General features: G+C 39.5%; 4 protein-coding genes and 1 non-coding gene across 5 annotated transcripts; 1 reads left to right on the top strand and 4 right to left on the bottom strand.

Annotated features, from left to right (window-relative positions):
- Positions 1 to 44,314: 44,314 nt before the first annotated feature.
- On the bottom strand, positions 44,315 to 45,756 carry LOC149024398 (uncharacterized). Its single transcript, XM_089142936.1, has 4 exons — positions 45,343 to 45,756; positions 45,065 to 45,195; positions 44,875 to 44,950; positions 44,315 to 44,734 (listed from the first exon to the last, which is right to left on the bottom strand). Exons 1-4 carry the CDS (start codon positions 45,371 to 45,373, stop codon positions 44,592 to 44,594), a joined length of 381 nt encoding a protein of 126 aa, XP_088999062.1. The 5' UTR covers positions 45,374 to 45,756; the 3' UTR covers positions 44,315 to 44,591.
- Positions 45,757 to 52,172: 6,416 nt separating this feature from the next.
- LOC149024397 (uncharacterized) lies at positions 52,173 to 55,448 on the bottom strand. Its single transcript, XM_089142935.1, has 9 exons — positions 55,248 to 55,448; positions 54,945 to 55,145; positions 54,657 to 54,822; positions 54,374 to 54,444; positions 54,156 to 54,201; positions 54,007 to 54,062; positions 53,793 to 53,908; positions 53,106 to 53,211; positions 52,173 to 52,452 (listed from the first exon to the last, which is right to left on the bottom strand). The coding sequence occupies exons 1-9, from the start codon at positions 55,360 to 55,362 to the stop codon at positions 52,358 to 52,360; spliced, it is 972 nt and encodes a 323-aa protein (XP_088999061.1). The 5' UTR covers positions 55,363 to 55,448; the 3' UTR covers positions 52,173 to 52,357.
- An 85-nt stretch (positions 55,449 to 55,533) lies between these two features.
- TRNAR-CCU (transfer RNA arginine (anticodon CCU)) lies at positions 55,534 to 55,606 on the top strand. Its single transcript has one exon. It is a non-coding gene; the product is annotated as a tRNA-Arg (tRNA).
- A 4,103-nt stretch (positions 55,607 to 59,709) lies between these two features.
- On the bottom strand, positions 59,710 to 72,109 carry LOC149024395 (putative glutamate carboxypeptidase AMP1). Its single transcript, XM_089144653.1, has 10 exons — positions 70,717 to 72,109; positions 67,146 to 67,388; positions 65,921 to 66,073; positions 64,891 to 64,959; positions 63,260 to 63,347; positions 62,954 to 63,037; positions 62,719 to 62,807; positions 61,688 to 61,801; positions 61,457 to 61,591; positions 59,710 to 60,366 (listed from the first exon to the last, which is right to left on the bottom strand). The coding sequence occupies exons 1-10, from the start codon at positions 71,671 to 71,673 to the stop codon at positions 60,184 to 60,186; spliced, it is 2,115 nt and encodes a 704-aa protein (XP_089000779.1). The 5' UTR covers positions 71,674 to 72,109; the 3' UTR covers positions 59,710 to 60,183.
- Positions 72,110 to 141,734: 69,625 nt separating this feature from the next.
- EMB2247 (protein EMBRYO DEFECTIVE 2247) lies at positions 141,735 to 264,430 on the bottom strand. The gene is made up of 27 exons (XM_089144652.1): positions 264,063 to 264,430; positions 260,908 to 260,992; positions 257,985 to 258,111; positions 242,869 to 242,952; positions 231,904 to 231,998; positions 217,712 to 217,803; positions 212,675 to 212,728; positions 212,308 to 212,360; positions 212,115 to 212,182; positions 209,742 to 209,817; positions 203,205 to 203,288; positions 202,023 to 202,171; positions 201,804 to 201,921; positions 201,598 to 201,714; positions 200,979 to 201,199; positions 195,537 to 195,626; positions 184,844 to 184,955; positions 180,498 to 180,608; positions 180,236 to 180,373; positions 174,005 to 174,055; positions 173,800 to 173,912; positions 161,083 to 161,230; positions 157,263 to 157,367; positions 156,975 to 157,076; positions 149,122 to 149,194; positions 148,774 to 148,940; positions 141,735 to 142,786 (listed from the first exon to the last, which is right to left on the bottom strand). Exons 1-27 carry the CDS (start codon positions 264,196 to 264,198, stop codon positions 142,658 to 142,660), a joined length of 2,898 nt encoding a protein of 965 aa, XP_089000778.1. The 5' UTR covers positions 264,199 to 264,430; the 3' UTR covers positions 141,735 to 142,657.
- Positions 264,431 to 288,358: the final 23,928 nt, after the last annotated feature.

Here is a 288,358-nt window from a genome sequence, read left to right as displayed (position 1 = left end):
AAACGACATTCCGTCTTCTTTTGCTCTATACGTACCCTGGTCCTTCAACACCATCTTCAATCAGAAGTTGAAACAGTAAGTCTTTTGCTCCATTTTTGTCACGAATCTTCATCTCTTCTTCTCCCTGAGTAAACTCAACAGTATTCATACTTTGGGTTTACTTATGATGGAAGTTTTGGACTGTTCATGCTTAATAGAGACCTAGGGTTTCCCCTTTTTCTGTATGTTGTAGGATCTTCGTACTGACACTACTTTTTTGTATTTGCAGTGCCTCCCAGAATTGATTTGAGCTTTATTAGTTGGGAAACCCCCCCCCGGCCCCCCCTTTTTTTTTAGGAAAAAAAAATTCTTTTTTTTTTTTTGATGTGGGTGGGGCTGTTTTTTTTTTTTTTTTTTTTTGTAAAGGCTAGGGGGGCCCGCCCCCCCCTTTCCCTTTCCCGGCCCGGCCCAGGCCCCCCCCCCAAATTTGTATTGTCTGTAGATCCAATGACCCGAAGTGGTGGGAAAAGTCCTTGTGGACCCTTTTGGTTGATAATTTGGTGTCGAAACCCAAGCCCTTGGACATTGACAATGATGCCCCTCACTTGAGAGCATTATCAGTGTTAGTTTTGAATCTGCGCACCGAAGAGGGGTGAATTAGTTGGTAGACCTAATGAACACCTGTGCACAATACGAAAGTATTTCCCAAAACTAGACTTCTTGATGGACTTGTAGGAGAAAACCCCACCCGATTTGACCCCATATAAACCTCCAAATCCCTGTTCGAAGTTGCTGAACTATGTCTGGCAAATCCTGCTTGCGCATCGAAGAAGGTGAGCTTAGTTGGTAGATCTAATGAAATACCAGGCTTGATCCAAAGGTATTTCTGGAAACTAGACTTCTTTATTGACTTGTAGGAGAAAACCTCACTCAATTTGACCTTGTATAGCCTTCCGAATCCCTATTCGAAGTTGCTGAACTATTCCTGAGAATTCTGTTGAAACTGCTGTTGGTCGATACTATTGGTCGATACTATCAACCAAAGGTAACGACCAACAAAGCCCAGAATTGTGAAAAAGGTGCTTTTTGGATATTCCTTTGTCCTTTTAAGTGAAACCTCGAACCTAAATCATTATTTCACTCATTTCAACATCTGAGAACGTGGGAAAGCTCCTCTAAGCCTCCTCCTTGGCTTGGATGATGATCTTTTTCAAGAATCATTATCTTTTTCTCTAATCTCTTCTCCAAGGTATGTAATCTCTCACTCTCTCTCTAATCTACTTATGCCCTATCTTGTGCTACTGAGTTCGTGAAGAAGGTGCTGCAACCTTGCAACCACCTCTTCTACAAGCTCTCTTGGGTTGATTAAACCTCTCTTCATTCTTTCCATGCTATGTTTCTTATACTTGATGTTCTTGCCTTCTTATTTTGATTTCCTCTTTATGGAAACATGATTTCATCTTCTTAATCTGATTTTCTTTAGCAAATAGTTCTGATTATATGTTAGTAATTGTCTATATTTTGCTGCCCATCTTTCCCTTAATTGAATTCCTAAGTTCTCTTGCAATTTCAATTGATTCCATTGAAGAACATGATTTTTGCAAGTTTTAACCTAGGACCTCAAATTGGGGGTTTTCAATTCGACCATTGGATCATGTTAATTCTTGCTACGTAGTCTCCTGCTACTGTTCTTAAGCATCCCTCCAAGTTTCGTATCGATCCGAGACCCGAAATACCAATTTTGAGCCAAAACCCAAAGAAATAGCCAATGCCATGATTAACAACTCTTGAACTTGATATGCCAATTTGGGGATTTCTAATTTGACCATTCGATGATGTTAATTCTTTGATAATTAGTGTCTCTATATTGTGTCTGAACTGTTCCCCAAGTTTCGTATCGATCCGAGACCCGAAATACCAATTTTGAGCCAAAAACAGAAAAAGCCAGCTTGTTGTCCGAGAGTCTATTGGTCGATGCTTGTTGGTCGATACTATCGACCCAATGTATCGACCAACAAGGTTGCTGTCAGAAACTTTTGCCCAGTTTTGATCCGTTCGATCTCCGATTGTTTTGATTTCTTCTCTAATCCTTCATATATGTTTGTTTAGGGTTTTAAGACTATAGTTGGACCATTCTCTTGTGACTTCGGATCATCTTCTTCACAATTTGAGGTAAGGACGGTTATTGCCATATAACATAGACTGTATGACTTTTACACTGTTGTTGGTAACTTAGTAGACTTAACTTATTAGTTGATTTTAGATATCATATGACTACTATAGTTACCTTATGACAGTAGCACCATGCTTAATTACTTGGTTTATCATGTTTACTTATTCTTGTCATTTATTTATACACTGTATTATGAGATGTTATGACATGTTTTCAATATGATAATGTATTGTTGATATGTAATGGATGGAAATAAGCATGTGATTGCTTAGGTATGATTTGGGATTAGGGAGTGCCCTACTGGTACTTCTGTCCTTGGACATCGGAGGGAATAGTATGGGATGTTCTCCGAAGATGCCCATCGACGCTTTCCTGGATCATTGGATGACATACATAGGACTTGTCTAGATGTATCGCTAGGATGCCCTGTCATATTAGACCCGAATCGGAAGGCCATTGAGACCGAACGACCCATGGTAGTAGTGTGGATTTTGTGGGCACTCAAGACCAGTAACCACTACGTGAGAGGACATAAATTGCATTGCGGATACCCGGAAGGGGCCATTTATTGGTAGGGTTGCAAATGGCTAGACTTGGGCTCACGGGTGCTCAAGACCGGTGAAATGATCCGTGAGGGGACGTGAGAGCTTCCCGTTTACCATTTGTGGATGACCAATAGGGTTGATGAGTCCGGTGAGTAATATCCGTGACTCTAGTGTGAAGGATACCGGAAAGGATCCCGAGAGGGGAGGAATGGACGTATCTGGAACTGACATGATATGACTAAGTAGATGACTTGCATTGGGCTAGGCTATACCTTGACATGAGCCAATACTTAGACCAAATGGTGATGTGAGAGAGTGTCACGTCCTCCCAGCCGGTACCCTATCTGGCATACCCGAGAGTGTGATCCACAGCCCGAAGATCAGATATCGAGTGATCAACCTCCCACATAAACAATAACATAATCATGAACAATCATAATAAAAGTGCGGAAGATAAACCATAGATCCAATAAGGAAAGAATGAATCATAAATAAATCAGAAAGATAGTTATAATCAGAGTATCAAACAGATAAGTAAAGTGAGGCAAAAATCCCACTCTACAACCAGCGGAAAAGTAGCTCTAAAAAGAATAAACTAGACAAAATCTAATCCCAGTAGCAAGTACATTGGGTAACTAAATTGTTCTCCACTTTATAGACAACATCCTTATAAGTGTAAATCTCATAAATGCCACAAGGACGCTTCCACTCAATGGTCGGACTAAGCATCGTACGGAGCATAACCACTCGCGGGATCTTCAGTGTAATTGTGGTAACCGCAATCACCTTCCTAGAGATATGTCTCCTCGCCTTGCGCTTCTTCATAGGGACCGTCATAGTATTCAGTACCTGCAGGATAGTCTAACAAACATTGTACAATAAAGGAATGAGTTTCAAAGAAACTCAGTAAGGCAGTTAAAATCCATAATAACATAAATGGCAGGATTCCAGAACAAACATAAATGCAATATGATATGAGACAAGCAATGAATGAATGAATCTAACCCTATGTATGCTGGTCTCTATTGGCAGACATGCTTTAAGTCATAGCACCGTACTTCTTTAGGAAAGTCCACTCACATCCTCAACCATTTAAGATATCTTGGATTCTCTCACGGATCATTTCACCGGTCTTGAGCAGCCGATTGGTAATGGGTCCTTCATCCCTCAGGACAAACCATGGCAGGGGGTTAAGTCAACACACTCTCTCACAACCATTTGGTATAAGTACTGGCGCATGTCATGGTAAAACCTAGCCATATGCAAGTCTTCTACTTAGTTACATCAAGTCAGATCCAGATACGTCCATTCCTCGCCCCTGGCGATCCTTTCCGGTATCCTTCACACTAGAGTCCTCATAGTCCCTGACTACGGACTCATCAACCCTATTGGTTATCCACATATGGTAAACGGGAAGCTCTCACGTCCTCTCACGGGTTGGTTACCGGTCTTGAGCGCCCGTGAGCCCAAGTCTAACCATATGCAACCCTACCAATAAACGGCCCCCACAATGTGATTCCTGTCCTCTCACGGGTTGGTTACCGGTCTTGAGCGCCCATGAATCCCCATTGCTACCACGGGTCGTTCGGTCTCAATACCCCTCCGATTAGGGTCCGACATAACAGGACATCCTAGCCAAACACTACTAGACAATCCTAGATATGTCATCCAACAGTTTAGGAAGGTGTCCAGAGGGCATCTCCGGAAACATCCCATAATATTCCCGTAGTAGTCCAAGGACAGAAGTGTCAAAAGGACACCTCTCCTTTCCAAACCATACTTAAGCATACACATGCATCAATTCATATCATCACATATATGGTAACTTCATATATGGAAAGAAATCAATAAGTACAATCAACTTATATATAATTGGTAAATAAATCATTCATGAATCAATTAATCATAAACAAGTAATGCTACTGTAATCAAAGTTATACAACAGTAGTATATCATTGTAAGAATCTAATTTAGGAAACATTTCAATGATATTCAAATATAGAAACTAGATTCATGCTATCTATGTAATTAAGGAAATAACCATCCTTACCTTTTATAACTTGCAAAGGGATCCTAAGAAATCAAGTAAGATCTTGGCAATCTTGAGAAGAAGGTCCTAAACAAGTATATACAACATATTAGGAAAGATCCCTAACAGAAAAGATACCAAAACATCCAACACAGACCAATTCTGGAGTTGCTGTACTCATTGGTCGAGTGGATTGGTCGACTGGCCCAGTCGACCAATCAGTCGACCAATGCAGACAGTAGCCTAAAAAAAACAGAGTTTTAAGATATGAAATCTGAATTTGGTGGTTCAAAAGGGTACTAATCAAGGGGTAAACTACATCAGTAGTATTCTAACATATAGGGGACCTCAAAACACCAATCAAATCAAGACATCAAGATCCAAATTAGGAAACAAAAAGTTACCATAATTAGATCAACCATGGATCTTGATGAATTCGAAATAGAAATCAAAGACAAGAACAATAGGAGGATGGATCATTGCTTCAGGTAAAGGTATCATGAAAACATACTTAGATCTTCAAGGAAAAAGGCTTAGAAGCATAAATCTAAATAAGGAAATAAAACCTACCATATATGTAACTACCATGCTTCATGAAGAACACATAGTATGGTAGAAGAGAACAACTAGAGATTGATAGATCATGGATCATGGAAAGAAAACACAGTAATTAACTACTAACATGATCAATATAGAAGATCCAAAGAGATCAGAATTCAAATCAGAAGTTTAACAGGATTAGATCATGGTTTGATCATGATTCCTTCAAAAGCTTACAATGATCATGGTTAAGATCATTGTTCTAGCCTCAAATCCTTAGGATGATCATGAGAACATGTTCAGAGATGTTTGCAACATGGAATGCAGCATCTCTTCTACTATCTCAACTCAAAAAGGAAAGAAAAACAAAGATGGAGGAGAAGAAGAGAGAGTAGACATACCTTTTGATGCAAAAGGAAGAGTTTCGACGAAGATCCGTCAAGAAAACACCAAGGATGCAAGGGAGATGACTTGCAGAGGTCTTTGGTTCGTTCCAAAGAGTTTGGAGGCAGCAAATACGAAGTGGACTCGAGATTGGACTTAAATAGAGCAAGAAAAACCTAATTGCCAAAGACAGCACTCATTGGTCGAGTGGATTGGTCGACCGGCCCAACGACCAATGCCGACCAAGCGGCAAGAAGTCCAAAACAGGGAATTGAAGGCCCGAGATCAAATCCAATCCTAAAGGGGTTTTGCACACAAGTCAAGTGACTTACCTAATAGGTAGAAATGCCTTCAAACCAAGATAGAGAGCACTCCAAGTCCATCAACTAATCCGATCTTCATCAAGATTCAGTTTCCATAAGTAGAACTTCATCATCAACTTTCATGGATTCAAAGCCAGACACCAAGTCCTCCACTGGGATGGCCCAAAGCTGACTTCTTACTTTACTCCGGGTCATCGGACCTACAAATAACAAGGTTTTCGGGTCAAGGTTAGGGCTGGGTTTTACATTCTCCCCCCCTTAAAGAAATTTCGTCCTTGAAATTGAAAGCGTACCTGTGCTTCCAAAGAGGTAAGGAAACTTCTCCTTCATGTCTTCTTCCTTCTCCCAAGAAGCTTCTTCAGGGGTATGGTTCTTCCACCGAATCTTCACCAAAGGGATGGTGCAATTCCGCAGCTGCTTGTCCTTCCTATCCAAGATTTCAGCCGGTTCTTCATCGTAGGTCAAATCAGCACTAAGTCCTTCAGGTGCTTGCTGCAAGATGTGTTCCGGATTCTCTATGTATTTTCGGAGCATCGAAATATGAAACACATTGTGAACACCAGCAAGAGGCGGAGGTAATGCTAATCGATACGCAACAGGTCCAACCGTTTCCAAAATCTCGAAAGGTCCAATGTAACGAGGGCTAAGCTTTCCCTTAACATTGAATCTCATCACACCCTTCATTGGTGAAATCTTCAGAAATAATTTCTCTCCAACTTGAAATTCCAAATCGATCCTTCTCTTATCAGCATAAGATTTCTGTCTTGACTGGGCAGACTTAATCCTTTCTCTTATCATATCTACCATAGCACTCGTAGCTTCAATCATCTCAGGACCTAAGACTTTTCTTTCACCTGTCTCGATCCAAGTACAAAGGTGTCCTACAAGTACTGCCATACAAAGCCTTGAATGGAGCCATGCCTATTGTTGCTTGATAACTGTTGTTATAGGCAAACTCAACCAAAGCTAGGTGTTCATCCCAATTACCACCCATATCCACCACACAAGATCCGAGCATGTCTTCCAATATCTGAATTGTCCGCTCGCATTGTCCATCGACCGTGGATGATGAGCTGTACTCAAGTTCAATTGGGTTCCCAAGGCCTTCTGCAAACTATTCCAAAACCTTGAGGTGAACCTAGGATCACGATCCGAAACAATACTCAATGGCACACCATGCGGGACGAACCACATTATCCACATAAAGCCTTGCTAGCTTATCCAAAGTATGAGTGATCTTCATAGGAATGAAGTGGGCTGATTTGGTCAACCTATCAACAATCACCCACACAAGTGTCATTGCCTTTACTTGTCCGAGGCAAGCTAGTCACAAAGTCCATGGAGATATCCTCCCACTTCCAACTAGGAATAGGAAGAGGCTGAAGTAATCCAGATGGAGGTTGTCGAACGGCTTTCACACGTTGGCAAGTCTCACACTTGGCAACAAAATCATCAACATCAGCCTTCGGACCAATCCACCAAAAATGTTCCTTCAAGTCCTTGTACATCTTGGTGCTTCCCGGGTGTATAGTAAAGACCGACTGGTGTGCTTCCTTCAATATTTCTTTCTTAACTTCTTCGTTTGCGTGCACGCACAGTCTTCCTCTAAACAACAAAGCACCATCCATGGATATACCAAAGTTGGGGTCCGACTCGGGATTCGAAGAAATCTTCTCAACTTTGATCAAAAACTCTTGATCGGGAACTCTGCAGAGCGACAATCTTATCTCTAAGACCAGATCTTGCCGTCATGGCAGAAAGAATAAAATTAGAATTCTCAGGGACGATTTCCAAATCAAAACTCTCAATAGAAGACCACAATGGTAAACTCAAAGCATTCAAATCCAAAGTCTTCTTCTCGGTTCTTCCTACTAAGAGCATCAGCAACAACGTTTGCTTTCCCGGGGTGATACTGAATATCACAATCATAATCGGAGACTAGTTCCAACCTTCTCCTTTGTCTCATGTTCAACTCCTTTTGGGTAAAGAAGTATTTCAAACTCTTATGATCCGTGAAAATGGCAATCTTCTCACCGTAAAGGTAATGTCTCCAAATCTTCAAAGCAAAGACAACGACGGCAAGTTCTAGATCGTGAGTGGGGTAATTCCGCTCATAATCCTTCAATTGCCGAGAAGCATAGGCTACGACCTTGCCATGTTGCATTAGTACACAACCCAAACCAATCTTTGACGCATCGGTATAAACTCGTCATACCACCGGAACTATCGGGTATAGTCAAAACCGGGGCACTTGTCAATCTATCTTTCAACTCTTGGAAATTCTTCTCACAAAGCGTCGGACCAAACAAACTTTTCTTCCTTCCTGGTCAACTTAGTCATAGGAGCAGCCAACCGAGAAAAGTTCTCAATAAACCTTCGGTAGTAACCCGCCAATCCAAGAAAACTTCTTATTTCCGTTACTGACTTCGGTCTTTCCCAATCAGCCACAGCTTGGACCTTTTCAGGATCGACACGAATACCTTCGGCTGAAACTACATGACCAAGGAAAACCACTCTCTTAAGCCAGAAATCACACTTGCTAAACTTAGCGAACAACTTCTTCTCTCGCAACCTTTGCAAAGTGAAACTTAGATGACTCGCATGCTCTTCTTCGCTCTTCGAATAGATCAAGATGTCATCAATGAAAACAATCACAAACTTATCAAGCACATCATGAAATACTCGGTTCATGAGGTCCATGAACACCGCAGGAGCATTGGTCAATCCGAAGGGCATGACTCTAAACTCGTAGTGACCATACCGCGTTCGGAAAGCTGTCTTGAAGATATCACTAGACTTCACTTTCAATTGGTGATATCCGGACCTTAAGTCAATCTTTGAGAACACAACTGCACCCTTCAACTGATCGAAGAGATCATCGATTCTGGGCAGCGGATATCTATTCTTGATAGTCAACTTATTCAACTCACGGTAGTCGATGCACAAGCGCATACTACCATCTTTCTTCTTGACAAACAAGACCGGAGCTCCCCAAGGTGACACACTAGGCTGTACGAAACCTCTATCAATGAGCTCATTCAACTGATTTTGCAACTCTTTCAACTCAGTAGGAGCCATCCTATACGGAGCTTTAGATACCGGAGCGGCACCAGGGACGAGATCAATAGAAAACTCGACATCCCCGTCCGGGAGGCACTCCCGATAGATCATCGGGAAGACATCAACAAAGTCGCAGACAACTCGACTTCATCGACTCTTTTCTCCACTATACCCTTGCCTTCGGATGAAGCATCATCCACTAGGGCATAGACTTGCATCAAGTGCAGACAGCACCTTCTTACAAACCCTTCTCTTTTCACCCTGAAATTCAAAGACCGAACTTCCACAAATATGGAACTGAATCTTCTTTGAGGAACAAAGGAACACAACTTTGTGGGCTGTCAACCAATCAATTCCCAAAATAACATCGAAGTCCTTCATGTCAAGAATTACAAAATTGGCTTCCAAGTTCTTCTCACCAATCAACACAGGACATTTAGATAACCCCTTATCTAGTTTCACAACAGACCAGTAGGTGTACTAATCAATAAACAACTAGACAACTTCTCGGGGATTAGGTTAGTCTTCTTGATGAATGCAGATGACATGAACGAATGAGATGCACCCGTATCAAATAAGACAAATGCAGAAATAGAAGCAACTAACAATGTACCCGTAATCACTTCATGGCTTGGATCCCGCTCAAAGACTGCGGTAATACCGAAAACTCTACCGGAGGGAGGAGCAGGAGCACTCTTCACCACCGGGGCAGGCTGCTGGGCGAGGCCGCTTCGGACAGGCACGAGCAAAATGACCAGCTTGCTTGCGTAGAAGCAAACAGATTGCTGGATCCAACAGGGGTGGCTGCAACAGAGGGCTTCGAACAATAGGCCTTGCACTTGCACTTGCTGGTGGTCGGTTTCCGCCATACTTGTCTAAACCGGCCGGGCTGCTGAAAACCCGTGTTCCGACCTACACTCTTAGCCCGAAAGGTAGGAGTGGGGTAGGGTGTAGGTCTCACAAAACGACGGTCATTACGATCCACCAAACCAGAATTCCTTGATCGCCAGGGCTTTTGCACACGAGCACTTTCCTTCTCGGTTTCTTCCAACTTCTTCGAGTTCCGCACCACTTGAGCATAGCTCACTATAGGCTGGACTGTGAGGTAAGCTTTAATGGCAGGGCGCAAGTCCTTTGAAGAACTTCTTTTCTTCGGCGAGGTCATCCTTCGAGAAATCGGAGCAAAGAAATGAAGCTCCTCGAACTTCGTTGGTACTCCAACACGGACAGAGATCCTTGAGTAAGAATCATGAACTCGGCTTCCTTCGCATCTTTTACCGCCTCGGGAAAGTAGTTCATACAAAAAGCCTCTTTAAACAGCTCCCAAGTTACAACTCCTGCATGCAAACCTTTCAAAACAGGCCGAGTGGAGATCCACCATGCATCGCCTTCTTGTTGTAACTTCGTTCAAAGAAACAGAATCTTCCGAGCTTCCGAGCATTGCAGATGTCGGAAAGCCTTCTCCAACTCACGAAGCCACTTGTTAGGAAACAAGGGGTCCTTGGTAACTCCAGTGAAAGTGGGTACTTGCATCTTCGTAAAACTCTCCATTAGGCGAGTATGAGGAGTTCCAAGCTAAACCTCCCGCATTCAGGATGCGGCATGAGGATTCACATTAGCACCAGCCCGGGTCTCATTATGCAGAGTCATGAAACCCACCAACATCTGGTTGAATTGAGCTGCTTGCTGCTGCATCATATTGCCCATAATATTGGCAATATCTCGGAAACTTCCAACATTCGGGGCACCAGGTATCTCATGAGTACCCTGATCAACATTTGGTATCTCGCCACCTCCATGAGGTATTTCACCACCTCCCTGAGGTATTTCACCACCTCCATGACCACTGGATTCACCACGCCCACTTCTCGGAGTAACCATTCCGCAAAAACCGAGAACATCAAAATACCGAATTTCAAGTTTCAACATAAACCACAAGTCCAAATGATTTGAAAACTTAAATAATGCTCAAATATATCCATATAGTCATCAAACAATAATCCATAAGGCAAAAATCACATTTTCCAAAAATTCAACAGCAAATGAGGTCTCTGTGACCATTGGTCGAGTGATTAGTCGACTGACCCAGTCGACCAATGAGTCGACTAATGCAGACAGAATGCGAAAATTCGCATTATAAGCCTCATTTTCACATTCCAACCTCATTCTAACTTCTTCCAAAGGTGAGAGAGCTCTAGGGAAAGTCTCCAAGAGTTCTCACAAGTGTTCTAGAGGTGATTTGGTGCTTCAACAACAACACCACAACACACAATCTTCACAAACAAGGTAAATCTCTTATTCTTTCTTCCATTTTCATCTTCTCATGCTTGCATTTCAATTAAAACCATGCTTTACTTGTATCCAATGCTAGAAATCATGCTTAGGAATGCTTAGAAACATATTCCCTAGGTTTTAAACACAATGCCATGCATAGACAACAAGTTTTAACATATTGGTGTTCATCTCGCAATGTTTTTATACCGAAATCGATATCCTTAGAAAAATCTCGTTTTCTCTCAAACCGCTTGAAATTTTCGCACGAGATCAAATGCTACATGCTCAAGATGACATTGTAGATAGGTCCATACAATTTGATTTAACCAATTTCAACTTTTCAAAAATCCAATTTTGACCTAAATTGCAAAATCCCCAAATTTCCTTCTTGCTGAATTTTCCGCTTTAATCCAAGTTTTCGATCGATTTTCATCAAACAAACTTCATAGACATGAAATTCCAAGTATTGCGCACATGCTAGTATGTTCAAATCAAATTTCCCCCAAATTTGAAATTTTCCGAAAAATTACGAAAATACCCTTTTGGCTCAAATCTTAAGGTAGCACTAACTGGAATTGTCTCTTGTCTCTTTCACAGATACCCACTATGCAGAGGGGAGGGCGAGGACGAGGTAGAGGTCGTGGTCGCATTGTAGGTGCTCTTAGGGGGCAGAGGTCGAGGTTCCTTCGAGCCTAGACAGGAGGTTAGGAGACCAGACATGTTTGACACACCTCGTACCGAGTTCCCGTACGAGGCCTACTTCAGATTATCGCAATATCGAGATGGGACATCTACTTCACTTACGCCAGCTCGAGCCTTTAGGATTCGGCAGAGATTCGACACATTGCAGTGGACTCATCTCTTCACCGAGGATCCGCCGGTATACCCGAACTAGTGAGGTTGTTCTTCAAAGCAACCTTACCTACACAGCAGGAGGCTTGAGGCCAAGGACATCCGCTTAGACTTGTCCTCGGGAGCAGGGGTCTTCCGGACTCGGATTCGCTTCTCTACCCGGACACTAGCTGAGATCTTGCAGGTTCCTTACTATCCACAAGCAGGTGTGTGTGGATACCCGCAGGAGCAGATCCGGACAGCCATCCGATGCCGTACGAGCTACGCGAGATATGCTCTACGCTATGGGATAGCCGTCGATAATTCACTCCGTGGACCAGCGGACGGATGACGGATTCTACAAGGATTATCGGTCGCATAGTCGGCCGAAACATTATGCCGAAAGCCGGACATCACCATCGGATCACGGTGATGGAGGCCTTAGTCATCTACCGCATCTACATGGGCTTCGAGATCGATCTCTCCTACATCATTCAGCAGATCATGCTGGACTTAGTTCTCGCGGCCTAGCATGCGGAACCTTTGCTATGGGAGGCTACCGACTTTGATCTTCGGGCATTTCGGGGTGAGTTTCGAGGATACACCGGTGGACACTGGTTCACGGGGATACTCTATTGGGACTCGGACCATTCGTCGGATGAGACTACAGCGATCGAGAGAGATCTCCTGGTCCGGAGGGTGAGGATGATGATGAATCGGAGGATGAGGATCAGGGGTCGGAGGATGGAGGAGAGGATATCGGTCCTGATAGTGATGATCAGGCCGGAGATGATGCGAGATATGCACGAGGCTGAGCCTCGTGCATCACGAGTTTCCTTCATCACACTTCGAGGCGGGTGGCCCTTCACATGCGGTTCCGGAGACTTCGGATCTTGGAGCACGAGATGAGATCGATGACTTCCATGCTAGAGAGGATGGAGGTCAGACAGGAGCAGATGTACGAGAGGATGGAGTCACGACAGGATAGGATAGAGCATCAGGTGACTCAGCTAGCAGAGGAGTTCAGAGCATACGAGAGATCGGAGAAGATCACCTAGATAGGACTGTACCTTAGGATTTCCATTTATGCATTTCAGATGTAATCGTTGTAAAAACTTTTGAAATTAATGAAGTTCATTTTGTTTCCCTTTAATTATTGTATGTTATGCATCTTTCTTTTCCTTGCATTAGTGACATTTGTTCAAGTATAATTATGGTATGTTATTCGGAAATGTTCTGTTATGCCTCAAAGGTCAAGTTTCTAATTCAGTGTTCTATTATTCACTTCTAAGAGTAGAAGAGTCATTTTAGATCAATGACTCAGGAATGTTCAGTTATTGTCTTTTGTGGTTAGGATCTCCTCGAACCTTGGGCTCTGATACCAATCATCACGTCCTCCCAGCCGGTACCCTATCCGGCATACCCGAGAGTGTGATCCACAGCCCAAGATCAGGTATCGAGTGATCAACCTCCCACATAAACAATAACATAATCATGAACAATCATAATAAAAGTGCGGAAGATAAACCATAGATCCAATAAGGAAAGAATGAATCATAAATAAATCAGAAAGATAGTTATAATCAGAGTATCAAACAGATAAGTAAAGTGAGGCAAAAATCCCACTCTACAACCAGCGGAAAAGTAGCTCTAAAAAGAATAAACTAGACAAAATCTAATCCCAGTAGCAAGTACATTGGGTAACTAAATTGTTCTCCACTTTATAGACAACATCCTTATAAGTGTAAATCTCATAAATGGCACAAGGACGCTTCCACTCAATGGTCGGACTAAGCATCGTACGGAGCATAACCACTCGCGGGATCTTCATTGTAATTGTGGTAACCGCAATCACCTTCCTAGAGATATGTCTCCTCGCCTTGCGCTTCTTCATAGGGACCGTCATAGTATTCAAGACTGCAGGATAGTCTAACAAACATTGTACAATAAAGGAATGAGTTTCAAAGAAACTCGGTAAAGCGCTTAAAATCCATAATAACATAAATGGCAGGATTCCAGAACAAACATAAATGCAATATGATATGAGACAAGCAATGAATGAATGAATCTAACTCTATGTATGCTGGTCTCTATTGGCAGACATGCTTTAAGTCATAGCACCGTACTTCTTTAGGAAAGTCCACTCACATCCTCAACCATTTAAGATATCTTGGATTCTCTCACGGATCATTTCACCGGTCTTGAGCAGCCGATTGGTAATGGGTCCTTCATCCCTCAGGACAAACCATGGCAGGGGGTTAAGTCAACACACTCTCTCACAACCATTTGGTATAAGTACTGGCGCATGTCATGGTAAAACCTAGCCATATGCAAGTCTTCTACTTAGTTACATCAAGTCAGATCCAGATACGTCCATTCCTCGCCCCTGGCGATCCTTTCCGGTATCCTTCACACTAGAGTCCTCATAGTCCCTGACTACGGACTCATCAACCCTATTGGTTATCCACATATGGTAAACGGGAAGCTCTCACGTCCTCTCACGGGTTGGTTACCGGTCTTAAGCGCCCGTGAGCCCAAGTCTAACCATATGCAACCCTACCAATAAACGGCCCCCACAATGTGATTCCTGTCCTCTCACGGGTTGGTTACCGGTCTTGAGCGCCCATGAATCCCCATTGCTACCACGGGTCGTTCGGTCTCAATACCCCTCCGATTAGGGTCTGACATAACAGGACATCCTAGCCAAACACTACTAGACAATCCTAGATATGTCATCCAACAGTTTAGGAAGGTGTCCAGAGGGCATCTCCGGAAACATCCCATAATATTCCCGTAGTAGTCCAAGGACAGAAGTGTCAAAAGGACACCTCTCCTTTCCAAACCATACTTAAGCATACACATGCATCAATTCATATCATCACATATATGGTAACTTCATATATGGAAAGAAATCAATAAGTACAATCAACTTATATATAATTGGTAAATAAATCATTCATGAATCAATTAATCATAAACAAGTAATGCTACTGTAATCAAAGTTATACAACAGTAGTATATCATTGTAAGAATCTAATTTAGGAAACATTTCAATGATATTCAAATATAGAAACTAGATTCATGCTATCTATGTAATTAAGGAAATAACCATCCTTACCTTTTATAACTTGCAAAGGGATCCTAAGAAATCAAGTAAGGTCTTGGCAATCTTGAGAAGAAGGTCCTAAACAAGTATATACAACATATTAGGAAAGATCCCTAACAGAAAAGATACCAAAACATCCAACACAGACCAATTCCGGAGTTGCTTGTACTCATTGGTCGAGTGGATTGGTCGATCGCCCGATCGACCAATCAATCGACCAATGCAAGACAAGGCCTAAAAAAAACGAGAGTTTTAAGATATGAAATCTGAATTTGGTGGTTCAAAAGGGTACTAATCAAGGGGTAAACTACATCAGTAGTATTCTAACATATAGGGGACCTCAAAACACCAATCAAATCAAGACATCAAGATTCAAATTAGGAAACAAAAAGTTACCATAATTAGATCAACCATGGATCTTGATGAATTCGAAATAGAAATCAAAGACAAGAACAATAGGAGGATGGATCATTGCTTCAGGTAAAGGTATCATGAAAACATACTTAGATCTTCAAGGAAAAAGGCTTAGAAGCATAAATCTAAATAAGGAAATAAAACCTACCATATATGTAACTACCATGCTTCATGAAGAACACATAGTATGGTAGAAGAGAACAACTAGAGATTGATAGATCATGGATCATGGAAAGAAAACACAGTAATTAACTACTAACATGATCAATATAGAAGATCCAAAGAGATCAGAATTCAAATCAGAAGTTTAACAGGATTAGATCATGGTTTGATCATGATTCCTTCAAAAGCTTGCAATGATCATGGTTAAGATCATTGTTCTAGCCTCAAATCCTTAGGATGATCATGAGAACATGTTCAGAGATGTTTGCAACAGAGAATGCAGCATCTCTTCTACTGTCTCAACTCAAAAAGGAAAGAAAAACAAAGATGGAGGAGAAGAAGAGAGAGTAGACATACCTTTTGATGCAAAAGGAAGAGTTTCGACGAAGATCCGTCAAGAAAACACCAAGGATGCAAGGGAGATGACTTGCAGAGGTCTTTGGTTCGTTCCAAAGAGTTTGGAGGCAGCAAATACGAAGTGGACTCGAGATTGGACTTAAATAGAGCAAGAAAAACCTAATTGCCAAAGACAGCACTCATTGGTCGAGTGGATTGGTCGACTGGCCCAGTCGACCAATGCTGACAGCAAGTCCAAAACAGGGAATTGAAGGCCCAGATCAAATCCAATCCTAAAGGGGTTTTGCACACAAGTCAAGTGACTTACCTAATAGGTAGAAATGCCTTCAAACCAAGATAGAGAGCACTCTAAGTCCATCAACTAATCCGATCTTCATCAAGATTCAGTTTCCATAAATAGAACTTCATCATCAACTTTCATGGATTCAAAGCCAGACACCAAGTCCTCCACTTGGATGGCCCAAAGCTGACTTCTTACTTTACTCCGGGTCATCAGACCTACAAATAACAAGGTTTCCGGGTCAAGGTTAGGGCTGGGTTTTACAGAGAGTGGTGACCGAAACCCCCAACCATGGATTTGTTCGAGAGGGATGCAGGACCCAATTCCCCCCGGTGATGAGTGACTGAGACTACCTAAAGAAGTATGGTGCTTTGACTTAAAGCATGTCTACCATAGAGACCAGCATACTTAAAGTTAGAATCATATTTGCATCTTATGTCTCATATCATCTGCATCATTTCATGATTGATATCATATGGCTTATGTATTATGGAATAACTTTCCTTGCTGAGTTCTTTTGAACTCACTCCTTTTTGCAACATATTTTGTTAGACTTTTCTGCAGTACTACTACTACTATTGATTCGGGGACTCAAACACTATGAAGACTAAGTTGATGACTCTTAAACTACTGATTTTGGTGACTACATTGGTGATGACTAGCAGTCCGAGACTGAGACTTATCTGTAGCAGTTCGGCCCTTGCACTTGTGTGCTAGTATTGCGATATCGTCCCATTTTCTTTTAACCTGTTATTTGATTCGTCGAGACCATAGTTTAGTTTGTTCCCTTGTCATTTTGGGAACCAGTTGTAAACCTTAATTTTAATCGATCTACCTTCCGCTATCATTATAGGATGGGTTTCCTCCCTCCTTTTCATACTTGACTGTTTACCCTATTTGAATCATTTCCACACTCTGATGTTCCTTGTGATCCTTTTGTGATCATTTCTTAACTTTTATTATTAGATTACTTGAATACTATAATTTGTTCTTGCTTTTGATTATATTATTGTGATAAGTGGATATGATCGTTCCTAAACTGGATCTGTTGGGCTGTGGATCACTCCCGAGTAACCCAGATAGGGTACCCCCTGGGTGGATTTGGGGTGGGATGTGAAAATTAGGGCGAATTCCTGTAAGAAAATTGCCCCAGTACCGACGAAGGTTGCTTCCTGTGAGGCGATTGCATCTGGTGAATCTTCTAAACGTAAAGAGACTGTTGTTGGTGAATCTTCATATCAGATTCCCACAGTTTCTGCTGATGTTTCTCCTACGCTCCCTCTGCCGGAAGAAACTGTTCGGTCTTCCAAGGAGGATGTGGCTCCCTCCGTCGTTGTTTGTACTGTTGATGCCCCTGTTGGAGAAACTGTTCGGGATCCCCTGATGAAGACCCTTCGGACATCTAAGGCAACTATGTTGGCATCTGATGAAGGTGCGGTCCCTGCAGGTGCTGCTTCTATTTCCAACTCTAAAGCTTGTTTGGCATCCTCCTCCTCCCCTTCTTTGGAGCTGGAGGATTTTACCACCAGGAAGTGCCCTAGGTTGGCGGATGATGTAGCTCATCCTTCTCTTGATGTAGCTCATCCTTCTTGTTCTTCGAGAAAGTCTGACTTGGTGTCAAGCGAGTTTGACAAGGCACTGGAGTGGTGCACTGCTGTTCAAATGCCTGCCAAGAGCAGAGTCCTCTCCACCATTCCAGACAGTGACTTTATGAAGTCACTGGTGATGTAAGTTTTTCTTCATTTCCTTTTTGTTCTGAAGATTTTTCTTTTGTTCATGACTAACTCGGAAGTTGTTGCAAGAGTCTTACTGGTAACTTCCACAACCAAGTGGAAGTAGCCTCTAGACTCAGTAGACTGAGTGATGAAGTTTCCAAGCTTCGGGAAGACTCCAAAGCCAAAGACTCGTCTTGGAAACTTAGCTTAGGAGGTTGCAAGGGAGAAAAATTCCGTGATCGAACGTCTCCATTCGGATTTGGATGATGCCAGGGAGAAGATCCGGCTGCTGGAACGAGAAGCAAGAAGGCCAAGGGCGAAAGGATCTGAAGCGTTACCCCAAAGGCAAGCTGTTATTCCTTTGCCCGAATCCCTTCCAACTGATGTTCACAGAGCTTGCATCTTCAAGTATTTGCACAGTAAGCCTTTTGTTGACATGCTAAACGCTTATAACTTGCAGGCATACCGGGATGGCGAAAACGAAGTATGAGAATCAATATTAAGGAGAGATCCTTATTTCAACACGACTCCGTACAGCACCAATTGTCATCCTGAAGTGTTTGCAAAGCTGGGTCTTCCTCTTCCTGACTAGACCAAGGATACGATCGACCTTCCACCTCCAGATTCGGATATCATGCATTATCTCGATGATTCCCCTCCTTATGCTCCTCTCCAAGGATTCAGTGATGAAGAGCTTGCCTTGAATGCAGGTTTGATCAAAGATCAGGCTTCTTTCGATCAAGTTGGATAAAGAGTATGGAATTGCAGAGGATTTTGTACTTGCAGAATGCTTCGCAATCCTTAAGGGGGAAAAACAAATGATAATATATGTTTTCCCGACCCTGTTCTTCTTCTTCTTCCTCTCCCTGAATCAGTGTTGCTTTTTGACTCTGTATTACTTCTGGCAAAGCTCCTTCGATCTTGTTTAACTTCTTGATGATATCTTTCTTTTTTGACCGAGCGAAGATTGTACCCCAACACTTGTTGTCTCATATGTATGGTTGATGTAAAGGTTGGCCTCTTTTGGTCATTTAAAGAAATAAAGAATTAAACTTCATCTTTGAACTTTGCCAGTCACTTGAGTCATTGTTGCAGTAGGTCTTATAATGCCTTTACTTAGAGATTTTTGTAGAAATTCAATAAGTCTGAGAAGGAACTCACTCGGGTTTTAAAACGATGCCTTGTAGAAGGACCCACACGGGTTTTAAATCGATGCCTTTACTTAAGGATTTCCGGATCAATAAGTCTGAGAAGGAACTCACTCAGGTTTTAAACCGATGCCTTGTAGAAGGACCCACATGGGTTTTAAACCGATGCCTTTACTTATGGATTTCCGGAGAATTCAATAAGTCTGAGAAGGAACTCACTCGGGTTTTAAACCAATGCCTTGTAAAAGGACCCACACGGGTTTTAAACCAATGCCTTTTGATTTTGTCGCTGGATTTGTTCCTCGAATGTGTGATGCCCCCAATCAAAAGACAGTATGTTGAAAACTGAAAATTGTATTGATTGAGTTTGAAATTTGTTACATCGTGAACGAAAATGATAATCTTCAGGGATAATATTTCTTCAAATGTCTGGCATTCCACGAACGATCCAACTCTTTCTGGGTTATCAAGTTCTTCCGCTTGTAAGCCCCCGAACCGATTGGTTTGATAATCATATATGGTCCTTCCCATGAAGGGTCCAATTTCCTCTGATGGCGTGGATCTGAAGCTGAGGTATTTCTCAATACCATTTCTCGATCTCCTGCTTGAGTACCGATGGTTCTTTACTCGGGAATTATAATGTGACGCTATCCTCCTTTGATAATGTTGAGTTCGTGCTATTGTTTTTGCACGAACCTCATCCAATAAATCAAGGCTATCAAGCAGCCCTTGTTCATTCGCTTTTTCTTCGAATTCTCTGTCGCGTAGTGTTCCAGCCATTACTTCCACAGGTGCCAATGCCTCAGATCCGTATGCCAGTTTAAAAGGAGATTCTCCTGTAGGTGTCCGAACCGTAGTTCGGTAGGCCCACAATACATTCTACAATTCTTTGACCCACAAGGCTTTATCAGCTTCGAGTCTTCTCTATATTCCTTCAAGTAGTGTTCGGTTTGTAACCTCTACCTGACCATTGCTTTGGGGGTATGCCACTAATGACATACGATGCTCGATCAAATAAGTTCCACAGAATTGTTCAAACTGTGGATAGTCGAATTGAGTGTCATGATCAGTAACGATTATTGTTGGCATTCCGAACCGGTATATAATTGACTCGAGCACAAATTTCTCCACCTTTTTTTCAGTAATGGTTGCCAATGCGCTAGCCTCGACCCATTTGGTGAAGTAATCGATTGCCACTATAAGATACTCTCTTCCGCCCGACGCCTTGGTGAATTTGCCCATGATATCGATTCCCCACATCGCGAAAAGGATGGGATCTAAAATTGAAGTCATGGTTTTAGCTGGGCGTTTAGATACCGTAGCATGGATTTGACAGTTGCTACATCAGCGAACGTATTCCATAGCAGCCTATTGGAGCTTAGGCTAGTATAATCCAAGCCTCAGAATTTTGTGTGCCAAGGCTCGACCACCCATGTGAGCACCACAAATTCCTTCATGCACCTCAGCCAGGGTTGACTCCGATCCCTCGGGACCCAAACATCTCAGGAGGGGTCCAAAGTAAGATCTTCTGTACAGCCTCCCATTCTGCATAATGAATCGTGCTGATCGTAATTTGATTAATCTCGCCTCTTTCGGATCCTCTGGTTATTTATCATCTCTCAGATATTCAACTATTGGATCCATCCAGCAACGCTCCGCTTCAATATAGGAAATTTTCTTCTCGTGATAACTTGGAAATGTTATCTCTTCGATGTAGACCGAAGGGTCTAAATTCTTTTCTTTGGCATTGGTTAATCGGGATAGCTCATCTGCCATTGTATTTTCTTTTCTTGGAATCGGACATACTTTCAGATTCCTAAACTCTTTTTGCAATACTTGCACAATTTCTTGATATTTCTATAACCGGGGTTCCTTAACACCATATTCCCCTGTACTTGGTTGACAATAAGCTGAGAGTCACTATAAATAGTTACGTCTGCTATTGCCAAAGCTTTTGACAATCTAAGTCCAGCTATTAGGGCTTCGTACTCCGCCTCATTTACTTGCTTCAAATGCAAATCTTAGCGCATACCGAATAATAAATCCTGCTGGACTCTTTAGGAGAATTCCAGCTCCTGCTCCATCTCTGTTACTAGAACCATCCACATATACTTCCCACACTGTCGGGATAGTGAGCTCGGTAACTTCTTCCATAGGTGCAGTAGTCTCTACTACAACGTCGGCTAGTGCTTGAGCTTTGATTGCCATTCGAGGCTTAAAGCTTACTTGGAACTCACTGAGTTCAACCGACCATGCCACCACTCTTCCAGATAAATCAAGTTTACGAATAACTTTACTAAGAGGAAAAGTAGTAAATACCTCGATGGAATGAGCTTGAAAATATGGTCGTAGTTTTCTAGTTGCTATCATAAGAGCTAGAGCCTACTTCTCGATCTGAGAATATCGTGTTTCCACGTCCAGTAGTACATGACTGACATAATAAATTGGCCATTGTTTCTTGCCTTTTCCCGAACAAGAACTACACTGACGGCCGAAGGGGATGCTGCTAAATATAGCTGCAATACTTCTCCCTTCTCGGGTCGAGATAATAGCGGTGGTCTTCCTAGTGTCTCCTTTAGTTCCTCGAAAGCTTTCTGACATTCTTCAGTCCATTTTGCCTCCTTGCTTTCCCTCAAGTCTTCGAGGGCCTTGAAAAAAGGTAAACACTTTTCTCCTGATTGTGAGATGAAATGGTTTAAAGCGGCTACTCTCCCTGTCAAGCATTGTACATCCCGAACTGTTTTGGGGGCCTCCATGTCAGTCAAGGCTTGTATTTTGGCTGGATTAGCCTCAATACCCCTTTGTGATACCATGAAGCCCAAGAATTTGCCAGACGAGACTCCAAAGGCTCACTTCTCTGGATTTAGCTTCATCCAGTATTTTCGTAGTACCGAAAATACCTCTGTTAAATCTTCAATATGTTTTGTTCTTGCAATGCACTTTACCAGTATATCGTCGACATAAGCTTCGACATTTTTCCCGATCAAATCCTTGAATATTTTGTTTATGGCACTTTGGTAAGTAGCCCCTACATTCTTCAGGCCGAATGGCATGACTTTATAATAAAAGCTTTCACGATCAGTCATGAAAGCCGTAAACTTTTCATCCTCCCTACTCATGAGGATTGGATTATACCCTGAGTATGCATCCATGAAACTCAAGGTTTCATATCCTGCAGTTGCATCTATCAGCAGATCAATCCTAGGCAAGGGGTAACAATCTTTAGGGCAAGCCTTGTTGAGGTCTGTGTAATGTAAAACCCAGCCCTAACCTTGACCTGGAAACCTTGTTATTTGTAGGTCCGATGACCCGAAGTAAAGTAAGAAGTCAGCTTTGGGCCATCCCAGTAGAGGACTTGGTGTCTGGCTTTGAATCCATGAAAGTTGATGATGAGGTTCTATTTATGGAAACTGAATCCTGATGAAGATCTAATTAGTTGATGGACTTGGAGTGCTCTCTATCTTGGTTTGAAGGCATTTCTACCTATTAGGTAAGTCACTTGACTTGTGTGCAAAACCCCTTTAAGATTGGATTTGATCTGGACCTTCAATTCCCTGTTTTGGTCTTGCTGTCAGCATTGGTCGACTGATTGGTCGACTGGACCAGTCGACCAATCCACTCGACCAATGAGTGCTGTCTTTGGCAATTAGGTTGTTCTTGCTCTATTTAAGTCCAATCTCGAGTCCACTTCGTATTTGCTGCCTCCAAACCTCTCGGAACGAACCAAAGACCTCTGCAAGTCATCTCTCTTGCATCCTTGGTGTTTTCTTGACGGATCTTCATCGAAACTCTTCTTTTTGCATCAAAAGGTATGTCTACTCTCTCTTCTTCTCCTCCATCTTTGTTTTTCTTTCCTTTTTGAGTTGAGACAGTAGAAGAGATGCTGCATTCTCTGTTGCAAACATCTCTGAACATGTTCTCATGATCATCCTAAGGATTTGAGGCTAGAACAATGATCTTAACCATGATCATTGCAAGCTTTTGAAGGAATCATGATCAAACCATGATCTAATCTCTGTTAAAGTTCTAATCTGAATTCTGATCTCTTTGGATCTTCTTTGATTGATCATGTTAGTAGTTAATTACTGTGTTTTCTTTCCATGATCCATAATCTATCAATTTCTAGTTGTTCTCTTCTACCATACTATGTGTTCTTCATGATGCATGATAGTTACATATATGGTAGGTTTTATTTCCTTATTTAGATTTATACTTCTAAGCCTTATTCCATGAAGATCTATGTATGTTTTCATGATACCATTACCGAAAGCAATGATCCATCCTCCTATTGTTCTTGTCTTTGTTTTCTATTTCAAATTCATTAAGATCCATGGTTGATTTAATTATGGTAACTTTTTGTTTCCTAATTTGGATCTTGATACCTTGATTGGATTAGTGTTTTGAGGTCCCCTATTTGTTAGAATACTACTGATGTAGTCTACCCCTTGATTAGTACCCTTTTGAACCACCAGATTCGGATTTCATATCTTAAAACTCTGATTTTATAGGCTACTGTCTGCATTGGTCGACTGATTGGTCGACTGGACCACTCGACCAATCCACTCGACCAATGAGTACAACAACTCCAGATTTGGTCCGTTTCGGATGTTTTGATATCTTTTCTGTTAGGGATCTTTCCTAATATGTTGTATATACTTGTTTAGGACCTTCTTCTCAAGTTTGCCAAGATCTTACTTGATTTCTTAGGATTCCTTTGCGAGTTATAAAAGGTAAGGATGGTTATTTCCTTAATTACATAGATAGCATGAATCTAGTTTCTATATTTGAATATCAAAGATATGATTCCTAAATTAGATTCTTACAATGATATTCTACTGTTGCATAACTTTGATTACAGTAGCATTACTTATTCATATTAAATTGATTCATGTATGATTTACTTACCAATGTTATACAAGTGATTGTAATTATTGATTTCTTTCCATATATGAAGTTACCATATATGTGATGATATGAATTGATGCATGTGTATGCTTAAGTATGGTTTGGAAAGGAGAGGTGTCCTTTCGACACTTCCGTCCTTGGACTACTACGGGAATATTATGGGATGTTTCCGGAGATGCCCTCTGGACACCTTCCTAAACTGTTGGATGACATATCTAGGATTGTCTAGTAGTGTTTGGCTAGGATGTCCTGTTATGTCGGACCCTAATCGGAGGGGTATTGAGACCGAACGACCCGTGGTAGCAATGGGGATTCATGGGCGCTCAAGACCGGTAACCAACCCGTGAGAGGACAGGGAATCACATTGTGGGGGCCATTTATTGGTAGGGTTGCATATGGTTAGACTTGGGCTCACGGGCGCTTAAGACCGGTAACCAACCCGTGAGAGGACGTGAGAGCTTCCCGTTTACCATATGTGGATGATCAATAGGGTTGATGAGTCCGTAGTCCGAGTTGGTCGGTGCCATAGGATACGCCGACTCTAGTGTGAAGGATACCGGAAAGGATCGTCGGGGACGAGGAATGGAAGTATCTGGATCCGACTTGATGTAACTAAGTAGAAGACTTGCATTTGGCTAGGTTTTACCACGACATGCGCCAGTACTTATACCAAATGGTTGTGAGAGAGTGTGTTGACTTAACCCCCTGCCAAGGTTTGTCTCGAGGGATGAAGGACCCATTACCAATCGGCTGCTCAAGACCGGTGAAATGATCCGTGAGAGAATCCAAGATATCTTAAATGGTTGAGGATGTGAGTGGACTTTCCTAAAGAAGTACGGTGCTATGACTTAAAGCATGTCTGCCAATAGAGACCAGCATACATAGAGTTAGATTCATTCACTCATTGCTTGTCTCATATCATATTGCATTTATGTTTGTTCTGGAATCCTGCCATTTATGTTATTATGGATTTTTAAGCGCCTTCTGCGAGTTTCTTTGAAACTCATTCCTTTATTGTACAATGTTGTTAGACTATCTTGCAGTCTCCGAGTACTATGACGGTCCCTATGAAGAAGCGCAAGGCGAAGAGGCATATCTCCGGGAAGGTGATTGCGGTTACCACAATTACTCGAAGATCCCGCGAGTGGTTATGCTCCGTACGATGCTTAGTCCGACCATTGAGTGGAAGCGTCCTTGTGCTATTTATGAGATTTACACTTACAAGGATGTTGTCTATAAAGTGGAGAACAATTTAGTTACCCAATGTACTTGTTACTGGGATTAGGTTTTGTCTAATTTATTCTTTTAGAGCTACTTTTCCGCTGGTTGTAAAGTGGGATTTTTGCCTCGCTTTACTTATCTGTTTGATACTCTGATTATATTTAGTATTCTGATTCATTTATGATTCATTCTTTCTTTATTGGATCTATGATTTATCTTCCGCACTCTTGTTATGCTTGTTCATGATTATGTTATTGTTTATGTGGGAGGTTGATCACTCGATACCTGATCTTCGGGCTGTGGATCACACTCTCGGGTATGCCAGATAGGGTACCGGCTGGGAGGGCGTGATGATTGGTATCGAGCCCAAGGTTCGAGGAGATCCTAACCACAAAAGACAACAACTGAACATTCTCGAGTCATTGATCCGAAATGACTCTTCTACTCTTAGAAGTGAATAATAGAACACTTGAATTAGAAACTTGACCTTTGAGGCATAACAGAACATTTACGAATAACATACCATAATTATACTTGAACAAATGTCACTAATGCAAGGAAAAGAAAATTGCATAACATACAATAATTAAAGAGGAACAAAATGAACTTCATTAATTTCAAAGGTTTTTACAACGATTACATCTGAAATGCATAAATGGAAATCCTAAGGTACGGTCTATCTAGGTGATCTGCTCCGATCTCTGTATGCTCCCGAACTCCTCTGCTAGGCTGAGTCACCTGATGCTCTATCCTATCTCGTCGTGACTCCATCCTCTCGTACATCTGCTCCTGTCTGACCTCCATTCTCTCTAGCATGGAAGTCATCGATCTCATCTGTGCACCAAGATCTGAAGTCTCCGGAACTGCATGTGAAGGGCCACCTACCTCGAAGTGTGATGAAGGAAACTCGTGATGCACGAGCTCAGCCTCGTGCATATCTGCATCATCTCCGGCCTGATCATCACTATCGGGACCGATATCCTCTCCTCCATCCTCTGATCCCTGATCCTCATCCTCCGATTCATCATCATCCTCACCCTCCGGACCGGGAGATCTCTCTGCTGCTGTGTAGTCTCATCCGACGAATGGTCCGAGTCCCAATAGGGTATCCCCGTGATCTAGTGTCCACTGGTGTATCCTCGAAACTCACTCCGAAATGCCTAAAGATCAAAGTCGGTAGCCTCCCATAGCAAAGGTTCCGCATGCTAGGCCGCGAACTAAGTCCGGCATGACCTGCTGAATGATGTAGGAGAGATCGATCTCGAAGCCCATGTAGATGCGGTAGATGACTAAGGCCTCCATCACTTGTGACCCGATGGTGATGTCCGGCTTTCGGCATGATGTTTCGGCCGACTATGCGACCGATAATACGTGCGAACCCGTCATCCGTCCGCTAGTCCACGGTGTGAAGCATCGACGGCTATCCCATAGCGTAGAGCATATCTCGCGAAGCTCGTACGGCATCGGATGGCTGTCCCGGATCTGCTCCTGCGGTATCCACACACATTGCTTGTGGATAGTAAGGAACCTGCAAGATCTCAGCCGGTGTCCGGGTAGAGAAGCGAATACGAGTCCGGAAGACCACACTCCCGAGGACAAGTCTAAGTGGATGTCCTTGGCCTCAAGCCTCCTCTGTGTAAGTAAGGTTGCTGAAGAACAACCTCACTAGCTCCGGGTATACCGGCAAATCCTCGGTGAAGAGATGAGTCCACTTTGCAATGTGTCGAACCTCTGCCGAATCCTAAAGGCTTTGAGCTGGCGTAAGTGAAGTAGACGTCCCATCTCGATGTTGCAGTAACTGAAGTAGGCCTCGTACAGGAACTCAGCCTGAGGTGTGTCAAACATGTTTGGTCTCCTAACCTCCTGTCTAGGCTCGAAAGGAACCTGACCTCTGCCCCTAAGAGCACCTACGATGTGACCACGACCTCTACCTCCTCCTCGCCCTCCCCTCTGCATAGTGTATCTGTGAAAGAGACAAGAGACAATTCCAATTAGTGCTATTTTAAGATTTGAGCCAAAAGGGTATTTTCGTAATTTTTTCGGAAAATTTCAAATTTGGGGGAAATTTGATTTGAACATACTAGCATGTGCGCAATACTTGGAATTTCATGTCTATGATGTTGGTTTGATGAAAATCGATCGAAAACTTGGGTTAAAGCAAAAAATTCAGCAAGAAGGAAATTTGGGGATTTTGCAATTTAGGTCAAAATTGGATTTTTGAAAAGTTGAAATTGGTTAAATCAAATTGTATGGACCTATCTACAATGTCATCTTGAGCATGTAGCATTTGATCTCGTGCGAAAATTTCAAGCGGTTTGAGAGAAAACGAAATTTTTCTAAAGATATCGATTTCGGTATTAAACTTTGCGAGATGAGCACCAATGTGTTAAAACTTGTTGTCTATGCATGGCATTGTGTTTAAAACCTAGGGAATATGTTTCTAAGCATTCCTAAGCATGATTTCTAGCATTGGATACAAGTAAAGCATGGTATTATTGAAATGCAAGCATGAGAAGATGAAAATGGAAGGAAGATTGAGAGGTTTACCTTGTTTGTGAAGATGGTGTGTTGTGGTGTTGTTGTTGAAGCACTAAATCACCTCAAGAACACTTGTGGGAACTCTTGGAGATTTTCCCTAGAGCTCTCTCACCTTTGGAAGAAGTTAGAATGAGGTTGGAATGTGAAAATGAGGCTTATAATGCGAATTTTCGCATTACATGCTGCATTGGTCGACTCATTGGTCGGTGGGTCACTCGACCAATCACTCGACCAATGGTCACAGTGACCTCATTTGCTGTTGAATTTTTGGAAAAATGTGATTTTTGCCTTATGGAATATTGTTTGATGACTATATGGATATATTTGAGCATGATTTAAGTTTTCAAATCATTTGGACTTGTGGTTTATGTTGAATCTTCGAAATTCGGTATTTTGATGTTCTCGGTTTTGCGAGAATGGTTACTACGAGAAGTGGGCGTGGTGAATCCGGTGGTCATGGAGGTGGTGAAATACCTCGGGGAGGTGGTGAAGTACCTCATGGAGGTGGTGAGATACCAAATGTTGATCGGGGTACTCATGAGATCCCCGGTGCCCCGAATGTTGGAAGTTTCGGGAGATATTGCCAATATTATGGGCAATATGATGCGACGACAAGCGGCTCGGTTCAACCGGATGTTGGTGGGTTTCATGACTCTGCATAATGAGACCCGGGCTGGTGCAAATGTGAATCCTCATGCCGCGATCCCTGAATGCGGGAGGTTTAGCTGGAACTCCTCATACTACTTTGATGGAGAGTTTTACGAAGATGCAAGTACCCACTTTTCTTGGAGTTACCAAGGACCCCTTGTTTCCTAACAAGTGGCTTCGTGAGTTGGAGAAGGCTTTCCGAGCATCCGCAATGCTCGGAAGCTCGAGAAGATTTTGTTTGCTTGAGCGAAGTTGCAACAAGAAGCGGATGCATGGTGGATCTCCACTCGTCCTGTTTTGGAAGGTTTGCATGCGGGAGTTGTAACTTGGGAGTTATTCAAAGAGGCTTTTTGTATGAACTACTTTCCAAAGGCGGTAAAAGATGCGAAGGAAGCTGAGTTTATGATTCGACTCAAGGAACTCATGTCGTGTTGGAGTACCAACGAAGTTCGAGGAGCTTCATTTCTTTGCTCCGATTCTTTGAAGGAAGACCTCGCCAAAGCAAAGAAGTTCTTCAAAGGACTGCGCCACTGCCATTAAAGCTTACCTCACGATCCGGCCTATAGTGAGCTATGCTCAAGTGGTGCGAGAACTCGAAGAAGTTGGAAGAAACGAGAGAAGGAAAGTGCTCGTGTGCAAAAGCCTTGGCGATCAAGGAATTCTGGTTTGGTGGATCGCAATGACCGTCGTTTTGTGAGACCTACACCCTACCCCACTCCTACCTTTCGGGCTAAGAGTGTAGGTCGAGAACACGGGTTTTCAGCAGCCCGGCCGGTTTAGACGGTATGGCGGAAACCGACCACCAGCAAGTGCAAGTGCAAGTGCAAGTGCAAGGCCTTTTGTTCGAAGCCCTCTGTTGCAGCCACCCCTGTTGGATCCGGCAATCCTGTTTGCTTCTCTGCAAGCAAGCTGGTCATTTTGCTCGTGCCTCGTCCAGAAGCGGCCCTGCCGACACAGCCCCCTTGTGGTGAAGAGTGCTCCTGCTCCTCCCTCCGGTAGAGTTTTCGGTATTTCCGGTGCTTGAGCGGGATCCAAGCCATGATGTGATTACGGGTACATTGTTAGTCGCTTCTATTTCTGCATTTGTCTTATTTGATACGGGTGCATCTCATTCGTTCATGTCATCTGCATTCATCAAGAAGACTAACCTAATCCACGAGAAGTTGTCTAGTTGTTTATTGATTAGTACACCTCTACTGGTCTGTTGTGAAACTAGATAAGGGGTTATCTAAATGTCTGTGTTGATTGGTGAGAAGAACTTGGAAGCCAATTTTGTGATTCTTGACATGAAGGACTTCGATGTTATTTTGGGAATCGATTGGTTGACAGCCCACAAAGCTGTGTTCCTTTGTTCCTCAAAGAAGATTCAGTTCCATATTTGTGGAAGTCCGGTCTTTGAATTTCGGGGTGAAAAGAGAAGGGTTTGTAAGAAGGTGCTTTATCTGCCTTGATGCAAGTCTATGCCCTAGTGGATGATGCTTCATCTGAAGGCAAGGGTATAGTGGAGAAAAGAGTCGACGAAGTCGAGTTGTCTGCGACTTTGTTGATGTCTTCCCTGATGATCTATCGGGAGTGCCTCCGGACAGAGATGTCGAATTCTCTATTGATCTCGTCCACTGGTGCTTGCACCGGTATCTAAAGCTCCGTATAGGATGGCTCCTACTTAGTTAAAAGAGTTGCAAAATCAGTTGAATGAGCTCATAGATAGAGGTTTCGTGCAGCCTAGTGTGTCACCTTGGGGAGCTCCGGTCTTGTTCGTCAAGAAGAAAGACGGTAGTATGCGCTTGTGCATCGACTACCGTGAGTTGAATAAGTTGACTATCAAGAATAGATATCCGCTGCCCAAAATCGATGATCTCTTCGATCAGTTGAAGGGTGCGATTGTGTTCTCAAAGATTGACTTAAGGTCCGGATATCACCAATTGAAAGTGAAGTCTAGTGATATCTTCAAGACAGCTTTCCGAACGCGGTATGGTCACTATGAGTTTAGAGTCATGCCCTTCGGATTGACCAATGCTCTGCGGTGTTCATGGACCTCATGAACCGAGTATTTCATGATGTGCTTGATAAGTTTGTGATTGTTTTCATTGATGACATCTTGATCTATTCGAAGAGCGAAGAAGAGCATGCGAGTCATCTAAGTTTCACTTTGCAAAGGTTGCGAGAAAAGAAGTTGTTCGCTAAGTTTAGCAAGTGTGATTTACGGCTTAAGAGAGTGGTATTCCTTGGTCATGTAGTTTCAGCCGAAGGTATTCGTGTCGATCTGAAAAGGTCCAAGCTGTGGCTGATTGGGAGAGACCGAAGTCGATAACGGAAATAAGAAGTTTTCTTGGATTGGCGGGTTACTACCGAAGGTTTATTGAGAACTTTTCTCGGTTGGCTGCTCCTATGACTAAGTTGACCGGAAAGAAGAAGAAGTTTGTTTGGTCGCGCGCTTGTGAGAAGAATTTCCAAGAGTTGAAAGATAGATTGACAAGTGCCCGGTTTTGACTATACCGATAGTTCCGGTGGTATGACGAGTTTATACCGATGCGTCAAAGATTGGTTTGGGTTGTGTCTTGATGCAACATGGCAAGGTCGTAGCCTATGCTTCTCGGCAATTGAAGGATTATGAGCGGAATTACCCCACTCACGATCTAGAACTTGCCGCCGTTGTCTTTGCTTTGAAGATTTGGAGACGTTATCTTTACGGTGAGAAGATTGCCATTTTCACGGATCATAAGAGTTTGAAATACTTCTTTACCCAAAAGGAGTTGAACATGAGACAAAGGAGATGGTTGGAACTAGTCTCCGATTATGATTGTGATATTCGGTATCATCCTGGGAAAGCAAATGTTGTTGCTTGATGCTCTTAGTAGGAAGAACCAGAAGAAGACTTTGGATTTGAATGCTTTGAGTTTACCATTGTGGTCTTCTATTGAGAGTTTTGATTTGGAAATCGTCCCCGAGAATTCTGATTTTATTCTTTACGCCATGACGGCAAGATCTGGTCTTAGAGATAAGATTGTTGCTCTGCGAGTTCGATCAAGTGTTTTTGATCAAAGTTGAGAAGATTTCTTCGAATCTGAGTCGGACCCCGACTTTGGTATATCCATGGATGGTGCTTTGTTGTTTAGAGGAAGGCTGTGTGTGCACCAAACGAAGAAGTTAAGAAAGAAATATTGAAGGAAGCACACCGGTCGGTCTTTCTTGTACACACCGGAAGCACCAAGATGTACAAGGACTTGAAGGAACATTTTTGGTGGATTGGTCTAAAGGCGGATGTTGATGATTTTGTTGCCAAGTGTGAGACTTGCTAGCGTGTGAAAGCCGTTCGAGCAACCTCCATCTGGATTACTTCAGCCCCTTCCTATTCCTAGTTGGAAGTGGGAAGATATCTCCATGGACTTTGTGACTAGCTTGCCTCGGACAAGTAAAGGCAATGACACCTGTGTGGGTGATTGTTGATAGGTTGACCAAATCAGCCCATTTCATTCCTATGAAGATCACTCATACTTTGGATAAGCTAGCAAGGCTTTATGTGGATAATGTGGTTCGGTCTGCATGGTGTGCCATTGAGTATTGTCTCGGATCGTGATCCTAGGTTCACCTCAAGGTTTTGGAATAGTTTGCGAGAAGGCCTTGGGAACCCAATTGAACTTGAGTACAGCTCATCATCCACGGTCGATGGACAAATCGAGCGGACAATTCGGACATTGGAAGACATGCTCGGATCTTGTGTGGTGGATATGGGTGGTAATTGGGATGAACACCTAGCTTTGGTTGAGTTTGCCTATAACAACGGTTATCAAGCCACAATAGGCATGGCTCCATTCAAGGCTTTGTATGGCAGGTACTTGTAGGACACCTTTGTCTTGGATGAGAGCAGTTGAAAGAAAAGTCTTAGGTCTGAGATGATTGAAGCTACAAGTGCTATGGTAGATATGATAAGAGAAAGGATTAAGTCGCCCGATCAGAGGCAGAAATCTTATGCTTGATAAGAGAAGGACCGATTTGGAATTTCATGTTGGAGAGAAAGTCTTTACGAGGGTCTCACCAATGAAGGGTGTGATGAGATTCAATGTTAAGGGAAAGCTTAGCCCTCGTTACATTAGACCTTTCGAGATTTTGGAAAAGGTTGGACCTGTTGCGTATCGATTAGCATTACCTCCGCCTCTTGCTGGTGTGCACAATGTGTTTCATATTTCGATGCTCCGAAAATACATAGAGAATCCGGAACACATTTTGCAGCAAGCACTGAAGGACTTAGTGCTGATTTGACCTATGATGAAGAACCGGCCGAAATCTTGGATAGGAAGGACAAGCAGCTGCGGAATCGCGCCATTCCTTTGGTGAAGATTCGGTGGAAGAACCATACCCCTGAAAGAAGCTTCTTGGGAGAAGGAAGAAGATATGAAGGAGAAGTTTCCTTACCTCTTTGGAAGCACGAGTACGCTTTCAATTTCGGGGACGAAATTTCTTTAAGGGGGGAGAATGTAAAACCCAGCCCTAACCTTGACCCGGAAACCTTGTTATTTGTAGGTCCGATGACCCGAAGTAAAGTAAGAAGTTAGCTTTGGGCCATCCCGAGTGAGAGGACTTGGTGTACGGCTTTGAATCCATGAAAGTTGATGATGAGGTTCTATTTATGGAAACTGAATCCTGATGAAGATCTAATTAGTTGATGGACTTGGAGTGCTCTCTATCTTGGTTTGAAGGCATTTCTACCTATTAGGTAAGTCACTTGACTTGTGTGCAAAACCCCTTTAAGATTGGATTTGATCTGGACCTTCAATTCCCTGTTTTGGTCTTCTTTGTCGGCATTGGTCGTCGATTGGTCGGCTGGACCAATCGACCAATCCACTCGACCAATGAGTCTTGTCTTTGGCAATTAGGTTGTTCTTGCTCTATTTAAGTCCAATCTCGAGTCCACTTCGTATTTGCTGCCTCCAAACCCTCTGGAGCAGACCAAAGACCTCTTGCAAGTCATCTCTCTTGCATCCTTGGTGTTTTCTTGACGGATCTTCGTCGAAACTCTTCTTTTTGCATCAAAAGGTATGTCTACTCTCTCTTCTTCTCCTCCATCTTTGTTTTTCTTTCCTTTTTGAGTTGAGGCAGTAGAAGAGATGCTGCATTCTCTGTTGCAAACATCTCTGAACATGTTCTCATGATCATCCTAAGGATTTGAGGCTAGAACAATGATCTTAACCATGATCATTGCAAGCTTTTGAAGGAATCATGATCAAACCATGATCTAATCTCTGTTAAAGTTCTAATCTGAATTCCGATCTCTTTGGATCTTCTTTGATTGATCATGTTAGTAGTTAATTCTTGTGTTTTCTTTCCATGATCCATAATCTATCAATTTCTAGTTGTTCTCTTCTACCATACTATGTGTTCTTCATGATGCATGATAGTTACATATATGGTAGGTTTTATTTCCTTATTTAGATTTATACTTCTAAGCCTTATTCCATGAAGATCTATGTATGTTTTCATGATACCATTACCGAAAGCAATGATCCATCCTCCTATTGTTCTTGTCTTTGTTTTCTATTTCAAATTCATTAAGATCCATGGTTGATTTAATTATGGTAACTTTTTGTTTCCTAATTTGGATCTTGATACCTTGATTGGATTAGTGTTTTGAGGTCCCCTATTTGTTAGAATACTACTGATGTAGTCTACCCCTTGATTAGTACCCTTTTGAACCACCAGATTCGGATTTCATATCTTAAAACTCCGATTTTATAGGCTCTTTATGCTGCATTGGTCGTTGATTGGTCGTTGGACCACTCGACCAATCCACTCGACCAATGAGTACGGCAACTCCAGATTTGGTCTGTTTCGGATGTTTTGATATCTTTTCTGTTAGGGATCTTTCCTAATATGTTGTATATACTTGTTTAGGACCTTCTTCTCAAGTTTGCCAAGATCTTACTTGATTTCTTAGGATTCCTTTGCGAGTTATAAAAGGTAAGGATGGTTATTTCCTTAATTACATAGATAGCATGAATCTAGTTTCTATATTTGAATATCAAAGATATGATTCCTAAATTAGATTCTTACAATGATATTCTCTTTGTTGCATAACTTTGATTACGGTAGCATTACTTATTCATATTAAATTGATTCATGTATGATTTACTTACCAATGTTATACAAGTGATTGTAATTACTGATTTCTTTCCATATATGAAGTTACCATATATGTGATGATATGAATTGATGCATGTGTATGCTTAAGTATGGTTTGGAAAGGAGAGGTGTCCTTTCGACACTTCTGTCCTTGGACTACTACGGGAATATTATGGGATGTTTCCGGAGATGCCCTCTGGACACCTTCCTAAACTTGTTGGATGACATATCTAGGATTGTCTAGTAGTGTTTGGCTAGGATGTCCTCGTTATGTCGAGACCCTAATCGGAGGGGGTATTGAGACCGAACGACCCGTGGTAGCAATGGGGATTCATGGGCGCTCAAGACCGGTAACCAACCCGTGAGAGGACAGGAATCACATTGTGGGGGCCATTTATTGGTAGGGTTGCATATGGTTAGACTTGGGCTCACGGGCGCTTAAGACCGGTAACCAACCCGTGAGAGGACGTGAGAGCTTCCCGTTTACCATATGTGGATGATCAATAGGGTTGATGAGTCCGTAGTCCGAGTTGGTCGGTGCCATAGGATACGCTGACTCTAGTGTGAAGGATACCGGAAAGGATCGTCAGGGACGAGGAATGGAAGTATCTGGATCGACTTGATGTAACTAAGTAGAAGACTTGCATTTGGCTAGGTTTTACCACGACATGCGCCAGTACTTATACCAAATGGTTGTGAGAGAGTGTGTTGACTTAACCCCCTGCCAAGGTTTGTCTCGAGGGATGAAGGACCCATTACCAATCGGCTGCTCAAGACCGATGAAATGATCCGTGAGAGAATCCAAGATATCTTAAATGGTTGAGGATGTGAGTGGACTTTCCTAAAGAAGTACGGTGCTATGACTTAAAGCATGTCCGCCAATAGAGACCAGCAACATAGAGTTAGATTCATTCACTCATTGCTTGTCTCATATCATATTGCATTTATGTTTGTTACGGAATCCTTGCCATTTATGTTATTATGGATTTTTAAGCGCCTTCTTGAGTTTCTTTGAAACTCATTCCTTTATTGTACAATGTTGTTAGACTATCCTGCCAGTCTTGAGTACTATGACGGTCCCTATGAAGAAGCGCAAGGCGAAGAGGCATATCTCCGGGGAAGGTGATTGCGGTTACCACAATTACTCACGAAGATCCCGCGAGTGGTTATGCTCCGTACGATGCTTAGTCCGACCATTGAGTGGAAGCGTCCTTGTGCTATTTATGAGATTTACACTTACAAGGATGTTGTCTATAAAGTGGAGAACAATTTAGTTACCCAATGTACTTGTTACTGGGATTAGGTTTTGTCTAATTTATTCTTTTAGAGCTACTTTTCCGCTGGTTGTAAAGTGGGATTTTTGCCTCGCTTTACTTATCTGTTTGATACTCTGATTATATTTAGTATTTTTTTTTTTTTTTTATTTTTTTTTTTTTTTTTTGTTTTTTTTTTTTTTTTTTTGGACTCTTTTTTTGTTTTTTTTTGATTATGTTATTGTTTATGTGGGAGGTTGATCACTCGATACCTGATCTTCGGGCTGTGGATCACACTCTCGGGTATGCCAGATAGGGTACCGGCTGGGAGGGCGTGACATAATCTGTACACATTCTCCACTTCCCATTTGTCTTTTTGACCATCACGACGTTGTCCAGCCAGATGGGGCATTCAATTGGTTCAATGAAACCAGAACTCTTCAGCTTCTCGACTTCGCCCAGAACGGCTTCATATTTTTCCATGGAGAAATTTCTCCTTCGCTGGATAACTGGTTTCACCTTGGGATCTATCCAAAGTTTGTGTTTTGCAACTTGCCTATCGATTCCTAGCATATCATCTGCAGACCACGCGAACACGTCACTATTTTGTTGAAGAAAAGACTTCAACTCCCCCCCCCCATTGAATTCTTCCAGCTGCTCAGACCCGATATAAGTAACTCTTTTTTCATTACCGGGATACAACTGGATTTGCTCCAGTTTTTCTACTAGCTTGGGCATTTGCATTTCTGCTTCATCCCGATCATCTCGCACTTCAATCGGTAACGCCGTTATCTTTCTCGGCCCTTCCTTATCTTTTAAATATGCAACATAACATTGCCGCGAAATTCTCTGGTCAGATGAAACTTGACCGACTCCCATCTCAGTCGGGAACTTTATCTTAAGGTGCTTCGATGAAACAATGGCACCTAACTTTGACAACGATGGTCTCCCAAGAATTACATTGTAAGCAGGGAGATCCCGAACCACCAAGAAATTTACCCGGACGGTGGCTTCCTTGGGGAAACTTCCAATTGATAGGTCCAACTGGACCGATCCTTCCGCAACTGCAGATGATCCTGCAAAGCCATATAGATGTGTGGATGATGGCTCCATCAAGTCTTCACCCACCTTAAGTTTTGATATGCTGCATAAGATAATAGGTCTGCAGCAGACCTGGTGTCAACTAACACCCTATGTACTTCTCGGCGCGCAATCTCTACCTTGATGACTATGGCATCATCATGAAGTAAACAAACGCCTCTCTCATCTTCCTCCCCAAAGGTGATCGAACCCTCACCATTTGGTCTCTTACGCTTCTGCGTCTCTCCGGTTTCAACAAATTTTGATTTTGCTTTCAGCCTCCGGAGTGATTTAGGCTCGGGACCTCCAAAGATTGTAAGGATCGGTGACCGAGTAGCATCAATTACCTCCTTACCCTTCTTAGATTTAGGAGCCTCTACCAGTTGATCCGGGCTAACCGAACAGTCCCTTTTGGGCCCCGCATCACGTGGTTTCTCTCGCCTTCTATTGACGAAGCTGGACAAATGTCCTTGGGATATCAATCTCTCGATATCTGCCTTTAAATGTCTACAATCATTAGTATAATGACCGTAATCTTTATGGAAACGGAAATATTTTTCTCGATCCTGCTCCCCTAGTTTTGTATGAAGCTTCGGAGGCCACTTCAAGATATTCCGCTTCTTGATAATATTCAGAATATCAGCCCGAGGAGTATTTAATGGAGTATACTCACTTTTGTTGGGAGATCTTTGCCACCACGCCTGATAAAGCTTTCCAACTCGATCTCGAATATTCTGTTTTGGCTTCTGCTTATTCTCAAGAGCCTTTGATTCTTTTGCGGAGGCTTTATTGTCTCCCTGGCGTGCATCCAAGATTTCCATGACTTCCGCCTGCTTTTGGCATCTCTGTACCAACTCAGCATAAGTTGTAAGCATATCTTGAAGTAATAACTCCAAGAGTCTTCGATTAGTGAGTCCAGTGAACAAAGCAGTTTTAGCTACTTGCTCAGCTAGATTCTCTATCTCCATTGTAACCCTATTGAATCTTTTCAGATATTCCCGAATTGATTCATTCTTCCCTTGTCTAATAGTAAACAAGGTTTTTTCGGTCTTCTTGATCTGAATTCCACTCTGGAACCACCCAATGAATTTGCGTGCCAACTCTTCGAAATTCACGATCCTTCCCGATGGGAGGTTCGAGAACCATTTCTGTGCCGCTTCAGTTAATGATGAACCAAAGACCCTGCAGAGAATTCAATCAGAATTACCTGCAACTACTATAGTCTGCTGATAATAACTGATGTGGGCCGTAGGATCTCCGGAGCCGTCGAATGTAGAAAAAGTTGGCAGTCGGAAATTGTGAGGAAACTGATATCCGGCAATGGGCTCGGCAAACGGAGTCTTTCGAATAACTGAATAGATATCATTAGTTATCCTACCTTTCGCCAATTGCCCGAGCTTCTGATTGATATTAGCCAGTTCCTGACCAATATGTGTTGATCGATCTTCAGCTGTGAAACCCAGCCCTAACCTTGACCCGGAAACCTTGTTATTTGTAGGTCCGATGACCCGAAGTAAAGTAAGAAGTCAGCTTTGGGCCATCCCGATGAGAGGACTTGGTGTCTGGCTTTGAATCCATGAAGGTTGATGATGAGGTTCTATTTATGGAAACAGAATCCTGATGAAGATCTAATTAGTTGATGGACTTGGAGTGCTCTCTATCTTGGTTTGAAGGCATTTCTACCTACTAGGTAAGTCACTTGACTTGTGTGCAAAACCCCTTTAGGATTGGATTTGATCTGGACCTTCAATTCCCTGTTTTGGCCTTCTTTGTCGGCATTGGTCGACCGATTGGTCGATGGGCCAGTCGACCAATCCACTCGACCAATGGGTCTTGTCTTTGGCAATTAGGTTGATTCTTGCTCTATTTAAGTCTAACCTCGAGTCCACTTCGTATTTGCTGCCTCCAAACCTTCTGGAACGAACCAAAGACCTCTGCAAGTCATCTCTCTTGCGTCCTTGGTGATTTCTTGACGGATCTTCGTCGGAACTCTTCTTTTTGCATCAAAAGGTATGTCTACTCTCTCTTCTTCTCCTCCATCTTTGTTTTTCTTTCCTTTTTGAGTTGAGACAGTAGAAGAGATGCTGCATCCTCTGTTGCAAACATCTCTGAACATGTTCTCATGATCATCCTAAGGATTTGAGGCTAGAACAATGATCTTAACCATGATCATTGCAAGCTTTTGAAGGATTCATGATCAAACCATGATTTAATCTCTGTTAATTTCCTAATCTGAATTCCGATCTCTTTGGATCTTCTTTCATTGATCATGTTAGTGGTTAATGGTTGTGTTTTCTTTCTATGATCCATAATCCATAGAATTCTAGTTGTTCTCTTCTACCTTACTATGTGTTCTTCATGATGCATGATAGTACATATATGGTAGGTTTTATTTCCTTATTTAGATTTATGCTTCTAAGCCTTATTCCATGAAGACCTATGTATGTTTTCATGTTTTCATTACCGAAAGCAATGATCCATCCTCCTATAGTTCTTGTCCTTGTTTTCTATTTCAAAATTCATCAAGATCCATGTTTGATTTATTTATGGTAACTTTTTGTTTCCTAATTTGGATCTTGATACCTTGATTTGATTAGTGTTTTGAGGTCCCCTATATGTTAGAATACTACTGATATAGTCTACCCCTTGATTAGTACCCTTTTGAACCACCAAATTCGGATTTCATATCTCAAAACTCGATTTTATAAGCTATCGTCTGCATTGGTCGATTGATTGGTCGACTGGACCACTCGACCAATCCACTCGACCAATGAGTACAAGCAACTCCAATTGGTCCGTTTCGGATATTTTGATATATATTCTGCTAGGGATCTTTCCTAATATGTTGTATATACTTGTTTAGGACCTTCTTCTCAAGTTTGCCAAGATCTTACTTGATTTCTTAGGATTCTTTGCGAGTTATAAAAGGTAAGGATGGTTATTTCCTTAATTACATAGATAGCATGAATCTAGTTTCTATATTTGAATATCATTAATATGTTTCCTAAATTAGATTCTTACAATGATATACTACTGTTGCATAACTTTGATTACGGTAGCATTACTTATTCATATTGAGTTGATTCATGTATGATTTACTTACCAATGTTATACAAGTGATTGTAAATATTGATTTCTTTCCATATATGGAGTTACCATATATGTGATGATATGAATTGATGCATGTGTATGCTTACGTATGGTTTGGAAAGGAGAGGTGTCCTTTTGACACTTCTGTCCTTGGACTACTACGGGAATATTATGGGATATTTCCGGAGATGCCCTCTGGACACCTTCCTAAACTGTTGGATGACATATATAGGATTGTCTAGTAGTGTTTGGCTAGGATGTCCTGTTATGTCGACCCTAATCGGAGGGGTATTGAGACCGAACGACCCGTGGTAGCAATGGGGATTCATGGGCGCTCAAGACCGGTAACCAACCCGTGAGAGGACAGGAATCACATTGTGGGGGCCATTTGTTGGTAGGGTTGCATATGGTTAGACTTGGGCTCACGGGAGCTTAAGACCGGTAACCAACCCGTGAGAGGACGTGAGAGCTTCCCGTTTACCATATGTGGATGATCAATAGGGTTGGTGAGTCCGTAGTCAGGGACTATGAGGACTCTAGTGTGAAGGATACCGGAAAGGATCGTCAGGGACGAGGAATGGAAGTATCTGGATCTGACTTGATGTAACCAAGTAGAAGACTTGCATTTGGCTAGGTTTTACCCTGACATGCGCCAGTACTTATACCAAATGGTTGTGAGAGAGTGTGTTGACTTAACCCCCTGCCAAGGTTTGTCCCGAGGGATGAAGGACCCATTACCAATCGGCTGCTCAAGACCGGTGAAATGATCCGTGAGAGAATCCAAGATATCTTAAATGGTTGAGGATGTGAGTGGACTTTCCTAAAGAAGTACGGTGCTACGACTTAAAGCATGTCTGCCAATAGAGACCAGCATACATAGAGTTAGATTCATTCATTCATTGTTTGTCTCATATCATATTGCATTTATGATTGTTCGGAATCCTGCCATTTATGTTATTATGGATTTTAACTGCCTTACTGAGTTTCTTTGAAACTCATTCCTTTATTGTACATTGTTGTTAGACTATCCTGCAGGTACTAAGTACTATGACGGTTCCTATGAGGAAGCGCAAGGCGAAGAGACATATCTCCAGGAAGGTGATTGCGGTTACCACAATTACTCTGAAGATCCCACGGGTGGTTATGCTCCGTACGATGCTTAGTCCGACCATTGAGTGGAAGCGTCCTTGTGCTATTTATGAGATCTACACCTACAAGGATGTCGTCTACAAAGTGGAGAATAATTTAGTTACCCAATGTACTTGCTACTGGGATTAGCTTTTATCTAGTTTATTCTTTTGAGCTACTTTTCCGCTGGTTGTAAAGTGGGATTTTTGCTTCACTTTACTTATCTGTTTGACACTCTGATTATATCTAATATTCTGATTCATTTATGATTCATTCTTTCTTTATTGAATCTATGATTTATCTTCCGCACTCTTGTTATGGTTGTTCATGATTATGTTATTGTTTATGTGGGAGGTTGATCACTCGATACCTGATCTTCGGGCTGTGGATCACACTCTCGGGTATGCCAGATAGGGTACCGGCTGGGAGGGCATGACATCAGCAACACGATCACGACCTTGAACAACGTAATCATTATCACGAACAGCGTGATCATCTCGAACAGCACGATCATCGCGAACAGCACGATCATCGCGAACAACACGATCATCATGAGCAGCATGATCATCACGAACAGCACGAGCAGCACGTCTAATAGTTGGTGAGTGAGTTCTTACTCCTATAACCAACCTTGTATTTGAATCAGTAGTACTTCCTTGTAGTCCGTCGAACCGATCATCACACCTAGGGAGATTTTCAGCTCTCCTAGGTATTCGGTCACCTTCACGGAAGTTTTGACCGACATTTTGTTCGTCGATCAATCTCCGGTCTCGCTGTGATGCGCGCCTTCCTGCATCACGTCGATCGGGCTCTGGTGGCACCACCACCTGCCTGGTTAGTGCACGAAGTGCCTGACTTACATCCAGCATCTGGAGTTTCAGTTGATCCAGTTGATGCTGGAGTGAATCTGGAGGATTATTACCTCCTTGACCGCCATCTACTTCGAGCGGTCGACTTCCCTAAGGAATATCTGGATTGTTTACTCCAGGAATTTGGACACCAGCATCTCGCAGTGCAGCAACTACTACTGCTGTCGCTGATCTAGTCACCATAGCTTTCTGAAACGTTTCCCACAGACGGCGCCAAATGATGCGTCCAAAATCTGCTCAGCCCTTAGATCTCCTGAGAATGACCTGCAAAACAAAGCGTCAAATGTGGCCCAAGGTTGGGAGTCCACCTCCGAAGGCTAAGTCAGTTGATGAACTTAATGACAAACGGCTCTGCTAGAACACAGAGCTAAGGAATGAATAACTGAAATACGATTTAGATGGTAAGCATCTGAGTGTTCACGCCCAAGTGTGTGTGTCCTTCACTTGTGGGGAGGTGATGTTTATATAGAGTGTACCTTCGAATCTTCTTCGTTGGATGTATTTGAGCCTTCTTCAGATAATCGTTGGATCTCAACAGATAGATCCGTTGAGTGATAGACTTCTAGTAGTTTGGACTAGTAGAGGACTCCTAGGATAACCCGATCGTTATCTGATGGTTATCCTTTTGAAAGCGATAAGTGACAGCCGCTGAATTCTGCCTGCCGTCATTAGGTTAACAAAAAAACAACTCAAAAAAAATTTAAGTAAAGGGGGGGGGGGGGGGGCCCCCCCAAGAAGATCTCCCCAACGCAAATACCGAGATCTCGACCGAGATGGCGAGATCTCGGTCGAGATATGCCAGAAAATTGGCGGTAGTCTCGGTAGCCCATCTCGGTGAGTTTTAGGGCTCTGGTTGGGCTAAAACTTGGTATTTAGCCTATTTAAGGCCTTTTGAACACATTGGTGGCCTTAGATTTGTGAGAAAATAACCCTAACTATGTCTCCTACGTCGACCCTATGTGTAAAACCGAAATTCTGTGTAATGCAAAGTTAGAGTCTTAGAGAATAGAGATTATAGATATAGAGTTAAGAGTCTTAGAGAGTTAGAGACAACATGTAATGTAATTATGTAAAGATATCAAGTAATTCAAGACTTCAAGTTAATGAGTTATCATTTATCAACCATCAAGTATCAAATACAAATATATAATAACATTACACATCAAGTATTCAAGAATCAAGTCAACAAGTGATCAAAGTTCAAACTTCAAACTATCAAAGATTCAAAGTAATAAATTGTTAAACACTTAAATGTCTTCAAAATTTTACAACCATAACTCCATAAGAATTAAGAAGATTACAACTTACAACTTACAAGTTACAAGACTAAGAGTATCACTCAACATTCCGCATCAATTGATTCTGAACGGTGGCCACATATGACTCCCAAGTCAATTGATCACTGAAGTATGTCACATATCGGTTTATATGATCATTATATGTTTGCATGTCAGAATACTGGAGGAATAGCGATGCTGGGATAACCGTCAATCGTGGGTGGGTGAAAGAGCCATTGTTGTTGTTGTTGTTCATATAGTTGTTGAGTATTTGGGTACGGGTTTCTAAACCACTCATTTAACAACCCACCTTCACTCCCATATGCATACTCTCCGGTGAAGGGTCTTGAGGAATAGTATGACCTCCATAAGAAGAATACCCACCGTAATCCGACCCGGTGTTTGTGATCCCCATATTGGTACCCCGATGACAGGCTCTGCTGTTTTGAATCACTCTGATCTAGGCTCATGCTTCCCATGTTCAATTCAAGATCATGCATGCTTGCATCATCATTCGGTTGCCCCTGCCCTTGCTTTGATCTGCTCTTCCGACTCCTACTATAAGTCCGAGAGATAGGGGAACTGTGGCTCACATGTGTCGGATGACTCGGACCTGGTGGAGGTGAGTCAGGTGACTCCCTTTGTTGACGCTGACTTCCACCAGAAACACAACCAGCCTGACTGCCTCCATGACTCGAACTCGATGTCTGATTTGGGCCACTTGGCCGTCTGGTATGAGTGGTATCATCGGCATCATCATCTGAATCCCCACTACTAGTTGTCACCTCAGTTGTTTGAAGTCGACCAGGTGGCTCCACAAATGGTACAGCTAATCCTTCTGATGCCGCTACAGCAGCCTAACCCTCATCAGAAGATAGGTGCTCAGCCACAGCATCTGGGCCCACAGCAGCAGCAATGGTAGGATCAGGCTGCCCTTCTGGCCCATCCAGCATTGGGCCACCTCGATCCCTAACCCACTGATATATGACATCATCTTCCTCATCTTCTGCGGGGGGCTCGTGGAATATATCAGTCAACTCAATCGGTTCACGATTGTCGTCATCTATATTATCTTGTATGTGCCCTACTCTCAATCTCATGTTGTAATGCACATACACCAAGTTCTCGAGCCTCTTACTCCCCAATCAGTTCCGTACCTTACTATGGATGAGCGAGAAGGTGCTCCAGTTCCTCTCGCAACCAGAGGATGAGCAAGTCTGTGAGAGTACTTTAATTGCTATGTCCCTGAGATTTGGCGCACTAATTCCATATAGAAACCACCAGTCAGCTGCATAACCAAAAATAAGAATGCACTAGGCAAGCAAATCTTTATATTTATATAACTTATGAGTTATCATTTATAAAGTTATAGACTTATAGTCTATAGACTTATAGACTTAATGACTTATAGAGTAGTGAACTATTTACCAGGATCAGTTTTTTTCCTAGTTGCAACTGCAGAAGGCTTTCCAAAACTCCCAGAGGCATCCCTGAACTCCCTGATCTGTACACCAATTCTTCAATTATTGTATTATAAATTTATACTATTATCATGTATATGCTTAATGGCTAATGCACTAATGCAAGAAGTTGAAGAAACAATTGAATAAGTTCTCACCTCTCCATTAATTGTCCCTTGCATGATGGGATTTGACACAAGCTTCTCCACCACCTCTTGCACCGCAGTCATCAACTTTACATCAAGCCCCAGATCATTCTTGTAATGGTACTTTGGGTTGAGGTAGTAAGCTTGCATTGTGGAAATAAAAAATTTGGTTAATGACTTAGTGATTTGGTTGTTTACTAACTTACTTGTTTATAAATTATAAGTTATAACAAATGAAGAATTTAAATTAAAGTATACAACAAAAACTTAAAGACTTAAAAGTGACTCACCAGCCAAGTGCAAAGGATGCATCAAGTGCATCTCCCATCTATTATCGATGATCCTCTCGTAGGATTTGAAGGTGCTAGGGCAGCAGCTCTAACCAACTCTTTCATTTGCTGGAGGGCAGCATATATGTGGGGCATTGTGGGCTTCTTCTCCGAATCCACCATCCTTAAAACAAACACAATAGGCTCTATAATGCCCAGTGTCCTATTCAGCTGCCTCCAAAAGGAATCATCAGCAATGGTTTGTTGGGCTAGTACTGCATCAGGATGGCTAGATCCACGCCAACCAAACCACTCCTCACTTGCAAACATGTGCCGAAGACCCACCACTTTCTTCTGGAAGCTTTTTAGAGCTACATAGTTGGTGGCGAATCTAGTCAATCCAGGTCTGACTAGATCACCCTTACAGTGGTTCCTCATCATCTTCAAGCACATAACCATGGTTATAAATAAAATTACTTACCCTTCTAGCCCTCTCAACCACAATATTGATTGACTTTCTTTTCCCCAAGTCCTTCAACATAAGATCAATCGAATGAGCAGCACATGGTGTCCAAAAGAGGTGGATCCTGCTGCTCTTCTTCCTCATCAACATTTCACCAGCTTTTTTGAAGCTTGCACCGTTATCTGTGACAATTTGGACCACATTCTTTGGCCCTACCTCGAGTACCACCTCCCTAAGAAGCTTGTAAAGGTAGTCAAGATCTTTGATCTTATCTCGAGGCATCCACCGACTTGAGGAAGGATGTCTTTCCATTGCAGCTCACCATGAAATTAATGATGGACTGTCTAGTAGGACCAGTCCATCCATCAACCATCACAGTAACACCATATGTACTCCATTGTTCTTTTAATGATTCAATGTATTCATCCACCTCCCGCTTTACCTTGGGTAAATATTTATTCATTACTTCCCAAGTCATTGGGCCTTTAACCCCTACACCTGCCCTAGCAACTCGCATTGATCATCCCCTGATAGTATGGTGTTTTGGCTACATTGGGTGCAATGTTGTTATAGAGCATGAATTTGCTGATTGATAACCTAGCTTCCTCCTCCCTACTTCCTTCTCTACCTCCAGCAAACATATAGGGAATGCTTCTTTGATAGATGTCTTGTTGGTTGAAGAGGGAGGGGTCTTGGTCAAATGTGGAATCATAATGTGTAGTCTTCCTCCTCCTCCTTTCGGTCCTCTCAGTCTCAGTTCCCTGAAAACTATGTCTAGGTGGCATGGATGCCCCTGACCCCGAACCACCTGCTCCCCTTATTTGTTCATATTGCCTCACACTATCAGCATGTAAGGACTGTCTGCTAGCTTCCATTGCAGCCTTCATCTGTCTCCATTCAGCTCGTGACTCAACACCCATAACCCTCCTCCTCTCTTCATCATCGCTTGATTCCTCATCAACATCAAGAGTAGGTCTAGATAGCACTATATCCTCAAATTCCCTTTGCTTTTGTGCCATCTCTTCCTTTTTTTGTTTCCCTCCCCTTAAAGTTGCTGCAATTGTTTTTTGGACTTCATAAGGAACCTTGGGACACTTGGCAACATCTTTGTAACCACCAGCCAAATGTTGCTTTAATCTAGTTGAACCACCAGAATTCAAAGTCTTGAGGCAATACTTGCATCGGGATTTCTTCTTGTCAGCAGTCAGTGGATCCCCATGTTGCCAAGCAATGTCCTGAGTCCCACTACCAGTGCCGCCACTCCCACTAGTTGCCATTTAAGATTCAAATGTACAGCACTGAAAGTCTGAAATACATACATGAATCATGAATATTCCCAAATAATCATTAGAATAATTTTTAGATACATAAAAACATGTAAAAACAATTTATAAAACAACAAAACACACACTTTGTTCTAAGATAACATATATACACTGCTCAAACAAACATGTTAGTATTTTTAAAATAAACTACATAATATGAGCATCATTTTAAAAAAAAAAACAGATAAATTTTTAATAACATATTATTTTTTATAATTATTTTATGTAAAAATAATTTATAAAACAACAAAACACACACTTTGTTCTAAGATAACATATATACAATGCTCAATAAGACATGTTTGTATTTTTAAAATAAACTACATAATATAAGCATCATTTTAAAAAAAAAAACAGATAATTTTTTAATAAAATATTATTTTTCATAATTATTTTATTTAATTATTTAAAAAAAAAATACAGCAAGCATGATAATCAAAATATTAATATATGAGATTGTAGCCCTCTAAATGTAGTTTAACATAAATAATAATCACATTCATATCATAAGTATTTATTTATAATCTTTAATTTTAATTTTTTAGATAATATATTTTTTAAATACGAAAATTCAAAAAAAAAATTAATAACAGAAAATTAAGTTTTTTTTCCATGAAAGTGTAGATCTAAGCTTGAACGTCAACATATATTTATATCACACTCATACAATCATTGTAGAACCTTGTATTTGAAAAAAATCAAATTTGGGGGAAAATCTTACATTTCTTGAAGATCCCTTGAAATATGCTTGAATCACTACAAATATGCTTCAATTTGTTGTTGTTGATGATGTTGCTATGTTGAATCACCAACAAATTCCGGCCAAAAATGAAGTTTTCCGGCCAAATATGGGCTTCCAGCGAGTTAGAGGAGAGAGAGAGGCGAGAGATGCCTCTCTCGAGCGAGATAGGGGCTTTAAAAAGCCCCTAAAGTGTGAAAAATCCTCCCGTTGGCGAGATCTCGCCGAGATATTGGCGAGATCTCGCGAGATGGGCGAGATCTCGAGCGAGATCTGCAATCTCGCAGATCTCGTCTCGCCTTTCTAAAAAGGCGGAGGACACCCCCCCCCCCCCCCCCCCGCCATGGGGGGGGGCCTTTTTTTATTTTTTTTTTTTCCCCCCACCAAAAACAGCCCCCGTGCCCCCTCCCCCCCCCCCCCCCCCCGGCGTGTGCAACCAAGAAAAAACCAAGTTCAATTTTTTTTTCCCCCTATCTCCAGGGGAAGACACGTGTTTACAGTTACAAGAATTATTCACTAAGAACAGTTAGTAGCTCAATAAGCAAGAGTTTTGCTAAGAAAATAAACTTTGATATAAGTATTTTTCCCCGACGGATGTAGAGAGAGAGAATACCTGGAAATTGTTCTGGAACCGTAGGTTTGCTGGAGATTTGAGAATCTACCTGATCGAACAAGATAAGATTAATTACACTGAGAACTCCTATTTTGGTAAGAATTTCTTATATAACTTGACAGACAAGAAAGGAAATTTGTACCCTATATTCTTAAACGAATCGTATCCTACTATACTTAGGTTTTCAAACATACCCATTTGAAATCTGAGTCGTTCGATTTTCAAGATCGAATACAAATAGGAGTCTAACTTGGAAATCTATATAAATAATCCAATCCCTCGTCTCAGTCTCTGCTGCGTCAGTTATTGTTCACTCTTCATCAGTTTATTATTAAACTGTTTTGATTTTCCCCCTTGGTCTGAAATTCATCATGCCTCCTTCAGTTTTTTATGGTGCTGAAATCCATCCTGCAATTATTTCACGTTGGCTTCCAATCTTCACTGAATGTGAATACCCCACGACGACACCCTTTAATTTCTCACAAGTCTGCGCAACAATCCGGTTCATAGTTCGACATCGACAGTATCGAGTGACAACCATTAGGAATTCCTTTGACGAAGAAGAAGACGAGACTCTGCAAAGCTTTGTTGATAATCGCATCGAAGTTACGTTGCAAGATAAAGCATTCCCTATTGACGTTCCTGACCTGCTTAGCACTGAATCTTCTCCGGGTCCTATCGGAAATATGCTCGCAGAGCTAGAGATCTCACCATCGTTCATTGAGAGACTTGAATCGGAGATTTCCATTCTCGTTATGCTTTGGGCCTCGGACCACCAACAGATAAAACCTGGATTCCTGGATTTTGTCGTAGAGCTTGATGTTCCTCTGGTGGTGAACTTCAGAAATATCGTTGGAGTACTTGATGATGATGAGCTCCAAGATGGAGGTTTCAGCTTGGTTCCAGCTTCAAGATCTTCAATAGAAGCATTGGAGATTCAGACATTTGATGATACAGCAGAAGAACAAAAAGAATTGCCTGCTTCTTCTTCCGCTACTACTGCTTCTATACATGAGTGTGCGATTTGCATGGATAAGTACGTCACAGGAGTCCAGATTGCACGCTTGCCTTGTTCCCACTCCTTCCATCGTGAATGTATTTTCGAGTGGTTAAAACAGAAGAACACCTGCCCATTCTGTCGTTTTGCAATGCCTACAGAAACTTAATTTCTTCTAAATTTATGAAAGGGTGTTCATTTTGTACTTAATTTCTTTGAAATTTATGAAAGGGTGTTCATTTTGTGTACGATGTTTTGGTTGAATGTGTTAGTGGATGACAAATTCATTATAGATTTAGTGAATACAAGCCATGGATAGAATCTGCTTAAACTAGGAATTAAACCAATTCAGTTCTTTAGGGTAATTCACTCTTTCTCCTTCCAAACTCGGATAACCCCATTGACCCTCACGGCACCAACCCATATCACCGGATTTTTATTGGCGGCACAGCAGTCCGGTCCAGATCTCGCTACCTCATCAAAGTATGATCGTGGCTGAGATACAAATACTAAGGGTTTATCTGTAAATATGAATTTTTATTTTTACATCTTAAAGGATTAATTTTTTTTTAATTTACAAACTCAAGTCCCTCATATCCTATACCCAAAATCCTCTTTCCTTTCGTCTTCTCACACGAGCAATGAGCAGAGGTGGTCTTTTTTTCCAGAAGTACACTGGAAAATATTTCCGGCTCGAACATAACCAGGAGGACTCGCATCATCTAAGCAGCACGTCAAGGCCGGCATCTCTTCCCCATATGTGTAAGGTTTATAAAGAAATAATAATCTAAAAGTTGAAAATCTTCTGGTCGTGTCGATAGGGGGCTTTAAAAAACGCCAGAGCCCGGCTACCTACCCCTCAGAAGAAGCAGAAAGGAACTGAGAAACCGGAACTAGATTGCCTCTTTGTAATTCAGCGATCCCCACCTAAATCTCCGAAGAATGATCCCCACCTAAATCTCGGAAGAATTCAAAGGTAGACGGGAGAAGAAAAGGAATTATGAACAGAATCGGAACAACTCCTTAAGGAGGAGATTCCTGCAGGAGAAACGACGGAAAACGAAAAGATTTCAAGAGAAGGTGATTCCAACTGAAAATGGAGAAGAATCGTGCCGGAGAAACGATTGAAAAAATGAAAAGAATTCGATGGGAACCTAACTAAATTGGAAGACAAGTTGATCTCAAAAGAGAGTTGGAGACGAGTATGAGAGAGGGTTTTGGGATCGGATAAACGAGGGACTTGTGTTTTGTAAATTAAAAAAGTTTAATCCTCTAAAATGTAAAAATGAAAATTTATATTTACAGATAAACCTCAGCATTTGCATCTCAACCAAACAATCAAACTTTCATGATGCGGCAAGGTCTGGACCGTCAGTAGTAGTTGTTGCTGCCACAAATAAAAATCCCATATCACATTCCTTTTTAAATTTTATTTAAAATATGAATAACTGTTTATTTTGTAAAATGATGTGAAATTAGTGATTGAATTAATTAGAATCTAATAGATATTTCAATTTTTCTGAGAAAAAAAGAATTAATTAGGATATACTGTAGATATAACATACACGACTTACCAAAAAAATATAATAATAACAAACATAATATATGAAAACATTGGATATCGAAACAACTTGTTAAAAAAATTTAATACCCTAAATCTGGAGGGTAAGTTTTGGCTCTAATAATCTGAATCCACCATAATTCAACCTAAGCTACAAACTTAGAATAGGTTCAGGTTCAAAATTCTAGCCTTGAAAATAAATCAAGGGTAGGCCAAGATGTATTAATTAAGGTTTAGTGTTATGATTTTAAAATAACACAAAGTCAACTTAGAAGATGAATGAATAGATTGAGGGATTCAGCTTGTAATAAGAAATCAATGGACAATTAACAAAATTAAAACAATAAAATAACAAAAGAAAAAGAGTAAAATGCTTTCTTTGGAAACCCGAATATTTTTACAATTCTTTCTTTTGGTAATTAAATAGTATTACAAGGGATGATGAAAAGCCAATTCGTATTCCTATCATGGTGGATCAATGAATGAAAAAATTTATTATAAATTTAATGAAAAGAAAAGGAAAATTACTTGATTAGCTAGTTTTAAGTTTTTATTTATAAAAGTAACCACTCAAAGTTACACTTAAGAAAACTAGCTAAAAATGAGTTTAGCTTTACAAAACTAACCAAAATAGTGATTTTTCATCTATTTGGATATTTTTACCTTTAAAATTAATTATACCAATATGGGAGTAAAAATGTCCAAAGGGAATGAAAAATTAGTGATTTTTCCTTTTGAACAAAATATTGATTTTCCCTTTTAATGTAATTAGTTTTAGGGGTTAAAAATGTCAAAGGAAAGAAGAATTACTATTTTGGTTAGTTTTGAAAATCTAAACTTAGTTTTAGCTAGTTTTGTTAGGTGAAAAATTGAGTGATTATTTTTGTAAAAGAAAACATAAAAGTGACTAATCATGTAATTTTCCCAAAGAAAAGCTCAGGATTTGAGGACAAAAGAACATTAAAAATAATGCATCTTAATAAAACATGCAATGAACAGAATCTTGTTAAATTAGATTTAAAGCATTCTATATTAAGTTGATTAAAAAAAAAGTATTAATATCAATATCATATGGTTAAGTTATTTTAAGAGATATATCACCTCGTCTGCTTAATTGACATTTTTAAACAGGTATTATGAGAGAGATTTCGGTAACAGGAAATATGGGATTCTTCAACCAAACCATTAACAGATTGAATTCTTTGAAGCGATAGTATATGACAAGAGATTTGTAACACAACTACCTTTTAAGGGTAGGGTAAATGTACTTGAATTAACTACAGTTTTATTACAATCAAGAAAATTGGACCATTATTACAGATGTTCCTCCTGTACCAACTACAATACACGATACACAATTGAACCATCTACAGGCTCAACAGCTATGCAATTCATCTTTAAGAGCATTAGCAAATATGATCTCCCTCTGGGCCCTGCAACAACATTACATCAGCAGCAGCACTTCAAGGCTACAGGATATATTTCTCATTGCTGATCACAAAGATTTCAATAGGTTTCGTATGCACGCAAGCTTGGAAATGTTAGTCTAGCTCAATATGACTGGACTCCCAGTCAAATGTGATCTGTTCCACATTGCCCCTTTAGGAAAGTACAAACAAGCAGTCTTAAGGGCTTAGCATTCTTAACAGTATCATGGATACATTAAGTAAGGTTTTAGTTGTGGTGCTTATGTTGGGTTTGATTGATGACAGAATGGATTCAGAAAGTCATATGTATGGTCTTAGGGTGCCTCAGGAATACAATTCCGACCTGCACAGTTTCAGGTTTGTTCTCACTCATGATGGAATCTTTGTTTAATCTGACAACTAATCTTGTTCACAGATAACCTGACTAATATATGTAGGATCTATGTTCAAGTGCCTGTGCCACATGCCCATGCATACAGTGCCCGCAAATGAATGCTGTGCCATGTCAAAATGCTGATACTATCACTGATCAGATCCCTTGGTAAGTAAAATTGCATATGTTTGTTACATATTGGTTCGATTTCTGAAAGAAATACCAGTCTAGAGGGCAATATAGTTAAATGGTGATGCTGAAAGAAACAAATGCAGGAGAAACCTACCAAACTCCAAAGATGTAAGCATGTCTTGGGAAAACAGGTTGCCTTCCTTGGAATTCTCCTGTTTAATCAGGGCTGAGTTCATTTTCTCAACAGCTGCTTGCAGATCCTACAAAAATTCAATTATTTAAAAGCTTGGAACAGATCCAGAACATAAGGCCCAAAGATTACAACACAAATACACATTTCATCATGGAAATGACAAGCAGTTGCATCTGAATCACTCCAAACTAAGGAACCCTTTTCGATTAAAGTAGAATCTATACAAGATGAGACCGACTATGGCATCCCAGCAGTAATATATCAACAAGAAAAGTTTTCAGCTATCAAACCGAAGTTCTGGAATAAATGGAAATCTGAAATTTCATCCTTAAACCAATTATAAGCTTTCAAAAATTATAAATTTAGTTCTGGAATCTAAACAAATTCAATATCTAATCCTTTTTAAACCATGCACCTAACCAACAGAATTTGGAGTTCTCTGATGCTAGAGAATCTGAAAGGAGTAAATTCTGATCTAAGAGCTAGTGGCCTAAGACCTTCCATGAATGTTCCAGTAATGCCAAATGTTCAGAACTGAAGTTCACTCCGTCAACATTCTGTACTCTGTAATTTGTGAGTCTTGCTAATATGTGATTTCATTTCCAGGTAACAAGAGTCAGAACAAACAATGGACAACATTATCCGTACCTCCCATGATGTTAGACTTTTAATATAGGAAGGAAGATTCTCATAGGCATCCTTTGATATATTTATTGGAGTACTAGTAGCACTGCCCAGCGATTTCATGTTATCTCCCTCATTCCCTGCAGTTAAATTTCATAAAAGACAGTATCAGATTATTGGAACCAGCATTGGATCTGAAGCTGAAAAATTAAGACTGTCAAACTAACTGCATTTCTACCTGACATGTTTTTGGGATACAACCCCTTGATTTCATGTGTTCCATCAGATAGCTTACTACAAAAGATGAATGAGCAATGCATCTGAAATCAATGGTGGGCTAAAAAATCATTATCATCCCTTAGGAAGAACTTTTTGAAACTCACATACATTGGATTTCTCATAGACATCTCATGGGGGCGATTCTCACCATTATCTGCAAGAACAGGGAACAAAATATGAAGTAAGCATGAGAAGTGAAATTTAACCGATGTGCAATTGTATCTAATACATGGCTCAAGTTGTTATTATCTAAGTGCAACCCTAACACCAATGCATCGGTGTATGACAAGCCTCCAAGAGAGATGCTGCTGATAATGTTTACAAACCTTCAGATGCAAGAGTTGCCAGACAGACATCGGAAAGGCCAAGTTTTTGTAAGCTTAAGGACTCCTCAAATCTTGCAAATGTCAAGAAAGACATAAGGTCAATTTGTTTTGTAAAATAAAATAATGATGTGAGATCATCAGTGTTGGTAAAATTTAACTAAACATGTCTTGAGATCAATTTAAAATTTGAGAAAATGAGTGGGTTGGCCTTCATCCCTATGTGATAATTTTGGATCATATTAAGCACAATGAAAAGTGAAAAAGATTAGCAGAAAAAGGATACAGAGGGTCCTCATCAAGCCTCTTCATAATTGAGCCCGCAACAGAAAATTGTCCACAAGAGACAGAAGATCGTTCCAATCCATCCTGCAACTTGTTCAATTTAGAGTCTAATGCGGTAGGTGTCTCTGAATCTTCTTCACCTTCTTCATCATCGTAAACCTCGACGGCTACAAATAATTGGAGGTTTTTTAGAGATGGAATTCAGAAATTTAACTAGAATATAAGAATTGATCTAGTTCTTTCTATTTTCGGAAGGGAAAAAAACAAGAATTTTGGAGAGAGAAGTTACCAGGTACATATCCAAAGGACTTAAGACGATCCTCGAGTTGAGTGAGATCGTTCTGATTTTTCTTGAACACTTCATTGCAGTGACCTAAGAGTTCTTCGAACGAGACGGTGCCAAACGCCATTGAATCAAGCAAGTTGAGATCATTGCTAGCAGTGGAAACTCGACGGTTAAGGGATTGTATGAAGGTGGATGATGCAGAATCTGAAATCAAAGTAACGTGTTGCAGTATCCAATAATTAGTCCTTAGAAAAGGAAAGGAAAGGAAAGGAAAGGAAAGGAAATGGATTCAAAATTGAATATTACCCAAAGGAATAGGTCGCCTTTCGACGGATTCCTTGAGAGCATCGCAATTAGTTTGAAGGTGTTTGCAGAAGGAGGATAGGGCCTTGCAGAAGACCAAGACAGAATCCTCCGCCATTACTTACTGATTCAAGTTTCTCCCCAATTTCTTGGCATTCGTTCTCCTTCCTTTGATCGATTTGGATTTTGGGTTTTCGTTTTGAAGCGTCGTGGGCGGGAATAGAAAGTGGAGCTGAGTGAATGAAATATTTATATTTTATCTAAGTCCTAAGCTGCTAACGTATAACTAGCGCCTGTAGCTCAGTGGATAGAGCGTCTGTTTCCTAAGCAGAAAGTCGTAGGTTCGACCCCTACCTGGCGCGAGTTTTTTTTTTTTTTGACCTCCCACTCCTTTTTTATTTTTATTATTAATATTTTTTTTTTATCAGTTTACACCCGTTTGTAATAGAGATGTCATAATAATTTGTTGTTGTTTAAAATAAAGAGAAAATATATTAGATACAAAGAAGAAAGACAAGATGAGTTCAATCAGAACTAATTCATTCAGTTGAGTGCATTACATATTTATAGTAGAAGGAGCATCTACTCTGATATGGAAATACAATATATGATTCTTGCACACAATAACATATTCTTGATATGGAAACATAGATTGCCGCCCAAGATAGAAGGTGCATAGAATGGAAATATTGACTGCCAATATTGTGTAATGAGATGGTTGTGATCTTCACCATTATTGCATCCTGAGGTAATTGAGATCTTCAATTGGAAGTACAATCTCTTTGGGGTAATGGACATCCATAATAAATATTATTTATAACACTCCCCCTTGGATGTCCATCAATAGATAATGTACCTCGTTAAAACCTTACTAAGAAAAACCCTGTGGGAAAAAATCTTAGTGAAGGAAAAAGAGTATACATATCTAAATAATACGTATTGAGTAGCCTCATTAAAAACCTTACCAGGAAAACCCAGTGGGACAAAACCTTGGTTAAGGGAAAAAGAGTGCAGCACGTATTTTACTCCCCCTGATGATAATATCATTGAGTATCTTTGAATACGTACATTCCATTATCATATACCAACTTCTCAACATTTGAAGTAGGTAACGCCTCAATAAATAAACCTGTCAAGTTATCACTTAAACGAATTCAATGAACATATATTTCACCATTTCATTGAAAATCAAGAGTGAAGAAGAATTTCGGTGAAATATGCTTCGTTCTATCTTCTTTGATGTATCATCCATTCAATTGAGCTTTGCATGCAGCATAATCTTCATATAATATTGTTGAAATTCCTTCTTCTAGTAGAAGACTGCATGCTTCATGAATGTGTTGTATCATTGATCTTAACCAAATATAAAATAGCTAACATTCACTTGAAAATAAATAGCATGTTTGAGATCTAGTTTTATGTAGATCAGATAAATATCCTGCATCTGCAAAACTAGTAAGTTGATATCCACATTCATAAAATAATATCATGTCAATAATTTCTCAAATATACTGAAATATATGTTTTATAACATTTCAGTGTCTTCGTATTGGAGAATAAATATAAATCTTGTTAATACCCTTATAGAAAATGCTACATCCGATTGTGTATTATCAGCAAGATACATTAATGCCCCAATTGCACTAAGATATGATACTTCAGGACCAAGAAATTCTCCACTGTTTTCTTGGGGTCGAAATAAATCTTTCTTTATATTGAGCGATCTCACAACCATTGGGGTACTCAATGGATGTATTTTATCTAGATAAAATATCTTCAAAATATTATCTATATAAGTTGATTGATTAACGAATATTTCATTCGTCAAATGCTCAATTTACAAATCAAGACAAAACATTGTCTTTTCAAGATTTTCATTTCAACTTTTTTAAAATAATCTACTGCTTTTGGAAACTCTTCAGGAGTTTCGATGATATTTAAATCATCATCATATATATTTACTAAAATTAGATCCATATCCTTTAATAAAGGCACAATAATAAATTGGATCATTTTTATGCTTTTCATTTAGTAAATATCCACTAAGGAGATTACCATATATGCCTTGATAATCTTTGAAGCCTTATTGAACAAACTTCCTAGGAATTTTTATATGCTTCAGTCATTTTGAATCATTCAGGAATTTTCATATATATTTCACACTCGAGTGAGCCATATAAATAGGCTGTAATAATATCCATTAGACGCATGTCAAAATTTTCATATACTGCCAGATTAATAAGATATCTGAAGGTGATTGCATCCACCACAAGAGAACATGTTTCCATGTAATCAATGCCAGGCATCTGCGAAAATTCTTGTGCCATAATTCATGCTTTATATATCACGATTTCATTATTTTTCTCATTTCATTTTTCGCAGAAAACTCAATTGTACCCCACTGGCTTTATACCTTCAGATGTTGGACTACAGGTCCAAAAAGTTTAATTTTCAAGCAAATTCAATTCTGCTTGAATTGCGTCTTTACATTTTGGCCAATCATTTTTGATTTATATTCATCAACAAATTTATATTCAAGATCCTCGTCTTGATGTATTATTTCAACAATAACATAATATGCAAAAATGTTGTCGACAACTTTATCTTTTCGGTTCCATCTTTTTCCTGCAATGACATAACTAATCGAGATCTCTTCATTATTTTCAGGTACCTGAACCTCTTCTGGGGTTTTATAGAAAGTTATGTCTTCAGGATCTTCATAATCAATTGTCTCCATATTATAACCATCTTGATCATTTGCTCATTTCATTTTCTAGGATTTTATCCTTGGAACCGATTGTTCTTCCACGTTTTAAACGTGGTTTAATTTCATTTGCATTGATAGATTGTCCTGCTGGGACATCAATTCTAATTGGAGCATTTACAGCTGGAACATGAGATTTAGTAACTCTTAGCAAGTCAGCAAATCTGGCAGTTGATTTATAATATTTATTGCATTATCCTTTGAACTTCAAGTTCACAGTGCTCAGTGCGAGGATCTAATGAGATAATGATAATGCATACAATCAATCTCTTTTTCCAACTGTTTATTCTCTCCCCCTCATGTTGGAAAAACTAATTCATCAAAATAATACTTAGCAAGTATTGCATTATATAAATCTCCTATCATTAGCAATATATTGAATTATATAAGGAGATTTATATCCAACATATATTCCCAACTTTATTTTGGGACTCATCTTTGTACGTTGTGGTGGAGCAATTGGAACGTAAGCCGTACATCCAAAAATTTTAAGATGAGAAATATTTGGCTTCTGACCATAAGCCAATTGTAATAGGGAGAATTTATGACAACCTTTTGGCCTCATGCATACAAATGATGCTTTGTTCTCATAAACAATGGTTTAGCAATTAATTGGAGACAATTAATAAATAATTTTACCAAACCATTTTGGATATAAACATGAGTAACAGGCTATTTAACTGTGATCTAAGTTGTTATACAATAATCATAAAGCCTGAGATGTAAATTCAATATATGATTCTTGCACACAATAACATATTCTTGATATGGAAACATAGATTGCCGCCCAAGATAGAAGGTGCATAGAATGGAAATATTGACTGCCAATATTGTGTAATGAGATGGTTGTGATCTTCACCATTATTGCATCCTGAGGTAATTGAGATCTTCAATTGGAAGTACAATCTCTTTGGGGTAATGGACATCCATAATAAATATTATTTATAACAGTTGTATCAAATAATTAGTCTTAAGAGTTCAAATCTTAGTCTAGCATTATGTTGAATTTGAATAATTATTTAATCAAAAAACATCTGCATTTCGTTTAGGGGTATCCAAATCCGTCCGATTACTAATAGGATGCGGATATGGTATACCCATTTCTTACCGATTATTATCCGTTCAATAAAATTATCCAATTAAGTTATTAATTTAGATTTATTTTCTTATTTTATAAATTTTTTACCTATGATATGGGACTATTTTCTAGATTTTCAATTAAAATAACTACCAAAGTTGTTAAATTCGTAAATTTAAAATCTAGCTCACAAATAAAATAGTAAAGAGGTACTTCCATTGGTATTCATGCTCATTTGGAAGAATCTAACATAAGAAATAACTATCCGATTATCATCCGAATCATATTAAACCCATCCGAAAAGCGATAGGATATTATCTGAATCCGTCCAAATATAACAGGATGCAGATATGGTATTATCACTATCCGATCCGAATCCAGTTCGTTTACACCCCTACCACTAAGGCACCAACCACCCCGAATACTTGATAAGTAAGAGATAATCATTTAGTGCCACTAACCATGCATATTGGATTTATTTCGAAGGTTAAAAAACAGGGCCAGATAATGGTGCATTAAAGCATGTCCAGCTTAAGAGAACCTTTGGAAGGGTAGACTTTCAGTTTGGGGGTTCTCAAACCCAGGTAAAATTTGGTAGAGTTTGAATTTAGGGTTTAGGTTTCAGGGTAGAGTTGGATTGAGACTGATCGAACCCAACCAACCCGAATTATTGACGTCCCTATTTTGTATACAAGTATGAAAACACATTGAAAAAACTCTTCAAACAACGATTTGGCAGGACATTGGAGAATTCTCCATTGTTAAAGACTTAAAAGGTGGGAAATACAGGAGAATGAGAGGGCACTGTCAGCTTTATTTCATCTTCAATTGCAGATTGATTTCATGAAATAACTAACAAATAAGAAATAAATTTAGCTGGTCACTTTCTGAGAATAGGCTCTCTATACTCATTTGGAATTGATGGGCATGACACTGGGTGGGTGAGAAATGAGAATCACAACTTTGATTTGATTTGATTTTCATTTTCTATTTTCTTTTATCCCCATAAATTAGGGGATGGAGCTTTCATGATCCATGACCCGTTTCACTTTCTAACAAGGGGAAAAGCCAACAAATTTTGTCATGTATTACATGTTTCATATGAGTTCTCCTTTAAGAGCATTTGTAGCCCTTTGAATAGCTCTGGCAACCTTCCACATCTCATGCTGATTTATTGATTGACCTTGTTCCTTCGGCATTTTTGCAGCCTGAGCTATAGCATTTGCAACTCCAGGAAAGAAAACCAGCTTGCTTTCCTCATCGCTGAGAGGTCCATACACCTGAGAATTTAACATGAACATCATTCATGAACATGGAGCAACCCCTTCATAGCAGCACAAATTTATAACAGGTATGAACTCCCATCAAATAAAAGATGAATCCAATCCAAAAGTTGAAAAGCTAAGTTGTCTTGGTGAAGTGACCTCATGATTGAAACCCTATTAATGAAGCCAAAATTACCCACCCTTTTGGTAACTCAGTCCAAAGGATAACTTTTATGGATAATACTAAGAGCATAATCTTATATGCTTAGTCAGAACTTTAAATGGATCACCTGAAATCCAACTAAAAATTTCCAATGAAGAAATAACTCAATTAGCAACCATTCAACCATATTTAGCAAGAGATACAGATTCAGCTTTGGACAAAGATTTATCTGAAATGGTGTTGTCGACGATAGAAGCCAAGTATACGCAACAGAGGCATAATCTTTGAATAAAAAAAGAATCAGGACAGAAAAATCAAGTTGATCAGACCTTTCTGGAAAAAACGAGACATCATCATAATGGGCTTCAATCAATGTAATCCTCAAGGCAGCAATAGATGATAATCAAAATAGGTACAAGTCACTCCATTAATGGAAGAATGAATGCTTACTTCACAGCATAAGCAGCAGAAGGTGGCTCCACACCACAAAGGGGAAGTGAGAAAAACAGGACAAAAGAATGAACTCACTTGACAATAAAAGCTCTAGTGCCATATAACAACATCAGGCTACTGTAATAAGGTCAGTGAGAACGAAGAAAGCACAAGCTATCCATGAAGACACAGCCCGTGACAACATTATTTAATTCTTTACCTCAGATTCTCTCTCTCTCTCTCTCTCTCTCTCTCTCTCTCTCTCTCTCTCTCTCTCTCTCTCTCTCTCTCTCTCTCTATAAAGGAAAAAAGAAAATAGGAAAAAACAAAAGCAAACTACATCTGCACCCAAAATTCTCTAGTAACCTAATAAACACAATGGTGAAAAGCCTTTTAAGGCAGAAACAGACAAATTTACACCTAGAAGTTTACAATTTTCAATTTTCATTTAACATCACCAAAATAAATAAATAAATTAGGAACAGCAAGCAGGGTTAGGGTTCTCCATACCAAGTGCTTGAACCATGGGCGTCCTGGAAGACCCTCTGCATCCAGGAAGCCCCTTTCTGCAAGCATTAAACGGTCATTCAACGAATGCCTCTTCTGCTCCAACAACCCATCCATGTTCTCTTGCTTTCTCAATTTCTGCAGTTTTTAGAAACCCACATCCATCACAATTAGTAGAATCCAGATAAGAAAGGAGTAGTTTTAAGTGCTTTGCTGGGAAAGTTCACTAATTACCTTTGCTTCTTCTTCTACTTTTTCAGCAACAGCTGCAAGTCCTTGAATTGATGTAATTATCGCATGTAGAGATGCACCATCATCTACCAATTTGCTCAAAGAATTTGCGTACTCCTGAAGCAATTTCCATGACCAGTTAATACAATAACAAAGACAAGATGCAATCTAAGAACTAGCCAAGCTCACACAATTGAGTTGCACCATTTCATTTTGCTACAAATTATTTTTTATGCTTCACCATCCTCCCTCTACTGCTGTTCCTTCTTCACCTTTTACAAATTTATTTATATTGTAATAGGGCTAGAAAATCTAGAGCATCAGAGAGAGAAAATGGAGTGGAAGGTTAAGAACTAGGGACTGGAACAATGATTGAATTTGTGAGACCCCTCTCCCATGAATATGTATTTATAATGACTTCAAGTTAAAAAGACTGATTCTTAATCCTAATAGGAATCATATGAATATAAATACAAATAATGGTTAACTGACCAAAAATAAACTAATCTGAAAAGAGAAATAAATAGAAGTAAAAATATGAAGTGGGGTTTTACTTTAATTCTATGCATCCTAGAGTGAAATGGAGTAGAAGCTGGTTTGGCCCTTCGGGGGTTAAAAATGTGGTACTCACGAAGTCCTACTAAGCAATGATTCTTAACTAAATTCTATTTAGCTCTGTTAAGCAGGCCAATAAAAAAGAGGCAACTTATCCATAAGAGAATTTTCTCAGCTAATCGAGCTAATAAACATGCATAATTATTAAAAGACTTGAAGCTGAGTTGGACCTGAGTCCCTTGCCCACTAATATTGCAGCACTGCTAAATATTCGATCACATAGTACTACAAACATTGCACATTTTTTAATCATTAGTGCCTAACTAGTTGATCATACTTTAATTAATCATAATGTAGCTCAAAATGGACAGATATTAAGGTGGAATTGGTATGTTTCTATTTAACATAAACCACCAACAGTTTAAACTTCATGAGTAATTAATTTCAGACAAAATAAATTGAACAGGTATAGTTGAAACCTGCAACTGAGCAGCATACGAGATGTAGTTGAAAGGAAGGATTGGATCACCAGCCAGTTGAAGAGCCAAAAGGCCCCAAATCCCAGCAACTAATGCAGCATCAAGACAAAAGAAAGAGTAAGAAGAAGAGGGAGGATAACACTTGCATTAACATACATTTAACAGTTGAATTCATTGTCTATTAATAAACCAAATCAAGGGTTCAATATTAAATGAGGACATATAGAAAGCCCACCAGCCACATGACGGTGAAATAACGGGTCACCCTGTTGTGCCATCCAGTCATAGGAGTCAAAAGCAGTGTGATAGACTGGAAATACTGAACAAACAAATAAGTAATTAGATCACATAATAAGTAGAGGCCATTGAGATGCTCAGCATGAGCACGTCAAAATTAAAACTGTAGATCCCAAATAATAATGATGAACAGTTGTCGTTGAGCTTGAATATCCTAGTAACTAAATTCTCAGTTCCAACCAGTGGGTGGCCTGTGAAAATTTCCAGTTGTCAATTTCAAGCTTTATAAGCATAAGGGATTTACCATTTCCATAGTACAAATCAGTGGAAGGAATCCCTGCATGATGCAGGAAGGGGGAAAAATCAGAATCAACTCCACCAAGCCTTTGCACCTACAATACAGTAAACAATACGAGAGAGGTCATTCATTTTCTCATCCTCATAAAAATGTAAAAGAGGTGTGATTTCATACATCAGACTAATAGAAATAGCGACATATTCGTCGGGTTAAAACTGAAAACATCAATGCTTAAAAGTTCAAGAGAGACCAGGTCAATAAACTAGTACTAAAATGAAAATGCCATAGACCATAATGCTCAGGCCATCAGTGCAATAGGTATAGAAAGACAAATAATTACAGTCCATTTTTTTCTTTTCCAGGTAACAACAGCGTCTCTTACTAGGCTACTACTACGTGAAGATTAACGCATTGGATTGTTGTAATGATTCAATTTAATGGACCCATTATTTGTGATCAAAACATGGAAGGGGATCTGGGGTTTTATCACGACCCCTACATTTGTTCCATGAATTAAACAGTTAAATCTCAATATAGGCAGTTTTGGCTATACGATCTAGATTTTAGAATCAAGTTACAGTTCATTTCAGCAAAATGTAAAATGAAATATTTCAATTTTAGTCTTTGAAATCTATAATAACCAGTAGGTATCTTAAAAAATTATGGCAATCCAGGCCAGCAGGTACTGGCAGAGGGTATCATTTTAGTGGCTTTCTCAGGTTTGACATCGTGACTTTAGTGGACGTCCCAAGCTAAAAGGAATTTCCATGGTTATCTTCGGTTGAAATCAAAGACGTGGTGGACAATTGCAGCATCTTCCCCTCAGAGGGGCAGATCCTTGTGTATGGTGGAACATCACCCATTCCCCCCCCCCTGCGTATTTTATGGAAGTTGACACCAGACAAGCCGATCAGCTACTTAAGCAAGGGAATAATAGGGATTTAATGTCCTAGAGGCAATATTTAATGTCTTTTTGTAGCTGGCCTATTTGTTGTTGTATCATATGCTATGGCAGTAATTGTTCTGTTTCTGAAAAAAAAATTGCCGGTTCTGAAAAAAAAGAACCTAGCGAATGGCTGCAACCACAATACTTAGGCCATCACATGGACTACAGGTATGCTTAATTAGGCTATAATTCGTGTGGAACAGTGCAAACATGTTTAGAGTTGCCTACCTTCTATTAGAGTCCTATTTTCTGTTCCTATGCAAGTACTCCAATTGAACTAGTAGTCAAACAGTAGTTTCTGTTATGTTCCTAAAGCAGCAGATATATGAATCTGCGTTACAAGGTAGAACTGACAATATATGCCTGTGTATTAGAAGAATAGAACTTGGTTGAAAATGTCCACAGTTTATAGTGCTTTCAGATTTCCTGCAGTATTTTCAGCCGAACTTCCTGATTTTTCTATATAACTTGGCTTGCTGATATACCATGCATATGCAATAGTTTAGAATCAAAATCAACCAACAATCAAAACCCAATGACTCAAAGAGTTGGTGTAACCACTTTATCCATGTGTAAGTACAGGGCTGGATCCAAGCTCCAATTTCTAATGCAGTTAGTACCATCTCCAGGGTGCAAAATAGGAGAATAAAGTTCATCTCAGGAAAGTCAAAAGGATTTCAGTGAGACTTACATGAATTCCTTCTTTTGAAGCAGTCCAAGTCTGATATACCGACATCCCCTCAGAATCAGGATCTTTGACCTAATCACAAATTCATGATTTCCACCAAATCATAAATATAACAAAATATCTAGAAAAGTATTGTAATTCTGCTGCTATTTTTTTTCTGAAAGAGACAAAGATATTGGAGTGGAAAATTGCTTGCAAGGACATCAATAAATGCCGTCAACTTTCTTCCAAGAAGAAAATGGCTCTTGAGATGATAGACTGCAATTCATATCACATTTATTGCAACAGATTCATTCACTAAGAAATACTACAGTGCATTTTTCAGTACCAATTTCATCTTCATTTGATACACAAAATGGTGGTTACCCTTAAATGGGTCTGTTTTGGGTCATTCAACATCTTCCTTCAGTAGAAACCCCCCCCCCGGCCCTCTCCTCTGCCCCTTTTTCCCTCCTCTGGGCTAATTATCTAATATACTTTTTCAATCTAGAATGCCCAGATAATGCACTAGCTAGCTATTCCTGCAAATTTCATTTATGAAGCCTATGGGGTAACAACTAAACAACCATTGGTCAATGGTTTAGCATCACAAAGTTCATGTAATCCAAAGAAAGTATTCCTCAGTGTCGCAGTGATACCAGAGGGGTCTATCCCTTGACCAACCACAGCAGTATACAAGACAAAACAAGAACACAAGCATTGTTGAACCATCCAATGTTAAACCTAACAACAACAACAACCAAAGCATCACCCCATCTGAACCCCCCCCCCCCAAAAAAAAAAAAAAAAAAAAAAAGAAAAGGGAAAAGATAAGGAAAGGTGGACGCTAGGGCTTCCTACCCTAATGAAGCAGACCGAAACATCACTTTCTAAAACCAAAAATGAAGCAAATATTAGTTGAAGCTCCCTCCCATGGTTTCTCTATTTTCTTTGTTCTGCATTGAACCCTTGAACTTCCAGTAATGCTATTTCAAATAACTGACTGCAGATTCATGGAAATATAAAAGCGCCCATATTGTGATATGCATATTACCTTCTTTGTAACAGCCATAAGGAGATTGTCCAGCTGGGGAGTTGACCCTGCAAAGAATCCTGGTCCTTGTACTGCACAATCAACATTAAGGTAAGCTACAGCTTTAGAGCCCAGATTCAGAAGGTTTTGCTCAACCCATTCTGTAGATCCAACCTGAAATCACGAATGTCAGCACTTTAATACTATCCAGCTTTTGGTCATTAAGAGGTAACAACATAAGACATCCACCACACAACCCGGGAAGGTTCATTTAAGAAGCTGCAAACCATGTCTATGGAGGTACTAATTACTGAGTTTTCCTTCCATGATTATGTTCCACAGACAGCAAATTCCTTTTAAAAAAAAAAAAAATTTCCCTTTTGGCCTCCATTTTTCTTTCTTAACTAGTTTTGTGGTAGAGTAGTAGACCCTGCCTTTTGGTACTTCTTTTCTTCCTCTACTAAATTTTGTTATTCATCAACAAAAATCTAATTATAGCGAAGTGTTGGATCCCAGAGTCGGCATCAAGTTTTATCCAAACAATCCAGAATGAACTCATAAATATTTGAAATCATTAAAATTTCAACAAAATACTAGAAGCTTCGATAAAAACTTGACTTGGTGTTGATTTTCCTTTTGGAAAGAATATTAAAAAAAAAAGACACTCTGCCAGAGATGGAAAAGATTATCAAAATCTTAGAAATTCCACCAGATCAGAAACATAGGCACAAAATATTTTGAGGAAGGAACAGGATGAAACTGTGACATCTTTCATTTTGAACTAATAAGAACAAGGTTCATGGCAACAAGACATCTTTCATTTTGAGGAAGGAACAGGACGAAACTGTGACGTCTTTCATTTTGAACTAATAAGAACAAGGTTCATGGCAACAAGACATTGTCATAGAGCCCATGTACACAAGCTTTTTTATTAAAAAGAACATATTACCGTATGCAAGATTTTTAAAAACATGATGGCAAAAGATCATCCAGTAATTTGCCTATTTCGTTGAGTAGCAATTAAGAACAGTAGAAAAATAGAAATTCAACAGCCCTAGCAGTTTTCCCTTTCAACTACCCATTATGAAAGATATTGTCCATTGTGCTTGGATTAAGATTCCGTACCCCACAAGAACATGCATGTAAATATGGTTTTCTTCTTCCTTTTTGTTTTCTTTTTTCCCCCCTTCTCCGTTTGTTGGCTGGCCATGGGCAGGGGGATGGGTGGGGACTCAGTATTACCTACCATTCCAAATTCTTCAGCATCCCAACTGCATAGAACTAAGGTCCTCCTTGGTATCCACCCTGAGTGCATCAGATGGGCATATCGCCTGGCAATATCAAGCAGAGTTGCAGTTCCACTGTTGGGGTCCACAGCACCATATGTCCATGCGTCCCTGTGGTTTCCTAGAAGCACATAGTGATCAGGCTCTTCCCGCCCCTTTATGACTGCAAAGATATTGTAGATTTTGACCATCTTTTTCTCCTCCTGGAAAATGAAAAGAGGATAACAATATTCTTAAGAAAGCAAGATAAGGAGAAAAAGTTGAGACATATTGGGGTATCATGCTCGTGTATCAGGATCTTCTCTCATGAACAACACTATGTTGCAAACTGGGGGCTGGGGAGGGAGAAAGAGAGTCAAACTGCCCAGCATATCTTCATCCAGAACAGTAATATAGTACTAGTACTAAAACAAACCATAAAATGAGGCATTGCTGAAACCTGAATCATTTATACTGCCTCTCAATCTAAAGTTTGATGTAGTAAGTTGTGATGCGATACATAATGATGCCATTTCATGACAGATGTATAAACATAAAATTCGAACAGTCAATGGATTCTAGTTCGTACCAAATGTATACATGCCAATTCCTAAGGCAGCAACCTCTTATCCAACACAATGCCTAGAAACATGTAATAGAAAAGCCGAGTTCAAGGATCCTTGTTTTTGGGGTGACTTAGTTGATGATTCCATGTTTCTGGTTCAACATATCCAATTCACCCATGGATGATAGACCCAATGCTTCCTAACAATGTAAGATTCTGAGAATCCAATAGTACAGGAAGCCACTGCTTGCTAGATTAAATGCTGCGGTTGATTGTAAAGTAAATAAAAAAAGAAGGGGGAAGGATTAACAACTCAAGGAAAACTCATAATTTTCTCCTATTTGATGCAGCATAGAGGATCAAGTTGCAAAGGTTGTAGAGATAGTAATTTTAGGTCGGGGGCACAGAAGTCATATAGAAAGTTGCAAAGGTTGACCAGAAAGCAATTCACGCTGTTGCTCAGGGACTGTTCAAAATATCAAAAGCATCATCCACAATGAGCTGGCATCAAATCTTTATGCTCACCAGTTAAATTGGATAAGGTTCATCACTGTTCTAGGCATAAAAGGGTTTAGACTTTAGAGCATCATATCTGTAGCTTAAAGTAGAATCTAAACATTTGAGGAACAAGCTTTTCTTATTATTTTTTTTTTTTTTTTTGGGTGAATAAATAATTATATTAAAAACAACCAGAAGGAAATACAAAGAGAACAGGGGAGGCGAAAGCCAACCAAGAGGAGGGCTCAATAGGGGAAGCAAGTCTCCAGGAACTAATAATTTAACCTATTCCTTGGAGAGTCAGGCACAGGTGGATGGGGAAAAGAGAGCAATCTAGAAGAAACATCAAAATGGATGGCATTCCAAATCTCATCTCGGGATCGGGATTTGGAAGTCCATCTCCTCTAGAAGCTTTTCTTATTCTTTGTCCACTTCAAACTTCAGAAATACCTTTGTTGAATGTTCATACCCTTTTCTAGGCACAAGTACAAAACTAACAACAAATTGTGAATTTACTTAAAAAATGGAAACATAAACATAAAAACACTCATGTGGATACGTCTGAGTGTCAATGTCACATTTTTTAGCGTGTGCAACATCTCACATCCAAATGACACCAACTCATGTATATGTGTTTCTGTTACACAGGAAAGTACAATCCCGGTGGCAATGAAGATAGATCAGAGAAGCTTAAATGTATCTTACACCCTAATGCAAAACCCAACCTCCCATGGGAGATTGATAGGTTCCAGGAGAGGTAAGGGGATGGGCTATCTCAGCCCTGGGTCTCTCACACGCAGCTATCTCAGATGTTGAACATGGACTTTACTCCATAACTGAGGCTACTAGGCCACAGATTAAATTTTTCCTAAGTCTCCTTTTCTGTTACAATAAAAGGCCTATTTATGGCTTGGATAAAGCTTGACCAGAAATTGAAAGTCTAAAAAGCAGAAACTTGAGAAATAAAAACCAATAAATAAAAGCTAAGCTACTAAAATAGGAACTTCCTACAAACATCAAAACAGAAACTCTTTAGTAACAAACTAAAATTACAAACTAGCTAATCTTCTATTAATAAATATAGAAATTAAAGTAAAGCCAGCTGTTTATAAATTACTCCAATATCCAGCAACAAATCTTCAAACCAGCTGTCCATAAATGCTCTCAAATCCCATTCATGCGAACAGTATTACCACAAAATACAATGAAGTACTCACAATGCATATTACCTAGATACCAACCCGTGTAAAATGAATAATACATATGTCATAGATACGTTACTATTCAAGTCTTCCACATCTCAACTCCCAAGTCCAACAATACAACACTATGAACATGTTCCTGCCTACCAACTATGTACAGATTCTCAAACTATTCAAGATTTTATTGAGATTTTGTCAAGATATGATTGATATTGATGATGTATTTGAAACTTTGGTCAGAATTATTCCAAACAGAGCAATATTTTGGTCATAAAAACAGGGTGGACTGTCAGAGAAAATGTTACATTTAAGGGGAGAAGAACAACCACACCACCAGAATGCTGCACCAATGGGGATGCAAGATGGAGCATTTTACAATAAGTTTTCCCAACAATTTCCCTTAATATTAAGAAGATAATCAATTCGGCAATACTCAAATACTAAATATTGAATTTCCCTGCATCAGATACTAAAATTTGAAGTCCAGAAAAACACTCAAATACTCAATATTTATTTTGTTAAGATGTCATCAAGATTCCTGATGTATCCGAAATTTGGTCAAAATTATTCCAAACTGAGCAACATTTTGCTCATAAATATAGGCTGAGTTGTCAGAGAAAATGTTATATTCAAGGGAAGGACAACCAAACCACCTGAATGCTGCACTGGGGATGCGGAACGGAGCACTGTACTAGAAGTTTGCCCAACATTTTTCCTTAATATTAAGAAAATAATCAATTCAGCAACATAAATATTGAATTTTCACTGTATCAAATACCAAAAGTTTAAGTTCAGAAAAATTCTCAAATACTTAAATATTTTCTTCGTGGGTTGGTAGAAGAAAACACGTTTTCTTTCCCCTCTATACGGTTTGACTGATCAAGTAACAGGCATCAAAACATACAGTATCAAATGTTTAAAGGCAATGCATAAATGTATAACTTCTCATTCATCACTGTTTGAACAAATGTAGAAATTAAATTACCAATTACCAATAAATATAAAAGCATCAACTCCCCGGCCCCAGCACAAGTTCACAGGTTGAGGGGGGCATAAGAAAATCAGCCTATGATGCTGACCCATGGGCAGTCCGGTAGCAGTTCCTCTGCTGCACAACGGTGAGGGCCACAGCCCAGAGAGGGCGGGTGCTACTAACGTGCGCTAGTATGACCAGTAGGTGGTGATTATAGAGTAATTTGGCATTCTGGGTAGAATTCAACCAGCATATGCATCCATGTAAGAAATAACAACTGAAAAGGAACATTGAAGGAGACCAGACCAACCAACCTGGTAGGTGAAGTTGAGAAACATAGGACCGGGACCAACCCGGCCGACCTTGAATTGCGAGAAATCCTTTCTCCATTCATCGGGAAAACTTGGTCCTTCCAGAGACCTCAAAATCGTTTCTGCGTTTTCTGGAGAGATGGGCATCGAAGGAATCCTCGGAAACCTCTCTGCCACCTCTCTCTCTTCCAACCCAAGCTTCTCCCCACCATGAATACTCGCCCAACCAGGTGTCAGAGGATCTCCTAACTCAGTCATCACGGTTCCTCTTTCAACCCCACCTGGAAAAACCCCTTCGGTGTACAGTAACATCGCCACTGCACCTTTCTCCGCTGCCTTCTTAATCACTTTTCCTCTGGGCATCTGTCCACGCCTCGCAATCACAACGCAACCGCTAACGTTCACTCCCAGCGCCGCCACCGCAGCGTAATCCTCATCTCTGCCGTAGTTCACGAACACAGCCTTGGCAAAGGCCGATCCAGATGGCGAATAGGCATGGTAAGGCATCACAACGCGACCAGCCTGACCAGGCTCCATCAATTGGATATCATTTGATGAGCCGTTCGCGTAATGCATTGAGAGTGAGGCGTGAACAGGGTATGTAACCAGTGCTTCAAACTCTGCTGTGTGGGTCTGAAGACCAAAATCCTTGAAATGGGTTTTGACATAGTGCATCGTTCGAAGAGATGCTTCAGTGCCAGCGACGTGGGGGATAAGGGTGAGTTCCCGTAGGTAGGATGAGATGGTGTAGTTGTTGGAGGAATGAAGAAAACTATTATTCGGTACAGTTCGACGGGGTTCCTTTGAGTACGAATGGTTCAATGCGTAGAGCCCAACAAAGCATAGCAACAAGGCAAGAAGAATACTCCATGAACGCGAAGAAAGCATACTTGCGAAAATGGAAGTGGGTTTGTAAGTATTCACAGACATCTGATCGAGTAATTTCTTCTCCTCCCACATAAGTATTTTTATATATATAATCCAGAAAAGAAGAATAAACAAGGAAGGATTTGAGGTGGGTTCTGCTAAAACTGGAAGAAAGATAGCGTTTTCCCGTGAATACTGAAAGCTAGACTGGGACTCTTAACACAGGAGAGAGAGGAGAGTCAGGTTTCTAAGCTATGTAAAGCTACCGCGTTGCGCTTCGTTTCTGGGCAAAAACTGTCAGTTACAAGGCTTACATGCCTGTCCTGATGCTTGGTTTCCGGGCAGAAAAAGTGTCAGTTACAAGCCTTACATGCCATTAGACACATGCTCTCTCTCTTTCTTCAATTTTGGCTATTGGTTTTGGTTCTGTGGATCCTCAAATCGAAGTAGACAGCTTTCTGCACTTCTTCTTTTTTCCAGGCCCTATATTATATTACTCATTACTCTCAGTGAGTTGGGTGAGTTCCACTCTGTGTTGTGGAGATAGAGACTAATTCCGATGAGAGCATATTAATGGATATTGTTTTATTCCTATGCAATAAATCTATAGAATTATTTAACTCTCCAAAAGTGTATTACTAAAAAGTTTTCTTTTTTTTCGGTAAAGCTAAAAAGAATTGTTTAGGTAGATAGAAATAGTGGACTCTAGGTGGATCACTATCCACTACCTAGATTCTCTACTTTTAAAGGGAATGATCTTTCCTTTGCTTAACTTGAAATTTGAAAAACACAAATTGGAGAAAAGAGTTGAAGAAATGGAGAAGGCTTGGTCACAAGTTTAATTTATGTAATAATTTTCTTTTGGGTACTTTTTAATTTGATCTTTGAGATTTGGTAAAAGTCACAATCAATTAAAAGGAAATTACATCTTGCATTTGGCTTCCTTATGATATTAAAGTAAGAAAGAGATGCCCTGCATTTAAGGATGTGGTGCGTATAAGTACGTCTGACCCTTAGATGGATGTCACGTGTATGCAATGATTGTGATTAAAGAAAAACACGTGGTGTCATTTAACAGTCGAACAAACTTAACACAGTGTGACATACCACACTGTTGAAGACAACAGACCTGAATCCTTCCGAATATGATTGAGTAACGACAGACCACCAAATCTTGACGATAATTGTAACAACAACATGATTTGAGTTTTTATCATGATGAATTCAGTGTTCACTGTGTCGGCGATATATCGCCGACACAGGCACTGGGGGGCGACACGACTCCCCCGAGCGACACGACATTTACCATATGTCGGCGATATATTGCCTTGTGTCGGCAATATATCGCTGACAAGTTGATATATCGCTAAATTTGCCATATATAACTGTATTTCGTTTGTTTTTCGTCGATTTTTCGTTCGTTTTTTGCCAAGGTGACATAGGGCCTCTAAAAGTTCCGGGGGCGCTGCCCCCACACCCCGTCCGGGGCAGCCTCCCCGGACCCCCGCGCGCTCACCGGGGAGCAGGACCCCCGTGTCCGTCGGCAACAATATGTGAAGCATGAGCCATACTCAACATAATTGTATAATGAATTGTAAAACTTTAGTACATCTCTTTACTAATTGTGTTAGTGTATTTGTGTTCTCTTTGCATATTTACATTAGTTTATATGAATTTTCCAAACTTCCAGTTTTGCCCGCATATAGCCGGACATGTGCCAATTATAAACTTTAGGTTAGGTGATGTTTTAGGTCAAAATAACACTCCCAATGTGTTTATTGGCCTCAAATTAGGTTACACGTCAAATTTCAAGTCAAAATGACCTGAAATACCCTTCGAAACAGGGGTTCAATGAACCCCTACCAAAAGTCGGTCGACTTTCGGCGATATGTCGCCCATGTCGCCGTGTCGCTGGGGGGCGACACAGCGACATGGGTCGACATTTCGAACTTTGGATGAATCTACCATTGATTGGTAGAATGACACAAATACCCCTTAATGTTTCGTTTTCACTTGTAATTCAAAGTGAGAAGCTTCCACCAAATTTTACCATGGAGAAAATCCTTTTGCCTTGGCCAATAGGGTATTTGAACTTGTTGAACATCAAGGACTCAAAGTAGCGTATATGTCTGAGCGTCAACCAATCTTTGCTGAAACTTAATTCCATAACTTAATATCAAATGAGAAAAATGACTCAACCATTAACAGGGGAGACAGGAGAACGCAACCATATCAACATTAATTTCTTGTCATAGTTCTTCTCTCTTTTTTCTTTTCTTTTCTTTTTCTTTTTCTTTTCTTTTTTTTTTTTTCTTTTTTTTTTTTGGTAAACAATCATAGTTCTTCTCAATTCCTTATTTTTATTGATGTTCAAGAGATAAAGTTGTAGAAAATGATAACCAAAAAAAGAACGAGGAAGGAGAAGGAGAAGAGAGTGGCAAAGAAGAAGTCAAAGATCTTGTGGAGCAGTATTGGCACAATAACTATTCCAAACAAATCAATTTAGGTGATTCTTTTGTGAGTGACTTTTTTACGTTTGAAGAAATACATCAGAAATCAAAATCTTTGTGTCTCTAATCACAAGTTTAGACATGAAAACAATAGATTTATTTTACTTATAATCAACATACTAAGTCTGAAGTACCTGGTGGTGGTGGATGCAGAGGGAGCAGGAGTGGCGGGGTGGAGTCGTGTAGACAGGGTTGAGTTGTAGGTGAAAACGATGAAAAATGAGACATTTAGAGTATTTGTGTCATTCTATCTGATCAAGGATAGATTCATTGTAATAAAACTCAAGTCAATTACAATTAATGAGATAAAAAGATAAAATATTCAAATCCAAGACTTTCTTGATCTTACCAACTCTGCATAAAAAGTTATCACCATTGTGTTAGAAGTACATCCACCCATGTAATGATTTTAAAGTCCTAATGATAAGTAGATCAACTTTTCAATTCGATGTAAAGCAAATAATTACACAAATGTCACTTGCATACCAAAAAAAACGAGAAAAATAAATAAAAAATGGAAAGAAAAGGAGAATCTCAAATTCAATGAATTGAAATCCTACCAAAAACTTTAATCCATAGAAAAATGATTCGATGAATAGAAATGATCTTAAAACCTACACTAAAAACAATGCCATAGGTTCATCAATTTGATATGCCATGTATGTGGTTCTACTTTTATGTAGACCCTACATTTTAAGAAGTGGTTTTATATATATGTTTCTTTACAATGATGAAGGAAGTCCAATATAGGAGTGTAAATAAATAATCGAAATCTGCTTCTGAATTCTTATCCGCATCCGTTTAGGAGTATCCGAATCCGTCCGATTACTAATAAGATGTGGATATGGTATATCCCTTTCTTACCGATTATTATCCGTCCGTTAAAATTATCCGATTTAAGTTATTTATTTAAATTTATTTTTCTTATTTTATAAATTTTTTACCTATGATATGTAACTATTTTTCTAGATTTTCTACTAAAAATAACTACCAAAGTTGTTAAATTCTTAAATTTCAAACATAATCCTTACAAATAAAATGGTAAAGATGTAAATAGGTAGTTGAAAACTTGTATTCAATCTGTATTCATGCCCACTTAGAATAATTTACTTAAGAAAATAATTATCCAATTATCATCCAAATTCGACTGAATCTGTCCAAAAATCAATAGGATATTATTCAACTCCGTCCAAATAAAATAGGATGTGTATATGGTATTACCATTATCCGATCCGAATCCGGTCCGTTTACACCCCTAGTCCAATACACTTAAATGTGCAACTCAAGAAGTATGTTTCTTTTCTGCCACAAAAGAAGTACATTTCTTTGGCACCACCTCTTCTGTTGTAACATCGGCCTCAAAAACTACAAGGTTAGAGAAATATGCGGTGGTCGGAGGTGAGGCTAGTGCTATCAAAGCCGAAAAACAAGAGTTAAAAGAAGAAAGAGAATAAAATTCGAACTTCAAAAAATATTTGAATAAAGAAAGGTAAAATCGGTAATTTAAATATTTGTCTAGTGATGATATCTTCTTTAAATTCAATCCTTAACAGTAGCAGGACATTTGTAATTAATTTTTATTTTAGGGTTAGTAGATGTAAATGATTGCAAACTTAGAGAGTGTATCGTTTTATACGGTAAGTATAAGCTGGATAAAACTTCGCTTTTGACCCAAAGAGAATTCAAAGTTTGACAGTCACAAGGCGTTGAACTTACTAACTAAGCAACTCTTCATAATTCTTTCAGAGAACTTTATATTTGTCACTTTCAAATCTATAAAGATTACCAGCACAAAGATAGGCAATGACATTGATGTGCTTATTTAATGGATAAACTATAAGAAGTGGACCAGAATATTCCTTTTGGATGACAAAACATAATTTTGTCCAAACAAAATAATTTGAAAGATAATGCAAACAAAAGTTGATTTATAATATTATATGAAAGGACTTTGTGGTTTGATAATGGTGCCATCACCATCATCCATGTTCTCTCTCTAGGAGCTTTATAAAAATTGGTGAGACAAAGACTTTGGAATTTTGTTCATAATAATAAAAGAAAAGCATGGACTATGTGATATTTCTATATTTGATTCATTCATAAACTGATTTAAGTCTTACGTTCAATTTCATAGAATTTGCAGAAGTAGAGGAAAAAGTTCAAGAGATGAAGTATACTTCAATCCTAAATTCTTTCCATATAAAAATTTAAGGTCCAATCATAGAGGTAAATCAATTATGAACCAAATAATTGAATCAATAACAGTCATCATGGAATTGATGAGAATCAATAGATGAATACACTATCAGAATAATTTAATTTTTTTTTTTTTGGTACGAAACTGAAGAGCTTCATAAACTTGAAGGAAACTACAAACACAGCAAAGAAAAGAAAGAAATACAAAAGATAACTGCATGAAACACAAGGTTTGATCTGAACCAAAGGGTAGAAATCGACCAAATGTCATACATGCAATAGACATGGTCATCCTGGCTAAGGAATGGGTCAAGCCCAAACCCTTAGAAAGGTGGTTGTAACAACCACAATAACATTTAAGCTCAAGGAATATGATATACGTATCCTCTATTACAATTGACACACCATAAAGACGTACATAGACACGCCACAAGGACGGAAATACACGCCACAAGGATGGAGAGATAACACGCCACAAGTGCGGAGATATAACACGCCACAAGGGTGGAGAGATAACACGCCACAAGGGCGGAGCTAACAGCGACGGCGAAGATATACCGACGGCGACCAGTGATACGAGACTCTTACAGCAGCGAAACTTCCAGATCCCTGAGAGACACATCCAGCTCCACCATAAAATCTTCAGATCTGCAGAATGCATTACTAGACCTCGCATCTTCCTGGATTTTTTTTTTTTTTTCTCTTCAAGAAACTGAAACTTTCCACCGATTGGGAAAAAAAAGTTAGCAGAGAGAGAACGACAGAGAGAAACAGAGACAAATTTTTTTTTTCTTCCCCTCTCCAAGAAACAGAATCACCGATTAGAGGAAAAGAGATAGCAGAGAGACCGACAGAGAGGAATAGATGTTTTTTTTTTCTTTTTTCTTTTTTCCTGAACCGGAACTTCACCGGAAGAAAGGGAGGTGAGGGAGTAGTGGAGCCGTGAAGGTGGTGGAAAAAAAGAATGAACTGAGAGGCGGAGAGAAAGTTAAACTGAGAGGTAGACAGAGGGAGAGAGCAGGCGGGGAGCAAAAACAGAGTGGAAAAAGAAAAGCTAAAGGGAGCAGAACAGGGTTGCAAAAGAAAAACCTCAAAGCAAGGTGGAGAAGGAGGTGGAAAAATAAAAAACCTCAACACGAACCACAGAGTCGGAGAGAAGGACGGAGAGGCTCTAGAGGGCAGAACGAGTGGAGGTGGCTCTCCACCTCAGAGCACGGCGGGGCTAGGGTTTTTCAGAACGGCAACCGTCTAAGGATTCGAAAACGTCTAAGCACGTAAAGTTGATTGACTGAAAACGACTATTTTAATTTCAATTCTTTAGAATATGATTTTTTATATACTTCAAAAGAAATTAGTTAGAAATCTATTTCAACTTCAATCAATAGTGAAATGAATCGAACAATACAACTAATCCCAAAACGTATACACCTAAAACCATGGTTTAGTTTCATCACTAATTTGGTATGCCATGTTTGTGGCCTCTATTTATATGATCAATCATTGGAATGACATCTACCTAGTTATCTTTTCTTTTTCTTTTTAGGTAATAAAATCTATCTTGTTTTCGTGTCTTGTGAAACTCTATATCTAGGTTTGGCGATCAACTTTTATGGTCTTACATTATTTTTGTAAATTTATTATTTTCTATTTTTGGAATGTGAGATTCACATGAATTGATATCTTTTTTTAAGGCCAACAATTGGTGGTGTTTCTTTCAAAAAATAAATAAAATAAATTTTCTATCTCTCCCTTGTACTTACTATTTATTTATTTTACTCATCTTCAAAAGTTTCACTTCTGATTTTAAAAAAAAAATGAAATTAAATGATAAAACTACCCTTTGTTTTTACCTTTTTGTCAGTTATGTTGATTTTTTAAAATATTTTTCATTTTTTCTTCTTCTTTCATTTCTCCCTTTTATAGGCATCCATACTAGATGTATTCTTCAAAAAAAAAAAAAAAATATATATATATATATATATATATATATATATATATATATATATATATATATATATATAATTTTCTTTCTTTAATTTTGTAATTTTTTTCTTTCTCCCTTTTTCATAGGAATCCATTAATGCAATTAAATTTATTTATTTATTTTATTCTTCTATCTTTTATTAGAATTCATTAAACATGATTTGATATATATATTTTTTTATTTTTTTTTATTTCTCCTTCTTTTATAAGAAGCCATCAAAGGAAAATTAAAAATACAAATAAAATAAAGTAAAAAAAGCTTCTATAAATGAGGGGATAAGGAAAAAAATAAAAACATACCTAATCATATTAATGGATTCCTATAGAGAAAAAAAAATTGATCAAAGAAAAAGAAGGTAGTTGCTTTAATTGACTGAAAAAGACAAAAATATAGGGTAATTTGGTCCATTTTAATATATCAAAGGAAAAAAAAATGTAAGAATTCATTTTTTTTTTGGAAATTAGAAGTGAAATTTTGATAAGAGAATAAAAGTAGATAGAAAGTGCAAGGGAGAGACATAAATTTTCTCATAAATAAATTTGGTGATAGTATGCATATTATTTTCATACTATTAGCACGGGAACCCTCTCCCAGATCAGATATAAGATATTTTGGATACTTCCCTACGATGCTCAAGATATGTCTATCTTTCTCTAACACTACAACCTTGCCCTCCTCATGCAACCCACCAATTAGTCTAGGTTAACATGCCTACCTTTTAATTAAGACATTCTTTAAGGGCCTATTTGGTTACATGAGTTTGGAGATTTCAAATCTATGGAGTCATAATTTATAAAATTAAATGTTTGGTTGTGGAATGAAATTTGTGGATTCATCCTAAAAAACTATTTGATCGACGTGATTTTTGTGAATGTGCAAATGTATAGCTTTTTTGAAATCTCTGGATTTCACCCTTTACCCATAAATCTACAGATTCACGTTTTTAGTGTAAAAAGGTGAATCTCTAGATTTCATGAATCTGAAGATTTTTACAACCAAACGGGTATAATTCTCAGATTCATGAATCCAGAGATTTTCTCTAGATTCAAGTAACCAAACAGGCCCTAAAATGACAACTTTAATTACCATCAGGCTATGATTGCAAAAAGAAAAACAGAAAGAACAATGGATTGTTAAACAAATTCCTCTAAAAGCTCTTTTGGTTCGAGGAAGTTATAATTAGCATGAAAATATCTCATCTTTAATATTTTTTTCATTTTCATTTTTAAAATTTTTTTATTTGTAGATTTTATAATGCTCTACAAATTATTAAATGAGTTACTATAGGCTTTAATTGAATAGTTAAGAGAGATCCTTCTAGAATTTATTTCTAATTTGAGTCAATTGTCTTTTCTGATATGTGCAAGGGTACACAATCCATTACTAAATAGCGTAGGATGGAGTGTTGGCTTTTTTTGGAAAAGAAAGCTCATGTACGTTAGTACTGGAGGAATAGGGAAATGAAGCCTAATTGAGGCCATGTTCGTTGGGATGAAACATGGAATAGACCAAGCACAAAAAAGGAACATCTTATTTAAGGAAGTATGGTGCAACGAAAAGGAGGTGCTAGATCTACTTTCACCATAGAGTCACAACAAATGGCCAATAACATATGTCCCAATTTTGGTAGATATAATATGTAATATTAAAGACATTAACCTCAAGGGCCTAGGACAACCAACACTTAAACAATAATTTGATCATTTTGTGCTCATATCCTCAGTAGAATATCACCATACTTTTGCTGTAGTAGACATCACTAAACTATGTATTTGCTACCCTAATTAATAGAATCTTTGTTTAGCATAAAAAAAATAAAGAATTAATTTTGTGTAGGAAGGGTATAACTTCAATCAAAGTTAAAAGAGATTTGTTTGCATTTTTTTCTATGATCACTTCTCTAATAACCTTTTTGTTGGGAAATGTTATGTCAGCATTGTCACATCAGCCTCCATTTTTTTTTGATGATAACAAACATGAATTATTAATGGCTATATTGAATTAAATTTGTTTAGTTCAATATGAGAGCAAGTGGATCTAATCCAACTCAATGCCAAATGCCTAAAGCTCAAGTCAAGGCCAAGATTAAACCAAGATGGACATGAAGTCTAAGTCAAGATGAGCATGAAAATGGAGTGCAAGAAGACTCAAGAACATCAATGATCATCAATTCAAGCTCAAGTAAGAAGACTTAGCAAATTAGAACTTAAGTCACTTTATTACACTCATATGTAATTGCACTCGATTGTACACATATCATGTCATTAGACTAACCTAGGACATGTTTAGAAAGTATATGAGACTTAGTTTGGCTATAAATCCCTAAAACCCCTTTAAGTCCCTGTATTTCCCTATAATATGCATTTTGTGCTTCAGACGAAGCTCTGTCTGGCCGGACATCTGTCTAGTCACAAAAGCTCAGACTGAATTTTCATCTACCCAGTCGAACATTCGTCTGATTCAGACAAAGCTCTGTCTGAGACGGACTGACGTTTGGTTAGATGTAGTTTCGTCTAGTTAAAAATGCCCCAACAACTATTTTTAACGGCTACATTTTAAATGAGATGGACGTCCGTTCGGGCTAAAATTTGCCCTTTTTTCTATCCGTTGGGGGTTGGGCTAAGGTACTTGAAGGCCATCTATATAAGCCAAATTAACCCCATTTGAGAGCCTGAACCTTGTCAATTGATCAACTACTCCCTAAGTACTCTCAAGCTCTCAAATTACAGAAAATCACTTGTTTTGCCTCTCACCCTTACTCCACCCTTGAAGAACACACCAAGGTGTTTAAGCAAGCTCATTGGAGCAAAGCTTGAGATGATTGAAGGCTTTTTATTGGAAGGTCATTCGTGGTGCAAATCATATCGTTTGAGCATACAACTCTTATTGCATCACACTCACACAAGAGGTAAAGTGTCACACCTCTTGTTAAGTAACATCCTTCTCTTGTATTTGTTCAATTCTAGTCTAGGGAGATTAGAATTGATTTTGGGTGCCCTTGCCCGTGAACAAAGATTGTAGAGGGTGCTCTTGCCCGTGAACAAAGATTGTAGAGGGTGCTCTTGCCCGTGAACAAAGATTGTAAAAGGGTGCTCTTGCTCTGTAACAAAGATTGTAAGGGTTTGATTATCTACTTATCGTATTGAAAGAGAATCACTAGTGGAAATCTCTCTTGAGGCCAAGAGAGGAGTGGACGAAGACTTGTAAAGTCGAACCACTATAAATTTTTGTGTTGTGGTTGTTTATTATTGTTTAATTTCATTTAAATTTTCAATTTACCTTGAATTTGCAATCAAACCAAAGAATTGGGGAATTCCACTAGTTGCAACCTAATCACTCCCTCTCTAGGTTGTCTCAACACTTCTTCTTTTTTTTTTGGGTAAACCTTGTGTAATAACCGAATCATACCCTAACATACAACTACCAGATAGGACCAACACAAGATGAGACAACTGCTGCCAATCTATGGCCCATTCAATGTGGACAACAAGTTGCCGAAACTAGAAGTAATGGAAGAAGGGGATGAGGACCCAACCCCGATTGCTTTGTGGTAGAATTCAAACGAAGGAGAGTTCCCGGCCCAATGGGTCTAGGCAGATGATTGCCTATTTCTAGGGGATGCACATTTGGAGGTGAAAGATAAGGTAATAGAGCAAAAACAACCATTCTATAGACTTAGAGACATCTAGATTCATAGTGCCATCAACCTAGGCCAACAAAACCTTGTAGTCGATAGGCTAGGATACGTGGACGTCGATTGGGTTGCCGACTTTACCAACTGGACAATTGAAACAAGGAAGTGGGAAATTGAGTTCTTGTGGGAATAGGATTTTACATTACCCTAATCACCCCCTTAATTGGCTTATTAAGCCTAACTAGGCCCCTGGAACAAAACTTTGCAGCTAAGAAAGGAATTGAGGAGAATTAGAGAGCTAGAGACCTAGAAGATTGAGGGAGACATCCTTGGAGAATGACTTGGGAGATGCTTTAGGGGATTACGCCTAATTCCAGGTATGTTATACTAATTTCCTTTGAGATTTTGTTCGACTTTACCTAGGCTGGAAGCTTCTAAGAACTGTGTACCCATTGGATTCAATCTAGGATTAGGGAGGGAACACAAGGCTATTCTATAGAAGGTGAATGTTACCTCCCCTCATTCCGTAGTATCAAGAGAGCCATCAGGTTGTTCCCCTCCTCTCTATTGAATTTTATGGGCCCCCAAACCTAGGATTTGGAATGTAAGACCATGGAACCCTAAGACATTGAATTTGGAGTGTTTTTTTTTTTTCCATGGGAAAAAGAATTCAACCTAAGGGAAGGTTTTGGATAATAGGTTGTTCCCAAGGGATAATGATGGAAGGCCTCAACGAACCTAACAAATTAAGGGTCAATCATACCTAGAAGCCTTGAGCAAAGGCAGTGGCTCAGGAGGAACCCTTGTTTGGAGCTTGTAGCTAAAAGCCATAATCCTATAACTAGAAATTTAATGATGAAAAGCCTAAAATGCTAAAGCTGGAAATTCAACGACGAAAAGCATCAATCAATTGATATTGGTTGACTGGATCTACTACCAGGTCATGGATCTAATCAATTGCCTCTTGCTGCAGTGTACACTGCAAGAACCACTGGCCGTTCTGATCGAACACCCCTTTGTTGCACTACCTTAGGGTAACCGATTTGCCTCAAGAACTTATGTCACACATGAATTAACTCAGATAATGCTTCATCTAGGGTCCGAGACAACCAAACATGCTGTCTCCATAGGAGGTTTTTCTCAAAACTCAAAGAATATACTCGAGAACCAAGGTGAGGGGTTATATGCTAGAAATAGGAGTTGATGCTACAATCTTGATCATGCTAGACTATTCTTTGAATTATACGAGTATATATTTTTTAATTATGTGGATAGTATGTTGCACTGACATGCTCAAATATTGGAGATTTTGGAATTATTCTAATAATTGATTGTGGTTAGCATGTGATAAATTGGTAGTTTAGAACTATGGTGATGCAAAATATGCATTGTTTTTGTGGACATGTAATGGGATGGGAAAACACTCATGCAATCACATGCAATCACATGCAATCACACACATTACCTTCACTTCATGTTGTTACATAATTCATATCCATGCAAGGTCAAGTAAGACCTTTAACATGCACCAGTCCTATACCCCAAGTTGTTCTACTTTTGAGAGGATTGTTGTTATGAGTGAGCAGGTGTATGCCCTTAACCCTACTAGTTGTAGTGAGAGAGCAATGACCTAATCCATTGAATCTACTAGTGGAGGTCAGAGAATGGCGACCAATCCTTGACCAACTCAATTGTTCTCTTTTGATGTGTTAAGGGGGACTAACCAAATTAACCCAGTTGAAGTGAGAGAGTGGTGACTGATCCCATTAACCTCGGCAGATGATGATGATGATGCGGATGGAACCCCAAGGGATTGGATTCATAATTGTTGGGGCAACCTAGATGGGGGAAGGGGCGGTGATTAGGTTGCAACTAGCAACTACAAGATAATTTATAAATTTCAATGAAATTAAAAAGTAACAATCAACCACAAGACAAGTATTTTATAGTGGTTCTACTTTGCAAGGCTACGTCCACTCCTCTCTTGGCTTCAAGAGAGTTATCCACTAGTGATTCTCTTTCAATACAATGGGTAGAGAGATCAAACCCTTTACAATCTTTGTTACAGGACAAGAGCACTACCCTTTACAATCTTTGTTCTATGTAGGGAAAGAGTACCCTCTATAATCTTTGTTTATCCTAAGGCAAAAGCACATTTTTCAATATTTGTTCATGGGAAAGAGCACCCAAAATCAATTCTATTCCACCTAAACTAGAATTGAACAATTACGAGAGAAGGATATTACCTAACAAGAGGTGTGACACTTTACCTCTTGTGTGAGTGTGATGTAATGAGAGTTGTATGCCCAAATAACATGAATGCACCACCAACGCCTTCAATCACCTCAAGCTTGGTTTCCATAAGCTTGCTTAACACCTTGGTATATTCTTCAAGGTTGAGTGAGGATGAGAGGCAAAATCCAATTGATTTCTTGTAATTTGAGAGCTTGAGAGTTCTTGGGGAGTATTTGATCAATTGGCAAGGTTTAGAGTCTCAAATTGGGTGAATTGGGCTTATATAGATGGCCTTTGAGTGCCTAAGGCCAACCCCAACAGATAGAAAACAGACATATTTTAGTTCAGATTTCAGTCCAGATGGACGTTTGTCTGAATAAGATGGAGCTTCATCTGGGAAGTAGTCGTTTAAAAAATAGCCATTGAGGCTAAAGTCAAAACCAGACGGACGACCGTCGCAACATAGAGTGCACATAATGTGTATTCAAGGACTTGATTGAATTTTAGGGTTTTCTATCCAATTCTAAGCCTTATACACTCTCATAACATGTCCTAGGTTAGTCTAATGACATGTTGTGTATAATTGAGTGCAATTACATATGAGTGTACATGAGGTGACTTAAGTCCTAATTTGCTAAATCTTCTTGATTGAGCTTGAGTTGATGATCATTGATGTTCTTGAGTCTTCTTGTACTCCATTTTTCATGCTCATCTTGACATAGACTTCATGTTCATCTTGGCTTGGGCTTAGGCATTCGGCATTGAATTGGATTTGATCCAGTTGCTCTTATATTGAACTAGACAAACACAATTTAGTATAACCATTTGTAATTCATGTTTGTATCATCAAAATTAATGGAGGCTGATGTAGCAACATTGACATGGCATTTTCCAACAATAATAAAAAGGAATGTTTACTTTAAATAGAAGATTTGCATTTATCTGGCATTTTATATGTTTGACATCTAGGATTTAGCTTGTTCGTGTGATGCATTGGATATGCTTGTGCCCCTCACGAGTTCAGTGGAGCTCATCCCGTGGTTTTTGCCCCTTTTTAGATGATGGTATAGGTGTTGAAGTTCTGATCAAACCAAGAGTACATGAGGGTGTAATGGAAGAAGGGGTTGTGGCCATTATATAGGTGGATGCTGCCCATGATCCATCAATCCCATCATGCACTTGTTACTTGTGCACTTATAAGACTTACTTGGTGGATTACTTATCTAGAGGTGTTAGTAGTTTAGATATGTTAGGCATTGTTCAGACAGTCTTTTTCAAATCATGCCACTAGGGATACTTGAATGAAGTCTCAAAAGTCCCCCTTCCCCAAATAACGTCACTGGGGAGACTCAAACTCATGACCACCTGTCTGATACCACTTATAAGATCAAGCACTTGCCGTTGCTCCAAAAGTCCAGACCTATGGAGAAGGTATAATTTTATTTACTTATAGTTTAGTCAAAGCGCATCACAGTTTGAATTAGGATTTGGGGCAAGATCTTAGGCCACCTTAGTACCGTCGCTTAAATTTATGTTATCGATGTGATGCATGCATGGTTATGGTACCACATCTATTAATAATCCATTGGGTATCAATAGTTAATCATTCTACTTTTTTGGGCAGGGTGTAATGACTTGCTTCTCTTATTATTTAAACAAGCTAAATATATACCCCCTAAGTTTGTAAACTATTATGTTTACATTCTCTAATATTCTTTTTACTCCAACATTAGGATAACTTTTCATATTTAAAAAATTATATATGTAGAAACAAGGTATAATACTTAGATGTTTTCCGAACTTGGCTTAGGTAAAACATTTTTGGATCTGTGGTTCATCTGAGCTGGCTTACACATACCTGGACTACATTCTTAAGATATCTTTATTATTATTATTTTTTATATATAAATAATTTGAGTATAAGGTGAGGCCCTTGGCCCTAAGAAGATTCAAACTCTTGACCTCACACTAAGAGACGTTCGTCTTTTGCCAACTAAGCCCTTGAGGTTGGTTTAGGTAAAAATTGGGTTGTTTGATATTTTTGACAAATCTAATTTTTAAATAATAAAATTTGTTTGATATGCATTAGGTTATATCTGTGAGAAATTTAGAATGTTCACTTGGCTATCTTATTTATATTAAAATAAATAAATTATTTTCATCACAAATAAAAACATAAAAGTTTGTTAGCTTAGCGAATTTTAATTTATATATCAATGCATAAAATATTCAAAGCTCTTTGGGAAGTACATCCATATATTATTTTGAGTCTTCCTTTGTCAGTCAAGATGAGCTGCATGCATAATAATATTTAGTAGTAGGAAAATTCAATTCAACTTTTTTTCTAGTTTTATAATATTAAACAACAAAAATAATTTATTTTAAGGTATTTGAAAAATCTCCACTGGATGGGTGGGTTATCTATAATAATTCTATTTGTGGCTTTTTCTTAATGTCAACATCCAACTGTCAAGTGATGTTGAATATGCTAATTCGTAAAAATGTATCTCCAAGTTTTAGGTCTTAGGACATGTTTATTAGATTGGTTTCAATTAAGAATTTTCCTCCATATTGGAGTGTTGTCTCCTCCCCATCGGAGTTATTTCTTCTGAGCATTTGTGATTAATCCTATTGGCTATAACCCTCTTTGGCCCTTGCAATTCAATTCTCTTTTGAACCCTGAGCAAGATGACAAATAGTAATGAAGCTTTCGTCCTTGATAATGAACTGGAAGATCAACGAAGGTTTTCTTCACAGAATACCTTAATAGGTCATATTCTTGAAGGAAAAAGGTATCACGTTCAGACTATATTAGATGGGTTGTCGAGAAGATGAATACTTAAGGTGAAGTCAAGGTTGTCCCTCAGGTGGGCATACTTTTGTCTTTTGCTTCCAACTAGAAATGGATTTGTAGAATGTGTATTGGATGAAGGGCCTTGGACTATTGTTGGTAATCTTATAGTTCTAATTTGGTTGATTGTGAAACCTTTATGGGACTTCTCTGAAGCAGATTTCTGGATACAGATTTATGATATGCCTCCTAAGGTACAATTCCTTAAACTTGCTATGCAATTTCCTAAACGGGTTGGATCTCCATCTAAGTCATGACGATCTTCGGGATTCAGTTTGGGGAACAATCTAACTTCCTAAGAGTGAGAACTAAGTCAGGGTGCATGATAAACTTGTGGTGAAGTTGCCTATTCAACGAAAGAGTGGAGAACAATTTTTTGCCTATTTGAAGTATGAGCATTGCCATCGTTCTCTGTCTATTATAGTATCATTGAACATGAGGAGAATAGGTATAAGAGTTTCTTTAAAGAATTAAAGATGCATAGGGCCCAACATGGTTGCTCTTCACATACAATTTGTGAATTATTTCTAGCCTACAACTACGATGCTTTTATTAGAACCACTCCACATACGGCTGGACATGTGGAGAAAGCCAAAGTAATGTTGGCCCCCGCCAAGGATGAGGAAGATGGATGATTGTAGATCTCAGTGCCACCCACCTCCGATGTATCGGCCAGCCTGGCGAATTCATTTACCATGCAGCTACACCCACATTCCTCGGGATCTACAGGTCCTTTGTCAGTGCTTGTCATTTCTGGTATGGTTAGCTAATCAATTCCAGTCAATCATCCCTCTGTGAGCTCTCCAAATCCTCTAGGGGTGGATTTCAATGCAATCGTTTCCAATCAATTACTTGTATCAAGTTCAACTTTTCAATTTGGTGGAACATCCTCTCCTAACTTGCAATTCAAGTCACATCAACCTCAAATTGCATAGCGTAGTTTTACTACTTACCCAAAATTTAAGCCAAGCGTCAACCCTATTCGACCATATAACTAGATGGGTTTTGGTCCTTATTCTCAAATGGGCCATTTACCCATTAACCTGCATTCATAATCTTTCTATCCTAACCAACCTCTCTCGACCTATAACCTAGTCTATGACTCACAACTTTCTCTCGCTTCAAGCCCACCTAAGTCACACGTTGAGTTGCTCTCTTCGATGGTGAGCCTTCTTCCTCATCTTTCAGCTATGCAATTATCCTCCACCCAAACAACCACCACGCCCCCTTCTCCTTTTCAAGTAAACCAACTTGTTAGAAGTCCTAATCTAGTACAACTTCTTAAGGATGCTCCTACAAGAAACACTTCCATGCAAAAGAAAATGACTAGCACTAGAAGGCAACCTAAAGCCAAGAGAAACATGCTGTATCTGTAACCTATTTGATTCCTAGATTCAATCTCCTTTGGCTATCCCTAACTTGGACCCACAATAGCCTTCTTTTAATGAAGGGCCTTATGGACACAATTGGAAATGTGTCCCATGGGCAGCAATGAGAATAGATAGTTGGAATGCATAGGGCCTTGGCCCACTTTTAACAGCAAGAGCAATTTTGAAATTGATGAAGAAAAAGTGCCCTAATATTCTTTTTGTGATGGAAACTTATAGTGGTAAGAAGAAGATCGAGAAATGGAAGGATAAATTGCATACGTTTGCCTATTTCTCTATTGAGCCCATTGACACAGGAGGAGGCCTAGCTATGTTTTGGAAATAACATATCCAGATCAATATCATTTTTGCATGAATAGATTATTGAGGGGACCAACTCTCTCTTATTGTTTCTTCCAGATTTGGCCCGCAGCTTAGTATTGGCAATTTTGATTCACATCTGCTGTGGCAAGAGAAGATTGGTGGCTCTTCTTTGAGAAACCCTGATTGTCAAGAGTTTCTTGTTATGATTAACACTAGTGGTTTTCTTGATTTGGGATTCATGGTTCACCTTTTACTTGAACAAACAAGAGGAAGGATATAAGGACCAGATTGAATAGGGCTCTTGTAAATTATGAGTGGAGAAGTGCTTATGTGGATGTTTTAGTATTTGTTCGGGCTTGTGTTGTGTTGGATCATTGTTCTCTGATTCTAGACTCTACTGGTGGAAGACAGAAAGGTAGGAAACCATTCCGTTTTGAGTTAGCATGGCTTCGGCATGAGAATTGCAAGCAGCTGGTCATTATGCACAGGGCTTGCCAGGTGCTCATTTGTTACATAATATGAATGCTTGCCAAAAAAAAAATCTCAAAGGTGGAATAAATATGAATTCATGCAAGTGCTGACAACTATTCAACAATTATACTCTGAGTTAGAACTATTGCAATGAGCCATAGGAGATGATTACTCTCAAGAGTAGGTTAATATTGTGACTAATCTCCTTGCTGAACAATTAGCAAGGGAGGAAGAAAAGTAGGATGGATTGGTTGAATGGAGGCGACAAGAACATTGCTTTTCTTTTTTCATACTTCAACGGTGCAAAGGCGACATTATAATATAATTTTGAAGCTGCAAGATTCATTTGGTTCTTGGACTATTGATTCTAATTCTATTTCCCATATTCTTAGAGACCATTTACGGAGGCCTTCACATCGTAGGGTGTTGATTATGAGGCTCTTCAACATATTCTATCTAATGTAGTGCCTGTGGCTTTAGTGGATATGAATGAGGTGCTCACTGCTCTTACCACAGTTAAAGAAATCAAATAGGTTCTATTTTCTATGGGTGCCCTTAAGGCTTATGGTCCTAATGGCTTCCCGCCTCTTTTCATCTAGTCTATATGGGATACTGTGTAGGTAGATTTTATTGCATATGTTCATGAGTTCTTTTAGATTGGTGTGATGATGCTTGAGCTTAATTCATCTTATATATGTCTGATCCCTAAGACTACCTCCCCTTAGATTGTTGATCAATTTAGACCTATTTCGCTTGCTAGTGTTGTAATGAAGCTTATTTCAAAGATTTTGGCTAGGAGACTTCAATAGTTTCTTGATGTTATTGTGGCACCATATCAATCTGTTTTTATCCTTCGCATTAATATTGGATAATATTTATATGGCACAAGAATTGTTTCATTATATTTGGAAGAGAAAGAAAGGAAATAAGAAACTTCGTGCCCTCAAGCTTGATATGAGGAAATCATATGGTAGGCTTAAGTGGCCTTTTGTGGAGGCTATGCTATTGAAGGTGGGTATCTCTCCTGTATGAGTTTTATGGGTGATGCATGTTGTCACCTCAGTCTCCTACAAGCTGTTGGTTAATGGTGCTATAAGTTAGGCTATCCATCCTTCAAGTAGTATCTCACAGAAATCCTTGTCACTAGTGATTTTTATCTTGCACTCACAAGGACTTAGCTTCATTATTCATCATGTAGAGAGTCAAGACTTGGTTAGAGGTGTGCGGGTTAAAGGTAGAGATCCTTTACCTCCCACCTTCTTTTTGCAGATGATAGTTTACTTTTTTTTCTGAATTAAATTTGGAGAGGGTCTGTAATCTCAAGGGATGTTTGGATCTATATTGTAAGGCAAGTGGTCAAGTTGTTAATCTTCATAAATTCAGTCTCACCTTTAGCCCTAGCACTCTGATCAAGTTTTGAAGGTGGTTTTCAAGGGTGTTGAAGGTCTCTTACACTAAGTTTCTTGTTAAATACTTGGGGTTACAACAAGAGGTGTCAGCTCCAAATAAGGCCACTTTCTAGTTTCTTTCTGATAGATTGACTCAGAGATTAGAAGGGTGGAAATTATGTCTACTTTCCCATGCAGGGAAGGAGGTGATGCTGAAGTCTGTGACCTTTGCTCTCCCTTTATATGCTTGTAGCCATTTTAAAATCCCCTAACCTTTACACAACCAGTTTAGAAGGCAATTTGCAAATTTTTATTGGGGTGATATGGATGGGAAATCTAGGACACATTCAGTTGCATGGGATAGATTGTGTTTACCTAAGTCAAGAGGGGGGGGGAGTGGTTGGGTTTTAAGGATTCTGGAACTCAAAACTTGGCTTTACTTGCAAAAAAAGTAGCTAGGCTTTTGGAGCATCCTGATTCATTATAAGTGCATTTACTAAGGCTTTATATTTCCCTCCCTCAAATTTTATGGAGGCCAATCATCCTAGTCATGGCAATGTTTGATTGTGGGAAGGAAAGTTTTACAACGTTCATTGGAATGGCATGTAGAGACAGGAGTGGGGATTCGGTATGGATGGATAAATGGATTAAAGGGTTACTTACTGATGTAGTTTTGGCGATCTCCCTGTATGTATGGAGAATTTACTCGTCTGACTTGATCGATCAACAATAAAGGACATGAAAAATGAGGTTACTTAATCTCCTATTTTCGGATGAAGTGGCAGTAGCTATTCGGAGGATGCCTTTATCACTATTTCCAGGGGAGGATGAACTTTCGTGGATTGGGTCGAGGGATGGAAAAATTACATTAAAGGTTGTATATCTAGTTATCAACATCAAAGAAAGGACTCAGGAGAGAAGGAATTTGTCTTCATCATCTGCTCCTAGGTGGTTGTCTATACCATCAAAGACTTGGCAACTTATTTGAAAATCTAATGTTCTCAAAAGATTAGACACTTCTTTTGGCAAGGGTGTGCAGAAAGTTTAGCTATGGGAGATGCCATGGCCAAGCGACACTTCAACGTGGATCCCAGTTGTAGTCATTGTGGTGAATTGAATGAGGACTTCAACCATATTATGTTTGGTTGTTTGTATGCTAGAGCTTGTTGGTTTGCCGTTCTCTGTCATATATCCCTCCTCCTAATGAGCCAATAGTGCATCTATGGTTACGGGAGATTCGGTCTTTAACTATGGCATCTAGAAGTGAGAAAGAAGCTTTTCAAACACATTGTCTATTTCTCTACTGGTAAATATGGATATGATGTAATGATTTTATATTCAAAGGAGAGATTGGAGTCCTAGACAGGTAGCTATGGAAGCAGTTTGTCGAGTTGCTAAGTTTCATCAAAATGTTGTTCAATTTACATGCTTGCAGCAGAAGGAAGAAGTTCTATTTGAGAAATAGTGGGTCTCGCTGTCTAAAGGGTGGGTTAAATTTAACTCAGGTGCTTCCTATGTGGATGATGGTGCTCACTGTGGTTTGCGGATGGTGGCTTGTGACCATTAGGCGGTGATAATGATGGTCGTGTCTGATCCTACTCTTGTTGAATTTGTGCTGGTTGGAGAATCTCTAGCACTACGATCAGCCATGCTTTATACAGCTCAGGAGGATATGCGGCGTGACATCTTTGAAACCAATAATATAGAGCTTTACAACTGCTGTTTGAAGAAAACTTCCCCTCCCCTACCCTCTATGGTGGTTATTGTTCGAGACATTCGTCATTTATCTTTTGTTTTTGAGGATTGTGGTTTTTCTTTTGTTATTAGGACCCGTAATACTGTAGTAGATGCCCTAGCTAGGAAGGCCAAGTTGGTGGGGGAGGAACCTACTATTTGGCCGCCCTCCACTTCTTGGCTCAGTGACCTTATTTATGTAGCCTCCGTTGCTCCTCAATAAGTGAATTTTCTACCCAGAAAAAAAGAAAAGGAAAAAGATCCAACTGTCATTTTTATAAGATTAAAAGAAAAAAAGTGATAGCTTGCAATGTGAAAGAAATCTTCTTGAATATCCCATTTTCTCTAAATGCAAATATGATACTTAAGTGAAAATTTGAGAGTAAGTCCAGATATTCTTAGCTATTAAATGCCTGTTGAGGAGGATTCGTGTTTCGCATAGTCCTACTTTATGTAAATAAATTGTCAAGATTAAAAAAGAAAAACTTTATAATATCTTCCCCTGGAATCTCTTTGAATTGTAAAGTTAGCGAATAGGCATCATTTTCATATCTTTTGGTTTGGTATATATCTAGTGATATGGTTTATATTGCATGAAGTAAGCATTGGAAAAAGACTAGGTGGGGGGTGAGTTGGTGAGCATTGCCCTCAATGGAAGGAATCAATTGGAAGAGAACAGGAGATGACACCACCACTCAGATATGAATTGACAGATTGGTAAATCGGCATCCAGAATCAGCTTTCCTTTTGGGGCCAACTTCGACACTTTCTTTTCTAGTTTAGCCTTTTGATAGAAATTTTTAATCATTGAATCCTTTTGTAAAGAGGTGGGGGTGGGGTGGGGGGAGGGGGGACTTTTTTTCTTTCTTTGTATCTCAAAGGAAGGGATTTTATTCTGAAGAAAGAAACAAGTTTGAGAATGGACTTTTTGTCTTTTTTTTTGGGACTACTTTTCTCCTTGATTATTTTTAAAGAATGGACTGTTTTAACAAACACCTATAATTCTTCAGAATGAAATCCCTTCTTCATTATGCTGGGTCGATTGGCTTGAGGTTATACTCTTGGTTCAACTGATTTGAACAGGCACCATTGTATTGACCAAGCTGAACCGGAGTATATACTCTTTCTTTTCAAGCTTTTGTGATGATTTTAGGATTTCATCTCTCTAGTGTGATAGGTAACTCTTCTTTTTCGTCTCTATGTTTATTGGTGTCCCCCCTCATGATTCAAGGTGTACTCCTGAGGGGCTTTGATGGGGTTTTGAATCTCGGTGAAGAAGTTATTCTTGTACATAGGTTAGTTGTTCTTTCGCTGTAATTTTTCAGGTCTTTATAGTGCATTTGAGCTTGATACTGAGCTCCGCAGATGTAGGCTTGATTAAGCCAAACTCTATTATCTATCACTGTGTGTTCTTCTTTGTTTCTTCGTTTTTCCTTTCATTTGATTCCCATAGGAGTTGCAAGGTTGTATGGTTCAACAATATTTTGGCAAATCATTTAAACCCAGACCTCACGATTCAAAATCATTTATATGAATATCTTACTAAAATGGTAGTATTCTTTTTTTTGTCCTGTAATTTAAGTAATACATACATCTTTGATTCATGAAACATTTTTCTTTAATTGGTAAGAAAATATCCACGACTATCGACTTGTACATGCATTCAGCTAATATGAGGAGACTTGATGAGCTGAGCTCTACTGCTGTAAACCTCTTCCAGGGTGGATCATGATTAACAATGGATGGCAACTCAAAAAGTAATCAGGGAAGTACAGGTTCGGGTGTTGTATTTAGAGATAAACATGTGTGGGTTGTGCATGCGTTCCTTCTCTTTATTGATCCGTAAACTAGTTTTCATGCAGAAATTGAAGTTTTATGAGAGATTTAGAGGTTGCAAGGGAGCTCGGTATTATGAAGATTTGGGTGGAAGCAGACTTAGTGGCAGTAGTAAGTCTGATTGATTGCAAGCAAAAAGCCTCCATAGTTTGGTTCATTGAGTAGAAAATTGACATTGTTGCAGGGCAACTAATCGTATGTAGACTTCTAGGCTTCTTCGGCAACAATAGATAGAGTGAACGTCATTGACAGATTCAGTGCTGGCCTACAATGATGTTGGAAATGGAAAAAGAGGCATTGGGCTTGCCTAGGTTCCGATTTTCTACCTAGGTTTTTCTTTTTTTTGTTAGTTTTTTTGACCATGCCCGTATATTTTCTATAATATATTTTTCCACTTTTAATACAATTGATTATCTACCTAAATAACAAAGAGTGAATGGTAGTACATTTTGCACCCTTGTTGTTGGTAAATCTACTTCTAGATCTAATGATCTAATGATAACTCTTATAGGCGTCAATACAAAGTTGCTCTAGCGGTAAGACCCACGCTTCTTAGTTAAGGGATTGTGAGTTTAACTCTCGCTGAGACATCTCCCTTGACAATGTAATCAAGGTGTGTGCAAGCTGACCCGGATGAACCTTAACTTCCAAAAAGATAAAATAATAATAACTCTTATAGGTTTGCTGGTTGAGACTAAGAACCGAATCCTTTAGCTTACATGTAGAGGTTGCTATAAATATAACTGGATTAAAAAAACAAGATGAAATACCATAAAAAGTCCCAAACACGATTGGGTAACTTTTCTCCTCATAAAAACTCTACGTTGCATTCCTTTCATACAAAATTTGGATTAAGAATTGCACTTGTGAACCAAGAACCTATTTGATAACCCCACCAAGTGATCTGCTTCGAAAAATACCACAAGCAATTTTGGATGTTTTTTGAAGCAGATATACTTTCATTGGTGTTTGATAAAATTTGCTTATGAAAGCAGAAACAATATTGGTATACATTTTATTATAGTAACTGGCGATAGATAAAATTAAGAATGGGGAACCCTTCTGCAAAGACATGAGCTAGGGTTTCACTAGAGAGAGAAGATAAGGAGGAACTTTAGTCACTGAAGATAGAAAAGATGAAGAATTGAATGACCCCCTATCATTAGGGTTGAAGAAGCAACAAACGGAAGAGTTCTATGGCATTATGAGAAGGTTTTAGCAGTGTTCTTATGTTTAGAATGCCCAATTTCATGAATTTCTCTCTCTAAAATTGTTTCACTTAAACCCAACTTCTCCAACTTTTGTCTCAAGAAACAAATACAACAACATTTGTTGTTGTGGCAAAAATGTTTTTCGAAGTAGAGATTTTCATTAATTTCATTCCATGTTGAAAAAATCACCATAAATAGAACAACTAATCAAATGGCTTTCGGCCAATATTTTTCTTTTCTCAAAGCAAGAAACACCAAAGACTGTCGGCCAATATTTTTCTTTTCTCAAAGCAAGAAACACCAAAGACTGTCCTTTCTGTGATCTATCATACTGGTCCCAAACTTATTTTATTCGTTAGACAGAGCCCCTAAATCTATACTTACTGTTTTGTAGCTAGGTTTATGTTGAGGGCTAAGGTCATGGTTAAGTGTCTAAACCAGACCATCTTGTAGGACAAGCCAGGATGTGATATTTAGGGTCAGAGTTGTCTAAAGGCCGGCCCAACCAAATCCTGTTGCAACCTTAACCCAGCCTCTATGCTAAGCACACATCCAATTGTGATCCGGGTAGCCTTTTTTTGCATCCACATTTATGTATTAGAGAATAAATAGATGGGCTTTTGGTCACATGGTTGAACAACTTTGGGCCTCGGTGGACTTTAAATTGTTATATATGGATCAGCCTATAACATTTAGGGTCAGAGTTATTTAAAGGCCGGCCCAACCCAATCCAATTGCAGCACTAATACAGCCACCGCAACAAGACAACTATCAGACGTCGTCAGGAACTCGAATCCCCTTATAATTTCTGTAAACTCTTACATTGTTTCCTAACCATAGAAGATTCAAAGAAAATGATTTACATAATTCAGAAACATATAATTGCGTACTCACATTAAATGAGAGGATCATACACAAATTAAAACGGATGTCCTTTTTCATAAAATTCAAGAAATTAAAGTTTCTGTAGGCATTGCAAAGCGACAGAGTGGGCAGGTGTTCTTCTGTTCTAACCACTTGAAGATGCATTCTCGATGGAAGGAGTGCGAACAAGGCAACTGTGCAATCTCGACTCCTGTCACATACTCATTCACGCAGATGATACAACTAGTATCTATTGCACTAGTAGTAGTAGTGGAAGAAGAAGAAGAAGAAGAAGTAGTAGGCAGCCGTTCTTCTGTATCATCAAATATCTTAATCTCCAATTCTTAATTCTACTGAAGATCTTGAAGCTGGAACCAAGCTGAAACCTCTTCATCATCCTCGAGCTCTTCATCATCAAGTGTTAATGCAACAATATTTCTAAAGATGACCACCAGAGGAACATCAAGCTCTATGACCAAATCCAAAAATCCAGCATTTCTCTGTTGGCAGTTCAAGGCCCAAAGCATAGCAAGCATGGAAATCTCTGTTTTGAGTCTCTCAACGGACGATGGAGGGATCTCTACATCTGCTGTGCGAACATACTTCCGATAGGACCCTTAGAAAATTCAGGGCTAAGCAGCATAGGAACGTCAATAGGGAATGTTTTATCTTGCAACGTAACTTCGCTGCAATTATCAACAAAGCTTTGAAGAGCAGGAGGAGGGGTCTTCTGCTTCTTCGTTAATGGTATTCCTAATGGTTGTCACTCGACACTCTCGATGTCGAACTATGAACTGCATTGTTGCGCGGACTTCTGAGAAAGAAAAGGTTGTCGACGTGGGGTTTTCACATTCAGTGAAGTGTGGAAGCCAACGTAAAATAACTGCAGGATAGCGTCTAATATGATAAGAAACTACTGAAGCAGACATGATCATGACCTCCTCCTCAACGAAGAGGAAGAAGAACAGTAGAAACGTGTTCTCGACCAAAATCATACGGGCCGGGAATAGCCAGGTGGAGTAAAGTCAAAGATTTACGTGCTAAGCCAAGAGCCAAATATTAAAGACTTTTGTTAAGGAAACTAACCTAATGCAGCGGAATAACAACAATAATGGAAGAGAAGAAAAGCAATCACATCCACAAGACAGAGATTTACTTGGTTCGGTCTTTCGACCTACGTCCAAGGATGAGATGAGCTCTCACCAAGCTCATGCAATCTTCAAATAGCCAGATCAAGTTACAGCCCTAATCAAGACAAGAGGACTCTATACATGGACCAAAGAGAACATACAAGACTTGGAATGACCACACCTGTAACCAGCACAATCGAACCGAAGCTTTCCTCTTTCCTGCGCAAGCCAAGAACACCTCTGTACAGTGCCTTCAACGCATACAATAGCTGAAGCTATTATCCAATAGTATAGCATGAATCTTGAAGAGAATCTAGAGTATAACCAGAGCAAACCCTCAAGAACCGAGAGTCATATGCTAGCAGAACATCAGAGAACCGAGAGCCAGAGAGAAGTAGAGAGAGAGAGGAGAGAATGAGAGCTGAGAGAACCAATTGATCGAATGAGGTAGCCAAACCCTAACCCCAAATGAAATATACAAATACAAATAGGAAAAGACAACCCTGCCCTTGAAACAAATCAATAAGACAGCCTAGTCCTAACAGCAAGCAAAAGGTCAAAAATACCCCTCCTTACAACATTCTCCACCTTGACTTATCTATTTTGCCGATGCATAAACCTGGGAGAAAACACAACCCATCAAATAAAATATAAAACAATGTAAAACAAAATTATAAAGAGATATCAATTTCAATGAGTTTAAGGCAGATTTAAACTTATTAACAGGTACAACCTTAGTCATAACATCTGCAGGGTTAATGGAAGTATCTATCTTACACACATCAATTAAACCCTTAGCAATAATATCCCTAATAAAATGCAACTTTACATCAACATGCTTTGTTCTTTCATGAAACACACTGTTCCTAGCAAGACACAAAGCACTCTGGGAATAACAATAAACAAGAGAATGCAAGTCATGAAAACCAAGCTCCCCTAGAAGCCTCTTAAGCCACATGCATTCCTTCACAGCCTCAGACAAAGCAATGTACTCAGCCTCAGTGGTTGAAAGAGCCACCACATGTTGGAGGGTGGACTTCCAACTCACTAGATTCCGACCAAGAGTAAACAAGTATCCAGTAATGGACCTTCTCTTATCCAAATCAGAGGCAAAATCTGAGTCACAATATCCAACAATGTCTAACTTATCAACACAAGAGTTATCATGAACAATTTTATAAGATGTAGAATTTTTCAGATATTTCAACAACCACATAACTGCATCCCAATGTGAATCACATGGCCTACTCATGTATCTACAAACAAAACCAACTGCATAAGCAATATCAGGCCTACAACAAACCATAGAATACATGAGACTACCAACACATTCTTGATATGGTCTATTAGTTACAGCAGCAATAGAATCCATTCTAAGCTTGAAATGAGCACTAAGAGGAGTATTAACAGTCCTAATATTATCATGTCCAAACTTGTTAACAAGTTTATGAATATATCCAACCTGAGACAAGGTCAAAACACCATTAGGCCTATCTCTATGAATATCAATGCCAAGAATCCTTTTAGCAGCCCCTAAATCTTTCATTTCAAACTCAGATTTCAACATAGACTTAAGCTTACAAATCTGAGATTTATCCTTTGATGCAATAAGTATGTCATCAACATAAAATAAAAGATAAATGAAAGAATTAGTGCTAAACTCACAATAATAAATACAACTATCATAGGAGCTTCTCTTGTAACCATTCTTAAGCATGAATCCATCAAACCTTATATACCATTGCCTAGGAGATTGTTTAAAGCCATACAATGACCTTAACAATAAACAGACCTTTGTCTCACTCCCCTTCACAACAAAGCCCTCAGGTTGAACCATATAAATATGCTCATCTAACTTACCATTCAAGAATGCAGTTTTCACATCTAATTGTTCAAGTTCAAGATCAAAGAGAGCAGCCAGGGCAAGAAGCACTCTAATAGAAGTATGTTTCACAGCAGGTGAAAACACTTCATTATAATCAATTCCCTCAACGTGGGAATATCCCTTAGCTACAAGTCTTGCCTTATACCTAGGTTGTTCAACACCAGGAATACCATCCTTAAATTTATAAACCCACTTGCAACCAATAAGTTTCTTTCCTTTGGGTCTATCTACAAGAGTCCAAGTCTGATTTTTCATTAAAGATTCCATTTCATCTTCCATGGCAACAAGCCAAAGCTTGCTATCCCCACATCCAAAAGACTCTTTATAGGTTCTAGGCTCACATCCCTCTAGCTGGTTAGCTACATTTAAAGCATAAGAAATCAGATTTGGACTCCCATTAGAATCACACATATTAGCATATCTAGAAGGTCTCTTTATCTCTCTTCTAGACCTATCTCTTGCCAATAAATAACCATCTAAAGGATCCTCATCTTTAAGCTCTTCTTTAATATCAAAAGAATCACTACCAACTTCTAAATCATCATCCTCAACCTTAGGATCAGATTCATCAACCATAGTTTTAGATTTATCCCCTAACTCCACCTCAAATATAGCCTTGTCTAGATCATTGGAGTTAGGTCTAACACTTAATGAATCAACTTTCAGAAATTCAAGTTCATTGAATTTAACATGTCTACTAATTACAATTTTCTTATCTTGTAAACACCAAAGCCTATATCCTTTAACACCTAAAGGATACCCTAGGAAGATACACTTCCTACCCCTAGGCTCAAGTTTACCCTTGTTTTGATGAACAAAACAAACACAACCAAAAGGTTTCAACAAATTGTAATAAGTATGCACTTTACTCCGCCTAAAATCAGGTGTTTCAAAATCAACAGAGGAACAAGGAGACTTATTAATGACATAACAAGCTGTACTAGCAGCTTCAACCCAAAATTTCTTACTTAGGCCAGATTCAATCAACATGCATCTAACCCTATCCATGATTGTCCTATTCATCCTCTCAGCCACTCCATTCTGCTGAGGAGTATAAGTGCATGTTCTATGTCTAGTAATACCATGTTCCTTACAAAAAATCAGAAACTTCTCATTCACAAATTCAAGACCATTATCAGTTCTAAGTTTCTTGATTTTCCTTTCAGTTTGATTTTCAACCAATACTTTCCACTCTAGGAACTTATCAAAGACAACTGATTTATCCCTAAGAAAATACAGCCATGTCTTTCTAGAGTAATCATCAATAATAGACAAGAAATATTGGGCACCAGAAAGAGATAAAGGTACATGTGGACTTTCCCACAAATCAGAATGTATATATTAAAGCACATGAGAGGTCTTATATGAAGAATGAGGGAATTTAGTCTTATGGATCTAACCCATGGCACACACATCACAAAAAGTCAAAGGGCTAAATTTCTTAAGACTTATCTGGCCACTTTTATACAAGTGGCCAAGCCCCTTACTACTTATATGACCCAATCTCCTATGCCATAGCTCCACCTCACTAAGAACCCTACTAGAGACTGATGCATCCCCTAAAACCACACTTCCATTTAAGAAGTATAAATCATTCTTCAAATCAGCAGTTAGAATTATACTACTACCCCTCATAACCCTAAGAGAACCATCCCTAGAGGTATAATGAAACCCCCTAGTATCAAGCTGACTCAGGGACAGCAGGTTTCTCCTAGGTCCAAGTACATGTCTTACCTCCTTTAAGTCTCTAACAGTCCCATCATTCAATTTAAGTCTTATTGATCCAATTCCCATAACATCACAAGCATGATCATTACCCATTAATACTTTACCACCTCTAATAGACTCAAAAGTGATAAACCACTCCCTTCTAGGAGTCATATGAAAGGTACAGCCTGAATCTAAGATCCAAGCATCATGATCACTACAAGATGAAACAACTAGTGCATCACTAGTAACATCAGCCACATGTGTGGCCTCCGTTCTCTCATTTCCATTCTCACTTTGCAACTTTTGAAGTCTCTCTCTACAATACTTTCTTATGTGACCTTCTTTTTTACAATAATAACAAACCCTCTTGTTATTATAAGACTTTCCATTAAAATTCTGATTTGTATTAACATTAGTGTTCTTTGCAACAAACTTCTTCTTTTTCTTATTATTATTGTTGAACTTCTTCTTAGTTTCATGCATGGTTTTATTATCAGAGTTAACATACAAGCCATCACTAACATGCTTTACCTTCCTCTCAATTTTCAATTCTATGTCCCTAATTTTCAATGCTTCCATCACATCATCAACGGTTATAGATTGTCTACAATACTTAATAGCATTTTTAACACCAACATGAGAATCAGGCAAGGATTTCAACAATAGGACAGCAAGTGTATTATCAGATAACTCTTCATCCAAATCAGCCAAATCGCATGACAATTTATAAAAGTCTTTTACATTATCAGTTAAAGACTTAGAAGCATCCATCTTGAAACTAAACAATTGTTCTTTTAATAATGTAACACTAGGAATAGAAGCAGCCATATATAGCTGTTCAAGTTTAAGCCAAACCTGGGCAGCCGTCTTACACTCTCTTACCCTTCTCATTACGGTGTTACTCAAATGCAAAATGATAGCACATATCTTGCATATCTTCCTTCTCTTCATCAGTCATGGACAAGGGAAGTTCTTTATCAGTCTTCAATGCCTTATGACATTTGTTATGTACAAGAATAGCATGCATCCTATTCTTCCACACCATATAGTCCCCCTTACCATCAAATTTCTCCAACTCATACCGGGTAGGAGCCATGACAAACAAATGAAGAATATACAATCAGATTGTATCTCAAACTAGTAACACAAGATATTATCACCTCTATCAAATTTCAGAATTTAAATAACCACAAAGAATGAAGTAATGATATATAATAATATCAGATTTAAACCAAGAGAACAAGGGATAGAGATCTAGTGATTTAACAAATACAAGAATTCAATAATAATCTCTAAGAAATGTTAACAGTAACAAGTTAACAGAAAATTAGATTATATAATCTACATGCAACTATAACCAAAAAATCAAATCAAATTGAATTTCAGATTATAAAGTAAACTCTAACAATAATTACATATATGCAATCTATTTAGCATAAAACCCCAATTTATTTTCAAAGAACCAAGGCAGCCGAACCACTTATTAAGTCAATCAGCAAAATTAGATTCTAATTTCAAACAATAAACTTGAGATATGATATGCAGACAGATCCAAACAGATAATAGATGTAAAGCCCTAACTCAATTTCAAGAAACCCCCATGGCCGAACCAATACATAGGTTAAATTGCCAAATCAGAAATCGATTTCAATGAATTGAGAAGAGAGATTACACACAAACAACTTCAATTAATCAATTACAACAAAAGCCCCAACCTAATTTGGGTAAAACCCTAGATTCGGGTTTCGGTCAAGAATTAGGGTTTAACAGGAAAATAAATTGAAGCAATAGAGATTCAAGAATCAATCAAATAATTAGCATACACAATTCAATGTTAACAGAAACACAAATCAACAACATAATCTAGGTTAACCAAAAGTTAACAGACTCAGGCAAGAAACGAAACTGACTCTGATGCCAAAACTGTTAAGGAAACTAACCTAATGCAGCGGAATAACAACAATAATGGAAGAGAAGAAAAGCAATCACATCCACAAGACAGAGATTTACTTGGTTCGGTCTTTCGACCTACGTCCAAGGATGAGATGAGCTCTCATCAAGCTCATGCAATCTTCAAATAGGCAGATCAAGTTACAACCCTAATCAAGACAAGAAGACTCTATACATGGACCAAAGAGAACATACAAGACTTAAAATGACCACACCTGTAACCAGCACAATCGAACCGAAGCTTTCCTCTTTCCTGCGCAAGCCAAGAACACCTCTCAGACAAAGGTTTCAACGCATACAATAGCTGAAGCTATTATCCAATAGTATAGCATGAATCTTGAAGAGAATCTAGAGCATAACCAAAGCAAACCCTCAAGAACCGAGAGTCATATGCTAGCAGAACATCAGAGAACCGAGAGCCAGAGAGAAGTAGAGAGAGAGAGAGGAGAGAATGAGAGCTGAGAGAACCAATTGATTGAATGAGGTAGCCAAACCCTAACCCCAAATGAAATATACAAATACAAATAGGAAAAGACAACCCTGCCCTTGAAACAAATCAATAAGACAGCCTAGTCCTAACAGCAAGCAAAAGGTCAAAAATACCCCTCCTTACAACAACTTTTCGGGATATAGCACTTCTCAGGAGGACCCATGGAAAGTGTTAAACCAGGGATAGCACAATACCTGTACTCGTGGAAGACTTCTCGGCAAGGATGAAGAACCTCACGCGTCCTCAAAGGCTTGTGGCACCACTCTTTGACTTTTAAAACTGATTAATGGTTCCCTTTGTTTGAATAAATGCCGCCGATTAGTTAGTTTACATTACAAAGTCAACAATGGTCCAGTCATAGTCTTAGCTTTATCAGATCCCGACTGTCTTTTCCCACGCTCCGTACGTACGGAGGATCCCTTATATTCCGCAGAGGATATGGAAGCTTCTGTCCGAATTCAGGGTTTCCCTCGAGCCTAGCGTTGTCAGCCCCTTTGTCCAGACGGCTGCAAGGCACGGGCTTAGTAGGCACTGATGGTCCATCCCATGTTAGGACGACACGGTAGACAGGCGGTCAAATCATATGGCTTGTCAACCGTCACAGATGCATGAAGCCATCTCCACCTTCCATCTTATCAAATAAGCATCCAAGGGCTGTGAAGCATCCACTATCTCTGAGGTATGGATTGAATATATAAACTGATCAGCATGCTTGAACAGGGTAAGCTCTGAACACTTCAGCCATCATTCTTTTGCTTTCTAACCCTTGAAGAGCACGATCTTCCACATCTCTTTAGGCTTCCACTCCTCAATGGAGTCTTTGATTTGCTGGCCTGAACTAACTCGATCGTCGGAGGTGGCTTCCCGTCCTTAGAGGCAGCCCACTTTCACTTTGTTTTGGTCTCAGGAGCATGGTCTGGATCAAGAGCGAACTATGGAGCTAAGACCATATTTTTCTCTTTGTTTGTGGGAAGTTGCTAACAAAAAGATCGGTAGCTCTCCCTTCTTTCCTTTTTTTGTCAAAATCCTTGCTGCAAGCTCGCAAGGGATGGAGGATGATGGGGATATCAAGTTCTCATGCCTCGAGAAGGAATATCAGTCTTTGGAGGAAAGGGGTGGGATACGGGTATCCTTGAGTGTTAGCTAATTCTCCTCTTAGGAGTGAATCACATGTTCAACTTGGACCTAACCTCGTGCCCACATGCATTTCCCCCCTAGTACTCTAAAGTAGGCGTTCCCCCTTAACCGAAGGATCGCCTATGCTTTCTCCTATAACCTTGCATGCTACAAGCAAATTCAGCTCTCGCCATCTCCGGCGAGTGAATTGGAAAAGCAAGTAGGCATGTCCTGTGGGGGGTATCGATGTAGGACGAAAAGCGGCTATTGTGGTCCCAAGACCAGGCATAGTGAGCAGAGGAATTATCAGTCTCTCTAAAACGTCCACGATCTACAATCTTAAAGTAAATTTTGAGCCTCAAGAGACTAAGGGCATTTAAGGGCATATTTATGCACCTCCTAGCGGGAGCAAAGCGTCGAGATATAACTACCGTAGTTGAGGACATTAACACCATACTCTTGGTGGCTGATCGCTGCGGAAGCAAACAAAAGAGTCGATCACTTGAGGATGGTGGGGAAAGGCGTATCGAGGCCCTTCAATGAGCTAGCCTTAACCTACCTCCAGGGAGAAACTATGAATTTCTCCCACATGATCGAAATCACTCAAGAACAGGAGCCCCCGCGGTAGTGAAGGAAGAAAACCTTATTGGATGACTGCAGTATCCACTCGACTATTTCCTAAGCTGCCAAGGGTGAGCAAGGCTGCGCGTGTTGCATGGCATCATCAACCTTTTCACCATGGCGTGTATTGTTAGAGACAAACTAGTCCCTCTCACGGAAAGCTCGGCCTGGGGAATATCAAGCCTCCCTCGCTGTAAGGTCATTGCATTCAAGGAGAGGTGGACTAGTTCAAGAAAAATCGAGCCTGGTAGGAGTCGGATCATTAGCAGACCTAGTGTCTCTGAATACCTCCCTCCCTTTTAGGAGTCAACCAGGAGATATTGTCAGTAACCTCAGTTTTGGGAGGATTTACTCCCCTCCGAGGGAACGCGGTCTTTTAGGGACTAATACGATCATGTAGGGCGAGTAGACCGATCCACCGCGTTTGGACTGGTCACAGCTTGCCGACATGAAATGTCCAAAAAGTGTTGCCCGTGATCAGGGTAACTATAGCACTTATCCACTGAACAAACGATCTCAAGGCCACCAACCGCATAAGGCGTTGGAAGCTCTGCAAGACTCGTTGCTAACGGTCTAGGATTTGATTGGCGTGATCGTGAAAGATAAAATCGTGAAAGATAAAATCGTGAAAGATAAATTCGCGACCCCGCTCACGGAATCCACTTTCCTTGGATAAATGTGCATGACTGCAAACGTGGGAGCCTGATGACACCTAAAAGCATGTCCTTTAGATGAATCAGAGGTGTTAGGCCCACCTTGGGCATCAGCATGATAGTTCCTGGAGGAGCAACTTCTTGCAGGACAGTAAAGTGAGTGCTTCTTAAGCCTCCACTTCACTACTAAAAAGCATATGTGAAGTCTACATGAGGAAAGTGGTAGTTGTCTAAACAGGGCCCAGGGTCCCCGTTGAGTCAGAGGCATATATTGCTCTTTATGACCCACTTTCCAAATAAAGACAACAAAGTGGCGTCCCTTGACATTTGGAACCAGTAGTGTTCAGGAAGAAAGTTAAAAAACTAACTAACTTGCAGTGGAGGACACTGAGATGGAGGACCAATAAACAATCTTCCTAAAGTAGGGATCCCTTTGCTGGTAAGGTGAACCCTGAAACTGCAGATAGTCCTAGCATCTCCTTCCGACAAATTTAGCAAGAACGCATAAAGAGGAAAGTTCTCCATTCATAAAAGGGGAGCTACAACTAGAAAAGGAGCTCACCATACCACAAGAGAGAGAGAGAGAGAGAGAGAGAGAGAGAGAGAGAGAGAGAGAGAGAGAGAGAGAGAGAGAGAGAGAGAGAGGAGAACAAAAGATATTGTTTCTAGCAAAGGCGGAAAAGTCAGGGGCTAGCATCTTCAAGGGTGGTCGCTATTACAGAGCCAAAAATCCATTAGAATGGCATTATATGAGGTAAGCTCCTATATAGATGTGAGGGCTGATGACACCTTCTCTGCTACTACAAATCAAGATGCAACATTCATCTTCATGATTTCTACAAAAGCGTGAGGACTCAACCTGAATCTTGTTGTTGCTGATATTGAAATACTGTCTACACAAGGCATTAAAATCTCTGAAGCAATTATTCTTGTTGCCATGCGCAAGTCTGTTTGTTTTAATCAACACTAAACTAAAATGGTTGTGTGGCAAACGTGTGAATGTCAAGATTCACATTTTCCATCACCTTGAGGACAGGGTGATTTTCGAGGGGCCGGTAATAATAGGGCCTTGGGGTCACAGTATTATGCTACATTGAGGAGAAAGAGGGGAGATTATGGTTGATTAGGGGTAAGATGTGAGTAGTAGTTATGGATTAATTTGCAGTAGGGGGACGGTATCCAGAACTTCATCACAGGCCTTGGGATCAAAGGCTGCAGCAGGAGCGTGAGAGGGGCCGGAGGTCTGAGCTGCTTCTTTGGAGGAGGATGAGGATGCCCCCTATGAAGGATGCATCTAGTTGAAGACAGGAAGGTTCAGCTGCCTGCAAACTTTGGTGTTAATAGAGTCTTTACAGACTCGTTCCAACATGTCCACAAGAAGCCTTGATGTCATTAGCTTGAAAGCCTCATCCAGCCCCAACTTGAAACCAGGTGTAGCAGCATCAAGCAGCTCCCTCCTGGACTCCTCAGCCCTCTTAATGGCATCCAACGCTTTCCTCCGACTCACGTTAGCCTCTTTAATTAGCCTTAAAATCATAGACTGGTTATGCTCCCATGCAGATCGAAGGGCTCTCAACTCGTGCTCTGACTGCTCACATTTGCCTCCGAGGGTTTCCTTCTCTTTCAAGAGATTGGCTAAAGACTTTTTCAATTCATGGACTTGTACTTCTTCTGGCCTCTGTCTCCTTCCTTGCCCTGAAATAATCATCGCAGACCCTGTCGGTGCCTCTTTGCATCTCAATAGCCTCATCCCTTTGAGCTTTGTACTGAGCCTTGTTTCAGGAGAGCAACTCCACTTGTCCTTCCAGGTACTCAACCTTCTTCTAGAGTGTATCCCTCTCGCCAATGGCCGTGTCGCGCTCCTTTTTCAAGGAAATCTTAAAGTCGAGACGCTCAGATAGGCTTTTGGACATGGACGATACCTCGGAAAATAGGTACTTGCTCTGGCGAATGAGTCCTTCGGCTAGGGAGAAGGTGCGATAAGTGCTCCTATAAAAAAGAGGGGAGAGAAGGATGACAAACAAGAAAGAAATAAAGGAGGCACCAGGTGACTACGAATAACTTACAGGGCAATTTGTCAAGTCAGAAAGTGCAGGGGAATCCGATCCGTGGATGACTTGTCTTTTGCTGCCACTCCGCTCTCCATCCACTCCCTGGCCCTTGCTATCTCTACTGCTATCCCAACCTTAGAAAAGAAGAAGGTTTGGGAGCCCTCCCAAGGATTTCAGACTCCTGGTCGGCTGGAGGCATTTCCGGAGAAGGTGCTACTGGTGTTGCTGGTGCCGGAGCTGGTAATGCGATTGGTGCCACTGCTGCTTGAACTGCTGGTATGACTGCTGGCAGAACTATCATTATTGGTGGTTCTACTGCTGTTGGTGTTGCCGCTGCTGATACAATTGGCGGTGCTGGTGTTCTTGATGATGGAGCTGCTGTTGGACGAGAAGTTCCAACAGGTGGAGTATCTCCAAAAATTTCTGAAAAACTGGACTCTAAGGTCCTTGATGCTAGGCTGGACTTGCTGGCTCTGGAAGCAATACTTCGAGAGGATCTTTTCCCAATGGAGACCCCTAGAGAAGGACGTCTAGAGGTTGCCATCGAGATGTCCACCGGAAACTTTGTTGGCTAAACTAGCCTTTATCATTTTTTCCTTGCCTCTGGTCATGGGAGGAGATGCAAGTTGCTTATGACTTTCCTCCACATTCGTAACTCTTCTTGGAATCACTTCTTGGGGACTGCCTCCACTGGACACGTAAATGGGCGACTCATCCTCCCCGACTGCTAACTTGTCGGCTTCCTCTACTCCTCGAATGACTTCTTCCATGGTCATCAACTCGGAGTCTAAGGGGACCCTAGCCACATGGTTGGGAAGTCCCGCAGGGGGAGTGGAGCTTCCATCTTTTGAGTCCTTGGATTTCCCTTGCTCCAGTATGGCTACCGTTCACCCTAGCCTGTAACGTTGGAGAAGGTATGAAATCTAGCCCTAAACCTATCCTAGACACCCTGTCTATTTTGGGATAAAGAAGTGACTTGTGGATATTAGATCTATAAGTGGGACCCATAGTTCAATGTGGATAGGTTTAGAAGATCCTAGAAAGTCAGGTCAGACCTCTCCCTTAGTGTATATCTGAGGACCTGAAGTGAAGGAAGAAGGCTTGTGGGCCATCTCAGTTGAAGACATGGTGTTTGAACCAAAATCCATAGAGAATTGATGATGGAATTCCCTATTTGAAAACCTTGTTTGATTTGGAGATGAAATGCACCTTTGATGAAGAGAAGATTGGTTGATGACCTTAGAGCTTGGTTAGACATGATTTGAAGGCATTTCTCCATGCTAGGTAAGTTATAGTTTGTGTGTGTAAAAGCTCGTTTGATTCCAATAAGAGAAAGGACCTCAATTCCCTAACTTAGGCTTTGCTTACTGCTTGGGTCGACTGGGTTAGTCTACCCAACCAATCAACCCAAGGATACTGAATTCGAGCAGAATCTTCTATTTAGGTTTATATTGCTATATATACCATAGGACTTCGTATTTTTAGTATCTCTAGCCTCCAAATCACCTAGAGAATGAAGGGAACTGCTCTCCAAGCCTCCATTTCTGTGGAAGAAGATCTACACTCAACTCTCAAACTTTCTCTCTCTTGTTCTTCAATCAAAAGTTAGTAATCACTCTAATATGTTATTGATTCATTCTTACTATGATCATTCTCTTCTTTGAACTGAGATTACGAAGAAGATGCTGCATCCTTGCAATCATATCTTCTACAATCTCTATTAATTCTCTATTGCTATGATCTTCCTATTCAATACAAACCATAATTCTTATGTTTTCTTCATGCATCTATGATCATATTCTTATTATGATTTCTTTAGCATTATAGATGCATCTCCATGATCATTCATACTCTTGATTTACTGTATTAGTCTACTAGAATGAGATCTCATCATCTCTTGTCCTTCTCTTTCATTCATAGCTTGTTTTCAATGAAAACTATGATTTTTACCAAATTAGAAAGTATGATTCTAAATTAGTAAGTATTGGTTTTGATCAGTGTTTGATGTCTAAACTATGCTTGATAGTCTTAGATTACTGTTTTAGAGATTCCCTCTAAGTTTCGTAGCGTTTCGAATCTCGTAGAATAGGTTTTGGATAAAAAAAAATCTGATTTTGGATGCGCACTGTTCACTGAGCAGATTGCCTGAGTCGATTGAACCAATCAACCCAGCCAATCTACCCGCAGTGACAGCAACTCCATTTTTTATCTGTTTCGACTCCAATCTTTTGGAATTGCTTCTTATGACCTATACAAGTTTTGTCAAGCTTGTTTAGGTGATTTTGGATTTGTTCTCTGATATCTTATTTGAAGACTATAAGTTTGGATTATGAGGTGACTATTCCAACTCACAATATGCCTATTTACATGTCTTTATGTATTTTGACATGAATGCATGATTTAACTATTGTTGTTTGGTTTCTTTTACATCATGATACTTCTACAACTACAGTAGCTTGTCCACATTGTGAATTACATATTAGAATTGATTATTGATTATGAGAATGTGATATGGACTATGATGTGGATATGAGTGTGAATATGATATGAACCACGAAGTGATGTGGATGCCTAGGTCATAGTTGTGGAATGGGGAATGCCCTATTGGCGTTTATGTCTTTGGACATCAGTGGAAGTGGTATGGGAGGCTTTCCTATGGTGCCCCTTGACTCTTTCCTTAACTACTGGTTGACATACCTAGGATTGATCTAGCAGTGTTTGGCTAGGAATACCCCTATTATATCAGACCTGATTCGGAAGGGTATTGAGACCGAACGACCCATGGCAGCAATGGGGATTCATGGGCGCTTAAGACCGGTAACCAACTCGTGAGGGGACATGAATCACATTGTGGGGGCCATTTATTGGTAGGGTTGCAAATAGTAGACTTGGGCTCATGGGCGTTCAAGACCGGTTACCAATCCGCGAGAGGACATGAGAGCTTCCCGTCTATTATTTGTAGATGACCAATAGGGTTGATGAGTCTGTAGTTTAGGACTATGCTAACTCTAGTGGAAAAGATACTGGAAAGGATCGCCAGGGGCGAGAAATGGACGTATCTGGACTTGAGTTGATATAACTAAGTAGAAGACTTGCATTTGGCTAGGCTTTACCTTGACATGCGCCAATACTTAGACCAATGGTGATGTGAGAGAGAGGTGACCCAAACCCCAACCATGGAATGTCCAAGAGGATGCATGACCCAACTACCACCGGTAGACCCAAGATGCCAAGATGGCTGAGGGAGAGTGAATGACCTTCCCAAAGAAGTATGGTGCTATGACTTAAAGCATGTCTGCTAATAGAGACCAGCATACATACATAGAGTTAGAATAGAAGCATACTTTTGCATATATTGTTTCATATCATCGCATATATGTTTGCCTGTGAATGCATGTGAAGATGCTTATTGTGTTTGGATTACTTGCTAAGTTCTTTTGAGCTTACCCTTCGGGGGACTTGCTTTAGATGACATTGCAGGACCGAAAGAGAACTTGTGCCCCAGCACGGAGGACCTTTCCATATATGGTACAGCTCTAGATGTCCTTGGACAAGTGTTAAACAGCGAGGTAGCCAACACTTGGATTTGGACTGCGTTGATGGCTCCTATTGATGGCAGCCGGCATCGTCTTATTCGCCGATGGGATTATGCGCTAGATGCTGATTTGAAGCTTCAAGAGCATGACCCTAAAGTGAAGAAGATGAAGACTGAAGAAGAAGAAGAGCCGATGGAAGATCTTGATTAGACTTCTCTTGCTTCTTCTAGACTTTTCTTTTACTTGTATTAGCTTCGAAAGCTTCGTACCGAATGGCTCCAACTAAGTTGAAAGAACTTCAAACCCAGTTGAATGAATTGTTAGAAAAAGGGTTTATCCAACCCAGTGTTTCGCCTTGGGGAGCCCCGGTTTTGTTCGTGAAGGACGGTAGTATGCGGATGTGCATAGATTACCGGGAATTGAACAAGTTGACAATCAAGAATAAGTATCCTCTTCCTAGGATCGATGACTTGTTTGATCAGTTGAAAGGTGCTGTTGTTTTCTCGAAGATCGATCTGAGATCTGGATATCATCAGTTGAGAGTAAAGTCTAGTGATGTCTGCAGGACTGCATTTAGGACCAGATATGGGCACTATGAATTCAGAGTCATGCCATTTGGTCTTACTACCGATAGCATTCATGGATCTGATGAATCGAGTATTTCAGGATGTTCTGGACAAATTTGTATAGTATTCACTGATGACATTCTGATATATTCGAAGATCAAGGAAGAGCATGTTGAGCATTTGAGTTTTGCCTTGCAGCAATTGAGAGAGAAGAAACTGTATGCCAAATTCAACAAATGTGACTTTTGGTTGTCCAAGGTTATCTTTTTGGGTCACATTGTTTCTACTGATGGTATTAAAGTTGATCCTGCAAAGGTGAAAACTTTGGCAAATTGGGACAGACCCAAGTCAGTCATCGAGATTCGAAGTTTTCTTGGTATGGATGGTTATTATAGGTGATTTATTGAGAATTTCTCTAGATGAACGGCTCCTATGATGAAGCTTACCAGGAAGGGAATCAAGTTTGAGTGGAATGAAGCCTGCAAAGAGAGTTTTCAAGAACTCAAGAAGAGGTTGACTAACGCTCTAGTGTTGACTATACCAGATGACTTTGGAGGTTTGATAGTGTATACTGATGCCTTTAAAGTTGGTTTAGGTTGTGTGCTAATGCAGCATGGGAAGGTAGTAGCTTATGCTTTTAGGTAGTTAAAAAACTATGGGCATAACTATCCTACTCATGATTTGGAACTTGCTGCGGTGGTTTTTGCTCTAAAGATTTGGCATCACTATTTGTATGGTGAGAAGATAGCAATTTTCACTGACTGCAAAAGTCTCAAGTATTTCTTCACTCAGAAGGAGTTGAATATGAGACAGTGAAGATGGCTAGAACTGGTGAAAGACTATGATTGTGATATTCAATATCATCTAGGGAAAGCTAATGTGGTTGCTGATGCTTTGAGTAGAAAGAGCAATCGAGAAAGTGTGGATCTGGCATCTCTGAGTAAGTCTTTGTTGTTCTCCATCATTAAATTTGGGCTTGAGATTGTGTCAGAAGGTTTCAATGTTGTCTTGTCAGCTGTGTCAGTTAGACCGAGTTTGAGAGATAGAATTATTGCTTGGCAATCGACTGATCGGGAACTGAAGAAGAAGATTGACTTGATCACCTCGAAGACTAAGGAAGCGGCATCTTTCTCCCTAGCCTTTGACGGTGCTCTTGTTTTCAGGGAAAGAATTTGTGTTCCAATGGTGGAAGACCTCAGGACTGAGATTTTGACTGATGCCCATCAATCCAACTTCACTTTTCATCCAGGAAGTGTAAAGATGTATCAGGATATGAAAGGACATTTCTGGTGGCCCAGCATGAAGAATGATGTGGAACTTGTCAGCGGGTGAACATTGTTAGGCATCCTTCGTCTGGTCTTTTGCAACCTCTTCCCATACCTAGTTGGAAATGGGAGGACATTACCATGGATTTTGTTACAGGTCTAACCCGAACTAGTAAACGGAATGACTCAGTGTGGGTGGTAGTGGACCGACTGACTAAATTGGCTCACTTCATTCCGATGAAGATCACCTTTACTATGGACAAGTTGGCCAGGATGTATATTGATAATGTTGTGAGACTGCATGGTGTGCCGGTCATCATTGTGTCAGATAGAGATTCGAGGTTCACCTCTCGTTTCTGGAATAGTTTGCTGAAAGCCCTGGGTACTCAGTTGAATTTGAATACTGCTCATTGTCTGCAAATCGATGGACAATCGAAAAGGACTATACAGATTCTAGAAGACATGCTTCGAGCGTGTGTCATTGATATAAGTGGTAACTGGGATGACCACCTAGCCTTGGTGGAGTTTGCTTATAATAATAGTTACCAGTCAACGATTGGAATGGCCCGTTTAAAGCTTTGTATGGAAGGACTTGTAGAACTCCTTTGTATTGGGATGAAGTTGGGGAAAGGCGTGTTCTTGGCCCTGATCTAATTGAAACCATATGCACTATGGTGGATATGATTAGAGAAAGGATCAAGGCTGCTCAATCTTGACAGAAGTCCTATGCGGATAAAAGAAGGTCAAATCTGGAATTTCAGGTTGGTGAGCGAGCATTCTTGAAGGTCTCGCCTATGAAGGGTGTTATGAGATTCAATATCAAAGGGAAGCTCAGCCCTAGATATATTGGACCTTTTGAAATTACTAAGAAGGTTGGACTAGTAGCCTATAGGTTGGCTCTTCCTTCATCTCTAGCTAGTGTGCATGATGTATTCCATGTATCTATGCTAAGGCAATGTTTAACAAGCTTAAAGCGATTGCTCCAGTATGAATCATAAGGTTTAGGTGCGGATTTGACGTATGGTGAAGAATTGGCGGAAATTTTGGACTGAAAGGATAAGTAGTTGAGGAATTGGACCATACCTTTGGTGAAGATTAGATGAAAAAATCATTCATTTGAGAAAGCATCTTGGGAAAAAGAAGATGAGATGCGGACCAAATACCCCCATCTTTTCGGACTTACAGGTACACTGTAATTTCAGGGACGAAATTTCTTTTAAGGGGGGAGGGATGTAACAACCCCCGTATTTCTAACCCAGAATCTGTATTGCAGGTCCGATAACCCGAAGGTCAAGTCAGAATAAGTTGTGGAGTATTCGGATTGAAGTCCATGATCCGTATCCTAAGTCCATGGATCTGGATTTTCTTGATGAAGAACATGCTTTGCTGGGAAAGTGGACTTCTAGTTAGAGTCAGGAGGTTTTTGAAGATGTCCAGATTGAAGGTAAGACCTCCCCCACATGTTGTTTAGGGTTAGGTTTGAGTTGGGGATCAACCCCTTGAGCAAAGCACCCAAGTACTGAAAAGTACTAGTGGGCGGCTGCTTAAGGCGATTGATTGGCCAATCAACTGCCCCAAGCAACCGCCATGGTTTGCTTGCGGGATTTTACCTTAATTTACCCCCTATCCTCTATAAATAGCAAACCTCGACCTTTTAACTCATTATTATATTCAGAATTGCTGCTGTGGAAGGTTAGGAGGCAGAAGACACGTGTTGGAAGGTGAGAGAAGAAAGTGGATCCATTCCCCCCTTTGTTTTGCGAATCTAGAAGAGGTAAGTGATCTCCATTCACTCGATTCTCTTCCCTCAGCTTTTGGAATGGATTAGATCCATCTCCTTTATGTTGGTTGGTAACCAAATTGTGTTGGTTCTATTCTTTATCAGTGATTTTGAGAAGATTCTATCCGAAAATGAATCCCTTCATTTGAATAAAGGATGGATCTAATCAAGGGAGATGAATTGAGTTATGGATCTGTATAATTTTAGGTTGCTAATTTGCACATTTGTTATAGACTTATTAAGGATGAAATTCAGATTTAAATCATCGCGAAATTGGATTGAAATTGGATGGTTGAAAGTAATAATTTTGGATCGTGAAAATTGACTGTAACAAGGGCGGTCGCTTATGGTGGTCTATTGACCCAACCGACCGGCCCAAGCAATCGGCTAAGTCACACTAGCTTTGTGAGTTTTATCTTTGCTTTGATTTACTCATGTATTTAATGTATTCTTGTAACCTTATGTATAGGTGTTCTCTGAGTTTACTGGAAGTCTTGTAATTGAGATTTGATTGCATTCTAGTAAGCTTTTACATATTTGCAGGTAAGAACAAATTTTCTGATTTATATGCAATGACATGCTATATAATGAATCAGTTATTTCTTACATTTTCTATTGATCATATAACTTTCTATAGTTGTGTAAGTCATTCTATTAATGTTGATTAGGGAATGTATATGATGTTTTTATATATTGTGTCACTTCACTATATTGAATGAATGGTTATGATATGACGTTGGATGATGTGATGTAGTTGTGATGGAAATGTATCCAACTGGGTATCCATTGCTTGAGATATCAGAGGGCTGTGGTATGGGACACATGCTCACTGATGCCTCCAGCACTATCATGACTACTGGATGACATACCTAGGAAGTCTAGAATTGCAGGCTAGAAACCTTTACATGCTATTACCTTTTTGGTAGGGAATGGAGTCCAACAGCGGTAGCCAGTCCGCGAGGGTTCTCATTCCTAGGTTGAGAAGATACAGAACTGAGTTGGTTGGTGCTAGAGGGGAAGTATCTGGACTTCATGTAGTATGTTACTGTATGACCTTGCATTGGATTAGAAACCCCGACATGTGCCAGTACTCATGCCAATGGTCTTGGTAAGAGAGTGTTGACTTAAACCTCAGCTATGGACGACTGATGAGGACTTAACTCCTTTACCTGAGATCCCAACAAAGGTAACCAGTCCGTGAGGAATCAGAGTGACTAGACATACCCAGAGGAGGGCTGGTGTTATATCTTAAAGCATGTCAACTGTCTAGAGGCTTGCATAGTTAGATCTTAGTAGCATTCATATTATTGCATATCATTCATTTCATATATGCATTGCTGGATATGTCGACATATGTATGAGAAATGTGTTATCCTTTCTGAGTTCGTTAGAACTCATTCCTTTCATTGTATGTTATATTAAACTGTACAATTGGTAGCACGTTGTCAGAAACCAAAGAAGTTCTACATGGGTCCAACTTCATATATGAAGAGGAAGTGGCACCATCAATGGGAGACAGAGATGTGGTCCACGAAGCCTCCTGCGGATGCTTGGAGTGCGCTTATAGCACCCATTGATGGCTAAAGAAGGCATATTGTTAGACATTCTAAGAAATCCTTGGAGAAGAATTAGAGAACTCCTTATCTTGCTGTTTTAGAAGAAATTTTTAAAAATTAAAAAAAAAAAAAAGATAATATTTTTTTTTTTTTTTTTTTTTCCTTGCTCACCCCTTTTTTTTTTTTTTTTTTTTTTTTTTTTTTTTTTTTTTTTTTTTTTTTTTTTTTTGTTGGGTTTGTTCCCTTTTTTTCCCTTTTTTTATTTTTTTTTCTTTTCTTTTTCTTTTTCTTTTCCCTTTTGTGTTTTTTTTTTTTTTTTGGGGTATGGTGGGGGCTTTTGGCCGCGCGCCCCGGCCCTTGGTTTCTCGCCCCCAACTCCCCGGAGAGGTTGTGGGGGGGGGGTGTTTTTTTTTTTTTTTTTTTTTTTTTGTTTTTTATTTTTTTTTTTTTTTTTTTTTTTTTGTGGTTTGGTTTTTTTTTTTTTTTTTTTTTTGTCTTTTTTTTTTTTTTGGGGGGTTGGTGGTGTTTGCGCCCGCCCGCCCCCCCCTTTGTTTCCTCCCCCCCGTCTGATTCAATCTGGTTTGCTCTTCGATCAATCAACCTCTCACTCCTGAAAGAAACAGAATTACAGTAAGAAACGGAGCCGATCGTCTTGATCGGCGTCTCGTCTCCGACGGTCTAGTCAGTATGGTGTCGATGGTGTTTACTGAGCTCTCGGAGCTTCTAAAATGCTAGTAATGGAGTTCAATCGAGTGAGCTTAGAGTTTTGGCTGATTCTAGAGACTTACCTTCTTATGGATCTTCCCTTGCTTTTATACTGGCTTTCCTGCCTATAATACTCTTTCAATCATGATCAGATCATCGCTCTTTTTTGGACGTCTTTGATCATCTTGCCTTTATCTCTCAATTGAACCCGGCTGAGGTTGGTTTGACCAGTATAAACCGGTAATGGATATATTAGTTACAACATAAGCCCCCAAGCTTTGATCAGGTTGAATCTAAATGAAACTCGATCAGCGGGTTTTTTATCCTTTTCATCAAAATGACACAGTATTCCTTGCCCAGCTATTACGCCTTTTCCCCAGGTAATCCTCGATTTCTTCAAAACCTTGATGACGAGTTATCATATCATATCATCATTATCTTGAAAATCTGCTTATAACCATGTCCCTCATGAAATCATGTCCTTTGTATTGGTTGATATTATATTCTTGTACTCAGCCCCAAGTTATCTTAAAACCGGCTGAAATCACTTGTCTTGTCGGATCTTTTCTGAATTTTCAAATATAACTTTTTAACTTCCTTAACGTTACCGCCGCTTGATCACTGATTTCGTCTTTTTCCCATGCATTACCATCATATTGTTCCCTTGCCCTTTCACACATCATCTTCATTCTTTTCAATTCTTTGTTTTTCATACGTTAGCCGATTGATCCCACGCGTCGGTTCACGAAAGGTAATGACCATTGATTTTGGACCATCGTGTATTTCCCCCTCCTTTCAAGAAATACTCTCTCATTCTTTATATATATCATCAGACTTGTCGCCTTTTCCTTTCCGTACTCTGTTCTTCTTCGCGAACATCAAACATACCTATCTGCTATCTCCTTTATTACTCCTTTTCAGATTTTACCTTTCCAGTTTTCTTCTTCTTCCTTTCTTGTCTCCGCCATGGATCCTGCTTCCAATCCTTCAGTACCCAGTACCTCTTCCCAACTTTGATATACCTCCAAGCGGCGAGCAAATGAAAAACGTGTGCCGTGCTTCTTCCTCGTCTCAGCATAATCCTTCAAACTGGAAACCGGTCCCGTATGCTCATGATGAAGCCATCCTTCTTTATACTCTTGACAACATGTCCAGAGAAAAAATGGACCCAAAGCATGCTGGTCCCGAGTGGTATCCCACTAAAATAAAGAAATCCCACCTGGATTCTTATTTGGAAAGTTACCATTTTCCTTCTGATGCTAGAGTATGGGTTCCTGACTCCTCCGACCGTCCTTACTCAGTTGATCCTGGTGTTATCACCATCTACCTTGATCACCTTGATTCAGGTTTTAGAATCCCCCTGATTCCCGTAGTTCAATCTTTGTTGGACTATTATCATGTCTGTCCTTCTCAGCTTACTCCAAATAGTTGGAGACTGGTTTACTGTTTTTTTGCGTTTATTCTCCAGATGAATCGTGTCCCGTTTGTTGACCTCTTCAGAAATTATTACACCTTGAAAGTATCCCGCGAACGCGGATACCTTCACTTTGCCAGAAGAACTTGCATTTTGGGTGAACTGGGAAGAGAATCCAAAATTTTCATTGACTCTTCCATTCCCCATGACAACAAGCAATGGCGGGAAAAATACTTCTTCTGCGCCATTCCAAATCCAAACTTCCGGTCTCGATGGTGTCTTCATTCCTTGGAATCCTTATCTCCTCTAAAAGTACGTCCTGTGCTTACTGAATATGACCGAATAACCTGGAGTATGATTCCGACTGGAACTCCCATAGATGCGGCCAAGTTGAAGACAGATGCAGGTCTCATTAGTCACGACCTTTTTCCAGGTAAAGATAATAACTGTTGTATACCTTTCTATCTTTTTGTAATCCTTACTCATTATCATATTTTTTGCCATCAGAAGTAATTGCTCGTCCCATCCTTAATGTTGCTGATCTACGGAGAAGTGTTTCAGAGGAAAAGAAATCCGATTCTAGGGTTATTAAACCCTCCAAGAAAAGAAAACACACTGCCCGTCATCCTTCAAAAAGAAAAACTGCTAAGAGAGATTCCCTTGATCAAGAGAAAACTACCCCGGCTCCAAAAAGTGCCATCAGAGAAGATGCTGATGTGCAAATTGTGAAAACAGTTGCAAGTGAAACTCCTGGTCCCAAGATGAGGACCTCCAGAACCTCCAATACATTGAGATGTAGACTTAGGTCTACGAGTCCGATTCCCCGACCAGGGGCCCGTCTGGTTCAAAGAAGAAGAAGAAAAGAAGAAAAGAAATTCATACTGCCCCCACAGAAGTTCCCACTGTTGAAAATAGTCCACGTGAAGAAATTCCTCATGATACTTCCGTCTTCCCAGAAAAAATGGTTGAGGACGAAGGTCAAGGTAAGGATTTATTTGACTATTCTTCTGACCATCTGAAGAAAATTGCTGAAGACATATTAACACATGCTACAGGTGGTATTATTGAAGAAATAGCTGATCAATTATGTGATGAAAATGTTGATGTTCCTGTCTCTCCCTTGGATGTTGTTGCTGAGGATCGTGTGAATGAAATTTCCGTTTTACCTTTATCCATCCTGTGTTGGATGTTGCTGTCCCAGAATACTGATGTTCCCCCTCCTGAGAAAAGTGATCAAGATGTTCCTCCTTTGGAGGAAAATAACCAAAATGTTTCCCATGAAATTCATGAAGTAGCCCTCCTAGAGAATAATCTTGTCCCACCTGAAGCTCTTATGGTAATTGACCCTCATGACGGTCATGAAAACCAAGAAAATATCATCATGCAGACTGGTTCAAATGATGTTGCAGTAAATGTTAATCCTGAGAATATTCTTGAGATAGCTGATCTCCAACCAGCCCCTGACCAGGTTGATGATACCATGAGCAATGCTGATTCCGGGAATCCTTTCCACCCTGAGTGGTTTTTAAAAGAAAATCATACGGCCAGCCGTAATTGGGAGGCTGCTAGAGAATGGGGTACAAAAGGCAGAATCCCTCGTGACAAGAGGAATACTGCACGGATGTCTGATTCTGACCTTTATTCTCATGGGTGGGGGTAAGAATTAGACCTTTTTCCCTTTCTTTTATTTAGAATTAATTTACTATTGATTTGATTACTTATATTGTCTTTAATATATATATATATATATATATATATATATATATATATATATATATATATATATATTGATTGATCAACAGATGTTTTGGGGCTGCCTTCAATGCATTTCCTGAAGTATTGGAGAGAGAAAAAAATTTGTCTCAGGAAAATGATGAACTGATCAAAAAGAACTTCGAATTGGTTAATGAAGTACAGGATCTTCGAAGAAAATTGGGATCTTTAGAGAGAAAATTAACAGCAGCTGAGTTCAGAGAAATAGATTTGATGAATGATCTTGATAGTTTGCATACTGATTATGAAATTTGCTTTGACCATTGTCTTGAATTGCGGGAAGAAGTTTCTATGTTGAGAGAAGCCGTTTTGAATCATAGGAATGAGCTTTTTCAACTTAAAATGTTAAAGGATGATGCCCTTGACAGGGGCCAAAATTGCCACGGTGAAAGAGAAGATTTTAAAGGAAAGCTAACGGAGCATTGGTCCGGTCACAAAGTATTGAGAAGGAAAAGAATGAACTTCAGGAAAAGTTTAATGAGATTGAAAAGCTAAATACAGCTTTAGAGTTGGCTCAAGAATATCATGTGAAAGCTTTCAGTTCAATTCTGCTGGAGAAGTCTGCTTTGGAGGATAAGAGTAATGGTTTGGAGTTAAGACTCGATGAGATAACAATGAGAAAAGGACAATCTCGATGCTTCCTTTAATTTGGTTTCTAAAGAGAAAGAAAACCTTCATGCTCTCCTGGATGAAACTTTAAAATCCAAAACTTTGCTTGCATGAAGACTTAGAGGCGAGAGGGGAAACAGTTTGAAATTGAAAAGAGAAGAATACAAAGTGAAAACCAGGTAGTTTTAAATTCGGTTACCTCCTCAATGAAGGAAGTTGGAGATAATCCAACTTTCCTAGGGTTTTGCAAGAATATGGTAAAGGATTGCTTTGACCAAATTTTTTCAGAGATCCTTAAGACTCATCCTGGTTTAGATTTCAAGTTGTTATCCCCAGAATTTCTCCCTTCTAGAACCTTTTTTGATCTTAGGAATTTGAAGCATCCCAGTTCTGATTGCTCATCAGAAGATGATTCTGATAATGATATGAGTGATTCCTCCAGCTCGCCCTGAGATCATTCCGCCGATGGTTCGAGATGATAATGATGATAATTTACCTGCTCAAGGAGATGAAGATATTGCTGCTAATGATGCTGTTGATGTTGATCCGTCTGGTAATGCTACAGATGTTGATCCATCTACAAAATCACACATATGAAGAAAACACTCTTTTTGCCTTATGAAGTTACCTTTTTCTTTCTTGCCTACCTCTTTTGCATGTGAGATTTTTTAACTTGTTCAACTTTTATATGAATGAAATTTTCTTCCTTCCTTCTATTGTTATTATTTTTATATTATATATATATATTTTTAGTTTCGACATAATAGTATCTTTCGTAATGTTAACTATCATCTTTTAACCAATTCATAATTGATTAGATGTATATATCTTTGATCAAACTTTGTAAATTGACTTCTGCTGAAATACCTCTGATGAAATAAGTATTTGAAAGGAACTTTAATACCTGATCAGATACCTTGAGATGTTGATTTAATACCTGATCTGATCTTTGAACTTCAATTAATAGTCCTCGGTGTAACCTGATCCTTGAGTTATTTTATTGATTAATTCCGTTGTACTCGATCCGAATGCTGCCTTAGAAAGATGGCTACTGGAGCCTGACTTCGGAAAGTCGGGATCATTCCTCGGAAGGAACAATCCGGGATCATCCTCGCGAAAGGAATGATCCGTGATCAGCTTCGGAAAGCATGACCAGGCCTCGGAAGGCTGGCTACTTGAGCCTGACTTCGGAAAGTCGGGATCATTCCTCGGAAGGAACAATCCGGGATCATCCTCGCGAAAGGAATGATCCGTGATCAGCTCGGGCTGCCCGGGCCTCGGAAGGCTGGCTACCTGAGCCGACTCGGAAAGTCGGGATCATTCCTCGGAAGGAACAATCCGGGATCATCCTCGCGAAAGGAATGATCCGTGATTAGCTTAGCATGACCTGGCTACCTGAGCCTGACTTACGTAAAGTCGGGATCATCCTCGGTACGGAATGATCCGTGATCAGCTTCGAGAAGCATGACCAAGCCTCGGAAGGCTGGCTACTTGAGCCTAACTCACGAAGAGTCGGGATCACCCTCGGTACGGAATGATCCGTGATCAGCTTCGGAAAGCATGACCAGGCCTCGGAAGGCTGGCTACTTGAGCCTAACTCACGAAGAGTCGGGATCACCCTCGGAAGGAATGATCCGGATCAGCTAGCATAATCATGCCTCGGAAGGCTGGCTACTTGAGCCTAACTCACGAAGAGTCGGGACCACCCTCGGTATGGAATGATCCGTGATCAGCTTCGGAAAGCATGACCAAGCCTCGGAAGGCTGACCACTTGGGCCTGACTTCGGAAAGTCGGGATCATCCTCAGAAAGAATGACCCTGGATCAGCATTGAAATGGCTTGATCAGAAGAAACTAGTTCGCATAAATGTCCTTTGGATTAATAATGAAGAAGAAACTTTGGATGACCACGTTTAATAAAATGCATTCTCCAAGAATACCAGAAAATTCTTTCTACTGATAATATTTCTTAAGGTGAACTACATTCCACGGTCGTTTCAAACAACTTCCATGAGAGTCCTTCAGCCAATATGTGTTTTTGCTCACAGTTTTTGTTACCACATATGGCCCTTCCCAGTTTGCAGACAGCTTTCCACAGTTCCTTGGATCTGATGTTGATTTTTTCCTCAAAACCAAATCTCCTACTCTGAAAGATTTATGTTTGATTCGAGCATTATAATACGTTGCTGTTCTCCTCTGATATTCCATATTACGGTATAAGGCCTTTTCTCTGACTTCATCTAAAAATTCGAGGTTTGCCCGCAGTCCCTCTTCATTAGTTATTGGATCAAATCCCTCATATCTGTTTGATCCCACCATAACCTCCACTGGAGCCAATGCTTCTGACCCATACTCCAGTCTGAAAGGTGTTTCACCTGTTGGGGTCCTGACCGTAGTCCTATACGCCCATAGTACATGAGGTAGTTCATCAATCCACAAACTATGCGCTTCATCCAGCCTCTTTTTTATCCCCTGCAAAAGTGTTCTGTTTGTTACCTCGATTTGGCCATTGCATTGAGGATATGCTACAGATGAGTGTTTGCACTCAATATGATAATCTGCACAGAATTCCTTGAATCTTTCATTGTCAAATTGCGGTCCGTGATCAGTCAGTAGAATCTTTGGTAGGCCATATCTGAATATGACATGATTTCTCAAGAATTTTTCAATTTGACTCGTGGTAGTTGTTGCCAAGGCTTCGCTTCTACCCATTTCGTAAAATAATCGATTGCAGCCACTACAAACTTTTTCCCTCCAGCTGCAACAGAAAAAGGTCTCAACAAATCCATACCCCACATAGCAAATGGGAGAGGATTAAGGATTGATGTTAACTGCTCTGCTGGCTGGCTCTGAATTGGTGCATGAATTTGGCATTGATGACACCTTCTTACATACTCAATTGCCTCAGATTGCATTCGTGGCCAATAAAATCCTTGTCTTAAAATTTTATACGCCAAAGCTTTCCCACCTAAGTGGTTTCCACAGATTCCTTCGTGAACCTCGGATAAGGCATAAAGAGCATCAGAGGGTCCCAAACATTTCAAAAGTGGCCCAGAAACTGTTCTTTTATATAATAACTCATTTTTTAGAATAAACCCTGGCAGCTCTTCTTTTCACGATTCGGCCTTTTTCCCTATCTTCAGGAAGAATACCATCCTTCGACATCTGTATAATAGGATCCATCCAAGATATCTCTGCATCAATTTCCATTATCTCTGGCTCCGAATATGCCAGAATATCTAACTCCTCATAATATACAGTTTGTGGAATAGAAATAGACTTTGCGGATGCCAATTTTGCCGAGAATCCGCTTCATTATTTTGATTTCGAGATATCCTTGTGACTGAGAATTGTGCGAACCACTCCTTACATTGTGATACTTTTTTAAGATAGCTGACCATTCGATCATCTTTTGCTCCATACGCTCCCGTGATTTGACTGACCACCAGCTCAGAATCACTTTTTACTTCGATGCTTTGAACACAGAGAGATCTGGCTAGTCGTAACCCTGTAATAAGAGCTTCATACTCTGCTTCATTGTTCGAAGCATGAAAATTAAACCGTAGTGCATTTTGAATTACAAATCCAAATGGACTATGTAAAATCACTCCCGCTCCTGATCCCTGCGAATGACTTGACCCATCTACATGTAAGGTCCACACAGAAGACACCTTACTAGAATCTTTTTCCTCCTCTCGTGATGAAATACTTTCACGCAATAAAATCGGCCAAAACTTGTGCCTTTATCGCAGCTTCTAGGTTTATAATCTATATCATGTTCCGTTAACTCTATTGCCCATGATACCATTCTCCCCGCCGATCATCAGGTTTATGCAGTATTTTCTTTAAAGGCCGCTTAGTAAAAACAATAATTGGATGAGCCTGAAAATAGGGTCGGAGCTTCTCGGTCTGCTACTATTAAGGCGAAAGCCTCGTTTCTCAAATTCCGTGATATCTAGATTCTCGCATCTAACAATGTATGGCTTACAAAGTAGATAGGATTTTGAACAGTACCTTCCTCCCGGATTAACACCACGCTTACCGCCGCCTTTGAAGAAAATAGATATATCTGCAAGCTCTCTTCGGGCTTTGGTCGAGATAAAACTGGTGGACTGGTCAACCTCCTCTTCAGCTCTTCAAATGAATTCTAACAGTCCTCCGACCATTTGAATTCGTTAAGTGCATTTAGATTCTTCAAAGCCTTGAAGAATGGTGCACAATTATCTCCTGATCTGGATATAAATCTACTTAATGCTGCAACTCTTCCTGTTAAGCTTTGAATTTCTTTCATACTGCTGGGAGCCGTCATATGTAAGATAGCCCTGATTTTTTCTGGATTTGCTTCAATACCCCTCTGTGTGACCATGAAACCTAGGAATTTACCAGATGAAACTCCAAATGCACACTTCTCAGGATTGAGTCTCATTCCATTTCTCCTCAATACATCAAAGCACTCTCTTAAATCGGCGAGATGATCAGATTTAAATTGACTTTTTACAAGAAGATCATCTACATAAACCTCCATATTTCTTCCAATCTGATCAGCGAACAACTTGTTCATTGCCCTTTGGTATGTTGCACCAGCATTTTTTAACCCAAAAGGCATAACTTTATAACAATAGCTTTCCCGATTGGTCATGAATGCCGTGTGAGGTTGATCCTTCTTCTTCATAAGAATTTGATTATAACCAGAATAAGCATCCATAAAACTCAACATTTGCTGACTTGATGTAGCATCGATTAGCTGATCAATTCGCGGCAAAGGATAGCAATCCTTGGGACATGCCTTGTTCAAATCAGTGTAATCTACACACATTCGCCATTTTCCATTATGCTTTTTCACCATTACCACATTTGCTAGCCACCTTGGACACTCGATTTGCTCAATGAACTCAGATCTCCTAAGTTTGTCCACTTCAACCTTAATTGCATCATGCTTTTCTGACGAGAAATTCCTTCGTCTCTGTTTCACTGGTTTGATAGATTTATCTATCCATAAACAATGCTCCGCCACCTCTCTGCTTAAACTTGGCATGTCTTGTGCTGACCAGGCAAAGACATCTGCGTTTTGCTGAAGAAATTCTTTCAATTGCTCCTTGTCCTGACTGTTCTGATCAGCTCCTATCATGGTCCCTTTTTCTGGATTCTCCAAACCAAAACAAATTTTTTCCAACTTTTCTACTGGTTCACCTCTTTGAATTTTTTCCTCATCCCTGTTATCCGTAACTTCAACAGTAAAGGCGAGTGCCTTACCTTGTGCTTTCGAATCCTTCAAAAAAGTTGTATAGCTTTGCCTTGAAGTTTTCTGATCTGATTTGCATTCTCCAATGCCTCCTTCTGTTGGGAACTTGACCTTCAAATGTCTTGTCGAAATTATTGCACCAATAGTATTCAACGTTGGTCTCCCGAGAATTATATTGTATGCTGATAGACTTTTTATTAACAAAAATTTAGTAACTGTAGTTACCGTTTGTGGATGTGTTCCAAGTGTTATCGTTAGCTCCACAGTCCCCTTTACCGAAGTAGACTCTCCAGAAAATCCAAATAGTCTTGTGCTGCAAGGTTTTATCTTGACCGTATCCAACTTCAATCGCTGAAAAGCTTCGTAAGACATGATGTCTACAGATGATCCTGTGTCTACCAGAACTCTATGAATATCTCTGTTTGCCACCTTGATGACCACCACAATGGCGTCATCGTGTGGTTCTTGAATTCCTTCCATTTCTTCCTCCGTGAAGACTATTTCCTTCATCATTTTGATTCTTCTAGGAATAACATGAGATTCGACAGTATTCACATACCTGGCATGCGCCTTAGATTTTGAAATTGAATTTAAGTCCAAACTTCCCAGGATGGTCATGACGGGGGACTGCTTCTGTTGAATCTGCCGATTTTCCTGCTGTTTAGTATTTTCCTCTGGAGAGTTGTACTGAAAATCTCCCTTGGCTTGTTCTTCTCTAACTGGTGTTCGATTGTTCCACCTTCTCGGCTGATCAGCGGCATTTCTTCTGTTGCCCCCATTTCTCTTTTGAACATATTGGTCCAATCTTCCTTGATTGATCAGTCGTTCAATTTCATTTTTCAGAATTCTCGCAGTCATCGTATCATGACCATGATCTTTGTGATATCTACAGAACCTATTCGGATTCCTCTCATCCGCCTTTTCTATCATAGGTAATGGCCATTTCATAAATCCCTGATGCTGAATTTGCATCAGAATTTCCGATCTTCATGCGTTGAGAGGAGTGTAGTTTTCTTGAAATGGTTTTGGGATGTCCCTTCTGTATTGACGATCAGGAATATTTCTTGAAAAGCTCCTGCTATTCCTTCGCTCTCTCTGATCTCTCTGATCAGATTTCACAACTCCATCATCTTTCCTTTTAACTCCACTCGCTATCGCTTTCTTTTCTTGCTTGGAGAATGTCCTTCATATTTGCATACCGATTACAAATGAGTCGTCAATTCTCGCTATATTCGATGGCTTGTTCATGATCGGGAATTCCAGAAGATGCTCATCTGTTAGGCCTCTGAACATAGCGTCATATGCCACCGCCTCATTCAAATTTTTAATTTGAATTGACTCCTGATTGAATCGCTTCATATAATTTCGAACTGATTCTCCCGATTTTTGACGGATTGCAACTAAGTTATCAACAATTTTGTCGCTTTTCATGCTACTTTGGAATCTTGACAAGAATACTTTCACAAATCCTTAAAATCCTTAATGGAATCTGTAATAAGTCAAGAACTAGGTTGTTGCAGATCCTTTCAAGGAAGATGGAAATGAGCGACACTTTAAAATATCGAGTTACCTCGCTAGCATCATAACAGAGTTGAACTGAGCCGGATGTTCCATTGGATTTGTGCTTCCATCATACATCGTGAATGTCGGAAGTTTAAAATTGCGTGGCAATGGTGCTGACATAATGTCTTTAGCAAATGGATTCTGGTTCATTATTTCCTCAGCTTTTTCTCCACCATCTTTGTTCACCAGTCGTTGAATCTGATCATCGAGGACGCAAAATCTTTTACCGATTTCCGATCCATAGACTTCAGATCTGCAATCTCCGATTTTCCCCGTTTCTCTCTTATCTCTCCAATCCCCAACGCTTCTACTCTTTTTGCTCCGATATGACTCAATTGATCATCTCTCGGACGATTCTCGATCTTCGCTCTCTAGTGGAATATAGTTTGGATCCGCACTTTCTCCCGATCCTTCCTTCAGAAATGATCTCCTTCGGCTTCCTCCTGACTTTTGAATCTGAGAATTTGGGACAGAGGTCGCTTTTGCTCGAGAAAGAGTTTGAGATTTTCCAGCTGACAAGACCGGAACTCTTTCCTCAGGATGTACTCCGATTTGCTTGATGAAAGTCCTCATCGATTTTTTGTTTCCAGGATTTGATGCCGCATGCTCTCAAACCGCTCAACGATCGATTTGGATCTAACTCGGGACTAGATGTCGCCAATGTATCTCGCTAATTGTTTCTCTTGCCTTTCAAACTGATCAGTTGGACGAGGTGGAGAATGATCTTCCAAAGCATTCTCTCGCTCTCTCGTCGAGTTTGCATCATCGGAATTTGCGGCATCGGAACCACTTCTCTCGTTCTTCTTTTTGGATTTACTCTCCTTGGCTCCCTCTCGGCTTGTTTCCGCCATTTCTATCGGTAATTCCTCCTCTCGCTCGGGTGATTGAGCCATAGCTTCGCTCTGACCGAGTTCCCACGGTACGGCGCCAAATGTTGGTGCTATTTCCCGCCGATCGCCTTGAACCGTAGTTTCTCGCACCGAACTCCTCGGATCCGATTCGATCCGGTTTGCTCTTCGATCAATCAACCTCTCACTCCCGAAAGAAATAGAATTACAAAGTAAGAAACGGAGCCGATCGTCTTGATCGGCGTCTCCTCTCCGACGGTCTAGTCAGTATGGTGTCGATGGTGTTTTCAGAGCTCTCTGGAGCTTCTAAAATGCTAGTAATGGAGTTCAGTCAGAGTGAGCTTAGAGTTTTGGCTGATTCTAGAGACTTACCTTCTTACGGATCTTCCCTTGCTTTTATACTGGCTTTCCCGCCTATAATACTCTTTCAATCATGACCATTAGATCATCGCTCTTTTTTGGACATCTTTGATCATCTTGCCTTTATCTCTCAATTGAACCCGACTGAGGTTGGTTTGACCGGTATAAACCGGTATATAATTAATATAAAAAAAATGGAAGTTGTGTGAGGGTGCGCTCCCGGCACGGGGGGGTGGGGGGGGTGGTTGGGGGGGGGGGGGAGGTGGGTGAGAAAACACAAAGAAAAATAAATTGTTATATAATAGGGGAAGAACAAAGGGGGAGAAACCAACAAACAAAAACCCCCCCCCCACAAGGCAGGGGGCGCCCCCCCCCCCCCCCTCCAAGCTCATGCCCCCCCCCGCCTCGATAACCTATTTGTTGGTTCAAAATGGCCGTATGAGCCATATGATCGAGTGTCGTCACTATAACCATTGCCATACGCCCCATACCCATGCATGTGCTGTTGCTCCCATTATGACCCTCCCCCAGCCCTGGCCGAGTGTAGCTCGTAGGACAACCACGATAAAGCTCACCACCATGATCGTCATCTAGGGTGGTAGGCGTGTATTGAGTCTCTCCAGTGTATCTTTGGGGGCATGTTGTGTCTCTGGTAATGGAACATGTAATCACTCATGTACTCCACCACCACCACCACCAAGACCATCGTCATCATCATCATCCCTGGTGCGTGCCAGGCTCCACCATCCAATCCTCATCCGCAGTGACAGCAGCCGCCTATACATGTACTTACCCCTCTCGAGATGCCATGTACTCATCTACATCAACTCCCGCAGCTTGAGCAATGACTGGGTCTAGCCTACCTCTAGGCTGGTCTAACATCAGCTCACCTCTGTCCAACAACCAATCAGTGAGGGGATGCTGCTCATTTGCAATGACCTCAAAGATATCATCAAGTTGGATGTCCCTTTCCGTCTCGCGATTTCCATTCAACCTGGCATGCTCTAACTTCAGCCTCATGTTGCAGTGACAATACACAAGGTCATTCAAGCGTTGACTTCCCAACCTGTTCCTCCTCTTGGAGGGAATCATACCAAATGTACTCCGCCTTCCTCTGCACCCAAAGGCAAAGCAAGTTTGGAGAGGATCTTCAATGCCACTCTCCGGAGGTTCTCTGCATCACCCCCATACAGAACCCACACTCAACTGCATTATCACAAATAAATTAAGTTAATACTTTAATGCTTAACAAAAAATCCTACTTATATAATTATATACTTATATGTAAAATATAATAATAATAGTAGTAATCATGCATCTAACCTGGATCATAATTTTGTTAGTTATGTAGAGCAACATTTGAATCAAAGGCCCCCAGTGCATCCCTAAACATTTTGATCTGCAATAATTTGTATTAATGGTTAGCTAAATTCTTTCACAAATAAAAAGCAAGTACTAAGTTCTAACCTCCATGTGGCAATTTGATTGAACCACTGGGTTTGGCTCCAACTTTGAGATAACCTGCATAACAGCATTAAGTACGTTTGACCACAACCCCAAACTTTTACTATACTGATATTTGAGATTTAGATAATAGGCTGCACAATTCACAAACTCACAGTTAGAGACTTAATATCTACTACAAGTTACAAATTAACAACCCACACTAATTACTTACCCGCCTTATGCATCGGATGCATTAGATGGCGGTCCATTTAGCATGCACAATGTTTAGGTAAGCGGTACAACCTCTGGGGTTGGCTCTTTGGATTGCTATCTTCATTCGCTCAAGGGCTGCATAAATGTGGGGGCATAGTGGGCCCCCTTAGGGAGGAATCAACCATATGTAAGACCTTTATTATGGGATTTAAGGTCTCCAATACAATTGTCACATTCCTCCAAAACTCATTAGACGAGACTATCATTTGTGCGGTGCATCCAGTACTTGTATTGAATTATCACAAACACATTAAGTTAGTAATAAATAATATACTATATATTCATCGTATAAATGTACAAGAAGTTAAGAATTTGTTAAATCAAATAGTAGAGAGAAAAAAAAAATACTTACTTTGATCCAACCCACGAGAACCACTCATCTGATGCAAACATGGATCACAAGCTCGCCCTCCTTTCCTGAATACTGCTGAGGGTGACGAAATTCGTGGCGAATCTCGTAGGACCGGGTCGCACTAGCTCACCCTCACATGCTCACCTCATCATATCCAGAGCAGTGGTATGATTATAGATGAAATTTGTTAGTGCCCTGGCCCTCTCCATTGTGCTCTGGATAATATTGATCTTACCAATGTCCTTTAACATGAGGTCGATATAGTGAGGTGCATAGGGTGTCCAATAGATATACATCTAGAAGAATATATTATATCTAGATGTATTCATCAGTACCTCACCTACCTTCTTGAAGGTGGAGCCATTGTTTGTGACAATCTGCACCACATTATTCTTCCCAACCTCATCAATAACATCCTACAAGAGTCCAAGTATATACCTGTGGTTTTTTGTTTGTTCTAGTAGCATCCACAAATTTTTTAAAAAAGGTCATCCTATCATAATACACCGTAAAGTTGATGATAGGTTTTCTTGTCGGACCAGTCCATCCATCACACATAATGGTGCATCCATATGACCCCCACATCTGCCTCAAACCACTGATGTACTGCTGCAGCTCCTCCTTCTCCTCAATTAGTAAGGTGGGCATCACCTCTATAGGGGTGGGACCAGCATATCTAGGACCTGCCTTTGCAATAGTGTCAATCATATTCCTATAATAAGGACCACCTGTGCTGTGTTTGCTGGAACCGAACTTTAGTACATCCACTTCGACACCACCTTCTTCACTTTCTTAGCCATCCCTTTCCATGCATATGTAATCTTGGGCTGTTTGGCTCCCTTCTTTTTGAAAATATCAAAATCCTGTTCTAGGATAGGATCCCTCCTTTGTGGATAGTCACGTGGTCCCCGTAGATTTGCCATAGAAGTGACCCTCTGACTCTATGATCGGGTGAACATACCACGTATACCACCCCTGTCCCTAGATCCAGATGCTTCAGCCCCTGATCCAGATGCTCTAGCCCCTGATCCAGATGATCTAGCCCCTGCTGGCCTAGAGGGACCAGCTCCTGTAAATCTAGCTTTGGCCCTCTCCTCCTGGTACTGCATCTCCCTACTCTTAGCCATCGCCCGTCTAATGTCCCTCTCATCTTGCTCTCTAATATCAATGGGATCAACATCCCGATCAGAATCTGAATCAACTTTATAAGATGATGGTGCACGCACCGCTTCGTCCAATGCATCATTCACCCTCCTCTTCTCTTGTGTCTAATTGCCTTCACTATATTAGCATTCACCTCAGTGCACGTGGCCACATCCTTTGAACTACTAGTGATGTGAGCTTTAAACCTGCTTATGCCACTTGAGTTCAACTCCTTACCACAGAAGTTGCATTTTTTTTACTCTTGTTGCCATCAATAGCAACACAATATTGTCATGCAGGATCGACCCTCCCCCTCACTGCAGCTCCTTGTGGCTGTGGTGGTCCCTGTCCCCGACCCTACTATATTCCCTGTGAACTTGCTCCTCTCCCGCTACTAGACATGATAACTGTTGCAACGAAAATGATTGTATTAACATTAAACGATACCAACATAATATTTTAAACAATATTTAAACTTTTTTCGACAAAAGGAAATGCTACCATATCAAAACTGACAATGAAACCACACGAGCAGCACTTGAAAATAATTAAATAGATATTCCATAATTTTCTCTAATTTTCAAAATAATTTCCCTTATTTGTTCTTTTTTTTCATAATTATTTATATTTTATATTAATATATCGCTAGTTCGGCGAGAGAATCGAGATTTTCTGTTGGTTTCAGTTCGCCATGAACCGAAACCTCAAAAATTTGGCAATATTGCATACCATGACCATGGACTGAACCATGTAAAAAGACCGAAATTTGTTAAGGCAAATGCAATAAACATAGATTCTTACGAATTCTTGAAGGAAATAATGGATTGCACCCGTGCTTCCTTGGTCACTCCATGGCAAAGACGTGGTAGCAAGACAAACTGTTAGCCCAAGCGTGATCGATTGATTGGGATTTACCGAAAAATAAAGCAAGAAGGCAACAAGATTTGATAACAGAGTTCGGTCCGAGGACCTACGTCTCCAGGACTCAGGTACGAGTCCAATCTACTATGGGATTTGTATGAAATACTTACAGATAACAGAGAGGAAATCAAATTATAAGAGTAATCAAACAAGAATCGAGTGCTCCTCTTACGGCCGTCGAGTGCTCATCATTGTCGCCGGACAAGAACGGAACCGAAGAACAAGAGGAGAATCATATAAACCAAATACAAGCCTCACTGCCGTTGTATGCTCTCCTTTATACTGGAGACGCCATCACAAACCCTTCCTCTTCCTCTGATCAAGATCGCAAAACCAGGAACGAAGAACAAAGAAGAAAGAAACCTCTCAGACGAAACCCCAAAACCCCTCTTCTGATTTTCATGTGTTGCGGCTGATCTAACCCAGCTGACCCAAACCAAAACCATATATACATATAGCCTGAACCAAACAATTGGTTCAAATACATGACATCAACCCGAACCGAACTGGTTCATACAGATTACCCCAACACAAACTGATGCGTCCAAAATCTGCTCAGCCCTTAGATCTCCACGTGATGACCTGCAAAACAAAAGCGTCAGATGTGGCCCGACCGCTAGGGTCGGGAGTCCACCTCCGAAGGCTAAGTCAGTTGATGAACTTAATCACAAACGGCTCTGCTAGAAGCACAGAGCTAAAGAACGAAGAACTGGGAAAGGTGATCTAGATAGCAAAACGCTGATAGTTTAAGTCTATCAGAATGTATCTGAACCTGAGTCTCAGATTGTGTGTTTTCGATTCCCTCACCTCGTATGGTAGTAAGGTTTATATAGAGTGTACCTTCAAATCTCCTTCGTTGGATGTACTTGAGCCTTCTTCGGGTAGTCGTTGGATCTTAATAGTTAGATCTGTTGAGCAATAGACTTCTACTAGTTTGGACAAGTAGAGGACTCCTGAGATAACCTTTAGGTTATGTGATGATTATCCCTTCAATAATGATTATCCACAGCCGTCAATTCAAGTCTGCCATCATTAGGGTAATTACCCTAATCCATAAGTAGGATTAGGGCACGCTTGTAGCCGAATAAGCTTTCTTTTTCAGCAAGCCATCTTCCGGATCCGGTTCGCTCGGGAGCGAGTCGGTTCCCTCCGTCTCGACCGGGGTCGAGGGTCGGACCAGGTATGAACCCGGTTTGATCATAATTTCTCCGTATCACGAGCCCCCCAGACCAAGCGTTTGGTCAATCCCGAGGGCTTGGTTTTTAACTGGGTTCTTCGTCAGGCGATAATCTCTGCGTGCTTCATTAAATGTCATATCAAATTTAATGCGGTGGTCACTTTTCCTCGAGCGTTGTGAGTGTAAGGCCATGTGTCTCCTTGCAGTCGATCTATCGTGGCTCACGTCATCCAAGCGACGGTTTCCGAACGCTTATTTCGGATTCGTGAGTTCAAACTTTCAAAACGTCTTTCAATCTCGATCGTTCAGATTCCCGAACACTCGTGCGGGGGTTTTAAAAGCGGTTCATTGTCTTCGTAGGTTTCATTCTTACTGTATGGAATTTGAACCATTGTTGTCTGCTTCGCGCCTTCTTGCTCTCAAGCTTCGCCCTCACTGAATCAGTAAGTTTACTGGTCTTTTTCTTTTTGTAGTTTATCGAAACAAGTAATGGCGGACGACGGGGCCTCTCTCGGTACCCGAGTGTTGGTAATAGCAAGTGAGGCTTTTGCTTCTCTTGCTCCCGAACGTCGGATAGTGATAACAAAACCCTAACCGTCCTCTGCGCGCGAGTTTGCTGAAGTTTCTCAAAAAGGTTTAGAGAGAAAAACCGAAACTCCTCCCCGCCCTCCTCGAGTCTGGATCTTCCAAGATTGTCGAGTCTTCTAGGCAGCCTCAAACTTCCAGGTCCGATGGTGGACCTGGCTCTGTTCCCTCCATTTATAATGAGGAAACCCTTCTTTCAGCCATCCAAGACTTTGATTTTCCTTCCTCTTATCAGGTTAGGGCTCCCCACCCTGATGAGAGGGTTGATTCAAACCTCTCGGGTGAATTTTTTCCCGTATATAGATGCACTGGAAAGCGGGGTTCGCTTTCCCTTTTTTAATCCTTTGTTCTCCGCAGTTCTGAATCATTGGGACATTTGTCCCGGGATGCTCCTTCCCAATAGCTGGCGTCTTATCATCGGCTTCTTGGGTTTGTGTTTTTAACTTGGCATTACGCCATCTCTTTCTCTCTTTGTACATTTTCATGTTCTTTCTATCTCCCATCCTCCCGGATGGGTTTTTTTGTCCAAACGCAATAAGGCTGAACTTGATTGGAGGGGCAGCATCCTTGTTAAAGGAACTTGCCCTTTTAACCACAAAAGATGGCTCGAACGATACTTTTTCTGTTGAGCGCCTCCATCAGATCTTAACTTCCCAACCGCCTGGAGGAGGTGTACTTCTTCTTCCGAGAATAACCGAGGTCTTCCCTTATCCAGAGAAGACGAGGCGGCCGTCAGGAAGATCAAATCCATTCCATGGTATCAAGAGATACATGGACTTGAAGTGGAGTATAACTCTATCCTTCAGTACTGGGGCTTGGCTCATTGTGAGCTTCTAACCACCATCCTTTAACTTTACTGAAGTGATATGTCTTTAATTCTGACTGTTGTCATTCTTCTTTGCAGTGCCTCCAAGAATGAACCCCGAGAACCTGCGAGTGAAGGCCGCTAGGGCCGTTGTGACAGCCGAGCAACGATCACCCAGAGCCTTGACCGTAGATCAAGAGGCTTCTATTCCCTCTCTCGACCCCTCCTATAGGGGTATCAGGAATATCAGGCCCGTGGCTGATGCTTCGGGTAAAGGGAAGAAACCGATGGTGGAGAGGTCTAATGTCTCTTCCTCCGTCCGAACCAAAAGGAGGCATGACACAATTGATGCTTCCTCCCACAAAAAATCCAAAGCTTCAACAGATTGTGAGGAGGTCTTCACCCCCCGGTGGACCACCGAAGCCGACCGACGGGGTGACTCGGGATCCCGAGAAAGCTGCCAGTGGAGCTCTCTCGGTCTTGCTCCTTCTGACCGCCAGGAATTTGAAGCCCTGGATGACATTTCCCTTGTTAGTCAATCCACAAGGTACCAGTCTTCTTGCTTACTTATTTTTCCATAATTTCTTATGACTTCTTCTGATATTTTCCGCCTTCCCAAGAATGTTGTGTTGAGCTTTTATCAACACATGGAAGCATTGAGCCGGGTTGGTCGCACCGGCTCCTTCTTGCAAAACTGGTGAAGAGAATTTGGTCAAGGCCAATTCTGAAATAGACCGGCAATTGACTGAGTGGCGGGAGGCTGCGGAAAAAGCATGAGGAAGAAGTGATCTCCCTCAAGGAAGCCCTCGATGTGTCAAAGATTCGTGCCGCTGCTGCCGAGCGCGAGGCCAGGAAGCAAAAAGCAGCTGCCTCGTTGTTTGGTGACAGGCTTGAATTCCGATGTAGGGAAAACGAAGAATATCGAAGTTGGCCATCCCTAGCAAGCCCGAGCATATAAAGCCGGGCTTCGGAAGGAGTGTGTTCGGAAATACACGAACAGCGTACCTTTCTCCGGGCGCTAGGTGCCTACAACATTCAAGCTTATCGCTTGGGGCGAACGACGTTTGGGAGCGAATTCTCGCATCAATCCCTTCCTTCGATCTGCTCCCTTTCGTGAGGTGTGCCATAAAGAGGTCTTCGGGAAAGTTGGCATGGATCTCCCGGCCGGGCTCGGGAAGAAGATGATCCTTTTCCAGTGACCCCTCAATATGAGGCATACACAGGTGACGAGCTGCGCTTCCGAGGAGAGAAACCACAAGCCGAGGCTCAAGATCCTGCTTGTAGAGGACTCGGCCGATGCCATTCTTGAGGAAGGCTCTTCTCAAGATCCGAGAAAAGTCCTCCCGAGGGTCCCTCGGGCAACAATGAAGAAGAGACTTAGGGAGTTATCTTTTATTGTAAAGATTTACCCTCTTATTAATGAATAGACATTTCTTTTTCATGTTGGCCTTTACATTTCCCCATCTCCTGCCGAAATCTTGCCTTGAATATCAAAGTATAAATGATAAAACTTATCACTTAACTTTACATTCCTCGTCGAATAATAATCTTGTAGAAATATTGTGAAGATGCGTTTCGGAAAGATGCATTAATCTTCCCCACTAATTCATTTATTGCAAAGTCCGCACGTTTCCTTCTGCGAGTTCAAACGTTTTCTTGCTTTTGTATACCATTCACTATTTCCAATGAATCGGAAATACATCCATTATTTTAACGGCGGTGCGACGATTGGAGGTATCTCTGTATTGGGTGCTCGTGGTGTGGGGGTTGGTGGTGGTTTGGGGGGGGGGGGGCCGGGGGGGGGGGGGGGGCCGGCCCCGGGCGCCCGGGGGGGTTTGTGGGTCTTGTTGTTTTTTGGGTTTTTGGTTGTTGGGCTGGTGCGGGGGGGGGGGGGGTGGGGGGGGTGGGGGGTTCCGGGGTTGGTTTTTCGGTTTTGTCGGTCTCTGCGTGTCTTTGTCTCTTTGCGGTGGTCCTTTCCGGCGTGGGTGGCCTTCTGTCTTCGGGCTCCGCTCCCGCGTTCCGCGCTTTTTCGGTTGTGGTTCCTTTCCGTCTCTCGTCGTTTCGCCTGCGGGGTTTTGCGGTTCTTGTCTTCGGGTTTCTTCTTCGTTGGTTTGCCTTGTTGTCTTTGCGCCTTCTTGCTCTCGCTCCCTGTCGGGTTTTTGTCTTTTTCTTTGTGTTTCCGTTGGCGGCGCGGGGCTCTCTCGGTACCCTGTTGGTATGCTGGGCTTTTGCTTCCCCGCTCCCGACGTGGATAGTGTAACACCCTCTTCCTGCGCGGTTTGTGTTTCTCAAAGGTTTGGAGAGAACCGAAACTCCTCCCCGCCCTCCTCGGTCCGGTCTTCCAGTTGTCGAGTCTTCTGGCAGCTCACTCTCGGTCCGTGGTGGCCTTTTTCTTCCATTTATAATGGGAACCCTTCTTTCAGCATCCGACTTTGTTTTCCTTCCTCTTATCGAGTTAGGGCTCCCCACCCCGTGGGGGTTGATTCACCTCTCGGGTGATTTTTTCGTTTGTGCACGGGAGCTGTTCGCTTTCCCTTTTTATCCTTTGTTCTCCTGTCATCTTGGGCTTTGTCCGGGTGCTCCTTCCCTGCCCTCATCGCCTGGGTTGTGTTTTACTTGCTCCCATCTCTTTCTCTTTGACTTTTCATGTTCTTTCTATCTCCCATCCTCCCGGATGGGTTTTTTGTCCACCTAGGCTGACTTGTTGGGGGGCCTCCTTGTTGGACTTGCCCTTTTAACCACAAGATGGCTCGACTCTTTTCTTCGCTCCTCGATCTTCTTCCCCCCCGGGGGGTGTACTTCTTCTTCCGGATCCGTCTTCCCTTATCCGGGGCGGGCGCCTCGTCATCCTTCCTGGTATCGGTCTGGACTTGGTGGGTTCTCTATCCTTCGTCGGCTTGGCTCTTGTGCTTCTCCCCTCCTTACTTGGATATGTCTTTTCGCTTTCTTCTTCTTGCTGCCTCCGATGACCCCGAACCCCTGCCAGTGGGCCCTGGGCCGCTGTGCCCCTCACCCGAGCCTTGCCGTAGATCGGGCTTCTATTCCCTCTCTCGACCCCTCCTATGGGGTATCGGGTTCGTCCCGTGGCTGTGCTTCGGTGGGAAGCCGTGGTGGAGGGTCTATGTCTCTTCCTCCGTCCGACCAAAAGGAGGCATGACCTTGTGCTTCCTCCCACAAAATCCAGCTTCACGTTGTGGGGGTCTTCCCCCGTGGCCCCGGGCGCCGCGGTGACTCGGATCCCGAGAAGCCGCGTGGGCTCTCTCGGCTTGCTCCTTCGCCCGTTTGAGCCCCGGATGACATTTCCCTTGTTAGTCAATCCACAGGTCCGTCTTCTTGCTTACTTATTTTTCCATAATTTCTTATGACTTCTTCCGATATTTTCCGCCTTCCCAGAATGTTGTGTTGAGCTTTTATCAACACATGGAGCATTGAGCCGGGTTGGTCCACCCTCCTTGCACTTGAGAGAATTTGGTCAAGGCCAATTCGAATAGACCGTCGGCTTGCTGAGGAGCTGCGGAAGCATGAGGAAGAAGTGATCTCCCGGAAGCCCTCGTGTGTCAAAGATTCGTGCCGCTCGCCGGCCAGGCCGGGGCGCGCGCCTCGTTGTTTGGTGAGCTTCCGTGTAGGGAAAACGGGATATCGGTTGGCCATCCCTAGCAGCCCGAGCATATAAAGCCGAGCTTCGGAAGGGTGTGTTCGGAATCACGTACCTTCTCCGAGCTGCTAGGTGCCTACAACATTCAAGCTTATCGCTTGGCGGGACGCGTTTGGGAGCGACTTCTCGCATCAATCCCTTCCTTCGAACTGCTCCCTTTCGTGAGGTGTGCCATAAAGAGGTCTTCGGGAAAGTTGGCATGGATCTCCCGGCCGGGCTCGGGAAGAAGATGATCCTTTTCCACTGACCCCTCATATGAGGCATGCCGCTCGCTCCCGAGGAGAAACCACAAGCCGAGGCTCAGATGCTGTAGAGGACTCCCGATGCCATTCTTGAGGAAGGCTCTTCTCAAGATCCCGAGAAAAGTCCTCCCGAGCAGGGTCCCTCGGCAACAATGAAGAAGAGACTTAGGGAGTTATCTTTTATTGTAAAGATTTACCCTCTTATTAATGAATAGACATTTCTTTTTCATGTTGGCCTTTACATTTCCCCATCTCCTGCCGAAATCTTGCCTTGAATATCAAAGTATAAATGATAAAACTTATCACTTAACTTTACATTCCTCGCCGAATAATAATCTTGTAGAAATATTGTGAAGATGCGTTTCGGAAAGATGCATTAATCTTCCCCACTAATTCATTTATTGCAAAGTCCGCACGTTTCCCTTCTGCGAAGTTCAAACGTTTTCTTGCTTTTGTATACCATTCACTATTTCCAATGAATCGGAAATACATCCATTATTTTAACGGCGGTGCGACGATTGGAGGTATCTCTGTATTAGGTGCTCGTTTCCACATGTTTCCATGTGGCATTCCTTCGACCGTTGATCTTGCTTTCTACGGATTTCGAAGCGTCATTTCGATCTGCGTCGTTGGTTGTCCAGCACCTTCAACCGTCGTCTTAATACCTGAGGCTATTTAAAGCCTTCGTGGGTACTCTCTTGCGGTCTGTCGAACCGATCGTCTCGCCTAGGTTGATCATCAATCCTCCTAAGTCCTCGGTCTCCTTCCCGAAAATTTTGATCGATATTCCGGTCTTCAGCCAATCTCTGATCAAGTGGCAATGCACGTCTCCCTGAATCGCGCTGATCAGGTTCTTGTGGTAAAACCACTCGTCTGGTGAGCAGGCGGAGTGCTTGACTCACCTCCAAGAGTTGAATCTTTACTTGATCCAATTGATCTTGGAGTGTATCAGGAGGAGGATTACGTCCTCCCAGGCCACCATCTACCTCGATAGGATTTTGGCTTCCCTGGGGAATATCTGGATTATTCGCTCCGGGGATCTCGAACACCGGAATTGCATGTGCGGCCGTCGCTGATCTAGTCACCATGGCTTTTCAAGTCGTTTCCCACAGACGGCGCCAAATGATGCGTCCAAAATCTACTCAGCCCTTAGATCTCCTTGTGATGACCTGCAAAACGAAAGCGTCAGATGTGGCCCGACCGCTAGGGTCGGGAGTCCACCTCCGAAGGCTAAGTCAGTTGATGAACTTAATCACAAACGGCTCTGCTAGAAGCACAGAGCTAAAGAACGAAGAACTGGGAAAGGTGATCTAGATAGCAGAACGCTGATAGTTTAAGTCTATCAGAATGTATCTGAACCTGAGTCTCAGATTGTGTGTTTTCGATTCCCTCACCTCGTATGGTAGTAAGGTTTATATAGAGTGTACCTTCAAATCTCCTTCGTTGGATGTACTTGAGCCTTCTTCGGGTAGTCGTTGGATCTTAATAGTTAGATCTGTTGAGCAATAGACTTCTACTAGTTTGGATTAGTAGAGGACTCCTGAGATAACCTTTAGGTTATGTGATGATTATCCCTTCGATAATGATTATCCACAGCCATCAATTCAAGTCTGCCATCATTAGGGTAATTACCCTAATCCATAAGTAGGATTAGGGCACGCTTGTAGCCGAATAAGCTTTCTTCTTCAGCAAGCCATCTTCCGGATCCGGTTCGCTCAGGAGCGAGTCGGTTCCCTCCGTCTCGACCAGGGTCGAGGATCGGACCATGTATGAACCCGGTTTGATCATAATTTCTCCGTATCACAAACAAATGATAAATGTTATTTACAACTCGGATAGTGGTATCATTATATTCATGCCAGTTGTGTTGGGATGGATTTAGATAATATTCAATAAGACCGAACAGATTCAAGATATTAATAGAAATTCTCCTAGATGGATATGAATGTAGATTAGATGTGAATATATGACATCTGTCGACATCTTTATGAACTTGTTGATGAGAGTTTTTTTTTAACTCGTTCTTTTTTTTTCTTCTCTTTTTTCTTTTAACTCTTTTTAGTTGAAACTTTGACATGTGAGCAGGCAGGGGGAGACATTAAAATTTCATAATTAGTCAACAGGGCATTAAAATTTCCTCCCCCTCAGATATGCATGTGAGCCAGGAAGCGGGGACAAAATATCTTAAAAGCATAAAACCTTCCTAGTTGGGTCAACAAGAAAACCAGCATTAAGAATTCTCCCTAATGCATTTCTGCCCTCTAGACATCAACAAAACATTAAAATTTCACGAGCTCATCATTGGTGTGATCACCTCACCATGACCTATTTCTAGACAAATATGATTCTCTAGTCATGGTTTTAATGCTTCAGGAGTCCCCAAGAAACAATCATGGCATAATGGAATTTCCAACTACTATTAACAAAATTACAGCTTCCCACATCATTCATATTTCTCAGGCAACTTGATCTATTTGACAGAAAATCCTTCATTTTGCATTAATTAATGGAACCGAAATGTACAAAGAATATATTTCTCACAGTACAGCTGGTACTAGTTATAATCCTTAAAACCCCACCACATCCCACCCATCCCCCTCTACAACAGAAGGAAGAAAAAATATTAGTTGCAGAATACAGACAAGTCCTCAGGGATTAACAGTGCTTTCAATACTGCCAGCTCCTAAGTCTAATGTTTGTAATTACTCAAAGCAGAAAATAAATAAAATTCCTGGATGTTTCTAAGCCTTGTATAGTGCTTTACTTAGTTTACCAAATCACCGGGGAATCGTCATTGTTTTGATCGACAGACTTGAATGTCGGGCCTTGGTAGCAACAGATGTCCTCTACACCATACAGCATCTGATGATTCCGCAAAATCCATATCCTTGACATGGAGAACAGCTCATTTTGGTTGTGTACCCGCTTGACAAAACCATGTAAATCTCATGGTAAAGCTCGGCTAGCAAGAGGTTTACTTCTATTGCATGAAAAGATATGGTGGACAGAAGGGGCAAACAATGGAAGTTAAACAGAGAACCATTGTACAGTTTATTCAGCAATCACTACAGTGGATTCAAGGAATGCTAGACGGTTCTTCGTGAGAGTTATCTTCTCCTCTGTTTCGGCTACTTTTTCTCTTACCCCGCGGACAACTTCCTCGGGAGCTTTCTCCACAAACTGCAAGTACAAATACAAAGATTGTGTTAGCCACCATACAAATGAAGCATGCAATCCATAACTGTCACGGCATCTAGGTGATCCAACGAGTTGGAAGAGTTCTGGATGTCAAGGTGCTAGCAACAATCAATGATGGTTCAGTAAGGACAAAACTTCTTGCATGAAAAGTTACATATGGTTTATTCCGGAAAAAAATTTAAAAGAGTTCAGACAGTAAATGGACCCGTTCAAACACCTATCCCTTGCCATGCTGGGATTCATGAATTTATAGTGAAGGCTAGGAAGTCACTCAGGGAGTCATTGGCAACAAGTCGAAGTCCCTAGATTGACAAAGATGTGCTTAACAAGGATGCGTGTTCCATTACTGAGTAACGATTTGAAGACTAGTGATTTAATAAAATATACAATTCTACATAAAGAAGAAGATGAAGAGATATATGTTGACCTCTAAATGGTGGGTCAAAACTAAACTTCCACGTAAGGCACTAGTAGAATTTAAAAGTCAAACATGACCTAAGGCATCCCAGGCTTGTAAGCTCATGAGCTCAACAATGGTCAGAAAGGCCTGGGCAACTAGCCCATGAAAATAAGACAAGGAAACCCTGGTTGGATGTCTATGTTCCTTGCCAAAGGGCACTGAACCCAGTTAAAAAAGGAGGGGAGCACAGCAGCGCTTTTTGGGTGGGGGGATCTCCACACAAAGGAGGGCATTCCCATCTAACAAGTATCCCAAGAGGAAAAAGAACTGGGTTACATCTACTAAATCCTAGTAGGTTGGCATCCTTTCGGATCAGATCTAGAAGCTCCCTTGCATATCCTCAAGTCTCCACATTAGCTGCCCACTATTCACTCCTACAGCAGTCATAAAATCTGCTGGTTGATTCTGCTCTCTCCACATAGGCTTGAATTCTCTTCCATGGTAGGTGATTAGCCATATAGTCAATTTCCCATTTAATTCCTTGCATTCATTTGCCACCGGCCTTGAATCCTACCACTTATAATACAAAAAAACAAGCCAAGAAACTGATCTAATGAAGACATCATTAAACCCCCACCCAATACAATGACACAACACTATATGAATTCCTCATAACTCTATAGAAAGGACCTGTAGTTCATCCCCTTATCCTACATAGGATGCTAGTGAACCTGTAAGAGCTCCATCACAATGTAATGCAACAAAAACAACAACAAGAAGAAGCCTTTTCCCAACTAAATTGGGTTGGCAACATGGATTCTTGCATTCCAATTAGCCTTTTTTGAGGCCATACTAGATGAATGGCCTACTATGCATAGTCTTTCTCACCACTTGTCTTACCAATCAGCTTTAATATGACCATTTCTTATCTTATCCTCGAGTTTTTCCACTCATCCATTTAGCATCCTCGTTTCTACATCACCAAGTCTATTATATAATGCTTCTTAACAGTCCAACACTCTATGTGGTATATCATAGGTGGTCATATGACAATCATATAAAATTTTGCTTTGAGCTTTAAAAGAATATGTCAATCACATAAGACCCCGGACGCACCTCTCCACTTCATCCACTTGTTTTAATATTTTGGAAACATAATCTCCTGTATCACCCTTTTTTATTTTTTTAATATATATATTTATGAATGAGACAAGGTACCTACATTGATCGCTTCCTTCTCATCATCCATTCAACCACGACCAAAGTTATATACTAAATATTCCATTTTAGTTCTACTTAGTTTAAAGCTTTTTGATTTCAAAGTTGTTCACTATGATTCTAACTGGGTATTAACTCCTTGTTTCTCATCTATCAAAATGATATCATCAGCAAAAAGCATGCACTAAGGAACCTCATCTTGAATGTCTTTGGTTAAATCATCCTTTATAAGTGTAAATAAAGAGGTACTTAAAGCTGATCCTTGATATAGCCCAATTGTAATCAAGAATTTGCCGTTGTCTCCCACCGTTCTTACACATGTGACATGTCAATGAACCATCATACATATATTTAACTAAGTCCACATATTTACTTGCAATATTTCTTTTCTCCAGTACTAGTCAACGCCCTAGGGATTCTATCATAAGCTTATTCTAGGTTAATAAAGACTTTATGAAGATCTTTCCTACGCTCTCTATAACTTTCCATTAGTCTCCCAATAAGGTAAATAGCTTCTATTGTAGAACTTCCCAGCATAAAGCCCAATTGGTTCTCTTGTAATAGTGGTTTATTGTCTCAAATGAGTTTTAATTACTCTCTCTTAGAATTTCATAGTATGACTCATCAGTTTTATGCTCTATAGTTATTACAACTTTGTATATATCCAGCAAAATTGGGACCACAATGCTTCTCCTCCAATCGTTTATCATTTTCTTTGTGCTCAAAAACATATTAAACTACTAGATCATCTGAGCCACAATGCTTCTTTACTTTGGACATCAAAATTCTCATATCATAGTGCAATGCCATCATGTGAAATGGTGATTTGACCCAAGAGCACGCAATAGGGACTCTATTTCACCAAGCAATGTAGATGCTCCATTTTTCACTGTTATTCAGGTCTAGCATTCCTCTCTCCTATGATGTTCAAGGCTCTAAATTTGGCCCTAACTTCTTATGTCCACAACTAGCTGATTCTCTCAATGTAGAGCTGTTGAATGGTTGCATGTAGGGTCAGCTTCCCAATTATCCAACCTGTCATCTTTCTCATGGTAATACAATACCCATAAAACTGCTTGCACCTGATAGATGACTCTTTCTTCATTTGTCAGCCTTCCAAAGTCGCTGCCCCACACTGACTCACTAAACACATAGGAAGAAAAGGTGGTTCCTGCTTTCTATTTCTACACAACAAATTATCCCTCGCTGCAAGGGCATACCTTAGACATCTCCAAACAGCGAAGGAGTGTCTCAAGACATTATCAGAAAACCACCTTGCTGCCTACCGGTCCAGTCTTTGAGACTTCTGCCCAATGAGTTACCATACTGATTTGGTAGTAAATACACCCATTGCATTTCCTTCCCTTGCCACCAGATCTTAATGGCCCCTCCCTATTCTGCCACATCAGTAAGGTCTCTCAGAACTTCAAAAAGGGCAGGCAATTGAACTTTACACCCCCCTCCATGCACCATTACAGAAAAATCAGCCCACCCACTCAAGTGTCGAGATCCTGCATCCAACCTAATGGTGTTTCCATACTTTTTTATGAGGACACTTAGGATGCCAACTATCTAGCCACATTATAGTGTCCTTCCTGTTGCCGATCAAGTGTTGAATTATGGTTCAGCCTTGTCCCTATATTTCAACACTTTCCTCCAAACCCATGAGCAAATGTGGGGCTGGTTGGTAATCCACTTTCCTACTTCAGATATTTGTTGTACACCCAATGGACCTAGACAGTGTCCCTTTTAGATGCAATCCTAAAAGCCTACTTGTTACCAATCCTAATGCATGTCTTTCCTCACCCTTCCTCCTAAAGCGACTTTAGGCCTACCTGACCATTTTAGCTCCTTTATTCTGAATTATAGTTCAAAGTTTCGGCTTTGAGCCACATTTTGACAGAGGCTCGAAAGTAAAATATTTCAAAATCCTTCCAAAACTCTTCTGCATATAAAAAAACCTCCAGATTAAAACACCCACATCCACCCACCCACCTAAAACGGTAGTTTGATTGCAGACTAGATTGGTAGTTTGTAGAACCCACATAACTCAATTAAAAACAACTTAAAAGTATTTATGAGACACACATAAGTCTATAACACCAAAGTGGCTTTAGTTTTACCACCAGAGTGGCTTCAGTCTTCCACCAAGGTATAATGGGTAAGACTGTCAATAACAAAAATCAATCTCTGGCAAGCAACCAGACCAGGTCAAAATAGTGATCGTAAATGTATATCCAATGCGGGATAAATAAGCAGCCAACAAGGATTAATAAACCATTTGCTGCAGGACTTGACATAGTTCAAAAACTACCAAGAGAAAATTAAAATCTGGAAGAGAATAAACCCAGAATCTGGGTGGCTTGTGATCGTAACCAACAGACATCACATGGACAAGAACCGAACAAGTCACCTGTTATGGCAGAGAAAGAATGCCCTAAAAGATTAAATGGATCACCTGGTCTGATCGAAATTAATTTCGGAATTTAGTATAACGAAATTCTACCTTCAAGGAAAGTATAACCCAGGTTACAAAGGAAATATGATTGTAAAAACTAATCCCTCCAATTAGCCCACAAAGGGAACCAAGTGTATCTCCAAGGTTTCCCAATCAACCCCCCCAAAAGGAGAAGAATCTGATTGTTTTAAGAACTGAGGTCCCTATACGAACCCAACCCAATATATATATATATATATATATATAAATGCTTCGACTAGTCTTTTACCGCATAAATCATAATCCTGTGCATTTTGTAACGAGAAAAGGTATAACTAGTAGTGTAAGACCATCGTTTATATTGTATCATTAGAAACTAAGGGCCTTAAAATAGGATGTAAACAGCATAGCTTGCTTCAATCTGGAAAAGAACTTAGTCCTTGACAGGACTATCAACCTGAAATGAGAATGAAGATGTATACTTATTACAGAGGCTCTGATACCATGTAATATGAAGAATGCTAGTAATCAGTCAACACCACATGCAAAGGAGAGTAGAAAATGAGAGAGATGAGAAACGGAGGAGTCCTAGACCATGATGGATTCAGAATATCTATCATGAACAGCCCCTAAGATATTTATAATAGCAAACAAATAAAGCATTGCAAACCTTGTACATGACTAGGATCTAATCAAACTTAGAGAAGGAAACTAAAACGGTAAAACCAACAGCTAAGACTAACCCCTACATCACAATAGGGATACAAAGCCTATTGGGATCTGTTTAAAAACATAATACTACATGAAATCTGAATAGAATATCCCCTTGCGATTTCAGATAAGAAATTTATTTCATACCCCTGTATTTACAGGGTTTCTGATTAGGGAGATCTCACCTGGACTGCCTCAGTCAGGTTGTCAGGCCAGAAATACCTTTACACATGTAGTGCAATGGCTTATCAAAAAGGGAGCTGTTAAGTACAGCAATGATAAAGTACATCAAGACCCACCATATAGGACTGCCTCAGTCAGATTGTCAGGCCAGAAATACCTTTACACATGTTATGCAATGGCTTATCAAAAAGAGAGCTGTTAAATACAGCAATGATAAAGTACATCAACACCTACCGTACATACACACTCTCACACACACAGTACATGCTCCTGCAGTGACACCAAAAACACAAGGCATGGGTGCACAACAGACTAACCACTGCTCATCAGGGATGGAACACTAAACTACTGGCTCTGATACCATAGGACAAATGAATATCCAAAAGCTCAAGCTGTTAAGTAAAGGCAACAACAATGTATATCAACAGAACAATATGTTACATTACAATCACTTTTCCCAAAAGCTTGAGTTTCCAAGCGGGAGTTACACCAATGTATATCAATAAACAATAACCCCCTGGACCCCCAGACACTCACAACTTTGCATGTAACACCATATATGTTGCAGCAAGGGTACAAGGCATAGGGGCACAACAGCACACAACACAAACCACCTCACAATTACCAGGTATATAACAGTCTGACCTCTTGAATCTAAATAACTGAAACCATGATTCAACTGCTTATCCAAAAGTTGAGTTAACGGGTAAAAGCCAATGCTTGTCAACACAAAACATTACCCCCTTGCATGTGTAAATCACCCCTGCCCCCCCCCCCCCACCAAAAAAAAAAAACAAAAGATGTGTGGCGCCAACATGTGGCACTAATGGGCACAGGGCATGAAAACATACAACACAAACCCCTCACATTAACCGGGATTGAACACTCGACATCCTGGCTCTGACATCATGTTGTGACCGCTTAACCCAAAAGAATGAGCTATTAAGTGCAATAACGTACATCAACATCATATATATATATATATGCATCTGTCCATGACTCCATGTTGGGGGTTTATACCTTTGGAGAACTAAGGCGAGCAATAAGTGCTTGGTACTCTGATTGCATTTTGGAAAGGCGCTTGGATAGTCGGTGGACCTCAGCAGAGATGTCTACCATGTCAGAAAGAGGAAGATAAGCTTCAAGACCTTCACCAGCAACAAGGTGAACTGATTGCTTTGCATCGCCTGAAACATAGTCAGTGTTATGCACACCCACCAGAGTGAAAATTTCAGCATCTTATACATGGTCATATGAAAAATCAGCTAAGATAATAACACACATGGAGAACGTTGCAACTTGCAACACAGGGTGCATGAAATATACAATTACTTGCCAAAAGAACATGTAGATTATAAGGATACATGCCTGGAGGAGAATTTGTGAAATGGACATTTTGCAAATCTAGCTTGGAGAGTAAAGCCAGAACTTCCTTTTCCATCTGTGTGACAAATAATACAAATTAAATTATATATAGAGACATTCATATTACAAATGAATTAGTTTGCCAGACAAATGAAAGAGTTCAATTTTGCAGGGCAGAACTTCTTTGCGACACTTTCTATCACTAACCTGAGAAATGACTACATTCATTCGTCACTATTTGAGGATGCAAACTTGCAGATGAGACAGAGGGAACTTAAATGGATATCCCAACAACTCTCTCTCTCTCTCTCTCTCTCCCTTTTTATTTTATTTTATAAACAAAAACTGAAAGAAAAGAAAAAAAAAAATCCAAGTTTTAAGGACAAACAGGATATCCTTACCTTCATATTTTACACCTCCATCCTGCTTTCCCCATTCACACCCTCCAGTGACTTATAGATGACATTTTGTTAAGAACCCCCAAGACTCTTCACCTATGCTTACATGGGTGTGGGTTTAGACGAGAGAGTACTTTCCACCTTCCATGCTTATTTCATAGATCAAATTAATGCATATCTAGATTGATAGTAGAGCAACTAGAAGCCAAAAATCAACATTCGCTATGAACAAGGTAGTTTGGTTAGGTCAAAATAAGATGTGTAGGTCAATTCAGGATAGTTATTAAGGGAAATTTGGGTTTCATGGTAGGGTTTAGTTAGTTGATGTCAGGAGCCTCCCAATGAACATTTGTTCAAGTTTTAATGGAGGGAAGTGAACCAGAATGAATTTGCAGCAGGTTAAGGTTAGGGTTTCAGATTTTTGAGGTAATCTAGGGTTTGGTTTGAAGAGGATTAGAAGAATTGCTAGGGTTTGGGAACTTTTAGAACATAAGAAAAATGACCTCCAACCTCAACCATATAGTTAAATTCAAATGGAAAAATAATGAAAGCTTTGAGAGAGAACTAAAACAAATCATTGGGCTTCCCACCAAGAAAGGGCGAACCCGGTGCTGAAGGTTTCTGCACAAGCAGAATCTGGGAAGGGGGGGGGGGTTTGGGGATACAATTTTCCCATACAGCCTTATTCTAATAATTTTTGCTGAGAGGCTGTTTTGATACCTTGACCTTATGCTACAATTAAGTTCCCCCCGACCATTGCACCAAGGCCCACCGACCAATGGCTTTCCATTGCAAGGAGTAAATCATAGTGCACTAAGGCAATCCAAGGCGTTATCAGGCAGTCGAATCACTTAGGAACAAGGCACTCACCAAGAAGTCGTCAAGGTGGTCAAGGCAGTTTAAATGTACATCATAATTACACTATAGCTGGGTGTTAACTTTTTAACCTTTTGAATTTCATTTATTTAACTAATTTTAGTGAATTCAAATACAGTGTATTTTTCTTAGTTATGAATAATACCTCAAGTAAATGAAATATCAGTTAAAGAACATTTACTTAAATGATACTACAATTTACAAGCACCCTACAATAAAGTGGCAGCCACCTAGTCCGTTTCAAATCAGCCCGGATGCTTTGTGGTGCCACGACAACTCCTAGGTGATGCCTTGACAACTATGGTGTCTATTGGATCAAACACCAATCCTTCAAAGTTCAACAAGCCATCCATGCTTCACACTAGAATGTATCTATTGGATTAAAACTCCACCAGTCTCAATCAAGCGAAAGACAAGAATCTTCAATAGAGAAGAGTAGGAGAAGCTTTTCATTAATTCAAATTAAATATGCAATGCTTGTGTGCCCTTACAACCTTATATAAAATACTGAAAGACTCCTACACTTAAGGAAACTCATAACCAAATCCTTAACTTATTAGGTAATCTATTCTCACTAGGACACCAAAATGAACTCAAAACAAAGTCCTAATCCCGGGTTACTAGATACTTAAAATAAGAACTACAAAAACTAAGTTTGGATCTAAGACATCTAATCTGGCATGCAATACTTTTATCCATGCCTTGGTCTTCAAAACGGACCCATTACATTGAAAATTCATGGGACCAAAGACAAAGCATATATAATAGAACCTAACCATAGACTTATTCCTAACAAAACAAGCCAAGTTCGGTGTTGAATTGCATATAGAAGGCAATGGAGACCAATCATACACAACAATTCAGCCTTATCCAAACTAGATATGGTCAGCTACACAGATCCTTGCCTCTGGAATGGCTTTATGAAGTTAAAAAATGAATTCATTGAGTACACTAGTCTTTGGTTTACAAAACCGAGCCATTACCCATGCTTGGTTTTTACAAAACTGACCCATTACATTGAAAATTCATGGGGACCAAAGACAGAAAATATATAGTAGAACCTAATCCTATATTTATTCCTGATAAAACAAGCAGTTTGTTGATGAATCTACATAATAAAGGCAATGGAGACCGATCATACACAACAGTTCAACCTTATCCAAACTAGATAGGGTTGGCTACATGGATCCTTGCCCCCTTCTATCAGCTCTACGAATGTCTCCATCATAGAATCCACATATTTATGTAAAGACAGGTTCTCTAAATGTGTTTGTGTGCATGTTCTAATGAAAAGAGAAGCCATGCACCCTTGAAAAGCACGCTAGACTTGTAGGACCTCCTGAAAAAGTCAGACCTTATATTTAGATACTCCAAAACTCATGCTGTTAAAGTTTCAGTTAAAGGTCATTGAGAAATGACTTTTATTCCCTTGCTTGTTACATGCAGAACTGAAATTACAAGTTCATCCTTAAAAAATAATAATAATAATAATAAATAAATAAATAAAGAAGACTAATTTCCTGCTCCTTCTTCCTAGTCTTCTTCACTTCCTCTGCTTCTAGGCTAAAAACTTTTTGGTTCTTTCTCTTTCCCAGTCTTCTTCTCTTCCTCTGGATCTGCCCCACTTACCTTACTCCGGCATAACCCAACTGATCCAAATTTTGTTAGTTTGTTAATAAAACCTGAACCATATTCTTGTTCAATCTTTATCTTCTTGCCAAACTAAATTGCAGCATCGATGCATCTGATCTTCGGATCTTCTGATCTTCCTCTTGTGATCCCTTCCATGTGAATCCAAAGCTGAAAATGGTAACAATGTCAGTGAAGAAACAATCTGAAGAAGCAAACTGCGTCTCACTTCCTTTGGTTATTCCTGAATGAGTAAATTCATTACACAGCATTGCAAACAACTGAAATTGACATCTAAAATTTTGTAAAATTGATCTGAAAAAGGGATGGGTAAAAATGGATCCCAAATACAATTTCTCTATCACCTCTCCGGTTTTCTCTCCAAGTTCCAGCAGAAGCATTGTCTTTAAGCTATGGCAGAAGTACCAGTAGAAGTTAGCTTCCCAAGCATGGTGGGAGATCTCGCCGAGATCTCGTTTTTTGAGATAGGTGAGACAAGATGGAGGTCGAGAGCAGAGAGTTGAGATATCTTGCTCAAGATCTCGCCATATCACGCCATATCACGCCATATCTTGCCCTGAATCTCGCTGAAACTCTCAACTTTTACCTTTTCTTTGTGGATTTCGGCTGAATTTTCACTTGCAACTACTCTTAGCACATCTACAACATCGAAGGAAGATCAATCATTCTCTACTTGTCTTATAAACTTATAATTTAATGACTTATATAGAACTTCTAATGGTTGTATAATTTTATTATTCTATTCTTGAAAGTTGAGATTGTGATACTCATATGGATGGAATTTTGATAACACTAAGGTTGCTTGATGCATTTGATACACTTGCTTTTCATTTATATGCCTTAAAGGTTCTATATTACATGTTGTATAACCTTGCATTCCCTAATCCTACAACATTTTGATTTTACACTATGGGTAGACTTAGAAATCATATGTAGGGTTGTTTTCTAACATATACAAGGCCACCAATGTTTTCAAAATGCCTTAAATAGTCTAAATACCAAGTTTCAACCCAATTGGGACCCCAAAATCCACCGAGATGGGCCACCGGGTTGACGCCAAAAATTTGTATATCTCCACTGAGATCTTGCCGAGATGGTCAAAATCTCGGTTTTTTTAGGAGGCAAGATCTCGCTCGAGAGCAAGATCTTCCACCATGTTCCCAAGGTTAATATTAGCTGTGGGGAGAAGGGGGAAGGCAGTGCAGTGGTTGGGAGAGTGGAATGGGGTAAGGGAGGGCCCTGGGATTACACCTGGTTAGGAAGGAACTGTTGAGTGGCTGCTGGTTTGATGAAGCTTCTAGGGTTGCCACAGGCTTGAAGAAGATGAAGAAGAACTTGCAAACTTTGAGGACAACTCATATCCCTAAAAAAGGCCAGTCGTGGGCTTAGTTTCCCACAACTCCAAGTCTAATATTTATTTCAATACCAAAAATTGATTTTCTACAATGAGCTTGGGGCTTCTTGTAGCCTACAAATTACAAGTGAAGGAAACCAACTAAGACTCAACTGGCGGATCCTACTTGGATTAGGATTCCTTTTAAAACTCAACAACTTAAATAGGACTCTCAAAACAACTTCTTCTAAAAAAACTCCTAAACAAAGATAAACTTGGAAAATAATACAACCAACCACCAGAAAGAATCCCGCTTGAGAATTGGATTCCAACTGAGACTCCTAGTCTGATCAGGATTCTAACCAGTAGTTCAACTTAAAACAAAAAGTCGATTTATGGTCCTAAAGTTACTCTGGGTTTAACTAGATCCTTTTGGTGCCAAAAGGGGGTGGGAAAATGACCAAATTGCCCTTTTGAAGTTTTGGCCGGCCCGTTGTGCACCACTAGGGTCTTGTTTTGGGCCCAAAGGCTAGGGGGCCCAAAGCATGCTGATTCTAGATGCATCATTTTCCTTTTGCATTAGTACATTTTGATGTTGGGGGCCTTGCCTGGTTTCATCTAAGTTGGGTTCCAGATATTTTGTGAAATTTGTTGATACCATTCCACGGTCACTTGGTCATATTTAATGAAGAATTGTTCTATGCTATTTTCTATATTTTGTACATTTATATCTAAAATCAAAATCTAGTTTGATGATAATGTGGAAGTCTTGCATAGTGACAATGCTAAAGAGTGCTTCTCAACCCCATTATCTGAGTTTATGAAGCAAAAAGGTATGCATCATGAATCTTCCTATTCTCACACACCACAACAAAATGGTGTAGCATAAAGAAAAAATCACCACTTAATGAAAGTCACCTAGTCCTTGATTTTTGAAATAAAGGTTCCAAAAATATTCTAGGCTAATGCTGTTCTAATCTCATGCATTCGTCTATTTTATGTGGAGGTATTCCTAATTCTGTCTTGTTCCCTCATAGCTAATTATTTCCTATTCAACCACACAATTTTGGATGCACTTGCTTTATTCGGGATCATCGTGGATACTTACTGTAAAAGTTAATCCTAATGGTTCCCTTACTCTCCTACAGGCATGATGGTTGCAACAAGTTATGCCCAAATTTGTGGAATTGAATATTTGGATACGCTTTCTCCCATGGAAACACTTACTTCAGTTAGACCCTTGATTTCTCTACTAGCAAACTTATCAGTGGACTTTGTGGCAACTAGATGTTAAAAATGCTTTCTTGTGTGATGCCATCTAGGAGGTGTATTTTTTTGCTTAGGGGAGACTAGTGGATGGTACATAAAATCCCTTTATGACCTTGAACAATCTCCACGGGCATTGTTCAGCAGGTACACTAAGGTAGTACTTAGCTTTGGGGCACCTTGGTGTAGCAATGATCACTCAGTGTTCTACCGGCACTCACATACTGGGAACATTTTCTTGATAGTGTATGTTGATGACGACTATTACAAGGGCTGATTCTATTAAGATAAATGCATTGAAGACATATCTCCAACAAATGTTTCACACTAAGGATTTAGAAAAATTGAAACATTTCGTGTGGAAGCTGCTGCTCAATCTACAAAGGAAGTAATCCTTTCTCAACAAGAGTATGTTTTGGATTTACTTATTGAGACATGAATGCTTGGATCGAAGCCTTTGGATTATCCTATGGATCAAAATGTGAAGCTTGTTCTTGAGGAAGGAGAACTATCTGAGGATCCCCAAAGAAACAAAAGATTGGTTGGTAAAGTAAATTATCCAATGGTGACTCGACCATACATTGCTTTCCCCATTAGTATGGTGAGTCAATTTCTTTCCTCTCCTTGGACATCACACTCGTAAGCAGTTATTCATATTCTTTGATATCTCAAGAAAGCAATAGAGAAAGAATTCGTTTATTAGAACCATAGGCATAGCAAGGTGGAAGGATTTTCCGATATTGAATGGGCTAGATCTCTAGTGGACAGATGGTCAACCATTGCATATTGTACTTTGTAGGAGGAAATCTTGTCTTTTAGAAAAGTAGAAAATAGGCTATTGTTGCTCATTCCAATGTTAAATTATAATAAGAGCTATGGCACTATTGCCAATGAGATGATGTGGTACATCAGCTCCTGTGGGTTTCAAGGTTCCAGCTGCCATACAGCTATGGTGTGATAATCAGGTTCATAATGCTTCTAATCATATTTTTCATGAGTGGATGAAGCATATTGAGGTTGATTGTCCTTTTATCAGAGAAAAGATACAAGGTGGATTGGTTGCTCCTGCCTATTGGAGATGCTTGGTTACAATTCCAAATCCGTTAGAATATGTTTGCTCTAGTTTTCATTGTTTTTTATGTTGAAAATTGAAACAGTTTTTCTTTATCCATGGGCAATGAGTTTCGATGTATTGGGCCTATCTGTATTTATAGAAGCTTTAATTTTCATGCCTATCCTAATTGTAGGTAGTCATGTCAAAATCGGTGAACTGCTGATATTTTTACTAAGTCTTTAGAAATTTGGAGAATTGATCACATTTGCAACAAGCTGGACATGCTCAATACCATGCTCCAGCTTGAGGGGAGTATTAGAAAGGATTCTCAGGATTGTGCTGGTGTCAATTAGGCTAGCACAACATTTCAAGGGATCTCATTATTTTATCTTATTTTGGACATTTTGCATCATAAAAGGCAGATATATTCTCCCTCAATCTGCAAAACAATATTCAGCCCCTCTTCTGGCTGTTCTTTTCTTCTCTCTTTCTCTTCTCCTCCATGTCTTTTCTCCATATTTCAGTTGATACTTTTGAAGGACAAAATTGTAATTTTAATTATACCCAGTACAAGCAAGTGTATAAAGGTCATTTCACAATGATTGTTACTTGAAATTTTCATAATGTAAGTTTTGGAGAACCTAAATGGAAGGTGTGATTTCCGAGGGGTACCACGAGTTCAATGTGTTTCTCAACGGGTTCATGTAAAAAACCCAAGTAACTTAAGCAATTGTATACCTTTCATCTGGAAAGACAAGGTTATACTGGCCCTAATTATAACTGACTTGATAGTTGATACACAATCTTAACTATAAGAAATCCTTCAGAATGCATAGAAAAAAAGCTGCACATCCTTGTGAGTTACTAGGCAACAAATCTTTGTCCTTTGCAGTTTCATCAATTTTACTGCAGAAGATGAAAGCAAAGTGTACCCCAATTGATTTAGGTATACATGATAAAAAAATCATCAAGTACTTCAACTGACAGTCAGAAAATCCCCCAAGCTAGGTTAATGATAACATAATTATATCATATTACATTGATGTGCATCTATATTGCATGTGAGAGCACGTTATACAAAATTATCATTACTATATTGCATAATTATATAGCCTAGGGAGCCTAAGAGAGTGCCTTCTCGATTAGGTAACCCGCCAATGCCTTGTAAGCTGTAACCATGACAAGTACACGGTCAAGAAACTAGAGTCCAAAGAACTATAGCAGACCTCACAATATTTCATTTCCACATCCATGGGTGAAGAAACAGAAGGATACTCACTGAGATGTACTGAAGAACTTCAACGCTTGCAACAATTGATGCAGAAATACGTTTTGCAGGCTCAACCGAGTACTCTGCTCGTGCATTCCGAATTGCTCTAATCTGAGTCCCATAAACTAGAAATGATTAAAGGTTCTTTTTAAACCCAAAAAGATATAATTCATATCCAAAATATCCAAAAGAAAAAAAATTTATACACATACTTCTCTTTTTCTTTTTACTTCTTTTTTTTTTTGTTGGGGGTGGGGGGGGGGGGAAACAGTGTTGGGTACAGAATTGGATACTTGCCAAAGATTGTATGTTCTCAAATTTCTTTATGGAGCTTGAACACCGTGGAAGTGACGTTTCAGGCCAAGGGGATACAATGAGAGCTTCTTTTTGTTGAGGTAATGCCTGTATAATATCAATAGCAAACATTAAAGAAACAACAACAGCACATATCTGACAACTGCTAAATATAGGCAGGAAAGATCCCATCAATCGTATAAATTACATTGTTTTCCATCCACAACAGTATCTGAACAGAAGTCAGGATCCCTAGGAGATAAAATGAAGTAGTTCATGCTGGCCAATCAAATCAATTGGTCCTTGAAATACCTTATATTGGTCCCATAATTGAATTTGATGGGCCTTGGGTACTTATATAAGTTTATCAATGTATGAACTAACAACTCTATTATAAGCCCAAAAGTAAAGATTTAAGAGGGTGCACAAGATTAGGTGTAAAGAAAAGTCTGTGTGGCTTCCATGTGCTATTAATTTAGTCTAGAACGAATTTTTTTCCAGCTAACTAGTTTATGACTTCATGTTTAGGTTAGTTTCCTCTAGCTAGCATCCTTTTCTTATTTGTTTCTATTTTCAATTTTCAAGAAGATTTAGGTTAGACAGGGTCCAGATTGAGTTATTAATTTGGATTGATTCTATCATGTGAAGGACAGCTCAATTAGAAACTCAATTTCTATTTGAAGTTTCCTTGGTCTCTAGTTCAAGATAAGTGTTAACGATATTACTATGTAATGATACACGCTAAAAAAAAGAATGATATACATTAGTGTAGGTCTCCCTATTTACCCCTGTAGCTTATTTTAAGCAAGCTATCACAGGCTTATTACCATCCTTCTTTTGTGTTTCGTTTAGTAGTGTAATCATTTTAGGAAACTTTGTTAAACTGTCCTTGATTTAATAATATTTATGAACTGTTCAAGGGGGACTTTTGTTATCAATCACAGCTCTTCCTCTATTTCTCCTCCATCTTCTCTTCTCTTCACTGTATTTTGGGTTCTGAAAACTGCTGCTTTTACATGGCATGAGATCGCCCTGAAATCTTTTGTTATCTTTTCTTCTATATCTATCACAGCAGTTGCTGCTTAGTTTTGTTCCTTCTGAATCAGACAAGTACATATATGAAGAGTTGAATCTTCGAAGTATGGTTCTATATCTAATTCATGCCCACGATAGCATAACCTGGGAATTCTTTTTTTCTCGAAGACCTGTGCTGTGTTCCCGGTCTCTTGATAGTGCTGTGATGATGAAGTCCTATCCTGCTACCTATAAAAGGAACTAGATGCCTAATTGAAGCAGTTGCGTGATCTGGATTTTCTGCTAGAAGCACTACCAACCTACCTGGTGGAACCCCTGTTTTTTATGCCTTTTATTGTGATTTGAAAGTTGCTCTTAAGGTGCCTTTAATCTCAGTTGATTAGTCTCTGTTTTTTGGTTTATACTCCTCTGATGTGGTTAGCACTTTACATTTGTTAATTGGCAGTTCATAGATTTGGGTGGTTAAGTTGTATTTATACTCTGTTTTGTGTTTGCTGCTGCCGGTTCTCCCTCTTGTGTACTTCATCATGGCTGATTCGAAGTCCTCAACCTGATATGTTAATGTGCAACTTACCACCATTAAACTCAGTGGTGTACCTAACAATTTATTACAGGCCCAAGTTGTTGAATCTATACTCATGCAAAAGGGAAAATTAAATACATTAAGAAGAATCCACCCGAACCTGATCTTAAGATCCCACTTCTGTTGCTGCCCATGACAATTGGAAGCATGAAAATTCGATTGTTAATTCTGGTTATGGAACAGTATTGATACCAGTGTTGCGGCCGATGTAATGTTTTACAAAATAGTTAAGGGAGTGTGTGAAGCCTTTATGAAAGTTATCCCAGGCGAGAAACACTTCCCGTACTTACGAACTGTATGAGAAGATTTTTAAGTTTTCGCAAGGGGGCGAGTCTCTTAATGATTATTTCAGTGCTCATGAAGGGTAACTTTTCATAAGGGGGCGAGTCTCTTAATGATTATTTCAGTGCTCATAAAGGGTAACTTGAGAAGCCAAAGATATATCAGCCTTGGACCGCCGACCTTGACAAACTGAAACATTAGTGGGCTGAGCTCTATGCCGCATAATTTTTGGCAGGTTTTATATTGATTATTAAGGAGTGAAAAGCCAGTTACTTACTGGAGAGAAGGTGCCTTCCCTCTTAGTTTCAGCCCAATGGACCAACCAAACCATAGTTTAAATTCTAAAGTGTAAATTCTTTTTCTGCCATAAATTCCCAAAAAACCCTAAAAACCCTAACCATACTTTCAAACCCTTCATCCAAAACCTAATTCCTTTTAGGATCTCCCTCCCTAAGCCTACTTGACCTAATCCTAACCCTAGTTCATCCCCTAGAAACACTAATATTCCAAACCCTATACTTGGATGATAAAGTTTGAAACTGTAATTCACAGAACTAGGTTTATCCTCTTAACTTCCTAGCCTCAAAAAGAGTCTGGCAGAATCCTTTTACCTACCCCATCAACCCTAACAGTCCCCTACACCCTTGAAACCTTAGCCGTAGGGTTTAGAGAGCAAAACCCCCTAGCTGCAGGGTATCATTGGTCAATTCAAGCTGCTGTCCGCCCATACTTTGCCCTAAACAGAAGGATTAAAACCCTAAATTACTACTGGTTCACTAGGATTCTGAAGACTGGCCCTGACTTGGGATTACATCACCCCCTCACTTCCTAAAAATGACATATGGGGATTCTAGGAGGCTGCCTGTAATGTAATTTTCAGTTATAATACGAAGGTTATTTATCAGGCAAAAGGAGGTGGAGAAAAACTGATCTCAGGACAACAATAAGCATGGGCATCAGAATAAAGCATAAAACAACAAAAACGAAGCCAACCTAACCTATGAAGGACACTTGAACCTTAGGTTATTCATATCAGGACTGAAGTTGATTTAATTCACAAACAAACCGAACAAGATTTAATCACAATCAACAAACACATAGAGGGAAGAAGAGCTGAAAATGAGCTACAGAAGTTAGGTAGCCCATTCTGCAGCAAAGCTGATGCGATTTCAGTCGTTATTTCTTGCACTAAGGTTCCAATAGATTCCCCCCATGCTGTGACAATCAAGCTGACGATCTATACTGCTAGTAATCCAGTGTTTCATGAGCGCACCAAACATATGAAATTGGATTGCCATTTTGTTAGGGTGCTGTGATTAGAAAGTAAATGCCACTCCTGTGTCCTCATTCGACCAGCTGGCGGATATGTTTACCGGGTGACAATTTGCTCCAAGGCTTTTGTTCTAATTGTACCAAGCTGAACATGGGTGATTTGTATGATCCATCTTGAGAGGGAGTGTTAAAGTTCCACCTCAAGTCAAGGGCATTCTCCTCCTGGGTTTATAATTCTTTTCTTTTAGGTTTAGATTTATTATTTTTAGAATGTTACGCTTAAGATCTGTCACCAGTTACAGGGCAGAAGAGTCTTTTTAAGACAGGATCTCTGTTTAGATATAATCACAGGCTCTCTACCCCTGAAACTTGCATACCTCTTCTCCTTTGCTGCATCTTTCTTTTTCTCCGTTTTTCTGCTCTTGGTCTGGTTACAGGATCTTGGCTTCTAAAACTAGGCTAAGCCTGTAAGTCATATCAACAGTTTCCAGAAATAGAAAACCATAGAAGATACAGTTTCCTCACAAAGATCAAGATTATTTAAGGGAATGACAAAATGGAATACAACCACAAAGACACTAATAAAACAGAGAATACCCAATATTTAGTTCGAACACATCAATGTGAAAAATATTAGAAAACTCAATATACCTGCCACAGTTCTTCAGTGACAAATGGCATGAAGGGGTGCAGCATCTTCAAGATGTTTTGAAAAACATAGAGGAGAACCGCCCTTGCTACAGAAGCAACTGAATGACCTTCAGCATGGTAAAGGCGAGATTTGCTGGCTTCAATATACCTAGGGAACAAGTAGAGGATATCATGAAAAAAAGACAATAATTTGTGTCTAAATGAAGGTAAAGATAAAAACAACCAAAATGTCAAAGAGGACTGATCAATAGAGATAAAAGGGTCGTCATACTCATGGTAGAAGATCTCGGTCGAGATATACAATTTTTGGCATCAACTCGGTGGCCCATCTCGGTGGATTTTAGGGTCCCAGTTGGGTTGAAACTTGGTCTTTAGACTATTTAAGGCATTTGAACACATTGGTGGCCTTGGATTTGTCAGAAAACAACCCTATGTATGATTTCTAAGTCTACCCATAGTGTGAAACCGAAATGTTGTAAGATTAGGGAATGCAAGGTTATACATGTAATATAGAACCTTTAAGATAAATGAAAAGCAAGTGTATCAAATGCATCAAGCAACCTTAATGTTATCAAAATTCCATCCATATGAGTATCATAATCTCAATTTTCAAGAATAGAATACTAAAATTATACAAGCATTAGAAGTTCTATATAAGTCATTAAATCATAAGTTTATAAGACAAGTCGAGAATGATTGATTTTCCTTCAATGTTGTAGATGTGCTAAGAGTAGTTACAAGTAAAAATTCAGCCAAAATCCACAAAAAAAGGCAAAAGTTGAGAGTTCCAGCGAAGATCTAGGGTGAGATAAGGCGAGATATCGAGCGAGATATCCCAACTCTTTGCTCTCGACCTCCATTTCGTCTCGCCTATCTTAAAAAACGAGATATCTTGCCAGATCTCCCATCATGGTCATACTCAAGTACGAGGCTCTGGCAGTAAGTAGGGTTTGGGGAGGGACCTCAAGTCTGAAAGAGCTCTCTTATTAGGGGTAGAACCACATCATAGGTGATCTACACTTTAGTTTTCTGCTCATTTATATATTTCTATGAGCATAAGTAGTGTTTGATGTGCATGTGTGTCAACTTTCTTTCTTCTGTCTCCCATCATCCTCCATTCCATTCAAGGGGAAAAGATTGCGAAATTCCTCTTTTACACTTCCCGCTATATCCTTCTAAACCCCTATACCTACTTGCAGAAAACCCTCTCCCTTCTGTTAAAATCCAGATTGTGGCGATGTTTTAAACCCACAATGTCCACTTATAAGATTCTATTTGTTCAAGTGTTGGTTTGAAGTCATTGTTATGGCTCTTCCTGTCTACTGAATTTTTCAATCGCCATCCATGTCTCTTCATTATTTCCAAGGCCTTGGGTCTAGTTACCTCAAGAAATATGATTCTAGAACATTCATTTCTTGAAATCATTCCACAAAGTTCCAAATTGCCTAGAATTCAATATATAGTAATCTAAAACACCACACTCTTGTAAATATGAGAGATACTCTACAATAGAAAGTGTATAGATGCAAAAGATATGAGAGGGAGGTGAATGCTATCATTCTCTGCATTTTGACCTACAAATTCCAAAGGATTCCTCCAACAAAAATCTTATGTCACTTCCAAGCACCGCCAACAATTTTGGACAGTTTTATATTCCTGGTCTCTCTTTTCCTCCCTTTTCCTCCCTTTTCCTCTCAATGTTGTCTGTACACCTTAACGCTTAGGGCAAACAGTCATCTAAAGCATCACAAGTTGCCTGCAGACAAGGTCTGGTCTTGACAATCATGGTAGTCGAAGTCTCCCCAAGGCAACACTAAGACACCTGTGCCTTGCTCACTTAGGCAACATCTACGAACATTTTTAGTGTTACCTTAGTTTTTGAACACCACTCCCTTCCAATCACCGGTCAAGAACTCAATCTCAAGACCGATCTTGCCCCTTCAATCATTGAGATAAAAGATTTTGCTATAAGAGGACATAAAAGGGTCGTACCCAGGTACAAGGCTCTGGCATTCAGCAGGGTTTGGGGAGGGATCTCAAATTTGAAAGAGCGCTCTTATCTGTGGTAGAACCACATCATAGGTGGTTGCCACTTTAGTTTTCAGCTCATTTATGATTCTATAAGTAGTGTTTGATGTGCATGTCAATTCTCAATCTTCTATCTTCATTTTCCATTCCATTCGAGGGGAAAAGATTGCAAAACTCTTCTTTTACACTTCCCACTATACCCTTCTAAGGCCCTCTCTTTCTGTTAAAATACAGATTGCAACAATGTTTTAAACCCACAATTTCCACTTATAAGATTCTATTTGTTCAAGTGCTGGTTTGAAGTCCTTGTTATAGCTCTTCCTGTCTACTGTATTTTCAATTTTCATCCATGTCTCTACATTATATTTCCAATGCCTTGGGCCTAGTTGCCTTAGGAAATATGATTCTAGAACATTCTTTTCTAGCAAATCATTCAAAAGAGTTTCAAATTGCCTAGAAATCACTATTTTTAGTATTCTAAAACACCACAATCTTGTAAATATGAGAGAGATACTCTACAGTACAAAGACTACAAATGCAAAATATATGAGAGGGAGGTGAAAGCAATCATTCTCTGCATTTTGATCTGCAAATTCCAAAGGATTCCTCCAACAATTATTTTATGTCAATTCCAAGTACGACCAGCAATTTTGAACACGTTTTATATTCCTGTTCTTCTCTTTTCCTACCTTTCCTCTCAATGTGGTCTGTACACCTTAAAACTTAAGGCAACCAGTAATCTAAAGCATTCCAAGTTAACCTGTGGACAAGGTCTGGTGTTAACAATCATGGTTGTCGAAGTCTCCCCAAGGCAACACAAAGATACCTGGTGCCTTGGTCACTTAGGTGAAACCTATGAACATTTTTGGCATTACCTTAGTTTTTGAGCGCCACTCTCTTCCAATCATTCACCAAAACTCAATCTCAAGACCATTCTTGCCCCTTCAATCATCAAGATGTTTTCTTTTCTTTGAACTCGGTCATCAACTTGAGGGGTATTAGGAATCATTTGGGGCTGAAGGTTTCTGTTCAGCCCATTGCAACCATTTGAACAGACTAATACATTCAAATTATGAAAAAAAGTAGAGTAAATATGAGTTCCATGTCGGAACCAAAGCCAGAAACTGCTACAAACCCTACAGGAAGTAAAGCCCTAAAATGGCTTTATTATACACATCAATACATCCATAATTATCAAAGTATTGCCTAATGCATTGGCACTGATCCTTGGTCGGCTTGGGTGCTGTAGACACCTAGGCAAGCGATTTTCCACCTTGTTTGCATCGCCATAGTTTTTTACCCTACTGTCTGCCATGGTTGTCTTGATGCCTTGATTATTATGAGTATATAATATAAACATATTAGAGATGGATAAGATAAGAAATAATCATATTAGAGTTGGTCTAGGAGTTGCTCCCATAAGTGATAAGCTTTGAGAGAGTCGTTTGAGGTGGCATGGCCACGTTCAATGGAGACCTATAAATGTCCCTGTACAGAGAAGTGATATAATCCATATTGAAGGAACTAGAAGAGCTAGGGGTAGACCTAAGATAACCTTAGGAGAAGTGGTGAGAAAGGATATGTATAGTTTAGGCCTTGTATCTAGCATGGCCTCGAACAAAACTGATTGGAGGGCAAGAATCCATGTAGCCGACCCCATTTAGTTGGAACAAGGCTTATTGTTGTTGTTGTTGTTGTATAATATAAACATACATTAGTGCTCAAAGTTCAACTTCAAACAGGTCAAACACATTACACATGTTCATAGTTCAAATGATAATCCAAATGGTGAAGTTACAACTCAAGAGTCAAGTCATGAGACTCAAGAATGTATGTGCTGAGCAGTAAGCATTAAGCAAATAGGGGTTCTAATTAGCTTGGAAATGGATGAATGAAGTACAGAAGATGTAGGAGTGTTACAAATCTGCAGGAGATGTCATCAAAACAAATGTCTGATGAAGAAATTGAGGATTTCCGAAAAATCCAGCAATAGTAGAACAGATGGGGGAAAGGCCTTCCTCTTGGCAAGATCAAGTTGAAATCTCAGTCCAAACGATATCTAAGGTTGAGATCATGACTCAAGAGGGACTTCGACTAAGATCTACAACTTTCTTCAATCACCTCTTGTCTTGCCTTGCCATTTGATATAAAGCAATATATCTCCTGAGACATCATGAGTTCTCGAACTATGCCTCCAATGTCTTGGGTTGCCTAAGGAAGCATTTGGTTGCACAATTCCACAGAATTGGCATATATAGGATCATGATTCTAGGTTTTAAAACCGTTGCACCTAGATACCATGGAATCACCTAAGTCACCGTTTTACACTTTATATTGATTCTTGGTGAGATAAGCTCAATTGGTGATCTCAAAATCATATGATCATATCCACCTAAACAAGACACGGTATAAAAGACTGAAATCCATTTTCTAGGTTTTATCCTAAATGAATTAGGTAATGAATGATTCGACCAAAGTTCCTTGGTATATGCTTTTTGTTGATGATATTGTTTTGGTAGATATGCTTTTGTTGATGATATGGTTCATATGGTATTTATTGACCTAGAAAACAGAAGAGTCCCAGCGTTAATTTGGCAGTACTAAAGTGTCGTAAATATGTATAGTTAGGTATGTTGTGGTTCGGTGCGTCGGGGGGACGGGATTCCCGTCGGGTCCTTGCCCTTCTTTTCCTGGTTGGTGTTCCACTTCTGGTCCCCGTGTTGCTTTCGGTGTTGTGTTGTTGTGGCCCGTGGGGTTTCCTTTCTGGGTGCTTTGGTCGGCTTTCTTGTGGCGTTCTGTTGTCTTTGTCTGTCGGCGTTGGTGGTGTCTTGCGTTTCCTCGGTGTTGTTTTGGTCCTGGTTCTCGTGGGTGTTTGTGGTTTCCTTTGGGTGGTGGTGGGAGGTCTCCGGTCTTGTGTCGTTCCATTAAGCTGGTTTTATGGCCGTTGTCCGCCGCTTGTGTCGGTGCGGGTCTATGTACTCGTGTGGTGCTGTGGTGGTGCCTGGTGGTGTCGTCTTTGGTTGGTCCGGGGTTGCTCCCGTGTGCTGGGTCGTTGGGTGGCCCCGTTCCGGAGCCTTTGCTCTGTCGAGGTGTATAATCCATATTGAGGCTGGGCTGGGGTGCCTGTCCTGGGGTGGTGGGGTTGTGCTTGGCCTTGTTCTGCTGGCCTTGGCGTTGGGGGCGTCCTGTGCCGCCCCTTTGTTGGGGGCTTTTGTTGTTGTTGTTGTTGTTGTTGTATATTGTTTTGGTAGATGAAATATAAGTAGGGATTAATAAAATATTAGAATCATGGAGAAAATTTTTAAAATCATAAGGCTTTATTAGAATCATGGAGAGAAATTGTAAAATCATAAGGCTATAATCTAAGTATAACGAAGACATAATATCTAGTGTGTAACTTTGGTTGTGAGTTGTGACTGGACGGACAATGAGTTGGTGAAACTTGATGAGTCCATAAGGTGATTATTTTAGGTATCTTGGCTCAATCATAAATAAAAAGAGGTGATGTAGAGGATGATGTCTCCTAATGAGTTAAAATAAGGTGGAAGAAATGGAGGGGTGCATCCGAAGTCTTGTGTGATTGACATATTCTTTAAAGCTCAAAAGAAAATTCTATATGACTAAAGACAATGACGTATGGTGTAGAGTGTTGGGTTGTTAAGAAACATCATATAGATAAACTCAGTGTAGAAGAAATAAGGATGCTAAGATGGATGGATGGCAAAACTAGGAAGGATAAGATAATGAATGATCATATTAGAGCTGGTCAGGGAGTAGCTATAATAAATGATAAGGTACGAGAAAGTCGAGTGAGGTGGCGTGGCCACGTTCAATGGATGCCCTTAAATGCCGTTGTAGGGAAAAACGATTTAATCCAAATTAAAGGAATTAGAAGAACTAGGGGCAGACCTAGGATAACATTAAGAGAAGTGGTGAAAAATGACATGCATAGAGGTCTTGTATACATGGTAGAAGATCTCGCTAAAGACCAAGATCTTGACCATCTCGGTGAGATCTCGGTCGAGATATGTCATTTTTTGGGCATCAACTCGGTAGCCCATCTCGGTGGGTTTTAGGGTCCCAGTTGGGCTAAAACTTGGTATTTAGCCTATTTAAGGCCTTTTGAACACATTAGTAGCCTTGGATTTCTGAGAAAACAGCCTTAAGTATGATTTCTAAGTCTACCCATAATGTGAAACCGAAATGTTGTAGGATTAGAGAATGCAAGGTTATATAACATGTAATATAAATGAAAATCAAGTGTATCAAATACATCAAATAACTTAAATGTCATCAAGATTCCATCCATATGAGTATTACAATCTTGACTTTCGAGAATAGAATGATAAAAGTATATAACCGTTAGAAGTTCTATATAAGTCATTAACGCATAAGTTCATAAGACATGTAGAAGATGATTGAACTTCTTTTGATGTTGTAGATATGCTAAGAGTAGTTGCAAGTGAAAATTTGGCTGAAATCCGCAAAAAATGGGGCACAAATTGAGAGTTCTAGTGAGATATGGCGATTTGGGGCGGGATCTGGCAAGATATAGTGAGATATGGCGAGATATCTCATTTCGCAAATCTCAACCTTGATCTCATCTCGGTTTATGAAAAAATCGAGATACCTCGCGAGATTTCCCACGATGCTTGTATATAATATGGCCTCAAATAGAGTTGATTGGAAGGCAAGAATCCATGTAGTCAACCCCATATATTTGGGACAAAGGATTATTTGTTGTTGTTGCTAATATAGTTAGGGTAAAACAATAAAAAAATAATAAAATCTAGAGAATAAAGCATATTATCCATTTTGTAAGATATTAATGTAAATTATTCAAGGCATAAAATCTTAATTATAATAAGAATATAAGATAACAAAAATCTTAAATAATATAAGAAAATTAAAACTTTTAGAAAGATAAAAAAAATTAATAAAAAGAGATCATAATAGAATTTAAAAAGATAAAAAACTAGAAAAACTAAAATCCAATTTATCAAGTGTTATCCTGAACTGATCGTGGTATAATAGTTAAAAATGACAAAACTCAAAATAATCGTACAATATTACTATTTCTCAAATAGAATCAAGACCTAACTCAGGGTAACCTAAAAGCTTTTTAAGTAGATTTAGTTCTTATACTCAAGGTAACCAAACCAATTTTGTATGACAGATTAAATTCCACATAACTAGTTCCCATTACACCTAGATTGCAAATCAAAACAATCTACTATGGAATTCCACAACCAAACGCTCCGTAATGCTTTTGACAAATATGATCAATACAGTTCCATGTCTTCCATATTATATAATAGACTAAAGTTTCTATTTAAGGAGAACTAAACTTCCAAAACTACCACTTGTGCAAGGCAATTTGTTGTAACATAGTAGTATTATTAAGTAAGGTAGAATGGCATGTTAAAATATCTTATTGTAATAGTCCCACATTGGGAATATTTATTTTTTTCTTGTCATATTAACAAGATAAATAAGGTCTGCTATGTCTTCAGACATTAAGTTAGGATTTCTTAGACCATTCAATATGGTATCAAAGCCACATATTTGATCTTTAGATCTGAGAAATCCAAAGAAAAAATACGCTGAGCATCGCCACACTCTCCTCTTCCTTTTCGTCTCTCTCTCTCTCCTCTCGAAAAACCCAAAGCCCCTTCCCACGTTGGCCTAGGACCACTGCCAGCACCTTCGTCGCGTCCTAGGACCATCGACAGCCCTCCTTCAGCCCAACGTTAGGTCCTAAGACCCTCGCCTCTCTCTCAAGAAGCTTCTACGGCTATCGTGACCCACCACCAGCAAGGCGATAGGTCCTAGGCCCCTCGCCCTCTCTTGCGAGGCTCCTAGGGCCATCGTGACCTAGCCGCGAGGCCTTTAGGCCCCTTGATCTTCACTACAATCTTCCCCTAAGAGGGGAACCATGGCAGATGCTACACTACCACTGAAAGTTGGCATAGAAAAAGACACTTCAAGTTTGGTCATCAACTGACGAGATGTTGGAACTCGTATGAGGAAAGAGGTGATCAAGAACTATAATTTTCGAGATTGGCTTGAGGAGCAGATGCTTGAGGATTTCCACTCCGACTGGTGTGATGTTCTTGACCACAATATTCACACTTAACTGGAGTATGGGAGGAATCACATGTACGGGTTTGGTTACCTCTTGTGCCAACCACCAACGCAAATCTCTCTGGCATCCAAGTGAGCACCAATGTTGTTTGGCAATCATCTTCAGCGTCAATCATGGCATAAGCTTTCACCAAGGATGGAAAATGTTTCCATGAGAGGATACAAGCCCATATTTGATTATACTGAATATTTAATTCGTCCTAAAAATCATAAACCCAAAGTTTGCCTTTCTAACTTTGCCAAGCAGCAACATGAGCAGCACAAGTTGGAGTAAAGCTCCATACAAATCAAGGGTCTGATAAAATCCACGAAGAGTATTATAGTACTAGGCCAAAGTATGTTCCTTTTGTTGTAGCTGATGGATTTTGCACCAAATATCGAAGCACTAAGCATCGGTTCCCACATTTGAATGGGTTTCCTTGGCAACCTTCCAAATCGTGGTAGCATTTAAAACGAGATAGCCCTCTGCAATACTGGATTCAATGAAATTAAGAAGGAATCCCATAACCAAGCACTCATCAGTCTCCCACTTGTCTTGTGTTGTATCAAGAAAAGGAGGGCTTGACAAATGTATCATGAAGATGATATGTAAGGCCACGAGCACCAACAACAAGAGAAATACAGTGAGACCGTTAGTGATAATTAGACCTATAAAGTTTGATAGTGGTCATTTGGAATGGGGAGAAATCGAATTCCCGTGAAACTGGAGTTTCCTTCATTCCAAAGGTACTAGAGGAGGCGGCAGGTAACTAAATCAGAGGCCATCACACTAAATCAAACAAAGAACTGATCTGAAAACAAGATCACAACATCAATAGGTAAAAGATAAACCCCTGGTAGGAGAAAAAATGCTCACCACAAAAGGAGAAAGGAGAAGCTGGTTGGGGAGAAAAAAAGATGTGATAACTGGTGACTTTGCCTACAGGATAGCGGATTGTTGGGTCCAAGTGGGTAGTCGTCATCAAACACAAAGTATAAGGAATTGTGGAAAGCTACAAAGTAAGATTTGAAGCCAAGGGCTTTACTCAAGCCTACAGGATAGACTATCAAGAGAAATTTGCCAAGTTGTAAAGAAGAATACAGTTTGGGCATTTCTTTCATTCTTTCGTGAGCATTAAATCAAGGATGGAGCCTGCAACAACTTGATGTGAAAAATGTCTTTCCCCACGCAGACATTCTAGATGAGGTGTCTATGGACATACCACTTGGACATGCTACTATTAAGACTTTATGGAAAAGTTTGTAGGTTGAAGAAAGCCTTGTATGGTCTGAAGCAGTCTCCAAGGGCTTGGTTTGGGAGACTCCAAAAAGCCATGGTGTCCATTTGCTACAAACAGAGCAATGCTAACTATACCTTGTTCATCAAGAAAGGGATTCCTATATGACAATACTACTAATGTATGTGGATGATATAGTTATCACAGAAGCAATGATGAGGAGAATTCACCCTTGAAGAATTTCTTCGGAACCGAATTCAAGATTATGTCCTAAGTGTTGAATTGGTTCATTCGGCCAATTGTACGTATCTCTCTCATAGGAAGTATACTCTTGATTTGTTGACAGAGACTAGAATGTTGGGGTACAAACCTGCTAAGACTCCAATCGAGCCTAATCTACATTTGAAGGAAAAGGAAGGGGAGCCAATAGATAAGACTGGCTATCAGAAGATGGTAAGGAAATTGATTTACCTATCTCATTCTCTACAACTATTACGTTTGTTGTTAGTCTTGTAACCAGTATATGCATGATAACTACTCATCAGACCTGGATGCTTCCTACCAAATCTTAAGATACTTAAAGGCTACTCCATGAATAGATTGTGCTTTCCTCTCACGGACACTTGAAGATTGAGGTATACACATATGCATATTGCAAAAGTGTCGTGATGACAGAAGATTTACCTCTGGGTACTGTACTTATGTGGGAGACAACTTGATAACTTGGAGGAGTGAAAAACAGGCAATGGTTGCTAGGTCCAATGCTGAAGCTGAATTTAGAGTGATGCACAAGGTATTTGTGAGGTGCTATGGCTGAAGAGACTACTTCAAGAGCTTGAATTTAAAGCCATACACAAGGTATTTGAGAGGTGCTATGGCTGAAGGGACTACTTCAAGAACTTGGACCAAAATTTTAGACACCTATACAATTGTATTCGAACAATAAGTTAGCAATCAGCATAGCTCATAATTCAGTTTAGCATGACAGAACCAAACATGTGGAAATCGACAGGCACTTCATCAAGAAAAAGATTGAGTCTGGATTGATCCATATTTACTTTGTTACCTCGGACAATCAAAGGGCTGATGAGCTTACAAAGAGTTTGAGTACCAAAGCTTGTTAGCAAGTTGGGCATGATAAATACATATACATCAACTTGAGGGAGAGTGTTGCTATATAATAGTATTATTAAGAAGGGTAGAATTGTCTGTTAGGATATCTTATCGTAATAGTCCCACATCGTGAATACTTGTTTTCTTTTTGTCATATTACTGATATAAATAAAAGCCTTCTATGTCACACACATATGATCTCTCAAACCATTCAACACAATGCTTATGGTAAGACAATATGGTTTTTAAGATAATAAGATTATTGACATACTTCAAAAACTGCCCAAATGAAACGACATATAAAAAATAAAATACAATAACCGCAATATTTCTAATTTTCAAAAATTCTCCATCTCATCTAAAAATTTTGGTAAAAAATGCACCATTTTTCCTCATAATTTTGGTCATTTTGGCATTTAATACTTGGCAAGTTTTGCTTCATTGAAAACAAAGAAAAAAATACAATGTTTTGAGGAAATTCAATATCTCAGACATTTTAGTTTGGCCAAAATGACCTTTTGAAACTAGATTTAATACTATATTTATTAGTTATTATCATAGTTGTCAAAGCGTCCTCCTAGGCAGCAAGGCGGTTTTTCAACCGCCTTGTTTTGAACCACTTTGTTAACATGCAATTTTTTTTCCAATTTTTCACCTAATTGCTACCATTTTGTCGCCTTGTGCACCTTATTGCCGCCTAAACAGTTGTTTTTTTGACATTTTGTACATAATAATATTTTTTCTTGATTTTTTAAAAATCAAATTTTATCCTACAAAGCCATATATGAACATAATAGTTAGTCATTTCGGAATCAGGAATCAATGAATCATTAAATGGATAAGGCACTTATTTGGCATCACACTATCATAGAGGTAAGTAAAAATGTGAAATTACTACTTCCATTTTCATACTTATAATTTGATATAGTTTATAGTCATGTGTTATGATGCTTAATGAGATGAACTTATGTTTGTGTTCTTTTTTGAATAATCTTTCATAATTATGATTCTTGAATGCTTGCTTTTTTAGATGAATGTGATTCTTGAATGTTTGTTTAGTTTATAATAGAAATTTATCAGCTTAAAAGTAGTCGTATACTCGTATTGAAAATTTTTGACCCAGCCGCTTTGGTCGCCTTATTGCCGCTTCATCGCCTAGGCGAAGCCCCAACCACTTTGTTCGCTTTGCCGCCTTGACAACCTTGGTTATTATAATGCCAATCAAGAAACGCCTCCATATGGCCCTTATTGATTCCCAAAAAGCCAATGACTGAAATCCTAAGATTTAACATTGCATGTTCTACTAAAGAAAAGGGTTTAAAGTAAATCCTTAGTTCTTTAATGATATGTATGAGAGAATGGTAATTAGTTTGAGATTTATGGGAGGCCATCGCAAGGAATATACAAAAAATGCAGCCAATGGCAGTGGTTTCTCCACCAGCAATTCTCCTAACTTCTACTTGGTGAAATGCTTGTCAACTTCTAACATGCTTGGCATGGTCATTGCTGTACCAAATAATGAGCAACCTAATGGCTGCCTTTTTGTCACAGTACAGCATCATAGGGAGCCAAATAAGGAAACCAAGGTCTTGTAGCAAACATTTGAACTGTGAAATCTGTAAGAGCTCACAATACATGCGCACAGAGACAATAAGTAACATAGCAGGAGGGAGAGGGGAGAGAGCAGGTAAAGGAAGAGAATTTCAGGGGCGGGGGGAGAGTAGCTTGTGGCTTTGGGAGGTGGAGACACCATCTAAGGAAGCCTCCATAGAGATTGGCAAACAAGGCAAGGGGAAGGGGAGAGTGCACCCCAAACACCAGTTTCTCCTTTCTTTGTGGTGATTTTTTTTTTCTTTTTTTGATGTTTGATTAGTAGTAAAACATTCACCTATTTGATTTTGAGTTACTTGTTCTCTTAAATTTTTGTTATACCATTCTTTACTTTAATTAGTTGCATTGACCTTATACCATTCTTTACTTTAATTAGTTGCATTGACCTTGATGATTTTACTATGATTCACCAAGGTGAAGTGGGTTCTACTTGGTTCATTACATTCAACCAAATAGGCTTTCACGTACCCGATTTATATGGGTATATCGAGGGACTGCTGGGCTAAGATATTAGTAGCGTCTAGTGTCTACAGTAAAATAGACAAGCATTACAAAAGGAATTAACATGAAAGGATCTCGACAAAATACTAAACAGAGAACATACCAATCGGCAAAATCACCCCAGAAGAAATCATATATCTCTCTCCCAACATCACCGAAGAAAAACTTGTCATAGCTTGAAGTGACATTATCAATAAGAGAATGGAGCTTTGAGACCTGGTTTCAGTGCATACACAGAAATTAATGTGTTTACTGGAAATCAGAGTTAAAGAGGTATAATGAAAATTGAAGTGTAAAAGGTGACATACCACCCAACACTCTGGTAAAGGAAGTTTGCGAAGAGATTCCTCTGTATCAAACTAAAAGGAACCAAGAATCATTTATTACGTCATAAAAACAACTAGCCACTCAAACTACTTTGAAAAAAAGAGTGTTAGCTATTGTTAAGCAGAATGAACTAATTCAATATACAAAAATTTGAAGGGGAAAAAAGATCATTGCAACCAATGGCTAGAGAGGGGAAGGTGGGTAAATCACTGCCAGTCTTATTAGGTTCTTTTTGAATCTTATATTATAGTATTGTGTATCATAAATGAATATACAACCATGTTACTTTACTGTTATAACAGGGCCTCACATAATTTTGAATTCAAAAATACCTTTTAATTTTGTGAGTGCGTCCTATTGGAAGATAATGTGTCCATGGAGCTCTGCACCATGCCATCATGTCTAATGTGTGAGTAATTCAGTAAATGTTTCTTATCTTTCCTACTGTAACCAGATTTGGCTTATGTAAACTTATATTTCTACTTCGATCTGTAACTTGTTAGACTTTGAGTTGCCTGTGGTAGGGAGGTTAATCACTCTCTAATGCACAAGCCTCTCTTCAACCAAAGTTCTGATATAATTACATAGCATAAGAGCTCTCAAAATTACTTATCTTTACCCAATTATTCTGAATTGAAGAGTTCTTCATGGAGAGGGGTTTGGTTGTAGAAACCTAAGCTTCCTAAAGCTTCTAAAGTATGCACTTCATGTGGTTACTTATCAATTGAAATTCAGATTCATCCATACAAGAGCTTGCATTATCAACATTCTGGAGGCTTTCCCCAGAAGATTGACATCCACTTGTGTGACATCCAGCCAGCGGATTTCAATCCTACTTTCAAGTTTATTCACCCTGTGAAGTTCACTCAGCAATAAATTGGAGCCAATCAGAGGTCCATATTTTTCCCGATCAATTTGCCCGAGATTTTAATAAAATTTTACTCTATTATAGTGGATCCATTGACCTATTGATGTCAATCAGACACTACTAATGAGTATTATTGAAATCATCTTATTTTTCTGGACTTCAATTCACAGTTCATCTTTGATACTGCTGGTTTTGGACCTCCATCAGATTATTGTGCTATTTTGGGATCTTCATAACCTATTATGTTACTACACTTGCACAGCTTTATAGCTCTCCTTATAAATGTTTATTACATTCTGCTATTAAAATCCATTCAGCATTGTTGAAGGTCTCGCAAGATCTCATGCAAGTCGAGACGACACCAAAAAATGCAACATGTCAGCCAATTTCGGATATCACAACATCTTGGTCTAACCTAGTACTTATAAATATCCCATCTCGGTCGAGACAAGTCAAGATATTCCAATCTCGATCTGTCTCAACAATCCTTCTTCACCCTTTGCTGGTTTTGGTGTTGTCGCTGGATTTGACAGAAAGTTGGTCAAATCTCTACCTAGGCTGAATCAACAATCTGTTTAGCTCATCTACAACAAGAATATTGATTTTGAAGCCAATCATGAAGCAACGTGAGTAGAGGAGATGCTTAGTCATTGATTTAACTCATGTACTCTCGCAGTTTAACTTATAAGTACACCAATGTCGTAATGTGAAATTATAAACAACTAAACATGTTCAACTCTAAACTATTACGTTCTCATTTATATCAAGTAATGGTTGTGCATTTCATGTTTCATAAGTCTGCAGGTTGAGTCCTTTAACCTATTGGACTTAAAGTTAGGGTCGAGCTGGAACTTTGCTCCTTTTCGTGTTTCTCTCCCTAGGCTCCCCTTACACTTTTGGTGTGCTGATGACTCGAGTGTGGTAGTCTTTGTTCTCAGTGTCCTGCTTTACTCCAATGACGAAAATAAAGCTCAAGACTACCGTTCCTTTGCCAAAATTTGTGTAGATGTCTCCGCAAACTCCCCACTGGGAGAGTATATCTTGGTTGTCAACAATGAAGGGTTGGCCACTCCTCCCCCATTGCCCCTTTTGTGAGCGTGACTACTCCTCCGGTGGTTGGTCCAAACAACTTCAACTGTCTCACAACCCCCCCCCCCCTCACCAAAAAAAATAAAAAATCCACCAAAAAGAAACCCTTTCTTCTCCCCTTTTGCTCCATTTCCTACACCCGATCCCTCAGCCACTATCATCTCCCTCCCAACCTGCTCCTTCCATGCACCTCATTCACTCGATCTAGATTTTTGAAGTCAGGGCCGGTTCAAAAGCCGCCAACATAGAAGACAATGTAAGACTTCTGGATCGCCTTACCACCTCTCTTCTCTCCATCAACCCACTTGGTGGTTATCCCTGCAACCTTGGGTCAAAAAACTATTTCTTCTCTATTATCTAAAACTACTTTAGGCTTTGATTTCTATGAGCTCTACCCACTATGCTGCTATAATCAGCAATCGCACTTGACAATACACTCACTCAACCACATACCTTACTGCCGCTAACAATTCCCCCATTTTCATCCTCCCTCATGGCACGTAGTCTCACAAAGTTCAGTGGAAACCCTTATCTTGCTCGATACTTCTCTCCCCAATACCTTTTCCTTACCAGCCATTTTCCCATTTGGCCCTTCGCATTTTTGTTCCACTAGGCCTTCTAGGCCTTTTGTACCCTTTGGGTATGTGGAATATTCATCTCTCAATGAACGGGGGCTAAAACTATCACTGACCACAATAATGTTCGGACCACAATGATTAAACTCAATACAGACTCAATTAATTGTAATGGGCTTAATCCATAATTTATACTAATGCCAAAGTAAAGCTATACTATCTCAGCTCGCTAGAGAGAGACTAAGTCCACCGACCCTTGGATGGTGTTAGCACCACTTCAGCCCCCACTCACTCACTGGACAAGCCTATTCTGCAATTCGCCTCCCTCTTTAGAGATGGCTTTTGTTTGCACCTCATCCCCCTAACACCTGATGTAGGTCTAGCACCAAACTGGCCAATTTCCCTTTGAAATCAACTTAGGTATGATTGAGAGGGGAGAGATAGAGAGGATTTACATAGTGATGGAAGGCATGTAGTCTACTATGAAGAAGATTCACTCTCAAAAATTAAAAGCAATCAAACAAGGTATGTAGATTGACCAGACCTCCAAGAGCTTAGTCTAATAATGTTGAAACCTGTCGAAATTTAATGCAGAAAATACCTGCCTTAGGCCGATATGGTCGAAATTTCAACACCATCTCAATTTCAAGGATGGTCAAAATTGGCCTCAAAACAGAGATTGGGTTCACCATATGGATCCTTGAGCATTAGGTAAAAGTCACAAGAGAATGACAATAATTTATGCATGTATGAAGATAATCAGTCGACCTAGTGAGGTTAACCTTCCAGGAACATCTCTTCATATGGGTCAGTCGCATAGTTCTTGGTCTTCCAGACAGCTCTATTAGCACACATATGGGCATCTAGTCCAAGTACTTGCATATCCTTTCTTACTACTTCTTCAATAGTCAATTTAGGCCGACTCTTACCTCTTTTAGCCTTATCTAGTAGGGATCTAATCACTCTTCCTTATAGGTGCCTCTTGATAGCGTCCTTTGGACATGCCAAAACCACCTCAAGCGGTGTTCTCTTAACTTGTCTTGAATGGGAGCAATACCTAAGTCTGATGTCATATAATCATTCCTCAAACTCTCTCTCTCTCTCTCTCTCCTAGTCATGCCACATATCCTCCTTAGTTCTCGTTTTTGCTTCACTTAGTCTGTTCATATAGCTCCTCCAGGTTACCCAACATTCTACCCCTTAGATCATAGTTGGTCTAGTAAGTGTCTCATAAAACTTTCTTTGAGCATAACAAACATTCGACACATGACACACCTAAAACACCTCTCCACTTCAACCATTCTACCTTATTCCTTTGAGATACATCATCACCTATAACACCTCCATAATTAATGGCAAAGCTCAACTACCTACAACATTTACTTTCCAGTATGGTTTGAGATCTTAATCTCAACCGGGATCTCAGACCCTCAAAAAACTGAGATCCTGCGAGATCTGGTAAAAATCCCCAATTAGCTACACCAAACATGAGGTCCCATCTCAGTGGGTATTAAAGCTCAGTTTGGTCTAACTTTTGATTTTTGGCCTACTTTAGGCCTTCTAAACACAATGGTGGCCTTAGATTTGTGAGAAAGCAAGCATCTATATGAGTTCCAACTTAACCCTAACTTTGAAACCGATATGCTGAAGCAAGGCTTGAAATCTCAATTTCGAGGTCAGTTTCAACCAACCTTGAAACTGAGATGGTACTGAAATTTAAGAAATCTCAATTGAAACCTGGGAATTTCCTAGGTAGTTTCAACACCAGGTTTGGGTGGTTTTACAGAGTTTGTTAGTCTGAGATCTTGCATTCTACCAATTAAAAGCATAAAGAACACAATGGCACAGGTATGTTGCCAAAAATACCAATTAAAAGATTTATGATTCAAGTGTTAGTATACATATGAGGTTCCGAGAAATACAAACTATATAACTTGAACAAATTGCATTGTATACATTAAATGTTTGATACAAAATTACAAAAAACTCCCAAGCTTCATTTCCAAGATGAGGCCTAGGTGGATCCATCCCTTAAAAAGTGTACTCTGAATAACCATAAACTCCCAAGCTTCATTTCCAAGATGAGGCCTGGGTGGATCCATTCCTTAAAAAGCATACTCTGAATAAAGTTTCAAAGTACTCCATATCCAGCAACTCCACTGTATACTACATAAGGACTATAGCCACGGAGTAAGCAGTAAACAAGGTGAAGGAAGACAAAGGAGAGTGATGATATTTTTAGTGAAGAAAAGAGGTTAAAAGAGGCAAAAATGGCAAAAAAATGTGGGAAATCCCGTAAATTTTGACTAATGGCATCTGCAAATTTTGTCTCAATTGAGATTTGAGACTTTTGAATTAGGTTTTGCAAATTTCAGTCGAAACATCTCGATCAAAATTTTGACCGAGACGGTTCGATACCTGAGAATAAAGTTTTGCTTATAGGATTTTATCAATGTTGTGGAAAAAACCGAGATTTCGAATGAAACTTCGGTAATCTTGGTTTTAATTTGGACTATACGTTAAAGGAGTGAATATGCAGCTTATAAAAAATGTACAACACAACTAATAATTGATATAATGAAAACATAAAGGTTTAAAGTAAAATAATACATCAAAATGTTCAGTTGTTCACAATTTCACATTACAAGATCAGTGTACTTATAAGCTACACCACAAGAGTACAAGAATAAAATCAGTAACTAACAAAATCCAACTTCTGCTCCACCAGCACCACCTCTACCAATATAGAACATAGATTTTGGAAAAAAGGAAAATGAAGTTTGGGAAGAACACTCACCTTACTTTAAGCTTAGCTTCAAAACCAGTAGATCTTTGTTGTAAGTGAGCTAGATGGTTTGTTGATACAGCCTAGGTTGAGACCTAGGCAACGTTCTGGTAAAAATCCAGCCAAAACACCAAAAACAGCAAAGGCAGAAGAAGCGTCAAGACAGGCCGAGATCAAGTCAAGATCGAGATATCCCGACTTGTCTTGACCAAGTATTTGATGCCGGACCTGCATCAGTCCTTACCCTTCTAGGCTGGTTTGGGTAATATAGTCTGTGATATGTGTAGAGCTCCTTGGTTGGTGTAGCAATGAAATTTGTGTAGTTTCATGAGGAACTATGAAGCCTATTAAAGCATTGATTCCATAGATGTAAGCCTACAATTGAATCATGTAAATCAGTGTCTTGTGGTTTGCACTACAATTTTGGATGTTGGCACCACCTACGGGCCATGTCACATTGTAGTAGCAAGGTTGGTGTTCATACGACTTGTAGGCAACCTATATCAATTAATGCCAGCCAATCATTGCTACAGGTTGCTTTAGTCTTCATTCCAAAGCCACACAAATGGTTTAAGGGTTTTAAAATTCTTGAAGACACTGATCTACTCCTCACCACTCAATATCAATTTCGAGCCATCAATTTCAAATGGGCTAAGATTCACATGGATTGTATCTGTTTTATGCCTGCCATCATATCAATGTATTAAGAAGTAATGACCTAGTAGCATCTTCAGGCCATAAGTTTTCTGTTTCACTTGCCACATTACCGACTAAATTTATACATTCAACCTTCACAAAGCTTCTACATTCAGTTCATAGAGACAAGGTTAACAATTTAAATATTATAAGACCGTTTTGTCAAGATGTAAAAAACCAAAAACAGAGGGGGAGAAACCTTATAAGCCAGTATGTTTTCCCAGGCAGAGCTTTCACTTTGACAAGGCAAGTTCTGCAATATGAATTTTCCAGCATTCCAGAGTTTGTTAGTGAAGGCCTTGTTTGCAGTCAATCTCTCAGTGGACAAGTTAAGGTCCTGAAAAAAAAATGAACAGCCATAGCTGAATGAATTTTGGCAGACACTAGAGAAATGTTCAAGAAACAAAAAATAATCAGCAGTTTGGATGCAGCAGTTCTTTGATTTTACAAGCATCACAAACCTGACCAGCTGTCCCCAAGGAAATAGTAAATCGCAAAGCATCTGTGCCAAACTCCTTTATTGTATCAATAGGATCTATGACATTACCCAAAGTTTTAGACATTTTTCGCCCCTGAAAGAATTCAGAGTGTAGAAGCTTCAGCAAAGATATCTGGAAGCAACCATTAGATGAAAGTTGCATTCAAAAATTAAGCTACTGCTATCAGTGACTGTGATTTAGAGATGAGGGGAAAAAATAGGAAGAAAACAACTATTTAGGCATTGCCATTGGAGAAAAAACAAGTATGTGGATTTGACATGGTCCATTTTATCGACAAGGCCACAGAAACTAAATTTCCACTATCCTGCCCCCCAAGAACCATAACAAAACAAAGATATACGACATTCCATATAAAAATGGAAACCTAATAGTTAAACAGTTTGCAACTCCTATTGGAACAGACGGACCATAAGTCCATCTACACAAAAGAGACAAAGGCCAATATAGAATACAAGACTATGAAATACAAAGTCAGGAGCTACTACTCTCATAAGGTAAACTATGAAACAGTGAAATTAGAGTATACAGCATGAGGAAGTGGTTGATTCAGGTCAACAGCCCCACATTCAGAAGAAAGCCAAGAAATTGTGGTTCCAGTTGGCCCATTACTTCATTTTTGATTGTTTCCGAGTTGGTCCAGTTAAACCAGGTTCAACGTTGGTTCAATTTGGTCTAATTCCTGAATCCAATCTAAGCTTGTAGAGTCTTATCATCAAAATTATGTAATCAGGCTTCAGTAGTTTTCCACACATGGGAGGGCCAGTAGTTAGTTTTACCCAGACTTACCTAAGTATTACAAGTTGGTGAAGAGATATAAAAGGACTCTCTTTGCTTCCAAGCAAGAGAACCCTTTCTTATTTCAGTTTTTAAGATCCATAGAGGAGTCTCTGGTTGTACACAGCCCCTAATAATGCCCCTTGTGAAAGCATAAAAACAGATTTGATTTGAAGTTGGATCCAATTATCTCAGGTCAGTGACCTTCTACAGCTGCTGGGCGGCACCAATTGTTGGCCAACCAGCTCCACAAGGGAGTAATCAGGCAGGCAGCAATCGCTCAGGTATGGGACCTCTCTTCGCCCCTATCTTCTTAGCTTTTTTACGTCATTAAACTCACTTCATCTTCCCCAAATTTCTGTGTGTGTGTGTGTGTGTGTGTTTTTTTCTTTTTTCACAACCCATTACAGCACCTCTAAAGCCCTTGAACATAACTCATCACAGCCTTAGTACTTGACTAAGCTAACCATGCCGGTACTTAGCACACAACCCATACTAAGTCAGCCTTTAACCCCCCCCCCCACCCCCAAAAAAACAAAAAACAAAAGAGTAACTAGGAGAGAACTTGACAGAAAGAATGACTTGTATAGCTTGAGAATTCTTACAAGCTTACAAATCAAGTGCTTGATTGCTTGACGGTCTCTGCCAAATGAGACCCACCCCTTTTTATAGTTACACTAATGTACAATGAACAGTTAGGATTATTTACAAGTGTCCTCCATCCATCGGTGGAGAACCTTCTAGGATCTAGATATTTCCAATGGAGAGTTCTAGACTAGATATTTACAAGCTGGGTTCTTCTAGACTCCACTCCATGTGCAGTACCGTCTAGATAGCGGTCTAGGCTTAGCTATTAGGAACCTTCTTAGCGGACTAGGCCATGTGTAGCCCTCTCAATCTAGGGCCTATGATGGAACGAGCTGTGATGAATCGCTGAAGTCTGGGGCCTCTCTTCGCCCTCTATTCTCAGTTTTTTCTGTTTCAGCCATTAAATTTGCTTCATCTTCCCCAAAATTCTGTTCTTTTCTGGACCTTAGTTTCCCTCTTTAAAGCATCTAATAGTATTGGTAATTATTCCCCAAGTACCAGTTCAATTTAGATTACAGTCACAACCCATTACAGCACCTCAAAAGCCCTTGAACATAACTCCCCTTGGAACCTGCAACTGCAGATTTCGTGCCCTAAACCTGATCTAAGGCTGCTTTCTAGGGAACACAGACCCTCTACCTCCCCTCCATTTGCCTCAACTTGCAGCCAATAATTACCCTCCTAGCCCCTTTGAAGAGGATTCCTACTTTTTACTCAACTATCTGTAATTCAGCCTTCCATTAAAGCTGAAATCCAAATTAGTCCCTCCCATATCCATATAAGTCCTAACCCTAAAGCCACATCCAAAACATCCCCCCCCCCCCCCCCCTTCCAAAAAAAAAAAAAAAAAAAAAAAAAAGAGAGAGAAAACCCTACAAATAAGGCCAAAAGTGCTGCTAAAAAATAATCAAATTTAGTTATGTATCAGATCCTGGTATGTTGCTCCCTTGCTTGGACTGCCCCAATCAAGCTTGCATTAGTGGCCCATTGATAAGTGTACTATTGATCTGTGTCAGTTGTCTTGATCTGTTAAATCCTTTTGTTGTTGCCCTTCATAATAAGGCTCTAGGCTTAGTAAGCTGTTTATTTCTATTGTAACTAGACTTCCAGTGTTCTTATAATTTCTCTAAAATACCATGGTTTTACATCTCAATCACGCTGTCAATTTTACTCCCTCAAAAAACTGAGTAGGGGCATGATTCTCAGCATGCTGCTGTTGTTGTGGTTGTAGTTGTCATTGTATTTTTTTTTTTTTTTTTAACAACCTCAATTAGCCATCCAAATGTGTTTTTTTGGGAGGATGGGTCTAAAACTTTGATACGCAGCCTGTTTTAGGTCTTTTGAAACAATGGCACCGTAAGATTTATGATAAACAAACAAATAAATAAGCCTAAATTATAGTTTAATTTTGAACCATAGATGTTTTTTTGGTAAATTGAACAATAAATTTTAAATGTTACAGTGAACTTTAAGTCTAAAATACCTATATTCTGCAAAAAAACGTAATCATAAAAATTAAAAAAAATGAACTGATACATTTCATGTAAAAAAAAAAAACAAGGTCGGAGAACCCTCAGAAGCAAGCACCATTAGGCATGAACAATTGATGTTTTTATCCTTTTTATGACATTAAACAGTATTTTGTTGATTACATGGATAGTATGATGGTTAATAGACATTTTCTTGTCAGAGATAATGTATTAAGGGGTTTTCATGGTTACGTAACATACCATTTCTTCCTCTCTCTCTCTTTTAATATTATTTTATTATTATTATTTTTTTTTTAATGCTTGATGAGATATTTTTATTTGTTACTGATACTTTGATTTGACAAAGTTGCTAATCTCATGAGATGCAACTAAGAAGTGTTATTTCGATCATGAAGTTTCCTAATGATAAATTCATTTTGCCTACATGCCATTATTCTGTTCAACTTGCAGGTGAACAGTTGTCACATAGTGAACATATGCCCATATTTTGCATACGAAGCAAGCATATAAAATATGTGCTGTATCATTGCCGTACAGATTGTATTGCACTAGATTTTCCAAAACTATTAGCACCATTTGTCCTATTTAACCGTTGTATGTAACTATGTATCCATATCCATATTATTGTCTTTCTATAACTTCCTAAGGGTCAAACTTTGTTTTGCATGACAAAACGTTGTTTGGGAGCACCTTGAATTTTGGGGGAAAAAAATTTGACATGAAAACAAAAAGTTATTTTGCCTCCTTTTTGGTTTTCTATTGATGTTCTATTAAAAATTACAATGATTTATGAAATTTATAGATTTGAGAAAAAAATAGCATTTCAAGTTTGAAATTGTCTCAATAGCCAATAATTCAGCTTTGTACTTGAAATGGAACATGATTTTTTTTACCAATTTTATATTGCATTCCAATAGAGGTATTTTCTCACTGTTGGGTAATTCCTTTACTGGTTGTTATTAAATCTTTCATATTTTCCATTTGATGTACTTAAATGATGCTTGGCATAAGTATACCAAACCTAATTCAACAACGTTTTGCGTGCAGGTTTCAACAAGTTTTGATAGGGATTTGTGAACTCATATTGGGTTGTTCAACTAGGTTCAGGTCGAAACATGCAAAATGTCTGAAATTAAGCTGAAACATGTCAAAACCTGGTGAAAACCAGGTAAATTGTCATATTGCAATTGGGTTTCATCACTGTTTCTCATGACACCAAGGTATCTCAAGTTGAGAGTTAATTGTTTGATTAAAAATTAGAACAATGAACAGGAAGGTGATAACTTTATGTATACCATTGACGAGAAAACTAGTAAGTCAAAATCCAAAAACACCAGTTTTCATTTGTTAAAACACTAGGGGGAAAAAATTGCATGCACAAGCAGCATCAAATTAATACGTTGGTTGCAGTGTTGCAATATTAATATATCATGTTGCAATACTATTACATCTTACTTGAGAATCGCGAATGAGTCCATGCAAATATATTTTTGAGAAAGGAACAGTCCCCGTGAACTCAATTCCCATCATGACCATCCGTGCCACCCAAAAGAACAAAATGTCATGTCTGTGCACAAAAATGGCATCAAGTTAAAGATCCTATCTATTAAAATAAGCTCAAAAATGGACCAAGAAAAGAATAAGAAGCAAAGAATTTCAAAGAAAAGTAGCAGCAACAGACAATTCATGCATTAGAAACAGGGATAAAACAATTAGTACAAAATGCAAACTTTGCGAAGTATTTGGAGTTTTCTTGAAGGAGAAACTGAATTTCAAGAATTTGATTTATCTTAAAATATTTCAGTAAATTCTGGAAAATTTTAGCTTGGGTAGTTTCTAGTCAAGTGAGAGACATTAACTTACCAGAATAAGCACTTAGAGAGTGGACCTTGATGCAATAGTTATTTTGCTCTATTGCATTCTACTGGTCATGGTTTCAACTTTCAAGTCAGGAAAGCAGCATCTTAGAGAAGCTGGGGTAAGGCCGCATACATTAGGTCCTCCCAAGACCTTTGTGGCAGAAGCCTCATTCACTTGTTAGGCCCTTTTATTAGGGCTCAAAGAGAATGGGTACTTTAGGAACCAACTGCATCTGTGATTTCTAGGAGATTATATAAGGATAGCCAGTATTGATATTTATAGGAAACACAAGGAGATCCCACAACTACTTTTGCCAAAGGAATGAAATGAAGATCAAAGGTCTTAAAAAACTGCAGCTATACAGTCTCTCCATCAGCTCTGTGTTGTCCTGCTGGACTGTTTGAGACAGTTTGAGTGCTTGTCCAGTGTCTTCAGAAACCTCTCAAAATCCCTTCCCTTCCTTTATGGGGGTTTCTGTTGAAGTTGAAGCTTTCGACAAAACCTGACTGCAGTCTCTTTAGGCTCTCTTCCAGTAAAACACCTTTGGGCTTAACTTGATTCCTCCAGGCTAACTACTCACCATTGTCCCCCCCCCCCCCACCCCTCTCTCTTTCTCTCTCTCCCTCTTCCCCTCTCTCCCCTTGACCTCTTCCATAAGGGACCACAACTTGTTAAAGGCAAACTACTTTCCTATAATGGCAGCCTCAACATGATCAAAATGGCTAGGCCAGCCTAAGACAGTCATTTTGAAGCTTGAATCACTCATGTGCCTATTCCTTTGAAAAGGCTACAATTGCTTCAGGTTTCTCCAGCCCAACTCTTGGGCTCCCCTTTGCCTTCCCAGAAAGGAGAAAGATGTTAACTCTGCAGGAATTAATAAATTGATCAGGAAACTGGCAGAACAGAAGAAGAATATCCAGGTTGATTGGGTGTACCCTCAATTCCTCCAAAACCGACCCAGTCGATATCAGGCCTCTTGCTCTTGGATTGTTTCCATAATTGGTGCCGGCTCCAATCTTTGGCATAAAGCTTGGCACCCTCATTCCCTCAAGCATTCTCCTTTACTTGATGGGTGACAATACAACATGGGCTCATCTAGGGCTGCCAGAGTCTTCAACAATATCTTGGATAGTGACCGATTACCCTCCCTCACCACCTCCCCCTAGATAGAGAAAAACCAAAAATCAGTTTCTTTCATGATTTTTTTCTTCTTTCCTCCTAGAACCCCTTTAGGAAGAAGGGAAAGGAAAATGTAGACAAGGAGGTCCCTGCTAAACTGTATCCAAATAGGAAAACAAGCCCAATAACAATCTGTAATAAACATGTGCTGCTGCATCCCTTTAGATCAGATCAACAAGTTCTCTAGGGAATTGATTCTGATCCCACCACACTTGTTTCTGCCTGAGGTGAACCCCTGTCATGTAATCTGCTGGCTGGTTCTGTTCCCTCCACACATGCCTAAACTCCACCTCTGTTAACAAAGCAGCCTCTTGCAAAATTGTCCCTTCTATAGCTTTGACACTTCCAAGGCCCTTGGAAAGTCCCCTTTAAGGATACACTGCCAATTTAGAATCAAATTTGACGGAGTCCTCCAAATGCCCTTCTTGAATGCAAATTTTAATCCCTTCTAAGTATACCTTGCAATTCCATTGCCAAGACAGATAGCTCTTCCCTCTACCAGCATGTGCCATGACAGGACTGCTAGAATTATTCTTTAACACCCCACCACATGTAGTAGTTGAATTGAATAATGGTCATCACAGTGTAAAGAGATCAAATTTAGAGAAGGTCTAAACCAAGAACAAGCCTTTGGAACCCTAGTCTTCCAAACAATAGCAATGCTTCACTTCTCCTTTGGCAGTCCTCTCACTAATATTACAAGAAGCAGCACAGTTGACCTTCACATCATCCACAGTGACTGCAATCAACTTCTCAGCTGTCCTAATTTTGTCCCTGAAAATCCAATAGTTTTGCTAGGCCAAAGGTGCTGAATAGTTTGCACAAAGTGCAAACTTCACAATTAGTCTAATACTCCACGTTATCTCCACAAGCTTCCTTGCCCAAACAGCATCTTCAAATACTTCTCACTGCCCTCCTTTCATTTGTTAATATTTTAAATATGCCTCTCCACACCAAGGAGCTGAAGTGACACTGAAAATAGATGGTCTCTACTTTCTACTCCCACCCAGCAAAAACAGCAGATGACACAAAGATCTTCCTTTTCAGCAGATTGTCTCTAGTCGGCAAGGCATCTCTAAAGCATCTATAAGTTGTAAGGAGTGTCAAGGAATATTATCCACAACCACACCACCTTCCATCATCTCACCTCCTGTGCTTTAAGGCAGATGATATCCCAAGCTGATTCAATGGAGAACAAACTTGTGGCAGTCCCTTCCCACACAACCATGCCCGCCATAGTATGATCAATCACCACACATCCATCAAAGTTTTGATCGGCCGGTACAACTTCTCCACCCTCCCTCAACAAGAAACTTGTCCACCTTCTCCATCTGCTTAGACCTCATGTCACCCTCATTGTGTACCCATACTAGTTGATCAACACCCCTTTAGGGTGCCAAATATCCAGCCAAATACGAGTCCCCTTTCAATCACCAATGAAATGTTATATGAGGGGCTCTACCTTATTCCTGTATTTCAAAGTCTTTCGCCAAACCCAAGAACAGTTAGCAATTGGTTTAACTGTCCATATGGAATCTTGCTTAAAGTATCTAGTATACATCCAACAGACCCATATACTTTTCCTTTTACCTAATTTGGATGTTATTTTGTCTTCTTAGTGCTATCCCAAAAAGGCCAGTTGGATCAGGTCACTTGGCTGCTTGGAAAGCTTCTCTTTCGGGCGTCTTTTGACGGGGACATTACACAACCACCCATCATTCAAAACCTTTAGGTGTCGTTCGGCTAGGCATACAATGAGATCTACAAGTAGAGGGTCACCTGGACCCTTAGGACCACAGTCTACATAATTTTTGTTACAGTGGTTCATATTTCAGGGATTTTATTTTATTGTAAGGGTAGATTAGGAAATTTCCTTAATTTCAGTTGAGATATTCAGGATTTTTTTCCTTATTTAGGAGAGATTTCTTTATTTTTACTAACCAGCACCAAGGATCAAACAATTGAAAAAAAAATCAGAAAAAGAAAATTGCAGAAGCAGCTATCGGACTCTCCCATTAAATGGCAGAACTCTCCTTCTCCCTCTCAGCAGGTAAGTTTCTCCCCTCTCTCAACTTCTTTTGTCTGGAAAATCCTGCAATCCCCTTCTCCGAGAATTGGCACTTCCTTTGTCTGATTTCCCCCATTTTCTTCTGCTCTCTTTTCACCTCATTCTCTCTTGCTTGTGTGAAGGTCTCCCTCTTCTTTTTCTCCTTTTTTTCTATGGTAGTGTCACGGCCTCGCTGTGACAGAGTTAGATCTGAGAATTAAGTGGGAAATTGAGAAGAGAAGAAGCCAGTTCAGACAGAGAGAAAAGGAGTCAAATTCTCGATAATCTTCTATTCTGTCTTATCCCTTCTTATACAGTAATTCTTCTAGATTATCCTGACAATAGACCATTACAATAAAAGTATAAAACCTATTACAGCAAGGCATGTTTCTGGAGTATTCTTCTATGTGAGGTAATCGCTCAGATGTGCTGGACGTTTACGGTTCCTTGGTGCTCTAACACATGCTTCACCATTGATTTCTTTGCCAGCTGTCCCACTCTTGCCATGTGTCTGGTGGTTTATGACATTGCCTTTCCCACAAAGAAACACCTCGTCCTCGAGGTTAAATTCTGGAAACTGGGTTACAAATACAAACTTGTCTTCCCAGGTAGCTTCCTCCGGTGGTAACCCCTGCCATTGAATTAAGACTTGAGCGGTGGAGTGTCCGCCTCTACTCACTTCACGAGTGTCAAGCAACATCAAAGGGCGGAGTGGGGATGGTGGAACAGCAGGTAGTTCCGTAGTGACCGTGGGTTCGCCGATGAAGGGTTTCAGCAACGAGATGTGAAATATAGGATGGATGCGAGATTCAGAAGGAAGCTGCAACTCATATGCGACCTTGCCGATTCGGCGGAGCACTGTGTAGGGGCCATAATAGCGCTTGGAAAGCTTTTGATTCAATCGGCGAGCAACGGTCATCTGGTGGTAGGGCTGCAATTTAACGAAGACTTTATCCCCTGGTTGGAACTCCTTATCGGTGCATTTACGGTTCCTTGGTGCTCTAATGCTTGTATGTGCGGTGATACCCTGCGTGACCACCGGTGGGTGTAGAATGATATTCGTGCAAGAATTGTTGGCACAGGACCGAATCAGATGGAAGGACAATCCGGTGATTGAAATAGAGAAGGCCGTTGCGCCACAAGTAGCCCACATATAGATCAAGAGTTTGTTGAAGGCCACTGTGGATTTTCTGCAATTCGGTGGAGTGATGAACAGCATCTCGAATTTTATCCAAGAAGCTTGGGGCAGCCACCGTGAGAGCCATGATTTCCGACACCCGAGACAAGGCATCTGCAGCAGAATTCTCCTTTCCTGGTCGATAAGTTATTTCAAAATTGTATCCCATGAGTTTGGCCATCCAAAATTGTTGTTCCGGTGTCTGTATAACTTGAGAAGTTAATTCCTTGAGGCTATGGTGATCAGTCCTGATGTAGAATTTCCTTCCCAATAGATACTGCCGCCATTTACGCACTGCCTGAGTGATAGAGAGCATCTCCCGTACATAAGTAGATTCAGCCTTTAATCTGGCTGATAACTTCTTACTAAAGAAGGCGATGGGGTGACCTGTCTGGGTTAGGGCTCCAATACCCACCCCTGATGCATCAGTTTCCAAAATAAATGGTTCGGTAAAATCCGGTAGAGCTAGGACTGGAGCTTGGACCAAACACTCTTTAAGTTTGCTAAAGGCTTCATGGGCTTCATGGGTCCATTTATAGGCCCCTTTCTTGAGCAAGTCAATGAGTGGAGTTGCTAGATGGGCGTAGCCACGTATGAACTTTCTATAATAGCCTGTAAGGCCCAAGAAGGCCCGAACATCCCGAAGCCCTTTTGGGGTGGGCCAAGTATGTATTGCTGCTATTTTGGCTGGATCCATGGCAAGTCCATGGGCTGACACAATGTGGCCTAAATAAGCAATGGTATTTTTTCCAAAAGAACATTTAGATTGCTTGGCATACAATTGATGGGCTTGTAGTGTCTTCAAAACAGACTGCAAGTGTTTCATGTGATCTGTCCAAGTGGCACTATAGACTAATAGATCATCAAAAAAGATTAGAACATATTTGAGTAAAAATGGTCTGAATATTTCATTCATCATTGCTTGGAATGTCGCCGGGGCATTAGTTAACCCGAAGGGCATAACTAGAAATTCATAGTGTCCATCATGGGTTCTAAAAGCTGTTTTTGGAACGTCTTCCACACGGACCCGAATTTGATGGTAACCGGATCGTAAATCCAATTTAGAAAAATAACATGCTACGTGGAGTTCATCAAATAATTCATCTATTGTTGGAATAGGGAAATGATCAGGAATTGTGACAGCGTTTAATGCCCGATAATCAACACAAAAACACCATGTCCCATCTTTCTTTTTGACCAAAAGTACCGGGGATGAATAAGGGCTTGTACTAGGTCGTATGATTCCTGAAGCCAACATATCTGTAACTTGCTTTTCAATCTCATTTTTTTGGAAATGAGGGTATCGATATGGCCTTACATTCACCGAGCTAGCATTCGGTTGTAAGTGGATGGCATGATCCTGTATACGGGGTGGAGGTAGCCCCTTCAGTTCAGCAAACACAATCAAATGGGCTTCTAACAAGGCCCGCAACTCTGGGCCCATATCCTCTGTTCCAATTCCTTGTGGGTCATCCACTTCTAATTTTAAAAATAGGGCCCCTGTTTGGGCTGTGACAAGCTTTTGTAGCTCATGAAACATAATCTGGGCTGCAGCCTTTCTAGACTCCCCTTGTAACCTCACTAATTGCCCCATGTGCTGGAACTCTATAGTTAGGTTTTGGTAATCAAATAGAACGGGCCCTAACTGGGCCATCCATTGGACCCCAAGAATTAAATCTGCCCCAAATATAGGTAGAACATATGCATCAACTTCAAAAGAAACAGATTGAATCTGAAGGGGTAGCTTTCTTACCATACCCTTGCAGGTTAAGCGACTGCCGCTGCCGACAATGACGGTGGTGTGAGGAACGCTCTCTACTACACAGCCCAATCTTTGCGCAACTCGGCTCTGAATGAAACTGTGTGTGGCCCCTCCATCCACCAGTACTTGTATAGGTTGCCCTTGAATATACCCGGTGAAGCGAATCGTTGTTGGGGTTGGAATTCCATTCATAGAGTGATAAGATAGTTCTTCCACCGTCTCACTAGTATTCCCACCATTGTCATCCTCAGTATCTAATTGAGTTTCGCCTTCCTCATCATAATCCAACAATAGTAATTGTTTCACTTTACATCGGTGCCCAGGGGTGAATCGTTCATCGCAATTGAAGCATAGCCCTCTTTCTCGTCTTTGTTGCATTTCTACTGGAGTTAACCTCTTAATAGGCAAGGTATTGGTTGCAAGAGAATGGGGAAGTGGCAGCAAAGGTGGTTTGGAGGAGATGGGTAATGGCCGTATGTAACCCCGTTTGGACTCAGAAATCCGATTCTCTGCCAATTTAGCTTCCTGAAGTTTGGCTAGGTCAATGGCCTCATGCATATCCTTCGGTCGAAATGCCAAGACTTCCTTTCTGATGTCAGATCGCAAACCAGATATAAAACAACTTACCAGTGCCGTTGCCGGTAATCCAGTTATGCGATTAGATAGAGATTCAAAACGACTCTGATAATCTGCTACGGTCGTGATTTGTGTTAATTTGAAAAGGGTTGCCTGATGATCCTCGTAAGCAGATGGACCGAAGCGTTTCTCCAATGCTTGAGTGAACATCTCCCAACTGGGTAAATGTTGGTCCTTATACATCCATTGAAACCAATCGAGAGCGACATCGTCCATATGGAATGACGAAACTAGCAATCGTTGTTCGTCTTGGATCAAGTGGTAATCAAAGAATCTCTCTGCCTTGAAGATCCATCCGGTGGGGTTGTGACCACTGAAACGAGGAAAATCTAATCGAACCCCTTTTGCTTGAATTGCCGGAGGGAAATTTGGTCTAGGTGATCGAGAAGTGACCGAAGCAGATGTCAGATCTGTGATAACAGGAGACCGATCTGGATTAACAGGAGTTCTGAGTGCTTGCGTTACCTGTCCACTCAGTGCCATCATCTGAGTTACCAGTTGTGCCATTGTTTCTTTTTGTTGATCCATATTTCCCTTCTGAGCTTCCATTGATGCTTGTAGGTTTGTGAGAATCGCCCCATGTTCTGAAGTGACGGTGTTGAGTTGTTTCAAGTTCTCGTCCATTACGCGCAAACGAGTTCCGTCGGCCATCCGGCAGGTCAGACCAATGTCACGGCCTCGCTGTGACAGAGTTAGATCTGAGAATTAAGTGGGAAATTGAGAAGAGAAGAAGCCAGTTCAGACAGAGAGAAAAGGAGTCAAATTCTCGATAATCTTCTATTCTGTCTTATCCCTTCTTATACAGTAATTCTTCTAGATTATCCTGACGATAGACCATTACAATAAAAGTATAAAACCTATTACAGCAAGGCATGTTTCTGGAGTATTCTTCTATGTGAGGTAATCGCTCAGATGTGCTGGACGTTTACGGTTCCTTGGTGCTCTAACACATGCCTCACCATTGATTTCTTTGCCAGCTGTCCCACTCTTGCCATGTGTCTGGTGGTTTATGACAGGTAGTCTGCTGCTACCTGTTTCTGTTATTTCTGTCCTCTTCATTCCATCAACAGCCTTGCTGTCCCACCATTATTTCTTCTATCTTCTTGTCTTATTTGTCTTCTTCTGCTCCATATGGCTGTGGCAGTACCCTCTCTGCCAGAGTTTTGCTTTTCCTTATCTATTGTCTACTTCTCTTCTTACCTCACGACAGCCTTGGCTCCCATTAGCCTTTTTCATTAAAAGAGGGCTGAAAATAGGGGAATTTCTCATCTGCAGTAGGGCTAGAGTAAAACAGTGGCCTGGCAGGCAGAACTTATTTCATTAAACTACTTGTATTGCAGTTTCTGATTTTGGTATTCGATTGTGCTGAACAACCTAACTCACGTGTGTCTGCCTCTTCTCTCTCTTTTCCATCTATTTTCAGGCATTCATATAACAAGAAACCATCAATTCCAGTGGCTGATTCCATCTTTTGAATAATCTTCAGCAGATCAATAACTCTCAGGCCAAAACCCTTACTGATAACCAATTGGAATAGAAAATAGTCGAAGAAATTGAACCACAATTCAAGCGACTTATTCTGTCTTTCAAATAGTCTACATGACAATTGTATGTGCTTATAGAGTTGCATAGAAGACTCAAATACTAAAAGGGCAAGGCCTATCCCAATCCTTAACCAATAAGATATCCTAAACTTACAAGCAAAGCAAAATAAGAAAGAAAACAGACTCCAGGTGACATAAGCAGGGCCTACCCCACCCCCTTTTTTCTCAAACCAGCAAACTAGGCCCAAGAACCAAGCCAATTGGCACACCAAGTGGGCTAGCCGAACCCTACAGGGGTAGTTCGGTCTTTTTCACACTTCTTTTGGACACTAAGAGAGTCCAGTAATTTTCCATATATTTTTGTGCGTGCATATCTGGTTCTGTTTTTTTAATTGGCTTAGTAGTGAGACTTCTAATAAGAGATGGGAGTCCCCATAGGAGTCAATTTTAAAGTGAGATTCCTTTTGGATAATTAGTAATTAATTTTGCAAGCTGTTTTCTTGAAAATTCCTTTTTAGCAGTTATTTATTTATTTAGTTGTAAAGGGGATCCTAATCTCTAAAGGATTCCCTAGTTGAGCCCAATTTAGTTTCCTTATTTAAGTCCAAGTTTTTTCGCTCCAAGTGAAAGGCTATCTAAAGCCCCCAGCTCCTTGTGAAGAACTCAGTGGAAGATTAAAAAAGTTGAAAACTTGGAGACGTGAGAAGCATAGCCCATGACCTGGTTGAGTAGCGAGTAAATCCTTGAAGCAATTCTCCATCTTCTTCATCTCCTTCAACTAGGTGGCAGCCTTAAAGCACCCTTCCGGATCTGCAGCCTTCATCTAGCCCTCCAGCCCTCCCTAAACCAGTAAGTACAAATGTACAATCCCAGCCCCTTACCCATCCTAATCTCCACCCGACCCTTTGTGCAAGCAACTCCATCCTCTTCTGAACCTGGCAGCAGCATTATCCCCCATACTCCCCCTCTTCTAGACCTTGCGGCAACCCTTTCCCAGCCCCTGTCTCCCTTCCACCTTCTTTTTCCCCCTTTTCTTGATCTTGCGGCAGCATTAGAAGGAAGAAAACAGAAAAGAAAGAAAAGAAAAGAATAGAAAGAGAGAAGAAAGATAGATCAAAAAAGAAGAGAAAGATTAAAGATTCTTGCAAGAACTCAAGAAACCCAATCAAGAGCAGTCAAGACCCATTAACAGCCCCATATCTTCATCCCTAAACCCTCTCTAGACCTAACCGCAGGCTTCCTTTTCCATCCCAGCATGAGTCTGGTTAACCCAAAGGCATAATTCTCCCAAAAACACATCCCATATTTGATTTTGTTGAAACCCTATATTTTCCAAATCCATAACCCAAAATCTATCACCTTGTTTTCGCTAACCCTTCCCGTATTAGTTCTATGTTTGCAGGTTCACTAGGAGAGGATCCTGGAGTAATCCCAATTTTAGATTTAATTTTACATCTCAAAAGCCTAGAATTTGGGTTACATCACAAAGCCAAACTAAAAAAATTAAATCCTGTTTTCATATCTTCTAATAATTTAGGCTCATTCAATGACAAAGTAAACACATAGAATCAAAGGCACAATAGATATATAAATCATCCTAAGGCTTTTTACCTGATAACCCTTCTAAGTTCTGATGGACTTGACTCATTACTAGGACTGCCTACAGGCAGACTACAGTGTTGACGAGCACCAATTAGTAAGTTAAAATTATTCTTAAGCCAAGGACACAGAATCTCCATTAGGAAAAGGGACCAAAGTGGACCACTCATTGAACAAAAGAAAAGTATTGCTGCTGCTACAATGACTAGTCCTAAGAGTTGGAGTGTTTAAGGGAACCAACAGTACACACACACACACACATACATACACACACTGTTGGTTCCCTTAAAACACTCCAGCTCTACAATCACAATGCAGCAGAAGGTACTAATGAAAGTGCATACCCAGTTTCAAGAACAGATGTTGGATAGAAATGTCTAAAATCCTCTGCTGACACGTCTGGCCAACCAAGAGTGCTGAACGGCCATAATGCGCTGCAACAAAAACATTAAAGAAAGAAAGGTAAGCCAGATAGACATTTGAATAGTAACAGTAGGGTAAAAATGTTATAGGAAATAAAAAAAATAAAAACAAAAAAAACCTAAAGATAAGGATAAGCAACCCACAAAAATCAAAAGGAATAACATTAATGCAGCCTTTTGAAAGTATCCACTAAGGCAACTTTTTTATAAGTTTCCCGAATTCTAAAATGAAGCTTTTAGTTTGCATAATGCAATTTTTTTGTTATAGTTGCTGCAGTTTCAGACCACCAAAACCTCAGGAAGAAGAGAAGAGAAGAGTGAGGAAGATGAAGAGGAGAATGAAGAAGAGAGGAGAGAGATTGCACACAAAACCCTCCCCCTCACATGCCACTTTATTAATAGCAAACAAATCATAGTCAAGAGTTCATTTTCTAAACTGAGTTATACAGAAAATAGAAACTAAGGCTAAAACAGAAACTAAGACTAGATGGGGTTTGGTTGTCAACCAAGCTATAAAAGATAGAAACATAAGCCAAAATAGAAAGTAATCTTCTAGTCTAGTAAATAGAAGTTAAGGAAATAAAATAGAATCTTGGCAGAACAGAATCAGATTTTATCCAATCTGGAATGAAATCCACAGTGTTGCTAGCACTAAATGGTAAATCATGTATATCTTAACACTCCCCGTGAAGCTGGAGTATAATAACCAATGGCTCCAGCTAGGAATAATAGGAATATATGTTAAAAACTTCATAAACCTTGAGAACAAGTAGCAATAGTAGATGCTGGTAACTGTGAGAACTTCACCCAAAAGATTATCAATAGCAACTTAATCAAATCTTCAGGTCAAATGTCCAACAAAGAGAATGATAGCCGACAGTGAACAAGAACCCCATCCATAAGTATAGCAGCAATAAGAATATAAAAGACACCATCCAAATAATGCCAGTAATACTGATCATGATATGAAACTTGGCTGAAATTTTGGGAAATAGAGGAAGTCTCAACCTTGGCGAAACACTTAGGCGACCATGATATGAAACTTCGCAAAATTTTGCTTTATCAGGGGGGTATTTGTAATTTTAACATAGTAAATAGATTACCTCATCAAGATTTCACCATTTCATGTGAAATTTCGAACGCAAGACACAGCAGCTCCCCTTTCAGTTACGACTTATAATTTTTGACCAATCTGATACCATTCTAGCTCAAATCAAGGGGCGAACTAGAGATCCTCGCAGGGAAATGCGTTCTTGACATAGATTGAACTTCCCAACAGCAAAATTGTCGTGTTTTCTGTAGTTTGAGCTATCCCATCTTTTTCTAAACCCGTATTTTTTAAAATGTATGTTTTGGTCAATCATGATGAAATAAATATATGTCAAACACCATAGGTCAATCTATGAACTAATGGTATCGAAATTTTAATGAAGTTTCAATGTTTTTCTACATTATCAATTGAAGTTGCTTCTCATTTATGTCAATTTATATCTCATGCATGTTTAGATTTGTGAAAAAACAACATTCCATTTTGTCCGCATACAACTAAGCACATGCGAATCAAAAAGACCAATTTGTGTTCTATTTAATCAAATTAACCATCAAAATGTATTTATTGACCTTAAAATAGGCTATCCAACAAGAACCAGATGAAAAACATGCACAAAACCTACCAAACCCTGGAATAATCTTGTACCAGGTTTCACTAATATTTGAAATTCCAATCGTCTCGAGGTGGTCGAAACTATGGTAGTAACTAGCAATTGTCCCAGAAGCATAACATCTCCAACAGCTACATCCCAAGAGGCAGGTAGTAGGCAAGAATATCCACAAAAGAAGATAAAAAGCATAGTCCAATGTCCACATAATAAGTAGATAAAAGTGCAACTCCGAAGTCCATACAAGGAGATAAGTGCGTAATTATAGTGTTTGCACATAAGCTCTTTGCAAGAAGGCAAATAGTATGCAGTAGGTATTAACTCTGCTTAACCAAAGGCAGAAATAGAGCCTCAAACAAAAGCCTCAACAAGTCAAATATAGGTTACTGTGAACCAAATAGGTAGTATAGGGAACATAAAAGTCTCCACAAATAATACTCTCTTCAAAAATTCTTAAGTAGATGCAGAACAAGTCTCCTAACTCCCCCTCACACGGAGCATTATATGTGGCCAAAACCTCAAAAGAACTAGCAGATGAAAGCCTGATACACCTTAATCATCCCAAAACCATGAAAAATAAAACCTCAAATTGACACAATCCTAAGCCAAAATATGACAATGGGAAATCCGTAATTAATCCAACAATCCCAATGCACTCCTTTGGTTGGGTCCATGCAAGCATGCCAAAAAAAGTTACTTTGGGTTACAAAACCCAATTGGATGATCCAAAAATCCACCAATGAACAAAAACAGTGAGCAATAAAAGATAATGTCCATATTGTAAATAATCAAAACATCTTCAAGGGTCAGCAGTAAATAAGGAAGTGATAGGTTATTAAAGGAATTAAATTTATAAATGGAGGGCATAGTTGGAAAATAAAAATCTTAACGAAAGCAACCCACCATGAAAGCAGTGAAATGGAAGATGGAATACAAGGAAGGGCAAGGGTAAAGTAGGAAAAGGAGAATAAATAATAATGGGGATTAATAATAGAAGGTGATGGAAAATCCAGAACAAAGAATATAAAGGGAATTAGAAGTTAATACGTGAGGATGTCTTTAACCTTTGATTACCAAATCCGGGAAAGGCTGAGGCAGTGATCAAAACCTTGAAAACTGAAAACTTCTCAATATTTTGCAACCAGCAACCAATTCCCAAGAACCAAAAGATAATCATCTACCATCTCCTTCACAACCAAACACAAATTGCAACAGAAAAGAAGTATAATCAACACCATCAACAAGAGCAAACTTATTCAACAAAATCATTAACTATATAAGCAAATGAAAAGCACGAACAGCCATTGACTCCACAAAGTAGCACATACTCTAGTACCAAGCCTTTGAACCAGAAAATAACATAAACCATAGCAGCAACAGCAGCAGAAAAGAATCAGGTTTCTTCTGGCAAGAACCTAAAAGCCAGAGGAACACAAGAAGCAAGCCAACAGAAGAATAGATCAATTTTGAACAACAAACAGAAATATCAAATCCAGCAGGAAACCTTCATCTTTCATGCAATTAGGAACAAAAAGACAGTAATACCCAACCTTCAAACCAAGGAAGAAAATTCGACCGAAGTAGGAATTTCGACCTTGCAAAAGGCCGAAATTTCGATGTTTTGGTCGAAATTTCGGTCGAAACTGACACTTTTTTCTTGGAAATTGGAACTTCAATTTCGGGCCTCATATGGACTCAATTATTTGGATTCTTGCATACTACCTATTTCAAGCATAATAAACACAATGGAACTAGTATTTTGCAAAAAAAAAAAAAAAAAAAAACCATTGAAAATTTATCATTCAAGTATACTAACAAATGACTGGTTTAGACAAGTGCAAACTGTATTGCATACAGGCATAGAATCATCAACATACATTAATTGTTTGGTGGAATGGTTACACATACAACAAGTCAACAAAATAAAATCACTGACTAGATCAAGTGATGGTGTCTCACATATATTAAGTTAGAGCCTATATATCATATATACATAAAATAAACATACATAATTTTTAATTATTAAAATCAGAAAATGAAAAAATGGTAGCAAATAATAAAAAGATAAGTTGAACAAAACACAATCATAGATCATAGTCCTAGGCTAAACATATATTAATTTCAAGCAATACAAGATCATTGAAGGATGAACAAAACAAAAATAAAAAATGAGGAAGTTTGGAACTGTTGGGTATGGCTCATGCTTCACATTCTATTGTTGCTGGAGTTTCTTTTGTAGCTGATGTGGCTTAGGAGGTGTTTGGAGGCAAAAAATGAGTAAAAGAGGTGTTGAAGGCAAATGAGTTGTGGAAATTAGGTGAAAATTGGATAGAAATCAACAAAAACTAAGGAAAAACAAGTTTGAATGTTAAAATGGTCGAAATTTCGGTCGAGATGGTCAAAATTTTGGTCGAGATGGTTTAAATTTTGGTCGAAACCTCCGAAATGGTTGAAATTTGACATTTTTCCGAAATAATTGAAATTTTGTTTCGTTTTTGAAAAATGCAGATATTTCGACCAAAATTGTCAAAATTTCGGTCGAATTTTCTTCTATGCTTCAAACCAGAAATGACATTAACAATAGCAGCAACAGCAGCAAATAGAATCAGAAATCTTCTGGCAGATTCAAGAACCTACAAGCAAGAGGAACAAAAGAGCAAGCCAGCAAAAGAATAGATCAATTTTGAACAACAACCAGGAATATCAAGTCCAGCAGGAAACCTTTCTCTTTCTTGCAATTAGAACCCAAAAGACAGTAAACAGAGAGGTAATCTAATATCGATTCTGATTGCAGCAACCCACATAATCTTTTTGGAAACCCTGGTTCATCGTCTTCTATGAACCGAGGTTTCATTCTTCAAAACAAAATCCTGAAACAACTCCCATGACAGCAATAAATATTGTTCTAATACATGTTACAGTCTCCGCAGTTTCAGAACATGAGAGTGAAGAAGTAGAAGGGAATGAAGAACAGAGGAGAGCGGTTGCACAAAGCCTTCCCGCTCACATAGCACTTTAGTAATCGCAAACTAGCCCACCCCAGTCTAGGATTTATTTCCTAAACGGAGTTACATAGAAAATAGAAACTACATATTACTTCATAGAAAATAGAAGCAAAGGCTAAAATAGAAACTAAGACTAGACTGGGTTTTCTTGTCAACCAAGCTACAAAAATTAGAAACATAAACCACAATTAACATCCTAATTCAATAAGTAGAAGCTAAGGAAATAAATACAACCTTGGCAGGAAAAGAAAAAAAAAACAGAGCAGACCCAATCTGGGGTGGACAACACATAGTGTGCTTACCGCTGAAGTAGTAAATCATGCATATCTCAACATTTTTTTGTTCTTCATCATTGTTAATTAGTATTAGGTTAACCTTTTCCTGGTTCTTTTGTTCCTGGCTCACTGGGTAAGAATTTGGTGAACAACAAAATCCTTTTTCTTTTTTTTTTTTTTTCCTTTTTTGGGAGTGGGGTGTGCTTTATTGCTTATTATAGCACTTGTGCTTCAAAATAGTAGTTTGTATGGATATTAAGCTTATTCATTTGTATCTTCAGTATAACTTCCAATGCATCTCTGAGAAATATCTTACAACCAACCTTTGATTACATTGACTAATACCAATACTTAAGACACATTCTTATTCATATGAAATTTAATGGAATCTATATAACCTGAAATGCAATGTGTACAGTAGCAAACCTTGAAAACCAAGTGTCAAGAACATCTGGATCCTGATGGATTTCCACTCCTTCTCCGTACTTTTGGCGAGCCTTTCTCAAAGCTTCTTCGGAACTCCGGGCGACGATATATTCTTCTTCAGGATTTCTACCCTCAACGTACCATACTGGTATCCGATGTCCCCACCACAGTTGTCTGCTTATGCACCAATCTTTAATATTTGATAGCCAATGATAATATATCTACATAGACAAACAAGAAAAGAAGGATTAAAGAAATGCTTCAGAGCAAGTAAAAAGGGTGAAAATAACGCTATCTCAAAGAGATATTAACAGTATAAAAGGTTTTGGTGATGATACATGCTAGAAATGCAATTAACTATATGACCATAATATCATTTGGCAATAAATGCCATTAGAAGATTTAGCAATAATGTTGCATGAAAAAGTAAAGAACAATAGTCTGTAATACTGAATCAATCTCCATAGAGCATGGCTGGACAATTAATTCATTTCTCAAGGTAACAAACGGTTGGATACATTACCCAGTGAATCACATTACAAATAAGTTACGAAAAAAGAAAGAAAGATGAATAAGCCCAATAAATGCAATTAGAAATGGATTTTTCAGTTACAAGCACCTTCTCAAATCTTTCAGGCTGGATGGTCAACTTTCCTTCTTCAACAGCTTTGAGGGCCTTGTCAGCTAGGGGTTCCATGGTAACAAACCATTGCTTACTCACTAGTGGCTCTATTATCTGATGCAGCAGAAAAACCAGTATGAGCAACCAGCTTAAATTGTTTTTGAAAATTAGAAGAGCAAACATGAAACAGAACGTCATCACACTTCTCCACCGCGCTGAGATCTGGGAACTCGTAATGTGTGGGGCTCCTTTTTGACAGCCAGACCTGTTTCCTCAAGATCTGACCATAACTTTTTCCGAGCTTCAAATCGATCAAGACCACTAAAAATGAAAATCATCATAAGTAGTATTTCCAGATCAAAAGGATAAGCATTTATCCAATATAAACATGTCTTTAGGAAGCACACTTTCCATTACATTACCAGTATAGTCCAGCAACCTCATTTAGTGTCCCATCCTTGTTCATGACATTAAGGATTGGCAAGCCAAGTTTTCTAGCAAGAAGATAGTCATTGTGATCATGGCCAGGGCTTATCTTCAACACCCCAGTTCCAAACTCTTTATCAACATACTGCTCATTTATAGCAAATACAATGATGAGAAAAAAGAACCTGGTTAGAGAGAAAATCCAAGGATACATGCCAAAAGGGGTGGAAATATCATACTAGTAAATATTAAGATTATAATTATAAATAATCATTGACTTACAAATTCTGTAAATGGAAGTGAATTACACATAGAAACACCAATTCTAGTTCTAGGCATAAAAGTTTTGCCCATGGACCAACGTCGCAATTTTCTTTTCCATCAGGATATCAGGTAGTCCTGGTCTGCCTGCCCGGATATCTAGACCAGGGAAGGGGGACCAGCAACCCAGTCTTCAGGGAGGTGGCCAAGTTTGAGTGATACTCCAACTTTTGCTTGACATAGTTCCCTAGTTTGGGAAACCTACTATTCCAAGCTTTATAACTAGAACATTAGAAGATTCAAGAGGACTGGTTGACCTAGCAGTGTTTTAGAGAGAGAACCTGTTGAAACATTCTTGTTCACCTATGTATTTGGTTGTATCCTAGAGCTATATTGGAGTGCTTGAGAAACTCCATCTATCAGCATTAAGATGGGGACATACTGCACTGTGATACCCATTTACCTTTGTTGTCTGGTTTCTTACCTCCTCAAGTTCATCACTCAAAGCTTTACAAGATTGGCTTGGGAATGGAGACTTTAGCATGCTTCCAGACGTAACATTGGCATAGAAGGAGGTTTAGTAGACATACTAGGGCTGTGGATAGAGGCACAGGGTTGAATTACTCCGGGCGATTATAAATTCACCACACTGAAATTTTCAGTAACATCTTTTGATCCTATCAAGTTTGTCAGCTGGAAATATCATCTACTATTCCATGATTAATGCAGCACATAAATCAAGCAATCCATTTATCTGTGAACATGATCTAGCATGAATTTCATAACGACGATGAAACCAAACTTGATTGGAATGTTTCGAAGCATGTTATTCCTGATGGGGTAGATTGGCCATAGATCACATGTTTGCAAGAAATGGAGAACTGTATAACATATTTGGGAATGCAATGGGTTTTTACTTTGTCAGAAATAACAGGGACATGGCGGCCAAATGTCATGGGTACAATTGCCTGCCCTCCAACATACTTTGAATAACGATCATCCTGCATAACAGATATAAGATACCCATATATAAGTAAAATATCCATAAATTGACACAATTTAAATAGAAAACCTAAAGAGATCTTGAAAGTCAAAAAGGTGAATCAAAATTAACATCTGGCCAAATTTTAGCTACAAAAAAATACGGACTACAGACTGGCGAGGGGAGAATGTAAAAATGGTATTTATCAGTGCCTGCAGAGGGTTCAGTAGTCAGATGGAGAGTACAACTGGCAATGACTGCACCAGAGAAGCAGTGGCAAGAAAAAGGGTTCTATGCAGAAAAGCATAACTCTCTCATAAGACTTACAAAAGATGAGAAATTAAATAGATTCTCAGTTCATTCTGGATCAATGTTTTAATCCGGATAGTAGAGGATAAGCCAATGTCACTTATTAATAGGAATAAAACCCTGCATGCCTACAGCTACAAAATATTGTATGAAAAAAGTTGTGCAAACTACACAGTAAGGTTTCCAGCGGTAATGTATACTCTGTTAAGTGCCGAACTCTTTGTGATGAGAAGCCAAAAGGAAAAGTATTCTATCAAGCACAGCTGTTCAAGAGCTACTTCATCAGATACCTTGCTTCTCAGATAGAAATCCTTCTCATCATGGTTTAAAATTTTGTCAGACCCAAATATGTGAAATACCAAAATTTTGCAACATCAGTATATTTTTTTCCACAAGTTCCACGTTCTCATTTCAGGGAACATGTTTGAAATTTTGAACTGAAAAGACTGAACTTCTGACAATTACAACTCAGACTGACATGTCTGAAATTTCAACTGAAATAATGGACTTTGAGTCAAATATTACTGGTTCTGGGTTAAAACCCCCTGTTTCATCTTGAAACGCTTGGGAATTTGCAACAATTTTTTTCACTAGAACACCAGATTCTGTAACCAGACTTATAAAGTGAAGGAGGAGAAAGAAAAAGAGAAACCACATACAGTCAAGGAAACCATGCCTGTGATCATGGAGAGAGAAGTTGTACTATGGTTTCAATGGAGGCTGAGAAGTGTTAATGGCATCGCTTTATGACTTGAGAAGACAGGAAGTTTGTCCAATGCTATTTTCTGGGATGATATTGCATTTCTTTGTAACAGTCTTACGACTCTTAAACTTAAGAGTATGTGTCATGGAAGCATGGAACAAAATTCGAGCGATATTGTCGAAATATCGCTCGAAATGTCTCCAAAATTTGAAAACAAAACAAAATTAGTGGACAGGCATGAAAAGCATCCTGTATCGTGTCGTATCAACCGAGACACGATATTTCGACTCGATACCATATCGAGCCGAAACGATACATGCATATAGCCTATAAAGTGTCCATTTCTGATCCGTTTTTCGACATTTCGATGATTTCAGGCATTTCGAGCCCTATTGCCAGCGACATTTTGACCTCATTTTCAACTTTTTTTTTTATTTCTCTTGCTTTCATCCCTCTTTTCACCTAATTTCTACAACTCCATTTCATTCAAACACTAGATTTGCTCCTCCATTTGTGCATTTTCTCAAATCTTGCAAGGTGAGTAACCAAATTCCTCATTTTTTTATTTATGTTTTGTTTGTGCCTTAAATCATCTTACATTGCTTCCAAATTAACGTATGTTTACTTTAGAGTGTTGATCTATGAATTTGTAGTATCAAAATTAATTTTTTTATTCTTCCTATTTTTATTTTTTTTTCTGTTATTAAAAATTATTTAGTAAATTATGTATATTGCTAAAAATGTATATGTATAGTACATGTATGAGCTTCAAATTAATGTATGTGAAAGTTGAGACACCATATTGCTGTGATGGTGTTGAATTAATTTTTTTTCTGTTCATTATGTAATTTTACTGTATTTAATATATATTTAAATAATTAAAAATATTAAATATTAAAACAAAATTTAATTACTGTTGTAAATTTAAAAATAGGAGAGTATTAGAGGGAACCATGTATGCAATTTTTTGAGCATGTTGTGGATATTTTTAAGATAGTTAGTGTATTTTATATATTTTTAAATTATTTATACATTAAAAAATACTTATATGTATATACATATTATATTTAAAAATAGGAGGTTATTATTAGAAGCATGTATGTCATTTTTGGAGCATATTGTGGAGCTTTTCAAGATACTTAGTGTGTATTTCTTGTATCAGGCACTCTCTTTCAAAGATGTCAGACATAGCTTGGAAACATGGGAGGCCACTAACAGCTGATAAAAGGATGAGCGAGTGTAATTACTGCAAGAAACAAATAGGAGGAGGTAGGGCCACTAGACTGAAGGTGCATCTAGCTGGTGGAAACAGGGATGTAGAAGGGTGCCCAAAGGTGCCTGTAAAGGTCAAGAGGGCAATGGCCTCATATATTAGTGGGGGAAAGCAAAAGAGGAAAGATAAGAGAACACAGAGGGAGGAGTTCGAAGATGCATGCTTAGATGACCTTCCAGATCCCGAAGATTATGGTCTAGATGAGCCAGGAGAGTATGGATGTGACCTTGATCTAGAGGCCGATCAGATCAAGAGGGCGATGATGATGAGTAGGGAGCAACAGAGGGTCGATGACATGAGGAGGCAACAGAGGGGTCTGGGTTGTGGGTCCTCTAGAGAGCCAGTAGGTATGGGAGGCACAGGCGGCTCCCAAGTCCCTATAAGGAGGACTCAGAGTGTGAGGCAAGAGGTTCCTATCCCTCAGGCCCCTACAAGGGGTTGAGCTTCATCAGCACATCTACAGATCCGGATCTTGAGATTCTTCGCAATGATCTGGCCCTATTTGCGAGGCCTGAGCATAAACATAGAAAGTTGAAGCACTTATGGGGGTAGTGTGAAGGAAAAAGTGAGGATGGCTTTCTCCAAATGGGCTTATTACCATAGTATTCCAGCATATACAGCCCAAGGGACCTACTATAGAGATATGATTGAGGAGATAGGCAAGGTTGGGAGTGGTGTACAGGGCCCCACTCCATATGAGATACATAATGTCTATTTTCCTAAGCATAAAGAGGACTTAAATGAGTATATTAAGGAATTAAAGCCCATATGGACTCATTATGGAGTGACTATGATGGCTAATGGTTGGACTGGTCCCACTAGACAATCCATCATCAATTTCATGCTGAATTGTGATGGCAGGATAGTGTTCTTCAAGTCAGTAGATGTATCCGGTGATTAGAAGGATGCAAAATATATTTATAAATTATTAAAACAAGTGGTAAAGGAGGTTGGAGTGGAAAATGTGGTCCAAATTGTGATTGATAATGGCTCCAACTACAAGAAAGCTGGGTTGAAGATGCAGGAGAACTCTAGGTATCTAAACATATAGTATTAATTTTCATTTTCAAATACATATATTTATATTATATGTACACTTTATAACTTTGTACTGAACTATTGATGCCTTGATGGATGGACAGATATAAGCTCTTTTGGACTCCATGTGCTACTCACTGCATCGACTTAATGTTGAAGGACATCGGAAAGGTCAAGCTTGTGAAGAAGATTGTGGAGCAAGCCCGACAAGTTAGCACATTCGTCTATAACCACACATATGCATTAAGGATGATGAGGGACAAGTGTCAGGGTGAGTTAGTGAGGCCAGGCATAACCAAATTTGCTACTAATTGGATAGCACTGCAGAGCTTTAAGAGTAGGAAGACTGGCCTTAGGAGCATGTTTGCACCAGAGAGTCATTTAGCTGGGAGGGTTCTTCATCCACGGGAGGAAGGAGAGCACAGTTGACTATACTCGATGAGACTTTCTGGCATAATGTGGGGATAGTGGTGAAGATGCTTGAGCCTTGGAGCATGTGTTGAGGATGGTAGATCAGCAGAGAAAACCTACTCTACCACACATATTTGATGCAGTAGAGAGGATGAAACAGCAAGTTGATTAGGTCCACCCACACAGCAACAAGAGAGTCCTCGAAATCATCGAACTTAGATGGCAATCTATGTTGCAACATCCACTAGATAAGGCTGGTGAGTTGTTTAGTCTAGTATTTAATTTAATTTAATTTTCATTATGTTATCACACTATTAAGCATTAACTATTCCCTTTTATAACATACTTTTTCTTACATAGCATACTATTTAAATCCCAAGTACCATTACAAGGACAATCTTGGGATGAGGCAAGATTTAACGGATGCCATCCAAATTGTAGTGGAGAAGTTGGAACCGGATCCATCTAAACAAGCAGTCATCCTTATGGAGGTGAGTGATTTGAATCATTTGATATTCACAATTCATAGTTTTATACTCGGTCATTAACCTAGTAACTAGTTTAGTTTTTTCTCTTTATATATTAGATAAAGGCATTTAGGGATGCCACTGGGAGCTTCGGTCGTTCCGTGGCTATACAGGGATGGGAATCTTCCCCTGGGGGTAAGTTCATTCATTTATTTCATTATGTATTTAATTATTATATTCTATCTTTAATTTAGTTATTTAAGTATTAAAATGATTTGAAGTCTATGTTTGTTGCAGCTGAGTGGTGGTTGCAATTTGGACATGACTCACCCGACTTGAGTGTGACTGCAAGCAAAGTGCTCTCCCAGACATGTTCTGCAATTTGTTGTGAGCGAAACTGGAGCACCTTCAGCCTCACTCACTCGAAGAGGCGAAAGCGATTGGGTGTGAAGCGTCTAGAGGACCTTGTCTACATACACTATAATAAGAGACTGATAGAGGATCATATTAGACAAGGGATGGACAGGGAGAGTAATAATATCAAGTTGGCCGACATATTTGAGATGGATGATGATGATAACCTTGTAGTTGACTGGATTAGGGACAGTGGAGAGCCATTGCTAGATGAGGAGGGAAGTCGTCCCAATAGACAGATTGCAGAGGAGATGGGGCTGATGTGGAGGACTTCATGGCCCAAGAGGGGAGTGCACATGCAGCACCCACCTGTCCCTTCGTGCCACACCCTAATGCATCCACCCAGAGTGAGGATTTGATTGTCTGGTCTGACACTAAGGATGAGGTGACTCAGGCCTCCGGCGATGACAACGATGGTGGTGATGATGACGATGGCAGTGATGATGGAGGGGATGAGGAGGGTGTTGGACCTCATGATCAGGATTCAGCTGATCCTAGGGACAGACCACCACCACCACCAGCAATATGTGAGAGTCAAGGGAGGGGAGGACGACCACCAAGATTCACAGGAGAGAGTCAATTCACCCACACGACACAGGATTTAGACCATACTGGAACTGCATCTCGAGGCCAAAATGTTTCCTCTACATATTCGAGGAAGGAGAAGGGGATACAGCACGGCTATAGCACAGAGGACACGCCATAATATGGATCCTACCGTCTGGCTGATGCCGAGAGCTTGGTGGGATCTATGAGACCGATGAGCATTGATGATTCTAGAGACTCCACCTCCAAAGGATCCAGATGGCATAGGCCTGCAGAGTCCTCATATGATACTGCTGTGGAGGGTATTGGTTCTACTGGGTCGACTTATGGTTATAAACCATATGGTGTCCCTCCTGGCTATCAGATTCAGGGTCAAGCCAATCAGCCAATAGTGGAGCCTTATGGTTATGGAGCTTATGGTGTCCCTCCCACTGTCACCTATCGGAGTCAGCCACTGGGACCTTATTGTCAGTATGGATCTGATCCTTCTGCTGACAACCAGGGTGCTCCTTCATTTGTTGAGTAGATCTTCCACTCTATTCCACATCCAGTTCCTTATTTGGAGATTCACAACTTCCCACCGTCAGGAAATCTTATGCATGTGGATGAGGCCATGTTCAGAGCTGCAGTTGCTAACTACGTAGAGAACTATATGGGGCGAACATCATGAGACTTGTATTGTCATTTGTATGAGGTGCAGACGGAAAAGGGAGACATTGAATAGAATAGACTTGTAATAGTAACATATTAAGTTACTAACATTCTCGCTTCTTCTCATATGTAGTGTATACTTGGATGTTACATTTTCAATGACTTTTTTAGTAAACTAGTAGTTCTATAGTATTTATAATGCTTGAAATAGGTATTATGCAAGAATCCAAATCATTTGAGCCCATATGAGGCCCAAAATTGAGGTTACAAGTGTGCAGAAAAAAGTGTCCAATTTCGGTTGAAATTCCCATTTCGACCAAAATTTGTTCCTTGCGTGGAAGTTATATAAGCCCTTTGATTGAGAGTCAAAGTCGTTGTAGAACAAATTGTACCATCATTTCATCTTATCAACAACTAGTTAATAAATAAAGAAATAAAATCTTCATGGGGATCTTTTAAACCCATAACTTTAAGCAGAGTAAGACCAGCAACCTTCTAGTACAATGCCTAGAGGTGATTGTCCAACTAACTGGGGGGGGGGGATTAGAAGTACAATAGAGGAGACAAAAAGCACATTAAGAATCTAACTAAAAGAATATCAGAAACAGTTTGTGCTCTCTTATGTTCAACTAATGATCGCAGACAAGAAAATGAAATCACCTCAGGGTTCACTGCAATAGCTGTATCACCAAATAGGGTTTCCGGGCGTGTTGTAGCAATTGTCACATAATCACTCCTTCAACATCGAGGCAAAAGATATAGATCTATATGAATAAGCAAGCAGTATTGTACAACCACCAAATAATGATTAAAATCAAACATGTTTTCTGAAATGCATGACAATCCAGACTCTTGTTCCTTTCCTTTTACTACAAATGAAAGGAGACTAATCCCTGCTTGTCCAATGTATAAACAATATTATCTGAATCTTAAATACTGGTTTAGTGCATCCAGTTTTAAAATATACTCGAATCACCAGTGACCGTATGAAACTAGTGCATCATCAATTAGTTACATACTCGTGAAGAAGAGTATCAGACCATCAGGTACTACATTACAACCTACTGCATGAGAAGCAACTGAAATAAATACAGGAAATTTGCATAACTTTTCAGCAACAATGACATATCAGGTTATTTTGTTGCTTGGAGAAGAGAACAAGTTAACTTTTCAATGAACTCATCACAAGTAGGCAAAGATGGTTTGGGGGCACCTTACAGCTTTGAAAGAAGAGAGGGAAACCATCAGCACAAATTGTTATCGTCTTATTATGTCATGCCTAATCAACTCATCACAAAGTCCTACATAGATTAGATTGACCACATAAATGGTTCCTTCCCAACTAAGACTACCTAAAAGAATCTGGCTAAACTAGGCAAGGCGAACATCCACCGAAGAGCTGGAAAGTCAATATTTAATGGAAAAACAAAATACTTGTTTGCCACAGGTTCTGGGTACCAGATTGGTGCAGTTCTGAACGGCAGGTTGGCAGCAGGAAGAATCACAATGCTATCAGCGGGTGATCAGAAAAAATAGGGCAGTCAATGATGAATCAGATCTCCAAACACTTGTCCCATCGACTGCATCACTTTAGGTACAGAGGCTCATCAAACCATTCAAATTCAGATCTTTGTTTCCTTCTCATATGAAAAAATATAGCCAATCAAGCTGTGGGACCTGCTTTAGCAGGGTTTTTCCTTAATTAAAATTGATCGGTAGACTGGATCAGGACTCGTAAGTGCATATTCTGTTATTTTCTGCTTTATGATTATATTGTTGAGTTAAAACACCTCTAAGTCAGTCATCTACTGGAAAAGCTTTTACTTCTGGGTTTTTGTATGTATCTCTACTTCTAGAAAATTCTCAGAAGCAAGAGTTTCCTGCGCAACTCATGTGAGAGGATGTAGTAAGTCCAAGCCAGGCCATTGCTCAGAGAACCCTTGTCCTTTTATTTCATATATACGTGGCTGGCTAAGTTTAGGGATCCCTAAATGGCTAATAACTGGGAAGTACAGACGTGTTACAATTAGTTTTGGTTTAAATTTATTTAATTATTATTTCCTTTGCATAACAAAGTCATTTTTTTGGTTCAATATAGCTTGTATAGACCAACAGCATACCAAATAATTTATTAGATGAAGAATCTTTGGCTGCGACCTTGGTTGGTGGATTTTGGACTTGCATCTGACGATTCAGGCGTGGACTGCTTGTTGTAGTAGGTTCCTGTCACAGAACCAGCACATTAATCAGGTAGATTCCTGATTATTATTACCTCTTTCATATTTTCACTAGTCTCCAATTGATTACAGGTCAGATCTGAACTTTTCTGTATCTGCACATGCTAATTTTCTCACATTTTTCTTAATCTTGATCTGCTATATTGAATTGTCTTCCGCCAGTTAGTTCCTGCCCAATTAATCCTTACTTTTCCTTTTCTGAATTCTTATTTATAGTATAGTTTCAGATCCAAATTTAGTTTCAATCAATCTCAAGAATCCTACTGCAGCTCAGCATTTCAAATACTGGCTTGGTTGATCCAATTTCTGCTTCTGTTGAAGGAATCATAATACCATTCAGTCATAATATGAGTCAAACTGTCAAACAGGTTATCTGTCTTAGTCCTTGGAGATATTTAGTTTAGCATTGTTTTTAGTGGCTACAAACAAGTTGATACTGAGAGGAACTGTCACATGCCCCGGTTGGATGTCAGTAATATGGGCCCCAACAAGCCTTTGAAAACTGGTGTCGTGACACGTTATGTTAGGAATTGACAGGTTGTACACCTTGAAATTTTCATTTATGTTAAATCAAGAATCAAGATACCAGTTCTAGCACTGGTTTCAACCAGCCAGAAACAGAGAGATGGCCGAAATGGGTTGAAAACATGTTGACACCATGGATTTTGAGGGGATAAACTTCATCATGTGATAAGCTGATTAAAAGTTAAAAACTAGTCGAAACTTGTCAAAACTATACATAATATAATGAAAAAGTATATGAACTGATTTATAAATATCACAAAGATAGAATTACCTCGAACCACCAGCAATGCGATACTTAATGTAATATAAAGTACCAGGCTCTTCAGAATATTCTACTTCCTATGCACCAAAAGAAAATGAAAGAGGCCATAGAACAAGATTTTTTTATTTAAAAAAATAAAAATAAAAATAAAAACGTCTATGCACTATGCAGCCATAATGATGCAGATATCCACAAAACATACCAGGTCAGAAACTGCAGTCTGAAGACTTGGAGACCAGTTGACCATATAAGACCCTGAAGGAAAAATCTAGTTATTAGGCATTTCTCATACAATAGGGATCACAAACAGTGTGGTGCAACATGAACTTGGTGCTAACGGCTGAGGCTGGTAGCAAAAGGTTAGGCCAAGATGCTTTTGCATCATTTTGCTGGTTTTTTTTGAGGCGAAACATGAAAAGGGCCTAAAGAAACCTCGACGTGTGCAGTCTCATGACTCTCATTTATCATCTGAATAGCTCCAAAATAAAGGCCCTCAAGTAGTGCATTCACATATTAGGCTTTTCTCGATTGCAAAATGATAAGTCAGTCCAAAATATTTAAATGCATACCTTGATAAATAAGGCCTTTGTCATGAAGCCTAATGAAGGCCTCTACCACAGCTCCTGCAATAATTAGACAACTGATTTCAGACCACCAAAATTGTATAGTCAATAAAGTTACAGCCAACATTTTAAAGAACTCCATGCCAAAGTTTCCACTACAGATAGTTTCAGGGGGCAAAACTTTTTCCTTCCCCCATTATGAATAAGCTTTTCAACAAGGAAAAGAAACAAAAAATATTACATTTGTTATAACACAATATGTAGACAAATTCTTGGGCCTCAAATAGAAAAAAATCACATAAGCTATGTGCAGTGGAGATAAGATTTTAAAATGCGTGTGCAGAAAAACCAGGCGGGATAAAGTAAGAGATGCTGTAGTATATCAGACTTGGGAGATACCCTGATCAATAAAAAGCTCAGAGAGTCATTTGAAGTGTTATGGCCACGTACAATGGAGGCCTAGGGATGCACCTCTGAGGAAGCAATGTGATTCTCACTGAAGGAGGTCAAAGAGGTAGGGACAGGCCTAGAATGACCATAGGAGAAGTTGTCACAAAGGACATGCATATTCCACATCTAGTACCAAGTATGACCTCGAATAGAGCCTACTAAAGGGTATGGATCCATGTGGTAGTTGAGATTCCATAGACTTGTTGGCTTCTGACTCTTTCCTGATACTTTCATCTATCTTCTTGTTTTCCATCTTTCAATTGTCATATGTATGTATTTTATTTTTCATCTTACTTCCTCTCCTATTTCCTCTCTGTATGTAGACCTCAACTTTTTTGTATGTTTTGCCATTTAGATCCATTTAACCAACCCCATTAAGTTAGGATAGAGCAGAGTTTGTCATTGCTGGTGTGTTGTTGTTGTTGTTCGAGTGCCTATAATATGGTCTCAAAAGTCAAAAGAATCCGGTCCATGATGCACATAAGTGGCCAGACCCATTGGTCATAGGACAAACCAGCCTTTACTGGGCCAGCCCATGTGGACTCAGTGTTTCTGGCTCACTCAACTCCTAATTCTGGAGGTATAATAGCGCAGGCTACAAATTATCTTTTGGTTATATCTTCCATACATTTTTTTAAGTCTTTATGTACTCACACTTCATTTCATGTTTAGCTTTCTAAGGCAACAAGCCTTAATTTTTATTTTAAGAGGCCTCTACTTCTTCCCTTTAACTTAATTTCTATTTTCTGCTATCAAAAATTTTGACATTAAATGTAGCAGGGGATCTCAGATTCTCCAACAACTTCCCCCTCTCCCCCCACCCCAAAAAAATAAATAAATAAATGAAAAAGTTTTCTTGCTGTGGCAAAGAGATAAGGTGAGAGAATACAGGGAGATAACCTAGAATGAAAGTCTTCCCATACTACCGAGTTTATTTCTTTGGCCATCCAAAACCTAACCAAGACCGCTGCTGAAGATGTTATTTTCCAACTGGAATATAAATCAAGTTGTAACAAGTTACTGGGTATGAAAGTTCTCTTAGTGAAACCTTTAAAAGACCTTACATCACTCAAGACAACCATCAGTAGCCGCCCAAGTTTTGGGGGTCAGATCCCCTCAGTAGGAGCCCCACACAATGGGAGATGGAGCGTATTCTGAGGTCAGGCGTATGAAACCAGAATTCTCCCAATTAACAATTAAATCTGTAACATCCATGCCTAGATAGTTAAATTATTTATTTTATAAGAACTAAGAAGTAAAATAATATGAAGCCAATTGGTCTGAACTAAATCTAATTCGAGAGAGGTTAAGGTTCAAACTCCCTATGGTTTCATTTAATTTATTTTAAGTGCATTTTAGTGCTCATTTAAAATAAGAAATAAAATATAGATAGAGAGTAATACAAAATAAAAGAAAAGAAAATACAGGAGGAGAATTCGAGGGTGAGAGAGAAGAGAGACTGAGTTCAACAAGATTTTGGGAAAAAAGAGAGAGTTATCAAAGGGAGGGGAAACCTAGGAGAAGAGAAATGAAGAAAGAGAAGGGGGGGGGGGGAAGCAGAATAGAAGAAAAATCCTGCGATTGAGAAAAGTCACTGCCCAACCTGGTAAGTACGTGATTCTTTTCTTCTAATTTTATTATTTCGAATCAGGTAAAACTAGAATCAGTTGTGATTCTTCTTGTCAAAGTGGGTACACCCTAATTGATGATTGTTTCCTAGTCTCTTGGAAAAATGGTTGACCATCAATAAACTTGATAAGACTTTGAAGGGACCACAGGATGGTATTAGGTTGATCCTGAATGACACTAGGAAAGACTATGAGATAAATTATTTTCCTTGTCATCATTCTACCAACCATTTAAAGTAACAAAGACAACATACCATATCCTGATTAGGTTAGGGTTTAACATTTTTCCAGGTGTGGACTGATTCTGTGAAATCATGGGAGAATGCGTGCATCTCCAAATCCACATGGAATTCAGATTTAAAATTTTGTGGACATGTAGAAGACTTATAGAGCAAGGTCTACACCAAGTTTGAGACCTTTCTGACCTTGTTTAGCAGGGCAATGAAATACCACAAGTTAAGACAAATGGACTGGAATCACATTCCAAACCCAGGTTTTCTAATATCCATATCTGGAGATCGATAAGGCATATTAATCTGAAAATTTTAAGGCCTGTTTAACATTAAGTCTATATGCTGTAATATGTCAGTCAAACATAATCAAAATCATTGAGTATAGATTCTGGAGTCATCTTTCCACTATGTACAGAGATGGAATGATTTTGGGCACCATTCTTTAGGAGATCTGGGACCCAAGCTAGGAGTAAACTTTGACTCTGCTCATTTTGAGATGTTAGTTTTAGAGGCCTAGTTTTTTTAAATTATATTTAGACTACACTGAGTTTGGGATCTATTAATCTTACATTTTATGGTTTCAGAATGCAGAATTGGGCAGATTCTGTGAACTAAAATTGTGAATCGATTTCTAACACAAAGTGTGGAGACTAGGTCCTGTGCTTTTAGGGTGTTATCTCAGGCCTAAGAGTGTTTTTTGTATACTTGATGATGTTCTAGTTGGTCCAAAGACCTTTGATTGTGTGGTCATATCAGAAGCTTGAAACCTAACACACATCAAACATCGTTCAGGTGAGTGGGATTTGTTTTGTTGTTTGATGTTTTTATCTGTTTATACACATCATGCATCATTGGTCTTCTTTTGATCATTTTGCATTGGGTTATAGGAAATTTTACTGATTATGTGATGAGGTGGATGGTGATGGTGACGCGATGTCATGATACATTTGGATATACGTGGGATAGGATATTTTGATTTTTTGCTTCACCTATTGCATTGGTGCATGAAATATGTGACACACGTATGAGTGTGATAGGTCATGACATAGTGAGAGCTCTGCGCATATGGTTGGGTAAACATACCTAATACTACGACCCTTGCCAACAGCAGTTTAGGTGTCTGAAAATCCTATAAACAGGTAGAGCTAAGATGATTATTGCCAAGCTACAGCCCAAAAGTATGATGTTGAGATATAAAAGAAACAGGCAGCCCAGCATAAGGATTTCCCAGTGAAGGGCAACAAAACAAGATTATCAAGGGTTCACAGGCAGTAAGTCAAGATTGCTTCCAGGACATTTATTTTTTATTTCCCTACCATTATTGCACTATAGAGGCCAGACGTCTACTAATCTATCATAATAACACTAAACCAATTGAGACTTGGAGATGGTTTGCTAAGTTTTAATTTTCTAATAAATTGAGCATGCATTATCATTGACTATATGCATTTTATTTTAATTTTATGATCTTCTTACGTACTCACTTTAATCTGTCCTGCATTTTAGAAGAGCAACGTTGCATCATATTTTTGCCTTTTCCCCTCACTAAGCTTGTATTGGAAAGCTTATCCCTTGTGAATGCTTCTTTAAATACTATGACAGGTCATATTCCAGCATTGGAAGAATACACTTGGTTAGTGTAGGAGACAGAACCACATGATGCTTCTTGCATGAGCATCAATTGTGCTTCTGGGTATTGGAGCTTTTCTTCAAGATTTGTTATTTTAAATTATTTGGTTGCTTGTCGCCATATAACGGCGTTTTTGGATGTAATAAGACAAATAGGTGCAGTCCAATAATTAAATCTAGGAGAACCTTAATCATTTGAATTAATATAGTTTAATTATACTTCTGCTGCTCATGATTCTCTTTATGCCATTATTATTGAGATCTATGGTGTGCATGTGAGATGCTGCCTTTAACTACGTGATTGTGGATTGTTTGGTGTGCTGGTGTGGAGTAACATCCGTGCCCTAAACTTATGTAGTTCAGGTGGGGCGTGAAAAAAAAAATCAAAAAATTAAATAACTAAGAATTGGACCAATAATTCTGCCGAGATTTTGAGGGTTGAATCCATCCATTATACCTTCATTCGACAGCAAGAATAGCACTCACTATTCCATATTCATGTGGTTCTTGGGATCAGTTTATTTTCAGGTTCTTAAACCCTAGTTTTGCTTGCAAGGGATGTTATATTGGTGTTGTTAACTGTCCTCTTTGGTGGTGGTTATACACTAAGTATTAGGATATCAGATTTATTTTAAACAATTGTTGCCTCTGTCTATTACATATTCATATACTATTGTCAAGTCTGAAACCAGCTCCAGATCTGAGTTGTCTGTGATCCTATTTGGGGTTGGGTTACTTGAGACCAAGCTTTACGTTAGGACAGAAAGAGGGAATAATGAAACCTGACAAATATGGAGAAAGATAAGATAAGCCAGAGATCACATCAAGTACAATGAGTATAAATCGTTAAAAAATAATAACAATAAGAAGAAGAAAAGTTGCAGATAAGAAATGATACACTGTCAGTCATTCCAACTTCCATGAAATCATTCATCCAAAAAAACTTCCATGAAATCAAATGATTCAAATCGAACCGTCTCATTAACATTTCTGAATGTTTTATAAAACTTTCGATAGGAACATTGCATAGATGCTCTTTAAAAGTCAGACTGGAACTTTATTAACCAGTTAAAGAAGACCAGACAGATAGAAAAGTGTCATACGACTAAGCTGTTCGTCAAGGGTGAAATGTTCCCTGGTCCAATCACAAGATGCTCCAAGTCTGCGGATCTGATTTGTAATGGTTCCACCATACCTGAAATGAAGTAGCAGATAAAGTCCACAAGACCAAATTGACAAGAAATTATTTACTGGTGCAACCTAAATGACAGAATCAACATCAGTCCACTAACTCTGGATGCAAAACAGGTTCCAGATTGGGAATGCAAAGACAGCAACGTTCAACAGTTCAAGGAGACATGATTTTGACAAAAAATTACATAATTCAGCTTCGACCTAGCCAAAGAAAGAACCATGATCGAACCTTGAGGCTCATGAGAATTCGAGAATGTTTTGAGTGTGTTTACAATCGAAGGGTTTCATTATGTTTATAAGGTCAAAAATAGGGTTACTTAGAAGTATCAAAACCTAATATGGTCATTTGGGCCTCAAAACCCTCAGCTAAAACTTTCAGATTTCAAACAAATTTTGCAGATTCACAAAACTTTTCCATTTCAAGCATAATCAAAACCAGGTTCAGAACAAAAACTTGGGAACATTCAACTGTCTATATCAATGACAAACTCGCAAAAAAAGTGTTATCTACTTGGCATTGTATGCTATATGATTATCATATAGACCACGGATAGATAAAGATGTGGAAGACATCCGAATTCTGAGTACAACTGAGACTTTCAAGTGCAGTGTGATGACAATGGGTTCTGAATACCGGTACGGCAGAACCCAGCTCCCACAGAAGAAACTTGGTTTATTGTCATTGGAGGTGACTAATAGTCCTATTTTAACTGTAGGCAGAGGGATGTGATCAATAACGGGTTAAAGGGATTGCTTTTAGGGGTCTGGATTCCATTTTCACCTTCTTTCTTCAGCGATTGTTGGGGTCTGCTCACTTCTGTTGTCTTCCAATTTTGTCCTTTCTTCTAATAATGTTTCTGCTGCTCTACCCTTCTCCACTCCAACAAATACAAATGCTAGAACACCAGTCCAATCCTTAGATACTTCATCACCTCATTGGAAAATTTCTTGTTCGTGCGTGTACGCCTCTCAAAATCAATCTCACAAATTAAATAAAAATATTTGACTTCCATATACCAATTCAGAAGTTTTCAAGTTATCAAAATGCATAAAAAATCTTACTTCTCCACCAATAGCTTCTAGGAAAGGGACAACTGCCTTCCAAATTCAATAGCACTCTGATAAGAACCCACGAATCGAATGCAAAATTAATATTATTTAATAGATAGGATAATGAAGAACAATGATAAACTGGTTACAATGGTGCCAGTCACCTCCACAGCACATTGCTGCCCTTCAGCCTACAGCTGCCCAAACACTCACATAAATAATCCTTCCCTCCCCATAACATCTTACCCCTATTTATAACCCCTAATCAACCCTAATTCTCTTTCTCTCCTCAATGTAGCATAATACCATGATCCTAGGGCCCAATCATTAATTCATTACCAGCCCCTTTAAAATCACCTTGCCCTCAAGGTGATGGAAAATTAGAAACTTGGACTTTACTTATTTGCCGCACAACCATGCCAGCTTAGTATCTTTAAGAATAATCCTCCGTGGAATCCAACTGATGCAGTAACCACAGAAGTCCAAGCAGTACATATGAATGAAAGCCGCAAAATCTTCAGCAGATGGACAGAACGCACTAGGAGTAACCACTGAAACTCAGTTCATATGAAACCCATAACTTTAGCAACACCTGCTGCCCTGAGTTTCACATTAAAATAGGAGTTGAGGATTGTTAGCAAACTGGCAACCCCAATCGCCATATTGTCATGAACAACCACTTCACAGAAAATATGTTCCCTGGTTTCATACTTCCTCACATACTCCGCAGAAATGTGGAGGAGCAAGAATTTATCCTTAAGGAAATAGTCAGGTGCCGGATGTAAATCAGTGCATGCCGATTGTCCCGTCGCTAATATGGATGTAAAAGAATAATTGTTATGCGTGTTCAGGCAACCCAACACTGCAACACATACCAATGTGCATCATTAAGACAAGGTGATGTGATCACCCAAATTTTCTTTACAGGTCCGAAATCTGAGTTCCGCTCAACCACCTCAAGGAATGCTCGATTTCCATTGAGGGCAAGACCACAACCAAGTCCACCAAAAATCAAACGGCAAAGAGAAGCCGAAGCACAACAGTCGTCGCCGTTTGGAAGCTGTCCGCCACTACAGTCGGCTTCTGGTATCGCTGACTTCCGTCATTGAAGCAAAACGAAGAAGAGGTGGCACATTTATATTATAGCGGGTTTTAGTAAAGGATCTCCAGCAGGGAACGATGCTCCTTCTTATGCCCGTTTGCCAACATCCAGAGAACCCGCCTTCTGCTATCTTCCACTCCGAAGTTTAGGATTGAGTTTCTGATTTGGTTGGTGATTCTGAGTTGCCCTATTTGAATCAGCAGCTTGGACGGGCTGTTGGATCGGGCAAGGTTGGAAAGTCAGGAAGGAAGGGAAGGTTAGGAAGAACAATGCGAAGGGCATTCACTTGCCATTGAAGATGAAGATATGCTTGCAGTTCGAAGTGTAGAATAGGGATTCAGCCACAAGAGATTAGTTTTCCTTTTGTCTCCAATGGCTACCTGGCCCCGTGCCCCAAATGAAGAAATCAAGGACTACTACAAAGGCTTCAAAAGACAGTGGCTTTGTTTAGATGACCCTTCTCTGTATTTCTTTGTATATATAAATAACTATTTTGTCTTTCCTCATACAAATGCTCCAATACGGGTTGTGCCTCATCGGTCTCCTCCCTAAGGCATTGGTGGTGGGCAGCCCAGTTGCTCGAGTCTGTATTCAATCTACGATTGCCCTCATCGCAACCCCTCAGGTTACCCATCTCCCTAGGTCACCAGTATAGGTTGAAGGCACAGGAAGAGTCAGAGGTTTCAAGCAAAGATAGGCGCATACAAGCAAGCAAGGGGAGTATGGTACTCGCCACAGGTGGGAATGCAGCTCGCCACAAGAATAGACTACGCTACAATGAAAATGGCCGTCTTTGTATGCTCGTCTTAGGATTTCATTGCTCGCCTTTTGAGACTATAGCAAGCAAGCCTTCTCGTCTCACCGATATCGATAACTATATTCATTCTATTCCAAACCCTCTTCCGGCTTATTTATTAGGGTGAGTAGAAAAATAGCTTGACTCGGTCCAAAGTCCCGAGGAGAGGTTGTTGTCATGCTCTGCTCTTTCTTATGTGACAATTCTTCTCCTCTATTTTCTTCCTTTCTTCTTTAATTGAGCCGATAACTAATAAGTGTCCACTAAGTACAACAACAACAGTCATATAGATAGCCCCCCTAGGGGTTCGAGAGAAGGAGAGGCGGGAGGAAATTTGTTCTGTTTCTTTTTGTTCATGCTTCTATATGTGGAAAATGACTCTATATTCATGGCCTTTCACTCTATTGATACCATTCGAAATGGTCATTGTTTCATTCTCGTATAGGTAAGGCAATAGGGAGACCAAAAAGAGAAACTAGAACGTCAACAGCAAAAGGAATAGGCCTTACCTCCGTCGCTTACCTCTACCTACTAATCTCCTGTCCGCCAGCCAGAACTGACCTTCAAAATCTAGTCACTCGCCTTCACTTCTATCTCTTTCTTTAATTGTTCTAGCAATTGGTTAAGTGTCAATAAAGAAAGTCAAGTTGGGATAGGAGAGTGGGATGTTCAAGTGGGCAAATGTGCCGGAGCAAAGGCATGCCAAGCCATGTAGTGAGGTGCCGCCATACGACGGGTTCGGTTCAAGGGTGCGGCTAGCGTGGACGATTGCAGTGGCGGGACATCTCTTTCGTTTGTAAATCCATTGAGTCCTGTAGCTCGCAGCTTTCTAACCTTCGGAGAGGCTTGTTTCGAGAAGCAGAGAAGGGACTACGGGCTTTCTTGAGTGCTTGGTCTGATCCTGTTTGCTTGCCTATTCATCTTCCTATGGCTACAAAGTAATCCAAATCGTTTGTGTGGCTTGAAAGCACCGCAAGCCACCTTGTTTTTTGCAATGAATGGAATCAATAGATCGACGGCACAGTAGAGTGATTATGACTGAAACTCCTGCTTGATCTGTTTTGAGGCCCCCAGCTTTGGGTAGGTATAGGCCTCTCTAGAAGGTTGTGGGTTGGAGGAGAAAGGGGAGTATCTTGAAGGGTCTTCCCTTCTTGCCTCTCACCCGAGAGTCAATCATTCCACTCATTAACCTACTCTAACGGAATACAGAAAGGACAGCTAACAGCAACAACGGTAATGGGCAAGAGAGAGCGGGAAGCAGGGTTTCCACTACAGAACTATCTGGCCGGTAGATGTTTTTGAAACATTAATAGAACAGGAAGAGGAGTCAGCTTAGAAGAAAGAAAATAAAAAGGAATGACCACCATCATAATGATTCGATCTTTTATAAGGTATCTTTTGAAACGACTGATTCTTAGTATCACCGTACTTGTTCTTACTCGTATTCTTTTTGAATGTGACTGGGGCTTTTCTTTGGAAGCGGCGTTCTTTGCTCCATTTCAACACCACTTAGTGGATTTTTTTCTTTCAACAAGGAAGGTTGTACAGGGCCGCCGACGCAACATCAGTGCCTCATTGAGTCCTTCCCGTTGCTACCCTGAAGCAGCGTTAGATGGAGATGGGTACCATCAAAAGAAGTAAATAAAATACAAGCCAGCAAGAAGCAAGGTGCTGATGTCGAGCGGAATTGAGAGGTTGAATTTGATCACTGGTGCGAAAGCTACATCTTGACCGGAGATTTTGTTCGGTAGAGCGAAAAGAAGCGCTATTCGAGGTGAAATCCTTATTGATTAGAGGCTCTTCGGTTGGCGCAATTTCATGGGCCGCTTCAATCTTTTGCCACCCGTGAGAGCCGTCGTTGGATGGTGTTCGAGGGCTTGGCCTCTGCCTCCTTCAGTTGTGTGCTCTGGTGCAAAAGACAAGTAGAGGGACTGAAGGTAGAAGAAAGAGGAACAGTATTGTTCCGGAAATGCCCCTGTTCATGGTGTATGGCTAATGGGCTATTTGGTTTTTGGACCCTTATTCACTTGGGTACTAAAGCAACAGTTGGGCTGGGCTTGAAAATATAACACCTGATGGGCTGCTGCCTAGCATCTTAACCCTTGGATCCAAAAGATAAGTGAGTGGGCCACTGTTCGTTTGAATTAATTTGGCTCCTTGAGGCCCATACTTCGGACTTTGAATCTTGGACACATTGCCCAGTTCAGCCCAGCTTAATAGGCCCTAGTGCTTCCTATTTAGCCTTTGGTCCACAGCCCATGGATTTGGGCCTTTGGGTAGTCAAATCTATTTGGGTTCTCAAGGCCCATTCCATGGATTTATTACCCAGAAATAAATAGCCCAAAAGGCCCATGGATCTAATAGACATGAACCACCCTTGGAGCTGATCCACCGGTTAAACCAGGTCCTCCCCTTGGACCGTCTCTTCCCGAAAGAGAGTCACGATTGAAACCCTTGGCTTCTCTCCAAATGCTACCGTCGATGGTGAGCCTCCCTCTCTCTCCTGAGTTATGTTTAATCACAAAAAAAATTCCTCAAATCTTGCCTTTAATTCGAATTAAGTAAATGAATCTTGAAGATCTTTCTTTGTTGGAAACTGAATTAGGATCTTACCCTGAGATCGCACCCATGTTGCCCAAGGCCTACGCCATTTTCTAATCTGCAACGAATCTACCACTTCTACGGTTGCTTCCGCCCACATCCATAGGGGTTTCGCCGAAGCATGAACCACCCAGCTCATCACCCCTCTTAATTGACGACACCTCTTCTCTTGCCCAAGAGCAGAATCTTGATATCGAATTGAGTTTTGATTACCCAAAGCCCCTTCTCCAGCAAAAACAGCATAGGGATCGAACTCACACTCAGGGAAAATGTTTTGAATGGCTGACTCTCCCTTCCGCTTACTTCCCCATGTTCAGTGAGGAACATTCTTAGCCACTGTCGGACGTCTCCTTATGCTGCTAAGCTTCATCTCTTTGCAATTCTCAGCGTAACCCTTTGATTTATCATCGTGTCCCTTAGCATCAACTCCTATATGATGGATGTTCGCAACCGAGCTCGAATCTAACGTCTTCTCTTCACCAAAATCTTGTTGCAGAGTTGCTCTAAAGTGTGTCCAATAGAACACTAGCCAGTTCTTTTGGTAAACCCACTCCAAGGCTTCTCCATCCAAATGCTGGAGAGCCACACTCAATTGTTGCTTGTACCCGATCTGATTTGCCCAACAGAAGAACAATACCTCTATCAACCATTTTCGTGCACTTCCATCACCGGAAAACAACGACAATGTCATCTCACCTCCCTAGGATCGACACTGCTCTAATACCAATTTGATAAGAGCACACGAATCGAATGCAAAATTAATATTATTTAATTGATAGAATAATGAAGAACAATGATAAACTGGTTACAATGGTGCCAGCCTGCCAGTCACCCCCACAGCACATTGTTGCCCTTCAGACTACAGCTGCTCAAAACACTCACAAATAATGCTTCCCTCCTCATAACATCTTACCCCTATTTATAACCCTTAATCAACCCTAATTCTCTCTCTCTCTCTCCTCAATGTAGCATAATACCGTGATCCTAGGGCCCTATCACACTCTTTCTTTTTTGTAGGTGGGGAAGCATATTCAGGGGAGAGGATACATTCCCCCACACTGACCGTGTAGCAAAACATTTTACACAATTATGTAAGACTAGAATATAAGCTAATCTTTAACCACCACCACCCTACACTTCTCCACATTTTCAACTGATTCTTCATACGAAGTGAAAATCATTTGAGTCACCATCTCACTTTCCTCTATTAGAACATTGTTAAAGTATTTGCACAAGATCATTTTGAAGCAACCCAAAACATCGTACTGACAGATAATCAATTCATAGTATCCTCTGTCAAAAGCACTAAACTAAGCCCACCTAACCCCAGTATATTAAAAGCAATAGGACATTGACAAATGCCCACATCTCCTCCTCTTCAATCTTATCCAACCAGCCTTTCAAAGCTCATAAAGCTTTTGGATCACAAGGAAAAACTCAAATAGCCATTAGGGGCACTAAAGCATTTGAGGGTTTTCGGTGATACTCTAAAATTGGAGGAAATTCCTTAAGAACATAATAGATGGCCACAAAAGTACGATAGAGTTCCAGAAGAATAAGGGTGAATCATGCAGTCATAAAGGGAGAAGATTCAGCATGTTCTTGGTTGGAATAGGAAACCAGGAGAGGACCTAGGTATGGCATATAAAACCTATTCAGCATTCATTTTACTAGGTGAACCTAATGTTCCAATGGATGCCAAGAAGTGCGAATGAAGTTACTCACAGGCAATAAGTAAAGCATCCATAACTCTGTTTTGGGATCAATAACCCATCATGAGGTACCATATTACTAGGCTTTGTGTTCCAAGAAGGAAATTTACATAGAAGGCATCCCCCTTAAACGGAGGAGGGGTAATGTGAACCAGGATCTAGGGTTTGATGGATTTAAGAAAAGTCCTAGACTAAGGTCCACCCATAGGGTCCTCTTCAAGTAAATCAACAGTTGTCTAGGGATTGTAATACCCTACGGTTATCGAATAAGGGCTAGAAAGAGGGTTATAGGGTTGCGAATGGGGTAGGGCTAGGTTCAGCTAGGGTTTAGAATGCAAAATCTGAAACCTTTATGTAATTTTAATTTTTGAATTGAATTATTGAATCTAGAGTTTGAATATTAGGGTTTCTTAAGAATCTCGGGCTTCTAGGATTCGGGTTAGGGTCGAGTATTCGAAAGGTGATTGGGAGGCTAATCCTAAAGGGCTTAGGGTTTGGATAAGGAGTTAATGAGATTTAGGGTTTTGAAATTTTTAGGGTTTTGGGTTTTCTAGGAAGATTGAGTTGCAGAAACTTCTAGGGTTTGGAGGGAAAGGAGGGGCTGTAACTAAGGGTCAAAGATAGCTATGGCGAAAGGGTTCTATATCCTAATAGGAGTAGGTAATCAGCCAAGGGAAGCCTAGGGTTTTCGGTTAAGTTAATTTTTCTGGTTTTGAATTTTCTGGAAAATTCCTAAGCTGCCGCAAGCTAGAAAGAGGAAGAAGAAGAGAGGGACTGGGCCTAGTAGTCCAGAGTTGGGAAGGTAGGGGATTAAGGGACTAGGTTTGAGGGAGGGGAATAGGGGCTGCCGCAGGGTTTGGGAGGGGCGAGTGTGACTTGTCAATGCGATGGGGGAGGGGACTGCAACTACAGAATATAGGGTTAGGGTTAGGGTGAGGTAGGGGAGGGCCCCAGACGGGAGGAAGAAGACAGAAGGGGCCGGGGTTGGCTGGGGCTGTAGTACTTACTTAGTTACTTGGGGATGCAAGGCTTCTTCAAACCTCTGCAGATTTTATTCTCTCTAGGCTGCCGCAACTTCACCAAGAGAACCCAGGATACCAACAATAAGCTCCTTCAAATCTCAATTTTATTTAATAATCATCAACTGAATATTACATTATAGAGAGGCTTATTGATGCAGCACAACCAGAAGTTACTGTTAACACCTATATGATAATTTTCATATTTGGTGGGCCGCAAGTCCAGCTTGCATGGATATAGATTCAAATTTGGTGAGCCCAAAAGTTCAGCTTGCAAGGAGATAAAATAGCAACTACTTTCGTGGGAGTTTTAGAGATAATTTAGGATTTTGTTAGTTATTTGTTGGGATAATTATGTAATTAGATTTTTAATTCGGGTGGATATCTTAGATCAGTTTTAGTTGGTTTTAAATTCCTAAGCATCCTAGTATGATCAGTTTTTTTGTAAGTTTTAAACTACCAAGAGCCCTACTATAGTTGTTTTCATATTGAAGTATGTCTCTTTTATTGTTAAACACTTGTAATCGGCTTATTGAGGAGGGAATAGAAAAATATGAATTGAAACTTTAGCTTTGTGCATTTGCAACCCACCTCCCCTTTCTCTTTTCTTCTTCTTCTTCTTCTTTTTCTTATGAGTGTTCTTCTCTCTTCCTCTTCTTCAAGACTAATTCTTCTAAGATTTTCCCTTCTTCCCCCTATCTTCTTTATCTTTCTTTCTTCTCTATTTTGTCCTCCATTTCATATTTATAGCCTTTAGAAGGAACTCACACTTGGAGTCAAATTTAGAAAACAAATGAAACTAAAACATCTAGTTGGACTAATGACTCATACTCACACAAGGACTCTTCCATATCTCCCTCTAGAAGGATCCAAATTGAAAACTAAGAGTAGATAAGGAATCCTCGCAAGAAGTAGAACAAAACTAGGCAAAACTCCCTTACAACTTAGGAACCCTAACCTAAGAAAGACTCTTCAATAACTTAAGAAATAACGACTTAAACTCAAAAATAAAAGTAGTTCTCGGGTCCCACAAATATATTGGACTCAAGAAAACCCTAAGTTGATTCAAATGGAAAATAGCAAAATTACCAAAATATCCCTGCTGGTACTAGAGGGCCATAGGGTGTGGTAATGCTACCCTAGGCCCTATTTCACCCCTGCTTCTAGTTCGCATCAAAGGTGCTTCACACAAGGAAGACACTCTTTCCTACCATTATCCCAAAAAGGAACATAGCAATCTGCTTTTGGATCATATCAAGTATTTAACGAGGCAATCCTAAGGTAACCGCAATAGATGCCCATTTTCCACCTTGAATCCAGGCATAAAGTTGGCTAGTTGATTCTGTTCTCTCGAGTCTCGACACATGCAAAAACTCCCTGTCATTTAGCTACATTGTAAACTGAGGAAGTTTTTTTCAGTGAATTCTGCCTTATTTACATCTCCTAATGGGATATCTATACTTCACATCCAGTAGGTAAACTACTGCGCCCGGAGGTCAAGGCACTGAAATAGCCTCTCAGAAAAAATTATTGGGGTAAGACCGCGTAAGAAAACAGCCCGCCCCCCTCTGGCTCTGCTCTTGGGGAAGCCTTCATCACCAAGTTCGCCCTTTTTTATCCAGTAGGTAAATGACTATAAGTAGGGAAAGGAATACAAGTCTGATAGGGAAAATCAACTAAACAAAAGAACTTTTGAGTAGGGGTCTTAACACTTGAATCTTAAACAATCTAGGAAAGTTGAAGAAGAATAAGAGAGGAAATCATCTGTCTTGATACCTAGTGGGGTTATTTGGACAAATATCCCCAAATATGTCTCAACAACACTCCCCCTCAAGTGGGGGCACAGTTATCACACATGCCTAAATTGGTCAAAATAGGATGAAACATATGCCCAAATAACCCTTTGGTGAAGACTGCTACTTGATCATCATATTCATAAATGGCATACAGATTATGCCACTTTCCAATGTCTATCAATCCCCACATGTTTTGTCCTGTCATGTTGCACTAGATTATGGCAAATGCTTAAAGCAACTTTGCTATCACAATAGAGCATCATAGGAAGGGATACTGACAAGCCTAAGATCTTCAAGTATAGACAGCATAACCATAATAATTTACAAGCCCCTTGAGCCATAGCTCGAAATTCTACTTCAACACTAGATCTTGCAAGTTGCAACGACATTTTGCTTTTTGTTATGCTAAGTAACTAGATCTCCACTGATAAAAGTACATCATCCCAAGCTGGACTTCCAATCATGTGATCCCCCCCCCCCCCCAATCTACATCAATGTAGGCTTCAATACTTAGATCATTAGATGATCATGTGGGAACAAAGGAAAACCCTTACCTGGAGCTGATTTAGATAATGAAGAATTCAAAAGACGAGACATATGATTGGAATGTGGATCATGCATAAATTGACTCACCATACTAACGGCTGGAGCAATGTTAGGTTGTGTATCAGATAACTAGATTAATTTCCCCAATCCCCACCAATCATTGATAAAAACCTCTATCAACAAGTACCTCTTCTGTAATCTTGAGTGAACTAGTAACTAACAGAAGAGTATCACTTGGATGACAGCCCACTAAGTTTGTTTCAGATAACAAGTCTAGGACACACTTTATTTATGATAGAAATATACCTGTAACAGAAAGGGCAACTTAAATCTCTAGGATGTGCTTTAGCTTCCCTAGATCTTTTATTTTAAACTCATGACTCATGAATTTTTTTTAATTTGGACTTTAAATATTTCTTCACTATCATTGACTATCACGACTATAACATCGACATAGATAACTAGAATGCGACTCATTCTATAATGAATAGGGTATGGTCAGCATTACTTTGCTTGTATCCTATCACACAATAGCCTTGTAGAATTTACCAAACCCTGCTCGAGGTGAGTGCTTCAACCTATATAGTGCACATCAGAATTTGCACACTTTCAAATGGGTTTTGTAATCAAAGAAACTAGGAGGACTTTCCATATAATCTTCTTCTTCTTCTAGTTCACCATGCAGGAAGGCATTCTTTACGTCTAACAATTAAAGATCCAATCCCAAGTTTGCAGCGCATGCAAATAATACTTTGATGGTGTTCAGCTTTGCGATAGGTGCAAAGACTCTGATAGTCAACTTGGAAGGTTTGAGTGAGTCCTTTAGGTAACCTGTCTAGCATTTTATTAATCCATAGATCCATCATATTCTGCTTCACTACAAACACACAGCTGCAAACCAACAGGTCTCTTGCCCGGAGGAAGAACAACAAGCTTCCAAGTTCCATTACTGTCATGTGTTTTCATTTCTTCCAACATTGCTGCCTTCCACTTAGGATCTACATCAACCTGCCACTGAAGGTGAAAAAGAGTCAAGGGAGACAACATGGGATATGGGATAACTGGATAAGTACATTTCCTAACACCCTTTTGAAAGGCTATCAGTTCCTCAAGGGAAAGATTCTTATCGGGTGGTGAAGTAGGTCGAGATTCATAATCTGGTTCTGGAGAGTATTCTATTAATGGTAAAGATCCAACGGCATCGTCTCTTGTCGATGTCTACAAACATGTCTTCAAAGCACTTTTACCAAGAATCTGCTACGCCCCCCAAACATGCCTACTCTGGTTACTCAGGCTGCTACATAGGTGGTTGCTTTGCAGGCAATTACTCCAGCTATTCCATCTCATTAGAAATTGTAGGATAAATATCCAAATCAGTGAAACCAGGGATTGACACCTCATCACCAAAGATATTAACCCCCTGAAGAGGTGTGGAGTTATAGTAGGATGAAGCCTCATGAAAGATGACATCCATGGAAACAAAGAATTTGTGGAATAGTGGATGGTAGCAGTGTAACCATTCTATGAAGGAGACAACAAGAAGCCTCGTCCCAACAAAATAGGGTCGGCCACATGGATTCTTGCCTTCCAATCAACTCTGTTTGAAGCCATCTAGACAAGGCCTAAGTAAGCATATCCTTTCTCAACACTTCTCTTAGGATGCATTTGTTTAACCGAATAAAATCAGACGAACATAAGGGGTGGGAAAAGTACATTGTTTCCAATGAAATCCCAAAACATGGTCTGTTTGGTTCATTGGGGTGGGAAATGAGTAGACAAGCTTACTCAATGTAAGGAAGTTTGTCTACTAATAGGCACCCACACTTTCCCACCCCATCTCCTTTTAAAGTCTTACACTTTTAGGCGGGACTTTGTTTAGGGGTGCGGGGGAGATGTTATTATATTTATCATGGGACCCACATTATAAATTTTTTCACAAAACCCTTTCATTTCCTTTCTTGTTCCCTCACCCCACTATCAATGGGTCCCACTTGTTTACTTTTCACACCCCTCTTTTATCTCGTAAACAAACAAACTGTTAAGGTAATCTTAGGTCTACCCCTAGCTCTTCTAATTCTTTTAATCTGAATTAAATCACTTCTCCATACAAGGGCATTTTGAGGCCTCCGTTGAACGTTGTTGTGCCACCTCAAACAACTTTCTTGTAGCTTCCCACTTATCGGAGCTACTCCTAAACCAACTCTAATGTGATCATTCAAATCTTATCCTTCCTAATTCTGCCACTCATTCATCTAAGCATCCTCATTTTTGTTACACTGAGTTTATCCATATGATGTTTCTTAACAGCCCAACACTTTGCACTATACGCTATAGCTATACAGAATTTTCCTTTAAGCTTTGAAGGAATACTTCAATCACACAAAACCCCAGACGCACCTCTCCATTTCATCCACCCTATTTTAATTCTTTGGGAGACATTGTTCTCTATATCACATTTTGTCTGTATGATTGAGAAAAGTTACCTAAAATTATCATTTTGACAAATCTCCTCATCAATTTCACCACCTCATCATCCACCCGATCATGACCCAAGTTACAAACTAGATATTCCATCTTCGTTCTACTTAGTTTAAAGCCTTTTGATTCCAAAGTTGCTCCCCATGATTCTAACTTGGTATTAATCCCTACATGTGTCTCATCTATTAACACAATATCATCAACAAAAAGCACACCAAGGAACCTAATCTTGAATGTCTTTGGTTAATTCATCCATTATAAGTGCAAATAATATATGGGCTTAAAGCTAATCCATGATGTAATGCAATAGTAACACGGAATTCAACACCTTGTCCCCCCCACCGCTCTTGCACTTGTCAATTAACTATCATTCATATATTAACTACATCACATATTTACTTGCAACATATCTTTAATTTGGTACTTGCCAAATTAACACTCTATGGACTCTACCATAAGCTTTTTTCTAGGTCACTAAAGACTATATAAAGATCTTTCCTACACTCTCTATACTTTCCATAAGGCTCCTAATTTGTAACGACATCCACATCAAGCTTATGACACAATCACAAGGATAAAGAAAATAAGAAACAGTTGACCAGCACAAAATAATTAGCAAGCATGGCAGAGAAGGTATCTCATAATACAGTCAAACTACACAAAAAGAATCTTCCATCAGTCTAAATTGAATAGCTAAAAAAATGAAGGTTAGCATAAGGACTAATTGCAGTGAAATTAATTTACAAAAATTTGAAGTGATCCAGATAGGCAAAAGCAAAAGAAAATGTAATCATTGTCTAGGAATACCGAGACATACAAAGCTCCAAGCATGAAGCAATTGAAATGAGCAACTAAAAAATGCAAGGTACATAAACGTGAAATAACAAACAGAATATAAAATTGTCAAGCTGAGCAATATGCAAACTTTAGAAGGCATAAGCAAAATAAAAATACTAGTCCCATTTGAAGAAGACTAAGAGGAGTGTTGCACAAAAACCTACTTCTCTTTCCACTCCCAAACTCTTCTTGTGAACTCATCCCTACTCAGTTCAGCTCTTTTTATTCCTTCAGAGGCAAGCATTCTCTCTACAACCAGCTGAAGTAATAACATATCAGCACCATCAAGAAGGTATACATGCAAATAACAAAATTTTCTGAAAGGTTTTTTTTTTTTTTTTCCAAAGCAAAACTTTCGGAGATGGTTTCAGGTAATCCACGAAGCACTCAGCTACCACAACAAAGATTAGGGAAAGAAATGGAAAGAAGTATAAGAAAAGCAGTAAGAACTTCAACCTATACTGAATGCAACATACAGCTCAGTGATCAGACAATATAAACCCATTAAAAAAATACAAAATTCAATTTGATGGGACCCATGATTGAACCTCAGGTAATTGAATAAAAATCCCCTGCAATGAAGCTAGCAACTGCAAATTCACAATCCATACGCACTCTACTCTCGAATAATAAAAGACACTCAATTAACATGAAACATGGTCAACACAAGACAGCAATACAAGATGTTTCCCAACCCTGAATCACAACTCGACTTGCCCAAACTGAAGGTTTTCCCCTTCACTACGAGTCAAGCTCGACACCCACTACACACTTTCCTCCCCCCATGCATGTTCCTGGATGTCCCCCTAATACAGCCGCAACGAATCCTAACTAACACTTTTCCACATAGGCCAACATGAGAGTGGCATCTCCCCAATAGAAGCCTGACACCTGTCCTTGTCTCTTGTGGCTGATTTTGTCCTCCTCATGGACATTTGGGCTTGATACCAAACAGCTCCTCTATCCCTACAGTATACCCCTCAACATAAGTGTCCCAACAATACTTCCCCCCTTCAGTTTTGCCTTGCCCTCCAGGTGAACTTGGTCATCCATCAAGCACAACCACTACAGTCAGTGTACCCCCTAGCCTCCCCGTACGCTGCCGATTCATCTTCTTCCTCTTCATGTAGTAGCAAAACCTTGAGTAGCTTGTAGGGCAATGGTGGCTCCTAGAATAGGGTGCATCACAACTGAATTATAACCCCTTATCCATCAGCGTTAACCATTGAGGGCTCTTTTCCTGGTGGCAGTCAACGTGGCTTGAGAAGACAAAGGTAAGATCGAAGACTTGTTCATTGCCAGGTCAGACTGGATTTGAGTTGGCTTTGTCCAAGGATCTGAATCTCGGTTTCGAGGCCAGTTTCAACCAGGCCAGAAACCGAGATATGCTGATTTCAGCCAAAATTTTGGCTGAAACTTGGAACATTTCCGCCCAACTTTCGACAGCAGGTTCTGGCCCTTATATGATGTGCTTTTCCTATGATTTTTTACCTCCTACCCTTTAAAGCATAATAAACACAATGGAAAAGGTATTTTGCAAAAACGAGAACCATTGAAATTCAAGTATACTAACACACAAAAGGTTCTGAGAAATAAAAGCTTTATAAAATTGAACAAATTGTATTGCAAACATGAATTGTTTAATAGGAAATTACATATACAACAAAATACAATAACCAAAAAAGAAAGTCCCAAGCTTCAATTCCAAGCATGGTACAAATTTCGATCGAAACAAGCAAAAAAAATATTCAAGTTTCGAACGAATGGTACTTTTTTATTTTTAAAGTTTTGAACCTAGGTTTTGAGCCTCATATGACCTCTATTTCATCCGACTTCTCGCATCCTTCCTATTTAAAGCATAATAAACACAATGGAACTAATATTTTGCCAAAAAAACCACTGAAAATTTATCATTCAAGTATACTAACAAATGACTCGTTCTGGCAAGTACAAACTATATTGCATACGGGCACATAATCATTAGCTGCATGAATTGTTTGATAGAATGGTTACATATACAACAAGTCAACAAAATACAATGACCAACTAGATCAAATGATGGTGTCTCACATATATTAAGTTGAAGCCCATATATCATGTATACATGTGTATTTTTTCAAAATACATTATCTAAAAAATAGTTTTTAAAATCAAAAAATTAAAAAAAAATAAATAAAAAGAAGTAGCAAATAATGAAAGAAAAAATAAAGTTGAACACACAATCATAGATCATAGTCCTAGACTAAACATATGTTAATTAAAAGGCAATACAAGATCATTTAAAGCATGAACAAAACAAAAATAGAAAAATTGGATGTTTAGAACTGTTGGGTATGACTCATGCTTCACATTCTATTGCGAGCGGACTTTCCTTTGTAGTTGTTGTGGCTTAAGAGGTGTTTGGAGGCAATAGAGGAGCAAAAGAGGTGTTTAATGGCAAAGGAGTTGTGAAAATTAGGTGAAAATGGGATAGAATTCAACAAAGGGATAAAAATCAACAAAAACAAAGGAAAAACAAATTGGATAATCGCAAATTAGAAAATTTCAGTCGAAATCCGCAAAATTTGTCAAAATCCAGGAAATTTCAGTCGAAACTTATGATTTCGTTGAAATTTTTAAAGGTTCATTTTGATTTCGAAAAATGCAGTGATTTCGAACGAAATTTATTCCATGGTTCCAAGTTGAGTGCCTAGCTCGATCTGGTGGACCCATCCCCTGTCTATCCTAGTACTCTAAATATTTGATGAGAGTTTCCCATGACATGTTATGCTTGAGGTTGTCCAAGAAGCGATTTATTGTGTTTCTATAGGTGGGATCGTCAACATATTGTAGATATCCCATCCTAGAAAATGTGTTATAAAGGAAAATACTTATATGACACCCGCTCAAGCATGGTTGTCAAAGCGTCTACCTAGGCGGCAAGGCGGTTTTTCAACCACCTTGTTTTGAACCGCTTTGCTAACATGCAGTTTTTTTCTGCTTTTCCTAATTGCTACCACTTTGTCACCTTGTGCACCTTATTGCCGCCTAGACGCCAAAACAGTCGCATTTTTTACATTTTGTACATAATAATATTTTTTCTTGACTTTTTTTAAAAATTAAATTTTATTCTACAAAGCCATGTATGAACTTAATAGTTAGTCATTTCGACATCGGGAATCAATGAATCATTAAAAGGATAAGGCACTTATTTGGCATCACACTAACATAGAGGTAAGTAAACATGTAAAATTACTACTATCATTTTCATACTAATAATTTGATATAGTTTATACTTATAGTCATATGGTATAATGCTTGATGAGATGAACTTACGCTTGTGTTCTTTTTTTAATGATCTTTCATAATTATGATTCTTGAATGCTTGCTTTTTCTAGATGAATGTGATTCTTGAATGTTTGTTTAACTTACAATAGAAATTTCTCAGCTTAAAAGTAGTCGTATTGAGAAAATTGACTCAACCGCTTTGGTCACCTTATAGCCGCCTAGGCACCTAATCGCCTAGACAGCACCCCCAGGGCCCCAACCACTTTGGTCGCCTTGACAACCTTGCGCTCAAGCCATCAACAAAGCAAAAATCCAGACCATTCAAGCCATTAACAAAGCAAAAATAAAAAAATGGAAAGTTCAAAAAAACCTTGCAAGAATCTTCCAAAATCCCCAAAGGTAGGAAAAATGGCATGATTGAAGGCAAAGGAGTTAACAAATTTAGGGTGAAAAAGAGGTTGAAATCACAAAAAATAAACAAAAAAATGGTTTAGGGGTCAAAACTCAAAGAGCATAATCTAGCAGAAGCTGTTGACAACTACGAAGTCTCGCATGCTTCAAGGTTTCGACCCATCTCGGTTGAAATTTTGACCATTTCAATCGAAACCTAACACTTTTCATTCCACCAGGTTTCATCTTTTTTTCTTCTTTTTTCAAAAAGCTAGGGTTCCGATAGAAATTTATAGCATGGTTTTGTTAAACCACCCATATCAAGCTCGATTCCATTTAGTTGTCTAGAAGTTAGGCTGGCCTTGGGCCACAATAAGTGAGTGTCTTAATATTCAAATGTCTAAAGACCGCACTTTTACTAGATTCATAAGCTAACCATTGTTGGGCTTCCTTGGCCTAGAAAGGGCTTGGTTTTTAGCCTTGATGGCTTGGGTCAGGTCCACAATTTGGGCAACGATTCCCAATCCAAACATTCTGACCACTGCCTTTATTTCTTCCATCAAACATGAGAGGAATGCACCCCTCAGCCATGTTTCTTCTTGTCCCCGACAACACTTGCAATAGCTTCGAACTAGGCCATGTAATCAGCAATTGAAGCACACTGATGTAGGCCGATGAGAGCTTCTAGTAGCGATTTCTCAGATGCAGCGGTCCAAAGCGTCGCCTTAGCTCCTTTAACTCAATCCAGGAAGAGATGGGGCTCTGCATCTCCTAATACTGAATCCACCCCAAGGCAAGTCCCTTACAGCATATAGTGGCTGCTCAAAGTCTTTCTTCTGCATTGAGGCCATGTAGCAAGAAGTATTTCTCTGCTCCCGTTGCTCACCTTATAAGGTCTTCCCCGTTGAATATCAGCAACTCCAACTGTCGTGGATAGAAGTCTCAGCGTTCTCCGATAACCCCTGTGAACCTCAATGTGGTCCCAAGCTAATAATCCCCAATCTAGGGCTGAGGAGAGCCGTCAGCCATCCCCACTGTGACTTCTGGAACCTGCGATTCAATCTCCACTCCTTTTCTTCTCATCAGGTAAGCCCTCAAGTCAATCCTAAATTAATAATCACTCTGCTGCTCCTCCACATGCTAAACCAAAGATCCTAGCTTAGTATCCATGGAGGACATTTGACCCTCTAGGTCTTTCACGATGGTCTCGAGTTCTTGTACCCTGCTCTTCATCCTGCCCTTTATCACACCCTGGAAAGGAACCGGCTATAACACCACGTCTATAAGACATTAAGACCCACAATCGAACCTCAGTTAATTGGATAAAATCCTATGTAGCGAAGCTAGCACCTGTAATTTCAAACACCACTCACACACTATGCCATTGAATAATAAATGGCACTTAACACTAAAAATGGTTAACACAAGACTGCAATACACAACATTTCCCAATCCTGAATCACCACTCAGATTGCTCCAACCGAGGGACTTCCCCACTTCTATGAGCCACGCTTGCCCATCACTACACACTTCTTCCTCCCTCCTTGCACATTCCCAGTTGTCCCTCTAATATAGCCCCAACAAATCCTAACACCATGTAGGCCAACATGAGAATGGCTGCTCCCCAGTAGACCCCTGCCACTTGTCCTTTTGTGGCTAATTTTGTCCCCTATATAGTTATTTGGGTTTGATACCCTACAACTCCTCTATCCCCATAGTATACCCCTCAATATTAATGTCCTAACACAATGTAAACCAGAAGAACAACATGATTTGAATAGGGTCGCACAATTCCATGACCGAGAGGTCCAAAACTGATGTAACCATGATTGGCAACCATCACTTCACATTTTATGCCCAAATTCAGTCCATAAACATGCAGCACCAATGGCTGGCCGAAACTGGCCAAGTATTTTGATCATTTTACCCCTTTTTTTGGAGCTCTAGTAGGCTAGTAGGTCTGGTTAGCATTCCCCATGCTGTTAAGAGTAAGACTCTACTTTTATTTTCTTGATTGAGTTAGTTGTGAGAGTTCTGATGTAATTAGGACTTAGGAGTCCTAGTTAGAATCCAATTTCAAGTAGGGTTCCTTGTTAGAGTTGATTTCTCATTTTGCAAGTTGTATTTGTTTAGAAACTCTTCCTTAAGAGTCCTTTTTTAGTTTAGAAGTTAGTCTAGTTGTACTAGGGAATTATAATCCAAATTGAATTCCTCAAGATGAGCCCAAGTAGGTTTCCTAGGTTGAGTTCAAGTTAGTTTTCTTTATTGAGTCCAAGTTTAATTTTCCATCAAATGTAAGGCTATAAAAATAGCCACTCCTTCATGTAACAAATCAGATTTGAATGAATAAAGAATTGAACTGAGGAAGACTTCAGGACTCTTGGGATTCCCAGGAGGAAGACCCACAGCTGTGATTGTTTATAGTTTCTGCAAATCTAGTTTTCTCTTCTCCTCTACAAGCTTGCGGCAGCCATAGAAGACCTTCTACTCAGTAAGCATCCACAAGACCCCCTTCCCTAATCAAGTTCAATCACCAACAGCAAACCAGCTTTCTCCTCTCTTATCCCTCCACCCGTAGACTTGCCCCCATCCCTCAAAAGCCTTAAACCATAATCCTAACTCCCCAAATCAACCTCCTTTCTATTTTAATGGAATTTTTCTAGGATTTTTTGAACTTTTTCTAAGACCTAAAATTGAAGGTCAGATCCATGGCAATCTAACCTTCAGGTCTGTCCCAAACTGTAGGAACATCATTCCTCTAACCTGAATGACTTCCCTCCTAAATCCTAATTTATGCCCAATTGCACCAAACCCTAATCCTAAAAGTCGGAAACCAACTCGGCAACCTAGTTTTTGAATCCTAACCTCAAAGAATTAATTCTGAAAATTACAGAACAATAAAACATAATTCTCTCAATTTCCAGCCTTAAGGCAACCTAACCAAGCCCTAGTTTCATATGCCTAAACCCTAGAAGACCCTTCACTTATCCCATCCAATAAACCCTAACTCTAGGACTGAAACTGAAGTTAAAATACACAAAAACAGATTCTGTTTTCAGTCTAGAACCAATAGAAAACCCCTTGGAGTTGTTTTTGGGGAAAAAAGGTAGAGTTAGGGCTTTGTGGGAAAAAGAAAAAAATATATTCATATGCTCTTAAGCTTAAATGATATTTAGGATATCAAGGCTACATAGCCCATCCCATGGGAGACATGGGATAAGCTCCTTGGGATGGAAAACTGGGATCTATTGGTGTTAGAATAGGTTGAAACTTAAAACTTGCAGGGAATATAGGTGATAACATAGAGATACGATCCCCAAGTTTGGCTGGGTTTGAATGGTTAAATTAACATATGACGGTTCTTGTTTGGGGGTTTCATGGAGTTCGGAATTTCAAGAAACTATTTATAACATGAAATTGGATAATCAAAATGGGGTAAAACTACGAAATAACATCACCATGTTAGGGGAATGATGCACCTAAAGTGTAGGACAGATCTAATGGCTAGAGTAGCATAGATCTGACCTTGAATTTTGGGTCTCTTGAGAAGTCCGAAAATTCAACATAAATGTAGTAATAAATAAAAAAAAGGTTATATGAGAAGGGTGATGGAGTGTAGGTTACTAGATACCTAGACAAGGAGCCTTGTAGAACTTGGGAATGAATAGAGTGGCTTCTTGAAGGCTGTCTATTCAGCAATAGAAAGGATTTGGCTTGACTTCACCAAGAAGCTCAAAGGAATATTCAACTCTTGGACCATTCTGACCAAGTTGGCATAAGCCAATGCTCGCAGCAGCAACAGTGCAACACACACACAAAAGCACTCAAGGTTTGAAGGGAAAATAATCTATTAATCAACTGCAATCTACTTTAATTGACAGGGGGCTATTTATAGGCTTAAATAAGAAGTCCTAGTGAATTTTGGGCTTAGAAACTAACTTAAACTAGGAAAATACAAACTAAACTGACTTAAGACTCTTAAAATTGAAAAAAAAAACAACATAAGAAAAAGACTATTCTCCCCTAATAAATAGTAGTGCCAAGTTACATAATTAAACAGTCAAACTAGTAAAGTAACCTACTTTTGTACTTGGCTAAGATGCTAAACTTTTGGGCCATGGAATTGGCCTATGACCACATAAACGTATATAACAAAGGCTGAGCACCCATATCTATCAACCCTAGGTTGTTCTCACAAGGAGAATAGGCCAATTCAGAGCTGGATTTGCATCAAAATCTCTTGCTTCCCTAATGGTAAGGAACATGGAACAACATCACACTTTTTCTAGGTTTCATGGACAACCAAGTTGAGATGAACGGTGATAAATAACACATATTACGTCTAGACCAAAATTTTACTATCTAGGCAAGATTTCAGTTCTTTCAATCTCAGTCCATCTTAGTCGAGCAAGGCCAAATACCATGATTATACGTACCCAATTTCAAACCATCACTCAACGAAATCACAATGTGTCGCCCACAATTGCATCCTGATGGCATCGAAGGAAAATGGTACAACATCTCGCGTTTACCTAGGTTTCATGTCTGACCAAGTTGAGATACACGGTGATATGTAACACATATCAAGTATAGCCAAAATATTACCATCTAAGCAGATTTCGGTGCTTGTTTTGAACACAGTCCATCTCAATCGAACAAGGTCAAGTACCATGAATGCATACACCCAATTTCAAACCATCATTCAACAAAACTTGCATTAATCGACATATCTCAATTTTTTGGTCCAGAAAAACTGTCCAAACTTGTGTTTTTCATAATCTATGTTGGGTAAATGTTTTCTAAACTGCTGAAGATTGAAGATTAAATTTTGGAGGTTGTTGATTAAAGCTTCGGCTACAAAGGAGGAGTTGTGTTTCAGAATATACTTTGGAATACCTCCAATACACTTACGATTCCATTTATAAGGCTGTTGTGGAAGAGTTCCAGCATTAATTCTAGCACAGTATGTGATACCCAACATTTACGATTAATCAAAGAAGAGCTCGACTCAATGACACATCAACAACAACATGATTGATGATCCGGCCTGGAAGTCTTTTATTACCAACTACTAAGTCCTAAGACTTGTTATAATAGTTGAACAACTCATCAAGATATTGCCGAGATCCTGATAATCTTGATATTTCTCACCACTAAGAAAAGATGAGATGTGAAGTTTTGACCAAAACCTCAAAGTTTGACCAAGATCTCGGTTCCACCAAGGTTATATATTTACCCCAACTTGAATCAAGATCTGAAGATCTTGCCATAGCTCACAAGTCTAGATGATTGGTGAGCTTCACGACTTCAAATTCTGCACCTAGGGCTTCTAGCTCAATTTTAAACAAAGAATTCACTAAAGTATCCCCAAAGTTCATTGCTACTAGATTTGTACTACTTACTAAAGCATTTTCTTTCAAAAAAAACTTTTCCCAAAAGAATTAGTTTTGTGTGAATTTAAGACCCTAAAGCTAATGTTCTTCAAGTTTTATGATGACTGGTCTTACATGCAATGTGTGGAAACATACAAGAAATTCTATAGCAATACTATGACAAGGGAAACCTACTTGGTACATACATGGAACACTATGCTTCGAGATGTAGAGTGATGTGGTCTGCAATTTACTATTTTGCTACTTGTACATTGGAATGATGTTATGCTTGATACACTTTTGTCTTTGATGTATGAGTCTCAAGTCAAGTTACTCAATGAGATTGTAAATTTGTGCAAGCCATGTCAAGTTACATGAATTGTATTATTTTATTTTTTTTACATTTTAATGGCCATAGATTATAGAAGCTAATTACATCAAATGTATGATTTGATTACTTCCTATTACTATATTACATGTTGAGTGAAGTATTTTGGAATGTGGTAAATCGTTATGTTTACAACCTAGGGTCTAAAGTCAAACTCATATTTGGACTTTGGTTTCTCAAAATCTGATGGGGCAATTGGGTTGAAAAGGCCCTGAAGCCAAACAGGGTCAAACCTACCAAGATGGCCAGTCAAGTTGGTAGCCAAAACAATAACCCATATCGGAGAGATCTTGGTCAAATCTGGACCACCAAGTTGGCTACCATCAATAAGTTTCAAACAATTATTAATGTTGGTAGACAGTTTAATAAATCGGTTCTAGTTAAGGGTAGCTTAGGTATTAAGATTTAATCGTTTGTTTCTTATTTCCTGTCACTTAACAAATTTTGAATGAAGTAGGAGCTCCAATACTAGATGGAAAACTCTCAAGGTTACACAAACCCATTAATTCTCACTACTCTTCTTCTTCCTCCTCCTCTTCCTCCTCTTCTTCTTTATTACGTCACTATTACTTGTATGGTATCACAGCAAGATCTCTAGGGACTGCTACAACCTTCCTGGTATCTTCTCCCCTTCCTTTCAAGGTCTCAATCACCATCGTCCAGTTCAAGTTTGAGAATTTCTTGTTTTTGTTTGGAAGGGCGGCAGCCTATGCTGTATTTTTGGGATTGTTATGAGACTAGTTCTTGATTAATGATTGAGAACTAGGTCCTTTTTGCTGGTGGTGATTGTTTATGGAGTTAAGGATGCATTCAAAGATTAAAAATCAACCTTTATCAAATTTTTCGATCACTTACAGATTTGACATTGTCAAGGTTTGAGATTGAGTCTTCAAGAGAGGGAAATTGAAATTAATTTTTCATAGGGTTTGAAAGGGATTCTCAAATTTTTCCGCTCCATTATGTTTGTTGAAATGTCTGAACCATCCAAGGCTGTCATAGTGAGGTTGCATCTTCAGCATCCAAACTTATTACTTAGAAGATGTTAGAAGCAATAAGCAACTTTTGACCATTGAAAAAAAAATTCTTAGGTTAGTTTTGATTGGTAATGATGAAATACGATCACTTGACCAAGACTATACGATCACTTGACCAAGACTAAACCGTTAGCAATGCATCTTGGAATCAGAAACTAAAACTGCCTGTATAAACCTTACCATACCAAACCATTTTCAAAAATGGTATAGTATGGTTCTTGAATTGGGCACAATAAGGTACAGAAAGAGTTTTCATGTTTAAAGTAAGGATGTTTAAATACCAAGTCTTGTCAAAATCTCAGGGGTTTTGATGGATTGACAGGTCTGGTTTATGGCGTGGAATTTTTATGTCACAAACAGAGTGTGATGCACATTGAGTCTGACAGACCTACAGTGGGATTGAGTGAGGCTGACATAGCAGCTTCTATTGGTCTTGCTCTTAGAGGAATTTCTTATGTTTTGTATTTACAAAGAATAGAAGTTGTTATGTAAACTCTTATTCTTATTTCTTACACAGTCTGCACATGAGTTGTATACCATATTTGACACTGAATTATATTGGATAGGATAATTTGTCTTAGGGACTGCATCTAAATTCTGAAAGAGCATTAGATAATGCAATTAGAAACAGAACTGCCAATGACAACAGAACCAGAGTGGTATCTTAAGAAAACAAACCTGAGTTGCTATACCAGCATGATCAGTTCCCGGAATCCAAAGTGTGGGCCTTCCCTTCATACGATGATACCTAACCATAATGTCCTGGAAATATAACCACAACTGATAAGGCACAGATATTATCAAAGAAAACCCTAATGCAGAATAATTGACAACGTAGTTCAAAAATGCAACAAATACAGCTATTATAGCTATCTGGCACCAAATTAATTAATCTATTAACTGTGATTAATATATTATCTGCATTAAGATCCTATAACAAATTAAGTTTATAATGTGAAACATGTACTAATATTATAAACCATCCAAGCATTCTGATAGTTGGAGGAAATCATCAAGGACAAGTTTTCCCCTTTTGGCACATCTCTGAGGAATTGAAGTTCTCCAGCACAGCAGCACTAGTACAAAAATATACAAATACTGAACTAAACACCAATGAGGTAATTAAGAAATGAACAGTATTGGCCTTTCCTGTTTTCCGTGCCTAGCTAGCACCATGAAATTATGTCTTTCAAGAAATAAAAAGAAGCTATTAACAAGTTTGGCTTATGAAAATATAGCAAGTCCGGAAAAATAACTCACAAAAAAGTCCTGACTTGCAATATGCACCAGAGTCAAGAAACAAGAAAGAGTATCAGGAAGCATCACAACTCAAGCTAGGATGCTCCATCTCCACTAATTCCTACAAATCCCATCTCCCCGACTCTAGATTATTTTGACATGTCCATTAAGCTAACAGATGACACTGACCAGTATCCAAACACTAACTCGCCTTACTACAGATTTACAATGTCTATCTTCTATCAAATTTTCAACCCTAGAAATACACCTAACAGCATAAGGAATGAGATTCCAAAAAACTGCTGCATTCAAAGAAGCAGAATAGACTCTAATATATTAAAATGGGAGAGGAGTAATACCCATACCCCCAAGCTAAAAAGGCTAAAGTAATACATTCACAACAGTAATGCTAGTTCACTAGTGTATAGCAGAAGGGCAAAGAGGGAGAAAATATCTCTCAGGTGCTAATCCTGAGAGTAGCTTTGGGTAGTTAAGCCATTTTTTGAACTTTGTTCTCAGTTATTTACTTTCCTTTTATGTCTCTAAGTCTGCTGAAAGGTCTATAAATAAGATTACATGGCTTTGAGTCCCTTGCAATTAACATGAGGACTCTCTCATATTCTCTTCTTGTTCATTCTCTCTAGTTATGTGTTTATTAACAGCATTCACAAGAGTTACAGTGCAGATTTCCTCCATTTTTGCAACCAGCATTAAAAGTAACAGCTGCTTGCCAAGCTAAAAGCCTGCCCAAAACATCTTGAATTGTGCAAGGGTCAAAATTTTTCTTCAAAGAAAGAATCTCACACAAATACGTCTACTCATAGTGATGTAACACAAAATATTTCATAACCCTCTAAAGGAGAGAAAAAATCAGCCTATGAACTTTTTTTTTTTCAGATACAATTAATCCGCATCACATTTATTTATTCAAGGAGCTTATGCATGGACATTGATGTGGCACGAGAGTGCCAAAGTTCTTGATAATGAAGCAACCAATCAAAATAGCCAGGTGGGAAAGAAAACCTCTCAATTAAACACACAATAGAAAAGGGTGAACCTAGTGCTGAAGGCTTCTGCACAAGTAGAGTCAAGGGGGCAAATTCCCTAAGCAGCCTTACCCTAGCAATTTTTGCTGGGAGGCTGTTTTGATAGCTTGATCTTAGGCTACAACAGTGGTCCACCGACCATTGCGCCATGAACTACCCCAATCTGTGAATCCAGTCCTGCACCTCCTAACCTCAACAATTTTTCATGAGAGGCTGCTTAGATACCTTGACATCAGGCTACAAGCCTACAACTGTGGTCTCCAACCATTGCACACCCTCAATTAATATGATACAAACCAATATTTCTCTTCCTTGTTTTACCCTTTTTCTTCTTCTTCTCATTTCCAATTTTATTACTTTTTCCCCCCTTTTTTATGGAGGGGGAGGATTTGAAAAAGAAAATACATTAATTTTAAAATGATAGGAAATTAGAAAGGAGGAAAAACAGGGGGGGAAAGTGAGGAAAATTATTTTCTTTTTAATTTCAGTTAATTTTAAAGTGAGGAAACTAGAAATCAAAATGGAAAAGGAGGAAGAAGAGAAACCCCTACCCCACAAATATCATCTCTTGACGATATATTGAGATCATTAATCTGTAGAAAGCATCATAGTTCTGCACCTACTGCGTAAGATTTTGCCCATATCTTTTTCAAAAGTGAAGTAGCCTTCAACTGGGCAGGTGAGGATTTGATGTAACCACAGTTGGAACCCCCCCCCCTTCCCCCCTCCAAAAAAAAATTTGGGCCCAAAAATCCAGACCCAAGAAGCTTCCTCAAGCTGGCCAAACTACCCTAGGAGTATTTTGGCCATTTTCTAGCCCCCTTCTAGGGCTGAATATGGGTCTAGCTTTACTACCCACGATCCAAGGATCAAGGATCAACTTTTATTTCTTTTATTTTGGTCAGTCAATTGTGAGTTATTTAAGAGTTTGTTGAAGCAAACGCAGGAGCACCAAGGCAGCAGCCTCGGTGCCCAAGCATGCCTCGATGGTTGTTTCCTTTTTTAGATATGCTACCTTACTCTCTATTTCTGGTGTAGGAACCTTGGTACACAGGTTTTGGGAGTTTCTAGAAAGCATAGTATCTATTTTCTGTTAGTTATTAATTTCTGCACCTTCCTTTTTTCTGCAGTTTGTATTTTGGATAAATTTCAGGAGTTAGAAGAATAGAAACTTTGTCCATGAGTTGTACTCTTTATTCCTTTTTAGAGGACAAGTTTTTTTATCTCTGAAGTTGTATGCTTAGTACTTGAATTCTATAAATAAAGGAAGCTTGTGATTCTAGTTTTACTTTGCTAGAATCACAAGCCTTTGTGCGGTTCTTCTCTCATCTTCTTCCTCTTCTTCTTTGTTTTTCTCCTTCTTCCAGCACTGTTTTGGTTCATTAAAGCTTATTTTCTAACATGGCATTAGAGCTTTATTAAATCAAAAATAGTGTTGTCCCATTCTTTCTTCTGAAGTTCTTTTTCTATGTTCTGTTTCCTTGGTGCGAAGCCACCTAATGCTGTACCTAATACACTGTTAGATCAGGTGTTCATATAAACTGATCTATTCTTCCTATTACCCTATGTTTTAAGGTCCCAGGACTCAGATTATATTCTAGTTTTTATCACCTTTGTTTGCTTCTGTTTCTGCACTATGTGCATTCTGTTTTTCCTCCCACTCGGCCTAGAAATTGCAGATTGTTGTTGTGTTTTCTACTTCAAGTTCTGGGATACTTATTAAAGTTTCTACCGTATTAACTGTGTAATATCTACTACAACTTATAATGTCTTCAATCACAGTTGACTCAACTACAACTACTGCAGATTCCAACGGATCACAAGCTGTTCCAATGAATGTTCACATTGCCTCCATCAAACTCAAATGTAGCTCTAATTATTTGTTTTGACCACAAACCATTCGTGTCTACATACTGGCAAAAGTAAGCTTAAGTTAATTGATTATGAACGACCTGTTGAGACCGACAAATCTTATGCTAATTGGAACCAAGATGATGCTCTCATCAAAATCTGGATGTGGAATAGCATGGAACCTGATATTGCAGCCAATGATATGTTTCACAGCACTGCCAAGGGAATATGGGATGACTTGCTAGAAACCTATTCCCAAGCTAAAAATATGGCTCGAATTTATAGCATTTATGAAAAACCATTTCAATTCCAGCAAGCCAAGAAGTCTCTACAGGATTATTACAACCCTTTTAAAGGCATGATGGAGGAGTTGAATGTCTTTCAACCTCTAACTACAAACATAGAGAAGCTTAAAGCACAACGAAATGAGTTTTTGTCTCTAAGTTCCTTGCAGGAGTGAACCCTGAATTAAAATCCATAAAAGGACATCTTCTTCCTGGTGAGCATGTCCCCAACCTCAATGAAGCGTATTATAGACTTCAATGTATTGCCTTGCCTGAAGGGGTTTCTTCTGGAAATAGGAGAAAATTATGCTTTTACTACATCTCGTGGAAGGGGACGTGGTTGTGGTTTAGGGGGAATTAGTTGACCTCCTGAGACTGTGGTGTTCAGTAGTTTGATAAGGCATCTAGCCTTTGTACTCACTGTAGTAAAACTAGACACCTAGTGGAAGCTTGTTGGGGCAAACATGGAAAGCCAAAATGGGCCAAGCAACTTGCCAATTATGTAGTATATGATAGTGGTGTTGACACAGCAAAAAACAGCGATAGTGGTTCTGGATCTTCTTCTGAGGACCTGTTTAAGACTTTTCGAGAAGATGCAAGCCAAATTCTTCACCGTCTACGAAGTATTGAGACCACCCCCTCCATATCCACTGGTACTTATGATGCCATTCTTTCTCATGCAGATAACATAGCTCTTCTCACTTCTACATCCTACCATTGGATCATTGATTCAAGGGCTACTTCCCACCATGGAAGAAAATTCGATCGAAATGGTCGAAATTTCGATCGAAATGCCTGCAAAAATCCAACTCGAAACGAAATATAGTAGTAGGCACGAAAAGTATCCATATCGTTTCGTATCGACCGAAATTCCGGTCGATATTTCGACCTGATACCATATCGAGCCAAAACGACACTTGCGCAGCTTATAAAATACCCAAAATCGACCCTGTTACGCCATTTCGACGCTGTTTCGAGATTTCGAGCCATATCGCCAAAGCTATTTCGACCTCATTTTGCAATTTTTGCTGATTTCTTTTGCTTTCATCCCATTCTACAACTAATTTCTCCATTTCCTTCAAACACTTGATTTGCTCCTCCATTTGTGCATTTTCTCAAATATTGCAAGATGAATAACCAACTTCCTCATTTTTTTATTTTTGTTTCATTTGTGCCTTAAATCATGTTAGATTGCTTCCAAATTTTTATATGTTTACTTTAGAGTGATGATCTATGAATTTGTAGTGTCAAAATTATTTTTTGATTCTTCCTACTATTTTTTTATTTTTCTGTTATTAAAAATTATTTACTAAATTATGTATATTGTTAAAAATGTTTATGTATAGTACATGTATAAGCTTCAAATGAATGTATGTGAGAGTGAGACACCATATTGCTGTGATGGTGTTGAATTAATTTTTTTTCTGTTAATTATGTAATTTTACTGTATTTAATATATATTTAAATATTAAAAAAATAATTAATTTCTGTTTTAAATTTAAAAATAGGAGAGTATTAGTGGAAGCATGTATGCAATTTTTTGAGCATGTTGTGGATATTTTTAAGATAGTTAGTGTGTATTTTAAAATTATTTATATATTAAAAAATACTTATATAGTTATACATTTTTTTTTATATTTAAAAATAAGAGGTTATTATTAGAAGCATGTATGTCATTTTTGGAGCATATTGTGGAGCTTTTCAAGATACTTAGTGTGTGTTTCTTGTATCAGGCACTCTATTTTAAATATGTCAGACATAGCTTGGGATCATGGGAGGCCACTAACAGCTGATAAGAGGAAGAGCGAGTGTAATTACTGTAAGAAACAAATAGGAGGAGGTGGGGCCACTAGATTGAAGGTGCATCTAGCTAGTGGCCATAGGGATGTAACAGGGTGCCCAAAGGTGCCTGTAGAGGTCAAGAAGGCAATGGCCTCATATATTAGTGGCACAAAGCAAAAGAGGAAAAAGAAGAGAACATAGAGGGATGAGTTCAAGGATGCCTGCTTAGATGACCTTCCAGATCCTGAGGGTTATGGTAGGGATGAGCCAAGAGATAGTGACCCTGATCCAGAGGCCGATCAGCTGAGGAGGGCGATGACGATGAGTAGGGAGCAACAGAGGATTGATGACATCAGAAGGCAACAGAGGGGTCTAAGTTGTGGGTCCTCTAGAAAGCCAGTAGGTATGGGAGCCATAGGTGGCTCCCAAGTCCCTATGAGGAGGTCTCAGAGTGTGAGGCAGGAGGCTCCTATCCCACGGGCCCCTACAAGGGGTCGAGCTTCCTCAGCACATCCTACAGATCCGGATCTTGAGATTCTTCGCAATGATCCGGCCCTATTTGCGAGGCCTGAGCATAAACAGAGAAAGTTGAAGCACTTATGGGGGAGTGTGAAGGAGAAAGTGGGGATGGCTTTCTCCAAATGGGCGCATTACCATAGTGTTCCAGCACATACAGCCCAGGGGCCCTACTACAGAGATATGATCGAGCAGATAGGCCGGGCTGGGAGTGGTGTACAGGGCCCCACTCCATATGAGATATATAATGTGTATTTGCCTAAGCATAAAGAAGACATAAATGAGTACATTAAGGGATTAAAGCCCATGTGGAATCATTATGGAGTGACTCTGACTCTGATTAAGCTCTTTCATTTGTTGAGCAGATCTTCCACACTATTCCACAACCACAAGGCCCACCACCACCAGTTCCTTTGGAGATTCACAACTTCCCACCGTTAGGGAATCTTATGCATGTGGATGAGGCCACATACAGAGGTGCAGTTCTTGACTATGTCCAAAACTATATGGGGCGGGGGCAAACATCATGGGAGTTATATTGTCATTTGTATGGGGTGCAGACGGAAGAGGGAGACCTTGAGGCTTGAATAGAATAGACTTGTAAGTAATAACATTCCAGCTTCTTCTCTGATTCATGTACTATATACTTGATTACTTGGAATGTTGGATGTTACATTTTCAGTAGTTTTTTAGTAAACTAGTAGTTTTATAGTTTTTATTATGCTTGAAATAGCTAGTATGCAAAAATCCAAATCAATTTGAGTGCATTTGAGGCTCGAAATTGAGTTTTCAAGAATCAGGAAAAAAGTATCCAGTTTCGGTCGAAATGTTCATTTCGATCGAAATTTTTACCTTGCTTCCCACATGACTGGTAAGTCATCATTTTTTAGTTTTTTGTCTAAATCTACTACTAATAACATTGTTATCATTGCTAATGGAACTTCCCCACCTAGGCTCTGGAAGTGTTTCTCCTACACCTTCTCTTACTTTATCTTTCGTACTCCATGTTGCTAAATTTCCTTCCAATTTATTTTCTATTAGATAGTTAACTAAAGCTTTGAATTGCTTCGTAACTTTTACTCTTAATTCTTGCGTTTTCCAGAACTTCCACACGAAGAAGACGATTGGTGTAGAGTGTGAAAGGAACGAACTCTACTATCTAGACTATGTTGCCCCTATTATAGCTCTTTTTGATGATGATGTAGATGCTTTCCAGTGGCACTGTTGTTTAGGCCATCTTTCCTTAACTAGATCAACAATCTTATTTCTTTCTTTAAGGTCAATGTCTAGGTTAAATTCGGAGGTGTGTGAGTTGGGGAAGCACCACCATGTCACCTATCCTCCACGCTCTATCCCTCATAGTGAGTCTTTGTTTTCTTTAGTTCATTCAGATATTTGGAGTCTTCGTAGAGTTAGTAATAGGTACATTTTTCGGTATTTTGTTATTTTTGTGGATGATTTTTCACGTCCTACATGGATGTATATTTCAAAGGATTGAATTGATTCCTTGCCTATATTTAAAAATTTTATTCATGAAATAAATACTCAATTTTCTCTTCCTATTGAAGTTTTCAGATCCGATAATGCTCTAGAATACGTAAAAATGACATATCCAATTTTTGGATTATTTTTGAATGATTCTTTAAACCAGTTGTTCATTTACTCTCCACAAAATGGAGTGGTTGAACGAAAAAATTGCCACCTCTCAAAGGTTGTGGGTGCTCTTTAAATTCAGATGAATATTCTCGAGAGTTACCGGTGTGACGCAATTTTAATAGCTGGTCATTTAATTAACTGAATGCCTCTGACTTTACTTTTAAAGAAATCTCCTTTTTTAATTGTTTTTCCAAATGGGGAACTGTTTTTAGTTCCACCCAAAAAATTTTGTTGTGCTTGTTTTGTTCACATACAACAAACTGTGGATAAACTTTCTCCCCAGTCTGTTAAGTGTTATTTCCTTGAGTACTCTCGTACTTACAAAGGTTTTCAGTGTTATGATCCTGTTCACCGGAAACAATTTGTAAGTGCATATGTGACTGTTTTTTTTAAGACACTTCGTATTATACTAGTCCATCTCCATCAATAAAAATCGTGTTTTGAATGATGCTCCTCCCATTCCATCTTTAGTTCCTTCAAACAACAGTGTCCTTTTATAGGTTTATCAATGGAGATGTAAGTTGGCGGAAGCCGCGGAACATATTGTGGATAGTACAATTACTCACGTTGATACTAGCAGCTCTCCTATTGTGGAGATTAAGGCTGGTCTTACATAAGTTTTCTCTTTATCCTCTCCACCAGTGGACTCTACTAGTGGAAATTCTCCTCCTACTTCAGATGACTTACCCATTGCCTTGAAAAAGGTACTCATACTTGCACTTTACATTCTAATATTATTTATCATGTTTTTAATTATGTATTTGTTTCTCATCTACCTCCCAACTTTTGTTGTCTTGCCCTCTCTCTATCTATCATTCCTATTCCAACCCATCATAATGAGACCCTTAAAAACCCTGGCTGGAAAGTTGTCATGGATGGGGAAATGGATCCTTTATAGTCTCGTTATACATGGTCTTTGGTAGACTTACCCCCTGGAAAAGATGTGCTCCTTTGTCGGTGGGTGTATACTATGAAGTATCATTCTGATGGTATGGTTGAACAGCTCAAGGTTTGTTTGGTGGTTGTATACACAAACGTATGACGAGGACTGCTTTAAGCCTTTTTCTCCCATGGCTAGACTTAATTATGTCTATGTGCTGATATATTTAGCTATTAATTATGATTAGCCTCTCTTACAACTTGACATAAAGAATGCCTTCTTATGTGGTGATCTCAATGAAGAGGTTTATATGGAGCAACCTTCAAGGTATGTTGCTCGAAAGGAGGATGGTGCTCATGTTTATAGGCTTCATAAAGCCATCTATGGACTCAAACAATCTCTGCAGGCTTGGTTTGAAAAGTTTAGCAAGACAGTGAAATCTTTTGTCCAATGCTATTTTGATCACTCTATATTTGTTAGACGACAAGATGCTAGTGTTCTCATTATGGGAGTTTACGTTGATGATATTATTCTTTCAGGCAGTGTGACATTGGGGGCTATTGATACAGCCATGCTAGTGTGAATTTGGTTGCCTTTTCAGATGTAGATTGGGCAGGATCTTCAATTGATCACCGATCCACTACAGGTTATGCTTTGTCCTCTCATGAAACACTGGATTACTGGCAATATAAGTAGAGGCCTGATTATCACAAAACATTTTTATAGGCACAGCAATAGGGAATTCCATTTCCCCCATCAAGGAAAGAAGCCACATCAACTCGGCAATCATGTGAGCCATGGCTCTACACTCTGCTTTAGCACTAGATCGGGCAACAGTAGATTGTTTCTTACTCCTCCGAGTTACAGTATTTCCACCAAGAGAAGTACAATAACCCGTTGTAGACCGGCGATCAGCTGCAGACCCTGCCCAACAGCATTAAAAAAAGCCACCAAATCCATACTCTAATCTGGCCGATAAATCAGTCCCTTCCCAAGCGCACTCTTAAGATACCAAAGTACTCTCATTGCAACGTCCCAATGGGCCTTTCTAGGAGACAATATAAACTGGCTTAACACACTAACAGAATAGGAAATATTAGGATAAGTAATGGTGAGATAAATAAACTTTCTAATAAGACTCCTGTAACGATGGACATCTTCTAGTAATTCACCATCATCCACTCCTAATTTCAATCGAGGGTCCAGGGAATATCAATAGGTTTAGATGCAACCATACCGATACCTGTCAAAAGATCTAATACATAGTTTCTTTGTGACAAACAAACTCCTTGTTTACTACGAACTACCTCAATTCCTAAGAAATATTGTGGGTCACCCAAGCCTTTGATCTGGAAAGACTTCTATAAGTATGCCTTGACTGTATTGATAGCCCCAATATCACTACCTAAAAGAATAATATCATCAACATAAATTGTCATAATGACAACACCACCATCCTGTCATCTAACAAATATAGAAAGATCAAAGTAACATTGAACAAAGCCAAAGGAATCCATAGTCTTGCTAAATTTCTCAAACCAATCTATGGAGATTGATTGAGCCCATAGATAACTTTATGAAGCCTACAAACACAAGTATTGTCCTCCCCTTAAGCAACATAACTTGGAAGTTACTCCATATAAAACTCCTCATTGAGGTCACCATACAAGAAGGCCTTCTTTATGTCAAGTTGAAACTAAAGTTAATCATAATTAAGAACTAAAGAAATCAACACTCAAAAAGAATAAGTCCAGCCACAAGAGAAAAATTCTCAAAATAGCCCACACCGTATCTTTGTGTATAGCCCTTAGCTACCAAGAGAGCCTTGAGCCGTTCAACTGTACCAACAGAATGATTTTTAACAGTATACACCCACTGACAACAAGCCACATCTTTTCTAGGAGGCAAGTCTACAAAAAACCACATATGACGAGATTGTAAAGCGTCCATTCCACATCCTTGACAACTTTCCTGCCAGGGTTTTTAAGGGCCTAATTATGATGGGTTGGAATACGAATAGCAAATAAAGAAAAGGCAAGAGAACGAAATTTGGGAGGTAAATGTGAAACAGACACATAATGAGAAATAGGATAAACATTGTTAGAACGTAAAGTACAAGTACGGATACCTTTTCTCAAAGTAATTGGTAAGTCATATGAAGCAAAAATTGGATTGCACTAGAAGAATCCGTTGATGGAGAGGGTAAAGAGGGAGCTTCCGTAGGACCAGCATCAACCTCCACTAAGGGAGAGCTGCCAGCATCAACAGGAGGAACTGTACTATCTACAATACTATCCACAATAGGCTCTCTAACTTACATTGCCATTGATAAACCTGTAGAGGGACACTGCCACTGTCGATCTAAGGAACAAAAGAGGGAATGGGAGGAGCATAATTCAAAACATGGGTTTCATTAGAGAAGGATGAACTAGTGTAATATGGGGTGTCCTCGAAAAAGGTCACATCAGCACTTACAAAGTGTTTCCGATGAACAGGGTCATAACATCAAAAACATTTCTGAGTACAAGAGTACCCAAGAAAATACATTTAATAGATCTAAAAGAAAGTTTATCCACAGTATGTGTTATGTGAACAAAACAATCACAACAAAAAAATTTGGGTGGAACTAAAAAAGGTTCTCTATTCAGAAAAAGAATAGAGAACGGAGATTTGTCAAAAAGTCAAGTCATAGGCATTCGGTAATTAAATGACCAGCAATTAAAACAGCATCACACCAGTAACTCTTAGGAACATTCATTTGAATTAATGGAACACATGCAACCTCCAAGAGGGTGGCGATTCTTTCGTTCAGCCACTCCATTTTGTTGGAGAGTAAATGAACAACTAGTTTGATGAACCATTCCAAGAGAATCACAAAAATTGGAAATCTTCTTTTGTACATTTTCTAAGGCATTAACAGATCTAAAAACTTTAACACGAAGGGATAATTGAGTCATTATTTCATGAATAAAATTTCTAAATATAGGCAAGAACTCAGTTCAATCCTTTAAAAGATATAACCATGTAAGTCGTGAAAAATCGTTCACAAAAGTAACAAAATATCAAAACCTATGCCTATTACTAACTCTACAAGGACCCCAAATATCTAAATGAACTAAAGAAAATAAAGATTCACTACGAGGGACAGAAAATGGAGGATACATGCCATGGTGATGCTTCCCCAACTCGCACGCTTCACAATTTAACCTAAACACAGATTGCAAAGAAGGGGGGAAAATCTTAATCTAGCTAAGGAAAGATATCCTAAACAAGCTCACAAGACAGCATCTACACCATCATCAGAAAGTGTTGCAGTAGGGCAGTATAGTCCAAATAATAAAGACCGTTCCTTTCACACCTTCTACCAATCGTCTTCCTCGTGTGAAGGTCCTAGAAAACACAAGAATTAGGAGTAAAAGTTACGGAGCAATTTAAAGCTTTAGTTAACTGGCTAACAGATAATAAATTAAAAGAAAAATAAGCAACATGAAGTATGGAAGACAAAGTAAGGGAAGGTGCAGGGAAACTCTTCCAAACCCTATAATAGGTGTGGAAGTACCACTAGCTATAACAACATAATTATTAGTAGTAGATTTAGAAAAAGAACTAAAAAGTAATGACTTACTAGTCATATGGGAAGAAGCCCATGAATTAATGATCCAAGGGGTGGATGTAAAGGTGAGAATGGATGTGTCACCTACATAAGAGAGAGAGTGGCAACAAAAGTACCAATGGATGTGAAAGTAGCTGTCTTAATATTCTGTGGACAAAGAAGGATTTGGTTACACCATCTTAAAGAGTATTAGAAAAAGTCCTCAAAAGAAGATCCAGAACCACTATTATTGTTTGCTATTGTATCAATACCACCATTAGATACGGTATGATTGGCAAGTTGTTTGGCCCATTCTGGTTTTCTATGTTTGGCCCAATAAGTTTCTACCACATGCCCAGTTTTACCACAGTGAGTACAATGCCTAGATGCCTTATTAGACTGTTGAACACCACAGTTTCCAGGAGGTCGATTAACTCCCCTCGAATCGCGACCACATCCTCTTCCATGAGAAGTAGTAAAGGCAGTACTCTCTCCTTTAGAGCTACTTCCAGAAGAGCCACCTTCAGGCAAGGCAACTCATTCAAGTCTAGCATATGCTTCAATAAGATTAGGGGCATATTCTCTAACAAAAAGATGTCCTTTCACTGATTTCAGTTTAGGGTTTAATCCGGTAAGAAACTTAGATACAAAAAATTCATTCCATTATACATTAAGTTTCTCTATGTCTGTAGTGAGAGGGTGAAAAACATTTAATTCCTCCATCATGCCTTTAAAAGAGTTGTAATAATTCTGTAGAGACTAGTCAACTTGTTGAAATTGAAATAAATTTTCATAGATACTATAAATCTTAGTCATATTTTTAGCCCCCTTGGTAGTCGTGAAACGTAACATTGGCTGCAATGTCAAGTTCCATGCTATTCCACATCAAATTTTAATGATTGCATCATCCTAAGTCCAACTAGGATACGATTTGTCAGCCTCAACAGGATGTTCAATAATTAGAACCACCTTTGAGTTTGATGAAGGTAATCTGAACATTCATTGGATCAACTTGTGGTCCTTTGGATTCAGTAGTACTAGCAGTTGAATCACCAATAATAGAAGACAACTTGTAATAGATATCACAATCAGTAGAGTAGCAGTTCGAACCAATATCCCAGAACTAGAAATAGAAAAAAACAGCAAAAAATTCTGCAAACAGCAGCCGAATGAAGAGAGAAATTTCTGCAGTGTAGAGTTAGAAACTAAGAGAGGTAGAAAAACAGAATATGATCTATGTTCTAGGACCTTTAAAAGTAGGGTAATAGATAGAATAGATAAGTTCATATAATTACCTGATCTAACCATACATTAGGTACAGCATTAGGTGGCTGCGCACCAAGGAAAACTGAATACAGATGTGAACTTCAGAAGAAGGAATGGTACTACACTGTTTTAGTCAATAAAACTCTGATGCCATGTTCAGAAAATAAACCTTAATGAGCCAAAACAGTGCAGCAACAAGAACTGAGAAGAAGAACTGAGAAGAAGAAAAAAGAAGAAAAGAGAAGATGAGAGAAGAAGAATTAAAAGGAACCACACAGTCTGCGATTCTAGCAAGAGGCACTAGAATCGCAAGCAGCCTTTATTTTATAGCTTTAACTTTACAACTTGAGAGACAAGTAACTTGTCCTCGAAAAAGGAAATAAGAAATTACAACCTATGGACATAAAATACTAGCATTCTAAATCCTAAGATCTGTCCAAAATAGAAACTACAGAAAAGGAAAGTTCTAGAATTAGTAACTAGCAGAAAAATGGAAAGTAAGACTTCGAAAAATCCCAAACCTTATTCACCAAGACTCCAACGCCAAAATTAGACAGTAATGCACATATCTAAAAGAGGAAAGACCCTCTTTTAGAAACTTGTGCACCAAGGCATAGTGCCTTTCTGTGCATTCAACAGCTATAAATAACCTAGTCGATGGATGTAAATTACAGATTGATTTGATGAATAAAGTTATGATTTAAAAGAATGGACTTGAGAGAAGTCGTGGGATCCCCAGATAGGTGACCTGCGGCTGGGTTTGGATAGTTTTCCTGCAATTGTAGCTTTCTTCTTCTTCTCCTTCAAGCATTCAAGCACAGTCCAGCAAGTTGTTACGTTTACAAGTACAAAAGTGTCTCCACCCCTTTCCCATCTCCCCTAAGCCATCGCACCCATACCCCCAGTCTCTCTCTAGCTTCTGCACATAACAGTAGCACCGTCCCCTCACCCCGCAAGCCCTAGTAACCCCTCACCTTGCCGTTTCAGACCTGTTTCAGACCTGTAGGAACCCCTTCCAACCCATTCGGTTCTCAGCTTGGCAGTAAATAGGGAACCAGAACTGAAATCAGAAGTTCCTGCACTTAGTTGGAGGGTCCCAGATTCTGAAACCCTAAAATTCTGCTACCATTCAGGCCCTAATTTGCGCTGGTTCCTAAATAAGAAGATCCTAGAAATCTAACGTAGACCCTCGGTCACATCAGGATTCTATAGTTATTTACTAAAAAAATACTGCTTCACAGACCATCTTTCACACTCTTCGATCTTCTTCTCCAATCCAGACTCCTAAGACACCAAGATATGACAATTGGCCTCCGCCACTTAATTGTATTTAAAAATAGGCCCCAAATACTAGCTATAAAACCCTAAAAAAAGCTACTAATAGAGTGCACATTAGAATATACTAACCAATAACCAGGGCACATAAATCAGATAACCTCTCTTTGTACCATGTTTTCCCTATTCACCAAAAACAATGTTGAAATTGCCAAGTTTTCTCTCTCTCTCTTTTAATGAGATCCTTACAACCAATTCAAAAGGTAACATTGAAAAAACTTCAAACTAAACAAGGGTAACTTAAGATTGTGAATTTTTCTTCCTCATCTCAATGACTTTCTTTGGCCTCATCAAAAAAGGGAAAGAATCAAACTAAAAAGGTGACTTAAGCATCCATTTTCTCCAACCTCAAGAGTCACAAACATTGCATGCCCCATATGCAATGATCCAGTAACATTCGGGGGTGGCATTGGAACCACAAAAGGATCTCCTCCTCGGACGAAGCTTGGTTTGAAATACCCTTGAGACTCCCACCTGAAATCCACACAATCATATTAAAGAAACTGACAGTCTTCAGTTCAAAACTACTCATTAAACAATGTCAGTTTTAGTTTAATAATCTACCAAAAAAAAAAAACCATAAATTTTTACAGAAGCATGAAAGTCCTTTCAAAAAGTCACCTTTATGCATGCCCACACTTTCCCAGACAAACAAACACAAGAAACTGCACAACCGCACAGAAACAGAAGCACTCACGCACTCACGTACAATAAGAGCTGGCAAGAAAAACTAAACTAGTAGTTTAAATGTCAATTGCACTCATATCACCTAAGAACTAGCCAGCAGAAGTGACTAACACATATAAAATTTCAACATCCTCAAATACACCAAATATACTTGTTAAATGTCTACCAAGTTAAGTTGTTAGGGTAATTGATCTATGTGTACCATGGAGAGCGCATATGGGTTTTGTATTTACTTATTCTATGTTTTTATCTTTCTGGCCTCAAATTAGCTACCGTGGGCCCATCAGTATTTAGTTAGTTTCCTGTTTCATATGTAATTAGATAAGGAAGTTTCTAATTTCCTGAGATTGTAAATATTCTTTTACGATGGAACTAGACCAACTCCGAGCACTAGATCAGGTTCATTGGGCAAGTTTTTCAGAACCCCAATCCAGCCATTCTCGCCTATGAAGAGCCTAGTATGGGGACAATATCAAGAATTTCATTGCAACCTCATCTTGCAAAACCCTAGGTTAGTATTCCTCCAGTTTGATGGTGATCACACTCATATGCAATACATGGAAGCATATGAGAAATTCTATAGCAACAGAAGGACATAGAAAACCAACTCAATACATATACAGAATACCATGCCTCAAAGAATAGAATGATGTATTCCATATTTTACTTTTCTTTTTATTTGTACATTGGAATGATGTCATATCTAAGTTGAACAATTTAGTAGTTGATGTATTACTGAGTCAAGTCCGGTGACTCAAGTGAGACCGTAACTTTGCGAGAACTATGTTCACTTATTGAACTTGTCTCACCTCAAATGTATGATTTCATTATTTTCTATTACTAAATTATGTGCAGAATAGGATAGGTTGGATTTTTGAGGCATCAGAACATTTACAACCTATATTCTAAAGTTAAACTCATATTTGGACATAGATATTCAAAACTTGACAATGTCATCACGCTCAGAAGGCCCAAAATAAGTTGTATATCCAGTTTAGGGCCCAAATTGAGTCAAAAACCCACTGAGATGACCAACCAAGTTGTTTGCCAAAGAATAACCCAACTCAATTTTTTGGACTACCCAGACCAAGTATTTGAACCAAGATTCAAACACTACCACAGACCGCCCAACAGGTCCAACACTATGAAACAGGAAACCACTTTTTGCCAAACATCTCTCCTTTTATGTAATAGATAAAATGAAAGGCTAACTGATGAACCATCTCCTCCTTCAGAAACCTTTTATTTGGTTGCTTCAACATCAGCTTTTGAATGAACAGCACGAAGCAAAGCAGTTGCATCAGTCCCCACTCCCCACCTCCACCCATATGAAGTTACAACATTGAGGCAATTTGGATGTAGAAATGAGAGGTGAGGTTCTTCAGTCAAGGATGGAGGAGTCAAGCTGAGAAGACAGAAGACAGAAGGAGAAGATGTTGAGAGCGTCAAACGTTAATGAGCCATTATTTTCTCATTCACCTGCTTGATTCATGTAGATAATCTTGAGAATCATGAGGGACCTCCCTAGGTAGATAAGATGTAAATAAAAGAAAGAAACGAACGTACAACTTAACATGACTCTTGATAGACGTGTGACAGAAGTACCACTAATACATAATTTACTACTTCTAACATTTAGTTCCAAAAGGACATCCATTCACATATCATCCCAGCGGCTCGATTTTTGTTGCATAGGAGAAATACAATAAATGCGCACAACCATTAGGTGCTAAGAAACCTAAGGAATTATCTTTTTTTATGGTACGGGATGAAAGCCTTATGGTCAATAAGTATCTCATCACCAAGCAGCCAATTTAAGGATGTGTTCAAATAGTTTTCCTATAATATCTGGTTAGTCGCCTACGTTTTGAAAGTGAGTGCTCTACACTCATTGTAGTGCTGTAATTAAGTACTTAAGTAGAAGTTCAAAATTTCCTCCTCATTTACTATTCTTTAACGAAAGATTGGACCATGACTATTTGAACCTTAATACAGGTTCTGGTCCCTGAATTCCAATCCACATTGGCCTAAGCTACTAATTCTACCATGTATCTGTCTCACATTGAAAAACAAATCAAGTGTGGGCTACATGATGCTACAGGGCTTCTTGCAAAGGTCTGTTAATTGGGGTCCTTTTTCTTTTTTATCTTTTTTTCATTATGCTGTGCTGCCCTACCTTTTTGCCTTTGGAATGTATCTTTCTTTGAGTTGTTCTAATAAAATTGTTATTTATTTTCAAAAAAGATCAGGATTTTGTCTCCTCTAACACGGACTTCGAAACCACCTCATGCATGAGCCAACATATGAACCCACCAAATTGAATTTAAGGCAATTCCTATCAATGGCTATTAATGTAACACAAGATACCAGGAATTTTTGTTGTATCTTCTTAACTAGAAGATGCAGAATTATAGTGAAAACCATTGGGTCAATTTATTTAAAAGGGTCATTTCTTTACATCCCTATCATTCTAAATTTATCGACGTTAACTATTATTAAGTGAAAATATGAAAGAACCCTTTTATAGATAAATAAGTAATAAGACATACAACAATTTACAACTATCATCATTGAGTGAATTACCATTTATAGATCCGTTCCTCAGAATTAAAGTCGAAGGACTTTGCTGTCTCTGGAGAAGCAAATACACCATTCTCTGATGCAGAAACTGCAAGATGATCAAATAAAGAAATGTTCAGGAACAAAAGAAATCATATTAATGCTACTTAATCAAAAAGTATACTCAGAAGTACTTTTAGTTATTGATGACTGAGATCTTGGGGGTATCTCTTTTTCTGAGATTCAGAGACAGGATAGCTTACGAGTTGGTATCTCTGATATCTCGGCGAGATCCAACCATCTCTGAATTTTACAATAGTTTTGTACTTTCCAACCAAACTAGTTTTGATGTCAACCAAAAAAGGTGCACCAACTTGACAAGATATTGACCCGTCTCAGTCTTTTGGGCCACTGAGTTAGTCTCCAAAACGAAGTCCTCAGACTATGCTTTTAGTACATATGGTTTTCCAACAACTTCACTCACCAAATCCCAATAGAACCACTTGAATCAACATCATCCTGGTTTACCTGTCTAAGCATATAAATACATGTACCACTGACTTCCCAAAAATAATCCAATGGAACTTCTCTATGTGGCTTACAGTTGGTTGACCAAATATATATACCATCAATCAGTTCATCAGCTCTCGATATCTAGAGTCACAAACCACGTGAACAGCCAAGAGACTTGTGGCCGCATTTGGTTGTGAAGTCCAATTTTAAAGAGTTACTCTACTAATCCTCAGATTCCTACAAGTGATACTACCCAATAACTGAATACCATGGTAAATTATCCAAATGGCAAATAAGCAAGTGATTTTGGGATGACAAACAGAAAAGGAAAAAAAATAACCATTCCAAAGAGAATCAAAATTGTGCCAAATATTCCCAGTTTGAACTGCTAGAAAGAATTGAAAAATCAAAATTTTATAAAAAAAATAAATAACTAAATAAAAAACCCTGTACGAATCACTCCATGGAAAGGACACCATTCATCCATGGGAGGAGGCAATTAAGATTCTTTCACATACATGTTTTGCCTAAAACAAATTAGACAAACAAGTTATTTTTCAGATCATCACTAGCCTACAGTACCACAAACAGATCTCCAAAATAAAAGCTTCCCAGACACTCACGCTGTAACAGGCCAATACAATGCATGGCATGGTTTGAGATTTCACTCCCTCAAAAAACTAAGATCTTGGCCAAGATCTAGTAAAAATCCCCAACAACTTGATCCAACTCGAAAGCCCATCTCAGTGGCTATTAGAGTTCAATTTGGGCCTAGGATTTGGTATTCAATTTTAGGCCTTCTAAACAAAGTGGTGGCCTTAGATTTGTGAGAAAACAATTCCAACTTGACCCCAACTTTGAAATTGGTATGCTGAAAAAGTGAACATGTAGACTTATAAAACATGATTTACACAACAATTACTTGATATAAGTGAAAACATAGAGGTTAAATTCACCTTGCTTCAAAATTGGCTTCAACATCAATAGATCTTTGTTGTAGATGAATTACACAGATTGTTGATGCAGCCTAGGTAAAGATCCGACCAACTTTCTGACGAAAAATCCAACCAAAACAACAAAACCAGCAAAGAGAGAAGAATTGTTGAGACAAGTCAAGATCAAGATATCTCAACTCGCTCAACCGAGATGAGGCATTTATAAAGACTGGCTTGAGCTGAGATCTTGCAAGATCTGAGATCTCGTCTAAGATATTGTATATTTTTTATTATCAACTCGACTCGCATGAGATCTCATCTCGAGGTCTCAAAAAAAAAGATCTTGCAAAACCTTGAACTATGACATATGGAGACCCAACAGGAATAAAGATTTTACCTTGACCAGAAAAGAAAAAAACACATTTTTTAGACAAAAAAGGGAAGTCCAAACTCAGAGGCTAGGATACAGCGAGAAAAAGTTGGAATGAACAGCCCCTGACATCAGCTTGCCAGAAAGTTAAATACACAAATATTGAAGCCCAAGATAGCAAGGTACTAAAGGTTTATGTGTTTTCCTTTACCATAGCCATATCTTCGAAACTTCCTATGGACAAACTTATCAAAAAGATACATTTTTGTCAAACATCAAAAAGATACTCACTTCCCTAGAACATTGCTTTTCTACTCAGAAGCTTCAACTTTTCATCTGGATCAGAAGGTCAGTGAGACCAGCAGGTAAACACCCTCCCCCCCAACTATATAAATGTAGCTTACTGCTTGCTTACAACCAAATGATTTTTTCACAAGCAACTGCATAACAAGCACATTTTCTGCAGTCAAATTCATCTACTTATCAAATGATCAGAAAGTTTATCCATCCACTCCATTGCCATTTCCTTTTCCCAAGAATTAGGTTTCTACAAAATCTTATTCAGCCACTCAAATCTATCCGAAGCTGGAGCCATAAATTGCAAAAGATATGCTTTAGATCACATGGACTATCTCTCACAGTCTTACTTCTAGTTTAGGTCATCTGACCAGCAGAAAACCAATACCATCTGTGAAAGTAACTGGTTAAAAATATAAGGAAGTACAAACACAACGGACATTTGCTTGCTTTTGCAATCCACAAGGAATATTGACCAAGTCCTATTCATCTTCTCTCTTTCCAATTGCAGGACTTCCTACATGATGAGTTTATTATGACTTTCTCTCTTTCCCATTGTTGTTTTCCCAAATAGCCACTCATTGATATGAGCAGAAAATATGTTCAACCAGGATATGATTCTTTAACTATATGTTAAATAGTCAGTTTTTTTAGTTCGTATCCTCTACATCAATTCGAGACATGTGAGTAATATGCTTTACTGTTTCATAAGTTTGATGTGTTATTCCACATTTGCAGGCGAATGAGCTATCTTTGGCCCAGGATGTGTTTGACTTAATGCAACTAAGAAAATATAACATTCGTAAATTTATAGTATACTTTCAACGTGAAGCATGTTTGTTCTGTGTTCATTGAATCCCTACATTTTTCTGGCAGAGCCAATGCCCACATTTAAATTTTCAATTAAGGAGACGGCCAATCAGTTGCAGCCTATGTTTCCAAAACTTAAATTGTTTTAAACTTGGTTTCTGTTCCAACTCCTAAAACCACACTAAGTATGTCTACCAGTTTCCACATATGGAAGAGAAATAAAAACAAAGCATCGAACTAAGGGAACCATTTACCTGCAAAAAATCTAGGGCGGAAACGTTTGACATTCCGAGGAGAACTCCGAATTTCGCGACGGCATCGAGAGAATAGAATTGGATTTAATCTATAAAAGGAACAAGTAGATAATAGGGATGGATGGGACAAAGCCATTGGAGAATGAGGATGTCTAAGCGAGACTAACAAGTTCGAAGCATTTTCAACTTTAAGAAATCACGAAGTTGAAACTCCAATGAGGCAAAGCGGAATTAGCTTCGAAGAATCGACATGAACTAGTTACAGTGGCAAGAAAGAAGCCAGCAACTTGTCCAAAGGTGAGACCTTTGTGTTCGAGGGAGATAACGCGGGAGCAAAGAAACAAAATGAGCAGCGCATATTTTTCGTGCAACCGTGTGGCACGAGTATATGACAATCACGTCCGTCCATAGATTTTCGGTTCAGAATCCAAACCGTTACGGTAGTTTCGAATCGGCAATCAATATCCTCATTCAAGAACTGATACCAATGTGGCTTTTTTTTCCTTTGGTAACTGATATCAATGTGTTAGATCCACACAATTCAATACTTGATGAATATTTGAAGGGTAAAAGGGCTTTTTTTTCCTTTGGTAACCAATAGAATTCGCATCCGCATTTGTTTAACGATATCTGAATCTGTCCGATAAATAATCCGATTAAGTTACTCATTTGGATTTATTTTTCTTGATTTTATAAATTTTTACTTAAGATATGTAACTATTTTTATAGATTTTTTACTAAAATAACTACCAAAGTTGTTAAATTCTTAAATTTCAAACCTAGGTTCACAAATAAAATGGTAATGATATCAACAGGTAGTCGAAAACCTATATTCAATCTACATACATGACTATATAGAAGAATCTAATTAAGAAAATAATTTTTCGATTATCATCTGAATCCTACTAAATCCGTCCGAAAAACTAATAGGATATTATCCAAATCCGTCCAAATATAATAGAATGCGGATATGATATTATCACTACACCCCTAGATATTTGGGGGGTTTTGACATTTTACTTTACTTTTTTAAGGGGGAAAAAATCTTACCTTCGAGCAGTTCATACAGGTCTTTGTTCATGTGAGAGGGTAATATGTCACAGCGTGGTGTTCTATAACACTTTTTTTACCCTAGAAATGTGAACCTAGCCCTCAAATAGTGTTTAATGCAGTTTGACATTTTTACTTTTGATCGCATTTATTATTTATTATGTGTCGTCTTGGATATCCTCAATCTCCATAACACCTTACTTATAAAATGAAACCCATGGAGGAGGATAACGTGTTTGTCGATACAGAATCTCGCTCGTCCTTCCCTGTCACAAACCTGCACAATACGAGCTTGACCTTGGGGGGTCGAGGTACGTCTCCGACGAGCAAGTCAGTACCAATGATATGATCTCAACTACTCAATAGAGAATTCAAGTAATTGATCTCACAGAATATGAATACCTACCTCATAGTGTTTACCTGAGGTGTTTATATAGTGTATGGTAATGGAGTTATATTCGGAATATGACTCTAATATGAGTTGCCATAGGAGAGTAACTCTTTAGGAGAGTTCTTTTACCTAACTGGAACTCCTCTCTAGTTGTTGGACGGTAGGACTCTACCCTTGTGAGGTTTCCTCAATTTGCTAGGTGGATGTTGTTTATCACTCTGGTCGGTCCTACCATGAACCGCGTGGTCGAACTTTACTAAGTACCGAACCTGATCGGATCGTGCAACTGCTGGTTAAGACCAGGAGATATAGAATGACCATTTTAGTCATTAACATAAGCCCCCTAGTCCATTGTGGTCGAGAACTTTGTGCTCGGCTCAAGGGAGTATCTTTTCCATTTAGGGGATGTATGGTCGACTCGACCAACACACTTTTCATCGAAATCTGTAATGTCCCATTCATGAGTAGCCGTCATTCTTTGCACGGAAACCGAAGCATATTCTTCGAAATATGTGCGTGATTGACACGTGTTAATGCTGTCGCTTCACATTAATTGTCTTCATGGTAACAAAGAGACTCTTCATCTCCACCGTACGTATGTTGGTTATTATGCACCATTGGATTTGGATATGTTGGAATATATAAGATTTGACCGTTGATGGCATATTGATACCAACCCTTAGATTGGAATCTATGGCTGTGTATTTATATGCCTTCCTCCTTCCTCTCTTTGCTGCTCATTTTTGTCTTTGTTTTTTCACTTCATTCCTGCTTCTCCTTTTTCTCTGCAACTGCTGCAAAACTAGAGCTGGGATTTGGTTTTCTGAAGTTTCTTCCTTTGCTTGGTTTGAGTGCTTCAAACTCATCGCTCCTCCACAAACGAGTAAGCTTTTTCATTCCTTATTCCTTTTCCTTTATGTATTTGGTTGGATGAAAGCATGTTTGTTGCGGTTTCTTATAGGTTTTTTGTGTTGTTTTTCTATGTTCTCTGTCTATGTTTTTTTCTCCTTTTTTCTTCATATTCCCATTATTTAAAGAATCATTGTAATAGTGAAGAGGGGTTCTGCTGTTTTGAAACATAGGAGAGACTTAGATGAAGGGCCTTCTTTTTCTGAAACTCCCAAACACTCTGTAGATCCCGATCTTAGCCATGGTGATAGGTCCGAAGAGGTGCCTGAGGCATCTCTTGGTCAAGAGAATCTTAGTAGGGATGGTGAGGAGGCACTAGAGTCCCGTCCTGTTATAGTCGGTCAAAGTGCTCGAGCTCGTTTTAAGGCTGAGCGACAACGGTGGAAAGACAATTTAACCCTCGAGGAGTATAAGCTCGAACAAATCAAGGAGTTGACTCCCAATCACATTGACTATGACCCCTATTCATCTGGTCCCGACTTCATACCCTCCCAAATGACAGAGGAACGTTTAGAGTATCTTAGAGTAAAGTACGAAATTCCTTCAGATCATAGAATTCACGTCCCGACCAGAAATGAACGTGCCAATTCTCCTTCCCTGGGCGAATTTGCCCTTTACGAAGATGCTCTAAAGAGTGGTTTTCATCTTCCCGTACACCCCCTGTTTGTAGGCATAATGGTACACTTTAAAATGTGTCTGGGGATGTTTGTGCCGAACAGTTGGTGCAATTTTATTTGCTTTTGGGGTTTTTGCCAAAGGGTAGGAGTTCGACCATCCCTGGCTTTATTTCTTCATTTCTTCATGGCGAAGAAGCAGGAGCAGGATGGTTGGTTTTACCTCTCTAAGCGTACCTTCTCCCAGTGTGGTTGGGAAGGTAACTTTGTCGGGACAGGGGCTCTGCCTTCCAATACGAAAGGTTGGCGTCCTAAATATTTTTTTTGTTTGGCCACCATCCAAACCTTCCTTTCCCATTTTCTGGGTTCGTGGACCGACTACAGGTTCCAATGACATCCCTACTCTTTCTGGAGCCGAGCAACGTGGTAGGGAGAAGATTCTTCGGCTTCCGTCCGAAGATAAGAACATGTATGCCGTTCACGGCCATTGTTCGGAATACCCCAATATACTATGTTATTGGGGATTCCTTCCTGGTGAGTATCCTTGTTTGTTGGTGTAGATATTCATTTTATAGCTATCTTGTGCTGATCGGGATTAACTCTTTTATGTTCTCCCAGTGATGCTTAATCGGGCAGATTGTTCCCCGGCAGCTGATGAGGATATTGAGGGGGCTGAAGCACGAATCCCTATCAAGTCTGATCGAGCTCGGTTTGAAAGAAAGAAACAAGTTCTATCTGGTCGGAAAAAGATTAGCTGAGGTGGCCGATGTGCTCGCCAGACCGAGCAAGAAGAAAACTCCTTCATCATTTATTGCTGGCTCGGGAGTAAACGTGGATGCCTCTCCTTCCGCTCCTCCCGAAGATATTCCGAGTACCCAATCTACTGGTGCCACTTCTTCCGGACCACTCAAAGCCGGATCTCATGTTTTAAATAACAAAGATGATGGGACAGAAGTTGCCAAGGCATGGTTGCCGTCATTTTTGCTTCCAACTGATCAGCATTTTCTTCAGGAAATTGGTCCCACCCGAACTCAAGACATAATGACCAGGTATGTGGTTGTTGTACGAGATATAGCTTCCCGTATAGTCCTCCTTTATCATTTTTTTTGTTCTCTTTTGGTACGTTAATTTGTGCCTTGAACCAAGCTTGGGGAGGCAACTTAGAGACTACTCGGAGGGATCAATCCACCATCTATAAGCTTGATGATAAAGTCAAGGATTTGAGTGGTCGACTGGAGAGTGTGATCGGTGAAAATGTCATTTTGAAAGATGAGAAGGTGACCTCTGATGCTCGGGCATTATCTGCCAAAGAACGAATTTTAGCTCTCGAGCGTGAGGTTGCTAGCTTGCAGAAATCTTTGGAAGACAAAGATGTTGCTTTTACCAAGGTCGAGCAGGAAAATTAGCAATTCATAAAGGATTTGACCGATCAACTTGCTCGAGCATGTCCGGCCACTTTCGAGAATCTTTTCGAGGAATTACGTCGGGCGGTGATTCAGAGATGGGTACGTACTAAAGGTTGCATAGGATTTGTCTCCAAAGTTGCGGCCCCTGGCTTTAAATATGGTCGGAGAGATGCTTTTTCTAGAGTCATTGAAAATTACCCAGAGGTCGATCTTGAACTGTTACAAAAATATATCGACCCGAGCATCTTCGATGAGCTTAAGCTTCCTCGACCATCCTGGGCAGTTGGTAAGAAGGCTTTCCCTTTGCCGAAGAGGGTGAACGTGCAGGATTTTTTAGACTCCGACTGGGAACCGGCCCCTGAGGAGGAGGATGAAGCCGGCCCTTCAACGACCGTCGATCCGACCGATCCCTCCCAAACCAACGATACAACCGATCCAACCGACCCGATAGCCTCGGATGATGTAGTTGCTGAATAGCCTTCCTTTTGCTGTTAGGGACATCTTTTTTAACAATGATAAGTTTGTAATTGATAAATTATCATATGTTATTTTGCCTTTGTAAACTTTTGCTTTGTCAATGGTATTTTCCTCTTTTTGTACCAAGTCTACTTGTTCGGTAGGATACCATTGTTCTGAAAGAATCTTTTGGTACTTCTACCTTTGTTCGGTATTTATGGACACAGGTGATATTTATCCTTCGTTAGTGAACTTTTGCTTGTTCGGTGTAGTCATTGGTATTTTCCCTTGTTTTACACCAAGTACATTTGTTCGGTGAGTTATCCTTGTTCGGTATGTAAGGTGTGCTCGTTTTTTTTACATGCATTTGTATCATTCCAAGCCATGCTGTTCGGTATAGTAAGGTTTCCTTGGTCATGGACTAAGTAGCTATTCGTCAACAACTGCTCGTTCATAACCCTTACCTCCCGGGCATGATAACTTGGTACGATTTTGAAGTTTTCGTGCCTAAAGAATGTTAGGTCTTTATTGCCTATTGAGTGTAGGTCTTTTCTGCCTAAGTAGTATCTTAGGTCTTTTATGCCTTAAGATTCGTAGGGTCTTCCTAGGAATCTCAGGTCTTTTCTGCCTAAGTCTTTTCTGCCTGAGAGTTTCAGGTCTTTTCTGTCTGAGAGTTTCAGGTCTTTCTGCCTGAGAGTTTCAGGTCTTTCTACCTGATAGTTTCAGGTCTTTATGCCTGAGAGTTTCAAGTCTTTCTGCCTGATAGTTTCAGGTCTTTTTCTAGCGTCTTGTTTGAAGTTGAGTAGTAATTTGTGCGAATGTCTTTATTTATAAAAACCAATCCGAATCCTTGGGATTATGAATCTCCCAGGTTGTCTACACTCTGAAATAAATTGCAAGACTGAAATAAAGAAATAAAAAAACAAAATTTGTCGTGTTCACGACTTTCTCAGATACTATTCTTATTGATAGTATTTCCTGAGATTGTTTGAATTCCATGATCGAGGTATCTTGTCGCTTGTTTCCGGATCTTGTAAATGATATGCTCCGGGGGCGACTTGTCGTATGACTATGTATGGTCCTTCCCAATTTGGGGATAATTTCCCTTGATTGGTTGGATCTGAAGCAGCTGTTCGGCGAAGTACCAGTTCGTCGGACAGGTATTGTTCATTTCGAACCTTGGCATTATAATATGTTGCTCTCCTTCACTGATATTCTTAGAGTCGAAATTGGGCTTTGTCTCTTACCTCATCAATCAGATCCAGATTGGTTCGCATTCCTTCGATGTTTGCCTCTTCTTCGAATTCTATTTCCCGAAGTGATCCAATTTGGATTTCTCTTGGGACTCTAGCCTCTGTTCCATATGCCAGTCGGAATGGTGATTCTCCAGTGGTCGTCCTAGGAGTTGTTAAGTACGACCACAATACACTTGGTAGCTCGTCTACCCATCTCCCTTTGAGTTGGTCGAGTCTATTCTTGAGCCCGTCGAGCATGGTTCTATTAGTAACCTCGACCTGACCGTTACTTTGGGGATATGCTACTGAAGAAAATCTGTGCTCGATCCCTTGTTCTTTGCAGAATGTTGAGAATGCTGCATTCTCGAATTGTTTTCCATGGTCGGTTACTAATATTTTTGGAACTCCATATCTTTACGATATGTTATGCTTGACAAAGCGCTTCATCTGCTCGGTATTGATAGTTGCAAGGGGTTCAACTTCTACCCATTTTGTAAAATAGTCTACAGCCACTACCAAGTATTCTCTACCTCCCGATGCTTTAGGTAACTTCCCTACCAAGTCTATTCCCCATCTTGCGAAAGGTATTGGGGATAGAATTGATGTCAAAGGAACAGCGGGGATGTGGGAGACCTTTGCGTGTGCTTGGCACTTGTCACACTTCTTAACGAAGTCTTTGGCATCTTCTTCTAAGGTCGGCCAATAGAATCCCTGGCGTAAAATTGTATTAGAGAGTGTTCGGGATCCTACGTGAGATCCGCATATTCCTTCGTGCACTTCTCTTAAAACATTTGTAGCTTCTATTGGTCCCAAGCATCTTAGAAGTGGTCGGGTGAATGATCTTTTGTATAATAGTCCATCCCTGATCGTGAACCGAGCTGCTCTTTGTCTTATTGCTCGAGCAACTTTTTGGTCTTTTGGGAGCTGGTCGTTCTCAAGATAATGTATGATCGGTTCCATCCAACCCTACTTAGTTGAGATTTGCATGTTGTCGGCCTGATTTATGCTGGGGTTATCAAGCTTTTCAAGGTAGATCACTGGTGCATGGACATCCATTCATTCAGTGGCCAAGCGAGATAATGAGTCAGCCTGGTCGTTTTCAACTCTTGGTACTTGAGTTATCTCTAACTCTGTAAAGTACTGTTTGTACTTGTGGACCAGGTTCAGATATTTCTCCATTCTTCTTTCTTTGGCTTCATAGACTCCCTTCACCTGATTAACTATCAGCTGTGAGTCACTTTTGATTTCTAGATGTTGAATGCCTAAAGCTTTGGCCATTCTAAGTCCTGCTAACATGGCCTCATATTCCGCCTCATTGTTGGATGCTTTAAACTTGAAACAAAGGGCATATTTTATTTCAAATCCCCCTAGACTTTTCATCAATAGTCCTGCTCCGCTTCCCTGCAAATTGCTCGATCCGTCCACGAACAAAGTCCAACTTTTGATTGATTCTTCCCCTTGCTCGTCCTCATTCTGGCTTGTTTCTTGTTTTTCAACAATGAAGTATGCCAGGGACTGAGCTTTGATGCTTGGTCGGGGTTTGAATTCTATTTGATGCTCGCTTAATTCTACCGCCCATGTCACCATTCTTCCGGCCAGGTCTGGTCGGTGAAGGATCTTTTTGAGTGGTAAATTTGTCATCACCGTAATGGGATGAGATTGGAAATATGGACGGAGCTTCCTTGCCGCTACAACTAGTGCCAGAGCTTGTTTGTCTACTTCTGGATAGCGAGTTTCGGCGTCATTTAGAACATGACTGATATAATAGACAGGTTGTTGTATATTACCTTCTTCTTGTACAAGAACCGCACTAACCGCCATTGATCAAGCGGCAAAATATAGTTGCAGCTCTTTCTTGCTGGTCGGCATCACAAGCAAAGGTGGTCGAGATAGTTTTTCTTTTAGTTCTTCAAATGCTCCCTGACACTCATCATTCCAGATGTTGCCTTTTTTGATTTGCTACCTGCTTTAAAACTTTGAAAAATGGCAGGCACTTCTCCCCTGATTTTGAAATGAATCTGTTCAACGCTGCCACCCGACCAGTTAAGCATTGAACTTCTCTGATGGTTCTGGGTGCTTTCATGTCCAAGATTGCTTTGATTTTCTCGGGATTGGTTTCGATTCCTCTTTGAGACACCATGAATCCGAGGAATTTTCCAGAAGACACCCCGAAAGCGCACTTTTCAGGTTTAAGCTTCATCTTGTACTTTAGAAGCACTTTGAATACTTCTGGCTAGGTCGGTCGATGATCTTTCTTTGATATGCTTTTTACTAGCATGTCATCCACATATACCTCCATGTTCCGGCCAATTTGATGTGTAAAGATTTTATTTACCGCCCTTTGATATGTTGCTCCTGCATTCTTTAGACCAAAAGGCATTACTTTATAGGAATAGCAGTCCTTGTTAGTCATGAATGTTGTATGTTTTTCGTCTTCAGGGTGCATGAGGATTTGATTATATCCGGAATATGCATCCATGAAACTGAGCATTTCATGCCCGGCCGTTGCATCTATGAGAAGATCGATCCGTGGAAGTGGATAGTGATCCTTCGGGCAAGCTTTGTTGAGGTTTGTGTAATCAGTACACATCCGCCACTTCCCGTTCGCTTTTTTGACCATCACCACGTTAGCTAGCCATTTTGGGTGGTTTGTGCGCTTTATGAAGCCAAATTGGCTTAGCTTTTGCACTTCAGTTCGAATGGCTTCATGCTTTTCAATGGCAAAATTTCTTCTTTTTTGAACCACCGGAATTGCCTGTGGATCGATATAGAGTTTATGTTCGGCAACCTCCCTATCAATCCCTGGCATGTCTTCAGCCGACCAAGCGAATACATCAGAATTTTTCTTTAGAAACTCATTGAGCACTGATTTAAAACCTGCTTCTTGTTCGGCACCGATCATGGTGCCTTGTTCCTCCTGATCGGGATTGAGGTGGATTCTTTCTAGCTCTTCCACGAGTTCGGCTCTTTACAAAGTTTCTTCATCGCGATTGTCCCTGACTTCGATAGTCATGGTCGAGTATGTCCTTCTCTTCTTCCGCATGTAGTTGTAACTTTGCCGGCTACTTTTCTGGTCGGCTACACATTCTCTAATTCCCTCTGTGGTCGGGAATTTCATCTTCATGTGTAGTGAGGAGACCACTGCTTTGAGTGCGCAGAGGGTTGGTCTTCCTATAATAGCATTGTATGACGATAAGTCTCGTACGACCATAAAATTGGTTTGTACGATCCTATCTCTTGGGTGCTCTCCGATCCGTAGTTCTAATCGGATCGTACCTTCTGCTCGGGTGGACGATCCTGTGAAACCATAAAGCTGGGTTTCGCATGGAACGAGCATATTCTCCTTCAACTTCATCTTTTTGAATGCCTCCAATGATCATATTTCTGCTGAGGATCCAGTATCCACTAGGACTCTGTGGACCTCAGTTCCTTCTATGAGAACCTTGACTACTAGGGCATCATCATGTGGGATAGTGATGTCCCGTAGATCTTTGGAAGAAAAAGTTATTGGCTCGTAGGATATATTTTTATTGGTTTCAATATTCCCAATATATCGTACTTTTCTCTTTGTCTGTCGACTTGATTCTTCCGTTGGGCCACCAAATACAGTATATACTGGACTTCTTTTTCTTTGACTTTCATCCGCCTTAGGTCGGCGTTTGGCCGGGCTTCTTCTTTCTTCCCTGTAGTCCGACCTTTCTCTCTTCGGGGCAGACTTGTCTTGTGGTCGGCCTTCTTTCTTAGGTTGGATGTACCTCTTCAAGTGTCCTCGAGAGATTAAATTTTCTATCTCCATCTTTAGATTTTTGCAATCGTCCGTCCAGTGACCGTGGTCTTTATGATATTCACAATACTTTTGTTTATCACGTTTTCCCGGCGATGCTCGGATTTTATCCGGCCACTTCAGAAGTCCTTGATTTTTTATTTGCATCAAGATTTTGGATATTCTTGTATTTAGTGGGTGATTACCAATCTCTTGCTTTTTTGGGGATTCTGCTCGAGCACCCTTGGCGTTCCCTACATCCTGAGCGGATTGTTGCTCCTTCTTTCGGCCCTTGGCTCTCTCTTTCGAGATTCTATGGTTTCCGAAATTTCCGCTGCTTATGACATCTTTCGTTTAGTTGCATGTTTTTGGCATATCTTGGAGGTGGTCTTGCAATCCTTCATGGTTTCCCTTACGCATGGAAGGCAATTTTCTCGTCCATGCTTTCAATTTGCATGGTAAGGTTATCGAATCTTTGAAGGAAACTTCGGATAGATTCCGTTATACCTTGTTTTATAGTGAACAAAGTGTCTTCTCTTTTCTTCATTCCTTCCCGGAGGCGTAATACAAACACTCGCCTAGTTGATCGAAACTCTTAATCGAGCCGCTTGGTCCCCCAATGCGGACGGTTAAAGATGCGCAAAACTTTGGCACATGGCTGCCTCCCTATGCTTATAGATTGACATGGTCGACAGGTGATGTGATGTTTTGGACATCGCGATCCGTCAAAAACGTAAAAGTAGGGCATTTGAAGCTTTTTGGTATTTCCGCCTGAGAGATAGCTTGGATGAAAGGATCCTCCTTCAGAAAAGCATATAGCTCATCTTTGTTTGGATCATTTAACTTGTTTAGCTTCTCGTCTAATTCTTTGATTTGTTTGCTCTGCGTTCTTCTCGTTTGCTCGGTCCGGGCTCTTTTTTTTTTTTTTTTTTTCCCCCTTATCTGCCTTGATCGGGGGTCTTTCTTATTTTCTTTCTCAGATGCACGGGACTTCTCGCCTACCTTCTCTTTTAACTTTTGACCGTTTTCTAGAGATGGTTGAGGTGTTTGATCGGGAATGACCAGGTGGTTGTGGTCATCCTCTAGCCCCGAGTTCATTCAAGGAGGATATCTCCTCTCGAAGCTTTATTTGTTCCTTTTGGAGTGTCTCAACTTGATTTGCTAATGCTCCTTGCTTCGGGTATTTGGGGTTTTTCTCCCCTTGTTTGGTATTTTCCTCCACATGGTCGGGATTTACCGGATTTTCAGGTCGAGGATTTTCCTTCGAAGCATCATCATCAACCTCCTTCTGGCTTATGATCTTCACTTTTGATCTCACCATGACTTTTTGATGCAGTTCCCACAGACGGCACCAATTGTTGATACGGAATCTCGCTTGTCCTTCCCTGTCACGAACCTGCACAATACGAGCTTGACCTTGGGGGGTCGAGGTATGTCTCTAACGAGCAAGTCAGTACCAATGATATGATCTCAACTACTCAATAGAGAATTCAAGTAATTGATCTCACAGAATATGAATACCTACCTCATAGTGTTTACCTGAGGTGTTTATATAGTGTATGGTAATGGAGTTATATTCGGAATATGACTCTAATATGAGTTGCCATAGGAGAGTAACTCTTTAGGAGAGTTCTTTTACCTAACTGGCACTCCTCTCTAGTTGTTGGACGGTAGGACTCTACCCTTGTGAGGTTTCCTCAATTTGCTAGGTGGATGCTGTTTATCACTCTGGTCGGTCCTACCATGAACCGCGTGGTCGAACTTTACTAAGTACCGAACCTGGTTGGATCGTGCAACTGCTGGTTAAGACCGGGAGATATAGAATGACCATTTTAGTCATTAACAGTGTTAACCCACTTTCACTACCATATGGAAGTGCACATCGAAATTGAGAAACACCTGCATGAGCATCTTCAATATGTAAGGTTTCGATTTGCTATATATCCTTTAGTTTTATATCAATTCGTTATTAAGAAAGGGAGGCTAATTAAAAGCCTGAGATAGAGGTTTCGACTGCTAAAATTTGTAAATGACTATGATGCATATCATTCTAATTCTAAAGAATATTAAGCTAGACCATTATGCCAGAAACCTTGTCAGGAGCCAGGAGGATGGAGATCTTATGTTTTCTCTTTTTAAGAACTGAAAGACATTCTATATGGAAAGTGAAGTAGAGAGAACTACTAACAAATCCCTATAGTAGTTCCATGTTTATAAGCCCAAAAGTTTTCAATAAGAAGATACCATGTTTGCATAGGCGTGCATGCATACCTTAGTAAAAAGATGGAACAAGCTTATTCAATCTTATTAGATTCAATCATTAGAATGTAGATGTTAGACTTAAGTTCACTAAGTTTCTTCCAATCTACACCTTAACCATATCATAATTGACTTCATTTAACATTATCTTCTTATTTAATATCAACCAGTCGGCTTAGCCAATTTGGCCTCAAACAGAAATTAATGGTTTAGTAGAAGATTAGTTTGGGTTTTAAGTCTTTCTAACCACTGTCCAATTCTTATATCAGTCACGCTTCTTTTGAATCTAAATATATTTAAGTCACTCTTGCCACTAGCTAGGGTTGCATATTGGACCGAGTCTTAGCTATTACATCAGCATGCAATCAGGCTTGTAACATAAAATTAAGGCTTTGGTTGTTATTATGGTTATTGCTATTGTAATTTTATGATGGATGTAAGTTTATGACTTGAAAGTAACCAGTTATTGCCTATTATGTCTTGAAGCATGATGTAATTTGTATAGATTCAACATTTGTGATGGATCATTATTATTGTAGTTGTTTACCTCCAATCGTCTCTGAAGTTGTTTACTCTCAATCGTCTCTGAAAACTATCTCTTCTTCTAGATGCCATGTTGTTGTGATTTCTTGGTTGTGTTTTGCAAGTTATTTAATGTAACTTGAAGTTTGATCGGTTATTTGATGTTTTGTTACTATGAGCGTATTGTCCAAGTTATGGTTTTCAGCCATATACCTGGTTCTTTCAGTAGGGAATTGTTTCTTCTTCCTTTTCCTTTATCCATGCAATCTGGTAGGGTATTTGAGGGCCTTTCACTAGTTTAATGTGGAGGTGTTATTGTTGTATTCCATTCAGAATTAGTGCATCGGGGGATATCCTCGTCCTCATCTTTTTATGGTTGGATTGCTTATGTAACCCCATATCATGGGATCTTAAGGATCACTTCAAGTGAACTAGGAGTAAAATTAGGGTTTTACAACCTTGCTGTTCAGGTGTAGGGCTGACTTTAATGGTTCTAGGGCTTGGGAATAAGGCCTATATGTCGAGGTATAGGACCTAGGGTTCATTGGATTCCAAATATAAACCTTGTTATAAATTGAAATTCAGAACTGATCTTCAAGGCTAAAGTTTAAGAATTTAAGGGTTTCTTACAAATTAGGGTTTCTGGTAACCTAGAGTCTACTGGTCAACGCCCTTCTGATGGATATTTCTAAATAAAATAACTATTTTTCAACTGATTGTGCTTTTTCAAAGCATCTAGTGCATTCCTTATATAAGAGGAATGAATTGAATACCTTCCCCATCAACATACGTTCAGGCTGCAGTAATGAAGCGACTAAAACTCACCTATTTTTCTATCATACAAGAAAAATAATGTTTTGGAAGTTGCAACAACAATTAAGATTTACATGATAACACTAAAGCGTGTTGGTCTCATCGTCAGATTTGTTGGATAGCAGTACCCATATATGATATATTAAGAATTCCATCAAACACGATTTTCTGTAAGATGAATGAGATGGTTAACAATTGGATCATTGTTGGCATGAGGAGATTGTCCACATCCCAACATTTAAATTATCAAATGACTCCCTAAGTGTGTTATCAAATGCACACTATATAGTTCATATCTCATATAAGACAACAATTATCACCTGGGAGGGACTTTTGCCCTTACACCATTGGAAGGAAAAGAAAACAAAAGAATGTTTGGTACATAAAAAATACAACACATATACAAGCTAGCTAGCAATCAAAGGATCCAACAATTTTTGTGGAAAAATGATCAAGGAAGGGTATTCATTGGGTAAAATAGGAAATCTTGTGCAAGAGCAAAAGAGATGGAGGCTTGGGGTTCAGGGATGTACATTATTTCAACAAAGCTCTCCTTACCAAACAGAATTGGAAACTTTTAGCAATCCCAAACTCATTATGGGCCCAGGTGATGCATGCAAAATACATTAAAGACATTCTATTTCTTTGAATGTCGTGTCCCAAATAATTGTTCATGGGGCTAGAGAAGTATTCTGTCTGGGAGGGATATTCTCAAACATGGCATTATTAGGCAAGTGGGAAATGATGCTAATGTGCATATTTTTAAGGACCCATGGCTCCCCTCTTTGCCTTACCATGGCATTAGTAGTGCCCCTTTGGGACATAGTCCAACATGGGTGCAAGAGCTTATTGATTGGAACATTTGTCATTGGAAAATACATTTACTTCAGTCTCTATTTTCTCCATGTGAGGTCCAAACTATTTTAACAATCCCTTTATTGTCTCCTAATACCCTAAACTTTTGGATATGGGACAAAACAAAGGATGGTAAGTTCACTATGAAGTATGCTTAATCAATACTTAGCTATGGCTGATGATCAAGGTAATGTTGTTTATTCTTCCTCCTCTTCAATATATTGGAAAACTATTTGGCAGATTCCTGCTCTTCCAAATGTTAAACAATTTTTGTGGCGATCCTCATATGAGGCTATTGCAATTGGGAGCTCCCTATTCTTGAGAAATGTTTCACTTACCCCTCTATGTCTAATTTGTGGTCATGTTTCGGAGGATGTATGTCATGCATTTTTTTTTTGTCATCAAGCAAAAGAGTGTTGGAGACTATCTCCCCTCCGTATTAATACATCTGATTTTTTAGGAACAAATTTATTTGATTGGATGGATTTTATCAAAATAAAGTTCAATGGTTGTGACAATTTAACCCTAGTGAATTAGATGTGGAGTGCCTTAGCTTGGTGTATATGGAATACTAGGAATGCTGCAATTTTTAGAGGGATTGATGCCTCCATAATCCATACAATGACTACTTTCTCTTATCTATGTGCAGATATACAATATCACATTATGGATCTTCAAGGGGCTCATGGGGATCCTCATCCAAGGCCTAGTCATATCGTTTCTGAAGAACTTGCTCTCTTTCAAATTTTCGTTGATGGATCATGGGATAGTTCTTCACTTAAAGGAGGTAAAGGGTACATCATGTGGGACTATAATGGTGGTTTTGTAGCGGCTCAAAGTAGATGTGATCATAGTGTTCTCAGCAACTTTAGTTGAACTTGAAGCAATTAGAGATGGGATTATTCTAGGTTCCTCTTTAGGAGCGGTTGATTTGCATATTCATTTGGATTGTTTACCTGTTGTTAGTGCTCTCCAGGGTCTCTACTCATCTTTAGATTGGATGTGTCTCAGTTTAGTAGTAGATATTTTGAAGCGTTGTTCTTTCTTTCCTAGGGTTTATTTTAGTTACATTCCTTGAATTGGCAATTGGCTTTGCTGATTTCCTTGCTAAGGGTGCTTGCAGGTTATCTCTAGATAGATCTTGGTGGGGTATACCACCTTTGTTTATTGTGGATTCCTCTCGTTTGTATAGGTCCTTTGATCTAAATTCTTTCATTTAATATAATTGCTGCTTTTTTGTTTTGGCCAAAAAAAAAATCCATCATAACTTAGCACCTTGGAAGGACCTTTTTACATCATTGGTAGGAAAAAGAGTGTACAAGAATATACAACGCACATAAAATATGGCACATGTATAAGCAAGCAACCCCATCACAACGAGTGCATCCAGGAAACAATCAAGTATAATTTACAAAGATGAGAGCATGGTCAATGGAGAAGGAAAATTGATACGAAAAATGCCCTAAACATAGTCTCTTTCTAAATCTCTCACTTCTCTAATCTAACTAAATTCTCTCTACATCGTCAATATGAGGAGGTCTGAATTCGAATCTCCTCGCGGCTAGGGCCAAAGCCCCACCTTATATTATGTTATACCCCATCCCTAATATATAAAATCGTATGCTCCCAAAAAAACAAAACAAAAAAAAATTAAAAACACATACACACACATTGTATATAATGTTAATATACTATACATAAAGCCCACCTTGAAAACCCTAAATGAAAATAAATAAATAAGTTATAAAACATTGAAGGGGTAAGTACGATACAGAAGAAGTTTATATACCTAAAATGAGCTGAATACAAATAAATATTGATTGGTAGTGGATTCTATTTGATTGGTTTCTGGGATGTCTTGCACATCTTTTTACAATAAAATGATTTGGATTTATGACTACTTATGAGATGTCTTGGACATTATTGAATTTTGAGTCTACCTGTAAAGGTTTTGTACAATTGTACCTTGGGTTCGATTCATTTTTTATTAGTATTTTAATCAAAAGAGGCCTGAAGTTTTTGAATTGGTTATTGGGATCGATTGAATCGAATTACCATCATCTGTTGCTCTGTCTTGGTTTCTCCAATTTGTAGAAATCTTGGTTCAGACAATAACGTCGTGGCTTGGCAGTTCCAGATCAAGAAAAGTTCTTATATAATTCAAAGTCCAAGTGTGATACCCACATTGCCCGTTGCTCCACGATGTTGCTCTTTTTCTTCTTCTAGTCACTATAGCCAAGATGGATGAAATGCTAATGCAATGAATTAGGTATTTTGTCCACTTCTAAAGATTGTAACTTTAGTAAGAGATAGCATTTCTAGTTTTAAGACAGACTTGAAGTTCATTATAATGAGGAAACAACTGAGTGGAAAGTGTAAATTGCTTCTTATAATTTATTTGGGGTTCAAAGGGTTAAGTGCTCTATTTCTAGAGGGTTTGATGAGGTTAATTCGTTTATTTGGAGAGATATTGATAAAGAAAAATAAGAGAAGAGTTTACAAAAGGATTCATAATAGTGTAAGATTAGAAAGTTAAAACTAAATATTGTAATTGTTGTATGGCAACTCAAGAGCTTTAAGACATTATTGCTATCCTTGAACTGGACAAAATATCCTAAGAGAATTGTTTTAACCGTGGGAAGAGCACGGAAAACTGAATGTTGCTTACCGCAACCCTTCTTCGTAGCAAAAGTATCTATCAGTTCTCCAATAAAATATGTTTAATCTAGCAAAAATAATTAGTGGTTGACAACTAATCATTTATGGCGAATTAGATTGTCTTTCTCTGAGTAAGCCTTTTATTTGGTAGGTAACCAAAAAAAACATCGATGAACCATCACAACACAACCATCAGTTGGGAAGGTCAATGAAACTTTAGTTTTTCTTTTTCAATTTCTCCTAGTTAAAAAAATCCACCACGAAAGATAATTAATAAGTAAAACAGAAGAACTCCTACAATGTAGGAAGACAAATTTTCACTCAACAACCCATAGATCATTGAAGGTTTGGAAATTAATTATTACATATCTTTATTCTTCACCCAAAAGAATAGATATTATAGAAATCTTCAATCTAACACCCAAGAATGGTCAGAGCCAGAATTATGTTCATCTATCAATTGGGTCTGCGGGACGATACGTTTCAGATGCATTGATGCATTGTAGGGGATGTCCTCTTGTGAGAGAAGAAAAATTCCTTCAATTGAAACTTAATATTTTAGTCTTTGATTCAAATATTTGTAGCTAATCATGTTGTAAATTCTCAAAATTAAAGTCGTGTGATAAAAGGGTTTCAAAACATCTATGTTTTAAAACTAAGCAGCAGATTATCACCCTTCATTATCTGTCATAATTCTAACCTATGTTGTGCTCCGTTGCTTGATAGATATCTATTACTTGGTATTAGACAACTTGGACGTTCTCTTCTTTATTGAAGAAATCAAACAGCAATAGTCATTGACATAAAGAAATAGTTATGAATTTTGCAGATAAAGACAAATTATACTTATAAGGTGGTGCAATACTGCAATTCACGCTGTAAGATTTGTAAATAATGCAAATCATAAACTTTATAGTACAAGAAATCTTTATTATTATAAGTGCCAGAAAATAAAGGTTTAAAGAAAAAGCGAGAAGGATCTGGGACCCTTTTCTCTCCTATTATTAACTAGGAGAAAATGAGGAAGATGTTATTTTTACATTTTCAGGAAAATCCAACTGTAAAATCCAGCCCAAACCCTAACCTGGAAACCCATTTATTTGTAAGTCCGAAGACCCGAAGTGAAGGTAGAAGACAATTGTGAGCTATCTCAGTGGAAGACATGGTGTTTGAATTAGAACCCATGGAGATTGATGATGGAATTCCCTATTTGGAAACCTTACCTGATTTGGGGAAGAAATTGTATCTTGATGAAGAAGAGCTTGATTGATGGACTTGAGTCCTAGTTTGAAATATTTTGGAAGGTCCCTCAATGCTAGGTAATTCACTTGATTGAGTTGGGAGAAGCTCCTTTGGAATTGTTGGAAATACTCCAATTAGTTCAATTCAATTAATTGATGGGAAAGATCCTTACCTGGATTCGCTTTCCTAAATAATGAAGTATGCGCAACGGAAGTAAATCTGGATCCACGTTCTCATTCCACCACTAAAGATCTACCGTGGAGATTCCACAATCACTAGGAAAGGGAATTATTTTCACAACCCAAATGCCGTGTGGAAAAAGGATGGAGAGTGATCTAAAGCAAAGGAAGGAAACCTCCAATGAGTTTCTCCTTCCTGCGTTTCTTGGAGAAAAGAGAGAGAGAGATGGAGCCGCCTCTTTTCTGGAAAAACTTTCGTACGAATGAATCACATACATTCTCAAGTGATGCGGTGGTTACAAATATATAACATATATTCTATAACCGGCCTAATATGTGAGTTCCCATATTTGCCCTTGGGCATCTAATTTATTAATTATATTAATAAATTCCAACAGCTCCCACTTGCACAAGGGCAAGTGTTAATCTCTCAATGTGTCCTAGACACACATGTATATCCCAGATATACACATTCAATCTCTCTACTATGTATCCCAGATACATAGACCTCTTATGTCCCAAACACATGTATATCCTAGATATACAATATATTGATCTCTTCGCTATGTATCCCAGAAATATAGACCACCTGTGTCCCAGACACTAACATCCACAAGTCATATTGGCAAAATGGGTTGTGCGACCGGTGATATACCTGCACGCGTGAGCCCCAAACTAGAAACCTTCCCAAGAAGGCCGAATGGCACATCACTCAAAAAAACATATCAAATAAATATTAGTATACCATAGTGTCCTAGGTTTATTCAAACTCACCAGACCAAAGGTATCTTGATCCCTTTGAGATATCACCTTCTTGTCCTTAAAATGTTCACTACTGTAACACATATAGTTGGCGCCAACAAACACTTTTACGGTGCAGTTGAATCAAACCTTTCCTTTAGCCCCAGACCATCACTACACTTAGGATTGACTCCTTTCTCGGTAGTGCCCCTTTAGGTCGAATCTATCATGACCATAGGTAACACCCCAAAGTAGCCACATCAATCATTCATTTCATGATGTCGTCGAAAGTCACTAAGAACACTAATGGACCATAAGGTCCAGGACTCACACAATGAGAGGAGCAGGGATCCATCCTCTCATTTCCAATGATTGCTAAGCACACATAGTATGATATACGTGCTATGGTGGAGCATTCTATATACAATAGAACGTATGTCCATCTCAACACCATACAGGTCTTAGTCTAGTCGCAACCTCTTGCGCCTAACCCGAGTTTCTTTATTGTCGCCACCCTAGCGCCACATAAAGTACTCACACCTGGCTCCTATAGGCAACATGAATAGTGGGAACATTCATGTTGATTCTCTTCACAATAGAAAAACTCATCTTGATTCCAAATCAAGGCGACATCATGATTATGAATTGACCTACACAAAGTCATTCACAATCCGTCTCATCTCTGCTCGCCTCCAAGGTGCCAGAGGCGAATGCTCGTGTGAGTGAGCCATTCTCTTGCCTATTGACATATCTTGTTTTATACTAGAAGAAACACAATCACACAGAAAGTGAATAAAATAAATGCCGGAATGAACTCATATTACTCAATAATAAGAAAGTCTCAGTACAAAAGTAAGTCACAATCTACGCAAGCCCAAGGATTTTACATGAGAAATAAAAACATCTTTGGCTATAGGTTTGGTAAGAGGGTCAGCTACCATCTGACTAGTAGATATGTGCTTAAGTACAACTTTCTTCCTTGATATAATGTCTCTAACAAAGTGATATCTCAACTGTATATGTTTGGTCTTCCCATGATACTTAGGGTCCTTGACATAGCTAAGAGCTTCCGTACTATCACAATAGACAATGGCAGCCTCTTTGGATGTCATCACAATCTCAGTATGTCGAAGGAATCTCCTCAACCAAACAGCCTCTTGAACTGCAACTGAGCATGCCACGTACTCTGCTTCCATGGTCGAGAGGGATATACAGGTCTACTTCTTGCTACACCACGAAATGGCCCCGCCATTCAGCAAGAAAGCATATCCAGAGGTTGATTTGCGTTCATCAATGTCTCCAGCCTAGTCGACGTTGCTATAGCCAACCAACCGCAAATCCGATCCTTGGTAACACAGCATGTAGTTACTCGTTCCTCTGAGATATCTCAATATCCACTTGACTGCTTTCTAGTGCTCTATGCCTGGGTTTGATTGGTATCGACTAACCAAACTCACTGCATAACAAATATCCGGCCTAGTACACATCATAGTGTACATAAGGCTACCTACTGCACTGGAATATGGAACTCTTTCCATCTTGGTTTTCTCCTCTGGAGTCTTAGGACCTATATCAAGGCTCAAATACAAACCCTTCTCCACTGGAGTATCAATTGGTTTACAGTTGTGCATCTGGTATCTTGTCAAGACATTGTCAATATAGGTCTCTTGAGATAAACCCAGTAATCTCTTTTTCCTATTTCTGACAATCTTGACACCAAGCACATAGCTTGCTTCACCCATGTCCTTCATATCAAATACGGAGGACAACCATTTCTTAATGGTTTCCAATAGCTCCTTGCTATTGCTAGCCATAAGTATGTCATCTACATACAGTGTCAGAATGATATAATTACCATCAGATCTCGTCTTCCTCAAGCATGGAAAACCCATTTTCCATCATAGCTTGGTGGAAGCGCACATTCCACTGTCTAAATGCTTGCTTTAAGCCATATATGGACTTCTTAAGCTTGCACACTTTGCTCTCAAGTCCATTAGCTTCAAAGCCTTGAGGTTGATCCATATAGTTCTCTTCCTCAAGTTCTCCATTGAGAAAAGCAGTTTTTACATCCATTTGATAAAGCTCCAAGTCCAACTGAGCAACAATGGCTAGTATGAGGCGGATTGAGGCAAACCTAATCATAGGGGAAAAAGTTTCCTCATAAACAACGCCCTCTCGTTGGGTGTAGCCCTTAGCCACTAAACGAGCGTTGAATCTCTCAATAGATCCATCTGCCTTTCTCTTGATCTTGAGAACCCACTTGTTCCCAATTGCCTTTCGGCTCGGCAGCAAGTCAACCAAGTCCTAGACATGGTTAACTTTCATCGACTCCAACTCTTCCTCTATTACTTTCAACCATTCCTTTGAGCTTGACCCTGCAAGAGCTTCCTGCACGCTCTTCGGTTCATGCTCATCGATTGAAGTCATCTCATAGTCGATCTCTTCAGGAGTTACCATGTAGGCTTCGTCTTCTATGTCGAAACGTCAATGAGGAACTAGCCCACGCCCACTACGGCGCAAGTGCATGTCAGATTGCTCACCCTCTGAGGTAGCTATCACATCTGCACTCCCACTAGGATCTTTTGGATGAAGCCCAGGTTCATTATCCAGAATCTGAAACCCTGGAGTGACAAGACCACTATCTTGTATCTCAAAGAATTCTGATGATTCTTGGTTGACTCCTGAAAGAGATGGAAAATCATTTTCCAAGAAAGTTGCATCCCTAGACTCAAGTTCCGTTCTCCTTTCACTCTCATCTAGTCCAATGAAGACATGGCCCTTTGAGGGTTCATAATATCTCACAAAGATACACTTTCTTCCTTTGGGTCCAAGCTTTCCATATTGGTGAGAAGTAGAGTGAACATATGCTGCACATCCCCATGCGCGCAAGTAACTCAAATCTTGCTTCCTTCCGGTCCACAACTCATGTGGTGTGGAAGGAACCGATTTGGTTGGAACTCTGTTGAGGATATAGGCCGCAATTAGCAAAGCATCTCCCCAATAAGAGATGGGTAGATTTGCCTGCGCCATCATGGATCTCACCATGTCTAGCAAGGTTCTATTCCTCCTCTCAACAACCTCATTTTGCTGTGGAGTCCCTGGAATACTAAGTTGTCTAGATATCCCCTTTTCATCACACAACCCTTTGAACATATCGGAAAGATACTCTCTACCTCTATCCGTTCTAAGAGTTTTAATCCTTTTATATAACTGATTCTCAACTAAGCTCATGAATTTCTTAAAACATTCTAGAGCTTCTGACTTATGAGAAATTAGATAAATGTGACCATACCATGTATAGTCATCTATGAATGTGATGAAATAAGCTTGTCCTTTTCTAGTATGCACATTCATGGGTCCACACACATCTGAATGGATAAGTTCTAAAGGAAGAGAGGCTCTCAAAGCCTTATTAAATGGTTTTCTAGTTGCTTTTCCTGCTAGACATGACTCACAGGTTGGCAAATCAGATAGTGAACCTTGGCCTAAGAGACCTTCTCTTGCCAACCTGTTCATCCTATCTAAGCCAATATGTCTTAGTCTAGCATGCCACAAATTAGAATCAATACACACAGTATTTTGGCAAACAAAAGTACTACCAGAATTAAATGAATAATCAATTGTATCCAATACAATGAAACCATTATGAAGAAAACCATAACCATAAAATGTATCACCTAGATACAAAACCAAAGAATTGTTTTCAAATACAACTCTAAAACCATGTCTCATAAACCACTCTTGTTTCTGTTCCCACCTCTATTACTTTGCCTAGACCACTGAGGTTGAGCTCTTTCCTTCTTGCGCTTGAAGCCTACACCCTTACTAGTGCTTGCTTCAGCAGCAAGTACTTCAGTGTGAGGGACATCGGCCAACATCCGATCCTCCTCTAGCTCAAGGTGATTGGCAGCTTGATCAAAAGTCTTAACATCATCAGCATGAGTCAAGAAGATCTTCATATGCTCCCAAGTCTTCGGCAGTGACCTGATAACTGCAGAGACTTGCTCCTCATCAGTCTTTTGGCGCCCACATGTGCTCAACTCACTAATCATGTTGGACATGATGGTTATATGCTGCCTCATGGTGTGACCCTAGCGCATCTTATAACCATCAAATGTGAGTTTGAGCTGGCGGCCTCTTGTGGTGGAAGTCCCTCCGTACTGGAACTTCATAGCCTCCCATAAAGACTTTGCAGTCCTATGCTTCTCTAACCGAAGCATCAGATCATCCCTCATGGAGCTTAGGATACTAATCCTAGCTACCCAGTCCTTCGTCTTCTAGGCATTGTAAAGCTCAAGGTCCCTGCGATATTGTGCAGTGGTACCTTCCTCAAGTGGGGACATGGTCTAGTTTATGGTTTCCAGCATGTTCTGTTCTTCTAGGAGATACTACACTTTTCGGTGCCAGATGTCATAATTCCTCTCATCCTGTCACATCCTCCCAGCCGGTACCCTAACTGGCATACCCGAGAGTGTGATCCACAGCCCCGAAGATCAGGTATCGAGTAATCAACCTCCCACATAAACAATAACATAATCATGAACAATAATAATCAATGTGCAAAAGATAAACCAAAGATCCAAATAAGGAAAGAATACACCATGTATATGATCAGAGTACGAAAGATAATCAAAATGTCTTAATCAATAAGTAAAGTGAGGCGGAATCCCACTCTACAACCAGCGGAAAAGTAGTTCTAAAAGAAAAGGAACAAGATAAAATCTAATCCCAATAGCAGGTACAATAGGTAACTAAATTGTTCTCAATCTTATAGACAACGTCTCTATAAGTATAAATCTTATAAATGGCACAAGGGCGCTTCCATTCTATGGTCGGACTAAGCATCGTACGGAGCATAACCACCCGCGGAATCTTCAGTGTAATTGTCGTAACCGCAATCACCTTCCTGGAGATATGCCTCTTCTCCTTGTGCTTCTTCATACGAGCAATCATGATACTCGTAACCCGTAGAATAATCTAACAAAACATTGTACAAAAGGAATGAGTTTCAAAGAAACTCAGTAAGGCAGTTAAACCGTAATAACATAAATGGCAGGATTTCAAAGCAAACATAAATGCAATATGGTATGAGACAAACAATGAATGTATGAATCTAACTCTATGTATGCTGGTCTCTATTGGCAGACATGCTTTAAGTCATAGCACCATACTTCTTTGGGAATGTCTCATCACACAACGCCTT

The sequence above is a fragment of the Hakea prostrata genome, chromosome 2 (genome assembly GCF_041222555.1).
Source record: "Hakea prostrata isolate BN-2017 chromosome 2, UWA_Hpros_2, whole genome shotgun sequence".
NCBI lineage: Eukaryota > Viridiplantae > Streptophyta > Magnoliopsida > Proteales > Proteaceae > Hakea > Hakea prostrata.
Note: the sequence above shows the minus strand (reverse complement) of the source record. Positions and strands in the feature narration are given on the sequence as shown.

Coding starts and splice junctions, on each gene's coding strand:
- LOC149024398 (XM_089142936.1), bottom strand. CDS start 45,373: ATGCACTTGATGCATCCTTTGCACTTGGCTG. Junction 45,196..45,342: donor GCATCCTTTGCACTTGGCTG/GTGAGTCACTTT, acceptor CCACAATGCAAG/CTTACTACCTCAACCCAAAG. Junction 44,951..45,064: donor AAGGGACAATTAATGGAGAG/GTGAGAACTTAT, acceptor ATTGGTGTACAG/ATCAGGGAGTTCAGGGATGC.
- LOC149024397 (XM_089142935.1), bottom strand. CDS start 55,362: ATGGCGGAGGATTCTGTCTTGGTCTTCTGCAAGGCCCTATCCTCCTTC. Junction 54,445..54,656: donor AGGCTTGATGAGGACCCTCT/GTATCCTTTTTC, acceptor GACATTTGCAAG/ATTTGAGGAGTCCTTAAGCT. Junction 54,202..54,373: donor GGCAACTCTTGCATCTGAAG/GTTTGTAAACAT, acceptor CTGTTCTTGCAG/ATAATGGTGAGAATCGCCCC.
- LOC149024395 (XM_089144653.1), bottom strand. CDS start 71,673: ATGTGGGAGGAGAAGAAATTACTCGATCAGATGTCTGTGAATACTTAC. Junction 63,348..64,890: donor CTTCAAAAGAAGGAATTCAT/GTAAGTCTCACT, acceptor ACTGTATTGTAG/GTGCAAAGGCTTGGTGGAGT. Junction 61,592..61,687: donor AAGTAGAAGAAGAAGCAAAG/GTAATTAGTGAA, acceptor TAAAAACTGCAG/AAATTGAGAAAGCAAGAGAA.
- EMB2247 (XM_089144652.1), bottom strand. CDS start 264,198: ATGGCTTTGTCCCATCCATCCCTATTATCTACTTGTTCCTTTTATAGA. Junction 195,627..200,978: donor CTTGACACTTGGTTTTCAAG/GTTTGCTACTGT, acceptor TTTTTGTTGCAG/CGCATTATGGCCGTTCAGCA. Junction 157,368..161,082: donor TCACTGAAGAACTGTGGCAG/GTATATTGAGTT, acceptor GATATTATACAG/GCATTACCTCAACAAAAAGA.